The 288358-nt window shown below is 40.4% G+C and overlaps 5 protein-coding genes, 2 long non-coding RNA genes and 1 other non-coding gene across 36 annotated transcripts in view; 3 read left to right on the forward strand and 5 right to left on the reverse strand.

Moving 5' to 3' along the window:
• Nucleotides 1-4231: 4231 nt before the first annotated feature.
• Nucleotides 4232-24983, reverse strand: LOC144578716 (uncharacterized). 3 transcript variants are annotated; one of them, XR_013525033.1, is made up of 5 exons: nt 24577-24983; nt 24036-24077; nt 23455-23503; nt 14867-14942; nt 4232-5539 (listed from the first exon to the last, which is right to left on the reverse strand). It is a non-coding gene; the product is annotated as an uncharacterized LOC144578716 (long non-coding RNA). The 3 variants fall into 3 exon arrangements; XR_013525034.1 differs by lacking the exon at nt 14867-14942; XR_013525035.1 differs by lacking the exons at nt 14867-14942; nt 23455-23503.
• Nucleotides 24984-25003: 20 nt separating this feature from the next.
• On the forward strand, nt 25004-143707 carry ZNF518A (zinc finger protein 518A). Of its 20 annotated transcripts, XR_013525024.1 has the most exons (8): nt 66112-66177; nt 68602-68686; nt 87234-87383; nt 90798-90848; nt 91395-91518; nt 105976-106066; nt 134088-134229; nt 141558-143707. XR_013525024.1 is itself a non-coding variant. In XM_078346152.1 (7 exons), the coding sequence occupies exons 6-7, from the start codon at nt 91790-91792 to the stop codon at nt 96245-96247; spliced, it is 4092 nt and encodes a 1363-aa protein (XP_078202278.1). In that variant the 5' UTR covers nt 66112-66811; nt 68602-68686; nt 87234-87383; nt 90798-90870; nt 91395-91518; nt 91664-91789; the 3' UTR covers nt 96248-98208. The 20 variants fall into 20 exon arrangements, 19 of the variants coding, with proteins under 19 accessions (XP_035124497.3, XP_017834679.4, XP_078202280.1 ...); XM_078346152.1 differs by lacking the exons at nt 105976-106066; nt 134088-134229; nt 141558-143707 and adding exons at nt 91664-92990; nt 93357-98208 and having other exon boundaries at nt 66112-66811; nt 90798-90870; XM_078346150.1 differs by lacking the exons at nt 105976-106066; nt 134088-134229; nt 141558-143707 and adding exons at nt 91664-92990; nt 93357-98208 and having other exon boundaries at nt 66112-66811.
• Nucleotides 38965-39068, reverse strand: LOC118146504 (U6 spliceosomal RNA). The gene has a single exon (XR_004732364.1). It is a non-coding gene; the product is annotated as a U6 spliceosomal RNA (small nuclear RNA).
• LOC128929317 (uncharacterized) lies at nt 71574-77107 on the reverse strand. Its single transcript, XR_008475621.2, has 2 exons — nt 76907-77107; nt 71574-71846 (listed from the first exon to the last, which is right to left on the reverse strand). It is a non-coding gene; the product is annotated as an uncharacterized LOC128929317 (long non-coding RNA).
• On the reverse strand, nt 121020-197250 carry BLNK (B cell linker). 4 transcript variants are annotated; one of them, XM_078346164.1, is made up of 19 exons: nt 197084-197250; nt 181862-194089; nt 176504-176569; nt 172593-172642; nt 162553-162593; nt 159337-159438; nt 158425-158581; nt 153641-153804; nt 147234-147315; nt 145943-146014; nt 140525-140594; nt 138625-138649; nt 137783-137825; nt 134989-135073; nt 134221-134252; nt 131135-131211; nt 130223-130306; nt 127336-127491; nt 121020-121847 (listed from the first exon to the last, which is right to left on the reverse strand). In XM_078346164.1, exons 2-19 carry the CDS (start codon nt 181906-181908, stop codon nt 121728-121730), a joined length of 1473 nt encoding a protein of 490 aa, XP_078202290.1. In that variant the 5' UTR covers nt 181909-194089; nt 197084-197250; the 3' UTR covers nt 121020-121727. The 4 variants fall into 4 exon arrangements, with proteins under 4 accessions (XP_078202290.1, XP_035124500.3, XP_078202291.1 ...); XM_035268609.3 differs by lacking the exon at nt 181862-194089; XM_078346165.1 differs by lacking the exon at nt 159337-159438.
• An 822-nt stretch (nt 197251-198072) lies between these two features.
• Nucleotides 198073-210441, forward strand: LOC118146130 (uncharacterized). 2 transcript variants are annotated; one of them, XM_054242343.2, is made up of 3 exons: nt 198073-198162; nt 198504-198714; nt 210136-210441. In XM_054242343.2, exons 1-3 carry the CDS (start codon nt 198133-198135, stop codon nt 210237-210239), a joined length of 345 nt encoding a protein of 114 aa, XP_054098318.1. In that variant the 5' UTR covers nt 198073-198132; the 3' UTR covers nt 210240-210441. The 2 variants fall into 2 exon arrangements, with proteins under 2 accessions (XP_054098318.1, XP_035122148.1); XM_035266257.3 differs by lacking the exon at nt 210136-210441 and adding an exon at nt 199224-200420.
• Nucleotides 210442-229666: 19225 nt separating this feature from the next.
• On the forward strand, nt 229667-276660 carry DNTT (DNA nucleotidylexotransferase). 2 transcript variants are annotated; one of them, XM_002756483.3, is made up of 11 exons: nt 229667-229911; nt 242807-242981; nt 243701-243829; nt 245036-245206; nt 247054-247125; nt 259645-259768; nt 263615-263747; nt 264901-265009; nt 270200-270445; nt 273435-273518; nt 276244-276660. In XM_002756483.3, the coding sequence occupies exons 1-11, from the start codon at nt 229709-229711 to the stop codon at nt 276328-276330; spliced, it is 1533 nt and encodes a 510-aa protein (XP_002756529.1). In that variant the 5' UTR covers nt 229667-229708; the 3' UTR covers nt 276331-276660. The 2 variants fall into 2 exon arrangements, with proteins under 2 accessions (XP_002756529.1, XP_009008327.1); XM_009010079.3 differs by having other exon boundaries at nt 273438-273518.
• Nucleotides 276661-285637: 8977 nt separating this feature from the next.
• The window catches only part of OPALIN (oligodendrocytic myelin paranodal and inner loop protein), a 15458-nt gene continuing 12737 nt past the window's right edge, over nt 285638-288358 (reverse strand). For all 3 annotated transcript variants that reach the window (XM_035268625.3, XM_035268622.3, XM_054243178.2), the window contains one exon: nt 285638-288358. This exon is cut by the window's right edge and continues 130 nt beyond it. In XM_035268625.3, the coding sequence (XP_035124516.1) occupies nt 288312-288358 (47 nt within the window). In that variant the 3' untranslated portion in view covers nt 285638-288311.

Genomic DNA, 288358 nt, shown 5'->3' on the forward strand with positions numbered 1-288358 from the left:
TTCCTCAAGGATCTATAACCAAAAATACCATTTGACCTAGCAATCCCATTACTGGGTATATACGCAAAGGGTTAGAAATAATTCTCTACTATAAAGACATATGCACACATATGTTTACTGCAGCACTGTTCACAACAGCAAAGACTTGGAACCAACCCAAATGCTCATCAGTGATAGACTGGATAAAGAAAATGTGGCACATATATACCATGTAGTACTATGCAGTCATAAAAAAGGATGAGCTTGTGTCCTTTGCAGGGACATGGATGAAGCTGGAAACCATCATTCTCAGCAAACTAACACAAGAACAGAAAACCAAATACTGCATGTTCTCACTCAGTGGGAGTTGAAAATGAGAACACATGGACACAAGGAGGGGGACATTACACACTGGGGCCTGTTGTGGAGTGGGAGCTAGGGGAGGGAAAGCAGTAGGAGAAATACCTAATGTAGATGATGAGTTGTTGGGTACAGCAAACCACCATACCTATGTAACAAACCTGCATGTTCTGCACATGTATCCCAGAACTTAAAGTATAATAATAAATAACTTAAAAAAGAAATCTAAACTGAAATTTCAAAGGATCTAGAAAATCACTTGTAACAAAAAATCTAAATATCATGAGCACTGGGATAAAACTAAAGCAATGGTCAGAATGAAATTAACATCCAACTGAAAAAGTTGAAGAACGAAAAACCAAACAAAAGCAGGAGGAAAGAACTAAGACAAAAGCAGTAATAATAAATTATAAAAGAGAAAAAGAAAAGATTAATACCTACACATACATGCAATGCAACTAAACAAGAGAAAATAAAATACAGTTTAAAAATTGTGAAGGAAAAGGTAAAATTACAACTATTCGCAGAATCGATGTATACCTGGAAAATGCAAGGTAATCAACTGAAAAACTATCACACAATCAGCAAATTTAGTAAACTGGCCAGGTACATAATTAAAATAGCTCTCACATACACAACCAGTTAGATTTAATGCAAGATATACTCAATTATAATGGCAACCAAAATAAGACAAAATGCCTAGCAATATAAGAAATGCACAAGATCTACATAAGAAAACTTTAAAATACTTATGACACAAAAGAATACTTGCACAAGGCATACCATATTCTTTTATAGAAAGAGTAAATGTTATAAAGATGTCTATTGTCCTTAATCTATAAATTTAACACAATCTAACAAGGTAATTTAAAAAATGACCTACATAAGCAAAAATAGAAAAAAAATTTAAAGAATAATGAATATAGAAAAGCCTCATGACATTAAAATATATTATAAATCTATAAAAAATGAAACACAATGGTACTGGCAAATGAAGAGACAAGACAATTCTGTGAAACAGAATAGAAATTCCCCAAATAAACACATTTAGAATTTATTATATGATAAAGGTGTTATCTTAAATTAGTAGAGGAAAATAAATATTATTCAATAAATTGAGTTACATCAACTGGGTAAGCACCTAGAAAAACAAATTTAGATTCCACACCTCAAAAATTTAAGTTTTAGGCTGGGCACAGTGACTTATGCTTGTAATCCCAGCACTTTAGGAGGCTGAGATGGGAGGATTGTTTGAGGCCAGGAGTTTGAGACTCTTGTTTCTGTAAAAAATACAAAAATTAGCCAGATGTAGTGGTAAGTGTCTGTAATCCTAGCTATTAGGGAGGCTGAGGTGGCTTGAGCAACACAGTGAGACCTCATCCCTACAAAAAATTTTAAAAATTAGGCAAACATGATGGTGGATACCTGTAGTCTCAACTACTAGGGAGGCTGAGGTGGGAGGATCACTTGAGCCCAGGAATTGGAAATTACAGTGAGCTATGATCTCACCATTGCACTCTAGCCTGGGCAACAGAGTGAGACCTTGTCTCTTAAAACAAAATTAAATAAATAAATAAACAAAACATTTAAATTCTGACAAAAAAGAAGCTATGGAAGAATTATTTTATAACCTCAAAGACAGAATGTATAAGAATACAAATGCAGGCTGAGCGTGGTGGCTGCCAGTAATCCCAGCACACTGGGAGGTGAGGTAGGTGGATCACCTGAGGTCAGGAGTTCGAGACCAGCCTGGCCAACATGGCAAAACCCTGTCTCTACCAAACACACAGAAATTAGCTAGGCATGGTGGCATGTGCCTATAATCCCAGCTCTCAGGGGGCTGAGGCAGGGGAATCACTTGAACCCAGTAGACAGGGATTGCAGTGAGCCAAGATAGCACCACTGCACTCTAGCCTGGACATTAAAGTGAGACTCCATCTCAAAAAAAAAAAAAAAAAAAAAGAGAGAGAGAGAGAATACAAATGCAATAAAATTTAACTATACAAATTTTTCAAAATTTTCTGCCAGGCAAAATCATAATCAAAGTCAAAAGACAAATAACAATATGGGTCAAAAATTTGCAACTAATCTCCAGAAAAAAGTGATAGTTTCCTTAACATATAAAGACAGAAAGATATGAACAGACAGTTCCCAGAAAAAGAAATAAAAATGTCTCTGAAGAAAAGATATTCAGCCTCATCTTAAGAGTTTGATAACAGTGTTGGTGAGGATGTAGCCATTATTCTACATTACTTATGAGTGTCTGATAGATCAAATTCTATGAAAGGTAATTTGGCAATATATAACAAAGTTACAAAGACAAAAATCTTTTGACCCAGAAATTCCACTTCTAGGAATGTATTCTACAGATAAGAGTTATATACATGTGAAATGGGAAAGGTACAAATGATTTATTTCACCATTACTGATAAGAGCAAAAGCTTAGAAACAACTTAAAATGGTCATCCATATGGAATCTGTTTTGCTAATATGGCATTAAAAGAACAAATTATTTCTCTATATTCATTGGTATGAATGATATCCAAGACCTATGAGAGCACAGAGTATGCTACCATTTCACCAATGCTTACAGGATCACATGAGGTATTTTTTTTAAATTAATTTTCACTGTTTTTTTTTTTTTCTGACTGGTCAATACAGAAAATTTGAAAAACGCAAAATATAAAGCAAAAGTGCATAACTGGCCGGACATGGTAGCTCATGCCTGTAATCCCAGCACTCTGGGAGGCCAAGCCAGGTGGATCACTTGAGCTCAGGAGTTCGAGACCAGACCAGCCAACGTGGAGAAACCTTGTCTCTACCAAAAATACATACATAATACATACATGCATATATACCTACAATTAGCCGGACATGGTGATGCATGCCTATAGTCCCAGCTACTCAAGATTGGGAGGCTGAAGTGGCAGAGGTTGCCGTGACCTGAGATTGTGCCACTGCACTCCAGTCTGGGCTACAGAGTGAGACCCTCTGTCTCAAAAAAAAAAAAAAAAAAAAAGGGCATAACTAATCCTTTGCTTTGAGGATCTTTCCTGTACACACATATATTACGTCTACATGGACTGCATATTAAGTACACAATTTTGTATTCCACTTTTTGTATTTAATATATCAGCAACAATATTTTTTCTTGAAAATATATCCAAAGCTTATTTTGGAAGGGTTGTCCATATAAATTATATGAATAGAATATATTTTAATAATTTTCTAATGTTTTGAAATGATTTAAATATGCTCTAATAAATATATATTTTTACCACACTTCTTCACAATGGTCATGGTTACCACATGATTTCATCTTTGTAAATATATCTATTGCTAAAAATATCCCATTTAAAAAAATTAGCATTTCTTAAATTCTGAGTATAGATGAGCATTTTTGGATGAGTGTTTTGACTACTTATAATTATTCAATGAAATATCTGTTCATTCCTTTACCAATTTTTCTTTGGTTGTTAGTTCTTGGTTTTAAAAAGGATTCCAAATAGAAATTAGCCCTTTAGCTATTTTACCTGTTACAAATATTTTTACCAGTTAATATTTTTTTTTTACCCTTGCTTGTATTGTTCGGGGGACATATTCCTATCAAAATATATCTTCCTTTTTCTTTTTTTCTTGAGACACGGTCTCTCCCCTTACTCTGTCACCCAGGCTGGAGTGCAGGAGTGTGACAAGATATATCTTTCCATGTACTGAAATCTTCTTAAATGACCCCCAGTACAATCTTTAAGTTTTCTTCATAAAGATCTTACACATTTCTTAAGTTTACTTCTGGGTATATTACCCTTAAAAAAAAAATTACCACAACTGTGAATGAAATTTGTTTTTTCACTGTATTTTATCTGTCTATTGTTTTCATATATAAAGATGATTTGTGTTTTAGAACCATTATTTTATTTTCAAGGTGTTTTTAATTACACTAACAATAGATGAACACGTGCTTATATTTAAACACATAAATGAGTCAATATTACATAGAATAAAAAAGCTATTCATTAAACATTTTTATCATTCAGAATTTTTTGAATCCTTATTGTTTTTAACAAAATTCAATAAATTTCTTTAGCTTTTTCAGGTATACAGTCAGATCAATAGCAAAACAATGATAATTTTGTCTTCTTTTCAAAATACATAGCTCTGATTTCATTTTCTCAATTCATTAGCCACTCCGCCCAAAATTAAGTAACATAATGAAGTGATGACTGACATCCTGTAGAAGACTAACAGTAATGTTACAGAAGACATGTTAGAAGTACATTTTAGGCATACTTAAAGTTATAAAAATAATATATTGAATACTGTGTACATACACACATACCCACATACACACTTTTAGTGCCTAACTTTATATATACATTGCAGGCAAACACTGCCGAACATTTTTAATTGGAGGGTGAGAAAAGATAAGGTGATGCCACATTTTGAGGAGATAAACCTAATTAGTATCTGTAAATATATTTAGTAATCCACAGTGGGAACTTTCTCTTTGCAAGCTATGTGAGAATGAAAATCCAAGTGGGGATTGGAGATTTGTTCACTGAGTATGAGGATAGGAGAAGGACTAGAGGTGGAACTGTTTGACTTTTCTTTTTGAGATGGAGTCTTGCTCTGTTGCCCAGGATGGAATGCAGTAGCGCAATCTCAGCTCACTGCAATGTCTGCCTCGTGGGTTCAAGCGAATTCTCCTGCCTCAGGCTTCCGAGTAGCTGGGACTACATGTATGTACCACTACGCCCAGCTAATTTTTATATTTTTAGTAGACATGGGGTTTCACCATGTTGGCCAGGCTGGTCTTGAACCTCAAGTAATCCACCTGCCGTGCCTTCCCAAAGTGCTGAGATTACAGGCATGAGCCACCATGACTTTTCTTCAGAGAACATTAAGTGGTTGATCATCCTCTATGAGACAATGGATGGGGTAGATGTGTGCAAATTGTGGTAGGGACTTTTCAAGGGTGAGGCTAGGCAAGAGCTGCTACTCTCCAGGATCCAAGTAAGAGCTTGACTAGCTGGCACCTGGATAGCAGCGCCTGCAATGAAGACTCAGAAAATATTAGAAGACTTGTTCTCAGGTTTCAGAGTACCTATCCTCTTTATCAGAGCAAGGGTGGTTTGGTTATAAAGCTGTAGAACCAGATTCTTAGAACTGGATTCTTCTCCAAGAAGTATTCCATTTTCTGCTGCATGAAAGTAACCAAGATACAATGTCAGAGCCAGAATCAAACATCTGCTTAAACATTAACATGATTTCTCCAGTATCTTTTTCTCTAATGGCCATCCACCAGGGATCAGGGAGAGTGGATGTTGTGGCCAGAAAGCACCAGGTGCTGCAAGATATGTGCCTCAATGTATAATTTTAGGTTTCCAAGTATAATTAGTATAAAACAAATCATCTTATGTTAGTGTATGCATTTAGAGATCACAGGGCTTTCTCATAGTTTTAATTTCATTTGAGAAATTTTATGAGACATAAAGGGAAAGTGTCAGCTTCATGCTATAGGTAATAAAAACTGAAGTTGAAAGATTTTGACTATTCAAAGTCACACAGCTTTAGTGGCAGAGAAGACAGTAAAGTCATCTATGTTTTTCTATGAATTTTGACAATCTTTATATTGGCTAGAATCTGAAGAAAGAGGAAGAAAAGATAAAACTTTATTTTCTTTATGCTGTGCAATTCTTCCCAGTTGTTGTGAAATCTTAATGTTGAAACATAGTAAAAGTCATCTAATCCAATTCCCTAATTCAGCATTTGTAAGTCATAAAATGAAATTACTGGGTCACAGCCAGCAAATTAAGCAGAAAAAAAAAAAGAAACTGTAAGATTACACTGCCCTAATAAGTCCAAATAATTGGTTTTATTAAACTTATTTCTAAATCTAGGTCAGAGTCCAAAAAGCTTGAAATACACTACTTAGTCCTGGGTTCTCAAATGGGGTACATGAGAATCATCTGGATCTCAGGACCAAAAGATTCCAATTCAGTAAATCTTGAACAAGAATCAAGAACCTACATTTTAAAAAGGCACTAAGGTAATTCTGATGGAGAAAGTCTTGAGGACTACTTGAAAAACTATGCTCCATATACATGCATGTTCTTCTTTAAAAGATTCCCAAGATAGCAGGCCATGTGCCATGGAAAGCCACCCCAGTCCAGAAGTGCAGGACTGGATGGTATGGGCCTGCAGAAAGCAGCCATGTTTTTGTAATGGTTTGCAGGTTATTCCTGTACCGACCTCCATTCCATATTGGGTTACTGGGCTAGGGACATGTCCAGGAAGGGTAACAACCATGGCTAAGGTCTGGGTCTTTTACACAGTTAATAGTCATCAGAAGTGAGCTGGTATCAACGTATGACCTCCGATGACCTGAGTTCTTTTTGACCTTGATTGTTAACACAATTGTTAATACTTTCATTCAATAAACAACTAAACCACTGCATTTCAGGCACTGTGGTGGGCACTAGTGGAAATAATACAAAGATGACTGTCCCTGGAGTTTTCACACTCAGCCACATTAACCAATACCCCTATTTCCAACACACAGAAGGCAATAAAATGGCTCAGCAAAGGTTTTGTCTTTCCTTCTGGCAGAGGTACCTTATGGGTTTCAGACACCAGGAAGGAGGCCTGTCAGAGCCTGAGATAAGGGGACCATATCCTCCAATTTCACACCTCTCTTCCTTCACATACCTGAGGGAAACATTGTTCACATCTTTCAAGAACTATAGCCTCTGTGGGTCTCATATCAAGATATGAAAAATAAATGTCAAATCTAGAATCCTAGAAACCATGCTCTTCAAGAAATGGCACTGAGAAATACATATTAAAAGGATTGTTTGTGTACATGCTACCGTATTAGCAACTAGTACATTTAGAAAGACTCACATTTTACAGATATTCCTTCTAGTAAGGTGCTAAGTGAAAGTAATCTTTGGATTATAGAGAGGCTGAAAGCCCTCCTTTATTCACATGTCACTTCCTGGTAGCCTAATGAGTATGTTTCACTGATTCGAAGGCAACTAATTTAATTTGATCATCTGAAAGGATGTCTGTCAAAGGGTTCTCATAGTTATTGCTGGGTAGTGAAAACAGATGATTTTTATTTTTGCCTTGGTAAATTTGTTTTCTAACTTTTCTTACAGTAATTATGGATTACTTTTACAATTAAGAAAATATGTCTTTTTTAGAAAAAAAAAACCTTCTTAGATCAAAAAGTAGACTGACTCCATTATATCTTAGAGCAGGTTCTAGATTAAAGCCTTAGGAGGTATTTGTGCAGATACTGTTTTGTTTTGTTTTTTTCAGTTTTAAAAAATCTGGAGGTTCAAGTATTAAAGAACTCATTCCATGAGAACCTTGTGACTCTTAATATACAACAAAATTTGTGCCTTCCCTGGCTCAAGCAGACAGAAGCCTACACAGGAGCCTACAAAAGATGCAAGAAGCCTACAAAAATGACCTGATCTAAGGCCACTTCCTTGTAGACTCTGAAAAATCTGTCTGGCAGATAACCTTTTCACCTCTGTCCTCCTGTTCTATAGGGATCTCTCACAGCTGCATGAATTACCGGTTACACTCAGCATCAGTACCCCTCTCTACTATCGATCATGAAGAAGTGAGCTTTCTTTTGAAAATTCAAATTCATTGAAGTATAATTTACACACAATAAATTGGATATACTCAGTAACTTTTAACACCTATGCAACCACCACAACCAAGATACAGAAATTTCCGTTACCCTAAAAGGATTCTTTGTGCCCCTCCCACTTCATCCTCCATGTATTCCAGACTCTGGTCTCAGCAACCGCTGAGAAAAACACCCTTAAGATGAAAATTTATCAACATGGAATAAGTCTGCCTTTCCTACAGTTTCAAACAAACGGAATTATACATGATGTTCTCTTTTGGGTGTGGCTTCTTTCATTCGGCATGCTGTTTTGTTTGTTTGTTTGAGATGGAATCTCACTGTCACCAGGCTGGAGTGCAGTGGCATGATCTCGGCTCACTGCAACCTCTGCCTCCCGGGTTCAAGCGATTCTCCTGCCTGATCCTCCTGAGTAGCTGGGACTACAGGCGCACACCACCACCCCCAGCTAATTTTTGTTTTTTTAGTAGAGACGGGGTTTCACCATGTTGGCCAGGATGGTCTCAATCTCTTGACCTCATGATCCACCTGCCTCAGCCTCCCAAAGTGCTGGGATTGCAGGCATGAGCCACCATGCCAGGCTGGCATACTGTTTTTAAGATTCATCCACGTTTTTACATTGTTTGTTTCAATTGCTGAGTACAGTACTATTTTGCTTATAACCAGCAGTGAACAAAACCAAACTACATCATACTGGAAATTCATGATAAACAGTATTTGGGGTCATTAGTGACTTCATTCACCTATACATCTTTTCAATGATTCATTTTTTCCTCATTCAACATATACTGTTCTAGTATTGCCTTTTATGTATCAGGCAATATGTCAGCCACTGGTTAAATGTAAGCTGCACACTTGGTTCTGGGATCATGTATTTAATTTTGATCCTGGGAAAGATTATTTTTTGTAATATTCAATAGTAGCCCTGCTTATCTATGGGAATGTGAAAACTGTGTGGGGCAGTGTTAAACTTACATGGATAGGCACCCCGTGTCTAGGTGTTCTTTGTAGACTTCATGAATAGTGTATTTTGTTCTATCTTAAGAATGAGGTAAGATGGCGCAGCCAAGATAGTATTCCATGTTCAAGACAGGAAGAGCTAAGAAAAGGTTGCCTCCCATTACATCTGTCACTATTATCAGAAAAGCAAAATCTTCCCAGAAGCCTCCAGCAGATTTCCTCTTATGATTAATCCACCAGAACTGGGTCACATAATCATCCACAAGTGCAAGAAGGCCAAGAACGATCTTGCAAAAGAAAATAAAATGGTCATGATTGACACATATCAATCATGATTCACAGACTGAGGCTAGTAATTGTTATTCTGAGCAAAATTGAGGTTTCAATAACAAAAAGATGAAAGAAATACAAACTGGGTAGGCAATATGTATGCTGTGTCTACCATGGCTTCTCATGATGATGTCTGCAGGGAGCCTCGGGATGACCCTGGCACAGGGCAATATGAGTAGTAAGAGGGAGAATGGGAAAAAGCATTCCAATAGATGGGTACAACCTTCCCTAGCCTATACTAAATAAGATCTTTGGAGACTTCTAAAAATATCATACACAATTGAGGCATTTACTTTTGTTAATGGATTCATGCTCATAAAATCATAATTATGAACTTTCTGCCATTAATTATAACACAAAATAAAGACAAATAACATTTGCATTCCCTGCTAAAAGGCACTCTTAAGCCCCAAAGCTTGAGTAAAACAAAATTTCTAAGGGGAAGCCAGAGTCAGATCATCTTCCTTCAGCCTTATTCCCCATTGTGCTCCCTCACCTCCTATGTATGCCTCTGGAGACAGGGAAATCAATCATGATCCTATTTTAGGTTCCAGGGGGATAAGAAATATCACCCTTCTTTTCTCCCAAAAAGGGAGAAAAGTCAGAATCCATGCACAGATACAAATGGGAATAAGCAGATGAAGATCAAAGTATCAGCTTTGGAACTAATAAAACCTACCTCAAAAGACATGCCTTAGATGTGTTATCTCAGTGGGTAACCTAATAAATACTTTACCACAGAATTCAGTATTTCCAACCAGACATAGGCAGGGCAGGACAACAGTAGTCCTTCCCTAAAATAATAGGCTTACTGCAATAAATGCCCTGAAAGTGTGAGTGAACCAGACATGCCCCCCTCTGCCAATGTGAAGATCAGAAGGGGAGAGAAGCAAAACATGCCCATTTCCTTATCCACAACTCATAAATCATATAGTCTCCCTCCTACCATGAGGAGGGAGAGTGGCTGGAAGTGTTCATCACTCTCTTTCTGCCTATGAACTGGAGTAGAAACTCCTGCCCTTCATGGAAACAAGAGAAACTAACAGTTCCTCTAACACTTCTGTTTACAAATACCCTAAAACTGGTCACTAGGTTTGGATTTTTTTTTTTTAAGGAATAGATAGGGCAACAATAAGGACATTAAATGTAAAGGTGACTCTCGAAAGTTCATCTAAAAAGTAGGATCTCACAGCCGCCTCCTTAGCTAAGGAGTAGAGATTTCATTCATGCCAACCTATTTACATATAGAATCTATTACTTGGATGAGGTAAAATGCTAGTTTGAATGACAGTGAGAGTCAGCTGTCTGGAGATTTAAAATGCAGGAAGTATGGGGGAGGGGTGTTAAAGCCATTGCTAGAATCTTTCAGTGGCACAGTATTTAAGTATATAAGTTTATTTCAGGATCTGGGCTCCTTGCTTAGAGTGGCCCTCTAGCTTATGGCATTGGTCTTCAGATATATTACAAGTTGATTTTGTTTGACCAATCCAGCATGAATGGTTTATTTGTAGCACAGTGGAAAGAAGTTCATTATTGTTATACTTATATATGATACTGGCCTACAGAACAGTGAATCTTAAATGGAGGTATGCATTAATCAAAGAGTTAATTAATGCAGACTCCTAACACCCTACCCTAACCTCATAAAGTAAGCCGGGCATAGCTTATGCATATGCATTTTTAACAATTGCCCTGGGAAATTCTGATTCAGATTTTGGAAGGTCCATATTTTAAGAACCATCGCTATAGAGATGAAGGGAACTTTCATCAATTTCAAAACAGCTCTAGTTTCTTCTATTAGCAGTCAATCCACACTCCTTTAACCTTCTTTGTTAAATATATTGTTAAATGCTATCCGACAGAAGAATAACTTCTTAATAAGTCTATTAGGTCAGTAGCTTTCTAACTGTATGGTCCACTGGTAGAATATGAAGCTTTCTCATTAATCACCCCCCTCCTTTTGGTGTGCTCTGCTCTAATCAAAGAGCTGACAGAAGACAATAGAGGCATTACTGCAGATTCAGTTTGCCTATACGAGCATCCATTTCTCCTTTTTTCCTTCTAACAGAAACTTGATTTGTCATGTGCCCTTCCCCTTCACATCAACACTGGAAGCTGAACCTGCCCTCAATTATAGGGAGAGGACTCAGAAGTCTAAGAGTAATTCGTTTTCTTTGCCAGTGGTTGGTTCAGAAATTGGCACATGAGGCCAGGCACATTAGCTCATGCCAGTAATCCCAGCATTTTGGGAAGCCAAGGTGGGAGCATCACTTGAGGCAAGTAGTTCAAGACTAGCCTGGTCAACATAGCAAGACCTTGTCTCTCTCTCTTTCACACACACACACACACACACACACACACACACTTTTTTAACACACACACACACACACACACACACACACACACACACTTTTTTAAATTAACCCAGCATAGTGGTAGCTCATGCCAGTAGTCCCAGCTACCTGCTTGAGCCCAGGAGTTTTTGAGATCAGAGTGAACTATAATCGCGCCACTGCACTCCAGCCTGGGCAACAGAGAAAGACCTGGTCTCTAAAACCAAAAAAAAAGAAAAGGGCCCATGTTTAGAATCTGGCCAGTAAGACACACTGGGGAACTCTGCTGGGAGGATTCTAGAAGTTTTCTAACAGTGTGAGCAAATGTTGCCAGCTCTGGATGTGATGTCTGAAACAGCTGCAGCTGTCTTGCTACAGCTTAATGTTGAAGTCATAATTACATACTTTTTCACCCACCTATTGTACATAAAATATGACAGAGTTGGAAAGAACCCGCGCCCTTGATGACATTACTGTGCCAGTGAATAAAGGCAACCAAGCCTCAAAGCCTACCCTGTAGCTGGAGTTCCTGTTATCAATGAGTTAATTTTATTGTTTAATCTTCTTTGAGTCTGGATTTGTTATTTGCTGCCAAAGCATTATAACTGATATAGACATCTTTGTATCATTTCCTGTATTCTTCTGCAATATGGCCAGTTATGTATACATTTCATTGTGCCCTCCTCAAAATGCTATCTTTTGGATTTCTGAATATTCTCATATTTTTTACACACATGCATAATTACACATAGACACACACTTTACTTTTCTGAAGGTTAAGATGTTTATACTTCCCATGTCTTTTCAAGAGATGTGTTATATTCATGGCTACTGCCTCTACAGCTGCTAGCACTCTTGAGTATGTGAATGCTACTGAACCATGATTTTAGAAGCAAAAAATAAAATTTTAGCTAATTTTACCTACCTATCTGGGTGCTGTAATTTATGAATGTCCTTAACCAATTAATATGAAGAAGGTGCACATCTTAGAAATTCAGCCATGTATATAGAGATAGTAAATGTTCTTGTTATTCAAGATATGCTGGTGACATTCAAGTGAGAAACTCAATAAATCTTCACTATTAGAGAAAATGCACTCAGAAAGACAAACACCCTCTTCCTCCAATTTTACCATAGGCCTTTAGGTATCATGTCTAAATTTGCATTTGGATTAGAGTTGGATACAGTTATAAAATGAATGTCAGTGAGAGAATCATGTAGAATATTAACAAAAGACTGTTCCATTAACCCATCTAAACAAGTAAATAATCTCAAGCCTGGTTATAAAAATTACTTTTAAAATCACAGAGGATCACAGAGGTACTTTTTAGTTTGAGGGTCGATTCTCAAGGGTCCAAGACTCAATTTTCTCAAAATTAAGGCTTATTCATATTCAATGCATGTAATAAGCTTCAGGGAAGGACTGGCTTGTGTGTCAGTGTACAGTCTTCCATGGCTTTTTTTTTTTTTTTTTTTTTTTTTGAGATGGAGTCTCGCTCTGTCAACCAGGCTGGAGTACAGTGGCACAATCTTGGCTCACTGAAATTTCTTTCTGCCTTCTGGGTTTAAGCAATTCTCTTGCCTCAGCCTCTCGAGTAGCTGGGATTACAGGCACCTGCCACCACATCTGGCTAATTTTTTTATTTTTTGTAGAGATAGGGTTTCACCATGTTGGCCAGGCTGGACTTGAACTCCTGACCTCAAGTGATTCACCCACCTCAGCCTCCCAATGTGCTGGGATTACAGGTGTGAGCCACCATGCCTGGCCACTTCCATCACTTTTTAAAAGTACATATACTTTAGTGCCCCTGCCCCAACTCAGGACAACTCTGAAGGGCCATCCCAGCTCCAGAGTGTGCTTGTAGGATACCCTGACATCTTTGTTGTGACTACATCACAGCTCAACTCCTCCTTTTGCCTAATTCTGCTTCCTTTACTCCCTCACCCATATTATACCCCAGAATCCTCCCCATCAAGCCACCTGTAGCCAAATCACGGTCTCACAGTCTGTTTCACAGCAACCTCAACCTACAACACTTTTCCTCAATCGGGAGAGTTGGAAGCCTGTCCCACCTCTCTTAAGTCAAATGCATTCTTCCAAACCTTCATGAGAGCAGAACAGGAGTTGAGAGTTTGACACACCATGTTTTGTAGTTTCTGATTCTTATTGTACAACAAAACCCTTCTCTGGGCACTTTTGAAGATTGTGTGGAGAGGAGTGGAGGTGTCTTCACTGACTGCCCCTTGTCCTTCAGCATATGGGAAGAATATATTTAGGCTCTTCCCAAATAAAAAGGGGAAACTTGGCTGTAATGACATAAAATTCTACTCGGAAATTAGGAACTCATTTATTTGCTTAGCATTTGTCTCTGCTCTTAAAAAATTCAATGAGAATCTCTGAATTAATATTTATAAAAGGTTTTAGAACTAAGAAGATTTTGAATAGATAATAAATACATAAAGCAATACTCAAAAGGTAAAAAAAGTATATATATTTTTATATATACACACATACATACACATACTTTTTGAAACTAGTAATTCTTATTTCAATACAAAAAGGAATAGTCAAATTGTTTCTGCTAAAATACTAGCAATTATATCCAATCTAATCTAGTATTCAAACTCAAAACCAATTAGCAAGTATTAAATACAATCAGTGTCTTAAATTTCCATCCCCACCACTTGGGTTCTAGTTACCATTATCTCATGCTTGGATGACTGGTCTTATGCCTACTCTGCCCCACTCTAATACTTTCTCCAATTGCAGCCAAGGAGATCTTCTCAAAACTCGAAATTGGTCTCAAGTGTCATCTCCTTCTCTCCCCTCCAACCACCAACCTTTCTTCTAGTACCTATATTTGAATGGTCTTTCCTATCACAGATCCTTTGCATATATCAGCCCTTTAACAAGGACACACATTCCTTCCCTCTTCACTTGTTAACATGTATTCATGTCTTCAGATTTCTGCTTGAGCATCACTTTAAGAAGACTTTCCTGATCTAACAAAGTCAAATTCTCTTGTTACAGACTCTCATAGAAACTTGTGCTTCTTTCTAATATCTGTTATATTTGCATTTTTATATTTGTGCTTATCTGGTTACTGATGATCTATAGAAACCTGTGCTTCTTCCTAACACCTATTACATTTGCATTTTTGTATTTGTGATTATCTGGTTACTGGTGATCTATAACAGTAAACCATCAGCAGGGGCAGGGGTTTTATCTGCTTTTACTTACCATTTATAATCCCTCTGTTGGAGTGGATGCTCAATATGTATTCACTGGGTGAAAACATTGGCAAATGTTTTATCTCCTATAAAATAGCCCCCAAAGAAACATGAATTTTACCATCTATTTTCCTTAGTTGTTTCCAGTGATCAAAAGAACCCCAGTAACAAATCTTTGGCTAGAAGATTCATTTTTTAAATATATGTAACATGAGGAAGATGGGGCTGGATCTTCTTAGCACCCACACATTTTGGAAGAGGATTGTAAAGCACGGACGGCATAATTTAGATAGTGCCCCCCAAAATGCAAATATTCTATTACTTGTGACCACAATATCAACATCAGGACCATTTCCTTCTCTTGACACTAAAAATAACTTCACAAAATGGGGAATTATTCAACTTCTTGTCTGCACTCCTTCTCTGAAGTTGGTAGCCTAGCCATCATTTGAACCCTGGTAGATGATAGAACCTTATTCAATCTAATCTCAAGTGAAGATATAGCCCTTTTCATTCCATTTTCTCCTTTTTTGTGGATGGGTTATATCTCTTTGCTGAATTATATTCTTGTGACACCAATCAAAACATATGGGATTAGGGCTTGGAGGGAGAAGAGGAAAAGTAGTAGATTGTTCGCAAATGTTAGGTTGAAAGAATTTAGTTTAGTCTTAAGGCCTTGAAGAAAATTTCCAATGATAGCAAAATCTTTTTCTGGGAAAAACTGTTTTCATTTTCACTTTCCACAGGCTTTTTAAAACAATTTAAGCCTCTAGGCACAGTTTTAAAAAATATTTTTATAAGTTTCTGGCTGGGTGCGGTGGCTCATGCCTGTAATCCCAGAACTTGGGAGGCCGTGGCAGGTGGAGCACCTGAGGTCAGGAGTTCAAGACCAGCCCAGGCAACATGGTGAAACCCCATCTCTACTAAAAATACAAAAATTAGCCAGGTGTGGTGGCACATGCCTGCAATCCTAGCTACTCAGGAGGCTGAGGCACGGAGGTGGTAGTAAGCCAAGATTGTGCCATTGCACTCCAGCCTGGGTGACAGAGTGAGACTGTCTCAAAAGACAAACAAGCAAAACCTTTCTGCTAATTTGGAGGCCCTGAAGCAAGAGTTTTAATCTAGAGTGATATGCATGTATTTAACACTGTGTGAGAGCCCTGTAAACGTATGCTAAAATTTCAGTGTATGTTTGGGAGTGTATTTTTCTGAAGAAAGAGTCCAGATCTTGCTTCAGATTCTCTATCTTCAATACTTGGTATACTGCCTGGCATATAATAAATGCCTTATAAATACACAAATAAAATGAGAGAAGGAATAAAAGCAAAGACCTAAAGACATTCAAAGGAATGGCCACAGAAGTAAGTTATCTAACACCAGGAAACACTAGTGTCAGTGAAGCCCAAGGAAGAGAAGATTTGAAGAAGAATGTGGATAAACTGTCACATGTTGAACAGAGGTCAAGTCAGACAGGGTCTGAGAAGTACCCACTGAATTTAGAAATGAAGTGGTAGTTAGTGACTTTTAAAACTAATAATTTAGTTGAGGGAAAATATTGCAGGTGGTTGAAGAATAAACAGGTATACTTAAAAAAAAACTTTTATACTATGTTTTTGCTATGCATTTCTATGATATATTTAGAAATGCAAATATTTACCACTGTGCTACAATTGCCTACAGTATTTAGTACAGTAACATGTTACACAGGGTTGTAGCTTAGAAGCAACAGGCTACACCATATAACCCAGGTGTGCTGTAGCTACAACAGCTGTGTGTGTATAAATAAACATGATGGTGAATTCATCTAATGATGGATTTCTCAGATCATATCCCCATTGTCAAGCAATGCATGACTGTACTTAGAGAGTCCCACAGCTGACGTAATAACTGAAGCAATCAGGTCTCAAAAGCTTTACCTGTCATTTCAAGTGACAATGTCAGGGTCAACAAATCCAAAACAAAATGAAGGACATCTAGAGAGAGAAACCCACAGCAAAGACTAGTTAAGGGTGGTTTTCTCAAAACAGATAGAGATGGAAGGCAACAAGAGGGTGTGTGTTCCCCAGCACATCTCTCCAGGCCAGCTGAGCCAAGCCTAGGAAAGGGCAATGGAGGTCCTCAGCCCGTCAGCCATGACACACACATACATGACATAATCACTCAGACTCACCTAAAATTAAAAACAACAAACAAACAAATGGAGGACTCTCTCATGCCTATTCTGCCAATTTTAAGTCAGTCCAGTCTCTTAACGTTCAGTAGGTCATCAGGCAAAGGTGACATATCACACTCAATCCCCAAACTGATGCCTATTCTCCAGCTTTTCTTCTCCCTCTGGCTACAGACACCTAGAAGGAGCTGGTGACATTAAATACCTAATCACTGTTACTTCCCTCTTTATGTGTTTCCTGGCTTGGATGGAGACCTACCAAGAGGGTTAGTTACAGAGCCAGGGTCTAAGATGAGTGCTTTTAACACTCTCCACCTAGCCAAACCTACTCTTTCCTGAAAACAGTACAGCAGTCCAAGTGTGGAAGGAGAGAAGACAGCTGCTTTGAAAGGCAGTCTAAACAAGTGGTTAAAAGCACATTTTCTAAGGGCAAACTTCTAGAGTTTATATCCTACTGACAGGTAAACAGAAATTGAGCTTTATGTTCCTTATCCACAAAATTGAGATAATATTATCTCATATTACTGAAAATATTAAAGGAGACAATCTAGGTAACTCAGAATAGTGTCTGGAATACAATAAGCACTCAGTGTATGTTAGCTATTACTACAATTTCTGACCTAGGGTTATGTTTTATTGAATAGGTCTAACAGAGGGGAAAAGGTGCAAGAGTGTAGTGGTTAAAGTGATGGGAAGAAAAAAGTAGAAGCTGACTGGGAGAGAGAATAGTACAGCCAAGGGATTGGAGTTCTTGAAGCTGAAGTATACAGATGCACTGGAAATCATTCAGCTAGAAAGCTGGGAAAATGTGCAGCGAACAGAAGAGTTTTTTTTTTTTTTTTTTTTTTTAAGTTTTTAAGGGTGTAGCTGCTGACATTGTAAGATTCAGAGCCTGGGTGGCTTCATGAAAAGGTAAAGGTCACTAAACTGGAGGTCAAGCAGTTGAACGAGTAATGTTGGTTCAGTTAACCACACGGAATTTGAAGTGACCATCATAAAGGTGAAACTTGGGGAGAAGAGGGTAACTATAAGGCAGGTGCCAAAGTATTCAGTGAATGAAAGGAAACGAATGAGAATGACAGGGACAGAAAGCTCAGAAAATAATAAAGTTGTATTGTGTGAGCACACCTAAAGAAGGATGCCAAATGCTCTCCCGAATTCCAACTGACACTAGCTGGTGGGAAAAGACAACAGACCCAAGGCTGCTAAATACCTTGCAATGCTTAAGAAAGGTGAGCCTAGTGACAGTACAGTGAACTGACTTATCGAGTACTGCTCCTGCTGAGAAGCACAGCCATCAAACTGTTTAGAGTGCCTCCTTAAAGAAGCCTGGCTATTTCAGGTGTCATGGCATCTCTGAGGCCCTTTTGAAGGATCATTCGTGTCCTCTCTCTGCCTCCGCACATACTTCTACCACAGTATGGTTCATACTTTATGTATGTATGTATTAACTGATTGACTGATTGATTGAAGACAACATCTTACTCTGTCATCCAGGCTGGAATGCAGTGGCACAATCACAGCTCACTGATGCTTCAATCTCTTAAGCTCAAAGCGATCTTCCCACCTCAGCCTCCCGAACAGCCAGGACTACAGGTGCAAACCACCACATCTGGCTAATTTTTACTTTTTTGTAGAGATAGGGTCCCTATGTTGCCCACAGTGGTCTTGAACTCCTGGCCTCAAGTGATCCTCCTGTCTCGGCATCACAAAGTGCTAGGATTATAGGCATGAGCTAACACACCTGGCCACACGTACACATTTAAATGTCACTCTCCCATAGGTACCTCCAGGGGTGAGGCAAGATGCAATCATCTTTTCATGCCTATCTCTTAATGCTGTGCAGGCACTTCATAAATGTTATTAAATGAGAGTTCTCACAGCCACCAAATCAGGGAGCAGAGCATAAAAAGAATCCTCTCCTATGAAGATGGTCCATGCAGCATTTAAGCTTTGACTATAAAGAATGATTTTTCCAGCTGGGCGCAATGGCTCATGCCTGTAATCCCAGCACTTTGGGAGGCCAAGGTGCTTGAAGTCAGGAATCTGAGGCCAGCCTGGCCAACATGGTGAAACCCTGTCTCTACTGAAAAAGTATAAAAATTAGCCAGGTGTGGTGGCAGATGCCTGTAATTCCTCCTACCTGGGAGGCTGAGGCAGGAGAATCACTTGAACCTGGGAGGTGGAGGTTGCAGTGAGCCCAGATTGTGCTACTGCACTCCAGCCCTGAGCGACAGAGTAAGACTGGGCCTCAAAAAAAAAAAAAAAAAAAAAAAAGAACGATTTTCCAATAAAGATTAGAAAGGAGGTGTGATTTTTTTTTTTCACCAACTCGTAGGATAACATTTCTAAATACTCCCTATTAGAAGAAGTCATGGTTGGCACCTAAAAAGAAAAACTCAGGATTTGGAGAATAAAGTTGTTAGTGAACTTGGAAAATCCTTTACTCAATACATTAAACAAAAAACAATGATGTCTTAAATTAGCAAAACCCATTTGTATTCCTTGTTCTTTATTTTTTTATTTTTTACTTTTTTTATAAAGATGGGGTTTCACCATGATGGCCAGGCTGGTCTTGAACTCCTGACCTCAGGTGGTCCACCCACCTCGGCCTCCCAAAGTGCTAGGATTACAACCGTGAGCCACTGCACCCAGCCTTGTATTCCTTGTTCTTTAAAAACTTTTTAAAAAATTGATTTACCCTAGAGTTTAAATGAGATGCTTATAAATTCATCTTTTGACTCACTGAGATTATCTCCAAATGTCAAATTTTCAAATTCATCTGTATTTGATATAAATTCTTGAACATGTAGAAAAAGTAGGGAAAACAAAATGACTATATCTTAGGATTTCAGCCTAGGTGAATTCACATTTGGTTGGGGTGGGAGGTTTACTGTTATTTATTTAGAGTGAAACAGAAAGATGGAGAAAAAGGGTATGAAAATAATAAAAATTTTAAAGGAAAACAATTTTCAGGGTAGTACAGAGCAATCCTTAGATACTTGAAACATTATTTAAAAAACATATTTGCTCCAAATTTAATGATATCACTTCTCCTTCAGTTCTTCAAACTTGAAGGTCTTTGATGAATAAGCATAAACTTCTCTGAAAACTTCACAAAACGAATTACTTTTTTGGGACTCATAAAATAATTTCTTGTAGGCTCTTGGCCTTATTCTCCTTTGGGTTTAGGGAACTCAGTATACATTACAAAGTCTGTGCAAGGAAATAAGCACTAACAGAATGAATACTATTCCCTCCTCATTACTGCACAGACATAACTAAAGAATACAAACTTCGTGTTTTCTGTAAAAAAGGGCCCTGAGAAAAGGAAATTGATAGTGAAAATTCCAAGATGTTCATGGCTAATGTTCATTCAGTAGTGAAGTGCTGTCATGTGGTAAAGAGTTTTATTTTAGGGGCAGGAATTTTTGTAATTATGTAAATGACTTTACTCCTCTACTTGGTCTTTAAAAATTAAATATACAAGCATATGTTCTTTACAGCATTATGTAAGTAAAATTATAGCCATAATCACATTTAACAATTGAAAGGATTTTTAACATCTGAATTATGAATATAAAATAATTTCCTGTACCTCATGTTTAGATAAAACACTGTGTTACTTGAGGGTAAGATTTTTTTTTGTTAATTTTCCCAAATCCCTTCCTGATGATACCTCACACACCGGTTTTTCTTGCCACAGCACAACACTCAACTGATTATCTACACAGAACAGTCTACAACTCTATAATTATTCCTGTGCTACCTTCCTGGTTCTAACTGAAAGTACAGACTATCAGACAACTATAATTATGGTTGGGATAATTTCTCCAGTTACATCATTCTTACACTTGCCACCCCAAAACTTGAACACTTTTCTGCCCATTGACATAATTTCAATACATCTTTCAACTGTAGTTTATTTTTATTATTCATAACTCAGAAGTCTTCAATATTATTTGTCTACTGGGATGCCTAATCACCTCCAGAATACTCATAAAAATTAAATAAGCTATCAAAACATTTTTTGAACTTTTCTTACAATGAAGATCTCTAAAAATTAAACAATGTTTCTATACTTCGACCAGTTTAAAAATAAACATGTTAGGCGGGGCGGGGTGGCTCACACCTATAATCCCAGCACTTTGGGAGGCCAAGGTGGGCAGATCAGAAGGTCAAGAGATCGAGACTATCCCGGCCAACATGGTGAAACCCCGTCTCTACTAAAAATACAAAAAAATTAGCTGGGTATGGGGGCACGCGCCTGTAGTCCTAGCTACTCATGAGGCTGAGGCAGGGGAATTGCTTAAACCCAGGCAGCAGAGGATGCCGTGAGCTGAGATAATGCCACTGCACTACAGCCGGCAACAGAGCAAGACTCCGTTTCAAAAATAAACAAACTAGTTGGATTCCTTGTTAGAACGTCTATATGTTGGCATTTCAATTTTTATTATACTTCTTCAGGGAACAAAATACACCCCATGCTTGATGACAATCAACAATAATGAGCAGAGGAAAAGATATTTAGAAAGAAAGTTTATAACAGTGAATTTCTGAATGCAAAAAAATTTCAGGGCCAAATATTTTTCCACTATTAATTATATTGCAGTCGTGTGCTGCATAATGATGCTTCACTGATGGTCCCATAAGGTAATAATACTTTATTTTTACTGTACCTTTTCTATGTCTAGACATATTTACATATGCAAATACCATTGTGTTACAACCAACTATGGTATCCAATAAAGTAACATGCTACACAGGTTTGTAACCTAGGAGCAACAGGCCGTATCACAAAGGTGTGTAGTAGGGCATACCACATAGATTTATGTAAGTACACTCACAATAATAAAATAGCCCAATACATTTCTCCGAAAGTATCCCTGTGATTAAGCATGCATGACTGTGTATTTTATATCTAATTCAACTCAAACACAATTTTTTAATGTTGTATTTATAATGTGAAATAAAGACTTGGCTAGACACAGTGGCTCATGCTTATAATCCCAGAACTTTGGGAGGCTGAGGCAGGCAGATCACTTGAGCCCAGGAATTCAAGACCAGCCTGGGAAATATGGTAAGACCCTGTCTCTAGAAAAAATTCAAAAATTAACCAGGTGTGGTGGTGTGTGCCTGTAGTTCTAGACACTTGGGAGGCTGTGGTGGGAGGATCACTTGAGCCCTGGAGATAGATGTTGCAGTGAGCTGAGACTATGTCACTGCACTCCAGCCTGAGCAACAGAGCAAGATTCTGTCTCAAACAAAAGAAAAAAGAAATGAAGACTTGTTTAATTCATTGAGTAAACGTTTACTGAGCTCTGACTATGTGCCAGGCATGTTCTCAGTATGGAGGATTCACAGGTGAAAAAGATAAACATGGTTCCCACTTTTCCATTATCATGAAGCCTAATTTTTAAAAAAATTAATGTTGTAGATGTAATCAAATGAAGTCTATGTTTTATCTTGAATCATTTACATTCAAGAATACTTAAACCTGCAATAAAATGTTAAAAAGTCACAGGTGTTACAGAGTCAGGGTTGAAAAAGAGCTCATCAGTTCCAAGACATACATTATTTTACATTTTGACATCTCTGAAATTAGTCACATCTTATAATGTGATCAACCAGGCAGCAATGGAGATGCAGTTGGCACTGCCTACACGTGCATCAATACTTCAAAACTCAGAATGAGCACCAGGGGCTTGGAAGAAAATCCCAGGTTCAATGGTGAAGGCATACTTTTAAGGATTTTTTTTTTTTTTTTTGGTAGAGATGGGATATTGCTATCTTGACTGACCAGGCTGGTCTTGACTTCCTGGCCTCAAGCAATCCTCCCATCTGGACTTCCCAAAGTAGTGGGATTACAGGCATGAGGCACCACACCCAGCCTTAAGGATTTTTGATGATTCAAGATTCAATAAAATATAACAGTTCAAAGTTTTCATTGATTATAGGTTAGGAAAATGAAATTCAGAGTGGTCACATGACTTGCCCTAACTCACAAAGCTGGATAGGTAGAATAAGTTCAGGTCTGTTTTTCATATTCACTCCTCTACCAGTGTTCAGTTATATGGAGGAAAAGAGATGTCATACAAAATAAGTAGGTAAGAAGACGGCTCTAGTTTTGTGACCATGAGCAAGGAACTTAAACCGTTTTTGCCTCAGTTGCTCCATCTATTAAAATAGGGATTTAACAAACCTAACTCAGAGTACTGCTGTAAGTATTAAATAAGATAATATATGTCTAGGACTTATCACAAAGATTGGCATATTGTAAGTATTCCATAAACATCAACTATTTGAGGTCACACTTTACGTTTACTATACACTAAGTGAAGACCACATATAGTTATTTGTCTAAAGCACTACACAACTAAATAAACTGGTCAAATGTTTGAAGTGATAAATACAATAAACATTTCCACCTTAACAATGTTTTGTCCAGGTACTGTGCCAAGAACTCAGTAGACCCACCTGCAAGAAACCATACAAAAATGAAGATTCCAGGCTGATGTGATGATCAAATTAGGTACTTCAATGTGTGTGAATGCATTTATAAGCACAATCTCAGCATATAAACAAGAAACCAAAATGTATAAACAGATAATTTCTTTTTGCTTTCTTTAAAATACTGTATTAGAATCACCTGAGGAACTTGGTAAAAATTTTTAAAAAAGCTATTATAACTATGTATATTAAGCCTGGTACAGATGCCTCAAGTTTTAGAGGTTTAAGCCTTACTAGGCCAGCTCTTCAGATTTTGAGAGTTTAAGTGAAAAATCTAAATTATAACAACACAGTATGTGAAGTAAACCTGCTTTAAATATTAGTTTCTACATTATTGTTTCTATAATAATAGTAATCTGTATTTCAATATCAACTCATCACATATTAAATATTTCAGTCAAATCAAAATGATTTCCATTGAAATCTTCAATCTAAAAAATAGACAGTTAAGCGCTTAAAAAGTAATTTTAACCACTAGGAAATGTTAATGATAACTCACATTTGTTTCTGTTTCACTCCATGACAAAACCTATAGGACACCCTGCAGAGAGGAAAACCCACATTAATATATCCAGAATTTTATTTTCAGAAGCTTCTTGTAATTAAAGCCTTGTTATGAGGTGCCTTCATGTCACAACTGCACAGTGGCAAAGTAAAAATATTTTAAAGACTAATCTATTTTCTCATACCTTTTTAAATCCTTTTGTTAAAATCTCACAAGTACTAACATGTTACCTAAATTTAAACCTTAAAACAATCACATGACCTAATAATGTGAACTCTACGTATTAATTCTAAAACTTTTAATAATACTTTACTTATGTTTGAGACTTTAAAAAAATAAATAACATATTGCACTATGCCCATCCTAGATACTTTCTAGGATCAAAGGCTATCTGGAGCGGGCAGGCTGTGGTTGAGTGTGGTTGGGTCAGCAGAGAAGAGCCTTATGACCAACTCTGAACGCCTCCACAGTGACGAGCATCTCGAGTGAAATAACCAGACACCAGGCACCAAAGAGTATGGCAACGCGAGGTTACATTTAGGAGACTCCAGCCTTGGCCGCTCGGGACTCCCGACGAACCGCACCTCTCCCAGTTCCAGCATCCGGCCCGCCCCTTCCTCTCAGGCTACCGCAGTATCGCCCGCCGAGCTCCGGGGCTGCGGGAAGTGACGGAAACAAAAACTTGGTACACAAAGAAGGGCTGGGTCAGAAGTGAGGCCCCACCCTGTCAAGAAGAGTGACTTTTCTAGAAAAACGTAGCGGCAAGTTAACTGGAAGAGCGGCGACACAGTTCCTAGGACTGCCTGCCACCAGGCAATCTCATCCTTTGTCCTTTGAGAGGCCTCCTTGGGCTCTAAGTGCGGCTGAGCAACCCTTTACTCGATCTCCATTCCGGGCCCTCACTGATAGCAGCCATGACAGTTGCATCCGGATATATCGCATAGCCGCGGCCAGAGTCTCCCGGAAGTGACGCGACGCGGAGGGATCCGCGTTCAGCTGAGGGAGACCGAGGTGAAGTGATTCCCGGAAGCGGATACAGCTGGGCTGCTGGTGGCGGGGCGCGGGTAGGATAGGGAGTGAGGTTGTGGGTACTACCAACACACCCCCAACACGTTTTACCTGGCAGGTAGGCATTGTGCTAAACACTCGCATTAGCAAGCCATTTAATCCCTTCCTTACAACAATCCAGCAGTCAGAAATTTATCACTTCCATTTTATATATGGGGAAACTAAGGCTAGGAGAGGGCAAGTAAATTTGACCGAGAGGATATAGCTGGTACTTGGTGACCTGGTCTAACCCAGACACCGCATTCTCGGTTGATGACTTTATTTTGTAAAACCAGAGCCGCTGGCCCTTGGCATCCTGGTAAGCCTCTTTACGTTCGGCACTTGGTTGCCTAGAGAGGGCACAACCTATAGCCACTGTGCTTTTTATGGTGAACACAGGGCCTAGCTGTGTGCCAGGGTCCCCCTGCCTGAACCTCGGATTTCACTTGTTCTCAGACCCCTTGCCTTTGGAGCATTCTCCCCATCCTTGCAGTGCTGGTTACCTGAGGAAGCTGTCAATGGTTGTTGGGCTCTCAGGAGCATTTTAACTCTGGTTAGACCCTTTTAAATCCATGACTAAGACAACTGGAGGCCTCTCACCATCTTCAGATACTCTACCTGGCCTTAACAGAGAGCCAAGGACCGTAATCTTGGACTTTCCAACAGATCAAGTGTTTGTTTGGCTTCAGTTTCTTTAGAGTATGACTGAAAACCAATATGTTGTTCAATTAACCAATTGGAACAGATTGGTTCTACAATAACCAATCCTGAAATAATAAGGTGTGAATAGCCACTAAGGCTATGTTTTTGTATAAACAAATCACATATAGAAAAAAGGTCACAAGAAATGCATCACAATTAACAGTGATAGTGTTTGGAGAGTGGGTGATATAATTTTTTTTCTCTCTGCTTTCTCTTCTGCATATCTGCTATAATCCCCTTTTAAAATAGAAAAACAAGCAAACTGACTATGGTAAAACACATTTTTTAATTGCCTACTGTTATAATGAAGGCAAAGGCATGTTATATTTTGATAAATGACAGTCCTTAATACAAATCACATAGAGAAATCCTGTTTGATGAGAAAAGCATTGGGTTTTTGTGAGTAAAGGTATTCTCAAAAATTTTGATACTTTGTTTTGGTTTTATAATCCTCACAGGAAAGTAAAAGAGAAAATTGATGTTTTTTACACTTTCATATGAATATGCTACAATTAAGTCTTCTCTAAAACAGAGTTGCAGGGGACAAGGGATGTGGGGTGTATGGGTACTTGAAATGTTGGAGAACAAGTATGAAAATCTATTTTTATTCTGGCTACTTTGGGGTACAGTTTTAAGCAATTCATTTCAGACTGCAAAAGAAAGCTTCATTCTTTATTCACGTACTCTGCTTTCCACTGTTGCTTATTAGTGACTTTTAAAGCAATTACAAAAGAGGAAAAAGAAGATAGAAGGGAAAATGAAAAGGGATCGGGGAAGAAGAAAATATGAGGAACAAAGTGAGATGGTGATATTGGCGTTACTTTGAAACTTCAGGGCAGCATATAACAGCCTTCTTATCCAAGTCCTGGCACAAGCCTGGTTGCCTGCTAAAAGGTATTAGCATCTATGATGTTCCTGCTCACATATTCAGCACCCACAGTGATAACTCTTACTAAAAATTCATCTTGATGCTCATACAAATTAGACATATTTTAACAAAAATGGAGTGATTGAGCAAGAAATGTAAGATCTCATTATTTTTCCTGGTTGTTTCTCTTACCATGGCATTCATTCATCCTGTGGTTAGTAGCATAACTATAAACTGGAAGTTCTGCCAGCAGCATTAAAAAGCAACAACTATGAAACACCAAAATGAGGTGCTGGCAAGATGCATGTTTTCCAAAGAAATGTCTTTACATTAGTCTGGTTCGGATGAGAAGTTGTTATCATGGGATTAAATGTGCAACAATTTGATTAGAGGCAACACCTGTGAGAGAGAATGAGAGGGAGCCAAACAAGTCTGGGAGAGATACAAGTCTGAAACTGAATGAAGGAGAGAGGGAGGGAAGGCTGGTGGAAGAATCCTAGACTACCAGACAGCCTAAGCAAGATTTAGAAAGGCTGCTAAAAATCCTCAAGCCAAAATCACCTGTCAGAGGAGTCCTCCTTTCAGGAACCAGCCTGCCTTAATATCTGTGCTGCTTTCAGTCACTGGCTGGAGCAGCCTATGGAAGAAAATGTGGCTGGGGAATTCAGAGTGCCGCAAGCATCTGGGGCCCTTGATCAGTTTTGCTCCCTGTATTGGCAGCCACAGTCCAAGAACTGGTTTTGCCACTATTGGAATCTTTCATCAGTTTCATGGGTTAAAAGAATATGTTGAAAGAGATGAGTTTATGAGGAGAAGTTTTGGGGAGAGCCATTGTTATGCTTCCCCACTCACCTTCAAGTCTAGTGAGGGGGGTTCTTAGCAATACCCAGAGAACTTGACATGCATTCCCTGGATTTGAGAGTTACAGTAGTATTGTGATTCACATCTGGGAAATCCCAGGGATAGGAGAGATGGGCCAGTGAGAATTTTGGCATAGGAATGAAGGACAGTTGCTATGTTGGGATGTGTAGTCACTGCCATAGTTTGTCAGGGCAAATAATGCCTGAGTGTTTCATGCAGCAGATATGTGTCACATGAAAACAGAAATTTTAGCTGAGACCTTTTTGACTCTTGTGTATGGAGAGAATCTGTATGGTATGGATTATTAGAGAAGGCATGGCTGCAGATGGAGCAATAGCTGGAGGAATAGAATGCATTGCCCATCTAGAGTGACCAACTTGGCCAATATGCCTGAGACTTTCCCTCCTTTAGTACCAAAAGTCCTAAGTCCCAGGAACCCATGTTTAATCGTTCTGTGTGTCATAGGAGTTGCAGCATCCAATAACCCCAAAAGTCACCTGTGAGAGTGAGTCAAGTTTAAGTTTCAATCAGGTCTAGAGTATAAAACCAGCTTATGACCATGCCAGTGTTAAAGTAGATTTTATCAGAGGATAATTGGAAAATGATGCTGAAGCAAAAACTTCTTCACACTCTTTTTTTAGAGTATGTATTAGTCTGTTGACACGGCCAAAGTACCTTAGAGTGAGTGGCTTACATGCAGAGACTTATTTTCTCACCATTCTGGAAGCTCAAAATCCAAAATGAGGGTTTTGACCAATTCTCTTTGTGGTGAGGGGCATACTTCCTGGCTTGCAGCTGGCTGCCTTTTTGCAATATCCTCATATGGCCTTTCCTTGGTACACGCCCGAGATGAAGAGACATGGGAGAGAGATAGAGAACTTTCTGGTGTATCTTCTTATAAGACACTAATTCTGTCAGATCAGGGACCCACCTTTATGACCTCGTTTTGTCTTACTTACTTCCTTAGAGGCCCCATTTCTAAATACAGCCACCCTGGGGTTAGGGCTTTAACACATGAATCTGGGGGACACACAAACATTCAATCCATGACAGAGTGACTCTGCAACACAAAGATACCTTGTTTTGGGGAGAGGGTCATGAGAATATTAGGTCTGTGTTATGTCTTACACTCTTAAGGAGAAGTTATGCTATGGTGACTTTGCAGCCCTTTATCTTTATGAACAAATGTAAATATGATGTCCAGAGGTTGGTAGTGATACTTTTAGAGCTCTCCAGACATTGTTTTAATGTTGTCAAGGAAAGTTGGATACCTGGATGAACCTGTTATTTTTGTGTTGTGCAGAACAGAGGATGTTACATGCTAACATTCACACTGCTGAACTCACGGGGAAACCCACAACAGACTCTGTATACACAGTGATCAGGACTTTGGCTAAGCCCTGGGGCTTATACTTAGCTACAAGGATTTAGTAAACACGAACTGTTCTGATAAGGGATATAGGACTGCTTCTGTTTATGAAATTTGATTTTTTAAAGTTAACACAGGATTGGTTAATTAGAGAATATATCCTCTTACATTTTTCTTACAAATATGACTCAAATAGTTGTAGGACTTTAGCTTAAAAGGCCAGTATGTTAAGAATGAATTGCTGTCAAAAAAACAAAACAAAACAACACAGATTTGAGCCTGCTTTAACATCCACTTGATCCCTCCAGGAGGCAGGAGGCATAGCTGTTTTTTTAATTTCTTAAGGGTCATAATAGTTGGAATTATGTTCAGCTATGAGCATGAAGTAATCCAAATTTCCAAAATACATTTATTTAAACATAACATAAATTAATTTTTTAAAAGAATTCTGGATGAAATCAGTTTAGAGTTAGTACAGTGATTCATGGGGTGGGGATTCCAGGCTCCTCCTATCTTGTTGCTCCACTATCTGTGGTGTCCGTTTTCCAAGGTTATTTCATGATCTAAGATGACTGTTTGAGCTGTAGCCATTCCAGTGAACAGGAAAGACTAGTGGTTTCAAAGAAAAGCACAAACTCTTTCATTTAAGGATAGTTCCCAAAAGTAACACACAAGCTTCTGCAAGACATATGGAAAAGGCAGTATTTTATTTTCTGGTAAACCAGTGCTCAGCTAAAAAGTTAGAGTTTTTGTTACTCTATAAAAGGGTCAGCAAATGATGGCCAATTGGTCATTTGCCTGTTTTCATAAATAGAGCATTATTGGAACACAGCAATGCCCATTTTACCTGTTGTCCATGTCTACATGTTCTTTTAAATGATTTTATTAACATATAATTCACATCATACAATTCACCAATTTAAAGTGTATAATTGAGTGGCTATTATCATTCACATAATAATGCATCACCACAATCGATTCTAAAACATTTCCATTATCTTGAAGAAACCCACGCCCTTTAGGTTTCTCCCCGGTCCCCTATATCTGCCACTCCTAATCTTTCTGTCTGTATAGATTTGCCTACTTTGGACTTTTCCTATAAGTGAAGTCATAATAATATGTGTCTTTTTTGTCTGACTTCTTTCACTTAGCATAATGTTTTCAAGATTCATCCATAATGTAGTATATATCAGTACTGCATTTCTTTCTGTGGCCAAATATTCCATTATATGGATATACCACAGGCTGTTTACTCATTCATCAGCTGATGGACTTTTGGGTTGTTTCTTCCTTTTAGCTATTGTGAATAATGCTTCTGTAAACATTAATGTACACATTTTTTTGTGGACATATGTTTTCATTTCTCTTGGATATATTCCTAGGAGTAAAATTAGTGGGTCTTAGGGTAAACATATGTTTAACCGTTTCAGAAGCTGCTAGACTATTTTCCAATATGACTGCACCACTTTTCCATTTCAGAGACATGTTCATATCTGAATGCATATCTCCTAACATGTTTTAAATAAATGAATAAATATATGCAGAGAAAAAAATAACCAGAGAGAATTCCACTGTTATTCTGGTTGTCCTTAGGATTTGCTCTATGCCTCTCCTTTCTGAGGTTTGATTATATGTGAGTGAATAAACCCTGCCCCTTTTTTTTTTGGAGACAGCATCTCACTCTGTCACCCAGGCTGGAGTACAGTGACACAATCTCAGCTCACTGCAAGCTCTGCCTGTGAGGTTCAAATGATTTTCCTGCCTCAGCCTCTCGAGTAACTGGGATTACAGGCACGTGCCACCACATCCCGCTAATTTTTGTATTTTTAGTAGAGTTGGGGTTTCCCCATGTTGGCCAGGCTGATCTCGAACTCCTGACCTAAGGTGATCCACCCAAAGTGCTGAGATTACAGGTGTGAGCCACCACATTTTGCCAGTCCTCCTTTTTATTTGAGCTATTTTGCATTGGGTTTCTGAATGCTTGCAAACAAAGGCAACTTGTAATTAATGTAGAATGTGAACTTGCTAAAATAATTGTACAGCCATGGCATTATTCATGCTAAAAGGGGTGGTTATTAGAAATAAACACTTGAAAAATACAACAAGCTTTTTTATCAATTGTGATAGAGATCAGTAGTGACAACCAGTATCAGTTTTCTCCTGTTATTTTTGGGCATGCAGCTAGACTATGTTCCCCAGATCCCCTTGTACCTAGTTAGGATTATATGACTAGATGTCACCAGTGGAATGTGAGAAGAAGTGATGTGTGTCATTTTTCAGATTGTAGTGGTTAAATATGGATATCGACTTCTTTTTCTGAAGGCCAGATGTGGAGAATTCAGAAGACTTAGCCTCTTAGGGAAGGTGGAGCTACTAGATAGGAAAAATCTAGGTCCCTGAACAATAGCATGGAGTAGAACCCTGTCATTATGTCTGTTAACTCATATTGGACTGGGACATGAAAAAGCAATAATCTGTTATTTCGTTAAAACAGCAAAGTAAGCAAAAACAGAAACAGCAGGTAGCCTACTTTAATGCATGAACAACCTTAAAATACTCCCTTATGGATTTTGATGGGACTGGCCAATTTGGGCAAAAAATGTGGCATAAGATATCAATCATCTGAATAAATGTGATTAAGATTTAACCAAGGTCATCATGAGAAATATCACAGTACTATGGCTGTTAGTTGTACCTATTCAGAGCATCGCATACTAGTTTCCATATCCAGTTTGTGGAAGTCTTCAAAGCAATGTTTAAAGATGCACTGTTACCTAGAGATTGTGTGAACATAAAAATATGGATGATCTAGAGGACAGAAGCAATTACCCTGATGAAGATATAAGAGGTGTCACTGTGAATGTCTATCACTGAAATCTCACATCATTTGTATTATTCAAATGTGTGTCTATTGAGGCAAAATAACTCATGGTATTAATTTGAATGCCACATTGTGGTTTTTTAGATATCATTTCCCTTACTACATCCTCCTTCACTTAGGACAAACCACAGACAACGTCACAGCCTCTGTAAATGGTTTTAACAGGTCTTCAATGATGCCCTTAAGAATACATTTGGCTCCCTACTGGTAGATTAAATCATACCTAGCCTGAAGAAGGGCCCCCTGAGTACTAATCTTTTCCCCTACCATAAGTGACATACTGTAAAAGCATTAGGGATCCAGATGTTCTACTTCTCATTGCTTCTCTAAATGTTTTAATGAGATGGACCTTCTACTACCAGATGAATCATTGTTAGGCATTATTTATCAAATAGCTATCAACTGATTGCCTCTCAGCCCCAAATTTATCTTTTTGCCTGATCAATGAAAATGGACCTGGGTCCTTGAAATATTTTTCCTCAACCAGTGGGCATGATGTTAATCTTCTTAAGAAGCGGGAGCTGGAGAGACATTGCAGGAGGAGGAAGTTTTCCTTCCTGGTCCTGGTGGCTTTTATTCCCTATTGCTTGGTCTCTATTCTCTATTGCTTTTATTTTCTTTAGCTTGGCCTGTAGAGTTTTCTCCAGTATGAGGTAACTAAAGAAGGCAAATTATGCTAGTGGCCACTGTGTCAATTTCTAGACTTGAGTGGCAGAGTTGTAACCAGGAGAAAGGCATGAACTACGCCTTCCCAAGTCACTGCTCTCTTGTTAAGCATTATTGTGAGGAGCCCTGCAGGCAACCCTAACCCTGGCTGTAGTGAGCCAGCCACCCAAGCTTTGCCTGTGCAGCTGCCCAGAGCTGCCCTTGTCCAAGCCACACATAGAAACACTAGTTTCCTGTAGCTCCTAGTTTCAGCAGCTTCCACAGTGGTACTCTGTCTTGTTCTGTGCACTTCACTTGGTGCCTAACACCCACCTACCAGTTTGAGCTTGCCTGTACCCTCTAGGATGATTCTTGCTAACCCAACAACTAGTTATAAATACATCTTTACAACTTTACATCTTCCAATTCATGAACATTTTGTTTTTACTTTTATTTTATTGTTCTTTAGTGTCTTTTACTAAAGCATTATCGTTTTCTCTACAAATATTTTGCATATTGTTTAAACATTTATTCCTAGTATTTCACATTTTAATGCTATAATAGATGGCATCATCTTTAAATATTAAATTTTTAACTATTTGTTTGGAGTGCAACAAATTTTTATGTGTTGATTTTGTATATGCAGCAACTTTGCTAAATTTTCATATTAATTTTAATCATCTACATATAGGTTCTGTTGAATTTTCTAGATCCCAAATTGTATCATCCATGAATTCTTCTTTTCTAATCTTTATGGTTTTATTTATTTTTCTTGCTTTGTGTTCCAGAAAGGACACAAAATATCATGTTGAATATAAATGGTGTTAATGTCATTGTTGTCTTGTTGCTGATGTCAGATAGAATGCATTAAATGTTTCGCTCTTAAGTGTGGTGTTTGCAGTAAGTTTTTTGTAGATATCCTTCATCAGATTAAGACATTTTCTTTCTTAGAGATTTTTAAATATATATTTAGTTATTTATTTTCTTGGTGTTTCATACTGATATATTCATTTCATTTTTTGCTGATGTAACAAATTACTGCAAAATTACTGACTTAAAGCACCAAATTTATCATCTCACTGTTCTGGAAGGATCAAATCAAGGTGTCAGGAGGGTTGTGTTCTGCCTGGAAGCTCTAGGAGAGAATCTATTTCCTTAACTTTTTCAGCTTTGAGAGGCCACCTGCATTCCTTGGCTCATAGTCCCTTCCTCCATTTTCAAACCCATCATCTTAGCATCTTTAAATCTCTCTTCCATTGTGACATCCATGCTTCCGTTATAAAGACTCTTGTGATTAAATTGAACCCACCCACATTATCTACTATAATTTTCCCATCTCAAGGGGAAATAATCACATCTACAAGGTTTCTTTTGCCATGTAAGGTAGCATATTCACAGATTTTTGGGGGGATTAGGACATAGACATCTTTGGGGAGACATTATTCTGTATAACCTAAATGGAAATATTAATTATTGATTTTTTCCCCATTTTGGCCACTGAGTAGTAATATTGTAAATTGGGTGAACCCTGAAATATAGATACGGCTTTAATGTATCACTTCCTTTATTTTGTATTCAGTGTTTAGGGTAGTATTTTATACTGTAAATCTCATGTTTTTAATGCTCAACATTTCTCACGATCTTTCTGGACACTATGCCTCCACTAATCTCATGTATTTAGTTGCTGCACAGGAGGTATGTGGCCTTAACAGGGCAAATCTGAAAGTTTGAGGTTTTCCTTTTTTTATTTCTCTCCTTCCTTCCTTCCTTCCTTCCCTCCTTTCCTCCCTCCCTCCCTTCCTTCCTTCCCTCATTTTTTCTTTTTTTGAGATAGGGTCTCACTTTGTCACCCATGCAGGAGAGCAATGGTACATACTGATGTATGAGACCAGACTGGATGACATAGCAAGGCTCTGTCTCTACAAAAAATTAAAAATAAAAAAATTAGCTGGGCATGGTGGCATGTTCCTCTAGTCCCAGATATTCAGGAATTCAGGATGCTGAAGTGGTAGAATTGTTTATTTTTTGAGGCAAGGGCCAGGAGATGGAGGCTATAGTGAACCATGATTGTGCCACTCTAGCCTAAGCTACAGAAGGAGACCTTGACACACACACACACACACACACACACGGAGGAGGAGGAGGAGGAGGATCTGGGTTGTTTCTGCTGCAAGGTAAGTGATATTTGGCCTAAATCCTGAATGATACAAAGAAATGGGCCCTGTGTGATCAAGGCAGATGAACATGGAACGCAGAGATCCTAAGGCAGTAACAGCTTGTCAGCTTGGAGGAAAAGAGAGGAGGCCAGTTCATCAGTTAGACTCCTTGCAATCAGTGGAAACCAATGAACAGTTTAAGTAGGAAGAGGATGTTTTGAAAGATACTTGGCAGCTCACAGAATCTCTGGGATGGCAAAGAACCATCTTGGAGACTGGCCTACCAAGACAAATTCCCAAAATCACACTGTGATTTAGTGGGAACACTACTACTGTGCTTGGTGATTATAGATGCTATTGCTTGCACCAATAATGATACTGCTATCACTGACTCTCAAATTTCAATGTATCTGCCACCTAACCTTCCACCTTTATTTACAACACTAGTTTCCAACTTAAAGTCTGCAAAAGTGACTCACTCATGTAGATCCTATATATGTTTGCACATTTGTACTGGTATGTTTAGACTAAAGTCCTAAAGGAACTGTTGAGTTTAAGAAGAAGCACATTTGCATACTTTTTTTTGAGACAGAGTCTCACTATGTTTCCTAGGCTGGAGTGTAGTGGCACAATCATGGCTCACTATAGCTTCTGCCTCCCAGCCTCGAGTGATCCTCCCACCTCAGCCTCCCAAGTAGTGGAACTACAGGCACATACCACCATGCCCAGCTAATTTTTAACATTTTGTAAAGGCAGGGTCTTCCTGTGTTGCCTAGGCTAGTCTTGAACTCCTGGGCTCAAGCGATCTTCCTGACTTAGTCTGCCAAAGTGTTGGGGTTACCCAACACTTGGTATTACTTATCTAGATTTGTGTTTTTTAGTAGGATTGCAGAGCTGCATATACTTGGACTTCATCCTGGCTCTGTGGCAGTAATTGTGTGTCACTGGCAAATTAGTCTACTTCTCTGGGCTTCATTTACCTTGTGTATATAACATGGAAATGACTACCATGCTTTTGAGACTGCCAGTTGTCCCCAGTATCCACTTTCCTCTTCTATGCTTACAGAGCCCCAAATTTTATCTAGATCCATATTGATGCAGAATTAATACTAATTTACTCTTTACTCTTAGTCATATCCAGCATTAAAACCCGTTGGGCCAGTGTCAGCAATTTATAAGAAAATCCAAGAGGTTAATAGTGAAGCACTTTTTAAAAAATGCTGCATCACAAACTTTCTTTATGGTACATCTGTTTTTCTGCTGGATAGAAAAACAGATATTTGTGCTACAGAGTAACAGTGATTGAACATGAATTTAAATGTGAAGAAATTTTAGAAATACCTTAAATGATTTGTTTTGCTTACATATTTCTTTTTATAATACAAAAATAATATATAAATGATATGTAATTGAGTACATGTCTACGTAAATCAAAAAGGTATATTTCAATAAGCACACAATAAAAATACTGATAAAAAAAGCATTGTCACAATTTAATTGAAAGCATTTTTAAAAGTTTTTAGCTTCAATTAAAAATAGTAAATGTGGTACATATACACTGTGGAATACTATGCAGCCATAAGAAAGAAAGAACTTATGTCCTTTGCAGTAATATGGATACAGTTGGAGACCATTATTTTAAGTAAATTGATGTAGAAACAGAAAACCAAATACCCCACTTTCTCACTTATACATGGGAGCTAAACATTGTTTGTGTGCACTGTTTTCCTTAACATTTTGGGAAGTAACTGCCTCTGACTTCAACTCAAGAAAACACTTTTTTATTGCTAATGTAATTGGTTTTTGTAATGGCATCAGCAAATAGAAGGATGCTTATTTAAAAAAAAAGATTAGACATAAAGATGGGAACAGTTGACACTGGGGACTACAGGAGTGGGGAGGGAAGAAGGAAGGAAAGGTTGAAAAACTACCTATTGGTTACTATGCTCACTATCTGAGTGATGGGTTCAATCATATCCCAAACCTCAACATCACACAATATAACCGTGAAACAAACCTGCACGAGGATCACTTGAAGCCAGGAGTTGAAGACCAGCCTGGGCAACCTAAAAAGACACCCATCTCTTAAAAAAAAAAATGAATTAGTTGGCAGGGCATGGTAACACATGATTGTTATGCCAGCAACCCAGGAGGCTAGGAGGATTGCTTGGTCCTAGGAGTTCAAGGTTGCAATAAGCTGTGATCATGCCACTGTACTTCAGTCTAGGTGACAGAATGAGAATTTGTCTGTATTTTCCTTTTTAAAGCTGATATTATAGGAACAATGTTCTCTGACAAACATGAAATAAAATTAAAAATCAATGCAAACAGTTGAAAATTAGTTGTGAAGGTCAGAAGATCAAGACCATTTGGCTAACCCAGTGAAAACCCATCTCTACTAAAAATACAAAAAATTAGCGAGGCGTGGTGGCACACACCTATAATCCCAGCTACTCTGGAGGCTGAGGCAGGAGAATCACTTGAACCCTGGAGGTGGAGGTTGGAGTGAGCCGAGATCGTGCCACTGCACTCCAATCTGGGTGACAGAGTGAGACTCTGTCTTAAAAAAAAAAAAAAAAAAAAAAAATAAGGAAAACATAAAAGATCAAAACAAGAAAAACAGGTATAGTAGAGACTTAAAGAGCCTTAGAAGAATAATTCAAATAGTGATATTCAATAAATTTGTAAAATCTAGATGAAGTAGATTATTTTCTGGGAAAATATAAGTCACCAATAAAGCTTAGAAAATCTGAGCAAATAAATAATCATTCAAAAACAACAATCAATATTAAAATGTCTACCTTCTACAATAAAGATATTATCTATATATAGATTTACAGGCAGTTTTAACAAATGTTCAAGAAACAACTAATCCCTACACAAAAAAATCACATTTTTTTAAAAGAGGAAACATGACCGGGCATGGTAGGTCCCACCTGTGATCCCAGCACTTTGGGAGGCCAAGGCAGGCAGATCACTTGAGGCCAAGAGTTTGAGACCAGCCTGGCCAACATGGTGTAACCCTGTCTCTACTAAAAATACAAAAATTAGCTGGACGTGGTGGTAGGTACCTGTAATCCCAGCTACTCGGGGGGCTGAGGCAGGGGAATCACTTGAACCTGGGAGGTAGAGGTTCCAGTGAACCAAGACCATGCCACTGCATTCCCACTCCAACCTGGCTGACACAGTGAGATTCTGTTTCAAAAAAAAAAGAGGAAACATGATCTGTTAATTTTTTAAGATGATACCAAGGCAATGAAAAAAAATTATAGCCACATTTCACTTATGAACTTGGATGTAAACACATTAAATATATCAATAAATTGAATCAAACAACATACTAAAATATAGATCATGACAACTTTACATCAGAAATCCAACAGTAGTTCAACAAGTAAAATTATATCCTTGTACCTCACCATATTAAGGAATCAAATATTAAAATGTGGCTATTTTAATGGTCAGTGGATGAGGAAAATCTGTTTGATGTTATTTAAAATTCTATTCATGATTCTTAAAAAACAACAACAAACAAAAACTTCGTCGCAAAAGAGGAAAAGAAAGACACCTCTTAGTGTCATGATTGACATCAATGCAAATGCAAAAACCATAAACACATATTGATGGTTAAATTTAGAAACATTTTAATAAAATATACAACATGATATAGATGGATGGACACTTTCTATTACCGTTACTACTCAAGATTATATTGGAGACCTCAGATATGCTCAGGCTGGCTTCTTTTATCAAGCAATATGTACTTAAGTTTGTTTCAGGTCTTACAGCTTGATAGTTCATTTATTTTAATGGCTAAGTACTAAATAATATTTCACTGCATGGGTAGATATACTACAATTTATTTATCCATTCACCTTTTAGAAGGACATCTTGGTTGCTTTCAGTTTTTGGCAATTATGAACAAAGCTGTAATAAACATTCCTATGCAGATTTTATGTGAACATAAGTTTTCAACTCATCTGGGCAAATAACTATTAGTGCAATTCCTGAGCTCTATAGTAAGACCATATTTAACTTTGTAAGAAACCATCAAACCTCCTTCTAAAGTGGCTGTACCACTGTGCATTTCCACCAGTAATAAATGAGAGTTTGCATTGCTCGACATTCTCCCCAGTATTTGGTATTGTCAGTTTTTGGATTTGAGCCATTCTAACAGGCGTGTGGTGGTATCTTGTTGTTTTAATTTGCATTCCCTAATGACATAAAGTGTTATTATGTCTTTAGGTGTATGGTGTATGGTGTATATAGTCTTATATGTTTATTTGCCATCTGTATATTTCCTCTGGTGAGGTGTTTCTCAGATCTTTAGCTCACTTTAAAAATTGAGTTCTTTGTTTTCTTGTTGAGGTTTTTTTTAATTTTAATTTTAATCTTTAAATATGGAACTCTTCACGAATTTGCACGTCATCCTTGCGCAGGGGCCTTGCTAATCTCTGTATCATTCCAATTTTAGTATATATGCTGCTGAAGCGAGCACTGTTGTTGAGTCTTAAGACTTCTTTGTATATTTGAATACAAGTCATTTGTCAGATATATATTCTGCAAATATTTTCTCCCAGTCTGTGGCTTGTCTATTAATGTTTTTAACAGTGCATTTCACAGAGCAAAAGTTTTAATTTTAAGTGAATTCCAGATCATCAATGTTTTCTTTCATGAATTGTGCTTTTGGTCTAGTATAAGAAGTTATCACCAAATGCAAGGTCACCTAGATTTTTCTCCTGTGTTATCTTCTAGAAGTTTTAGTTTTGCATTTTACATTTAGGTATATGATCTGTTTTGAATTATGAGTTGTGAAATGTGTGAAGTCAGTGCCTATACATATTGTTTTAACATGTGGATGGCCTTTTGTTCTAGGAGCAATTGTTGAGAAGACTAGCCTTTCTCCATTGAATTGCCTTTGCTCCTTTGTCAAAGGTCAGGTGAGTATATTTGTGTGGATCTATTTCTGGGTTCCCTATTCTGTTCAATTGATCAATATGTCTATTCTTTTACCAATACTACACTGTCTTGATTGCTATCCATTTATGCTAAGCCTTGAAGTCAGGTAGTATTAATTCCCCTAGTTTTTTCTGCCTCTTTGGTATTATGTTGGCTATTTTGTGTCTCTTGGCTGTCTGTATAAATCTGAATTTGTTGATCTCCACAAAATAGCTTGCTGGACTTTTTATTTGAATTACATTGAATCTATAAAGTTGGGAAAACCAAACATCTTAACAATATTGAGTGTTTTTATCCATGAACATAGACAGTCTCTCCATTTAATTAAATCGTTTTGATTTCTTTCTTTGGAGTTTGTAGTTTTCTTCACATAGATATAGTTCATATTTTGTTAGATTTATTCCTTAGTACTTCATTTCTTCATGCTAATTGTATTGTGTTATTTTTTTCTTTTACTTCTATTTTAAGTTCAGGGTACATGTTCAGGTTTGTTTTATAGGTAAACTGTGTGTCATGGGGATTTGGTGTACATATTATTTCATCATCCAGGTAATAAGCATAGTCCCCAATAGGTAGTTTTTTTATTCTCTCCTTCTTCCCACTCTCCATCCTCAAGTAGGCTCCAGTGTCTGTTTTTCCCCTCTTTGTGTCCATGAATGCAAGCATGTGGTATTTGATTTTCTGTTTCTGCATTAGTTTGCTTAGGATAATGGCATCCAGCTCCATCCATGTTGCTGAAAAAGGCATGAGCTTGTTCTTTTGTATGGCTGCATAGTATTCCATGGTTATATGTACCACATTTTCTTTAACCAAACTACCATTGATGGGCAGTTAGGTTAAGTCCATGTATTTGCTCTTGTGAATATTGCTGCATCTAGCATACACATGCATGTATCTTTATAACATAATGATTAATATTCCTTTGGGCAATACCTAATAATGGGATCTGTGAGTCAAATGGTGATTGTTTTAAGTTCTTTGAGGAATCACCACACTGCTTTCCACAAGGGCTGAACTAATTTATATTCCCACCAGCAGTGTTTAAGTGTTCCCTTTTTACCACAATCTTACCAGCATCTGTTACTTTTCAACTTTTTAATAATAGCAATTCTGACTGGTGTGAGATAGTATCTCATTGTAGTTTTGATTTTCATTTCTCTAATGATTATTGTGTTATTACCAATGAAGGTGGCCAACAGTGTGGATTCTTTAGTGTGTTCTGATAGCCATTGTCACTATGCACTTCTTTGAGTCTTTACATCTCCTCCTGATGCATTTTAAAGCATTTTCATAGTAAGTAGTTTGGCCTAATAAAGCACTTTCATGGCAAAAAAAAAATTTTTTTTGAATATTCTTTTCATGTGCTTGTTAGCCACATATATGTCTTCTATTGAAAAGTGTCTGTTCAGGTCCTTTGCCCATTTTTTAATGGGGTTAATTTTTCTTGTAAATTTGTTTAAGTTCCTTATAGATTCTGGATATTAGACCTTTGTCAGATGCACAGTTTGCAAATATTTTCTCTCATTCTGTAGTTTGTCTGTTTACTCTGTTGAGAGTTTCTTATGCAGAAGCTCTTTAGTTTAATTAGTGTTTATTAATTTGTGTTTTGTTGTCATTGCTTTTGGTGTCTTCATCATGAAATCTTTGCCAAGGCCTATGTCCAGAATAGTATTTCCTAGGTTATCTTCCAAGGTTTTTATAGTTTTAGGTTTTACATTTAGTCTTTAATCTATCGTGAGTTGATTTTGTGTATGGTATAAGGAAGGGGTCCAGTTTTAATATTCTGTGAATAGCTAGCCAGTCATCCCAGCACTGTTTATTGAATAGGGAGTTCTTTCCCGTTTCTTATTTTTGTCAACTTTGTCAAAGATCAGATGGCTACAGGTCTACAGCATTATTTCTGGGTTCTCTATTCTGTTCCATTGGCCTATGTGTCTGTTTTTGTACCAGTACTATGCTGTTTTGGTTACTGTAGCCTTGTAGTATTGTTTGAAACTGGGTAGTGTGACTCCTCAAGCTTTGTTTGTTTTTGTTTTTTGCCTAGGATTGCCTTGGCTATTTGGGTTCCTTTTTGGTTCCATATGGATTTAAAAATAGTTTGTGCTAATTCTGTGAAGAATGTCATTGGTAGATTGACAAGGATAGCATTAAATCTTCAAATTACTTTGGACAGTATGGCCATTTTAACAATATATTGATTCTTCCTATCCATGAGCATGGAATGTTTTTTCATTTGTTTGTGTCATCTCTGATTTATTTGAGCAGCATTTTGAAAGTCTTCTTGTAGAGCTCTTTCACCTCTCAGCTGTATTCTTAAGTATTTTATTCTTTTTTGTTGCTATTGTGAATGGGATTGCATTCCTGATTTGGTTCTCAGTTTGGATATTTTTGATGTATAAGAATGCTACTGATTTTTGTACACTGATTTTTTTATCCTGAAACTTTGAAGTTATTTATTAGCATAAGGAACTTTTGGGCAGAGACTGTGGGGGCTTTTAGGTATATAATCATGTTGTCTGCAAACAGGAATAGTTTGATTTCCTCTCTTCCTAGTTGGGTATCTTTTATTTCTTTATCTTGTCTGATTACTCTGGCCAGGACTTCCAGTACTATCTTGAATAGGAGTGGTGAGAGAGGGCATCCTTGTCTTGTTCTGGTTTGCAGGGGAAATGCTTCCAGCTTTTGCCATTCAGTGTGATGTTGGCTGTGGGTTTGCTATAGTTTGTGGTAAATAATATGATTGGCCCTTATTATTTTGAATTATGTTCCTTCAATGCCTAGTTTGTTGAAGGTTTTTAACATGAAAATGTTACCAGAAAGGGGTCCTGATCCAGACCCCAAGAGAGGGTTCTTGGATTTCATGCAAGAAAGAATTCAGGGCAAGTCCATAGAGTAAAGTGGAAGCAAGTTTATTAAGAAAGTAAAGAAAAAAAGAATGGCTACTCCATAGGCAGAGCAGAGCTTGAGCTTCTCACCTAGGGATACTTATTGTTACTTCTTGATTATATGCTAAACAGGGGGTGGATTATTTATGAGTTTTCTGGGAAAGGGGTGGGCAATTCTGGGAACTGAGGATTCCTTCCCTTTTTAGACCATACAAGGCAACTTCCTGAAGTTGCCATGGCATATGTAAACTGTCATTGCGCTAGTGGGAGTGTCTTTTAGCATGCTAATGCATTATAATTAGCATATAATGAGCAGTGAGGACGACCAGAGGTCACTGTTTTTGCCATCTTTGTTTTAGGTGGCTTCATTACTCCACCCTGTTTTATCATTAAGGTCTTTATGACCTGCATCTTGTGCTGACCTCTTATTTCATCCTGTGACTTAGATTACCTAACCTCCTGGGAATGCAGCCCAGTAGGTTTCAGCCTTATTTTACCCAGCCCCTATTCAAGATAGAGTCAAAAAACTCTGGTTTGAATGCCTCTGACAAAGGGATGTAGAATTTTATCAAAAGCCTATGCTGCAGCTATTGAAATAGTCATGTGGATTTTGTTTTTAGTTGTATGTATGTGATGAATCGAATTTATTGATTTGCAAATGTTGTACCAACTTTGCATCCCAGTGATAAATCTTACTTAATCATGGTGAATTAGCTTTTGATGTGCTGCTAGTCTTGGTTTGCTAGTATTTTGTTGAGGATTTTGCATCTATGTTCATCAAGGATATTGGCCTGAAGTTTTGTTTTTTTGTTGTGTCTCTGCTAGGTTTTAGTATCAGGATGATGCTGGCATCATAGAATGAGTTGGGGGGGGTTCCTCCTCTTCAATTTTTGGGAATATTTTTAGTTGGAATGGTATCAGTTCTTCTTTATACAGCTGTAGAATCTGGCTGTGAATCCATCTGGTCCTAGACATTTTTTTTTTTTTTTTTTTTTTTTGGTTGGCAGGCTTTTTAGTACCGATTCAATTTTGGAATTCATTATTGGTCTGTTCAGGGATTCAGTGTCTTCCTGGTTCATTCTTGAGAGATTGTATGCATCCAGGAACATATCAGTTTCTTCTAGGTTTTCTAGTTTGTGTACAGAAAGTTGTTCGTAGCAGTCTCTGCAGGGTTTTGTATTTCTGTGGGGTCAGTGGTAATGTCCCTTTGTCATTTCTGATTATATTTATTTGGATTTTCTCTCTTTTTTCTTTACTAGTCTAGCTAGCAGTCTATTTTTTTTTTTGCCCAAAAGTCAACTCCTGAATTTGTTGATCTTTTGTATGGTTTTTTGAATCTCAGTTTCTTTCAGTTTAGCTCTGATTTTGGTTGTTTCTTGTCTTCTGCTAGCTTTGGGGTTTGTTTGCTTTTGTTTCTCTAGTTCTTCTAATTGCAATGTTAGGTAGTTAATTTGAGATCTTTCTAACTTTTTGGTGTGGGATGTTTAGTGCTATAAGCTTCCCTCTTAACACTGCCTTAACTGGGTCTCAGAGATTCTGATATGTTGTATCTTTGTTCTCATTAGTTTCAAAGAATTTTTTTATTTCTGCCTTCATTTCATTATTTGCCCCAAAGGCATGCAGGGGAAGATTGTTTAATTTCTTTTCTTTACTTTTTCTTTCTTTCCTTTTTAAGCAAGAGGTTTTAGATTTTACTTATTTGTTTAAAGAGTGTAGGTGGTGGTTTCAACAAAAGACTTTGGATAAAAGCAGCTAGCAATATGATCATGGCTTTCAGAGAAAATGGCCATTTCTTTAAGTGTTACAGGTTTTTGAAGTTTCTTAGAACAGTCTTAAAGTCGTTTAATTTCTATTTAACAGTGTGGTTTTAAGTGATTTTCTCAGTATTGATTTCTATTTTTATTGTGCTGTGGTCTGAGAGTGTGGTTGGTATAAGTTAGTATTGTGTTATTAATTTCACATTTCAATTGTTCACTGCTGGTATATAGGAAAATAATTGACTTTTGTATATTAACATTGTATCCTGTATAGGAAAACAGTTGACTTTTGTATATTAACATTGTATCCTGTATAGGAAAACAGTTGACTTTTGTATATTAACATTGTATCCTGTATAGGAAAACAGTTGACTTTTGTATATTAACATTGTATCCTGTATAGGAAAACAGTTGACTTTTGTATATTAACATTGTATCCTGTATAGGAAAACAGTTGACTTTTGTATATTAACATTGTATCCTGTATAGGAAAACAGTTGACTTTTGTATATTAACATTGTATCCTGTAACCTTGCTGTAATCACTTATTAGTTCTAGCACTTTTTTGGTCAATGATTTGAGATTTTATGCATAGATAAATATGTTATCTGTAAACAAAGAAAACTTTATCACTTTCTTCTCAATCTGTATATATATATATTTTGCTTTTTTTGTTTTTATTTTCTCAATCTGTATTTTTTAAAATTTCCTTTCTTTGTCTTACTGAATTCCCTAGGCTTTTCAATATAATATTGAACAGAAAGTGGTGAGAGGGAACAATTTTGCTTCATCCCTGATTTCAGTGAAAAGCATCTACTTTACCATCATTAAGTATGATGTCAGCTATGGCAATGTAGATGTTCTTTATCAAGTTAAGAAGTTCTACTCTCTCCTAGTTTGCTGAGAGTTTTTATCATGAATAGGTATTGGATTTTGTCAGATGCTTTTTCTGCATCTATTAATATGACTATATAATTTTTCTTTTTTAGCCTGCTGATGTGATGGATATAACATTAATTGATTTTCAGGTACTGAATCAGCCTTGCGTAGTTTTTATAAATCCCATTGGTCATGGTGTCTTTTCATCAATTATAGTGATTTTTAGTGGTTATTTCTTCAAATACTGCCTCTCCAGCATTTTTATTCCTACTAGAACTCTGATTAGACATGTGTGGAAATTCTGAGTCTTTTTCTGTGTATTTTGCATCCTTTTCATTATTCTCATCTCTTCAACTTTCAATGCTGCACTCAGGAAATATTTTTGTATCTGTCTTTCACCTACTTTTTCATGTGTTTTTAATATTTAGTTTAATCTAGTTCCTAAGGTTTAATTTTCAATTACTATGTTTTTAGTTTTTTTGGAAACTCTACCTGGTACTTTGTCAACTTCTCTGGCCAGTTTTAATAGACTCTTGCATTTTAACCCTGAGGGAGATTTGCAATTTTTAACATAGATGATTAGATAGGATAGATTCAAACAGAAAGCACAAGTGCCATTGGGCTGAGACAAACAAATAGAAATTGAGAGATAAAGTATCAGAGCAGAGAAAATCAAGGACAGTAAATCCCAAACTTGCATGCCATCTTCCGTCAAGACATTTGCCAGTTGCTAAGGTTTACATGCACAGTAAAGTTCATGAAGCCATTATAAAAAGCATCTTTGAGACTAAAGAGCTGAACAGGGATTTAAGCATCTTTGGGGTGGTAGGGACACAGAGGTTCAAGTTAAAAAGATTGGCAAGGGTGGAAAAACTATCTAAATACCATAGACTTTTAGAAGATATCACAGAAAGCCATATCCTAGGAGTAAGGGCATAAAACAAAACAAACAAACCAAAAAAACGGAATCATCTTTAACAAAGCCTAAAACCAGGCCTATGTAGAATTAAGATAATCTACTTGTAGCATAGCCATCTGTCAGAAGAAAACTGACTTAGGAAGGAGAAAACATTATTTAAACCTTTTCTAGTCTTAATACACAAGGTCTGGCATTCAGTAAAAATTATGAGGGATGCTATAAGAAGGACCACATAATGAAAAAAACAAATTTAAAACAGATGGTGGTAATATCTTCATAGTTATTCAAATATTGAAGTTAGCAGACAGAGACTTTAAAATAATAATGATCCATTTTTAACTCCTGAACAGAAAGAAAAATATGTTTCTAAAAATGATGATTAAGATAGTCAATAGAACAAAGGGAAAGACAGAATTTCAGCTGACATTTGGAATCTATTTAAAATGTCAAATGGAAATTTTATAATTGAAAATAATCTATAAATAAAATTAAGTAAGTTGATATGTTTAATAGCAGACATGACACACTGAAACAGGATATTTTTAATTGGAAGATATATGAGTGGCAATTATCAAGATTAAAGCACAGAGAAAAGGATAGAAAATACGTAACAAAGATAAGAATATACAGAATGTGGTGACATTTCCTGACTTCTGTATAAATCTCAGAATAAGAGGAGAGAGAGAATAGAATAGTAGCAATATTTAGGAATATGTTGGCTGAGAATATTTTTCTACTGGTGAAACATATTAAACCACAGATTTGAAAATAACTATAGGTAAGATAAAATACAGACTATCATACTTGGGATCAGCATAGTCAAAGACAAAAAAATTATAAAAGCAACCTGAGAAAAATGAGATGTTTCTTTTAAATGGGCAATTGAGTGAGGGAAGCCAGATAAATAACTTTTTTCAATAGGATCAATGGAAGCCAGAAAACAATACAGCAATATCTTTAAGTTGTTGAAACAAATTATCCATAATGCTAGAATTCTACAACTGGCAAAAAAGTCTTCAAAATTAAAAAAATTAGAAAGCAAAATAAGGATATTTTTCAGGCAATAAAGTTGAAAGAATGTATTGCCAGCAGATTTTCACTAAGAGAAGTATTCAAGTAAATTGTTCAAAGAGAAAAGAATGGTCCCAGATGGAAGTAGAGAATACAAAAAGAAATAAAGAGTGCTGGGAAGAGTAAATATGTGGCTATATTACAGTGAATATTGACTTTATCAAATGACAAAAATAATGCCTTGGGCTTAAAATATTTATAAAATGAAATATATGACAACAGTAAGACAAATTGGTGGGGCGGGGGGGATGGATTTAAAATGTGTAAAGCAGCTGGGAGCAGTGGCTCACACTTGTAATCCCAGCACTTTGGGAGGCTGAGGTGGGTGGATCACCTGAGGTCAGGAGTTCTTGACCAGCCTGGCCAACATGGCAGAACCCCATCTCTACTACAAAAATTAGCCAGGCATGGTGGTGGATGCCTGTAATGAGAGCTATTCAGGAGTTTGAGAAAGGAGAATTGCTGAACCTGAGAGGTGGACATGGCAGTGAGCTGAGATTGTTTGCCACTGCCCTCCAGCCTGGATGACAAGAGCAAGACTCTGTCTCAAAAAAAATAATTAATTAATTAAATTATTATTACATGTGTAGAGCTCTTTCATTGAGAAGAAATAAAATTACTAATTTTATAGAGACTCTAATAAGTCAAGAATATATAATGCAAACACTAAATTTTGATTAAAGATTGTATAATAAACTAATAAGGGGAAAATAAAATAAAAATACTTAAGTCATCCAGAAAAAGACAATAATTAGCAAATAAACTAGCAAATAAATTAGGATTACAGGTGTGAGCCACTGCTCCCAGCTGCTTTACACATTTAAGATATGTCAGAGAAAAACATCAGAAGAATAAGATACCAAGGAAAAAAAAGAGAGAAAATAGATAAAGTGGGCCAGGTGCGGTGGCTCATGCCTGTAATCCCAGCACTTTGGGAGGTTGGGATGGGTGGATCATGAGGTCAAGAGAACGAGACCATCCTGGTCAACATGGTGAAACCCTGTCTCTACTAAAAATACAAAAAATTAGCTGGGCTTGGTGGTGCATGCCTGTAATCCCAGCTACTCAGGAGGCTAAGGCAGGAGAATTGCCTGAACCTAGGAGGCGGAGGTTGCAGTGATCCAAGATCGCGCCATTGTGCTCCAGCCTGGGTAGCAAGAGTGAAACTCCGTCTCAAAAAAAAAAAAAAGTATAAGAGAGTAGGGAATAAAGTGAACAGGCATTGTATATTGCGTAACATATTTGTATTGGAGTCCCAGCAAAGGAGAAGCAAGAGAATGGTACAGAAATAATTTTTGACGTTATAATGGCTGAGATTTCCCCAAAACTGAAAAGTGATCTCCAGGCTCAGAGATTTACACAGTGATTTTTGCCTCCTTGTTTTCTCCCCTCCCCCATACAGTTTCCTCCCACAATGCAGAGGACTAATCTGTATAACCAATAAAAGATGGCAGAAAGGATGGAGTGTGCTTTCCAAGGCTAGGCTATAAAAGACATTTCATCTTCTTTTATTACTTTAATTCACATGCCTTCATATTGAGAGGAACAATACTTGAGCTTTTACGAAAGAACCACTACACCCAAGAAGACTTACTTGCATCTGGACCTGATATAAAGTTTTGTACTTTGAGCTCATGCTGTAATGGATTAAAACTTTTGAGGGTGACTATTTTTTTATATGAAAGGGATAAGAATAATTAAGTTACAGAAGGTGGAATATGGTAGCTATCCACCAAGATGACCTCCATTGATTTCTGTTTCTTGGTATTAAACTCTTGGGTAGTCCCCTCTCAGTCTGAATACAGTTGGCCTCTGTAAGGGATACTTCTGAGACAACATAATAAAAGACAATGTGGCTTCCATCTTGTGTTCTTTTAGATCACTTGCTTTGGTAGAAATCAACTGCCATGCTATAGTCAACCAGCCCAATGGAGAAGTCCATGTGACACTGCATGGAGACCACCTGCTAATAGTCAGCACTGATTTGCCATGCGTGTGATAGGACACCCTGGAAATGGATCCTCAACCTTAGTCAAACCTTTAAATGACTGCAGTCTTAGCAAGCATCTTGATTGCTAGCTTATGTGAGACTCTGTGTTAAAAACACTTGGCTAATCTGCTTGTAGGTCCCTCCAACACAAACTCTATGAGATAATAAATGTATTTTTATTTTTTTAAGAGATGGAGTATATGTTGCCCAGGCTGGCCTTGAACTCCTCAGCTCAGAGATCTTCCTGCCTCAGCCTCCTGAGCATCCGGGACTACAGGCATGCATCACAGTGCCCAGCTTGATAATAAATGTTCATTGGTTTTATCTGCTAAGCTTTGAATGTAATTTTTGAATGCAGCTGTAAATAGCTAATAACATAATTTTTTCCCAAAGCTGGGATGGTTTTCCCCCAAAAAACACTACAAAGGATAAATATATGAAATGACATAAGAATGAAACTGCTAAAATCAAATACAGGGAAGTTTTTAAAAGCAAAATTCTGTTTGTATAAAGATTAAAAAACACATATTATCCTTAATGGTTTCAATGGAACAAAATTGAATAGATAGCTGTTACTCCTTAACAGAAACAATGACAGTCAGAGGCATCATAAAGTTATTTTTAATGTCATACAGGAGAATAACTGCCAACCTAGAATTTCATACCAAATGAAACTATCTTTCAGTAATGAAGGTGAAGTAAGTACATTTTCAAGAAAACAAAAACCTTATCACCAGCAAACTCACAGTAAAAGATCAAGTTTTTTTTTCTTTTTCTTTTCGAAGCAGAAGAGAAATGATCCTAGATGGAAGCCTGGGGTGGCAAGGTATCATGAAAGCAGGTAAAAGTAAATATGAATCAATTATGTCTATATATAGCAGTAAGAAAAATATCTATTGGGGATTACAATAGGGAGAAAATTAAAACACATGAACTAGGAAAGACGGGATTAAACTGAGTTAAAATGTTCTCTTCATTGACCAGAAAGAAGAATAAGTACTGATATACATTAGACATTAGTAACCATGGATAAATAACATAAACTATAATAAAGGACTTAAAGATAAGTAAAGAATAGATTCCTACAAAACTAATAAAGAATAATAAAACAGCCAATCAATTCAAAAGAAGAAAAGGAGAAAAATGATCATGGAAGAGGTAGAAAAAACAAAAAAAGAGTACATTTATGTTCACATATAGCCCTAATTATATTAAGTACAAATGACTGTATTGTCCAGCTAGGAGCAAACAACTTTCTTACTAGAAAGCGAAACTATGATTTGCTGTTTATAAGAAACACACTTTAATGAAAGAAAAACTTAAAAATAAAAGGTTATGTCATGTAACACTAACTTAAAGAGAGCTGATATAGACATATATCACTATCAGATAAAGTAAAATTCAAGAAAAAAATGTATAACAAGAAATAGAGTCCTATTTCATAAACATAAAACATTTATCAGGAAGATATAATAATTTTAAAATTATATGTTCATAAATAACATTGTCTCAAAACATATAAAGCAAAAGAATAGAACAACAAGGAAAAGAGACATCAACAACATACTGGGAGTTTTAAAGATACTTCTCTCAGTAAGTGAAAAAAAACAGACAAAAAAATGTTGAAAACCAATCAAGATATAAGAGCAAAAACAATGATTAAAGTGTACCTAAGAGACATACACAGCACGCTACACTCATTACCATGGGATACACATTCTTTTTCAAGAGCACATAAAATATTTCTATTTTTTTTTTTTTTTTTTTTGAGACGAAGTTTCGGTGTTGTTACCCAGACTGGAGTGCAATGGCACGATCTCAGCTCACCACAGCCTCTGCCTTCTGGGTTCAAGCAATTCTCCTGCCTCAGCCTCCCAAGTAGCTGGGACTACAGGCACGCACCACCAGGTCCAGCTAATTTTTGTATTTTTAGTAGAGACGGGGTTTCACCTTGTTGACCAGGATGGTCTTGATCTCTTGACCTCGTGATCCACCAGTCTCGGTCTCCCAAAGTCCTGGGATTATAGGCATGAGCCACCGCGCCCGGCCCAATATTTCTAAATATTGACCATATTCAAGGCTATACAAGAAATCTCAATACATTTCAAAGAATTGAAATTGTGGAATGCTGTTTCCTGATCACAATGGAACTGAGTTTGAAATTAAGACAAAACACACACACACACACACACACACACACACACACAAGTAAACAATAAAAGAGAAAAAGGAAATAAGCATCATGTATTTAGAAATTAAACCATACATGTCAAAATATCCCATGGATTAAAAAGAAATCACAATGGAAATTTAGAAATATTTTGAATTGAATGTTATTGAAAATACTGCAAATCAAAAACTGTAGAATGTAACTAAGGTAATGTTGGAGGGAAATGTATAACTTTGCATGAGTAAGAAAGGAGAATGACTGAAATCAGTTAAGGATTTTTTTCAAGAAGTTAGGTACAGAGTAACAAATTAAACCGAGGAATATAAAAAGAAGAAAAAATATAAATAGCGGAAGTGAATAAAATAGAAAACAAATATTAAAGAAGATCAACTTACCCAAAAGCTTGGTACCTTAAAATGACTTTTTAAAAAAGAAAAGGAAAAATCTCTGGGATAATGATTTTGAGAGACAGAAATCACAAATAATATCAGCGATTTATTAGGGGATATAAAAATATGTCCTACAGATGGGAAAATGATAAGATTGCATTGTCAGTACATTTGCCATTTAAGAAAAACTGAACAAAATATAGGAAAATATAACAATAAAATGGACACAAAACAGCTGGTGCTAGGATGGAAGGGGCTTTAAAAAAAGAAGAAGAAGAAACAGAATAAATGTACACAAAATGTATTTGCAACTCAATGATGCCACCATTGATACACTATTGACACATACTTTGTTTTGAAGATGGCACTTTCTAAAAATCATCAAATATTACTTCCTTTTTTATTTTTCATTTTAAATAAAATTTTAGCCATTTTTGGGGTCGTGCTTAGGTATTTTTAATACCTTATTTTTAGTTATTGCTTTAAAAATTGTATTTGAGTGATAGGCATGTTTAAAAATGTGTTTTGAATGCTGTTTTACAACATATGTTTTTAAGTCATTATGTTTGAAATGTGCTTAATATTTAGCTTTTCTATTTTAAAAATTCTATTAATCTTGGAAATTTTGAAGAAAATACCCATCTTCACTAATATTTCAATACCATATGAAATAAGATGCAATTCTTTTTTTTTTTTTTTTTGAGACAGAATCTCCTCCTGTTGCCAGACTGGAGTGCAGCGGCACAATCTCGGCTCACTGCAACCTCTGCCTCCAGGTTCAAGTGATTCTCCTGCCTCAGCCTCCCGAGTAGCTGGGACTACAGGCTAATTTTTGTATTTTAAGCAGAGATGGGGTTTCACCATGTTGGCCAGCATATTCTTGAACTCCTGACCTTGTGATCTGCCTGTCTTGGCCTCCCAAAGAATAAGATGCAATTCTATCTATATTGTTATTTTGCCCTAGTTTTACAATCTCTAGTTTGCATGGTATTGATTCTAGGAAATACGTTGAAACTTTATGTCTTGTGTTCGAGTTCTGTAAATATTTCATTTATCTATTGTCAGCTTAAGTGCAGGAGTATATAAATTAGTTTAAAATTGCTGATTTTGTTGCTAAAATCTTCTGTAGCCTCATGAATTTTTTAATCTGTTTGCCCTATCAGTTTCTAAAAAAGGTGTATTAAAATCTCCCTGTATGATTGTAGGTGTCTCAATTTTTTTCTTTTGTTAGATTTTTACTTTATAAATTCCAATCTTATGTTGTTAATTATAAGTTGATGATTGTGATACCTCATTTATTAGTAGTTCCTTTTATTATTACTGTGTAGTGACCATTTTTCATCCGTATTAAAGCTTTTGTCTTTAAATGATATTTTGGCTTCATATTAATATTTTTAACCTATTGTAACTGAACCAGACCAATCAGGTTCAACTTTTATGTTACAAAGTTGTGAATTGCTTTTCATTTGCTATGGACCTCCCAGGTTCAAGGTCATGGAAGCTGAGCATGCCCAGTGAACCAAGTGTGCAACCACTGGTGACACCTAAGTGCTCAGACCAAGGAACAGGGACTGAATTAAGAAGCAGACACCATTCACATCATGACTCCCAGTAGCACCTCATTGCAAGATCCAGTCGGATTACCCCTCATTACCCTATACTTTAAAAACCTGACCCAGGCTGAGCACTGGTGACTCATGCCTTTGATCTCAGCACTTTGGCAAGCTGTGGTGGGTGCATCACTTGAACTCTGGAGTTCTAGATCAGACTGGAGAATGTGGCAAAACCCAGCCCTACAAAAAAATATAAAAATTAGCCAGGCATGGTGGCATGCTTCTGTAGTCCCAGCTACTCAAGAGCCACACTTCAGCTTGAGCAACAGAGCGAGACCCTGTTTGAAAAACAACAACAACCAAACCAAACCAAAACAAAACAAAAACCTGGCCCAACCCCCAGCTTGAGGAAACAGGTTTGAGTGTTTCCTCTCCTGTCTATTTGCCAGTCCAGTCACAATAACCCTTTCGCGTTGCAAAAATCTCGTGTTTCTGTGTTTGGCTTTGTGTTGGGCGGGCAGACTGGCCCGGTTTGGTTTGGTAACGCCATCTTCCATAGTTTAGTATTTTCTTGGTTTATCTAACTTTTACTCTCAAACTTTATAGTTTCATTGTTTTCTCTTGTAAGCAACACAGTGATGGAATTTGTTTTTGGGATATATTCTGAGCATCACCTATCTGTCTCAATATGTAAGCTTACTCTGTTAAAATAAATGATTGATATACTTGAACTTTTGCTTACCACAATATTTACACTTACATTTTCTGTTTACCATCTTTTATCACTGTGTATTTATTTTTTCTTTCCTTAGATTGGATTGAAAATAACCATGTATTGTCTTTTGATTCCCCTCTTGGCTTAAAAGCTGTAAAATGTATTTCTGTTCTTTTAATAGGAACCCTTAATATTTGATGTACATAATTACGTATACATTTTTCTAACAATGTTTCTAATTACTCATTTTTTTTTTTTTTTTTTAGTCAGAGTCTCAATCTGTCACCCAGGCTGGAATGCAGTGGCTCAATTTAGGCTCCATCTCTTGGGTTCAAGTGATTCTCCTGCCTCAGCCTTCCAAGTAGCTGGGATTACAGGTGTGCACCATCAAGCCTGGCTAATTTTGGTATTTTTAGTAGAGACAGGGTTTCACCATGTGGGCCAGGCTGGTTGAACTCCTAACCTCAAGAGATCCATCCACCTCGGCTTCCCGAATTGCTGGGATTACAAGCGTAAGCTGCTGCACTAGATTTGGGATGACTCAATATTTCTATCTTTCTTGTGAATACCACATGACTTTTATCTATCGAGCATCAAGACCAACTCCAAACCTTGTAATTGTTGCATAGCATTTTAGCTGCAACTTTTCTCAAAGATTAAAACATGTTTTCTTGAAGAGTCCATTAATTTTCTCACATATTTTTCAGTTTCAGAACTCAACATTTTTGTTATATTTCATGCTTTTCCTCTTGATTTACTTACCTTCTGACTGAAGTTCATTATTTAATATTCCTTTGCAGAGAATATGTGGAGGTAAATTTACTTAATCCTTAGATGATGGCAAATATCTTTATTTTGCCCTCATAATAATAGTTCAGCTAGGTATGAAATCTTATATACAGAAATTTTATCTCACCACTTAAAAAAATTATGATGTTGTCTTATAGTATCTATGATGTATTGAAAAAATCTGTTTTTGTCGTCATTGTTGTTTTGAGATGGAGTCTTGCTCTGTTGCCAGGCTGGAGTGCGGTGGCTCAATCTCCACTCACTGCAACCTCCGTCTCCCAGGTTCAAGTGATTCTCCTGCTTCAGCCTCCTGAGTAGCTGGGACTGCAGGCATGTGCTACCACATCCAGCCAATTTTTGTATTTTTAGTAGAGATGGGGTTTCACCATGTGGCCAGGATGGTCTCAATCTCTTGACTCTGTGATCCACCCACCTTGGCCTCCCAAAGTGCTGGGATTACAGGCATGAGCCACTGTGCCCAGCCAAAAATCTGTTTTAGTTTAATTCTATTGTATTTCATCTGTCTTTTCTTGCTGGTGATTTAAAAAAGAATTAGCTTTACTTTTTAAAATTTTTGTAATTTTACTATGGTATGTCCAGGTATTTTTTTTTATCCTACCCAGTGCTTATAGCACATTTTCAAATGGGGATTCTTTTCATGTTTGTAGTTACAATTTTTTTTAATTTTTAATTTTTGTGGGTACATAGTACATGTATATATTTTAGTGGTACATGAGATATTTTGATACAAGCATGCAATTCATAATTACATCATGGAAATTGACATATCCCTCCCCTCAAGCATTTTCCTTTGTGTTACCACCAATCCTATTACACTCTTGTAGTTATTTTTAAATGTGCAATTAAGTTATTATTGACCATAGTCCTTCTGTTGTGCTATCAAATACTAGGTCTTGTTCATTCTTTCTCACAATTTTTTTTGTACCCATTAATCATCACCACCTCCCTGCCATCCCCGCTACCCACCCAGCGGAAACTCACACAGTGTTTTCTTCAATTCAGAAATATGCTCAGCCTTTATCTCTTCCAATACTGTTTTTCTTCCATTAACATGCTTGCATGCACTCCTATAACAGGTGTATGTTGAAAACACTCACCCTCAATCTATTCTCCATGTCTATTAAAAGCTCTTTCATGTGTTTTAATGTATTTGTTTCTTCTTACTGCATTTCAGAGAAATTCCTTAGGGCTATTTTCACATTGATTCTCTTTATTATAACCACTGTAGGCTTTATTCCACCTGTTAACTTATAATATTTCAAGGGCTATATTTCTTTATTTCCAAGATTTCTAATTGTAATTCTAATGCATTGTTTTAAAATATACTCTACTTGTGCTTCATTTCTGCCTGCTTCTTTATTCATTGCTTGTTGTTTTTAATAACATCTTTCCTTCATTTACCTTTTTGTAAGGCAGTTTAGTTTCTTCTGCAGTGAACTTATGTTCTAAAGTTTGATTTTATTGGCTACTTTAATAGCATTAGATTACTTTATGGGGTTTGAAGTTGAATTTGCAAGGTCAATTTAAGTAGAAAGTTCCCCCCACCTCCTTCCTTCCCTTCCTTCCCTCCTCCCTTCCCTTCTTTCCCTTCCTTCCTTCCTTTCTCTTTCCCTCCTCCCTTCCCTCCCCTCCTTCCCTCTCTTTCCTTCCTCCCTTCCTCCCTCCCTCCATTCCTCCCTTCCTTCCTTTCCTTCTCCCTCCCTTTCCTTCCTTCTCCTTTCCTTTCTCCATTCCCTTCCCTTCCCCTTCCCTGTCTCACTTCCCTTCCCCTTCTCCATTCCCTTCCTTTCCCTTCTCCTTTCCTTTCTCCATTCCCTTCCCTTCCCCTTCTCCATTCCCTTCCCCTCTCCCTTCCCTCTCCTTTCCCCTCTCCCTTCCCTTCTCCCTTCCCTTCCCTTCCCTCTCACTCTTGCTCTCTGCTCACTCTTCCCCATTTAGTTATTTTGAATTTGTCTTTCTCAGCCTACCCCAGTCCCACAGGGTGGAACAAGATTTCATATTACGGATCACAGGCTTCTGTTCTAGAGTAAACGAGGTTAACACAGTTCCCCAGAAAGCCAGTGGATAATTTTGCTTTGTTCCTGGTACTTCCTTTTTCTTTTATTCTGAGATTCTCTTACACTTTCTCCTGACTTATACTTCCTATTATATGATTTCTGAGTTTTATTCTTTCTTGGTTTACTGCCTTAATTTTAGTGAAGCATTACCTTTTTGGGAAAAAGTGGAAGAGAAGTAAGTTTTAGAGTATTTCCCTTCCTAAAAATGTCTTGATTCTACTCTTATGTTTAATTGTTTAATTTGCCTTAGAATTTAAAGGTATTACTCCATTGTTGTCTAGTTATTTGTGTAATTGTTGAGAAATCTGATTTTATTTTTATGTATAATCTTTTGCATGTGACCTCTCTTTTCTCTCTGAAAGATTTTAGGCTCCTTATATCCTGATGTTCTAAAATCTATACTGATACATCTTAGTGTGGTCATTTTGGTGATGAAATTCAGTATAGAAAGTGATATTCTCCAGTTCTAGGGCATTTTGTTGTATTTGTTTAATAATTTCTTCTCATTTCTCTTCTCTGAAAAGAGGAGCTCCTCTTACCTGGATGTTAGGTTTTTATTTTTTTATGTTTTCTATTAGTTATGGTGAATAACGATGCTGTGAATACAGTGTACAAATATCTCCTCATGATTCTGCTGTTAATTCTCTAAGGAATATACCCAGAAGTGAACTTGCTGGATCATATGGTAATTCCATTTTCACTATTTACATAAAATGTATTTTTCCATCTTTTCACATTCAACCTATTTGTGTCTTTGAATCTAAAGTGAGTCTCTGGTGGACAGCATTCAGTTGGATAGTATATTTTTATTTATTCTGCCAATTTCTGTCTTTTAATTAGAGAGTTTATATTTAAAGTAATTACTGAGAAGGAGGAACTTTGTTGGGTCATTTTGCTTTGTTTTTTATATGACTCATAGCTTTCTTTCCCTCATTTCCTGCCTTACAGTTTTCTTTTAACTTTAGTTGACTTTTTATAGTGAAATGTTTTAATTCCCTTCTCATTTCTTTTTGTGTGTATTCTATAATTATTTTTGTGGTTACCATGGGGATTATATTTAACATCTTAAAGTTATAACACTCTAATGTGAATTTATACCAGATTAACTTCCAATAGCATGCAAGAAGTCTGCTCCTTTACAGCTCCATGCCCGCCTCTTTTTATTGCTGATGTCACAAAATTACATCTTTATATATTGTGCATCCAAAAACATAAACTAGTAACTGGTTTTTAAAATTCATTAGTCTTTTAAATTATGTAGAAAATGAAATATGGACTTTCAAACCAAAGTTATAAGAATACTGGCTTTTAGACCAATAATTGTTTTTTAATTTATTAGTCTCTTAAATCACATAGAAAACAAAAAGTGGAGTTACAAGTCACTGTTAGCCTGGTGCAGTGGCTTATAGCTGTAATCCCAGGACTTTAGGAGGCTGAGGATGGCAGGTAGCTAGCTTGAGCCCAGGAGTTTGTGACCAGCCTGGGAATAATGGCAACACTCCATCTCTACAAAAAATACAAAAAAAATTAGCCAGGCATGGTGGCATGTGCCTGGCAGTCCCAGATATTCTGGAGGCTGAGGTGGGAGGATCACTTGAGCCTGAGGTTGAGGTTGCAATGAGCTGAGATTGCACCACTGCACTTCAGCCTGGGCCAGAGTGAGACCCTCGTCTTAGAGAACAAACCAAGGAAAACCCGTTATTGTCATTATAGAACTAGTTTTAATAATTGTCCATGTATTTATTAATATCTTTATGTTTTCATATGACTTTGATTCACTGTCTAGTGTCCTTTTATTTCAAACTGCCGGAACTTTCTTTAGCATTTCTCGCAGAGCAATTTTTGTTTTGTTTTGTTTATTTTTTCCCTGTGATTGTGCCATAGTTTCCCATTTCTTGTATGCTTTGTGATTTCTTCCTTGAAAGTTGGCCACTGGAATCTAATAATGTGGCAACTGATAATCAGAGTCCTCCCCCTTCCCCTGGGTTTTGCTGTTTTATGTTGTTTGGGTTTTGGTTGTTGTAGGCTGTACCCATGCCAAGCCAAGGATCAACCTAAGATCTAAACCTAGGGTCTCCTCAGGTGTTTTCTAAGCCTGTGTCTTTCCCTGGGCATGTATAGTGACGTTCTTATTTACCCTGGATATGCAGTTTCCTTTGAATGTCCTACTATTTAATGTTTGGCTCCCAAAAGGGCAAAAAGGAAAATGAAAGGAAGGAAAGAGGTGCTGGCCCTTTAAGTCTCCTGGAAGTTGCTTCAGCTGGAGTGGGAGGGACTTGCCACCTTGGAGGAGGGGTGGGATAATGGTGGTGCAACAATGGCTGACCACGTCTGTGTGGGCACTTCTAGGATCAGAAGTGGCAATCAGCAGTCAGAACACAGATCCCCAGTATTTGGAGGATGAATACTTGGTCCTTACTGCCACCATGTCCCAGCAAGCTGCAAGCAAGGGACTATAGGAACAAGTGCACAGCTGCCTGGCTGGAGGCGACAGGGTGGGGGATGGCAGCTATTGCAGAGCTATGAGCTGAAATTGACAGAAAGGGCAATTTACCCTGCAAGCCTTCTATAGATGCCAGAGTTCCAAAGTAGTTACATCAGACATACCCTGCCAGTACCACTTGTTGACAGATTCCTGGTGCTTCCTATGTTGCCATCTTCCCAGAATCCTCTCCTAAAAACTTTCTTCTTAAGTCTTTTTTGTTTTGTTTTGTTTTTTGGAGGGGAAGAAATTTTATCTGTATCCCATGAGTTTTATTAGTGTCTTTCATTATTAATTTTTAAATTAATCTTTCTGTGTCAATAATTGTATAGGTCCAGTCCTTACTCCCTTTCCTGTTTAGCAACTTTTTGAATTCGTTTGTCAGACTTCGAGCTAGTAGCGGGAAGTCAATAGTTTCTATTTTTCAGTTACTCAGCTGCCTGAGGAGGTTGGGGAGTTGGAAGAAGAAAAAGGGAGTGAGGTAATTTCTGTCTACATAGGGACATTTTTCATTTAAATCTGTTGAATCTCTGCATTTTGTCCAAAAGGTCAGTACCTTTTGCCACATCCCTGCTTTCTTGTCTTTAAAGAACATTTGTCGTCTTGATGACAGGATCAGTTAAAGTGAAGACCTATGACTTGTGGACATATATGAAATGTGGTCTTACACTTCTTCTGTAAATATTTCAGCATGTATCTCTAAATGATAAACTTTAAAGACATAATAACACATAAATTACATCTAAAATTAACAAAACAATATAATCAAATATTCTGTTTTCAAATTTCCAGTTGTCTCATACATGTCATAAATGTGTTTTTGTCTGTTTTCGTGAATCAAAATCCAAGAAACTTCCACGCATAATGATTGATTGATACATAATTTAAGTCTCCTAATCTATAGGTTTTCTCTTTCATCTCTTTTGAACTTTTTGTTTGGTTGAGAAAACAGGTCATCTGTCATATACAGTTTCACAAAGTTCACAGTTGATTTTGCTCATTGTGTAGTTTAGTATATTCCTCTGACCTCTGTAATTCTTGTGAATTGTTAAGACTATAGGCACTCTTGTTTTTCCATAATGTCTGGTTTTCTCCCATTTTTTGTGACATTGACAGATGTCAAACATTTTTATATGCCAACCAAAAGTTATCCATCCTTCCTGCAGGCTAATGAGAACTACTATTTTGCTCAGTTGTCAATTTGCCCTGTCCCAGGGTATAAGTCATGATTGACTTGAGTCAATTACAACAATCCTGTTTTTCTTTGCCATCAATTTGTTCTAGAGATGAGTATGTGATTCCATTTTGGCAAATGAAATATAAGAATTTCATTAAACAAGGTTTTTCTCTCCGGTAAAATTTGAAAGAGTATGAGAAGAAATACCTTTTTTTGCTTTTTTCACTTCTTCCTGCTTAAGATACAGCTGAGGGAAGATACAATGCCTGGTGCTATGACAGCTACATGATTTCAATCTGATTCTTGGTCTGTATAAGTGGTCTTTTTATCTCTGGAAACTTTTAGAAGTTCCACTTTGATATTCTTCAATTTCTTTATAATGTATCAGGGGTTTTTTTTTTCATTATGTCTCTTGCTGGACACCCCATGAACCACTTAAAGAAAACTTTTATTCAAGTATTTTCTCTTCTTCTCTCATGTGGGCCTTCCCATTTTCAGATATTGGCACTTCTACTACTGACTCCACATTGCTAGTCTTTTCATTGACTTTCTTTTAATATCTTTTTATGCTTTCCTGAATTATTATAAGAAAGTTCTTCAATCTGTTCTTACAACTCACTAAGTTGTTCTTTAATTGTAGCCATCTTGTTATTTAACCAGCAATTGTGTTATTTCAACTGCTATATATATACAGTTTCATATATGATATATATAGATGTAAATATCTATATATATCCATATATATATAGATACTTATATATGTCCATATTTTTGCAGTGATTTCTTGTTCTTGCTTTATATGCTAATATATTCTCTAATTTCCTTAAGTGTGTGTTTGGTTTTATATCTTTCTTCACGTGTCTTGGGAACTGGTGTTCTCCTTTTGGATAATGTGCATTTAGGTCAGGTTGAAAACCAGGCCCTAGCTAGTGTATGAGCTTAAAAAGACAGGAATAAAAGAATCCTAGAGCTGAGAGACCAGCTATCACAAAACAACTGCTAATTACTGTTGCAAATCCACCCATTCCAATATCTCATCACAAGCAATGTGTAATTCCAATTTGCTGATTAGCTTGTTCCTGCTTTTCCTTTTTTTTATTAAAGAATTGTTTAGTTTCTCTGAACAGTAAGCAAGCAAGGGAGATCAAACATCTCTAAGATTATTTACTCTCAGTAGATGAGATTTTTCAGCAGTTTTCCTTCATCATTGTAGTGACCATACAATTATCATCCAAACAGAAAGCTTTTGATTATGAAAGAGAGAGAAAGCTAGGGAAAATAATTATATAGCAGGACTTTCCCAGATGAACCAGGTTGTATGATCCCTTTGCTCAATATTGATACTCAATCTTGTGTGTGAGAATGGGGACAGATCATGGATCCTTTGGTACTTGGTTGGCATTCCAAAATGTTTATTGAACTCTGGGCCACTCTTGCAATTTACACTGTGACAGCATCATCTGTCTCCTCCATCTGGCTGAGATGTTCTGAAATCTATTTTCATATCAATCCTAGCTGTGTAATTGTATACTTTTATGTTCATCCACATGCTCTCCTCTGTGTTTTCAGCCTCTAATTAATACTATTCCACATAATATGTAAAGCTCTTGTACAGAGCTTTTCCTCCTTCCTTGCATTTAATTATTTCCTCTTAAATTAGGCTCTTATCATTGCAATATTACATTTTTAAGTCCTATTTTGTACTAACTTTCCAGGGTTGCCTCACCATTCTAAAGTTTCCTAATGCCAACAGGAATAAGGCATGCAAAACTAAATGAGCCAATGAGTTATTGGATCTTTTTTATTCATTTCATGATTGTTTCTCACTCACTCCATCAGACATTCTAGGACATACTGCTAAGACCTACCGTCCTCCACACCCCACACTTCTCCAACAGACATTGACAAAACATGGACACCAACATTAATACAACGTAATGACTTCTGTGACATTACATATATAGTATTATTAAGGCATACACTGATTAAAACAAGAAAACAATCTGGGGTTTTTTTTTAAGGGAAGAGTTAGAGAAATTTGCAGGTGGATGTTACTTGGAAATTTTAGAGCAACGTAATGAGTCATAATAATCTACTTTTGCAAAGTTCTCAAGTATAATTTATTGATGTTAACATAGTCCATGTGGCACTGGTCTCACACAAATCAGATTTATCTTTTAAAACACTTTAGACAAAAAACCAAATTAATCTCCACAAACAAAAAGAAAAACTCTATACTTGTTTATTCTTTTAAAACTTTAAATAATAAAATGTTCTATGTGTATAAAAGAGAATATAAAGGAGGATATATAACCTATATGTGTACCAGGTTTGTTCTTAGATGTAATTAACAAGTATTCCACTTAATTCTTTTTCTTTTTCTAAGGACTTGAATTAACTGTACTATCTATTATCTTGCCCTCAGAATGCAGAGATTCTTAGGAAGAATTTGATGTGATTAGGGGTGGGGAGAGGTACCCTAAAATACTTAGGTAAAACCAATATAGTTTATACAGTTCATTTTAATGTTCTTTATGGTTGAATATAATATCCATGAAAAGAACTAAGAAAGAGGGACTATACTTTCATTAAAACTTAATAAAAATGTCTTGGTCATCTAAGAAGTGTGAATTGAGAGGAAACTGGCAGGGATGTCAACCTAAAGAAAAATCTTTCTCATCCTCTGTTACAGTGTCTGAAATCTCATCTTTAGAATTGCTATGTTGGATCATAAAATCTTTTAAATATTCAAGAAAATTTCATTGAACTGATGGCCCTCCACGAAGAATCATGTCTTATTTATTGTTAGCAGTTTCATGGCACATAATAGATATTCAAGAAAATGTCTGCTGAATAAATATTAAATAACAAAATTGAAAAGAACATTGGGAAGGATAATAGTTAAAAGCTCAATTAACACTTAAGTGATAGATTGCCACAAGTAATTAAACCATAATATCTTTGACCAAGGTGTGTAACCTTTATGCTGTATCACCCAGGCTCTTTGTATCTCTTTTTTTTTCCCAATTCTGGTTGCACTTGATTATATTGTTAGGGGTAGAGAACCTGGGTGTGAGTTCAGAGATCAGCAAAAAGAAAAGAGACATTTTAAAGAGACTCTTGCTATCCAAATTACTGTTATTTAATCTTCTAATTATGATCATAGTGCTTATGATGTACCAACCAATCTATGTCTTAAAAGCATGTTTACATTTTTTGTAAGAGCAAATATAAGCTTGTTGGTATGATTTACAGGCGAGAATCCCTAGAGAGAAATGTAATTTCCATTTATATATTATTTTTAGGAGAAAATTTCACTGTCTTAAAGTGAACTGCTTTATGACACAGTGTCCATGAATCGTACGTTTATTTTTTTATTCTTCCATCTCAGCCCCCTGAATTGATGAGATTATAGGCACAAGCCACTGCACCTGGCATCGCTTGTGTATTGCAAAGCAGAAAGAAGTTTGTAATCAAGATGGAAACTTCATTACAATCACCACCACCATCACTTTTATCATTTCCATTACAGTCTTGGTGCAATGGTGTTGAATTCTCTCTTCAATTTATCAAACAACATGTAATGGGTTAGTTACATGTTCCACAGCTCTGAGAAGCTCAGAGGTTAAATGCTGTCAGGTAGTAAGCAGTAGTAAGGTCTTCAGAGGGATCAACTATTTAAAGCATTAATCTAAATGCCCTATCACCACTAACTATCCTTCTCAAGTAAAAAAGTATTCCAAATTCCTTTCCTAAGCTTTGATTCAGCCTTCTCCCTTTGTAACTTTTTCTCCCTTTTAATCTTCTTCCCTTCCTTCATAATTCAGTCTCCTCTCTCCTCTTCTCCCTCACCACCCCCACCCCTCCTTTTTCCTCTTGCTAACCTGTAAGGAGATCAAGAGAAACCTTTCAGGTTTTGAACATAGAGATTAGCAAGAAAAAAAGGTGATGTGAATGGTGGAAGAGGTGATATGAATGGTGGAAGAGAAAGGGGAAGAGGTAAGGTAAGACTAACATTTTAATTTGCTTTAACTTTCTCCAATTCCTCTATAACATAAATGCAGGTTTGCAAGATTTTGTAGGTGAACACATATGTAGAAGTAAAAATAAAGTTATAATGTGAATAGTGCAGAGGAGGGAGTGATGACATATCTTAATCTGAAAAACAAAAACGACATCAAAACACAGAACAAACAACTCCGCCCATGTTCCCAACTTATATCATTTTTTAGTATTTAAAAAAAAAATCCTGGCTGGGCACAGTGGCTCTTTCTTGCCTGTAATTCCAGCACTTTGGGAGGCCGAGGTGGGTGGATCACGAGGTCAAGAGATTGAAAACATCCTGGTCAACATGGTGAAACCCTGTCTCTATTAAAAATACAAAATTTAGCTGGATTTGGTGGCTCATGCCTGTAGTCCCAGCTACTCAGTAGGCTGAGGCAGGAGGATTGCTTTAACACTGGAGGCAGAGGTTGTGGTGAGCCGAGATCGTGCCATTGCACTCCAGCCTGGGCAACAAGAGCGAAATTCTGTCTCAAAATAAAATAAAATCCTGTTCTCTCTCTTTCTGCTGTAATGTGTGTGCATGTTTGGCCTCCATGTTAATGAGGTCCTGCAGAGAGATGGGTGATGCACAATGTGGAATAAAATCAACTTTGTAAACTTGTTCCTCATTCCATAATGGCATCCCCTTTGGTATTTACAGAAGATTTCTCCTTGTGTGCTTTACACAATAAGTATGACTGTGAGTTTCCACTCATCAATCTTACATTTGGCTATGGGTTGACATTTTCAAAAGCCCACTCTAAGAAAATGAAAAATATATATCATATATATATTTAAAAATTTTTAAAAAGATTAGATTGTAAACGCCATAGAAGCTACTTAAGAAAATGTGGAATATTAGGAAAAAAAAGAAGTGAAAAATCTGATCATAGTTTCACTTTTAATTTATTGTGTATCCTTCCGTGCCAAGGTTTTTTGTTGTTGATTGAATATTGGCTGCCACTCATCCCCGTTCCCCCTTTTTAAAAGGAAGGAAATTTATGTAGAAAGGGAGGTATCAATTAATAGGTTGGATTTCTAAAGGACAGAAGAGTCATACTGGCCTTTGGGGTAAAACCAACCATATTAACTGACCTTTGTTCAGCCCTGTTGTTGTGAGATATGGGAAGTATTCCTTTGAAGGGGATGAGGGCCTCCTTCATTGTAAAGACAGTTTAAAGATAAATTACTCAATAGGTACATGTTTGGAATTCAATATGTCTTCTAGAGCTACTGGCGGCAGCTTCTTTTGTTGACATGGGCTGCAATAGTTGCTGAAACCCGCTAGTCAGAAGCAAGGGGTGGGGAGGCGCCATTTGCTAAACCGGAACTGGTTAAAATCTCAGGGTGGAGACCATTACCAGTCAGCAAGGGCTTGTCAAGTGCATACAGTTCCTGCTCCTGGTGTCTACTTTGGGGAGCACAGAGTGGACGTTTGTCTGCCATTCCACTGGCAGTAGGATCAGCAGCTGCTGGTGAGCAAAGTAGCAGTGGGTCACTGGAGTGGCGCGCGCCGGGGCCGCAGGCTAGGTGGAGAGGTCAGCGGCGAACCCAGCTCCATGGCCTAGTCTCGTCAGGCCGCGCGCGAACCTTGCCGGCCTCCGTTCTCTTCCGCTTGTCTCAGGTGCAGCGCAGATCCCTCCGCCGTAGCGTGCGCTCCCGGTAGCACTGCGATCAGCTTTTCGGCAATACCCGGATGGAAGTGTAATGGCCGCCATCAGGGACTCGCAGGCAATGGGGACTGCGACAGGTACTCCCCGTGAGCGGGACTGCCCAGACCTTTTAGGATGCCGGGACTTCTAGCGGGCCAGCCAGCAGGCAAAGGACGAGTTTTTGGGGCGTCAGGGTTCCCCAGACAGGTCCAGGAATCCGCCTCATGTGAGAGGAAGCGCCAGTTAAATAGTCCCGGCCATTCAGCGCTTCCGCCTAACTTGCCGCAAAGTTTTCCTAGAGAAGTCGGGGATTTTCTAGCCCAGCGCTTTTGCAGCCTGCTAGAGCCGACGCGTACTTTCTTAACCTGGGCTTGCTTTACGTCCGGTTTTTCGAACTTTACACTCGCCTACATTCTAGGAGCTGGGCGGGAGTGCGAGACGGTGTGCCTCCGCGCTCCCCGCGGGGCAGCGGAACCCCGGAGGAAGGGGCGGATCGGGCGCGGTGTTTGGGGCGAAGCTGGGCGCGCGGCGCTCGAAGCACTCAGTCGGCGGGTTTCGTGGTTGGTGGAGACAGCAAGGGCACCCCGCAGACCGCACCCCTCGAGCTATAGGTTCGCAGGCCCTACTCGACGGCGACCCTATTGCGGGCCCAGCCTATGGTCATTGGGGGCCATTTCTTGCAGAGATGCCCAGCTCCCTGACGCGCTCGCTCTTCTCCAGAGTTGGCCAAAGGTGCTCTTTCCCCGCAGACCCCAACCACACCCAGTGGCAGATGGGTTTCTTTGTAACTGGCTTTCTCACATGTAGGGTCCATTTTGACTCTTTTCTTTACATGGTGTCCTCTTTGTCAAGTAGAGTCTCTTCCTAGGTGGCTGTGGTAATTGAAAAGCATATAGAGTGAATGTATATAAAGAAAAATGTTTTAATTCTTAAGTGGACCGATCAAACAGATGTAGCTTTAAAGTTCAGGATACAACAGTTAAGACTCAGTTTTCCTTTTAGGTTTAAATTTGAGAGCAAGTAGTGTATGTGAGCTGCTTTAGTGCAAACATTGTTGAGTATGTTGTCAAACGTCTAAAAAAAACACTAAAAAAAAGTCAGTGTTCAAGGAATTCATAAGAATGTTGAAGTTTGTACAGTTGTCATTGTCACGGTGATAAAACATGAAGACACCAAACCGCCAGGATAGGAATTCTATTAATTGGAAAGCGTATATTAGATCTAGTTGCTGGTGCTTTTTAAATTGCTTTTTCTGCAGCAAAGGGTCTGATTTAAGTGTATGCTAAGGTTGGTATCCTCAGGTTTAATAGATATAAAACATTTAAATTGATTCAGTGAAATTTCCTAACATTTTCAGAGTTTAACTGAAAATTTATAATGCATTCACTATCTTTCAGCAAAATTATCTTTTCTGAAATTTTTAGAGACATTGCGCTCTGTTAACACTTTGAGGGTGTTGGGATTTCCTGGGGAAGGTAAGCATAGTGGACAATGTTGATTTTTGCTATAAAAACTATAAATTAGATCATCCCCAGATATAGAAAATGGGGGAGGAGAATCTTTATTACACAACCGAATGTTTCCTTCTTGTTGCAGGGAAAGTAAGTATTATTACCAATTAAAATTATTTATATCTGGTTTTATGGAAGGACAAGGGACAGCCACCACAATGAACACCCAGTATATGCATTGATAGTGTATGAACTTTTAAATGCTTCAATTTTTGCCATGGTCACGCTTCAGATTCTGTTGTTTTCTCCCTGGTAATAGTATGCTGTAATCCCAGAAGTTTATATATCTTGAAACATTACAGAGGGAATATACTTTAGCCTAAATCTATAACTTTGAGATATACCTTAAATGCCCTTTAAGTGTATTTTTATTGTTTACCTTTCTGTTTGTAGTTTTTTAGAATTGTTCTTATTGAAACATTTTGTAACTGCATACTTTATAGCACTTAATACAACTTTTTTTTTTTAAATGGTAGGAGACTTGAATCTTGCCCATATTCCTTCAGGTATGCTACTGAAGGTTTTGTTGCATAGCGCTATGAGCAGAAGAAAAGGGTTTTGACCTAGTGTTTAAATTTTTATTTATTATCTGGTCCCAGGTGTGTAGGCTGTATTTCAGTTCTATATGGGTATTGGCTTCTCATGGTGAGTAATTTTCATAGGATGTTAGATAACCAGAAATGAGCATTAAAGGTTAGTATTGTGGTGGTAGGATAACTGAGTTGGAATCAGATCCAGATACTAGTTCCAGTTTTGTGACGTTGGGCAAATCTCATTTTCTTTTTCTTGTAATAAATGAAGATATTGAGTTAGATTGATTCTCAGCTTTAGGATGTGAGTTTTGCAAATTTATGACATGTTATCACTGGGCATCAATAATATATGCTTAAGTGTAGAGAGGTTTTCTTAGTTTTTTTTTTTTAATATTTTTTTATATACCTACATTACATGTTTAGTGTAATTAAACAGATTTTACAATCAAAGCTTTAAAATTTTGGTCTTCATTTCCAGATACCATCTCTTCTTTTGATCACTGTTCCTGATTGTGACATTGTGGAAGTGTTAAATTGTGTGCCTTTGGTTCCTGAAGAAAGAGGTATGGTAAAGATTGAAATACTGGAGTATGTAGTCTATTTAAGTAGGAAGTTAATACATTTTAATATTGGACTAAATAAAGTAAAATACAGGTTAAGTATTCCAAATCAGAAAATCCAAAATGCAAAATTTTTTGAGTTCTGACATGAAGCTCAAAGGAAATGCTCTTTGGAACATTCTGGATTTTGAATTTTTGGATTTGAGATGCTCAACTGGTATAATGCAAATATTCTAAAATCCTAAAAAAAAAGAGAGGACTATGAAACATTCCTGGTCCGAAGAATTTCAAACAAGAGACACTCAGTCTGTAGTTTACATATACATGAATTTTCATAAGTTATAGTTTTTTTTTTGGCCAAAATAAAATACTTAAACATGGGTTTTCATTTTAATCTAAGCAAAAAAAGTAATTTTTGGTTTCATAGTTTATTACTTAACATTTTATTAGAGATCCAAAGATGACTTTAACTATATCATCCTTCTAAATAGAAAGGTGGCATCAAAGGCTTCTGGGTAATGAACATTGGTGATAAAGATGGTAGATAGATGTCTCAAAGCTGTGTGAATGGCCAGAAGAGTGTTGTTTTGGTCTAAGTGCAAAGCAGTGTACCTAAAGAAAAATTATCTGATACATGTTTACATTATGACTAATTGCATCTTCATTATGAATCAGGAAAGGCACTTGGGAATCACTATAGTGTTATGATTGGTTTCTCGAAGACAATCATGTGAATAGCTTGGTGTAGACAAAAAAGAAGGAAAAATATGCCAAAAAATCTATGGTATTATATGGAAAGCTTTGGAAATGTAGTGGAAAATATTGTACCCGTGTAAAAAACATGTTTTTTCTACCCTGGAAACACAGATATCTCTTTACTGTGTGTTGGATAGGTCCTGGAATCTTTGAAATTCTAAGATTCTTGGCTACTACAGTATCATAAAATTCCTTTAAATGCAGTAAGTATACACATAATTATAACCCTAAATTGGGAATAAGATTGTGTATGTAACTGCTAAAATAGCCGAAGTAGACTATATCACCTTACATTATTGCTTTAGTTATCATAACCATGTTCTTCTCTAAACTTCACCAGCAAGTGGCTTTCTGCAGGGCCATTTTTTACAAAGGCATGAATTTTAATTTTGTCAGAAAATAATGTGCAGAGAGTAGACAGCAATAGAACTAAGTTAGGTACCACATTAGCATTTATGTCATTAAGTAACTCTGTCCTGTATACCATGAGAGTCACATGGGTACTGTGTTATTCCTGAAGAGATGAAGTAATGCTGAATGCAAAGAATTTTCCTAAAGTTTGAGTATCCCAAATCTGAAAACCTGAAATCCAAAATACTCCAAAATCTGAAACTTTTTGAGTGCTGACATGATGCTCAAAGGAAATGATCATTGGAACATTTTGGATTTCGGATATTCAGCCAGTAAGTATAATGCAAGTATTCCAAAATCCACAAAAACCTGAAATCTGAAACCCTTCTAGTTCCAAGCTTTTTTTTTTTTTTCGAGATGTCCTACCCAGGCTGGAGTGCAATGGCACGATCTTCTCTGCTCACTGCAACCTCTGTCTCTTGGGTGCAAGCAATTCTTCTGTCTCAGTCTCCTGAGTAGCTGGGACTGCAGGCACATGCCACCATGCCTGGCTAATTTATTTTTGTACTTTTAGTAGAGAAGAGGCTTCACCATATTGGCCAGGCTGGTCTCGAACTCCTGACCTCAAGTGATCTGCCTGCCTCAGCCTCCCAAAGTGCTGGGATTACAGGCGTGAGCCACTGTGCCCGGCCTACTTCCAAGCATTTTGGTTAAGGAATATTCAGTCTCTACTATTTGATCCAAACTACTCAGGAAGAGTAATGAAGAATGAAAGCTTTAGTTGCATTGAAGTAAGTAAGAGACTGCTATATGATGATTGACCAAAACGATTTGTATTAATTTATATTGAAAAGTTGTGAGCAAAGTCTGACTAAAAATATAAAGTTATAACTGCATGAAACAAGTGTCCGAATATTAGAATGAAGGTACATGATACGAAGTTTCAGAAAATTAAGTGGGCTTCACATGGGTCTCATTTCATGAAAAAAGTCAAATAATTTCAGAATGTAGTATGCTCATCATCAATTCCTCATTCAAATTGCTTTGTTGAAGGTCGTGGTTGGTAAAAGACAGATCATATATTGTTTTTTTGCCAACTCAGTAGCTCTTCATTTAGGGAACCACCCCTCCCCTATTCTGAGTGGTTTATGGGCTGTCAGTCAGTCTTACTGTCTTATAACCTGAGCCTGGTCATTCCTATTGCAACAGTGAATGCTGTTATTCATGCAGAGCCAGTCAGAATCCATTTTTGAAATTGATGTGTGAATACTAGGAGAAAGATACTACCTTTTCTCTGAAATTATTAATCTGGAAGATGCTGGTGACATTCTTTACCACGTGTATGAAAAGCCCATCTGTATAGGGGGAGAAAGTGAAGCCATAAGGAAATGGGAGATGGATGGTGGTAGTGCCAGTATCAATCTCAGGGAAGATGGTAAGTGGTACCTAGTTTTCTTTTGATTTTGTGAGCTACCCTGGTGTGCTCCTCAGTCCTTGGGCCAAAATTCTATGTATAAATTGGTTTGAATTGTATTGCAATAGGAAGTGTTCTAATAAATATATGGCCTTTATGAATTGAGGTCTGAAGCTTCAGATTGATCATTCACGTCCTTCTGTAGTTTGCCACTTTACTATACCTTATAAAAGTTTCCCTTTATTTACTCATCACTTATGCATGCATTCAATCCTCTTTCATTCAACCTACAAACATTTATTGAGTGTCACTTATGTATGAGTATGTGCAACTGCCTGGATAGGCAAGGATTTTATGTACTAGACTGAGTGGATGGTGGACATACAGCACATTTTTATTTGTTTCGGTTGCACAGATTAACAAACATGTGTTGAGAATAATGACTTGGTGCTTGGCATCTAAGTAATATGTAAGAATAAAAATACACAAAATATACATTCTCCACTTTAAATATACAAAATATTGATCGGCCATTATTAATACCCATTTTTAGAATAAAGCAACATTCCCGTTCTCTCTCCCTCTTTTTCTTCCTCTTTCTTCCTCTCCTTCACTCCTTTTTTTCTCTTTCTTCTTTCCTTTCTTAAAAAAAAAAAAAGGAAATGTAACAAATGTCTTTACAATTAATAAAAACAAGGAAAGAATAAATTTGGAATTAGATTGCCATTATGGTGAATGGATATTTGGTTCTAACATTTTCCACAGTCTTGTTTTTTCCTAAGACTCTTTACTAAAATCATTGAGACATCATATATTTTTCAAGAGTGTAACACGTGTGTCATTGTGTTGATGAATAGCATCTTCTGAGTGCATGTAACTACTCCTATTGAAATTTGTGTTTCCTGTCTTAAGAAAACTAGGCAAAGGCAACAGGGAGAGAAATTGACATAAACTTCTTGGACAGAGAGACAACAACAACAACAACAAAAGAATAAGAAGAATTCCTTGTCTTGGAAGTATTTCTAGTTAAGGAATTCAGATTAATATACAAGAAAAAACAGATAAAAGAATGCACAATTGTATTTTAAGTCAATTTTGGTGGGAAGGAAATGAGCAAGTTGGACCATTTAGGAAGGTTTCCTGAAGAACATACAACTTTAAATGTGTTTCTACTTATGAATGTGGCTTTGATAGGTAAAGAGAATAATTGAAGAAAGGGTAGAGTTGAAAATGATTATAGGTTGATCCAGGTTGGAGTAGAGATTAGTTTCACTGTAACAATACGTGTTTTTTGGGAATGAGGTAGTGGAAAATAAGGTGACTGTTTTAGGTAAATCTATGTATGAGGCACTTGGAAAGCCAAGCAGAAATTTTGGCCCTTTCTACTAAGATGGAGATTTCTTTGAAAAAATGTGTATGCTTCTTTTAATATAAAATCATTTTTGTATGCTAAAATATAACTTAAGTATAATGAAAAATTGTAAAATTACTCATTCTGGAAGGTTTTTTTTTTTTTTGAGATGGAGTTTCGCTCTTGTTACCCAGGCTGGAGTACAATGGCGGGATCTCGGCTCACCACAGCCTCCGCCTCCTGGGTTCAGGCAATTCTCCTGCCTCAGCCTCCTGAGTAGCTGGGATTACAGGCACGCGCCACCGTGCCCAGCTAATTTTTTGTATTCTTAGTAGAGACGGTGTTTCACCATGTTGACCAGGATGGTCTCGACGTCTTGACCTCGTGATCCACCCGCCTCGGCCTCCCAAAGTGTTGGGATTACAGGCTTGAGCCACCGCGCCCGTCCTGTCTTGAAGGTTTTTTAGAAAAATAGCTTTAACTTGGAATTCCATTTTATATATTTGTATATATAAACCTTTCTCAAAAAGGGAAAGGTAAGAAGAGATGATATATATATTTATTTATTTATTCTTACTTTTCCCTTTTTGAGAGTTAGCTTAGTAATAGTCAAAGCCATACCCTTTTCCTTAGAGATAAAGCCAGTTTGAAGCTAATGTAGCAATAGATATAAAAACATTTAAAGGCTGGGGAGGTGGCTCATGCCTGTAATCCCAGCACATTGAGCAGCCGAGGGGGGAAGATTGCTGGAGCCCAGGAGTTGGAGACCAGCCAGGGCAACATAGTGAGACCTCATCTCTATTTTAAAAAAAATTATTTAAAGATAAGGAACAAAATTAAAATGATGCTCGATTACTCATAGAATGTTCACTTTGGGCTCCAGAAACTAGGAATGATACAGAATTTATTATTGTGTCATTCTCTCATTCAGTTGCTGTAGTTTTTTATGTCCTTGCCTGCCTTCTTTCCTGATAGCCTCACATCTGACACTCAACTCAGAGAGTAAAAGTTGGATTATTCCATTATACGAAGGTTGGCAAGCTTTTGCTGTAAATGGCCAGATAGTAAATATTTTAGGCTTTCTGGGCCATATGGTTTCTGGTGCAGCTATTGTAACACAAAAGAAGCCATAGGCAATATGTAAATGAGTGAGTGTGGCTGTGTTCCAATGAAACTTAATTTACAAAAACAGGCAGCAGGCCAGATTTGGCCCACAGGCTGTCATTTCATTCCACAAACTCTCTCAGTCACATCTGCGCACCTGCTAGCATCTTTATTTATCCTCCCCTCTAGTTACTATAGATGGATCATCTTTGCTTCTTTTTAAGTTCACCACTTCAACTTGTTCCCTAGATTTCATCCCTTCTAACCTGAAGGGCATCACTGCTGCATTTCTTTCTTATTCTCCATCATCAATTTTTTCATTTTTACTAGATCGTTTTAATAAGCATGCAGTCATACTGTAATTTCGTCCACCTTTAAATAACAAAAAAATAAAATTAAACAAAACAACTCCTTTATGGTAAAACTCCTTGAAAGAGTTGTCTGCTTTACATTACTACTTCCTGTCTTTCCATTTTGCTTTACATCCAAGCTCGTCAGCCTTTTTCCTCTATACCTCCACTGAAACTGTTCTAATCCATGTTACCAGTGATCTTCACATTAAGAAACCTTTTGGGAATGTTTTCTTCATTTTGCTTTGAGGATACTGCAGTCTCGATTTACCTTCAGTCTTATTGGTCATTTCTTTTCTGTCTCACTTGCTGGTTCTTTTTCATCTCTTTCTGTTAAATGTTATAGAATCTTGAGGCTCAGGCCTTGTATTGCTCTTTTTATTTATTCCTCCTGGTGATTTCATCCTGCTCTAAGTACTTAAAAGTACATATATACATATACACACACTAATAACTCCCAAATTTCATCTTCCACCTGCCCCTCTATATTCTGTATCCAGCTACACAGTCCACATTTTCTCTTGGATGTCAAATAGACATCTCAAATGTTACATGTCTAAAACGTAACTTTTGATATACTTTCATACTACTTTCAAATCTTGTATATCTTGGTAAATAGCAAGTCCTTTCCAGTGCTGTCAGAACTTCTGGAGTTATCCTTGACATGTCTCTTTCTTTCAGAGAAAGCATGATGGGATATCTTGTAGGTGCTAGCTTCAAGATATATTCAGTCTGACCATGCCTCATTGTCAGCCAAACCACCATCAACTCTTACTTGGATAATTGCACTGTGTTCTTTGTCTTTATTCTTAATCCCTTCTGAATACTCTGTTCCTAGCATAACAGCCCAAGTGATAAAAGTAATTCAGCTCATGGTAATCGTCTGCCCACAGTGTTCCAGTAGCTTCCTCTCTGATTCAGAATAAGACTAAAGCCTTTACAGTTTCTATCAGTCCCTGTTTCTGTCCCCCTGTTACTTCTCTGACCTCATCTTCGAGCTTTCCCTCTAATGCTTTCTGTTGTGGTCATACTGATTTTCATGCAGCTCCCCGAATGTGTTAGGCACATTGCACATTCAGGGTCATGGCACTTACTGTTTTCTTTTCTTGGATCGTTGGTTTCCTCAGCTCCTTAACATCTTGACTCTAATAAGACCTTTTCAAGTGAGAGTTCCCTGATTTCATATTTAAAATTAGAGCACTCTGGTTCTGACTTGCCATCTTTGCTTTATTTTTCTCTGTAGCAGCACTTGTTGCCTTTGAATGTACTTTATAATTTACTTACCTTGTTTATTACTTAAATAATCAATAAATTGTTACCTCCGTGAGGGGAGGGATTTTTGTCTGTTTTATTCACTGCCATATTCCCAATGCTTAGAACATAGATGTGGTGCTAGCTACAAGCCCGGTACCATCCCACATGCTGGTGATGTAGTCAAGAACATTACAGATGCAGTTCTCATCCTTATGCAGCTTATTCATTCCAGTGGTAGAGACAGATAGAAAATAAATTGACAAATAAAATACTGCCAGAGATGTAAGCGTTACAAAAAAGAAATACAAAAGGATAAAGTGACGAATATTTTTTTTTTGAGGAAGGGATGCTTTATAGGGAAGGGCCCTTCTGAGGTGGTGACATTTGAGCTGAGACCTAAAAGATGAGAAGGATCTAGCCTTTTGAAGAATGGGAGAAAGAACATTTCAAGCAGGGAATAGCAGGTGCAAAGGCCTGAGATAGGAATATAGGAAGAGTATTTGAGGAGCTGAGAATCTATGGCAGCTTGTTTTGGAGTATGTGTACAGTGGGGAGAGTGGTGTGAAATGAAGTTGAAGAAAAAGGCCCAAGACCAGATACTGCTGCTTTTTGCAGGCCTTTGTAAAGAGATTAAATTTTACTTTAAGTGCCTTGATACTATAGACTGAATGTTTATGTCCTCCTATTGAAACATATTCTCCAATGTGATGGCATTTGGAAGTGGGGCCTTTGAGAGGTGATTAGGTCATGAGGGAAGAGCCCTTATCAATGGAATTTGTACCCTTATAAAAGAGACCCCAGAGAGCTCTGTGAGAAGATGGCTATCTGTGAATCAGGAAGTAGGCCCTCACCAGACACCAAATCTGCTAGTGCCTTGATCTTAGACTTCCCAGCCTTCAAGATTGTGAGAAATAAGTCACCCAGTCTGTGGCACTCTGTTACAGCAGCCAGAGCAGAGTAAGACACTTGGGAGACCACCAAAGAGCTTTAAGCAGGGGAGCATTGTAATTTATTTTAAGAAGAACATTTGCTTCTGTGTGGAGAATGGACTCAGAGGAGGGTGGTGGACAAGATGGAAGCATGGATGCCAGTTAGGAAGACTGTTTTCATTCATGTTAGAAATGATGGTGGCCTGGACTAAGATTATGACAGTGGATAGGAAGAGAGGAGGGGAATACAAGATCTGTTTTTGAGATAGAATTGACTAGGCTTGCTTATGGATTAATGTGGGGAGTAAAGGATGGAGGAATTAAGGATGAGTCTTGAGTTTTGGGTTGTGAAACTGTATGGATTTTAGTGCCATATACTAAGATGGGGACATCCAGGGAGTGGAATTTCTAATCATGGAGGCAGGTGCTGTATAGACCTAGAGGAAAATTAAACCATTTATATTATTTTGTGAAGTTGAGCGGGAATGAATCACATGATAATGTGTTCTTCCAGTCAAATAGCAGTACATCTTTTGATTTTCTTCCCTCCCCTCATGTATTACAAATCAAAATCTTACTCTAAATCACTGTGATAGCAAAATGACAAGCAGAAGAAGAAAGGAGCAAGAGATGAAAATAATCCTTTTCCTATACTGAATTCAGTGGTCCTTATGTCACTTTGGACAAATTCGTTCAGATTTTTCTAATTCCTACCTATTAAAAAGGTGATTTCTGCCAGGCTGTGGTGGCTCACATCAGTAGTCTCAGCACCTTTGGAGGCTAAGGCAGGCAGATTGCTTGAGACCAGGAGTTGGAGACCAGCCTGGGCAACGTGGTGAAACCCCATCTCTCTGGAAAAAAAGGAAAAGAAAAATTAGTTGAGCATAGTGGTGCACATCTGTAGTCCCAGCTACTTGGGAGACTGAGGTGGAAGAACCAGTTAAGCCCAGGAGAGCTAGGCTGTAGTGAGCCGTGATTATGACATTGCATTCTAGCCTGGGTGACAGAGTAAGACCCAGTCTCAAAAAAAAGTTGGTGGTGGGGGGGTTGTATGAGTAATTTCTGACTCTGTGTGTTTTAAACCAAGTTCCAAATTATTGCAGCAAAAAAGTTTACATGCTCTTTGAAGTTTGCTATAAAGTGATTTAATCTAAAATCATAGTCATATATTTGATTTGAAAATAAGAGAATTAATCACTTAAAAATATATGGGTTAGGTACCTGTGTACCCAGTCTTCTGGTTTTTGTGAGGGGAAAAATGAGAAATACTAAGTAATACCTGCATTTAGGAAGCTTATAAATTATCTGGGGAGGTAAAACTTAAATAATGAAATTATATATTAGTATAAAGCAGTTTGTAAGAAATGTTGATCACTGGCTACTTTTTAAGTGGCTATTCAGAGAAAGGAGAGATTTAGTATGTATTGTAGAAGGTTACATGTCCCTGTAGGAAGCAGAATTTGAAAGGAAGTTTGAATAGTATTGAATTTAGATAGAGGGAAGGCGATGCTATGCCTGGTGACCGATAACTATATGAACAGACAAAGGTAAATAAAGATGTATGTGTGGGTAAGCATCTTTTATATTGGGCACAGTGAGATGTCATAGTTTTAGGGAATAATGAAGAATAAGGTTTACCTGAACCAAGAACCACTTCTGTATTTTAATTTTAAACTCCTTTGTAATGGTATACCAGTGTCAATGTGACTCACATATATACTAGAATTTTGAACATTTCTAGATGTGTATTTAATTACTTTTGCATATTTAACCCTACATTTCTTTTTTCTTTTGTCTTCTTTTTTTTTTTTTTTATTGTACGTTAGGTTCTGGTGTACATGTGCAGATCATGCAGGATTGTTGCATAGGTACATACGTAGCAAGGTGGTTTGCTGCCTGCATCCCCCCCCATCACCTATATCTGGTATTTCTCCCCATGTTATCCCTCCCAACCCGCCCCACTCCCGACTGTCCCTCCCCAGCCCCCACCAACTGACTGTAGTGTGTGATGCTCCCCTCCCTGTGTCCATGTGTTCTCATTGTTGAACATCTGCCTGTGAGTGAGAACATGTGGTATTTGGTTTTCTGTTTTTGTGTTAGTTTGCTGAGAATGATGGTTTCCTGATTCATCCATATCCCCGTGAAGGACACAAAATCATTGAGTTTTATGGCTGCATAGCATTCCATGATGTATATGTGCCACATTTTCTTTATCTAATCATCATCATCTTTTTTTTTTTTTTTTTGAGACGTGGTCTAGCTCTGTCGGCCTGGAGTGCAGTGGTGCTGTAATCTTGGCTTGCTGCAACCTCTGCCACCCAGGCTTCAGTGATCCTGCCACCTCAGCCTCCTGAGTACCTGAGTAGCTGAGAATACAGGCACATGCCACCACACTGGCCTAATTTTTAAAATACTTTTATAGAGATGAGGTCTCACTGTATTGCTCAGGCTGGTCTTGAACTCCTGGGCTCAAGCAAAATTCTCCTGCCTGTGCCTCCCAAAGTGCTGGGATTATAGGCCTGAGCCACCGTGCCCAGCCTACATTTATTTATCTGTGTTTAAGTTGCTCATTAGACCACAGTGATTTGGAGGGAGCTTGCTTTGGTTATGTATGTAAATTTGTATAAAATCATTTCTTTCACTCTCAAAACATGATTGGCATCAGTGTCTCAGGTAAACTTTTTGAAAACCGAAAACAGCTACAAAAACAAAGTAAGCCCAAAATGTTTGTTTCAAGTCATGAACAGATAATAGTTATTTTGAGGGCACTAAAATAGATTCTGCTTTGAAAGTAATATTCTTAGGGTTTTGTATGTGTGTGTTTCTAGATTCCTTTTAGCAGAATCTTATATTTTTCAGTAAGCTTTTACTGGTGCATGCTGCTTTGGTTTGATCTCATGTATTCATATGACTGTTTTGCCTGTATTTATCTACAGAAAAAGGATCGAATGACTTAAGGAATGCAGTAGTTTTCTATGTGATGGGACAAGTTACAGAGCTACATGCTGAATCACGAATATAGCTAAGCTAAAACTAGAGATTTTTAGTTTTCATTGGCATTTAAGCAACTTGAATGTAGCTAAGTAGCACATGGATTCTTCCTTTTTAGACTCTGTAGAATGTCTTTGACTTTTAATCTATTATAGAAAGCAAATATAACTGTCCAAGAATGGTGCCTTTTGATAAACTCTTCAAATCTTCCTTATCTTTGGCATTTTACTTTGGGAAATATCTTTTAAAAATCTCTCTGGACCCATTGTGTGATTTCTGTCTCTCTCTTTTTTTTTTTTAAATTGAAACAGAGTCTTGCTCTGTTGCCCAGGCTGGAGTGCAGTGGTACGATATCGGCTCACTCCCAACCTCTGCCACCTGGGTGTAAGTGATTCTCGTGCCTCAGCTTCCCAAGAAGGTGAGATTACAGATGCCTATCACCATGCCTGGCTAATTTTCTGTATTTTAATAGAGATGGAGTTTCGCCATGTTGGCCAGGCTGTTCTTGAACTCCTGACCTCAGGTAATCCACCCACTTTGGCCTCACAAAGTGCTAGGATTACAGGGCTGAGCCACCGTGCCCAGCTGTGATTTCTAACCTATCTATGTTAACATTACCAGTTCCCTAGCTCCTCAGTTTTTATTTGGATTATCACTCTAGTCATCTAAATTTCTCATTTCTGTGTTTACTTTCTCCAGTTTATTTCTAAAGTCCTGCTTTTATAACTTTTTTCTGTTCATAAATAAACAGTGGCTTCTGTTTACCTATCATTTCCAGTTCAGATGTGTCCTCTATAGTCTGTTCTTACTTAACCTCCCTGTTATGCATTCTTTTTTTGGTCTAGACCCTGTGATACCTTGGGAGAAAAATAATTTTCTTCCATTGTTTCTTTATTCTATTTTTCTGGTTTAGATTGCCTTTGCTCCTTTCTTATGTGTTTAAGTCTTGCTACTCTTCAAAGGGTCCTCACAAAACCTACCTTTCTATGATGACTGTGTTTACTGATTTGTCAGCTTTCTGTATTAAGTAAGAAGCCTTTGATTACAAGCAGTAGAAACTAATGTGAGCTAGCTTATGTTGAAAGGGGGAATTATTTTAAGGATACAGGATTTCCTGGAATTCAAGAATGGGAATATATAGGCAGGCCTCATATTGGTTTCAGCCAGGGTTCTTAGGAGAGCTGATGATTTTTCTCCCATTGATTTGGTTTTCTGGTTTGTTTTTTGCTATGCCATGCTGTCATTCCTTAAAAAAAAAAATTAAACTATTAGTAGTTTGGAGGATATCCTTCTGCAGATTTGTCTGTGCTTATACATACATATACTTATAAGATCTTTCCTCTTAGCATCAAAATGATATGAGGATCATTTCTCCTAATTTAAAGTGTATTCTATGCCTCAGTCTGTAGCTTTCTTTGTTGTTGTTTCTTTGGACAGGGTCTTGCTCTGTTGCCCAGGCTGGAGTGTAGTGTCTTAATCACGATTCACTGCAGCCTTCACCTCCCAAGCTCAAGCAGTGCTTCCACCTCAGCCTCCTGAGTAGCTGGGACTACAGGGGCATGCCACCACACCCAGCTGATTTTTGTATTTTTTGTAGAAAGGGGATTTCGCCATGTTTCCCAGGCTAGTCTTGAACTCCTGAGCTGAAGCCATCCACCTACCTTGGCTTCCTGAAGTGCTGGGATTATAGGCATGAGCCACCATGCTCAGCCTTCAACTTCCTTTTTAAACTTTTTAAAAAAAAATACTTACAGTAAATACTGTTCCAGGTCAATTCATATACATACTTCTTTCTGTGTAATTTCATGTGGATGTTATATAATTTATAATTTTCTTCTTCCTGGACATTTAAGTGATACTAATATATATATATATATTTATAGTTATGCTTTTTTTGGTAGGATTTTTTTTTTTAATTGAGGTTTGTGTAAGTTTACAAGATTGATTATTTTCAAGGAAAATATAAATTACCAAAGTGACTCAAGCAGTAGAAACTCTAAAGAGCCCAGAAACCATAGAAGAACTTGCAAAGATTGTAAGGTCTAAAAATCTGAAGGGTCACTAGGTGCATATGGTGTTCTTGTTGCAGTCTGTACAATTTTAAAGAGATAACAAAAATTAAACTATTGTTAGTAGTCTGGTTAGTGAACTACTTCAGAGCAGATGAAATAGTGGAAAGTATTCCAATCCATTTTATAAATCCTCTGTAATACCAGTAACCAAAACTGTTAAAGATAGCAAAAACCAAAAAAAACCTAAATAACATTTTGTAAGATGAAATCCAGCACTTTATTAATATGCTGCATATTGCAAAAATAGTTCAACATTATAGTGTCTGTTAATTTCTTTGTGTAGCATATAGAAAGACATATATAGGCAAAGTTAGGTTGGTGTTACAATTTTTAGTATTTCTTTTATCAGTATCAAGATCAGGAAGCGTATTATTAGTTGTTTTTTGTATAAATTACATGCATCTTTTAATTTTTTTGTTGAGATGGAGTCCTGCTGTGTTGCCCAGGTTGTAGTATAGTGGCACTATCTCAGCTCACTGCAACCTCCACCTCTTGGGTTCAGCAATTCTCCTGCTTCAGCCTCCTGAGTAGCTGGGATTACAGACATGCGCCACAGTACTTGGCTAATTTTTGTATTTTTAGTAGAGATGAGGCTTCACCATGTTGGTCAGGCTGGTCTGACCTCAGGTGATCCACCCACCTTGGCCTCTCACAGTGTTGGAATTACAGGCGTGAGCCACTGTGCCTGGTCACATAATTTTATTTATGTAACAACACTGCATACATAACTGCTATTCTGGTTGTATCAAGTCCCATTACTTTTTAAGTTGCCTCATTCCTCACAAATTAATTGTTAAATAAACAAACTAAAACACTTCTCTTATAGCATTAATTTATACCGCATGAATGAAATCCAGTAACATAATTCATCATTCTCTGAGTGTTTACCATTCACTTGGAGGCTGGTGTTAAAGTGGTATGATTGGATACCTGTGTGTTGATACGGAGAACACAGAATTGAATGATACCTATATTGTTTTGATCTCTTCTTTACCTTTAGTGTTAACATTCATCTATTTTGTACTGGCAGCGAGTGTGTTATTTTGAGTTTGTTCAAGAAAAACTCAGTTGATTTACCACAGAAGTCACTTGCTTTATTAGAGAATTTCAAAATTTTCATGACTTCATGCCACTTTTTCATAAAGTTTCATAAAATTGTGGTCTGGAGGCAGAAAGATTGCCATTCTCACAACATTCAAATGTAAGCTGTTTGCTTGTGCTGTCCTAAGGTAGTATGCCAGTTTGGAGGCCACAGCGATCCAAGACAGCGTTTTAGGAAACACTGACCGAAGGATAACCAGTGACCGCTAGGAACATTTTTGTGTGTGCATTCTTCTTGACTTTTTATTTACTGAGAGTTATGCATTTGTTTATCGATTCTCTATCCATCTATCAGTATTTGAACAAATTAAACTCTATAGGTCTGCTGTTTATTTTTTATTTTTTTCACTTAAGGTATGTTAGATATTGTGTTAATAAATGTGAGTTTACAGTATTGTTTTTTAAATTGCATAATATTCCCTTAAAAAACTACAGTTAATTTAATCATTTATTGGTGGAGACTTATTTTTAATTTTGTGATTTTTATAAACAATGACACAATATCTCTGTTATCTTTAGGATACATTTCTAGAAGTGAATCAGAAGTCGTATGCCTTTTCCCCAGACTTTGTATATATGTATTGCAAACTCTTCTTTATAAAGGTCATTCCAGTTTTTATCTCCATCATTAGTATATCCTCATGCCTTTTTTCCATCGCTGACCAATGCTAGATGTTAGAAATATGTAGCATCTTTTGCAATCTGATTGGCAGAAGTTGTTTTTATTCGTTTTGAATTCTAGTGAAATTGGGCATGTTTTCACTTACATTCCTCTGTGACTTTCTTCTTTGTGTCTTTTGCCCATTTTGTAACTTTTTTTTTATTATGAAATGTGTTAATGTACAAAATGCACACAATATATATGTGGTTTAAAGATAAAACAAATATCTGCATACCAGCTATTTAAGAAACAGAAGCTCCTTTCCTTTTTCCCTGTTGTGTTCTCTCTGGTCATATCTTCCTCTCTGCTCCTAACCAAGATGAAACTACCATTGTAACTTTTGGTATTTTGATAACTGTAAATTCCAAATTGTTTTGTTTTGAAAATTTGGTAGCAAGCCTAAATCTAACTATGTGATGAAAGGGTAACAGTGCCACTAGTAGATGAAGGCTCCCAGGAGAAGTTAAGGTAACAGCATAACCTGAATCATAGTCTGGTTTTAGCTTCTCTGGAGTTTACTAGAGCCACTTATGGGGAAGTCTGTGTAATCATGAGTGAATCCTAGCAATCTTAAGAGCTCAGTGTAATAAGAGAATCTGACAGGTCCAGAGTATAGACCAGATAGTGGATGTCTGAGAGAGGTTGCTCTGTAATTTTGGTTTCTGAGCTTACCATGCAGTTGATCTGAATATAAGGACTGGGAGGGAAAAGCAGGAACATCATGAGTTACGTCATTACAAGCCAAATACCGATAAGAATCTGGGCCAGGCTCACCTGGGGATTCTGTCCTTTGGTTAAAAGGTAGTACAGTATCAGTGACGTTTTTGGTGATAGAAGTCCTCAGTGTGTCTTATCTTTTGATGTCCGAGATGTCTTGTCTTTGGACTGACAGGAGCAATGCAATCTGTGATCCAACTGTTTGTTATCCTGGTATTTCCCTCTACCTGTCATATTGGGGATATTACTTACTTCTCTCTCCTCCATTTGGTCTCCCAATGCCTGTACTTCATGTTTTTCTCTTTGTTGGTGTATTCTTTCATTTTGATGGAGTGTGTCTTCTAGTAACAACTTGGGGAAGGATGTCTGGTCGGTAAATTTTGGGATATTATGTGTCTTTATTTTGCCCTTATACTTAGCCCCGTGGCAAAGTGTAAAATTCTCGGTTGAAAGCTTTATGCCAGAATTTGAAGGTAATGCCCCTTTGACTTTGTCCTTCTGTTATTGTTGCTGGGAAGTCTAAAGTCACTTGATTCTAATCTTTTGTTTTCTGAACTTTTTGTTTCTTTCTAGAAACTGGGATTTTGCCTCCACTGTTATGAATCTTTGCGATGATATGCCTTGGTACATTACACTGAGCACTTGGTACACATTTTCATCCTGGAAACCGATTTCCTACAGCTCAATCCTTTAAAAAAGTCATATTATTGATAATTTCTGTCCTCTTTTTCTTTGTACTCTCTTCCTACTAGTCAAATATTAGACCTCTTAGATTGCTCCTCTAACTTTCTTACCCCATTTCTCCTATTTTTCATCTGTGTGTTTTGTTTTTTCTGAGAGGTTATTTCACCTTTATCTTCCAACACTTCCATTGCCCCTTTTGGCTTCTTCGTGTTTTCTTATTTCTAAGAGTTCTTTTTGTTTTTTTTGATGTTCCTTTTTTTTGTGGCATCCTGTTCTTATTTCTTATATCCCTAAGAAATCAATGAGTTTTTAAAAATGTTGTGTCTTAATAGTCTCGGTTTCTAACAAATTAAATTTTTTAAATTTATTTTGTCTGGATCTTGAACTAATATTAGGGGAAAATATTCTGGATATAAGGACATGATTTCTTAGATGTGTGTTAATCCTTGGCTGCCTGCTTGTGTCTAAAAAGCTCATGGAAAACCCGTTCTGAACCCATGCAGGGGCTTGTAACACAGGGTTTTAACTACCACTGTGGGGAGCTCTTTGGTCTGGGCCAGACACCAGAATCTGTCCCAGTGCTGCTCCAACTGGTGAAGCTCCAGGACTTTTTTCTTTTACTCCAGTCTATTACAGCTGATAGTTTTAAAGCATAATAAAAATAAATTGCCAGAATAATGAAATTTTAAAAATGAAGACATACAAAACACAAGTACATGTTTTTATTATTAGATTCAACAGATATAAACTTAACTGAAAATTTCAGTAATCGTTTCTAAATGCTGATTTTCGGTTTTGGTACTTACCTTGTCTTGGACTGGTGACAGACGGCTTATGGACCATCAGCAGACCATAGTTTAAGGAGCATTGTTGTCACCTAGGAGCTGAAAAAACCTAGAAGCAGAAAAAAAGGGATATGGGGTGACGGTTTGTGTCTCATATATATATATGTTCATTTAATCCTCTTGGTTTTAGCATAGGGCTACTCTCTCACCAGTGCCCCATGTCCCCGAAAACAAAGATTCTGTTTTACCCTTTCTAGAGAATAAGGCTCTAGACTTATGTAGTGGGGAAACAACAGTTACTGATAGTGTGATAGAGTGGGGAAGAGAATCATAGCGTCTAACTAAAACTAAACCAGCTTTCTCCAAATTTGTTTCTGTTTTAGCTTCACTTCCCTGCTTTCTCCCATTTCAGAGTTACTTGGTGCTGCCAGTTCTTAGGCCTCATAAAGATTCAGAATGTAAAATGTGTTAGTTCCTAGCTTTCCCAACTGTCTGCAGAGTCTTATGCTACCTATTTTATCTGCTTTTCAGCATCCAAAGTTTTGTTGCTGTTGGTTCTTTTTCTGTTTTCCATTGTTAGTTTTTCTGTAAGGGATTCTAAGTCTTTGATGTTGCAGGTGTTCTTTTCTCCATCCGTCTTTTCTGCTTTCTTAACTGTATTAGCAACAATGTTCATATTCATTTCTGTGTCGTAGGTTATATTTCCCACGATATTTCTTTTATATTACATTTTTTTAAGTTTTCTTTGTGATTTAAATTCGAATTTGCTGAAGTATTTACTGAAAATTTTTTTCTTTAAAGAGTACATTTATAGTGTATTTTCTGAATCTTTGCATATCTAAAATTGTGCTTTTCTCTCACATATGGGAGCTTTTCTTGATATGAAATTAATTTTTGGGTTACCTCAGAAATCTAGTTATTCCATTGTCTTCTCGTGTTTAGAGTTCTGAGTAAAATGTCTGATTAATATTGGTGTCTGATTAAAGGTGGTGTTGCTGATGAAAAACAAATGCTTTTTTTAGGTAACTATCAGTACCTTTCCGTACTACCTTTTTGGATAGCATTTCATCTTTATCTTTTAAACTAACAATTTTTACAAGGATAAGTTGTAGCTACTGAGTTTTATATTGTCCTTCTACCTTGTAATCCTGCCTGGCATTTGGAGAGCCTTAAAATTTCAGATCTTTTTGGGAAAAAAAAAAGGTACATTTTTTTCTCTTTTTCAAAATCATTATTTCTCCCCCATCTACTTTGTTCTCTCTTTTATGACAGTCAATATGCTCTTTTTTCAATATGTTAGATCTTACTAAGATTGCTAGTTATTACCTGATTTTTAAAAAAAGTTTTCTCTTTTTTTATTGCAGTAACTTTCTTTTCTTCTTCTTTTTTTTTGAGACAGAGTGCCACTCTGTCACCCAGGCTGGAGCACAGTGGCATGATCTTGGCTAACGGCAACCTCCACCTCCCAGGTTCAAGCAATTCTTGTGCCTCAGCCTCCTGAGTAGCAAGGATTACAGGTGCATGCCACCATGACCAGCTAATTTTTGTATTTTTAGTAGAGACAGGGTTTCACCATGTTGGCCAGGCTGGTCTCGAACTCCTGACCTCAGGTGTTCCCCCTACCTCAGGCTCCCAAAGTGCTGGGATTACAGGCGTGTGCCACTGCGCCAGGCCTTACTGCAGTAACTTTCATTATAGTTACTGCTGGGTGGGAGAACAGGGGAGTGTTTAAGAGTTCAGATTATTTTCCCTTTTTAGAGCTGCTGCATCCAGTGATGTTTCTGCCTACTTACCTTTTTTTGTTGGCATTGGTAGTTGAGATGAATTCATAGAGAATACCAGGGTTTTTCTTAGTGCTTTAGTTCGGAGAAGGGGAATTTGAGAGTTTATCTAATTTTTTTCTGACAATATAGAGATAATTCAGTTATCTGACGGAATGACAGAACTCTTAAGCAGAGGAAGATAGCTGTGGGTGTAGGAAGATTCATCTTTGTTCAGAAATAATGTCCTCTTTGCTTCTCTCCTGACAGCTGGTGCTAGCAACCCCCTACCCACTCTGGCCTCTGGACCTAGCTTGAAGTTCTGGATTATTTCCTTCTTCCTTGTACGTCAGCCTGAGCCTTCTGTCACCCAAAGGGCTCCAGCTGGTTTTTCACTCAGGCCTCATTTTATCTACCAAGGTATGTTTAGGGGAAGGAGTAGATAGGATTATGTCTCTCACTTCCTTACTAGGGGCATAATGGGTAGATCCTCATTAAATATTGATTGGATAAATGTTCCCTAGTTAACTCCCTCTTTAAAAATGGTGGCTGGTGATGTGTTGGCCTTTGTTTTCACTCCCCTCTCACTAGATCATTTTCTGCCAGACACCTTGCCATGTGTATATGGAATGTTTTTCTAGTTCCTAGCCATTTTATAGGAGTTTTTAAATTATATTTTTTTGGTTGTTTCAGTGGGCACTTAGGAGAAGGAAGAAATCAAATGTTTTCAGTTGCCATCTTCATATATGAAACTATAGATTATTTTAATACTTTTACAAAATTGTATTATCTCAAGACTTTTTGAGATGTTGGTCAAGTCTTATGCTGTAATAATACATACATAGAAGGCAGTAGTTTAAATAGCACGTTTAAAACCAGTAATTTATGCTGGACATCTTGGCACACACCTGTAATCTCAGCACTTTGGGAGGCCAAGGTGAGTGGATTGCTTGAGCTCAGAAGTTCAAGACCAGCTTGGGCAACATGGCAAACCTCTTCTCTGCAGAAAAATACAAAAATCAGCGGACTGTGGTGGTATATACCTGTAGTCCCTGTTACTTGGGAGTCTGAGGTGGGAAGATTACTTGAGCTGTGGAGGTTGAGACTTCAGTGAGCTGAGATCATGCCACTGTACTCCAGCCCGGGTGGCAGAATGAAACTAAGACCCTGCCTCAAGATAAATAAATAAATAAAATCAGTAATTTTTGTTGGTGGGTAACGACTGGACTGTAGTAAAAGGAGCAATTAGCACATAGGTTAGAAGATTAAAATTGTAATAATTTTTTTTGTGTTGGGATGTTTACAATATGCCAACATTTTTTGTCCATAGGTGGCAACCTTGGTATAAATTGCTGTCTGGTATCATGTTTGTGTATTAGTCAGAGTTCTCCAGAGGCACAGAACCAATAGGATACAAACACAGTCATATATTGTTTAATGATGGGAATGTATTCTGAGAAATGAGTCTTAGGTTATTTTGTCACACTCTATGTGTGAACATCATAGAGTGTACTTACACAAATCTAGATGGTATAACCTGTTACACCTAGGCTATATGGTATAACCTATTGCTCTTAGGCTACCTGTATAGCATGTTACTATACTGAATAGTGTATACAAATGTAACACAATGATGAGTATTTGTGTATCTAAATGTAGAAAAGATGCAGTAAAATTACAGTATTACACTGTTAATCTCAGGGGACCGCTTTTGTTTATTTGGTTCATTGTTGACCAAAACGTAATTATGCAGCACATGACTACATGTAGATTGATTGATAAATATGTAAATACCTGAGAGGGGATTTATTAGAGGAATTGACTCATGCAATTATGGAGGCTGAGAAATCCTGTAACGGGTTTTCTACAAACTTAAAGACCTGGGATGCTGGTTGCATGATTCAGGCCAAGTCCAAATGCCTCAGAACCAGGGAAGCTGATGGTTCAATTCTCAGTCTGAGGCTAAAGACCTCATCAAAGCAGGGCTCCTGGTCTAGTCCTGGAGTCCTAAGGCTAGAGAGCCTGGAGTTCTGATGTCAAAGGGCAGGGAGGAAGAGAGTATCCTTGCTCTGAGAGAGGCATGGGAAATCCTTTTCTGTCCTTTTTTGTTTAGTCAAGGCCCCTGGCCGATTGGATGGTGCCCACCACACTGAGGGCATATCTGCCCCACTCAGTCTACTGACTCACATTCCAGTCTCTGGAAACACCATCACAGACAAACCCAGAAGTAATGTTTTACTGGTTTTTCTAGGTATTTCTTAATCCAGTCAAGTTGATACCTAAAATTAACCATCACAGATTGCTTCCACCATGCAACAAGTTGAACATAGTTAAAGACAGCCTCTCTGGAGAAACTTAAAATTTGAGGGCAAATAACAAGTCCTAAACTACCTAAAATACACAAACTTCCCTAATGCTGTATTTTATATGCCATACATTAAATATGAAAAAGTTTGACATTCAGCTTTAACAGTTACCAAGCTTCAGTTAGAGCTGACTGGATTTCTTAATAAGATGGTCTCTGTTACCATTATTGTTATGCCATTTATTTATCTTACAAAAATGTTCCCAGTGAAGCTTTTGAACCTCTTGAAGTTGAAATTAGTGAAAACTCCAGTAGCACAGAAGAGGTGTCAAATGTGAAATAGGACATAAGCACTGTAAATACTGAGTTTCCATCTGCTAGGCATCAAAAATTTTTTGATACTCAGAAAAAGTGTGTATTACATTTTTGTCATATTCTCAAGGTCTAAGAGAGGCTTTATTAGAGAAGGAAGCCAAAGCTGTCTGTTATATTTTATTTCACAACCATTTTGACTCCTGAGTTATATATTAATTTATAAGATTTAGACAGTCTGATTTCCTACCTCTTCATATATTTCATTTCCCCACTCTTGCCCTAGTTCCTGAAGGAAAACTTAACAGATGATTTAGAAATACTATTTTCTTTTTAATCAATTCATATAATTCTTCCTATACCTAGTCTGGGCAACCCATTCTGGGTTCACATTTTACTGTATTAGTCATGGCATGTAAAACAATTCAATAATTGGTACCCTTCCGATTACTTTTTTTTTTTTTTTTGAGATGGAGTCTCGCTCTGTCACCCATGCTGGAGTGCAGTGGTGCGGTATTGGCTCACTGCAACCTCCACCTCCCAGGTTCAAGTGATTCTCCTGCCTCAGCCTCCCAAGTAGCTGGGATTACAGGTGCCTGCCACCATGCCTGGCTAATTTTTGTATTTTTAGTAGAGACGGGATTTCACCATGTTGGCTAGGCTGGTCTTGAAGTCCTGACCTCGTGGTCTGCCCGCTTTAGCCTCCCAAAGTGCTGGGATTACAGGCGTGAGCTACCACACCCAGCCTGATTACTTTATATAGATCTCTTAATATGTAAGTAGTTCAACTTTTAATCATATTCCCTCAGTAAAGAATTTCTAAAACAGTAAAGTTCCTAGGTATTTAAATTAATTGAAGTTTAAAGCCAAGACCTTTGGATAGACATTATGGGTGGAGTTTAATGTAATTTCTACTTTGTTTTGTTTAGCTTATCTAATTTTGTTGAGTCATATATCTGTATCTATGTATATAGAAGAGCACAAAATTTAAAACTTGATTTTTCTAATAATACAGATATTTTAATGACTGAACCTTCAGTATTCAGATTCCTGTCTCAACAATATGTTGTTATGTCCCATACATGGTAATCACATACTGTAATAGTGGTAGATATAGCACTTTAAAGGATATTTTTTGTATGTATTTTCTCATTTAATCTGCACAACAACCTTGTGAAAGACATAGGGGAAGTACTAATTTTTCCCCCATTTTACAGATGAAGGAACTAAGACACAGAGATTGAGACTTGTCTAAAGTGACATGACCAGTAAGTGCTTGAATTAATGGAGGTAGGTAGTGATGGTTATGTTCTAATCTGCCAAGGGCTTTTCCTTGCTGTCATCTGGTCTGAGTGCTAGGGATATAAATCCACATAGCCAAAATGGCAGGGAACAGGAAAGGTAGTAAGTAGTTGGACTTTGGGACTACACCAGAGAAATGGTGCTATTCTTTTTAATTTCTTCTTTTTTGTTATTTTGTTTGTTTGTTTTCTAACCTGTAAGCAATGATAAGCAGATGTTGTCTTTAGTTGTTATTGTTAGATGAATGAAGCTTTTGTTTTAACTGTAGATTATCCCTGAGGAACTAGGAAGTAGAAAATCTGGAGAGTCTGTTGGGATTCTCACAAGGAAATAGCTATTGGATCAACTAAGCAAAGGAGAAAGTTAATAGTATGTGGATAAACCACATGTGCATAACTGGAACTTTTTAGGATTCTCTTAAGATTTTTAAAATCCTGTTTAAAAACTGTATTACACCTTAATATAAAAATCTTAGTGCTTGAGCGTACTTACCCAACTATGGTTTTCTTTAGATGAGAAAACTGAGGTCCAGAGAAGTTGAAGCTTTCCCAAGGTCACACAGCAGAGCTGGAACTAAAGCTTGCATTTCCTGACTTCCAGATTAGTGTTATTTTTACTTCAAACTATTACTTCTTGGTAAGCTGTTCTTAAAATACTTAACAAGTTTTTTGTATCTTTATGTTTTTGATTAACTTTCCTACTTTGTGCCAAAATGAACTTAAAGATACGAAATTTACTATTACTTTTGTGATAAGAATTTCAATTCTTTGTTTAATTTTAGGTGAGTTATTGTGGGAAAAATCCCGTATTTTGAAGATGTCTCTACACAGTATCGTTTCCTGTTTAAATTACAGATAACTTCAAGAGTTTTCAGAAAAAAAGAAATTGGGACTTTTTTGGTTAAATCATGCCATCTGAACAGAAACAGTTATTTTGTGATGAAAAACAAACTACGTTAAAAAAAGATTATGATGTGAAAAATGAAATAGTTGACAGATCAGTGCCTAAACCAAAAATTTCAGAAAGCATTCATTATGAACTGAAAAATGTGAAAATTCATTTGCCAAAAATAAATATTCCAAATGAAGTCCTATTAAAAGATGAAGTTGACAAATACGGAAAATTATTTCAGAGTAAACATCAGACTGCAAGAAAATCTATCAATATAAAGACTATAAACTATGTAGAGGAGTGTACATTGCTTCATAAGTCTGAGAGAGCTGAAGAAGAGGGTATAAACATGTCTGCAAAAATACTCAATTTCAGCTGTTTGAAATGCCGAGACAACACTCGATATAGCCCAAATGATTTGCAGAAACACTTTCAAATGTGGCACCATGGTGAATTACCTTCATACCCTTGTGAAATGTGCAGCTTTTCAGCAAATGACTTTCAGGTATTTAAACAACACAGACGAACCCATAGAAGCACTTTAGTAAAATGTGACATTTGTAACAATGAGAGTGTATATACTTTACTGAACTTGACAAAGCATTTCACATCCACACATTGTGTTAATGGTAATTTTCAATGTGAAAAGTGTAAATTCTCCACCCAGGATGTTGGCACATTTGTTCAGCACATTCATAGACATAACGAAATTCATTATAAGTGTGGTAAATGTCATCATGTATGTTTTACCAAAGGAGAGCTTCAGAAGCACCTTCATGTTCATTCTGGTACTTTTCCCTTCACTTGTCAATATTGTAGCTATGGTGCCACCAGGAGAGAACACCTTGTAAGACATGTTGTAACTTTGCACAAAGAACATTTATATGCAAAAGAAAAACTGGAAAAAGACAAATATGATAAAAGGATGGCCAAGACTTCAGCAGGACTTAAGCTAATACTGAAAAGATATAAAATAGGTACATCAAGGAAGACATTCTGGAAACGTAAGAAAATTAACAGTGGAAGTGACAGAGATATAGAAAAGAACACTCAGGTGCTTAAAAAAATGAACAAAACACAGATTAAATCTGAAGACCAGAGCCATCTTGTTCAAGAGCATTTAAGTGAAGAAAAGGATGAAACACTACACTGTGAGAATAATAATAAAGTTACTGAATCAGAGGCAGAGAAACCAACTCTTCTGTCCACTGGGCAAGGTAATAGAGCTGGAGAGGGACCAAACGTTAGTTCAGGTTTCATGAAGACTGCTGTACTAGGATCTACAGTGTTATTGGTGAAAAATAATAAAATAACAATTCCCCCTAACTATAGTGCTAAGTTTATGGGCTTCAAAATGGTAGATGGAAAACAGCATATTGTAATAAAATTGGTGCCTATCAATAAACAGAATTTATCACCAGACTCTCATTCAGGTGCTGCAAAGGTACTTCCTGGTACTGCTAATTTGCAGCCCCAGACTTTGGACACTAATGGATTTTTAACAGGAGTAACAACTGAGTTAAATGACAGAGTTTATATGAAAGCAGCTACTCCATTTTCATGTTCATCTTCTATACTTTCAGGGAAAGCAACTTCAGAAAAAGAAATGACTTTGATATCTCAAAGGAATAATATGCTTCAAACAATGGATTATGAGAAAAGTGTATCTTCTTTGCCAGCAACATCAGAATTGGTTACAGCATCAGTGAATTTGACCACAAAATTTGAAACAAGAGATAATGTTGACTTCTGGGGAAATCATCTTGCTCACAATCATCCCGAGGTATTAGGTACCACCATTAAAAGTCCAGATAAAGTCAACTGTGTTACCAAACCAAATGCATACAACAGTGGAGATATGCATAATTATTGCATTAATTATGGCAGCTCTGAGGTAACTGTTGAATCTTCCAACCAAGGATCATTACCATTTCATAATTACTCAAAAGTGAATAATTCTAATAAACGTCGTAGGTTTTCAGGAACAGCAGTGTATGAAAACCCTCAAAGAGAATCTTCATCCAGCAAAACAGTTGTCCAGCAACCAATTAGTGAATCATTTTTGTCACTAGTGAGGAAGGAAAGCTCAAAACCAGATAGCCTGTTAGCATCTATTAGCCTTTTAAATGATAAAGATGGAACTTTAAAAGCAAAATCTGAAATTGAAGAACAGTATGTTTTAGACAAAGGACAAAACATTGATGGACAAAACCTGTACAGTAATGAAAATCAAAATTTAGAGTGTACAACTGAAAAATCTAAATGGGATAACTTTATTAATGTTGATTCACCTATGATGCCCAGAATCACATCGGTTTTCTCTCTCCAGAGCCAACAGGCATCAGAATTTCTGCCACCTGAAGTAAACCAATTGCTTCAGGATGTATTGAAAATAAAACCTGATGTAAAACAAGATTCTAGTAACATTCCAGATAAAGGCCTTCCACTTCATTGTGACCAGTCATTTCAAAAACATGAGGGAGAAAGCAAAATTGTTGAACCTTCAAAAGATTACAAAGTGCAAGGCATCTTCGCGGTTCCACCTGGCAGTGTGGGTATCAATGTGCCTGCAAATGATTTGAATTTGAAATTTGGAAAAGAAAAACAAATGCCATCAGTGCCACAAGATGTGAGAGATTCAGAGAAGATACCTAGAATTTCAGGTTTTGGCACATTACTTAAGACTCAGTCAGATGCGATAATAACACAGCAGCTTGTAAAAGACAAACTACGAGCCACCACTCAAAATTTAGGTTCTTTTTATATGCAGAGTCCACTTTTAAATTCAGAACAAAAAAGAACTATAGTTGTTCAGACTTCAAAAGGGCTTTTTGTACCAGTGAACATTACTAACAAGCCTGGGTTACCGGTTGTTCCAGGAAATGCACTTCCATTCGTTAATTCACAAGGTATCCCTGCTTCTCTTGTTGTAAACAAGAAACCTGGGATGATTTTAACATTTAATAATGGGAAACTTGAAGGTGTTTCCACTGTCAAAACTGAGGGTGCCCAAGCTCATGGAACTATGACTAAGGAGCCTTGCAAAACACCTGTTTTGAAGGTAGAACCAAACAATAATTGTCTTACACCTGCACTTTGTTCCAGCATTGGCAGTTGTTTGAGCATGAAAAGTAACTCAGAAAATACTTTGCCATTAAAAGGTCCTTACATTTTGAAACCAACGAGTTCTGTGAAAGCTGTTTTTATTCCTAACATGCTATCTGAGCAACAGAATGCTAAGTTGAATATCTCAGATTCAGCAAAACAGCACAAGGAGATTTTTCCAAAACCACCTCTTTATACCCTCTTGCCTGATGGCAAACAAGCTGTTTTTTTAAAGTGTGTGATGCCAAATAAAACTGAGCTGCTTAAGCCCAAATTAGTCCAAAATAGTACTTATCAAAATATACAGCCAAAGAAACCTGAAGGAACACCACAAAGAATATTGCTGAAAATTTTTAACCCTGTTTTGAATGTGACTGCTGCTAATAATCTGTCAGTAAGCAACTCTGCATCCTCATTGCAAAAAGACAGTGTACCATCTAATCACATTAAAGGAGGAGAGCAGAAAGAGCCAGAATCTTCTAGAGATGCCTTACCCCTCTTACTAGATGACTTAATGCCAGCAAATGAAATTGTGATAACTTCTTCTGCAACGTGCCCAGAGTCTTCTGAGGAACCGGTATGTGTCAGTGACTATTCAGAGGCCAGGGTATTAAGATGTAGAACAAATTGTACACCTGAGAGAAACTTCAGTAGAAAAAAGACTTCCAAAAAAATTTTTTCAAAAAAAAAAACTCGTGGTGGAAGTGAAGACTCGGATACTGCCTTTGTATCTAGAAACAGAAACTGTAAACGCAAGTGTAGGGATAGTTACCAAGAACCTCCAAGAAGAAAAGCAACATTGCATAGAAAGTGTAAAGAAAAGGCAAAACCTGAAGACGTCAATGAAACATTTGGATTTAGCAAACCTAGGCTTTCAAAAGATTCTGTCAGAACTTTGAGGCTTTTCCCTTTTAGTTCCAAACAGCTTGTGAAATGTCCTAGGAGAAACCAACCAGTTGTAGTTTTGAATCATCCTGATGCAGATGCACCAGAAGTAGTAAGTGTAATGAAAACTATTGCAAAATTTAATGGACACGTACTTAAGGTTTCATTGTCAAAAAGAACTATCAATGCTTTACTGAAACCAGTTTGCTATAATCCTCCAAAAACAACTTACGACGATTTTTCCAAGAGGCACAAAACATTTAAACCTGTTAGTTCTGTGAAAGAAAGATTTGTGCTAAAATTAACACTCAAAAAGACAAGCAAAAACAATTATCAGATTGTGAAGACTACCTCTGAAAATATTTTGAAGGCTAAATTTAACTGTTGGTTTTGTGGTAGAGTATTTGACAATCAGGATACTTGGGCTGGTCATGGTCAGAGACATTTAATGGAAGCTACTCGGGATTGGAACATGTTAGAATAGTTTACAGTAATTACCAAGGAAAAGAAAAGTGAAATTACCTTAGAAGGAAACAGTGGGTTGAATTACCATAATGCAATATTCTACTTCAGTATACCTGAAATTAAACATTTTAACAGTTGATTATATTTCTGTGGAAGAGTAAAAGTTTTATGTGTGATATTTGAAAATGCTATCTCTGCACACATAAGTTTTGCAAGAAACTAATCACAGCACAGAAATACCTTGATTTAATTTTTGAAAAATGTGTTCTTGGGAAGTTAGGGCTAAAGAAAATTTTGATAAAATAATTTTCCCAATTTAGTTCTTTGGTGACTCTTAGTAGAGGGTAATGGCTGACACCCTCATTCCCTCTCTTCTTCCACCAGCCTTACGCATCTAAGTGTAGCTCCTCTGGAGGTGGAGAGCTCTTTCATGATAGAGCTGAAGGAGTTTCTCACATTTGTGGATACTTTGAGAGAGCTTGGGTGAAGAAGGCACTATATCTGTTAAATATAGTTCTTTTGAAGGATATTAGGCTGCTTGGAAAGTACATTTGACTCACTACAGTTACACCTCATATAATGCTTGAAGAGTTTTTGGCAAGTAAAATTTTTTTTTCCAGTTGAACTCTGTCATGTGTCAAAAATTGGCAACACTCTCCCAAGGTGATTTTCTTTTTCTAAATGACCATGTCAAATGTTGCAGTAGATGGGCAACCTCAAGAGAAGAATTTAAACTCTTTGTCGCATTGAAAGTTTGGTTAGAGAACTTGAACAGAGTTCTGAATTTGATTATAATCTCTGATCATCTCCTTGCACAGAACAGTGCTTATCTCATTTAAATTGTTTGTCCTCCATAAACAAATGGCCATTTTAAATTCTTGGTTCCCATCCCTTTAAAAAGAATGGAACATAGGAGCATTTCCAAGGAGTGGCTTTTCTTGAAAATTTAATCTTTTTTACCAAAACAATATTTTGAAATAAGATTATATTTTTATCTGTATTCAGTTTATTATTTGAACATGTCCAAATTAGGACAAACCATTTCTGTTAGCTTCTTCTCAGTGTGACTGACAACCCAAAACATATATACAGATTGTTGGCATTTGAAAAAGGAAGCATTAACAGTGGACCCAGAGACAGTGCATGAAACCTTAGGACAGATTCTTAAGGGACATGCCCAACAGTTTTAAAATGGATGTTTTCATGATGACAAGAAAATCATAGATTTAGATTTTTCACCTTGTAAGTTTGGATCAAATTTTATTGCATCTGAATAATGGAGTTCTTGTATTACAAAATTAAGTGCTATATGTTTTTTTGTCACATTGTTACAAATGTTAATGACATTTTCATTGATTGGATGAAAACTTCAGGGCTTCTTTTCTGTATATAACAAATCTGTACATATTTTTGTATCTTTTAGTTATGTAAATTTTGCACAGAAATTTTTGACATAAGTTTATTTTCTTTCAGTTTAGTTCTGTGCATGCACTAATAAAACTGGTTGTTTAATTTAAAAGGAATATATCAGACTTTACCCATGTTATTTTCTTGGTTTTTATTTCAGATGTAGATTTTTTTTTTTTTTAGGTAAATTCGTTTTTCAGGGATTGAACACTATTGTTAGCAAGTGCCTAAAAAAGATGTGAAACAGTTTACATATGTCAACTGTAACAGCAGGTCCCAAATGGGCCCATTCCCCTAATAGGTTTATTTTAAAGAAAGCCATACATAGAATGCTTCAAGCTATCTTGCTATGCACATTATACTTGTACTGTTTTGTGCAGTTTGTCTACTTTCTTAGTGAAGTATTTTTTGTATAAAATGTTACAATTGTGTTTCTTAAATTGAGCCTAAGAATGGAGTTAATTGGAAATATACAGTATATATTAATAATGTATATGGTGTTTAAAGAATGGTAAGCATTGTTAATTTCTGTAATGAACATTTTCAATTAAATTTATTTTAAGTTTGTGTTTACACAAGAATTTTTTACTGTGCTAAAATTTAATGGGAATTTTATTTTACTAGAAAATATTAGATTTTAAAGTGTATGTGTTTTCAATGCTAGTTAACTATACAAGATAAAGTATGGGATTTCTTTTTCTTCCCCAAATCATGGATGATATATTACTTAAGAAAGGTAACATATACCATAGTTTTACTATGGTTATGCTGGCAAGGTAAGCCATAGAAAGGCTTGTAGTCTTCAGTTCTCTAACAGCAATAAAATTAAATGCTCTGCTTGTTACATATAGATTCATTATGAGGGATCACCTGCTGTGAATAGAGAGGAGAGAGAAGGAACTTTCCTGCTACCGCTAACAGCACTATAAAATTACATTTCAGAATAGCCATATTAGTAAAATAAATCTAATGTCGAGATGTATACTTCTTGCCTTAAAGTTTTAACAGCCATTTAAGGTAAGATTCACACCTCAGATAGTCTGGTTGGAACTTTTTCTGATTTTGTTAACTTACATTATTCTGAGGGAGACATACCTGCTTGGAGCTTCATTGTGGCATTGCAGAAAATTCAAAACAAAATCCTCTATCCCTTTTTGTGACTTTCCAAAGATGGCTTTCCAAAACATGATATTCAGTAGTTTGAGGTTCTTATTACAATTAAAGAGTTAGTTTTAGTTTTGCTGTTGAACTTCTGGGTCAGAAATTTGTTTTACTATTTCCAATTTGTCGATCTTCACTGAAGTGGGTCTCTCACTATTTGGCATCTACTTCAAAAACAGAATTCACTTCAAAGAATTTATCTTGCTAGATATTTAGTAACACAAATTGAAATCTAATAGTTTTTTTTTTTTAAAGAAAAATGTTTTTATTGAGGGGACAGCAAATTTTTTTCAATAAAGGGTCAGATAAATAACTTAAGCTTCATAGGCCTTCTAGTTTCTGTCCTTACTGCTCAATTCTCATAATGCAGAAACAACCATAGACAATATATAAATGAATTAGTGTGGCTACATTTAATAAAACAATTTACAAAAGCAGGAAGTGGGCTGAATTTGGCCCACCAGGCCTAGTTTATCAACTGTTGCTTGAATTCCCTAGAGTTCGCTTTTAGAGTGGGATTTTTATTAAAAAACACAAGCTTGATAAGTTTTGTGCTGTATACCACCTGTGTAAAAGAGCTACAAAGTATTCGAACTAAAATACATGTATATAAAGTTTCTAGTATAGATGTATTTGTATAAAAATGAAGAGACTGTAAAGGTAACGAAAATGATTAGTGGGTAAAATAGATCATTTGTGTGCTGAGTTAGGCAACTTATGAAGGGATTAAAAATGAGATAGAGGAGAAATGGCTGTGAGAATTTATGTTCAGGTTAGATGAGAAAAAGACTTAGATATTAGTTCTTTTAGTGATTTGAAATAGAATGTTAAGAAAAAGTAATAGAGGTTCTTGGGATGGGAGAAAATAGAGGTGAAGTAAAAACAGAATATTATATATTAATTGCATACAGCTTATCCTGATTTTTAGAAAATAAGATTCCTTTTCACCATTGACATCTGCTTCCTTCCTTAACTTCCTTAATAGAGCCATTTGGGCCATTGGCTCTGTTCTTTCCCTTAACAACTTGTTAGGATCCTTGCTGTCAGTATAGTACCTTGACCCCACTGGGGATCTTATCTGACAAAACTTACTGGGGGAATTTTTCAGGGCAATGTTTGTTTCTAGTTAGCAGAGTATGGCATTGGTGAAAAAATTTCCCTATAATGGAGAGATGAAATGGTTCAGTTTTATGTTCATTAATTTATGCTTCTCTTAATAACTGGACAGGTGAGAAGTAATTAGTGTCTTGGAAGAAGTGTTTCTTAAAGTCATTTTTTGAGATGCCTTTTGACTAGTTCTTTAACAAAGCTTCTGTTAATGCCTCCAAATTTTGGAATCTATTTAAAAAGAGAATAATTGTTACAAGAGTGGAAACTTTTGAGTAAATAGTGTGGGAAAAAATATAATGTACATCAATTTTAGAAGTCATGATTTTAGGAGTTGCCAAGAATGTGTTTAATTTAAATACTTATTCCTAGTAAAGACATTTCTAATGTGTTAAAATAAGGAATTTTCCATATACTTTAAAGTGCTTGAACCAAAAGTGAGGGTTATGTTTCTGTTGCAACTCTTGAAATACATCTTTCAATTAAGGAGTGAAATGTTGCCTGCTATCATCAATTACATCGTAAGTTACTGCTAATGTCAAAGAATAGGAAAGCAAAATGAAAGTTAAACTTTTCATATTTGGGAAGAGACCAAAATACTACTTGTAGATGACTTGTTTTTAATATCTTAAAAGTTTAAAGGAGTACACTGAAAATTAAGTCACCTTTCCTGAACAATTAACAGTAATCAACTGGGAAACAATAAAAGAAGACCCATTTGTTTGTTTTTTGAGACAGTCTCACTCCGTCGCCCAGGCTGGAGTACAGTGTGTGATCTTGGCTCACTGCGGCCTCCACCTCATGGGTTCAAGCGATTCTGCTGTAGCTGGGATTACAGGCACCCACCATATGCCCAGCTAATTTTCATGTTTTTAGTGGAGATGAGGTTTCACCGTGTTGGCTAGGCTGGCCTTGAATTCCAGACCTCAAATGATCCACCCACTTTTGCCTCCCAAAGTGCTAGGATTTTAAGGCGTGAGCCACTGTGCCTGGCCAATAAGACCCATTTATAGTAAGAGGCATAAAATAGTATGAACCCGCCAAAAACAAAAAACCAAAAAAATCAGACACCAAACCAACCCTATAAGACCTAACTGGGGGTTACATAGTATTTCTGAGTGGAAGACTAAATATACCTGCTTGGCAGATTACATTTTTACAGCTTTGTCTCCCACCCCCACCCCCTATTCTCCTCTTCCTCTAACAGCTGCTTTACAGAGAGTATTGTAGATTGGGCATTCATGGAAGAGCTGATTTCCCGTTCTTTCTATCCTTCAACCCATACCATAGCACAAAGGTACAGAGGTTCTGTTCAGGGATGGTTGGAGTGAGCTTCAAAAACACCACAAGTCCTGAATTAGGGTTTTTTAGAGAGAACCAATATAAGAGGGCAGGACTGAAGGGAATTGGGTCACGTCATTATGGAGACTAAGATGTCCCACACTAGGCTGTATGCAAGCTAGTGATGGTGGTTGCATGACTCAGTCTAAGTCTAGAAGCCTCAGAACCAGCAAAACTGATGGTATAACTCTCAGACTGAGGTAGAAGGCCTGAGAACCAAGGGACCACGGGTTTAAGTCCCTGAATGCAAAGGCCTGACAGCCTGGAGTTCTGATGGCATGAGAATAAAGCTGTCTCAGCTTCTGGGGAATGGGGTTGAGGGTGATGGGGAGGGGGAGAGAATATGAGGGGAGAGAGAATTAGCTTTTTCTCTTTTCCTTCTATCCAGGCTTCTAGCTGATGGATTGTGCCTCAGTCACATTGAGGGCAAATCTTCCCCATTCAGTCTGATGGCTCATAAGCCAGTCTCTGAAGACACACTCACAGACATACCTAGAAATAATGGTTTTTCAGTTCTCTAGGTATTCCTTAATCCATTCAAGTTGACACTGAAAATTAACTGTCACAGAGCCTGACTTTGTACAGACTTCAGAGTATTGTAGAAAGCAGTAGAGCAATCAGTAACATTGGAGGCTAAACAGTTACCAGGTCCCAATAGATAACCAGAAGCTTAAAGCTTCAGGGGAAGAGACAGCCTGGGTAAAAATACAGACATTCCTTGTGATCAGGAAGACTGTATGCATGTTCAAGGCTGTTATCTCAGAGGAGTGACCAGAGAGAACTTCTGAACTGTAAGTTCCTGGCTGAATGCAGGGCAAACTTCTAAACTCCGTAAGTAGTGAAAGCAGTCTTCAAGCCATATGTTAATTAGTCAAGCCAAGTCACTAAGGGAAGATGATCAGTATGCAGAGATCCTATGTTACCTAAAATGTCTCGTTTCAACAAAAATTGAGATATGCTAAGAAACAGAAAAATATGTGTCCTATATGGCACAGAAATAGAGGAAGTATTAAGTTGTTTTGAGGGATACCAAATTTAGGATAAATGTTAAGTAGCTGTTATAAATATGTCCAAAAGGCTGGGTGCAGTGGTTCATGCCTGTAATCCCAGCACTTTGGGAGGCTGAGGTGGGTGGATCACTTGAGGCCAGGAGTTTGAGACTAGCCTGGCCAACATCGTGAAACCCCATCTCTACTAAAAATAAATTAGCCAGGCGTGTTGGTGGGTTCCTGTAGTCCCAGTTACTCAGAAGTCTGAGGCAGGAGAATTGTTCGAACTCAGGAGGCAGAAGTTGCAGTGAGCCAAGAAGGCGTGCTGCACTCCAGCCTGGGGGACAGAGTGAGACTCTGCCTCAAAATAAATAAATAAATAATAAATAAAATCCAAAGAACTAAAGGAAGCCATATTTAAAGAATTAAGGAAAGTATAATGTCTTATCAAGCAGAGAATATACAGATAGAAATTACTAAAAAAACAAAAACAAACTAAATGAAAATTCTGGAGTTGAAAAGTACAATAACTACAATTTAAAAAGTTAGTAGAAAGGCTCAGTACTAGATTTGAGCTGACAGAAGGAAAAATCAGCAAGATAGATTGGTAGAGGATATGCAATTTGAAACAGAAAAATAAGATTTAATAAAAAGTGTTCCTCACACTATGTACACAAAAATTAACACGAAATGGATCATAGACCTAAATACAAGCAAAAACTGTACAACTCTTACAAAAAAGATGAGTAAATATCTCTGGGTATTCTTTAGGCAAAGCTTTCTTAGCGATGACACCAAAAACAAAAAAGTCCAATAGATAGTTTGTTTTAAAAAGACAGAATTTTCATTATAGGAGATTGTAAAACTAGTCTGTTTTATCTAGGTCAGATAAATCTCAACTTAGTTTCAATAATGAAAACTTTGCTTTATATACCTTCTTTCTGCCCATGCTGTTATTGTCACAAACTACATCTTTATAAATTATATCTATCAACATAGTTTTATAATTAATGCAGTTTTAAAAATCAGGAAGGAAGAACAAGAGTTACAAACAGATATACATTGTCTTGCCACTCCATCCGCAATGTAAAAGGCCCCAGGTGCCAGGGCGACATGTTCATCCTGCTAGAGGCAGAGTGAGAGACCTGGAAGTTGTGCTGAGCATGGCTGTTTGTTGGGTCTTGGATGTAGGGTTTGACTGCTTGGCCGGTGGGAATGGTGTGCCACGATCTGCTCCTTTATTTTATTTTTTGCCCTCCACATGGGAATTGAGATGCACTGTTAAATAAAGCATTTGTGTTCCAAGTTTAAAAAAAAATACATTTTTTAATGTTTTTTTGTGCTAGTGGTTACATTTACCTTTCCAGTTTTTTTTTTTTCTTTCATGGGGGTTTGAGTTACTGTCTAGGGTTCTTTCATTTTAGCTTGAGTACTCCCTTTAGCTTTTTTTTTTTCCTTGTAGAGCAATTCTGCTAGCAATAAACTTGGTTTTTGTTTACCTATGAATGTCAATTTTTCTTTCTTTTTAAAAGAATAGCTTTGCTGGGTATAGAATTTTTGGTTGGTGGGGTTTTTTTTTTAAATTCCATTCAACACTTTTAATATGTCATGTCATTGCCTTCTGGCCTCCATGATTTCTGATTAGAAATCAGCTGTTAATCCTCTTGAGGCCCTTTGGATGTGATGACTCACTTCTTTCTCTCTTGCTGCTTTCAAGATTCTCTTTTTGTCCTTGTGTTTCAACAGTTTATGATGTGCCAGTATCCATGTCTTTGAGTTTATGTTACTTGGAGCTTCCAGAGCTTTGTAGAGTGGTAGATTAATGTTTTCCTTTAAAACTCTCTCTCTCTTTTTTTAAATTACATTTGGAAGGTTTTCAGCTATTTCTTCAAATATTCTCCCTGATTAATTGTCTTTTTTTCTCTCTTTCTGAGACTTGCTGTATGGGTATGCTGGTATTATTAGTAACATACCTATTTATTTTAGAGAGGCAGGTTCTTGCTCTGTTGCCCAGGCTGGAGTGCATCAGTGCAGTCATAGCTTGCTGCAGCATTGAACTCCTGGGCTCAAGCAGTCCTTTCACTGCAACCTTCCAAATAGCCCAGTTAACTTTTCAAAAAATTTATTGTAGAGGTTAGGATCTTACTGTGTTGCCCAATCTGGTCTTGAACTCTTGGCCTCCCAAAATAGTGATTACAGTTGTGAGCCACTGTGTTTGGCCATATGCTGGTATTCTTGATGTTATCTTACAGGTCTTTCAGGCTCTGTTCATTTCATTTTTTGATTTTCTTCCTATTCCTCAGACTGCATGTCAACTGATCAGTCTTGGAGTTCACAGATTTTTTGTTTTGTCTGCTTACATCTATTGCTGAGCACCCCCCTAGTGAATTTTTATTTCAGTTACTGTGCTTTTCAACTGTAGAATTTCAGTTTGGTTCTTTTAATAATTTCTATTCTGGCCAGACGCCATGGCTTACGCCTGTAATTCCAGCACTTTGGGAGGCCGAGGCGGGTGGATCATGAGGTTACGCGTTTGAGAACAGCCTGGCCAACATAGTGAAACACCGTCTCTACCAAAAATACCAAAAATTAGCTGGGTGTAGTGGCAGGCACCTGTAATTCCAGCTGCTCGGGAGGCTGAGGCAGGAGAATCGCTTGAACCCTGGAGGCAGAGGTTGCAGTGAGCTGAGAACATGCCATTGCACTCCAGCCCCGGTGACAGTGTAAGACTCCATCTCAAAAAGCAAAATAATAATAATAATTTCTATTCCTTTATTGATGTTCTGTATTTGGTTAAGTTGTAATCCTCTTACTTTAGTTCTTTAAACATGGTTTCATTCAGTTCTTGGAACATATTTAATATAGCTGAGTTAAAGTATTTGTTTAAAACGTACAATGCCCATGCTTCCTTAGGGACAGTTTCTACTGATTGCTTTTTTCTCTATGTATGGGTCATAATTTCCTCTTTGCATGTCTTATTTTTTTGTTGTTGAAGAATATAAAAATGTGAATATTGTAATGTGACAACTCTGAAAATCGAATTTCTTCTCCATCCTCTCAGCTTTGTTATTCTTACTGCATTTTGTACTTGTCTAGTGACTTTTCTGAACTAATTTTGTAATGTTTGTATTCTTTGTCATTTGTGGCCATGAAAGTCTCTGTTCTGAAAGTTTAATGGTCAGCTAATAAGTAGACAGAGATATTCTTAAACACCTGGAATGAATAAATCTTCCAGTATTTGCTAAGGAAGTTGTGTGTTTTTGTGACAAATCTTCAACATTCAGCCAGGTGGCTTACAACTCTGCCTTCACCTTCAGCCTCCTGCTTGGCCACTGTGAGAGTTTAGGGCCTTCTCAGATCTTTTCTAAACATACATGCAGCCCTGGGCATGAGTGTGGCCTTCTAGATTTCTCAGAAATATCTTAAAGCTTTACAAAGTCTCTATGGATATCTCATTTCCCTGGTGCTTCTTCCAGGCTTTTTGGTTAGTCTATTGCTTGCCCCAGTTGTTTTCTGTCACCTCAGGCAGCAGCAAATAAAACATTTGCCTGCTAATATTTTAAACATTGCCCCTAGTTAGCAACTTTAGCTCTGGACCAACTCCAAGTTAGGCAAAACAAAGGCCTTCTGAGCTGGCCTTCCAGGGAGCCACCAGACAGGTCAATATAAATAGTTACAGTATTTTGTGAATGAAGTCTGTTCCGCTTCTCCTAATACTGGGAATGATGGCTGTTATTTTCAGGGCTGTTGCTGAGGTGAGGAGTGGAGAATGGGACTAGAGTAACTTAAAATACCACAAAGCGGTTGTTCTGAGATTCAGCCATTTCTCTTGGGTAAGTACTTCCAGGGATGCTGAAAGCCTTTGATTAGTTTCTAAAGTTCCAAAAAAGTTGATTCTGACAGTTTTTTTTTTCCTGCCAGACTTTTAATTGCTTTTACGTTCGGGCAGAATTTCAAAGTCTTTACTTTGTTGTTTTCACTGACACCACGTTATAGATAAATTTAACTTCATCAAAATTTGAAAAAATACTGCTTCAATGGATATCATCAAGAAAGTGAAAAGGTAACCCATAGAATGGGAAGAAATGTTTTATATCATATATCTTGTTATGCATTTTAATTTAGAATAATCAACCCTTACAACTTAGAGACCTGTAACCCAATTTAAAGTGGGCAAGAGATCTCTCTAAAGAAGACAGGCAGATGGCCAAAAAGCACATGAGAAGATGTTCAACATCATTAGTCATCAGGGAAATGAAAATCAAAACCATGTAAGATATCATTTTGTACCCTCTTGTATGGCTATAATCAACAAACAAACAGATAACAAGTGTTGATGAGGCCAGGGAGTGTTTGAAACCCTCATACACTGTTGATGGGAATGTAAAATGGTACAGCCATCTTGAAAAACAGTATGGGACTTTCTCAATAGGTTACATATAATATTACCATGTGGCCCAGAGATTCTTCTCCTACCCCAAAATAAGTTAAAACAGGTGTTCTCCCAAAAATTTATACAAGGATGTTCATAGCAATATTATTCATAATGGCCTTAAAGTGGAAACAACCCAAAGTCTATCAACTAGTGAATGTGTAAATAAGTGTGATATAGCTATTCAATTGAATATTATTCAGTCATAAAAATAATTGAAGCAGTAATTTATGCTACAGTACGGATGAATGTTGGGAAGATTAGGTTAAGTGAAAGAAGCCAGTTATGAAAACATATGAGTCCATTCATATGAAATGTCAAGAATAGGCAAAAAAAAGAATAGACTTTTTTCCTTATTCCCTAAACAATACAGAATAACAACTATTTAGATAGATAGTATTTGTATTAGATATTATAAGTTATCTAGAGATTAAAGTATTCAGGAAGATGTTTGTAGTTTTTATGTGAATACTATGCCATTTTATATAATGGACTTTAGCATCAATGGACTGTGGTTTCCACAAGAGGTCCTAGAACCAGTCTCCCATGGAGGCTAAGAGACAACTGTTTATATTATGGAAATTGGCAACAGATACAAACTAGGGCTTTCTGCACCCCCTCTCCAAAACAACTGATTTCACTAGCACCCTCTGTGGAGATCACAGTTCTAATTTTTAGCCCATGAATCTGAACAAATCACATTCTGTCTACAGGAACTACACTTTAGACTCAGAGATATTAATAGCTTGAAATTTTAAAAATGGAAAAAGATGGCTGGGCCTGCTTGCCCAGGCCTGTAATCCTAGCACTTTGGAAGGCCGAAGAGGGTGGATCACAAGGTCAGGACATTGAGACCATCCTGGCCAACATGGTGAAACCCCATCTCTACCAAAACTACAAAAAATTAGCTGGGCGTGGTGGCACATGCCTGTAATCCCACCTACTGAGGAGGCTGAGGCAGGAGAATCACTTGAACCTGGGAGGTGGAGGTTGCAGGGAGCTGGGATTGCACCACTGCACTCCAGCCTGGTGACAGAGTGAGACCCCATCTCAGGGAAAAAAAAAGGAAAAATGTTGTCTCAGTCATCTTGAGCTGCCACAACAAAATACCATACACCTAGGGGATGAAACAGCAGAAATTTATTTTCAAACAACATTACTAGATATAAAAAGGGAAATTTTATAATAATAAAAGTGTTAATTCATCAGGAGTTATAACAATTTTAAACATATATGCACCTAATAACCACAAAATCCATGAAGCAAAACCTGACAGAACTGAAGGGAGAAGTAGCCAAGTAAGCAATAATAGTTGGAGACTTTGATACTCCACTTTGCATAAACGAATAGAATAACAACAAAATATCGACAAGGAAATGAAAAGTCTACAATCCAACTAGACCTAATATATCTATGAAATCCACTCTAAAACAGCAGAATATAGTCTTTTCCAAAGTACATGGAACATTCTCTAGGATATACCATATAAAACAAGTCTCAGTGAATTTGAAAGGATGGGAATTATAAAGAGTATGTTCTCCAATCACAATAGAATTACATTAGAACTTAATAACAAGGAAATTTTGAGAATTTATAAATATGTGGCAATTGAATAGTACTCATAAATAGTAAGTCAAATAACAAACTCTCTTGAAGTTAATAAAAGAAAAAACAACCTACCAAGTCTTGTGAGATGTGACTAAAGCAGTGCTTAGAGGGAAATTTCTATCTGAGAGTTCATTTAAACAAGAAAAATCAGTGCCACAGAACAGTACACTTAAAAATGGCTAAAACTTTTATGTATTTTCACCACAATAAACAAGAAGAAAGATTTCAAATTAATAACATAACTTTATACCTAAAGGAACAAGAAAAAAAGAGCAAATTAAACCCAAAGCAAGCAGAAGGAAGAAAATCATAAAAATGAGATGGAAGGAAATGACATTGAGAGTAGAAAAACAATAGAGAACATTAATGAAACCAAAATTTGATTCTCATAAAAGGTCAACAAAATGGACAAGCTTTAGCTTGAAAATAAGAGAAAAGACTCAAATTACTAAAAACAGAATGAAAGAGTGGACATCACTACTGCTGTTAAAAAATGAAAATGAATATAAGGGAATACTATGAACAATTGAATGCCCTGTAATTAAATGACCTAGATGAAATGGACAAATTTCATCTAGAAAGATGCAAAAACTGTTTAAAAAGTGGCTTAAGAGGAAATAGAAAATAAGAAACCTATGACAAGTAAGGGATTGAAATGATAGCCCCAAAATTCTTAGAAAAACCCAGGTTTAGATGGCTTCAGAATCCATTAGAAACTCTACCAAAAAAATTATAGATAGATAGATACAGATAGATAGATAGCAAGCAATTCTTTGCAAACTCTTATAAAACATGGAAAGGTGTTATATATTGAATGCTTGAGTTCCCCCCATTCCCCCAAATGCATATATTGATGCCTTGACCTCCAATTAAGGTATTAGGATGTGGAGCCTTGGGGAGGTACTTAGGTTTAGATGTGGTCATGAAGATAGAGCTCTCACAATGGAATTACTGCCTTTATAAGAAGAGTAAGACACATCATAAATCTTTTTTCTCTGCTATGAGGATACAACAGGAAGTCACCATTTGTAAGGCAGAAAGAGGGGCCTCACTAGAACCCATCTGGCCTCCTGATCTCAAACTTCCCAGCTTCCATAACTGTGGGAAATAAAAGTCTGTTGTTTGAGCCACTCAGTCTATGGTATTTTGTAATAGCAGCCAGAGGTGACTAAGAAATGTACTTCTCAACTCATTCTAAGAGGCCAAAGACATCTAAAGAAAATTTCCTTATGGATATAGATGCGCTAAAGACTAGTAAATCAAGTCTGAGGACATAAGAATAAATCGCTGCAAGAGATTAGTATTTGGACACCACTTTGTACTTTGAGTAATCCATGCCTTACATACCCACAGGACGGGTCCTCATTGCCAGCAGGGTGATGAGTAATCTGGTCTGAAAACCTCATCTTACTTCCTGCTTTTTTGGACTACTTTAGGTACTAACTCTGTCAATTGGGTCTTCTGGAGAAGATACTGACATGGAGTTTAGAATGTAAGAGGTGTATTGGGCAGCAATGCTTGGGAAAATTTAAAAGGGTAGGGAAGAGTATTAAGTAAGAAAAGCCTGCAGACCATAAGGCAGGTCTGATAACTTGGGGAAAAAAGGAGTTTGGTGAGTGGAAGCCACATTGAAAGTCTCAGATTGTCAAGCATCTCTTATATAGTAAGCCAACCCAATGGGTATTTCAGGTCAAAGACTGCCTTTTAGAAGAGTTCCATGCTGGGCAAAAATGCTAAGACTGAGAACGGTGCTCTGGAAAAGCATATATTTGGCTAGAATCCTGAGACAGATCCCGAAGGCCCTAATAGCTAGAGACTGTCAACCTAATTGGACTCCTTGCAGCTGAATTACAAGTTTTCCCTCCCTCCCTGCCTCCCTGCCTCCCTGCCTCCCTTCCTCCCTGCCTCCCTGCCTTCCTGCCTTCCTGTCTTCATGCCTTCCTGCCTTTCTTCCTCCCTGCCTTCTTTCCTTCCTTCCTTTTCCTTTCTTTCTTTTTTTTACGGATAGGTCTTACTCTGTCACTCAGGCTGGAGTGCAATGGTGCACTGTAACCTCAAATTTTTGGGCTCAAGCAATCCTGCCTCCTGAGTAGCTAGGAATGAGGGTGCATGACACCCTGCCTGGTTATTATTTTTTTAGTGTTTTTGTAGATACAGGGTCTGTATTGCCCAGGCTGGTCTCAGACTCCTGGCCTCAAGTGATCCTCCTGCCTTGGTTTCCCAAAGCACTGTTATAGTTGGGAGCCACTACACTCAGCCTATAAGTTTTTTCTTGAAGAGAGATCCAAGCAGTTCATTTCCATGGATGCCACACTATAGGGCAATATCAAGTAGTACAACATTTATGTAATTGGAGTCCCAGAAAATGAGGAGAAAGGGGAGAAAAAAATATTTGAAGCAATTATAATAAATTTTTTTCCCTAAATTTTATGAAAATGATAAACCCAAAGGTCCAGGAAGCTACTTGAAACCCAAGCAGGAAGAGCATGAAGAAAACCATCCCAAACACATCATAATCACATTTCTGGCTGAGTGCAGTGGCTCATGCCTGTAATACAGGCATTTTGGAAGGCTGAGACAGGAGGACACATGAGTCCAGGAGTTTCAGACTACCCTGAGAAATATAGCAACACCTTGTCTCTAAAAAAAAAAAAAAAACAAATTGGGGCACAGTGACTCATGCCTGTAATCTCAACACTTTGGATGGCCACGGTGGGGAGATCACCTGAGGTCAAGAGTTTGAGACCAGGCTGACCAACATGGTGACACCTTGTCTCTACTAAAAGTACAAAAATTAGCTGAGTGTGGTGGCAGGTGCCTGTAATCCCAGCTACTCAGGAGGCTGAGGCAGGAGAATCACTTGAACTCAGGAGGCGGAGATTGCAGTGAGCTGAGATCGTGCCACTGCACTCCAGTCTGGGTGACAGAGCAAGACTCTGTCTCAAAGAAAAAGAAAAAAAAAAAAAAAAAAAACAATAAAAACAACTTAGTTGGGTGTGGTTGTGCATGCCTGGAGTCCCAGCTACTTCAGCGGCTGCAGTGGTAGAACACTTGAACCCAGGAGACTGAAGCTGCAGTGAGCCATGATTATGCCAAGTGCACTCCATCCTGGGCAACGAAGTGAGTCTGCCCCCCAAAAGAAATCACGTTTCTGAAAGCAAGTGATAAAGATAAAATTTAACAGAAGCCAGAGGAAGAAAGTATGCATATGTATTGAGAAACAAAGAAAAGTTACTGCAGACTTACATCAGAAACTATGCAATCCAGAAGATAGTGGAATGATATCTTGAAAATATTGAAGGGAAAAATAAGTCATGGTATAAGTCTATATCTAGTAAAGTAATCTTTTAATAATGAAGGCAAAACAAAGACAGTTTAACATAAGAGAAATCTGAGATAATTCAGCATAATTACACTACCTTAAATATTCAAAGAAAAATTTTTTTTTACTTGAGTCTCATTCTGTTGCCCAGGCTGGAGTGCAGTGGTGTAATCTTGGCTCACCACAACCTCTGCCTCCCAGGTTCAAGTGATTCTCCTGCCTCAGCCTCCTGAGTAGTTGGGACTACAGGTGCATGCCACCATGTCTGGCTAATTTTTGTGGTTTTAGTAGAGACGGAGTTTCACTGTGTTGACCAGGCTGGTCTTGAACTCCTGACCTTGTAATCCACCCACTTCATTCTCTCAGCATGCTGGGATTACAGGTGTGAGCCACTGCACCTGACGCAAGAGAAATTTTTTAGATAAAAGAAATAATGGATATCTTATCTATAGAAAGGAATTAAGAGCACTGGACTTTTCCCTTATTGTTTAATTTCTTATAAAGAAAATAATGGAAAGCAAAAATAATAACATATTATAGGTTTATTACACATAGAAGAAAAATATATGACAACAGTAGCACAAAGGCAGGAAAGGGGAAATGGAGGAGTACTGTTGTATTTGAAGATGGACTATGATAAGTTACGTATGTGTATTGTACAGCCTAGAGCAACCATTATCAAAAATGTAATTACTAAGACAATATTAAAGATAAAATAGATTTTAAAACCTCAAGCAAACAGAAGGCACAAAAAAGGAAAACAAAAACTGGTGGGAAAATATAGAAAACAGATATGGCAGCTTTAAACCCAATTATAATCAGTAATTATATGAAATGTAAATGTTATAAACACTCCAGTTAAAAGGCAGAAATTTGTCAGTATAAAAAAATGTAGACTTCAGAACAAAAAATGATACCAGAGATAAAAAACCTCAAAGATAAAGATTTCCATTCATTAAGAAGATTTAACAATCCTGAAGGTCTATGTATATAATATTAAAACTTCTAAATACATGAAGCAAATGTGACAGAACTATAGAGAGAAATTGGTAAATCTACAATTGAAGTAAGATATTTCAATACTTCTCTCTCAGTAATTGATATAACAACTAGGCAAAAAGAAATCAGTAATGACATAGAAGACTAGAGCAATATTATCAGTCAACTTGAATGAAATGATTTTATGGAACATTTCATCTGAAATTAGCAGACTGTACCTTCTTCACAAATACATGTAGAACATCCACTAAATTTTTTTGAATTTCAATAAATTTAAAGGATTGAATTCATGCAGAGTATGTTACATCCTTAACAGAATTTAATTAGAAATCAATCTCAGAACAATCTTTGGAAATTTCCTAATAGGTAGAAATTAAACAGCCCTTTTATGATTAACCTATGAGTTAAAGAAGAAATCACAAGGGAAATTTAGAAATATGTTTAACTGAATGAAAATGAGAAAATGATATTACAATTCATTGAATGTTACTAAACCTGTGCTTGGAGGGACATTTTAAACTTCAAATACTTATATTAGAAAACAATAACGGTTTACAGTCAATTATGTAAACTTCCATGTTAAGAAACTATGTAACAAACAGCAAATTAAAACCAAAATGAGCAGAAGAAAGGAAATAATAGCATCATTTATGGTAATCAATGAGTAGAAAACAGACAAACAATAGGGAAAATTAATGAAACCAAAACTTGGTTCTTTGGAAAGGTCAATAATATTGTTAAACCGTTAGCCAAATGAATCACGAAAAAAAGAGAAAAGAGTTAAGGAGGGGACATTACTACAGATCCAACATATCTTAAAAGCATTATATTAGAATATATATTAGACTATATTATACAAATAAATTTGATATCCTAGTTGAAACAGATAAATTCCTTGAAAGACAAATTAACAAAACAGAAGAAATAGAAAATCATAATAGCTCATATCTATTTAAAAATTGAAATCATAATTGAAAACCTTTATACAAAGAAAGCTCCAGCCCAGATGGCTTCATTGGTGAATTCTACCAAATGTATTAGGAAGAAATAATATCAATGCTGCACAAATTCTTTCAAAAATTAGAGAAAGGAACATTTTTACATGATTTTATGAGTCCAGCATTATCCTGATACTAAAACTTGATAAGGACATTGTAAGAAAAGAAAACTACAGACCCATGTTCCCTATGGATGTTTATTTAAAAATCCTTAATATATTAGCATTAAAAAGCCAACAGTATATAAAATGGATGCCGTATGTTAAATAGGGTCTACTCTAGGCAAGAAAAATTTTCACAATACATATGTCTGTCAAGGGACTTGTTTCTAGAAAATATGACATTTTTACCATTTAATAAAAAGACAACCTAATTTTTAAAATAGACAAAGGATTTTTTTTCTTTTTGAGACGAAGTCTCACTCTGTTGCCCAGGCTGGAGTACAGTGACACAAATCTCGGCTCACCGCTACCTCTGCCTCCTAGGTCCAGGCGATTGCCTCAGCCTCCCGAGTAGCTGGGACCATAGGCACCTGCCATCACGCCGAGCTAATTTTTTTTTTTTTTGTATTTTTAGTAGAGGCGGGGTTTCACTCTGTTACCAGGATAGTCTCCATCTCCTGACCTCGTGATCCGCCCGCCTCAGCCTCCCAAAGTGCTGAAATTACAGACATGAGCCACTGCACCAGGCCAACAAAGGATTTGAAGAGATTCCTCAAAAAAGAGAATATATAGGCACACGAAAAGATGCTCAATATCATTAGTCATCAAGAAAATGCTAATTAAAGCCACAATAAGATACTACTACACAGCTAGTAGAATAGCTAAAATGGAAATACTGACAACATCAAGTACTGATTACGGTGTGAAGCAACTGCACTCTCACACATTGCTGATGTCCCATAGAGTTTATCCAAAGAACATTCACTCTGTAAACATTTTGACAGTTTCTTATAAACATGTACTTCCTATGCGACCTGGGATTATACTCTTAGGTATTTTTCTAAGAGAAATGGAAACACAAAAACTTCCACACAAAAGTCTAACATACATACTGGCAGACATACAGTAGGCTCAATAAATGTTAGCTGGTTGAATGAAAAAATTACACAAGAACTTTTTTACAATTTTTCTTCTTCCTCTCCTCCTCTCCTTCCCCCTCCTCCTTCTCCTCCTCCTCCTCCTCCTCCTCCTCCTCCTCCTCCTCCCCCTCCTCCTCCCCCTCCCCCTCCTCCTCCTCCTCCTTCTTTCTTCTTTTTGAAATGGAGTCTCACTCTGTCTTCCAGTCTGGAGTGCAGTGGTGCGACCTTGGCTGACTGCAATTTCCACCTTCCAAGTTCAAGCAGTTATCCTTCCTCAACCTCCTGAGTAGCTGGGACTACAGACACCTGTCATAATGCCCAGCTAATTTTTGTATTTTAGTAGAAATGGGGTTTCACCATGTTGGCTAGGCTGGTCTCAAAGACCTCAGGTGATCTGCCCACCTTGGGCATCCAAAGTGCTGGGATTATAGGCATGAGTTATCGTGCCCAGCTACCACCACTGCTGCTGCCACCACTGCCTCCACCACCGCCGCCCCCTCCTCCTCCTCCACCCCTTCCTCCTCCTCTTGCTCCTCTTCCTCTTCGTTCTCCTTCTCCTCCTCCTCCTTCTTCTGATGGAGTCTTGTTCTGTAGCCCAGGCTGAGTGCAGTGGTGCTATATCAGCTCACTGCAACCTCCGACTCTGGGTTCAAGCAATTCTCCTGCCTCAGCGTCCAGAGTAGCTAGGATTGCAGGCATGTGCCACCACACCCAGCTAATATTTTGTATTTTTAGTAGAGTTGGGGTTTCACCATGTTGGGCTCCTGGCCTCTTTTTTTTTTTTTTAATAGAGATGAGGTCTCGCTATGTTGCTTAGCCTGGTCTCAAACTCCTGAATTTAAGTGATCCTTTACCTTCGCCTCCGAAAGTGCAAGAATTACAGGTGTGAGCCATTGCACCCAGCCTTGAGCTTTTACAATTTTTAATATGCTCATCTAACAATAGCATAAAGTAGGTTGCATTATTTTCTCCATTTTACAAATGGAGAAGCCAAGATGAATAACTTTCCCAAGTTCATACAATCTGTTATTGGTAAAGCTGGGGTTAAAATTAAGGAACTCAAGCCAAAGAACTTGCACTAAACCACAGCAGTATCCTCCTTCTCGCCTAATGGAGGAGTTACTTTTAGGGTCAGTCACATCTTTAGTAGAATAATATGTCCATATGGATGCATCAAAGGTTAAGAAAAATGTAGGGCCCTTGGTCTTGAATGTTTGGACCTTTGTCCATGGATAGGCCCCAGAGACCCAGAAATCTCATGATATTTGATGTGTTTCTGTGTATATACATAAATGAGTTTTTCTTCAGGCCAAAGACCCATAGTTGTTATCAGATTCTCAAAGAATTTTGCAACTACTAAAAGATTAAGAACGATAGATGTAGAGAAAATATTTGAGATATTCCTAAGACACAATTATAATTACTAAGTGCTCTAAAATATTTATAGATGGGTTCATTTGAAGGGTTATCCACAGATTACTTTTTCTGTCTGCAAAGATTTTGGTTAGGGGACTAGGAGGTAATATTTATTAGGCACAACTAGCTTATTTTAGCTCTTAAATCATTACTGGAAACATACTGTTTCACAAATGTAGAAATTGAGGTTTACAGTGGTAAGAAACTTGCCCAATAACATGCTGATAAATGCTAGATCTAGGATACCCAGACCTGTCAAACTATAAAGCAAGTACTGCCTCACCTTGTGGTTAGATACAGGCGCAGAGCATTCAGTGCAACTAACTTTGTTGGGATCTTTAAGCAGTTTCCATATACCCTTATCTAGAAATAGAGGCTGAGTTATAAGGCATCTTAAGAACATTTTGAAGGAGAATTCAGTCCTGTTTTAAGAACATGTCTCACATGGTGCTGGTTTTGCCTCACATCACTGAATTCTGTTCTCTGGGACTTCCTTTTAGGCAAAATTGTCCCAGCAACTACAGTAACATTAGTTTAGCTCCCAGAGTGCACTCATGATAACACAATGTAGGCTTGTGATGGTCACAGGCTAGCTTTTTCATATCTAGTGTCCTTTTGAACAAACTTGAACAGCCTTTCTACTACTATAGCTGAAATCTAGTTTGCAACAGAAAAGAAGAACTGGGTCATTTTTGTTTTTTCCTTCTTCAGGTGCTACACAATGTACTTCTTGACTAATGTCTCCTATTCCACCACCTAGCTTGCCTGAAAATTTCTTTTTGCAAAACCATTTGTTTGTCAGCCATTGAGACACTGAGATCACAGACAGGTGTTTTGAGATTTCATATTTATTTATTTATTTTGAGACAGAGTTTCATTCTGTGGCCCAGGCCAGAGTGCAGTGGCATGATATCAGCTCACTGCAATCTCTGCCTCCCAGGCTCAAGTGATTCTCATGCCTCAGCCTCCTGAGTAGTAGCTGGAAGTACAGTACAGGCAAGTGCCACCATGCCCAATTAATTTGTTCTAGTTTTAGTAGAGATGGGGGTTCACTGTGTTGACCAGGCTGGTCTCACTCCTGGCCTCAAGAGATCCTCCTGCTTCAGCCTGCAAAACTGCTGGGATTATAGGTGTGAGCCACCATGCCCAGACTCTTAAAGACTTTTCTAATTTCATCAAGAATACCACCTGCAGAGGTGGGCTTTAGAGAAGCAGGTAGGGTCACCCTCAGTGGACTCTTCTGCAAGATGAGGAGAAAGACCAGCATGCTGGATTGGGTATTTCTCCCAGCTTTGGGGAGGAGTAGAGCCTTTAGCAGAGAATGGCCTCTACTTCTCAGATGTTCTCCCCGCCTCTTCTCTGAGAAATTCACCACACAGTGCTGAATACCAACAAACTGAGGATTAGTATAATCTTAACAGCTATGCTGATCACAAGCTGGAGTAGGAGACTTGGAGGAGGAGAGGAGGACTGAGGCAGAAGAGGTTGTTATGGAGCCAAGGTTGCTGTGGTAGCAGCAGGAATTAATGAGTATTTACTTAAATAGAAAATAATTCCTTGTAACACTGAGGCAAATTGAAACTAGAGAGCTGATACTTCATACTACAAACAGATGCTTTGCTTTACAAAAAAAGTAACCCAGTTTCCCAGTTTAAATTATAAGTCATCCTTTCTAGTACATTCTTTTTTTTTTTTTTTTTTTTGAAATGGAGTCTTACTCTGTTGCCTAGGCTGGAGTGCAGTGGCACCATCTTGGCTCACCGTAGCCTCTGCCTTCCAGGTTAAAGCAATTCTCATGCTTCAGCCTCCCGAGTAGCTGGGATTAGAGGCATGAGCCACCATGCCAGGCTAATTTTTGTATTTTTAGTAAAGATGGGATCTTGCCATGTTGGCCAGGTTGGTCTCAAACTCCTGACCTCCAGTGATCCACTCACCTTAGTCTCCCAAAGTGCTGGGATTACAGGCATGAGCCACCATGTCTGGTGCTTTTTTAGTACTTTCTAAATGATTCAATGGTTTTCCTAAAAAGAGAAAAAAAGTTTTCATACAAAATTTCTCAAACCCCTATATCCCTGAATGTAAAAACTGCATATAGATTTTATTAGATTCTATGGCCACCATAATAAGCTGAATGGCTTAAAAAGCCAGAAATGTGTTGTCTTCAAGTACTGAACACTTGAAGTCCAAAATGAAGGTGTCATCAGGGCCATGCTCCCTCTAAAACCTGGAGGGAAGTCTGTTTGTGCCTCTTCCTAGCTTCTGATGGTTTGCAGGAAATCTTTGGTGCTCCCTGGCCTACAGATGCATCACTGTAGTCCCTCATCTTCATGTAGTATTCTTTTTTAAAAACAATAGAAACCATGATATTTATTGAAATACTGAGTTTTATTTCACATGTATATTTTTGTCTCGCAACCACTTCCATGTCTGACCAATGCTACTACTATGTCCTATCATAACATTCCACACATACTTAAAACCAAGCAAAGGGTGGAGTTCCATCTTTAAAAACTAAACAGGCATTTTGGACAACACACTCTTGGCAAAACGGAACCTGGACAATGTTTATCAATCATAGTAGGGAAAGTTCTCACTCTCCATTATAAAAAGAACAGCAAGATATCATCTGTTACAGAAATGAAATAAGATGAAAAATTTTTAACAAATTGTTTAAACTGTTTTCTTAAAGAGACTTCCTCCACTGCCAGAGATCTTGAATAGCCTTCTGGTCAGTCATCCGGAAGCAATTCTCCACATAATTGATGAACTAGGCTTTCACCTTTTTCTATACTTGCTTGCATTTTTGCTTTAATGTCTTCTACAGAACTAGGTCCTTTTGGTGTTTTGGGTGTCTTTTCCTGTTTTTTTGAAGGATTCTTGTCCTTTTGATCTTGGTGTTGATGATGGTTTTGAGTCTTTCCCATTCTGATTTGACTTTTGCGCATTTTTAGCTAGAGTATCTCATATAGATTTCTTCACTGGTGCTTTTTTTTCAGTTTCCTCATCATCAAAATCAACATCATCACCTGCATCATCATCATCATCTTCATCAGCAGGATTTTTACTTTTTTTCTGTGGAACCTTGCTACCACCGCCAGGGGCAGACCACTTTCCAGATATATTTAAGAGTTTCACATCCTCCTCCTCTTCCTCTTCTGACTGCATCTTCCTCCGCAGCTGCAGCTACTAAGTGCTGTCCACTAATATTCACTGGATCTGAACCACACTTCAACCATAGGACCCCAAGGGAAACCGTTGGCTGTACATTTTCAAAGTTGCCAGTGTTACTTTAATTGGACTGCCTTTGTAATTCATTGCCTTCGCTTCAACAATGTGCAATTCATTCTTTGCACCAGCCCGGAAACTGACCATACTTAAAGATAACTTGTGCTCATTTTTATCATTATCCACCTTAAAGTGATAATCTTTGTTGGCCATAGTTCATAACTGAAAAGATAGTTCTGGTGCCTCAGGGGGCTCATGTCCATCGAATCTTCCATTGGATGGTGGCACATACTTAGGTGGGAGAGAAGGCAGATGGAGATAAGCACAACCATTGCTCAAGAGAACAGCCTTGCAGGATGGAATCACACCAGGACTTCACATAGTAGTCTTCCTGTGTGTCTCTTCATATAGTCTTCTTTCTGTGCCTGTCTGTGTTTGTATCCAAATTTCCTATCTTCATAAGGACACAAGCCATTATTAAGGCCCACCCTATTGACTTCATCTTAACTTGACTACATCTGTAAAGACCCCGTTCCCAAATAAGGTCACATTCTGGGATATGTGGCCTTATGGATGAAGACTTCAACATATGTTTTAAGGGGGGACCACAGTGCAATCCATAGCATAGGTGGTAATTATGAAAGTATATGACATTTAAAAAGTATCTTTTTTTTGAGATGGAGCCTCACTCAGTCACCCAGGCTGGAGTGCAATGGGGTAATCTTGGCTCACCACAACCTCCACCTCCCAGGTTCAAGCAATTCTCCTGCCTCAGTCTCCTGAGTAGCTGGGATTACAGGTGCATGCCACCACACCCTGTTAATTTTTGCGTTTTTAGTAGAGATGGGGTTTCACTATGTTAGCCAGGCTTATCTCAAACTCCTGACCTAATGATCCACCCATCTCAGCCTCCCAAAGTGCTGGGATTACAGGCGTGAGCCACTGCACCTGGCCAAAAATACAATTATCTGTACAAGTGAGTCATGAATTACTCTGAAATCATTACTTTCTAGCCTTTCAAAATACTTTCATAGATTTGCTATCTTATGCAGTGGTCAGGTGTGTTCCCCATTTGTAGAAAAAAGCCTTGTATATGACAAAGTATGATACATTTATGGGATGAACTAAAACCTCAGACATGATTCTCCATGATGAGACCTCTTTTATTCCTTGGTGTTCACCAATGTGTGCTTTTCTGCCCTTGTTTTGTAGGATATTTTTCTAGAACTGGTTTTTGGTCTAGTTTTGCTGTCATTCCACTTTGAAACTTGATATGGTTTGGCTGTGTCCTCACTCAAATCTCATCTTGAATTGTAGCTCCCATAATTCCCATGGCACATGGGAGGGACCTGGTGGGAGGTAACTGAATCATGGGGGCAAGTTTTCCCATGCTGTTCTCGTGATAGTGAATAAGTCTCATGATATCTGATGGTTTTATAAAGGGCAGTACCCCTGCACGTGCGCTCTCACCTGCCACCATGTAAAATATGCCTTTGCTCCTTCTTCACCTTCCAACATGATTGTGAGGCCTCCCCAGCCATATGGAACTGTGAGTCCATTAAACCTCTTTTTTTTCCTCCTGCCTTCCTTCCTTCCTTCCCTCTTTCCTTCCCTCCCTCCCTCCCTCCCTCCCTCCCTCCCTCCCTCCCTCCCTCCCTCCCTCCCTTCCTTCCTTCCTTCCTTCCTTCCTTCCTTCCTTCCTTCCTTCCTTCCTTTTTCCCAGTCTCGGGTATGTCTTTATTTGCAGTGTGAGAACAGACTAATATAAACCTCATATCAACATTAGTTTCTGTTTGATAGACATGCAGATCAAAGAGGGTATAATTATCTTTAGTAAGCAAAACTAACAGCATAATCCTAGACAAGAACTTACAGAAAGTTCATATCCATATACATCTCCAGTGGTTGGGAGTGCTCACCATTACATCCTTCTTGTCTATATTTACAGATATCATACATTACCCATAATACTTTATTTTCTACAAATTAAAATTTTAACCAAAACTTAATTGTCAAGCATTGGCAATAGAAAGCCCAGCTATATTAGTGTACAAATGATCGCTGTGGAGGTTTACATTTCCAGCCACTTCGTTTTATGCAAGAGTATTATTTTCTTATTTTGAGAATGTACTTTACACTTCTTTTCAAAAATGAAGATATTTATTTGGAAAATATTAGTAGCATGATAAGTCAACCTCACCAGATATGAACAGTTCACAGGTCAGACAATAGGTAGAAAAAGTCCATGTGACCTTCTTAAAAAGAAATGGATGACCACCTCAATAGCTGACTCCATCTTCTATTTTATTACTGGCTGATTCATAATCCAAAATATGAAGTTTTAGGACTTTTTCTCAAAAGGAGAAGCTTGGGGAAAATGTCTGAAGCAATGATATTGACCTTTTTTTCTTCTTTATGAAACTTTAACTGCATACTTCAGTCTGGTGGAATCTTTTGTGTTATTCTGACTATCAATAAGAACCAGAGGACTATGTTGATGATTCTTGATGATTTCAGCAACACTTCCAAAGTACTAGAGGAAGAAAACATAGGTGAATTACACATTGGCATTTGTGTTAACTTTGAGCTCCACTCCTCCCATCTTCTTTCATTCTCACGTTAGTAAAAGTTATTACATCCCAGCTGACATTCTGCCCAAAAAAATCTAGTTTAACAAAGGCTATAACCTTCAAGATGACAGAATTTGGACTTAGCTGTATTAAGTACGATGAAAAACACACTAACAGCTGCAATTAGCCTAGCTACTTAGAGAGATTACTTCACTAAGTTATGATGAAATATTATAGTATATTGCTTTTTATTTACTATTAAATGTAAAACAGTCATACAATGCATTTTTCTACATTCTTTACAAAACATAGATCATCTGTTACTTTGCACAAGTCTCAGATACAAGAACTTCTGTATCTAAGGTTATGTAGATACAACTTAGATACAACTTCTGTATCTAAGGTTATGTAATAACCTTAGAATTTAGTAGAAGGAAACAGTCATTTCCTAAACAAATTTACGTTTTGTTTTCTTTTTTAAACAAAAAAAGCTTTATACACCTTCATATTTCCATTTTTACTTGGCTCCTGGTAAACTTAGAGTTTTAACTTAGTTCCTAATTAATAATGAAATTTCATGTGAGGCTCTCTCCATACATACTTATTTGTCTAAATTTTGATCCTTGTTGCCTATGGGTTTTGCTTTAAAATTATCGCAAATTTTGTTTTGAAAAATAAAGTTTTAAAGGATAAAATAAATGTAACACAGACCATGAAATGAAATGCATTGAGTATACAAAAGTGCTACAAGTTCACACTCATTAAATACATGTATTTAGAATCATTTTTAAAATGTGGTAGTTGATTTACAACAGTGCCATAAGTTTAGCAGTTACTATCAATTGATTTTATTTTCTGCATTATTTAGATAAAGACAAACATCTAGAGTAAAAATTTTAAGCTTTTTAAAATTTTTTGGATGACTTCCAAGTATCTACATGTTGAATAAATTGTAAAATATTTAGAATATTGGCCAACATTTTCAAATGAAATGCCGGTTGTCTTTTAGATATTGGCTATCTGAATATTCATTCAGGGAGGGAGATAAGAGACAGGGACTTTCAAATACCTTTAGTCTTCTTCTTTTTTTTTTTTTTTTTTTGAGACAGAGTCTCATTCTGTCACCCAGGCTGGAGTGTAATGGCGTGATCTCAGCTGACTGCAACCTCCGCCTCCTGGATAAAACGATTCTCCTGCTTCAGCCTCCCAAGTAGCTGGGACTACAGGGATGTGTCACCATGCCTGGCTAATTTTTGTATTTTTAGTAGAGATGGGGGTTTCACCATGTTGGCCAGGCTGGTCTTGAACTCCTGACCTCAGGCGATCCACCTGCTTCAGCCTCCCAAAGTGCTGGGATTACAGGCATGAGTTATTGCACCTGGCCATACCTTTAGTCTTTATTCTTTACTTCCTGTTCAATCATTCAGCCCTCTTGCAATTGCCAATGAAATTCTTTCATTATGAATCCCATAAAACATTCATTCTGCTTGTTTGGCATAAGATGTTGCTAAACCAAATGCAGCTGAAAGTTAAATTTATGGATTAAAGGGCCAGAAAAAGAAATAGCACAACTCTTTGAAATGGATTACAGGGGGTAAAGTGTGTTCTGAACCTAGGGAGCATAGGAGAGGACTGCTACACTTAACACAAACAAATATCTCATTCTGTCCCTCTACTCCCTGAATATTTGTGAGTATTGCCTTGTTGTGGTATTTGGGGATTCAATGTTTGCAGTAGGGAGCTGAGCTGAGTTGAAACATTTGAAGTAGCGAATGGAGTTGAAGAATATTTGTGATTTAATTAAAAAGAGTTGGGCATAACATAGTTACAACTTCCCCTCAGCTCTCCTTTCTTTTTTTGTTTTCATTAATTCAGTGTATTTGAGATATTCATATGTGGACAGAAAAACAACTTGTTTAATAACTCAAAATCTCATGGCCAATAAGACAAAGCAGACAGTTTTCAAAACTGTAAAATTACTCAATGCTACATCACTTAATACCAAAATAACTACATAGAAAGTTAAACAGTTAATGAATTGGTTACGTTTTCTAGCCACATACACAAAAATACAGACTTTAAAAAAAAATCCACATGATTGACATCATGTAACTGACACTATAATTTTCCATCCAGATGTTCAGTGTATAGGGGACATAAACTTTTTATTATAGATAATTTAAGTAAGAGTTTTAATTGACTGTCAGTATCTCCAGATACTACTGTAGTAATAAACTACTTATTTTGGAATCCGTACGCTGAATATGTTGGAAGTGAGGTGAAGCTCTGGTCTATTCATTCTAAAGTAGAGATGAAGTTTCTTTAGGCCAAAACAAATTCCTGTGTACCAGAATTTCCTAGACAAGGAAATTCAGAACCCCTCGCAGAGCTCAAAATCTGTGAGAGAATTTCAGGGCCTGGAAATAGGACAGCTTCTTCACCCACCCTTAAGCCTCTCTTTTTTTTTTATTCCATTTTAGGTTTTCGGGTACATGTGAAGGACATGCAAGATTGTTGCATAGGTACACACGTGGCAGTGTGATTTGCTGCCTTCCTCCCCTTCACCTATATCTGGCATTTCTCCCCATGCTATCTCTCCCCAACTCCCCACCCCCCACTGTCCCTCCCCTATTTCCCCCCAACAGACCCCAGTGTGTGGTGCTCCCCTTCCTGTGTCCATATGTTCTCATTGTTCAACACCCGCCTATGAGTGAGAACATGCGGTGTTTGATTTTCTGTTCTTGTGTCAGTTTGCTGAGAATGATGGTCTCCAGGTTCATTCATGTCCCTACAAAGGACACGACGAACTCATCGTTTTTGATGGCTGCATAATATTCCATGGTGTATATGTGCCACATTTTCTCTGTCCAGTCTGTCATCAATGGGCATTTGGGTTGGTTCCAGGTCTTTGCTATTGTAAACTGTAAACACGAATGAATATTCATGTGCATGTGTCCTTACAGTAGAATGATTTATAATCCTTTGGATATATACCCAGTAATGGGGTTGCTGGGTCAAATGGAATTCCTATTTCTAGGTCTTTGAGGAATCGCCACACTGTCTTCCACAATGGTTGAACTAATTTACACTCCCACCAACAATGAGGCCCTTAAAGCCTCTTACAGATGAGCTAGACTGCTGGGGAAGCTTTAGGATGTGAAATGATAATGCAATCTACATTTTAAAACCCAAGATAGGTTTTGATTAATGCTCTCAGATTCAAGAGTTTTGCATTTTAAAATTATCTGAGACTTTGTTAAAAGCAAATAAAATTCCCAATATAAAAATCCTAGAAGAAAACGTAGAGGGAAACATCATGACACTGGATTTGGCAATGATTTTTTTGATATGACACTAAAAGCATAGGGAACAAAAGCAAAAATAGGCAAGACAATATTAAATTTAAAAGCTTTTGCTCAGCAAATAACACAGTCAACAGAGTGAAAAGGTAACCTATGGAATGGGAAAAAAAATTTGCAAATCATTTATCTAATAAGGGGTTAATATCCAGAATATATAAAGAACTCCTAAAACTCAGCAACAGAAAAAAATCAAATAACCTGATTATAAAATAGAATAGGCATTTCTCAGAAGATGGCCAAGTGGCCAAAAGGCATATGAAAAATGTTCAGTATCACTAATCCTCAGAGAAATGCAAATCAAAACCACAATAAGCTATATCACCTCACACCCATTTGGAAGACTATTGTAAAACAACAACAACAAAATTCAGAATATAACAAGACTGGTGGGGATGTGAAGAAGGCAAACCCTTGTGTGCTGTTGGTGGAATTGTAAAATAGTTCAACTGCTGTGGAAAAAAGTTTGGGAGGTCCACAAAAAATTAAAAACAAAATACCCATATCATCCAGCAATCCCACTTCCGGGTATATACCCCAAATAATTGAAAGCCAAGTCTTGGAGAGATTTGCACACCCATGTTTATAGCAGCACTGTTCACAACAGCCAAGAGGTAGAAGCAACACAGATGTCCACTGATGGATGTTAGACACACAAAATGTGGTATATAGATTCAATGAAATGCTATGCAGCCTTAAAAAGGAAGGAAATTCTGACACATGCCACAACATGGATGAGTCTCGAGGACATCATGCGAAGTGAAATAAGCCAGTCATAAAGGACAAATATTGTGTGATTCCTCTTGTATGAGGTATCTAAAGTAGTCAAATTCATAAAAATAGAACATGGTTGCTAGGGGCTACAGGAAGGGGGAAAAAGGAAGTTGTTTAGTGGGTATAGGGTTTTAGTTCTGTAAGATGAACAAGTTCTGAAGATCTGTTTCACAACAATGTAAATATACTTAACACTACTGAGGTGTACACTTAAAAATGATTAAGATGGTAAATATTTTATGTGTTTTTTTTAACCATAATTGTCTAAAAAGCAAAATAAAGAATACCCATGACTTTTTCAGTTTGTTTCAAAAATGCTATTCTCCTGCCTGCAATCACTCAATCAAATCAATTCAGTCACTTAATAATTATTTATTAAGTGTACACTGAAGCCAAATATTGTGGTCTGATTCTGGAAATACAGAAATGAAAAGACATCACCCTTGGCCTCACGTAGTGGAGAAGACAGACACTTCAGCAATCATGACACTTTCCAACAATTTAAATACACTCTAACAGGTGCTGGGTTTGGAATGGTGTAGCTTTTTCTGAAGGAATCTTGAAAGTAAATATTGCTTAAATTGAATTTTGTTTATGCTATTTTCTCTACATAGATTGTTCTTCCCATTTTTCTCTTTCTAATTCCTTCTAACTTACATTCTACCTATTGGAATTCAACCCATAATTCAAAACCAGAACAAGTATCACTCCATTTCTAGACCATTCATGGGTTACTCCAGCTCATATTTCAGGGTTCATTTATAGGAGCAGGCTGGCTGAACTGAGCTATGGTAAGCATTGAGTTTGGTCCAGATTAAAGAGGTACTAAAGTTAATGTTTGGCTAATATTTAATACCCATGTGATTTTTTTTTCTTGCTGCAGGCCCATAAGTTTATTCTGGTACAAGGGCTATAGTCTAATATCCTAACTCAAGTTTCTGTATCTCTTCTGGATCCTTCCTCGTAACCTACCTTGGTACTTGAGTTGAGATTTTTAGGTATTTCCTTTGGAGGTCTGGACCTTGACCTTAATTCTTACAACCTTGATTCAACTTGACATCTCAATCTTGATTTGTATTTGCCCATGGACTAAATCTTGTGTCAGACTGACATCACTAAATAACTGAATGAAAGGACTGGGATGTACATCACACCGTTTTTTCCTTTTCTGCATTCTTATAGGATATATTGCCCAATGCAAGCATAAGAACAAATACTTTTGTATCCCTTCTTCTCATCTCTAGCATCTAATATAGTACATGATGTAATTATACTCAATATATAGTTATAAAATTGAATTTAAAAAGAAATCACTTACCTCTTCACCATTCTTCTTTCTGCCCAAGGCATATTGTTTCGTTGCTTCAATAAATCGCACAGGAATATTATATACTCGCTTATTAAAGAATACAACTAGGGTATATGGTTGTTTGGAATCATGGCCAGAGCTTTTCCGAATGAGAAATGATCCATCCTGTTTAAATTTTTTTAAAAACGCATAATTATGGTTAGTATTACTTATGTTTCTACAGATTCAAAAATCATTTTATAAAGAACATCTATATTACATTCCAAAGGTAAATTATTTAGCTACATCATTTTTATTATTGATTAGCACTTGTCTTCTTATTTTCTAAGAAAATAGTCCAGGAAAATATACACTCATAGAAAATTCTGAGTAAGAATTCTGAGTAAGGTAAGAATGCTTGCCTTTAATAACTAATTAATTATTTTTAGAGACAGTCTCACTTTGTTGCTCACGCTGGTGTGCAGTGGTGCAATCATAGCTCACTGTAGTCTGGAACTCCTGAGTTAAGTGATCCTCACCCCTCAGCCTCCTGAGTAGCTGGAACTACTGGCATGTACCACCATGCCCAGCCAAATGCTAGCTTTTTAATGTGCTAAATAAAGTTTTATGTTTATAAAATTTAGAAAAATTTGAAGAGATCCATTAAGATCAAACCTAGAGGACTCTCTTGAACTGGGAACCATAGTCACCAGTTGTCTACAAAAAAAAAAGCATCAAGCAAATTCCATTCATAAGCACTGTAAGAAGAAAACAGAGATGAAAATTCTCTCCCCAAAGAACTTATATTAAAAAAAATCCCAAAACTGTAATACAATAATTCAAATTTTGTTAAATATTTTATTAAAATATTTAGAATCATAAAATAAAAACTTACAAGCAAAAGATGGACAAAAAACAGAATGAAATGCAACAAGAGTTGATCAAACTCAGGAAAAAAATTGAAGAAAAAGACAAACCTGTCTCAGAAACAAAGAAAAAAATTTAAGATGTCCAAGAGCCTCGAATGAAGATTTAAGAAATGACACTTGAAGGAAGGTGTGGAAACAACCAGGAGAGGAAAAGTGATTTACTAAAATAAGTACCATAGAATCAGAGACAGTGATTGGAATGAAAGAATGACAAAAAAGATCCAAAAGGCACATAAATTGAGTTTGTGCAGAAGAAAAACCAAACAATGGAACAGACTACCCGTTAAGACTACAATCTAAGAAAACTTACTGGCTGTAAGAGAAAACCTAAATCTACACATTGAAAGGGCTTCTGTCTACTTGAGAAAATTGACTTGGAATAATCAGCTCAGAGACATACTCTGGTAAAACGATTAGACTTTAAAAACAAAAAGTCTACAGAGCCACCAGACTAAAGTATCAAATTATATAGAAGGGCAAAAAAGTCACATTGGCATCAGACTTCTCAAGAGCATCATATGGAACAACAAAATCTAGTGGAGCAACACTTTTAAAACTCAAATTAAGGATTTTATATCCAGCCAAGATGGCTTCCAACTACTAGGATAGGAGAAAACAGTTTTTTAACTCTTTCTCTTTTTCCTCCCGAATAGCAGTCTCACTCCATTGCCCAGGCTGGAAAGCAGTGCCACAATCTCGGCTCACTGCAACCTCTGCCTCCTGGGTAGGCTCAAGCGATTGTCCTGCTTCAACCTCCTGAGGACCTTGGATTACAGGTGCCTGCCATCATGCCTGGCTAATTTCTGTATTTTTGGTAGAGATGAAGTTTTGCCATCTTGGCCAGGCTGGTCTCAAACCCCTGACCTCAAGTAATCCACCCGCCTTGGCCTCCCAAAGTGCTAGGATTACAGGCATGAGCCACCGTGCCTGGCTGAGAAAAGAGTTTGGAATGCACAAGAACTCAGGGAATAATGTAAACACGGTTTTTCCTCAGAATCTGCTACAGGTACACTTTATCAAATGAAAATGACAATGGTGGAAGCCAACCAAAGGACTGATGGAACACGCAATATATTTACTTGTAGAGCCAAGACTAAAACAAGGGTGAGGAAGAACAGTATGCAAATGCCACATAGTCTGACAAAGAGGGGTGCAAGTAAACAACAACAACAACAACAACAAATGGGAGGAAAGGAGAGAAAGAAAAAGTGGCACTTTAATCTTGAGTTGTCCAGACTGTCCCTGGTGTTCCAACATGATTGAAGTTGGGCTCTCCAAACATTTACTTCCAGGTGTTTTTTGTTTGTTTGCTTGCCCTCTTGACTCAAATTTTTAATCCTGTGCATTGATGCAAAATAGCCTGTCACTGTTCACTCCTCAGTGGAGCTTATGGAGCACAAGCCTTCCATAGATCTCCCCCAGAGCTTTCTTCCCTCCCACACTGTTCAGAGGGCAGTGGAGCCTGTGGGTCCTTGCAGAGATGAAAGGGAAAGTAGAAATAAGATGGAGGAACTTGAAAGAGAGGAGGGGATAGCATTTTCTCTTGAGTAAGTAAAGGAAAAAGATCCTTGTATCTATACTTGTTGGAATTATTTAATTAGCATATCATAAGGATGACAGCTGTGTCTATTATAGGCTAAGGGCAAAACGTGGGATTTAAAAATTATCAAATCTTGGCTGGGTGGGTTGGCTCATGCCTGTCATCCCAGCACTTTGGGAGACCGAGGTGGCTGGATCACCTGAGGTCAGGAGTTTGAGAACAGCCTGGTCAACATGGTGACACCTCATCTCTACTGAAAATACAAAACTTAGCCTGATGTGGTGGCACACACCTGTAATCCCACCTACCTGGGAGACCGAGGCATAAGAATCACTTGAACCCAGGAGCAGAGGTTGCAGTGAGCCGAGATTGAGCCACTGCACTCCAGTGAAACCGTGTCTCAAGATAAAAAATAAATAAAAATAATAAATAATAAAAATGATCAGACCTTATTTGATCTGTGCAATGCCTCTTCAGCAGACTTTCGATCACAGGCACCAGCATACCATGGCTTGCAGAGAACGTCAGCTTCCTGTGAAATGGAGGGCACTGGTCAGCATGATGTGGTCCCTACTCACCTCTAATTTCTGTGTACTAGAAACCAAGACTCATTTGCATTATCAAGACAGGCCTCTACATTTGGACCAATAATTTTAGGATGAGTTTTACTTTTCCTTTGATCAAACACAAGGATTATACTATCAACTTGTTTTTTTGTATGTTTTTTCATTTGAATTTAGCTAGGTCCCTGAACTATTTCTTTCTTTCTCCTAAATAAGTAATAATCTCCCTTTCCATTGTGCTCTTATTGCTCTGACAGCTCTTACTTTGTGGGGTGCTTTATAATTTCCAAAGTATTTTTACAAATATTATTTGATTCTTGCAAGAAAGGACATATGCCTTTTTTGAAAGCAAGAAGGACACATGCTATTATCCATATTTTACATTTTTACATGTATTTTTATGGAAACTTAGAAAGACTTGCCCAAGGGCACACAGAGTCCTTTCTCTGTCTCTTTTTAAACTGTGCTGTTTTATATATGATTTAATATCATAAGCCTCCACAGATCTATTTGGAGGAAGTTACAAAGTTTAATAAAATCTGTGTGAGAGGAAGAACAACGAAAACACATTTCCTTGCTAGTTTTGAGGAAACATTAACTGGAGTAATATCTTAATCATTGAAAACAGCAACAACAACTGGGTATTCTGTCCCTATTATCAAATGACAGTTCACATAGTGATGTAACATAGAGTTTCTGTTCTCAAGGTTCACTCCAAATGCCCTCTTCTTAGAAGACATGCTTTTTCCTGCAGTTTCCTGGTAACAATTTAGTGACATCAAGAGTTCATTTCATACCTGTTCTGAAATAGTGGACTTGGATGAAAAGCTGGGTAGGGGCCCATCCACAGTTGGGCTTCCCCCTTCTGTAAATCCTGAAAGGGATCAGAAAAGTCCTTCAATTAATCTTCACGTTTCTTGAACTCTTTCTATGCCTACACCCTAACACTGTGCTAGGTGCTGTGGGGGACACATGCCTCCCAAAAGATCCTTAAGGCAATGGTTCTAAAAGTATGGTCCAGGGACCCCTGGAAATCCTGACAATCCTTTCAGGGGCTTCAAGAGGTCTTTTCTTTTTCAATTACCTATCACTATGAAACCTGATTTTCTTCATGTAGTTCCAGCAGAAAAGCTTCGCAACAGATTGAATGTAGATACAGAGACAAGAAAGCAGCAGTCTCTGTTACATTGCAATAACACACATTAAGGAGATTTACAAAATGTAAACTAATGCACTCTTTCCTCTAAATTGTTTTTGTTTGGAAAATATAGTTATTTTTCATAAAACCATGTTATTTATGTTAACATGTAATGAGTTTAATATTATTTTTAAATGGATTAATACATATTTTAAATGACTCAGTTTTAATTCTTAAAATACTAGGTGCCAATAAAAACATGTGAACCAAAGCTCTTCAGGTCTACAATGATTTTAAGAGGGTTAAAGTGATTCCGAGACCAAAATGTCTGAGAATTGCTGTCTTCAACCATCAACTCCCTCAAAGAGTTTAAAGTCTAAATGTGGAAGCATGTGAAATACAGAAGATACGTATCTTCATTCATTCAGTTTCTCTGCCATGGCTCAATGGCATTGGGGATATATAGCAGTTAATAAAACAGCAAAATGTCCCGCTCTCCTGGAACTTAAGTTTTAATGGATTGAGATGGGCAATAAAGACATAAATAAAAATATACATAAAATATTAGAGGGTCATAAATGCCATGGAGAAAAATAAATCAGGAAAGGAAGACCTCACTGAGGGAACACTTGGGTAAGACCTGCAGGTGGAGAGGGAGGATGCAGCGGACATCCCAGGAGAGAATGTCCCGGGTAGAGGGAGCCATGAACGCAAAACCTGGCATGAACGGTAGAGGGAGCCATGAACACAAAGCCCTGAGGAATAGCAAGGACGCCACTGTGCCTGCAGTACAGTGAGAAAAGGGGAGAAGAATAGGAAATGCAGTCAGATAGAAGGCAATGAAGGGACCAGATTTATAGGAACTGGTGGACCCTTAACATGACTCAAGAGCTGTAATGAACATGGTAAGGGAAGCTTTTGGAGGTTTTTGAACAGGGAGTAACATGATCGGCCTGTCTTTTAACAGGGTCATTCTGGTTGCTGGGCTGGAAACAGAGGGTGGCAAGAGCAGAGTCAGGGAGGCCAGTTGGGTCTTTTTGCAGGAGATGACAGTGACTTGGACAGATCACAGCAGTGCAAGTAGTGAGAGTGGTTGGATTCTGGATCTATTATGAAGGACTAGCTGGAAGGTGAGTGAAGAAAGCAAGTGAGAAGTCAAGGGTGACTCTAAGGTTTCTGACAAGAACAACCAGTTATCCCTTATTAAGATGGGGAGGTCTGCAGGACAAAGAGTTCTTGAAGAACTAAGTGCTTCAGATAATAGTGCCTTGGGTGTTCAGAGAAGGCAGCCACCATTGTTAAGAGGAGGAGGCAGTGAGGGCTTGGCAGGTCCAACAAAGATGGGCCAAAAGGAAAATTGTATTCTGATAGGAGGGGAATGGTACTCCCAGGTATGAGCAGTAAAGGTGAGTGAGCGAATAGACTTTCCCAAGAGGCACAGTGCAGTGCAGTTGGTGGTTTCTGCAGTTCTGGCAGTTGGAAGAGTACCCATGGCTAATATTTTCTGACAACTCAATGTGCCAGGCCTGTTCTGTTTTCAACATGTGCGCATCTTGTCCTTTCACCAGCTCTTTGTGGTGAGCTATTATGCCCATTTTATGGAAGAGGCCTTCTCAGCCCACCCTGTCTACAGCAGCAGCCCTCCCTTCCTCCGTTCTGTGTATGTATTTTTCTTTATAGCACTGTGCTGCTGTGCTGTGTTTTTCTTTATAGCAATTTAGTATTTACCTGATATGATATTATTTGTGTGTTCATTTTTACTGTCTGTCTCCTTCAGTGGAACACAAACTTCATGAAGACAGGGTCTTTGTTTCATCCATCCTTTATCTCCTGTGCCTAGAACAGTGCTTGGCACACGGCATATGGTCACTAACAACTGAATGAATAACTTGGGTTGAAAAACCATAAAACGTATAATAAAACTTTTTAAATAAAGAAAAATAAATTTCTGTATCCAAATCATTTTCACTTTGTGTTGTCAGAATTAAAAAAAAAAAACTAGTGAAGGTTTCATTTATTTAAGATGAATATTATTAAAATCTAAAAAGCCAATTTATATTTAGTAAAAAAATGCATATAAATGTTTTGCATGTGGACAATTACTGTTTATTTAAATGGATTTAAGCTTGATTATGTTGGAATATATCCCAAATTACCCACGTAAGGCAGAGATTTTTCTTCTCTCTTTCCCACATTGAGTTGAAGGCAAATTAAAGTTTGGGCAGTTACTTTCTGTGAGCCTGACTTATCCAATTCCTACATTTTTAGGGTGATGTTTGCCTTGGGAAAATTATTCAGGTATTTGCCACATCCTCTTTTTAGGGTACCTTTTGTAGAAATATTTTGTGACCTTTACAATGTATTTTAGACTTAGGTTAAATGGGTATTATTTGTTTAGAGCCAAACACTGTACCTAGTGCTCCCCATATGTTGTTTTACTTAATCTTATTATTTTGAAAACAGCTGTATTGTTTTGGGAAAAAAAAAAGTTAATAAAGGATGCATGACCAGTAAAATATTAAATCGCTACTAAAAAAAGTAAAAATTGCCTCAAATATATTTACTTTTCAAAGCAACTCTGTGAAATAAACATTCTTGGCCCCATTTTACAGATAAGGAAGCAAGCGGGAGAAGATGCCAGGATAACACAGCTGGAAGCGACAGCGCTGTTACACGTAGGCCTGTCAGACTCTACGCTCCACCTCGACCACTCCCTGATACACTACGTGACTTCGTTGTACTTACTTGGCAGAGGTATGGGTTTTTGATGGATTTGTCTGCAAGGAAGAATTTCAGATAATTAAAGGACAAAGCACAATATAAATTTGACTTTTTGTTTACACTGGTGATGCCATGAATGGGCAGATCACAAAGAAATCAGTACAAATGGCCAATAAAATATATCTAGAGATATGAGAGGCATCAGAACCTTAAAGATAAATAAGACTCGGTCGGGTGCAGTGGCTCACGCCTGTGGTCCCCACACTTTGGGAGGCTGAGACGGGCAGATCATGAATTCAGGAGATTGAGACCATCCTGGCTAACATGGCGAAACCCTGTCTCTACTAAAAGTACAAAAACTTAGCCCCATGTGGTGGTGTGCGCCTGTAGTTTTAGAGCTTGGGAGACTGAGGCAGTAGTATTGCTTGAACCCGGGAGGCAGAGGTTGCAGTGAGCCAAGATCTTGCCACTGCACTCCAGCCTGCGTGACAGTGAGACTTTGTCTCAGAAAAAAAAGATAGATAAGACTCTTCCTTTTAGTTTTGAAAAAGGAGGAAATCTTGACTAAAGTATTTTCGTCAGGTTCAATAATTAACCCAATTAGTAGGTCTCTGCAACTCTACACAGTTATTTTAGAGTTGCTTAACACCTTTTAACATGCAATGGCAAAACAATGAAATGTTAAATCTTTACCTAGCGCTACAAATCAGTGTCACTGTGCAGTGAAACAATGCACATGTTAATTCCTGCAGCAACAAGAGGAAACTGATCTTTAAAGGAAAGGATTCTTACTTCTGGGCAGGAGGAAACACTGGTGACTGCACAGCTTCTTGTCTATGACTTGACCCTCGGTGGCGTTCAGCAGGTATAGGTTTTTCTGGATCAGGAAAATTATCACATTAGGATTAGAGTGAAATGTCTATCCTCATCCCAAAACCCAGCAACATCAGCCGAGAAGAACGAAATTCGATCAGAAGTCTTCCCAGGAACATGTCTTTTACTGGGATGCCATGGATCTGTGCACTTGCCAGTCTTCTGATGCTATTAGGACCAGGACTTCCTCCCAGCAGTGTTACACAAGTACATCCTTCTGCCTCTGCGTTCATCCACTGGCAACGTATGTAGAGACTGAAGCTGTGGGTCCTGAGACTTTTAAGTGCGTGAGTATGGGTGGAAGCCAGAAGATGAGGACATTTTAGCCACCCTCTAAACAGCTCACCCTTTACTTTCCATGTGGCCTCCACACAGGTGGAGACAACACCCTCGTGGGTCTTATTTGTCATAAGACGTGGTACAAGCAGTGTATGACTGATAAGACGCACACTACTGAGTTCCTAAATGATCTCTTTTTGCAAAGTTAATTGGATCAAATTCAAGGTTATCCCTATAATAACGTTAATCTCACTTGCATTTCACTGTGTTTTCCTGAGCAGAAGAGGAAAGGGGGGAAAAGGGCATAAACCTGAAATGTAAGACATTTATGTTGAAGCTCATAGTGAACTTTACTCCTGAACCATTAATAAATGTGATCACAAATTATTTTAATACTTAACTCTCCCTCAAATTTGTCCTTTGTGGGAGGGGTGTGTTAAAATCTTGGTATGTCCATGTGTGAGTCTCTGCATGGAAGAAAAGCTGAGAACTACAGGAACCCAACAGAAATAAAAGTGGTAAGAACCCAAAGACTCAAATAAATGGTAAGATAGACGTCAGGGTTTCTTACCATTCAGTGGTGCAGTAATCTTGGAAACCTTGAACCTCTGACGATTGTATTTTGAATTTGTGGCAAATTACTTCAAACCTCTGTTAGATGTTTTGCTCATGACTTTAAAACTTGGTAATTTCAGAAGGAGAAACAACGAACACCTTAGGTCTTGCCAGCCTATAAGCTTTGACCCCACCTGCTTTGCCTCCACTACCCTCAAGGGTTCCTTCAAAGGCTAAAAGAGGCCACTCCCTTGCTTTACATTTGGATGGCAATTGCCTATGCTCTTGAAACAAATAACAAAGGAGCCTACTAGGCTCCTTTGTAACTGGGAGCCCTTTGAGAATAAGGACACCTAAGCAGCAGGGGACGGGCCATGGGTCCCCCTTCTCTCCTGGGTTTTGGAGGCTCCCATAGCCCTGAAGTCTGCACAGGGTTGTACTTAATTCCTACAGATGCTCAGAGCCCCTGAGGACACTATCACTCCACGACCTGGGCTCAGCAGGTCTGAGAAGCTGCAAGGACTGGAAGGACAGAAAAGACAGAAGCCTCAAAGGGAAGGCAGAAGAAAGCAATATGGCAGAAAAGGGGTGATGCCTCAGAAACAGCCTGGGGAAGCAAGATGTGGGAGACGGGATGAAAAAGCCTAATGACATCGTTAAAGCAGAGAGGTGAGTTGTAGCGCACGCTCAGAAAAGATCCACTGTCTATCATCAGAGAAATGAGAGTGCTTTATGTAGATACACGCACATCAACTCAGGGAAGGGGGAGAATACTCACTACATTTTTAACCTTGGGTATCTTCAAGTATGGAATTAAATGGGTGCAGGACATGAACTTCTATATAAAGTTTTAAGTATTAATATTATAGATGATTCTTCTATTTTTTTCTGATAATTTCCAAACAAAATTTTTTTAACATGGGAAAGCTCTAAAAATATATGTAAGATTTTTGAGTGATGACAAAGGAAGAAATTCTAGATTACTCAGAGGGCTGAGGCAGAAAGACAGCTTGAGCCCAGGAGTTTGAGGCTGCAGTGAGCTGTAATTGTGTACCACTGCACTCTAGTCTGGGCAACAGAGTGAGACCCTAACCAAAAAAAAAAAAAAAAGGAAGAAAAGCAACTGAATACATACTAAGACAGACATTTGAACTTTGGAAACATTATCTTGAAAATTTAGCAAGAGCAGCCAGGTGCGGTGGCTCACACCTGTAATCCCAGCACTTTGGGAGGCTGAGATGGGCAGATCATGAGGTCAGGAGTTTGAGACCAGCCTGGCCAATATGGCTAAACCCCGTATCTACCAAAATGCAAAAATTAGCCAGGCGTGGTGGCACACACCTATAATCCCAGCTACTCAGGAGACTGAGGCAGGAGACTTGCTCGAACCCGGGAGGTGGAGGTTGCAGTGAGCCAAGATTAAGCCACTGCACTCCAGCCTGGGTGACGGAGCAATACTCCGTTTCAAAAAGCAAAAACAAACAAACAAAAAAACCCAAAAAGAAACTTAGTAAAAAAACTTGTTCAAATAAACAGTTTTTACATTTTTGTTGTGTTAACTAAGCTATTAGCTCTAAAACATGTGAATGGCTCTACATTAATTTTCACATCGATGTAAGGTCCTAGCACTATTTCCTGGCAAGTCATAACCGTCTGCCAACAGGCAGGATTTTGCATGTATTCTGTAGCCTACTCTAAAGACGCTAAGGCTCTGAGCTAGTTTTGCTATTCGCTGCTCATTGCAAGGCTATTTTGTTTAGAAAATTGAGTTTCATGTTTACAGTTGCCCCAAAAATAATGTCATAAATGTGTATATACAACTCCTTAATTAAAATAACTTTTAAAGAACGTGCTCATCATCCAAAATAATAGATTTTACCTTCACAAACCCTTGAAGCATTCTGTTGAGAGGCAACTGGAATCTATGTAAAAGAAAAAAAAAAGGCAAGGATATTCAACCTAGCAGAATGCGGAAATAAACATCAGCGCAATATTATTAAATAAATATTTGGGGAGAACTTTGATGCATTGTTATTCTTTCAATCACAACAACAATTACAAACGCACAGTCCCTCGCCAAACCTTTGTATTAAGCAACAAATAGCCGGAAGTGAAATATGGAGGAGCAAAGTCACTGCGGTGCAGAAACCTTGCTTTGTCAACAGGGTTGATGGACACCATGACCTGCAAGCAGTTTGCCACACAGTAGCCCTTACGCAGCAGGCATCTGGTATCTGCTTTGGTCTCATGGACCCACTTCTGTGTGTTTGCTAAATGACAGTAGATGTCAGGCTTCACAGTAGGTACAAGGTCCCAGTGGGCTTCCTTACAAAGTGTCATGGCCCAGGTTCACCATGCTCTGGCCAGAATCTGAGTTTAGTGAGCCTACGTGTGCTTGATACGCAATGGTCTACCATTAGCTGCAGTGGTGGTAGACACAGGGGCTTCCCGTGCAGAGGGCAGGGAGCCTGGCTGCCCCTCTGATCTGCTGCGCATACTCAGTGAAGCTACTGGGGTCACGTGAGGATGAGCTCCCCCTATGCAGCATCCTCCCTGGCGACCTGAGGATTCAGAGCTTCTCTTGGACTGCTTGGGCAGCAACTTCAGTTGCTAAGATTGCCATGTTCACCATAGCTGGGAGCATTTTCAACTTTAAATAAATGGGTAAGAATAAACACTGCAGTAAAGATGAAGCACTTTTTAAATGCAAAATTAACTTACTGTCTTCAGTGGCGTCGGTTTTTTCCTGGGGAATAAAAAGAGATGAGCTTTGTTAAAAGATAATGAAGACAAAATGGAGCCACTTACCATGATTTTAGTCTGAAATGTAAGCTGGAGTTATGAAAGCAATACGAGTGTGTAGAAGACTATCCTTGCAGGGTGGAGAGGGATGGAGGTGAGATTTAGTTATGATCCTCCTAGGCTCAGACGGAGTCTGCTGACAGATGGGGAAGAGGTCAGCTGGGGATAAAGTAGGGCACCAGTTGCCAGGGAATTGGCAGAACTGCACTCTTGCACCAGTTCTACTAATTACTCAGTGGGTGACCTTGGGCCTCTTTCTCTTGGCTGTGAGGCAAGGCCGAGCTTTAGATTCCTCACCTGTCAACTGAGGACCAGATCGGTGTTTTCAGTGTTTCTGGGGAGCGCTCCTCTTCCAAAACAGCTCCCTGTGGGGGTTACTGCCCAGGACAGAGGGTGGTCCAGCATGCACTTGCCCACTCCAGCTTCCTCCCTGCCTCTAGGGACTATGTTCCACTGGTCTTCTGTGCAGGCTTTCATTCAGAGAGATCCGAGACCAAAACAAGTGAAAACCCCTGATTTGTGGTCCTGAAGGTGCTTACCTGCACTAACGTTCTAGTTCAAAATGATTCAGGTGCTGAAGCCTCTGAAGGTTGGGGTGTCTTGTGGAACACTGTAAGTCAGTGAACTCAAATTCCAGTAGAGACTACAGTCTACCATTGGGAAGATTTTATGCTCCTTTTCTGTGTTTTAAATTTCTTAATTTAAAAACCCTCACTACGTCTCTCTCTCTCTCTCTCACTTTGTTTTTGGCTGAGAGCTAAAGTGTGGGGGAAGAACACTAACAATTCCTGAGCACCTGTAAAATGCCTGGCACTGGACTAAGCTCTTCACATGTTATTTAAACCTTAAAGTGACATTTTAAGATGAGGAAACTGAGGCTCAGAGAGATGAAGTCACTTGCCCAAAGTGATACAGCTGAACTAAGAGAGACGTGTGCATAGTCTTGGTTAATAAACCTTCGACATTTAGGCTTTCTTTGGTTTACACAGAGGCAGAAATAAGATGAGAGCCATGCAGGCCAGCTTCAGACATATTTAAATTTGCTTTTCAAATAACATACTGAAACAATATAATTTTACAGGGTGATGTTTGTAATATTAACACAGTTAGAATCCTCACCTGACCGTTTACAAAGCCCTTCTAAATTCGGTAAGAAAGAATGATTGTCACTTTAGAGAGGAACCTCAGTGGTATGGCTTTGATGGAGCGCCCCGGTATGAGCAGCACGTGGTGGAAAGTGTCTACACATTTATTTACAGAATCCTGCTAGAGGCTCTGAAAATGAGTCAGGTGCTGGAACTTCTGAAAGTTGGGGTATCTTGTGGAACACTATAAGTTAATGAACTCAATATTTAACTAAAATTTCACAGGAGGAAATACTCTTAGATTTATTTATATATTTATTTATGATGGAGTCTTGGTCAGGGCAGTGGTGCCATTTCAGCTCACTGTAACCTCCGCCTCCCAGGTTCATGTGATCCTCCTGCCTCAGCCTCCCAGGTAGCTAGGATTACAGGTGTGCACCACCATGCCTGGCTAATTTTTGTATTTTTAGTAGAGATGGGGTTTCACCATATTGGCCAGGCTGGTTTGAACTCCTTGCCTCAGTGATCTGCCTGCCTCGACCTCCCAAAGTGTTGGGATTACAGGTGTGAGACATCATGCCTGGCTCATTTGATGTTAGCAGGGTTCCTTACTCTCGGTCCAAGTTGCAGCCTGCCATGGGGTGGAGACCTTCTAATGAAGTCAACAGGGCAGTGGGGTATCACTATCCCTGCTCCCTAGATCTCAACAGCTGCTTCCTGCAACAGGTACTTACCCTACCCGTGGCAACGGGGATGGCGCAGCTGGTAAAGGTGACTTGGTTTCCCAGGCCCCACTGTTTCGACCTGCACAAACATATACACTGCTCAGTCCCCAAGTCCTGAACCAGGGGCTTATGGTCATAGTGAGGCTGGCCTTTCTGGCAGGCTCAGAAATATTCACACATATTGCGTTGCTTTCACTTAAGCATATACAGATAGTTATAGTGAAGCTATTAAGGAAAACTTGTGGGCAAAGGAGATGACACATTTACAAAGTGTCAGTTTATAAGCCCAGAGCTGGGATGTGGATTAGGGACTCCACCTTATCATTTCTAAAGGAGCTTTTCCTTACCCATCCTCCCAACCCCTGCCCCATGGGGCAAGTCCTGAGCCCACTGCTTCTGAGGGCCCAATGAGGACCCCTACAGAGGTCCTTCAGGAGGGAGCCAACAGCTCACACCTGCATCTGTGCACACTGCACAGATGTGCATGGCAGAGAAGCCCAGAGACAGAGGATCCAACCTGCCACTCCTGACACAGACCTCAGACACTGCTCCTTTATAAGCACATTTAAATATAGAAAATGCCTCTAACTTTGCATTTGGAGGATATTTACTCATTCATCTCTGATTTCTCAGGTTTGCCCACAAATTTTCCTTAATAGACAAATTGAGACAAGTGCAGGCTGCTGCCCAAATCTCCTCTTCTCAAGTCATGGAGGGACCTGAAGGGTCTTGTCCCTGCACCCAGCCTCCCTTCCTCTTCCTGAAGATAGAAGCCAGATAATCATTAGGAGGGAGGAAGTGAAAGAGAGCAGATGGATCTTTACTGTGGGACAGTGGGCAGGGCTGCAGGGAGAGATCAGAGCCAAGCCAGCCCCCTCAGCATCCCCTAGCTGCCTCAGCCAAATATGCTCACCTTCTTGAACACCATTGCTCAGTGAGACTAAGGGGGATCTTCACTAATTCAACCGAACTGAGTAAGTATTTTGTTAAGAACTTACTACATGTATAAGTCCACAATTTCTTTTTTTTTTTGTTGATACAGGGTCTCGTTCTGTCACCCAGGCTGGAGTGCAGTGGGATGATCACAGCTTACTAGAGGCTTCTAACTTCTGGACTCAAGTGATCCTCCCTGCTCAGCCTCCTGAATAGCTGGGTCTACGGGTGCATATCACCACATCTGGCTAATTTTTTTGTTGATACGGGATTTCTTCACGTTGCTCAGGCTGATCTTGAACTCCTGGACTCAAGCGATACACCTGCCTTGGCCTCCCAAAGGGATTATAGGCGTGAGCCATGGAGCCCGGCCTACAATTCCTAATGGACTTATAGGGAATACTCTGCACGTACAGGCTGGACCTGCTGCCCTCAGTCTGACTGTCTTAGTTTATGAGGTGGAACACAGATAAGCACGCACTGAAGTAATGATCCATTACCAAGGATTATTGAGGACTTGGTACATGTGAAACACACGAAGGCACCGTGTTAGGGGCAGAGGAAGAGGTGAAGAAGCAGACATAGGCCTCTGCCCTCTCAGAATTTATAACAGGGAAGTTACATGCACTCCCATATCATCTCATCCAAACACAAACAAGAAGAAGAAAAGGCCTCAAAAAGTATTGAAATAGAGATCAGGAAGTTCGTTCCCATGTACGTTACTGGAGAGAGGCCCCCAGGCTTCTACTCAGAGCCCACTGACTCCTTCCCTAAACCCTCATGGGTGGGAGCAACAGCAAAGAGTGGGTGCTGTGGATTCTAATGGCGGCCAGTACCCTGGGAAGCAATGCCCAATTCAGTACAGCTCTGACTTCCATTGTACCTGAACTGGGTGTGAGTTTTTGAAACATTTTGGAAAAGAGACTGCATTTAGAATGCTTACATTTCTTGTGACAACATGAAAACAATAAACGGAAATGTCGCCTGAATGCGTAGTAGGAGTCTCACTGTGTTTAAGCAGCTGGTGTATCAAATGGAATACTTAAGACTGACACTGTTAAAGTACCCTTGGCTACTCATACGATTCTGATGGAAGATCTCTGGGAAGTGGAACAAAATCTTGTCTGAAAAATAAGAAAGTAGGAAGAAGGTCTAAGGCTGAATTTCATCCCAGGGGTTTTCCCTCTTCTGAAATGCCGAGGGCTCTTTGGCTCACTGTGTTGTCTCTGTCAGACCTTCCACCTGGCTTTCCTTGCGTATCTCCTATAGTCTGCCAATACCTTCCTTTCCCTTTCCCTTTCCCTTTCCCTCCCTGTGAATAACTTCTGGTGGTCAGAGGATAGCATGAGCACTGGTGGAAAGCCTATGGTCTTGCCTCAGGAAGACAGAGTTCTAGGGAAGGATGGAGCATGACTCCTATTTCGTGGACCAGTGACATACAAAACAGTATTGTTCCCTGAGAATCTCTGCCAGAATGGTCATGGATCAAGGCCCGTTGAACACGGGATTTTTGAATAATAACAATAATAAGAAGGCACTAGCATTTTATGGGTGCAGTTCATCTATACTGAGTCACTTAATTCTCATGATGTCTACTCATGATCTCCCTAGGCATAGGTGCCATTTTTTCAGAGGAAGAAACTAAGAAACAGAGATGACTTCACTTGTTCAAACTCTGGCACCTAGGAAGTGTCAGAGCCAAGAACTGAACCTCTGACTTTGGAGTCTGGGCTAAGTCCATTCTACTGGCTTCTTAGTATGAAGCACAAGGGGGAGGGCAGAGGCTGTCACTGCACCAGATTTACTGTGTCATGGCAGGCACCTTACTGGCTATCAAAGGACCAAGAGCAATACTGACCAGAGGAAACTGACTTGGTGTGGTGCTTTGACAGAAACACCAACTAGCACCTGACGGACACTTTTGTGATGACCACTGGGGGACTATCTGACTACCCCTTTAAAGGGGAATGGATGGTTATTCAAAGACACAGTCTGATCATTTCTTTTGTAAAAATCATCTCTGAAGTTTCCACTATTTGCTCACTCGGAAACTCACTCGGCCTGTTTAGGACTGTCCCTTCAAAACTATTTTACTTATTCCCCTCTCATATAGGTGCTCCCACCTGTATGTGGAAATCACATAACCAGGACACTATTTTCTTGTTTAGATTTGCTTTCGTCATCTCATGTCTCTAGTATTAAAATACAGCTATACTAGGTTAATAGCAAACTGATGAGTAATAAATCCAATGGGCTAAAGCCCCCGTGGTGATTCTTTAAATATTTAATACAACCAGTGTTTGTGGACTCATTCACCCTCTCAACCAACTGACCTATCCACGATCTTGGCACCTCCCCCAAGCCAGATTCTGGACTAGGCCCTGGAAACCTAGCTATGAGCAAAGAAAGACAGAAATCTCAGGGCATGTGCAGGGCACTACAGGGATCTGTCCCAGAGTGGGGCCAGGTAAAGCCTCCTGAGCAGTGACATTGAAGGCAGGGTCTTCAAGGAGCTTGCAATGTACTTAGGAAGATTAGACTGAGATGCAAAGGAATTAGCGAATAAGTATGGGTTAAGTGTAAGGGGGAAGAGACTTCCCGCAAAAGAAAGCTCTGTGAGGGCTACAGAAACCAGAGAAGGCTTCCTGGAGGTGGAGGCCTCAAGCCGGGTCTTGAAGGATGGGTAGGATTTGGTGTCATAAAAGTGACAACACAAAGACCAAAAAACAGAACCCATGAAATACAGGCTGATTGGAGTATTGGGTGTGTTTTAGGATGAGGAGGTCCTTGTAAGGCAAGCAGAGCTTTGTAAGATGCAAACACCAGATATTAGTAATCTATTTTTCTAAAGGAGGGTTGAGGTCTTCATTTATTTATTTGTTAAAAGTTTTCTGTTCCAGTAACAACAGCCTTGTCCTGAGTTATCAGGAGTTAGGAGTCTCCGTTTCAGCTGGGACCTAAGCAACCTGGTCACGATGTTTTAGATTGGCATGTTTGTCTTTGTCTCTCCGGAGGGTAAGATGAGCTGGCTAAGTTGGCTCTGAGCTCCACTCCCCACATACAAAGCACTTGTGGGTTCTAAGGGAGAGGGTAAGTAAGACAAGAACTTGTGAAGAAAGTGAATAATTTCACAAGAAATTAGTGCAGGAAAAGACTTCTAAAATACTCTACTCTTCTTTCATTTTCTATCAAGGAGCTTGTCTCTGGAAGCAGAGTTCAGCCTCTCAGTGACTTGTGTTCAGCTCTGTGAGAGAAGACAGTGTGTGTGTATGAACGTGTGTGTGTGTACGTGTGTGTGTGTGTGTGCGCACCCACATATGTGTGCATAGGGGACAGGGGCAAAGGGAGACAGGGAGAAAAATGCCTGTGAGAATGCTGGAGAGGCAGCTCCTATACCTCTCTGTGCTGTGAATGGGGATCATGGGCACCCCTCAGTATCTTGGGCTCAGCGTTGGGGGTTGCCAAAACCTATAGGAGCAACCAGGGACCACTGGACATTCGTGGCTTGGGGGTAGGGGTGACATGGCAAAAACTAGCTTTGTGGTGAGATGAAACTGGTAACATCTGGAGGAGTTCAGTGGCTCAGCCCTTGTCACTGAGGAGAGAGCCGAGAGGCAGGGATGTGGCTGGTGGACTGCTACAGAGGAGACGGTGCGAGCTGGCAGAGTGAAGAAAGGCCGAACTAGGGTGGTCACAGCTAAAATAGAACAGCAAATTCAGGAGAACAAAGGCAGGATGTGGAGCATGTAGCCTGGAGGCTGTATGGATTGAGAAACAGGGGTGCCTGCAGGGGAGGGAGGAGCAAGTTTAGAGTCCTGCATGGGAGTGCCAAGGTGTTAGGAAGGGAAGTCAGGTCAGGGTCGGATGCCAGGGAGTTACCAGTGTGGACTTGAGACGTGAGGCCAAATAATCAGTGTGAAAAATCTACAGAAATGAAAAACCGTTCTCTCTCCTCAGCACTCCTCTGTGCCAGGCACTCATTAAGAGTTTTGCATTCACATTTGTTGAATTCTTCTGTCACAGAGTAGGGGCTATGAGCTCCATTTACAGACAAGAAAATCTGATGCTTGAAGAGGCAAAGCACAAGCCCGGGGTGGCACAGCTGGTAATGGGGCACGCCGGAGTTCCAACCCAGGTCTGTCTGGCTCAAAACCAAGCTTGTAACCATCATGAAGTTCTGAAAGAACTGAGGGTTGACGGCTGAGGGCTAAACTCTGGGACCCTCTCAGTCAGGGGAGGGGAGACAGAGAAGCCAGTAATGTGTGCAGGAAGGTAGAGGAAAACCAGAACTTGTCTAGCAGATGCCAAAGGGCCTGGGAAATGGTCCCTTCCACACACGTGCCACCAGACAGTGCATGAGAATGAGGACTGGTCTTCTGTTCCCATGATGAAAACATTTGGAAATACAAGTGATTATTTTTTCATAGTTGATCTAAGTCGTTTTTCTTATTTGGAATAGACATAAAACCAAACCAAATCACACATATACTTTACCTGAAGCTGTTCCCAGGGGAGAGGCCGGCATTGAGGAGTTATTTGGCTTGGTTGTTCTATTCACCACGGGAGCTTAAACACACAAATATATATATATATATATATGTATAACCATTACAAACACATGCCACTTAGGGAAATTCACACTCAGGGAAAATGATGATCAGCCCAGAGAATTTGCAAAGAATGAGAGACACACTTGTTAGACACGCAAACCAATAAAAGAAGCCTTCTCAGAAGAAATATCTTTAGAATGGAAATATCAGTGATAGATTTATAATTTGATATATTATTATTTGATTACTTGATGGTAGGGATCATGTTAAAGTGAATAATGACTTGAAATTTTATTTGCCAAATGGGAGGTCAGGAGATAAAAGAGTTTTATTGTTTTTGTTTCTCATCAAGAGTGTATCAAACCCCTTACTCGAGAGGCCCAGTTGACAGCCCCACCACCCCTACCACATGCAATACACCATTGCTTTTGGATTTTACTTATTTATTTTTAAGAGGGGTTGGGAAGGAGGGAATGTGTATTTGTTGTTTTGTGGTAATGAATGGCTTGGGAATTCAGGTGGGTCTTGAAGCTGTTGGTGGTAGGTGTGGAGTACGGGGGAGGTTGCTACATGACGGCAGCCTAAAACTGAATATGGCTACCACGGAGCTGGGAGTACTAGAAGAGTAATGTCACCTGAAGAAGTATCACTCGTACTGGATCCTATTCTCCATAGTGACTATATCCACAGTAAACATACCCGTTTCCATGCCTAATCTTACGTAGCACTGGCTTTTTAAGGTGATTCATTTGTCACAGCATTTGTTGTGCTGCGAAGCGTTTACAGATGAAATGTTTCTCGTAGGCATAACATATTGCTAAATTTAAAGAACCAGGACTCGGCATATTTCACTCTTTCTTGTTCACTCCTCTGCAGAAACCTTTCCTGGTGCAGTGTTTACAAGGCCAACGTGGTGGCTTGCGACATTGTGTTAGGTTTTATGAGAAATCCATTTGAAGCGAGGGCAGCTGAAGAGAGCCAGGCAGGTGCTTTTATAACTTGGGATGGGAGGATTAAATCATGGAAGAGGAAGGGGAAGGCAGGGAAGGGCTATGAAACACAGAAATGGATTGTCACTGATGCTCTCTGCCTACCCAGGCAAAGAAGCACATATTGTGCCCCAGGGGAGAAAGGCCCTAAGATTTCTGAGCCTCTAAGTGCTTACTACCAAATACTCTTGGACATCCCGATCAACTACTAAAAATTTTCAGGTGCTTAAAACGACAAACTCTTACCTTTTTCAGGTGGAGGTGAGCTGCTTTCTGTGGGATGAATATAGTTTTCATCATTATCTTCCACGGGGACCACATAATCAGCCTAAGAGAAATATAAAACTGAATGAGGAGAATGCTGTACATACATAGTTGACTGTATGGGAGGGAGTGATTTTTCAAAAAAGCATTATTGAGATGCAATTCACGTACCATAACATTCTACTATGTAAATTGTACAATTTGGTGACTTTTAGTGTATTCACAGAAGTATGCCACCATCACCACAATCTAATTTTCAGACATTTTTATCACCCCAAAAAGAAACCTTGCACCCATTAGTCACTCCCCATCCGCCACTCCCTTGACCTAGTCAACCACAAATCTACTTTCTTTCTCTATAGATTTTGCCCATTCTGGACATTGCATATCCATGGAATGACACAATCTGTAGTCTTTTGAGGCTTCTTTCACTTAGTTTAATGTTTTCAAGGTTTTCCTGTGGTACAGTATGTATCACAACTCCAGTCTTTTTTATAGCCAAATAATATTCTATTTTATGAGTATGACACATTTGTCTATCCATTCATCAGCTGATGGGCATTTGAGTTTTTTCCACTTTTTGGCTGTAATGAATAAGACTGCATGACCATTCACGTACAAGTTTTTGTGTAGACGTGCATTTCTCTTGGGAATATCCTAGAAGTGAAAATTGTTGAGTCATATGGTAGCTCTGCATTTAACACTTGGAGAAACTGCCAAAGTGTTTTCCAAAGTGGCTGCACCATTTTTCCTTCATGCCAGAAATGTATGAAGGCTCCAGTTTCTCCATATCCTCACTGACACTTGTTACCAACCTTTTCATTACAGCCATCCTTGTGTGAGCAAAATGGTATCTCATTATACTTTTGATTTGCATTTCCCCAATGACTAATGATGTTGAGTATCTTTTTATATACTTATTGTCGATTTTTGTATATTCTTTGGAGAAATGTCTGTTCACATCTTTGCCCATTTTTAATTGGGTTATTTATCTTTTTATTGAGTTGTGAGTTATTTACATATTCTAGTTATAAGTTCTTCATCCGATTTACAATTTGCAAAACTTTTCTTGCATTCTGTAGGTTGCTTTTTAACTTTCTTATTGGTATCATTGGTGGCACAAAATGTTTAAATTTTGAAGTCTGATTTATCTAGTTCTTCTTTTATTGTCTGTACTTTTGGTATAAAAGTACCAAAAGCACTTTTGGGTGTCACATCTGAAAGTACTTTTAGTGTCATATCTAAGAAACCATTGCCTAACCCAAAGCTATAAAGACTCATACCTGTGTTTTCCTCTAAGAGTTTTATAGTCTTAGCTCTTACAGTTAGTTCTATGATATGTTTTCAGTTAATTTTTGTTTATGGTGTGAGATTAAAAATCCATTTTCATTCTTTTGCCTGTGGATAAATCTAGCACCATTTACCTAGCATCATTTGTTTAAAAAACATTCTTTCTCCATCGAATTGTCTTAACACTTTTGCCAATAATTTAATGACCATAAATGTAGGGAAGGAGGGATTTTATATTGACAAGACACAAATGAGGTAACCAGATCTCAGAAGTGGTTTTTACCAACTGCCCTGGTGGGCAGCCAAGTAGGGAACTGGGAGAAACAAGAACAAAAATTTATTACCAGGTGCTCTTCTATGTGCTTTACGTGTGTTTTCTCATTTAATCCTTCTAGCAACACAACAAGTGAGGTCCACTTCAAGATGAAGAAACTGAGGCACAGAAATATTAAGTAGTTTGCTCAAGTTTTCAAGTTTAAAAGTGGTAGACCCAGACAGGCACAGTGGCTCGTGCCTGTAATCCCAGCACTTTGGGAGGCTGAGGCAGGTTGATAGCTAGAGTCCTGGAGTTCAAAACCAGCCTGGGAAACATGGTGAAACTCTGTCTTTACAAAAAATATAGAAAAATTAGCCAAACATAGTAGTGTGTGCCTATAGTCCCAGCTACTCCAGAGGCTGAGGTGGGAAGGTTGCTTGAGCCCAGGAAGCTGAGGCTGCAGTGAGTCATGATCTCATTACTGCACTGTAGCCTTGGGAACAGAATGAGAGACCTTGTCTCAAAAAAAAAAAAAAAAAAAAAAAAAAAAAGTGGTAGATCCAGGATTTGAACTCAAGCAGTTCAAGAATTTAGCACCCATACTTTTATGTACGACATTCTAGTACCTTCCATCCTCCCCCTCCTCTTTCTGTCTTATCTACCCTCTTTTCATTTAATTGCTATTTCTCATCTTTTTCTTTACCTCTCACCTGGCCAAAAGGCACCAGGCAATTCTACTCCCACATCTCAATCTGTAGTCATATTTAGATATGATCTGGCTGAAGGAGATGAGGCTTTGGGATCAGACAGACCTGGGAGGAAATCTGTGCTTGGCTGTTTTCTAGATATATGACCTGTGGGGGAGTTAATTGCTGAATCATCGGAAGTTCTCCTGGATTCTGCCATTCAAAGGTGGGCACTTGCTCCTCTGTGGCACAGGGAACCTGGTCCTAGTCTCTGCTTCGTCTCTGGCCCCACGGTGTCAGACTATGAACTCCTGAAGGACAGGGCCTCTTCCTTCTCTGTATTTGTGTTTCCAGTGCCTGAGCAGTCAAATACCTCACTGAATTGAATTGAAATGGACTAATCCAATAGCGAAGACTTGGGTACGCTGACTTAGAGCCTTGAATAATGGGATGTTGAGTGGCTGCGGTATCCCCACAGGACCCTTTTGGTTCCATGAGTCCACCTTTTTGGATTCGTTAGTAGCCAGAGTGACATGGTTTATTAGAACCCAACTTCTCTTCTAGTAGTTAGTTCCAATAAAAGGAGAGGCTGAACCCCCAGGAGGCATGCCCATCCTCTGAAACCCTGTAGTCAACAAAATCCTTAAGTATTCTATATCTGAACACAGAATGTTGGTATTGACACTCAGCAATGTTGTCTGAATGGATATAGGGAAGTTGAAAACTCCAGGCCCTAACTCAGTCCTACTTAACCACTTCAAAATTTATTCTTTCCTCTGTATTCCCAGTTTTGTCCTTTTTTGTTCTAGTGCTTGATTACAGAAAATGTTTTTATCTGCAGTGTTCAGGATCTGACCTGTTTAGAGTGATGATGATACAGGAGTTAAGAAAACATTACTTATGCAGATAGTGAAGGCAAGCTGTCCTTGGTAAGGCTTTCCTGTTAATAAAAAGCAGCTCCAAAATCGTTTTCTTTTCTAACCAAGAGCAGCCTGTAAAATCAAGCTGCAGATAGGCAAGCAAGCTGGAAGCTTGTGTGGGTGAGTGCCGGCGGTTGTGCCAATAGGAAAATACTACCTGTACTAGGCATGATCAAAATGGTGGCTGTCATCCCTTCTTTTTGCCAGCTACGTGTACAGTAAGGAGCAGACAAGATGACACTGGCCAAGTAGAAAACCCATTTGCATATTAAGATTAGGGTAGAGCCACCAGCCTCTTCCCCACCCTGTAAATGTCACACCTGATCAAACCAATCTGTGGGCCTTATGTGAATCAGACATCGCCTCCTGAAGCCTGCCTATAAAACCCGTTACGGTACACTGCAGGCCCAGTTTTCCCTTTCAGATGCCACTGTCTTGCAAGAGAGAGATGCTCTCCTCTCTCTTCTGTTTGTTAAACTTTCTGCTCCTTAACCCACCCACACGTGTCCGTGTCATTAATGTTCTTGGTGCGAGACGATGAACCCTGGGTATTTACCCCAGACCATGATGCCGCTTCAACGACGTTTCTAGAATGGATACATTTGTATTCCAAAAGAAGAATGATGGAAAACAGACTTGATTCAATCTCAACAAATTCTGTTTGTAGTGACTGCCCAACTCTCTCATCTTAGAGGGTTTTAGGAGAAGGAATGTACAATGTATATTTCCGGCATTGCAGTTCAATGCTTTAAAGTTATCATTGCTGAACTAAGTAAATGACCAGGAACCAACACATTTTATATCCTAATAACACCACGTTGACACTGTTGCAATATTTTAATATCAACCCCATTATTTCATGAACAAAACAAAAAAACTTGACTTTAGTGAATCAGTGATCAGTCTTTTGAAGCCAGGTAGATTATTCTACTATCATGACCTACAGGTACAAGAAATCCTTCTTCAATTATTACAGTGACATGATTGAAAATTAAAAATCATCTTTGATCAACTCCACTGTTCAGATGTTTCAGTATTAATAAGACACTTGTCATAGTGTTTACATGTTTGCCTCCCCTTAGGACTACAGATTTAACAAATAGGGATGGCATGAATTTATCTTATTTTCACTTTCCCTTTGCCCCATATCCTATTACTTAGCAGGAGTCCGTTTGATTAGCTATTAAACTCCCATATGAGCTGCATCCTCATAACCACTCATACGAACATTTAAAAGATTTACATACATTATTTTATTGAATTCTAACAACAATACCCTCTAAGCCAAGTATATTCCCTCTGTGACCTTGGACAAGTTTGTTTAGCCCCTTTGCACCTTTGTTTCCCCATCTGTAAAGTGGGGGTGATGACAGACTTCAGAGAATTGATGTGAGGATTTGATGAGATAATGAATCAGAACACCAGTGGATATACAGCATTCACCAAGTGTTAGTCACTCTCATTATAGCACAGATGCTCCTTCCCCACAAGTGTCTTTGCCCCGCCTCCAGCTCTCTGTTTGGCCTGTATCTCTATATTTTGCCTATAACCTGTAGAGCAGGGTTAAACATTTTTATTTATGCTTGTACTTCTTCTTTTCCCAGCTAATGATTCAGCCACATCTTAATGTTGGCCTCTGTTTGTTTGTTTGTTTTCACACCTTTCTTATATCGGCTCTCCATCTGCCCATTCCAGAACACCCCCACTTTCATCTTTCTCTTTTTCCCAGTGATGCGGACTTGCCTGAGCCACCTCCACAAGGCTGCTATTAGCAAAACTCTGCCTTGCCTCCCTGGGGTCCATTCTCAGTTATTTACAGAAATGAAGAGGCTTGCATAATCTGCAGTATTCATTTGCATTCTATATCTGAATTTGTGTCTTCATATGGATTTGCCAAATGTTGAAAGAATTTACAGTGAGACCCTAACAGCTGGTCTCCCCCACCTGTCCCCTCCCCTGCTCTGCTTCTTCTTGCCACTCTATTCCCACCCTTGAAAAGACAACATCACCTCTCAGACAGGTAGGTAATGGGAGAAGTGTGTGCAGGGTGAGGGTGTGTATATGTACTGTATGCTGTGGAAACTATGACAAATCAAAACAGGGACAAGGGACTCACAGCTGAGAGGGGCGGGGTGCCCTGGGGCCTAGCTGCTTTGAGGCCACAGCTGGCCTGGAGTTGCCAGATCTTCAGTTTTCAGAAGAAACTAGAAAAGTGGTTTTTGTAAAGAATCCAGAGTATGGTAAGCAAGGTGGAGACAGGGTTACAGTGGGTATAACAGCTAGCCAGCCATGACCAGGGCAGGAGAGGGCTCTCCTGCTCCAGGACTGTCAGGCAACCATCAGGTGATAGTCAGGTGGTTGTTAACTGTTTCTCTAAAATAATAATTGGTCATAGCCTGCACCAGGAAAAGGCAGTCTCCTAATAGATATAAAACACCTGAAACTGGTGATGAGCTGTTTCCTGAAACGATCTCAAAAGTTGGGCAAGTGTGGTCAAGCATGTGCATTAAGAGGCAAAATGTCAGCGTTTAACTGGTATTTGACCTTCTACAAACGTTCGGCTGGTAAGGCAAGAATGCCTCAAGGGAGCGTGGGTACAGCTCTGGTAAACACTGTGCATGCTCACCTCCCAGACTCACAAGCAGACAGCACACCCCAAGGAAGAATCAGGGGAGAAGGGACGCAAGACCCCAGAAGTATGGCCACATATAAAACCCCGAGTCAAAGGTCAAACAGTGCACTCAGTCTCTCCAGTCGTCTGCTTGGCCCTCTTCTAAGTGTACTTGACTTCTTTTCATTCCTTCGCTGAAACTTGCCTCAGTTTCTCCTTCTACCTTATGCCCCTCAGTTAAATTCTTTCTTCTGAGGAGGCAAAAGTTGAGGTTGCTGCAGCCCTGTACAGATTTGCTGTCGGTAACAACAGGACAGAGAAGCAAAGGAGAATAAAGAGAGGGGAAGAACATCTTATGTAGGAAAGAAGAGATTCACAGGAAGCCACAGGAAAGAAGGAGGGGATAATATGAGACTCGGCACTGACATTTTATCATACAGCTCTGGTAAACTGACATGCTTACAATAAGCCATTTTAGAGAAAACCAAGTTCCTTTGGTATCATAGTGGAGAGTTAGAGGGGGCAGTCAAGAGCAGGTTGTAAAGGAGGACAGCTAGTCCTGGCTGCTCCCCCCTACCCCCCGACTGCCCTGTGTCCTGGGAAGCCTTGGGACAGATTTACTTTACCTCATCCTCAAGGAGGCCTTTGGGTTTGGCTGGGACTTGAGGTTTCTGCAGAGTAGTCAGGGCCGGCAGGGTGGAGGTGAGCCTTGCTTTCTCCGAAGGCCAGCTGGGCTTACTGGGAAGTGTCTTGCTGAAGGGTGGGGAATGCCTCTGGCTTGATCGGTTGTCTTGAAAGGAACAAACAAACAAAAAATAACATAAAAGAGGTTCTGGGTCATTTCCTGGGTGGAAGCCATTGAGATCTAGAAACTGTAAAAGCATGGGTGTCTGTCTACGTAGCCACATATGACCCACGGGGCATTCCTTAAAAGAGTAAAGTGAAATGTCAGGCCAAAAATTTCAACTGCCCATTGACTTAAATGACAAAAACTGGAAGAATATCCTCATCAAAAACATCCTTCCAGGGCAGTGAAGGAAATCCAGAGGTTCAGGAGAGCCAATAGCCCAACACTTGGCCCCACAGAGGGGATGGAAGCAGCGCTGGAGGCCATGGGGCAGGGGTGGGGTGCTCCTGGCTTTTAAAGACGCCAAGGCATGGGCTTAACCTGCAATATTTAAACTCCTCGGGAGGAGCCTGGCATTACGGGTTGGAAAAGTTCCCCAGGATATGCTAAAGTGTACCCAGGTGGTGATTACTCATGTAGGTCCATCTCCATGCTCCTCCCCTCAGTGATTTCACTCCATTCACAAGGAATCTGTGGGATTCCTTTAGTCCAGGACTGTCCTTCTCAGCAGGTACCAGAAAAGGAGTTCAGGCTCTGAGGCCAACTGGATCTGGGTTCTGTCCCCTCCTCTGCCACTCACTAGCTATGCTCTTTGGGGCTGATTATTCAACCTCTCCAGGACTCACATTTTTCATTTTTATTTTTCTTTATTTATTTTATTTATTTTTTGGGGGGGAGGGAAAGAGGAGGGGAGGAAGGCAGGAAGGGAGGGAAGGAGGAAGGGAGGAAGGAAGGAAGGGATGAAGGAAGGAAGGGAGGAAGGCGGGGAGGGAGGGAGGGAGGGAGGGAAGGGAAGGGAAGGGAAGGAAGGAATTCAAGCATTGAGAGAGACATTGCCGACCTGGATCTAGAGGTTTACAAGTTGATTTCTTTTTTTGAGAGAAGGAAAGAAAAAAAAATGAGTAAAGGAGAGAAAGAAAGAGGAAGAGAGGGAGGGAGGGTGAACGGAAATATTGCTTTATTCTGAAAAATAATGGGTATTAATAATGGCCAATCAATGTTTCATTTAAACCTATGAGTAGGTGTGATGTGGTATTGACAAGAATGTATATTTTATGTATTTGAAGTGGAGAGCTCTATAAATATTTATTAAGTTTATTTGTTCCGGATCTGAGTTTGAGTCCTTGATATCCTTATTAATTTTCTGTCTCATTGAATCTTAGTCTCTATGTATCTGGGTGTTAGGATCGTTAGCTCTTGTTGTTGCATTGATCCTTTTACCACTATATCTTTGTTGCTTTAAAATCTATTTTATCCGCTACGAGAATTGCAACTCCTGCTTTTTATTTATTTATTTATTTATTTTTGCTCTCCATTTGTTTGGTAAATCTTTCTCCATTCCTTTGCTTTGAGTCTTTGTGTATCCTTGCATGTGAAACAGGTCTGATGTAACATGCCGTTGGGTTTTGGCTGTGTCCTTTGATTGGGGGATTTAGTCGATTTAAATTTAGGATTACTGTCATTTGATGTTAACTGGCTGTTTGATCCATTCGTTGATGAAAATTTTTCTTTATGTTGGTGCTCTTTACTTATTGTTATATTTTTAGTAAGGCTAATACTGGTTGTTTCTTTCTGTGTGTAATGCCTCTTTCAGAAGCTCTTGTAAAGCAGGCCTGGTGGTAATAAAATCTCTGAGTTCTTGCTTGTTCATAAAAGATTTTATTTTTCCTTCAGTTGTGAAGCTTAGTTTGGCTGGATATGAAATTCTGGGCTGAAGGTTCTGTTCTTTGAGGATGTTGAATATTGGCCCCCATTCTCTTCTGGCTTGTAGAGTTTCTGCTGAGAAATCTGCTGTAAGTCTGATAGGCTTGCCTTTGTGGGTAACCTGACCTTTCTCTCTGGCTGCCCTTAGTATTTTCTTCTTCATTTCAACCCTGGTGAATCTAACGATTATGTGCCTTGGGGTTGCTCTTCTTGAGGAATATCTTTGTGGTGTTCTCTGTATTACCTGGGGTTGAATATTGACCTGCTTTGCTAGTTCAGGAAAATTTTCCTGAATAATATCTTGAAGAGTATTTTCCAGCTTGGATTCATTCTCTCCGTCGCATTCAGGTACACCTATCAAACGTAAATTTGGTCTTTTCACATAGTCCCACATTTCTTGGAGACTTTGCTCATTCCTTTTTAGCCTTTTTTCTCTAATTTGTCTTCTTGTTTTCTTTCATTAAGTTGGACTTTGACCTCTGTTATCCTTTCTTCTGCTTGAACAATTCAAGTGTTTAAACCTGTGCATACTTCTCAGAGTTCCTGTATTGTATTCTTCAGTTCCATTAATTCACTTATATTCCTCTCTAAGTTGTCTATTCTCAATAGGATTTCGTCAAACCTTTTTTCAAAGTTCCTAGTTTCTTTATGTTGGGCTACAACATGTTCTTTTAACTCACAGAAGTTTCTTATTATCCATTCCTTGAAGATAATAAGAAACTTATTGGGATGTGCTCGTTCTCCATCAAGCCTTGTTCCATTGTTGATGTGGAACTGTGATCATCTTTAGAGGGAGAGGCGTTCTGATTTTGAGTATTCTCAGCCTTTTTACGCTGGTTTCTTCCCATTATTGTAAATTTATCCTCCTGTCGTCTTTGAAATTACCAACTTTCAGATTAGGTCTCTTGATTGGATGTCCAAGTTGTTAGTTCCCAGGGCCAGAACGGAGGTGTTAAGACTGATGGTGCTTTTCTGCCCAGGATTCTCCTGTCTGGCTTCCTTCTTGTGTCCCTAATGGGCGACTCTGCCTTCCCCGGGCTCCAAACCTCAGTCAGAAGGGGAACCAGTCTTGTTTATTCTGCGCCGAGAGCTGCCGCGCCGAGGTGCGATCACAGCCGCTGCGCCAGCTGTCAGGAGTCGTGCTGGGGACCCGTGTGGGTCCTCCAAATCTCGGTCAGAAGGGGAGCCGGCCCTGTTTACTCTGCTCCAAGAGCTGCCGCACCGAGGTGCCGGCGAAGCCGCTGCACTGGCCACAAGAGTCGCGCTGGCGACCCGTGTGGTTCCTCCACTGGGGATCTTCTGCTCCAGGAGTGACCAGAATTTGTCTAAAAGTGTGGCGTCCTCTAGTCCTCTGCGCTTTGACTGAAAGCTGCAATCCCGAGCTGTTATCAATCGACCATCTTGGATCGTTCCTCCATTTTTATTTTTTATTTTTATTTTTGAGACAGAGTCTTGCTCTGCTGACCAGACTGGAGTGCAGTGGTGTGATCTCTGTTCACTGCAACCTCTGCCTCCCAGGTTCAAGTGATTCTCCTGCCTCAGTCTCCAGAGTCACTGAGATTATAGACACCCACCACCATGCCTGGCTAATTTTTGTATTTTTAGTAGAGAAGGGGTTTTACCATGTTGGCCAGGCTGGTCTCAAACTCCTGACCTCAGGTGATCCACCTACTTCAGCCTCCCAAAGTGCAAGGTTACAGGTATAAGCCACTGTGCCGAGCCAAGAGTGTGCTCTTGAATGAGCCACTTAACCACCCTGAATTGCAGCAGCTGTTTCCTTCTCAGGGTTGCTATGATGACTGAAAAAGGTCGTTCAGCAAGTATGGTGAGTGGTACCTAGAGCAGAGTTGTGAAGAGTTGGGCTTCGGGAGCTGAGAGGCCTGGCCTGTATCCCAGCTCCGTCACTTAGAGAACTTTGGCCCAGTCAGTTCATTCCTCTGACCTCTTTCACAAGATTATTGAGGGGGGCTAAGTGGACTCCCAGGGGAAAGCCCTAAACTGTAAATGAGAAGAGCTCTGGGAGTCTGTCCGTCTTGCTTGCAGCTGAATGCTCAGTGCTTAGCATAGTTCTGGTGCACTGCAGGAGTTCGAGACCAGCCTGGCCAACATGAGGAAATTCTGTCTCTACTAAAAATACAAAAATTAGCCGGGTGTGGTGGTGGGCATCTGTGATTCCAGCTACTTGAGAGGCTGAGGCAGGAGGTTGAATCCAGGAGGCAGAGGTTGCAGCGAGCCAACTTCATGCCACTGCACTCCAGCCTGGGTGACAGAACAAGACTCTGTCTAAAAAAAAAAGAAAGAAAGAAAGAAAGAAAAAGTGTCTGCCCAGACATAAGCTTAGCTGTGTCCATTTAACGCATGAGGCTGATTCCAAGCTTGGGGCTTCTGAGCACCTGTACCCCCTGGTAAAATGCCACAGTCTGGACTAGGCATGGGAATAAGGACAGGCAGACACTGGGATCCTTGAAGGTCATTGTTCTGTACAGACTTTAGGAAAATTCCAGCATCTGGAGCACATGAAGCACTAAAAGTGGGGACTAATCTCAGGGCTGCTTTCCCTGTGACTGTTGGTCAGGGGGCACAATGATCAGGGTATGCTGGTTTTATTTATTTATTTATTTTTGGCTGCTTTCAATGTTCCCAATCTAGGAAAGATGCCCGTTCCCCTGGAATGAGAAACCCTTATAGCTTGAGCTTCATTAACTGAGAGACCAGAACCCCTGCTCGGAGGTGATGGGAGTGGGAGGCAGGCAGAAGCCCTCAGGCAGCAGCCACGTTTGCTCCCACCCTGCAATCTCGGCCACCCCACCGTCTCATGGGCCTGGAAGGCAGAGTGCCCAGGTCTGCAGGGGGCCTCACCTACATACTCGCCCCTGGCGAAGGGCAGGGCTGGGTGAACCGGCCTGGTCTCCTGCTCCACCGGAGGCGGCTCGTAGCTGTCATCCACATTCTCCTCGGCAGGCATCACGTACATCTCTGAATCCGAGTGCTCGTCTGGATTTTCATAGTCACTGTCCTGCAAGTGCAATGCAGTTACTGTGCTTGGCATCCCTGTCTGTGCTGCCCTCGCCATAGTCAGGACCATTGCTGCCTTGGGAGGCTGAAGCAGTGACGCCAAGACTTGGAGAAGCTGCCAAGGCTAGGCAGTTGGTAAGAGGCAAAGCTGGGGTTTGAAGCAGGCATTTTTACCGCCAAAGTTTATCCCTTCAACCACTGTGCTGTCCTGGGGGTACACATGAACCACTTAACGCTATTGGGAGTTGACTCTCTGTAGATCCACAAGGAATAACAGTAGGGGATAATAAAACCTATTTTTAAAAAGGCTGATCACAAGGTCAGGAGATCGAGACCATCCTGGCTAACATGGTGAAACCCCGTCTCTACTAAAAATACAAAAATTAGCTGGGCATGGTGGCACGTGCTTGTAATCCCAGATACTCAGGAAGCTGAGGCAGGAGAATTGCTTGAACCCAGGAAGCGGAGGTTGCAGTGAGCCAAGATCGCGCCATTGCACTCCAGTCTGGCACCTGGTGACGGAGTGAGACTCTGTCTCAAAAAAAAAAAAAAATAAATAAATAAATAAATAAAAAGGATAGAAAAAGGGGCTACCGTGGTGGCTCATGCCTATAATTCTAGCACTTTGGGAAGTTGAGGTGGGCAGATCGCCTGAGCTCAGGAGACCAGCCTGGGAAACAGGGTGAAACCTCATCTCTACCAAAAATAAAAAAAAATTAGCTGGGTGTGGAGGTGCATGCCTGTAGTCCCACCTACTTGGGAGGCTGAGGCAGAAGAATCGCTTGAACCCAGGAGGTGGAGGTTGTAGTGAGCCGAGATCATGCCATTGCACTCCAGCCTCGGTGATAAAGCAAGACCCTGTCCCAAAAAAAGAAAAAGAAAAAAAAGATAGAAGAAGGACCCAATAAAATAGAATAACCAATGGGTTTTATCTATTATGAATGCTGATAACTGAAGTGAAAGTAAGTTTAATACGAAGAGGGTGAAGAGATACACAGGGCCAGCTAGTTATCTTTCAGATGAGATTTTTTTAAAATTTCAAGCAAAGTTGGTAAGCTGCAGGATTAAGTCTTTAAATGGTCTCAGTCTACTCTCTTTATTTATTTATTTATTTATTTATTTATTTATTTATTTTTTGAGACAGAGTCTCACTCTTTCCCAGGCTGGAGTGCAGTGGCATGATCTCGGCTCACTGCAACCTCCACTTCCTGGGTTCAAGCTATTTTCCTGTCTCAGCCTCCCAAGTAGCTGGGATTATAGGAGCACGCCACTATGCTTGGCTAATTTTTGTATTTTTAGTAAAGTGGTTTCACCATGTTGGCCAGGCTGGTCTCGAACTTCTGATCTCAGGTGATCTGCCCAAATCAGCCTTCCTAAGTGCTGAGATTACAGTCTAAGCCACTGCGCTTGGTCAGCCTTTTTTTTTTTTTTTTTACACATTTTATTTAAGTCCATATTTAAAATGCATTGTCATGGTCTAAAGTCCAAACAGCTCAGAAGGATGTAAGCTGCAATCTCCTTCTCAGCCTCTCTGCTTCTCCCCGTAGAGGCAAACAGAGTTACTAGGCTTCTTGTGCATGTTTTTCAGAGGTAGTTTATGTATATACGGTTTGTACATACATTAATGTGGAGGAGATATTTAGATATAAGAGGTCCTCTGGCCTCTGTGTTCACCACCACACTGCCTGTCACATTGCATGATCTGTATGTGACTTTCCACTTGCTTTTTGGCCTGTCACCTTTCATGAACAATTTTATATAGCAGGATTTTTTTTCCCTGTTGGTCTTTTTACAAAAGAGTTGTGGGGTACATAGTAGGTATATGTATGTATGAGATGTCTCGATACAGGCACACAACATGTAGTAATCACATCTGGGTAAATGCGGTATCCATCACTCAAGCATTCATCACTGTTTTGTGTTATAAACATTCCAATTACATTCTTTTAGTTATTTTTAAATGTGCAATAAATTATTGTTGACTGGAGTCACCCTGTTGTGCTGTCAAACACTAGCTCTTATTCATCCTAACTACATTTTCGTTCTCATTAACCATCCCCATTTCCCTCCCCACCTGCTGCCCCCTCAACCACCCTTCCCAGCCTCTGGTAGACATCATTCTACTATCTGTCTCCATGAGTTCAAGTGTCTTAATTTTTAGCTCCTACAAATGAGTGAGAACATATAACAATTTTTTTTTTTTTTTTTTGAGACAGAGTCTCACTCTGTCACCCAGGCTGGAAAGCAGTGGTGCGATCTTGGCTCACTGCAATCTCCGCCTGCCAGGCTCAAGAAATTCTCCCACCTCAGCCTCCCAAGTATCTGGGGTTACAGGCATGTGCCACCATGCCCGGCAAGTATTTTTAGTAGAGATGAGGTTTTACCATATTGAGCAGGCTGGTCTTGAACTCCTGACCTCATGTGATCCACCCACCTTGGCCTCCCAAAGTGCTGGGATTACAGGTGTGAGTCACTGCACCCAGCCAGCACGATTTTTTTTTTAAATCACGAAAGCCTGGAGGCTTCAGTAACAAGCCTGGATTTCATTCTGTGTTCAGTGGGGATCTATCTACTGAAGTCAAAAGAGCTGTGAGTAAATGCCTACTCCGTCCTTAGTACAGCTGGTATCCTTATTTTGGTTGCTTGATTTTGGGGCAAGTCATTTTCTCCTCTCCAGGATGATTTTAGTGTGTGTTTTCTAAGTCCCCACTGTGTGCTCTTTTTCATCCAGCCAGCGTGCTGTTTTCTTCTCTTACCTCGATATGCACCAACCAATTTCTTTGATTTATGGGGTGTGTGTGTGTGTGTGTGGCCAGCAGGGAGCGCAGCTGCAGTGCGTCTCAGGGAGCAGTGGCTGCTGGGCCCCATGAGGAGCTCCATGACCAAAAGATGGGCTGAAAAGTCACCTCTTCCCCTCATTTTTTCTTTTCTTTTCCTGCAGTTGAAGAAGGAGGAACTCCTGTCTCCCAAGACTCTGTATAAACTTCAGGTAGTGTGCACAGCCCAGAGCTGGGCACAGGACTGGAGGTCTGAGTCCTAGGTTCTCATTCCACTGGTCACTGCGTAAATGAGTGATTTTCATTCTCTTGGCCTCAGTTTTCTTATCTGTGAAATGGATATGTGGTTGTATGGAAGAGTTCTTGGGTCCCTTCCAGATCTCAAACTCACAGTCTGGAGCAGCCTAACATTCTGGATGAATTTGATATAAGTGAGGAATAATTATTGTGAAGAAAAGTTTTCAGGATGCCTTGTTCCTATGACTCAGCCCAAGGGATAAGTGAGTGCAGGGGCCTTGCAGATTTCAGAGCTGCCTCAGAGAGGAATTCTGATACCTCTTCAGTGCCATCACGGCCAGGTCCCTCTCTCACTCTGTGGCCTCTGGAGCTCTGCTAGTGTCCTCTTGATCACAGCAAGCACCTTAGTGGTGAAGAGCCACCAAGGTCCTGAGATCTGAGGGCCTGGGTTTGAACTGCGGAACTGCAAGGTACCAAAACTTTCTATACCTTGGTCCTGGAGGCCCCCTAATGTGCCAGACACCAATTCTTGAGTTGTTGGTTTGGTTAGGGCTCCGGACAGGGGTCAGGCAGTCATGGGACACTGGGGAGTTTAGGGCAGAGGCATTTGCCAACCGATATGGAAACATTTAAACATTTTGACACCTGTTTTGCCTGTGTTGGTGAGTACTCTGAACACCAGCCCTGAAGGTGGGGCTAAGAACACCTACTTCAAAGGGCTGCTGTGGTGAGGTTTAAATGGGGTCATGCATGGAAAGCTCTTAGCCAGGCGCACAGTGCCAGTCAAGTCAGCCGGTATACGGTATATGTTGCCTGTAGGTGATCTTTCCAAGCCTGCCCTCTCTCTGTTCCCTCTGGGATGTGCGGCTGACCACCAGCATGTAGTTCAGAAACAAAACTTTCAAAAGGCCTCCCATGGGACCCTGATGTCATCCTAGTCCCAGGAGCAAATACTTACAAAGTCATCAGACCACTGTTCCTCTTCATCAGCAGGGCTCTCTGCAATGGCATGGGAAAAGCAGAAGGTACACGCATGAGCCTCAGCAGGCCAGCCCCAGTGCGTCCACACATACCTTGCATCTGTCTTCCCTTCCCTTTGGGCTTTCTGGTACTATATACTTGACCTTGGGTTGGTTACTACAATCAGATATTCACTTACTTTTGACTTTTTAAAATTTAATTCTCAAAGCATAGAGAGAAGTCCCACCGGGCAGAGCAATGTGCATCTGATCTGTATGTGATCTTTGTTAAGGGACATTGCTGGGTTCCCAGTAGAGACCTACAATTCATATTATGTGGCTTCTAAGAACTTCAGAGGATGGCGTAGTAGGAAGACCACTAGACAGGGAGTCAGACAGACCTAAGTTCTTATCCAGGCTTTGTTCCTAATGCATTGGAGTGTGGGCAAGACCTCTAACATCTCTGAGCCTCAGTTTCCAGATCTATACAATGAGGGAATCATTTCTGTGGTCCTCTCTGGATCTAACTTCGACTTTTCCTGTGAAAAAGCAAATGATCCTGTGCTTTACCATGTGCCAGACAATATTATCAGAGCTTTGTCCTCTTTTAGCCTTGCCCTCAAAGACCTTGTGAGGGGCTGGGTGTTGGGGCTTATGCCTATAATCCCAGCACTTTGAGAGGCCAAGGCAGGAGTGTTGCTTGAGCCCAGGGGTTCGAGACCAGTCTGGGCAACATGGCACGGCCCCATCTCTACAAACGATAAAATAGTTAGCTGGGCATTGTGGTCCATGGCTGTAGTTCCAGCTACTTGGCAGGCTGAGATAGGAGGATTGCTTGAGCCCAGGGGGTTGAGGCTGTCGTGCGCTGTGATAGTGCCATTGCACTCCAGCCAGGGTGAGAGAATAAGGCCCTGTCTCCAAAAAAAAAAGGAAAGGTAAAAGAAAAAAAATCACCTAAATCTTGTGAGGAAACTGAGGCCTAGAGCAGATACGTCACATGGCCAGGGTCAGATAGTATAATAAATGACAGAGCCTGGAGCTGAACCCTGCAGGTGCCTTCCACAGGCATGCACGGAGACCCCCACCCCACGGTGCTGCCTCCCTGTCTTTGAGCTCCAGGGACAGGTGCCATCCTGGGCTCTGCATGGACATATAAAAATGAATATGACATTGGGAGGCCGAGGCAGGTGGATCACAAGGTCAAGAGATTGAGACCATCCTGGTCAACATGGTTAAACCCCATCTCTACTAAAAATATGGAAAATTGGCTGGGCATGGTGGCGCATGCCTGAGGCAGGAGAATTGCCTGAACCCAGGAGGCGGAGGTTGCGGTGAGCCGACATCGCGCCATTGCACTCCAGCCTGGGTAACAAGCGCGAAACTCCGTCTCAAAAAAAAAAAATGGATATGACAGATTGTGGCTTCCAAAAGCAGTTTATGAGCTTTTGATAAAATAAGGCTGAATTATGACAGCCCAGGTGAATATTTGACCCCTTTCCCTCCAAAACACATTAAGAGTATGAGAAACTTAGCATCTAGCCTATCACATAAACTGCCCTTAGAGGTGGGATTCACTCGGTGGTATAGGAATCAAATAGACACAGGCCCAGGTGACAGAGTGGCTCCATGACAGCACCACAGAAGGTCCCAGCTCCCTCCTGCCCCGATGAGCAGCCATTGCCACAGAGGACCCAGTGGATTTTCCTAAATTCCCCAGAACCTCAAAAGAAACTTTTCTAGTTTTATTTTATTGTTATTTCTACCCACAGCAGACCAATGGACTCCATCCAGAGAGTCAAACATTTGGGTTCTCCAGAGGCACCAGCAAAGGAATTGCAGAGGTGAAATGGGGTCAGGAAGGAGACTGTGGGGTGGAATGGCCACATCTTAAACAATGGTGGCAGCAGCGCCCTCTCTTGGGAAAAACATGAAGGTGCTAAGAAGGAGCCTTACTCTACAAGCCAAATATAGGTCACACTCGACGTAAACAGATGATAATTCTTAATACATTATTCTTTGGGTTGACTGATGCCGAATTAGAGTATACGACGATCACTGGGGTTGGCCAAGAAACTCTAGAAGAATGAGCGAATCAATCCTCTTCCCGACATGATTACCTGGCACGATGGGAGAGTACATTTCTTCTTCTTCTTCTTTTTTTTTTGAGACAGAGTCTCACTCTGTTGACCAGGTGGGAGTACAGTGGCATAATCATGGCTCACTGCAGCTTCAACCTCCTTGGTGCAAGCGATCCTCCTACCCCAGCCTCCTGAGTAGCTGGCACATGCCACCACACCCAGATAACTTTTATATTTTTTGTAGAAATGGTGTTTTGCCATGTTGCCCAGGCTGGTCTTGAAATCCTGGGCTCAAATGTGACTCATCTGCCTCTGCCTCCAAACATACTGGGATTACGGGCATGAACCACTGCATCTGGTCAATATGTTTCTAATACCTTACGTCTGGGGATCACTGAAGATCAACACTTAAGATGGCAAGAGTTTTCGTACCAACCATTTACATAGAAACCTTTATAAAATGCCTTTATGAAACCCATTTCCCTGCCTGGATAACACATTTGCTCCATATTTTCCCAGTGGGGGCCTACTGTATGATCAGTCACTGGTGAAAGTTGCTGCATTAGCCATCTAACTGGTGCCCTGTCTCCATCATCTTTCTTCTGCAATCCATTCATCCTACTGTTTCTAGTTATTTTATTAAAATAAAGGTTGGATTATGCTGTTCCGTTCCTCAAGAATCATCAGTGACTCCCTGTGGAATAAAGTCGAGGTTCTGTGTCAACACATTCCAATGCCTCCGCCTTCTGTCCCCAGCTGGCTTCTGCAGCAGGCTCTTGCGCTCACTGACGGTAACACTGGGCAGCTTGCTCCTCCCGCCATGCACTCTGCTGATTCTCTGCTCTACTCATGCCATTCCCCCAGCCCGTCTTCCTTCTTCCATGGAAATCCCTGTCATTCCTTCTTCACAAAGTCTACCCCAGTCTCTTGTCATAATCAATCACTTCTTTTTCTGGGCCCTCTTGGAAGCTGGTGGCAGTGATGTCACAAGTACTTCATTCTGTCCTGTGCTGTGATTAAGTTGCTTATAAGTCTTTCTGTACTGAAAAGTAAGGCCTATCTAATTTACCTTCGCATCTGAACAGAATGTTGCATTTGTAATTAATGTATTAATAAAAGCATCAACTAATAAATGACTTGAATAAAGGAACACTAGGGGAACAATAATAGATTCCATTTACCGAATACTTCCCATGTGCTGGGTGCCAGGCTAAGTGTTGTAAAAGCATATTCTTACAACAGTGCTATATGGTAGGTGTTATTATTATCTCTATTTCACAGTGGAGAAACTTGGTTTTGAAAGAGGTAGTAAAACCTGCCTGAGGCTACGTGACTAGTAGGTCTGGGAGCTGGGTTGGAAGCCAGGTTGTGTTGGCTCCTGCCGCTGAAATCTCATGTGAGCCATCTAACCCTCTGCTGAGGACTTAGATAAAACCTTGGTGAAACGGGAACCCAATCCAGACATCTTGGCACATGGAGACAGAAAAGAGAGAAACATCATATGGGATGTGGTAGAGGAGGTTTGTTGGTGCCCCTCGGTCCCTAGCTAGACTATCTACTTCTGGTCCCAACTGCAGTTCACATCATCATCTTCATTAAGTTACAGTCTCGCAGGCAGTTGCCAGACTGAGAAGCACAGCAGTCCAGGGTGTTAGGTCCAAAACAGTATTCAGTTTTCCCGTATTTCAGGAAGCCTCCTGAAGTGCACAGGTAGTTTTAGAGCTAGGCTCTCTGGGTTCAAATCCTGGCTCTATCCTTTTCTAGCTGCTTGGTCTTGGACCAATAATTTAATATTGTGTAAAGTTTCATTTCCTCACCTGTACAGCAGGATAACAATAGTGTCTGCATCATGTTTTCATGAGAATGAAGTCATAGAATACATGTGAAGCTCTTAGCAAAGCCTGCCACACAGTAATGCCTTAGTAATGTTACTGCCAGCTTGGGCATTGCAAAGAATGCCTCAATTAACACTCAAAACGCTACCGATTCTAATTCACTCCCATGTCAATCACACACTGTGGCTACCACAAAGAAATGAATACAAGAAAGCCTCTATTGTAGTGAGTAAAATTTGAGGAAGGAGAAGTTCAAGCTTCATATGGGCCAGGATTTTGTGTGTGTGATTGCATGGTCCCTGCCAGGAAGCTGAGATCCTGGGTGGGCCCCCTCATCAGGTAAAGCCTTTCCTATGGTGTGGTTTACCTGGTTTGGGGCTTATGCTCCATTTGCCATGTCGTAATCCCATGCCACACAATAGAGGGACTCCTCCCCTTGCCTGGCCCAGGTTCCAAGATTCCTGCAGCCCTCCCCAGCCTGTGGGCACAGCACCAGGCATGAGGAGATGTGAGAATGGCCACAGTGGCCCCTATTTGGGCTTAGGCTCTGGAGTCAGACTGCCTAAGTCAGAATCCTTATTCTGCCATTTTCTGGGAGTGAGATCTTAGCTGAATTGCTTCACCTCTGGGCCTGTTTCCCTTTGATAAAATGGACATTATTAATTGTACTTAGAAGAGTATCTGACACAGAGTGAAGGGGTCAATGAATGTTAGCTGCTACAATGAACGTACAGTCTCTGCAAGTCTCAGAACAACCTAAAGTATAGGTATTCTTATCCCCAGGTCAGGAATTGGAGGCTCACTCAAGTTACAAAACTGTTCCAAGTTCACACAGTGCTTAGGGGGCAAAGCCAGGATTCCAACACAGGCCTAAAGGACCCCAAAGTCCGAGGTCTTCTCACCAAGCCATGCTGCGTAATATAAATAAAGACTTAAGGACAAGAAGAATGATCATATGAGACTGAGGACAACCCAGGGACAGGTAAAGTTTCCTGAGAAATGTCCCCATGCCTGGGATCATTGCCAGGAGCTGGGAAAGTTCAGAGAAAGGTGTGCTCAGTGACAGTCAAGAACTTGCCTAAGGCCATGTGCCCGAAGGGGGACCCAGTGGGTCCTTGAAGGATGAGCAGGATTTAAGGGCAAGAATAAGGATGAAGGAGGGTGTCCTCCTCTATCATCTGAGACAGAGGCTTATGTGCAAGCCCCAGAAGCAGGGCTTAGAAGCAGATGTGTGCACAACGAATGTGCTGGGCTGGAGAGGGAGAGGGCCAGGAGACTCTGCTGAGCACTCACACAAACCTGATATGCTGCCAGCCGGTGGGGTCTCTAGCCATAGTGGACACTGCAGGCTGCAGTGACAAGCTGAGATGGGGAGCTGATGAGGATGGCGTTTAAGAACTTGGGCATGGAGAGACAAAGGCTGATTCAGACTAGGGGGTCTTGGGAATGGGAAGGGATGGCCAAAAGGACAGTACAGGACTCTGGTGGCGGGCAAAGGGATGTGAATCCAGCCTCTCAGTTCTGAGTCAGCAGGAGCACCGGAGCCCCTGGGGCAGATGCTGGTGGCATTGCAACGTGTCTGACATTCTGCCTCAGCTGTGGTCCTGATCCTGCTTTGGAGGCTGCCGAGCTGTCAGACCCTGCCCATCTCTCCCCCGACAGAGCAGGTGGTGGCATGCAGGGAGCCAGCGGGAAGACCGCAGCAGGACACAGAAGGAAGGAAAGAGGGAGGGTGGGCCAGTTGCGGTGGTGGGGACAGACACCAAAAAGGAACAGAAAGCAGAACTACAGAGGTTGCAGGGAGGAGGTGGGTGGCCAATCCCACCAGTGCCACCCTGAGAGGGGAAAGGGGCATGATTTAATGTGGGGAGCTGAGGACAAGGGCCAGATTTGGGCTGGCTTGGAGAGGTGTTCTGAGTCTAAATACTTAACAACTTAGGCTGGGCATGGTGGGCTCACAGTTGTTATCCCAGCACTTTGGGAGGCCAGGGCAGGAGGATCACTTGAGCCCAGGAATTTGACAACACCCTGCACAACACAGTGAGACATTGTCTCTACAAAAAGTTTTTAGAAAATTAGCCAGGCATGTTGATGTATGCCTGTGGTCCCAGCTACTCAGGAGGCTGAGGCAGGAGGATCACTTGAGCCCAGGAGGTTGAGGCTGCAGTGAGCCACATTCATACCCCTGTGCCACAGCCTGGGTGACAGAGTGAAACCTCGTCTTAAGAAAAGAAAAAAGAAATACTCATCTTAGAAACTCCCTTTGTCTGTATGTTTATTCTTCCCTTCGCAGAATCATCAACAGAAGGGTGAGGGTACAGTCATGGGGGACATAGTCTTGCTCAACCATCACTTCACTATATGACCTCGGGAGTCACTTTGCCTCTCAGGTCTCCAGTTTTTCCTAAAATGAGAAGCTTGGATTGGGCAATCTTTCAGGACTTTCTAAGCTTTAAAATACCTTTGAGCCCAAGTGTCATTCCTCTCTTCTTAGTTCCCTGTGGCAGGACTGATGTTGGATATAGCTCTCCCATGTCAGGGTAAGGCCAATACCACCAGGGGAGTGTGAACAGGGAGACAGAAAACCAGGTAAATTCTGGCTCCACTAGGAGCACTAGGGCCATGGTGAAAGCAATGTTAAATCTCACTTCTTTAGTGGACGAAAGATCCTTCTGTATACCCTGTTCTTTGTGGGCTTTTACCCAAGAATCCCTATCCAAGTGCCTTCTTTGATCTGAATTTTAATTTTTTTCACGTGAGTTTTTCACCTGAGTTTTCCCCCCTCCACACCACATTTGCTCTGATCTCCTCCCTGCATGATAGCAGACCTAGAGGAGGAGTCACAGGTGGATCTCCAGGAATGCCACCCATCAGAGCGCTGGATATCAGAGCCCAGGAGTGCAAGAGAGGGGCTCTGTCAGTTCTGACTCCTCAAGGACTTGTGGGGTAACCAATGGGGCATCTGCAGTGATCCCAGCAGACTCTTGGGCATCATGACTGGTCTCCACCGGACCTCCATCCCCAGCCAGACCTCAGACTTCAAAGATACAGAAGACTGTTCAACTGTGAAAGCTCAGAAACTGGGAAGCAAGTTTTTATGTTAATGTCAGGAGCTCTAATATCTTCAGAATAAGAAGAAATGTCCCCCAAAAGTATAAACACCTGAGCTTGGGTCAAAGCAAGGAGCAGTGAAATGGGAGTCTGGGACGGGTTTTCCTCTTAGTGGTTGCAGTCACCTTGGACAGGATACTTAATGTCCTTGAGACACATTTTCCTCATCTGCAAAACCGCGATCATAATTTCTATATAACAGTGTTAATGAGAAGATTAAATGAGATATGTCTCTGAAGAGCTTAGCTTAATGCCCAGAACAGGGTCAATACTCAACAGAGTCTGGATATCATCCCCTTCCTGCAGCAGTGCCAGCTGCTTGGGGCAATGCACTCTGCCCTGTGGGCCAGGAGGTCCTTAAGGGTGATGTTTACTCCTCAGGCAAAGACTGAACTGGAATTGCTGGGTCTGAATTGAAGACAGCAGGCTCCACACTGGCCTAACCTGCATCCCTAGAGGAGACCCAAGTTTCCATTCTTTGTGTAATTCAAGCTTTATCTTTCTGTACTCTAACCAGGGAAGGGGCTATGGTGACTCTTACAGGGGCAGATTGCTGGCCCTTTCCATCCTCTGTTCTCTGCAGGTCAGCATCACCAAGGTCAACACACTCTTGGCTTAAAGGGTTTGGTGGAGCCATTTGTTTCCAGCACTGGAAAGAGGACATAAATCCAGCATCTGGGGGGAAAATGGCTGGAGCATTTCAGGAGCCTTCGGTGGATCAAGTGCTCTAGAAAGCACATAATCAGCCTCCCAGGTTCAGGAGGTCTGGTGGGCTCTGGCCTCCACACACTAGGGTTTCCAAGGTTCTAAAGACTCCCTAGGTTCAGGAGGAGCTCTCAGAGCTGATTTCTGAGTCCCAAGGCATGCAGCTGTGCAGAAACCCCAAGGCTCAGGGGAAGCAGCTGGAAATGCTCCTGGGACGTGAACTGGGATGGGGGGAGAGAACGGCAAGGGAGGACGCTAACTGCAGGTGGTGATGGTGGTTTTGGACCATTTCCAGGGACTGAGTGTAAGAACAGGGGAGACTGGGCAAGGCCCCACTCATCTGGCAAAGCAATAAGATGCGTTTCTGAGACCCCGGAACATCAGTGGATTTGTAGGGGTCAGGGGTTGAGGGAGTAAAAATCTACTTGTCTTAGTTCAGGAGAGGCAACAGGGACAGAGATGGTGGTTTATAGCAGGGTTTCTTAAATGTGATTTACATTCAAATCCCCTGGAGATCTTGCTAAAATGCAAATTCTGATTCAGTAATTCTAGGGTGGGCCCAAGATTCTGCATTTCTAACAAACTCCAGATGAGGTTGATGCTGTCGGGCTGGGAATCACACTTTGTGTTGCAAAGGCTTACCAGAACCTGTTGGGCCACACTTCTGCATTCCAGGAGAGATTAAGTACAAATGTTATGACATCAAGACTATTTGGAAGGTTCTAGGAAGGGGAGCAGGTGTCTGAGGTCAAAACAGAGAATACTTCAGAGCATCAGGGAGATTGGAAGATGTAAATTCCTAAAGAACGTTAGGAGAGGCTCACTTCATCACTGGGCTCTGAGCCCCAAAGTTCTGTGTTTCTATAAGAGTGCAGAACAATTAGTATTAGAGGGGACCTGACAGAACTTCTGGTTCAGGCCTGCATAATATGGATGAGGCGAAGAGCACGGGATGCCCAAGGTTACGCAGCCGGTAGGTGGCTAGACACTGGAAGACCTTTTGTGTGTGCTCAGTGGTTTGCAGTTCCTCTTGTTGGTGATGTAGAGCCATGAAAAGATTTAAAGAGAATTTTATTTCAGAACAGTTTTCTGGTGGAAGTCGAGAGGACCACAGGCAATCAGGAATTAAACAGATTACTTAGAGCCTTCTGTACTAGGACAAGCAAGAGATGATGAAGGTCTTAGTTGTAGCAATGGGAACAGACAGGGAAAAATATTTAAGATGATGTTAAGAGAGAATTGGTGAGATTTGGAGATTAATTTTTGTAGATGGTGAGAGAAAAGGAGGCATCAAGGTTGATCCCAAGGCATGTGGGTTAGGCAAAAGGATGAATAACAGACATGCTACCTCCCTTTTCCCCAAGCAGAAATAGAGGGAGAGGAGAGGGCCTGGGTGAGGGGATGAGCAGGCAGACCGATGAGTGTGAGACCGATCAGGAGCGATGTCCACCCTGAAATCAGATATGTCAGTCCACTTAGGTTTCCAACAGTTGACTCTGAACTCTTGGTATCTGTGTCTGGCATCTTTTTCCAGCATCTCTGATGCTGTTGGTTCATCTAAAAGTGACAAATATTCCTGCCCATTTGTCCCCAAGTCCTCCAATTAAATGTCACCTTCTTGGACAGACCTTCCCAGACCACCTAAGCTCTTTTCCTACCCCACACTGATTCCCCATCACGGCACCCTGCCATTTTCCCTCACAGCAGTTACCATGCTTGCTAATGTATGTTTACCTGTTTGCTTTCTTGTTTCTTGTCTGAGTCGTCACTAGTCATTCAGCACTGTAAGGTCAGGCACTATATTTTGTTCCCCACTCCAGATCTAGCACAGTGAGAGTCACTCAGGATACACTCATGAAACATGTGTTGAATGAATCAGAAAATGTGAGAAACAGCTGAAGCACCTGGAGATGTTTATCCCAGAGAAAAAAACCACACAAACGACCTAACTTCTTAATTCTCTCCTTTGAAATTGCACAAGACAACTCTATTTCTATTTTGCTTAATATATTTTTCTTATATTTTAAGAGATGGGATCTTACTATATTGAACTGTGTGCCTAGCACATGGAAAATATTTAATAAATGTCCAATAAACAGATGGGTGGATGGATGGATAAAAAACTACATCTCCATGGTAGTCAAATGCCTAAGAGATTTAGTCATTCTTGAAATTCAGGAAAAAGAAAATTGGAAAGATACCTTTTGTTTTCAAATAAAGGTAACATCTTTTCTTTTCAATAAGCATAAGTGTAAATATGAACATTAAATTAGTCAAGAGTCAGTTAAAGTATCTGAGAAATACTCTTACCTGAAGCATAGTCCCTTCGAGGAACACTTGGAGGTGCTTTGACTTTTAGCCTGGAGGTAACAACCACGAGACAAAAGGTCAGTGAGCAGAACAACGAATGTCAGAGCCAATGCTATAAGCTGATGTAGAGAGAATAGCTAGACAACTAATAGCATAACGGCTTCTTTTGGACTCATCAATGGACAGATTTGATGTATCGTAAATGTAGTGGAGCCTTAGTCAGGTTTCCCACTTCTCCCCACCTCCCCGGTGCAAGCACAGTGTGGCTATGACTTGGCAAAGGTGAAGTCAGGTGGAGAAGGGCTCAGAGAGCCCTACGATGGTAATCACTGAGTTCAGAGGTTCAAGGAAGGTGAGTGCTGATTGGTTGGTAAGGCAAGTGTTGACAGGAAGATAAGGTAAGATGAACTACATTTTAGCGGCTTACAAATGTTTAACAGGAAAAAACCAGTTACGGTAAGCATTTTAGTTGTAGGTTGGGCTAAAATCATTTTTGCACCATTTTAAAAAATGCAAATAAGCCAGACACGTCGGCTCATTTCTGTAATCCCAGTACTTTGAGAGACCAAACAGGAGGATTATTTGTGCCTAGGAGTTCAAAACCAGCCTGGGTAACATAGTGAGACTTCATCTCTACAAAAAATAAAGAAAATGAGCCAGGCATGGTGGCATGTGCCTGTGGTCCCAGCAGTCCCAGCTACTTGAGGGGCTAAGGTGGAAGGATGGCTCGGGCCCCAGAGGTAAAGGCTCCAGTGAGCCGTGATCACAGCCTGCACTCCAGCTTGGGTGACAGAGTGAGACACTGCCTTAAAAAAAAAAAAAGCCAAATAAGTGAACAGTGAGTGTCTTAAGATTGGAGATTATGATACTCAGCTTATTTAGTATTCAACTTGTTTTAAGCACTCTCAAAACGACTTTAGTATCTTTATGTACAGATGAAATGTGCTAAATATTCACAATCCTTCTTCATTCAATAAAAGAAAAAAATTTAAATTAGTTTTAGAAAACTATTCCAAGTTTTGTAAGTTCTGATAACCTCCCTTTCCACTACTTAAAATGAGTAAGTTTACAGTAAATTATTTTAAATAGTTATTACCCATTTTAATTAAGAATTATTTGCTGAGTGAAATTTAAAATATACATAAATACAACTTATATCCAGTAGCCTTTATTTTCTAAAATATCATATCCTTCAATAGAAGCAGTATAACTGCTATTATATACAAACATTTCATGTTTTGTAAGAAAAAAAAGCAGCATAGAAATTTGCGTTTGATTAGAAAAGGCACACAAAAAGAATTTATGAACCAAAATTGTAATTTGCAAAAATGACAATACTTATATTTACAAAGAAATTCTGGTTTTCTTTTTCTCAAAGGCTCTCAGTATCTATTATTACATTCAGTTCTCACAAGCCAGCAGGGTAGGCTGGGAAGATCCTATCATTAGGTCCACATGAGGGACAGAGACAGAGATCGTCCAAGGTGTTGCAAGGAAGAAAAACAAAACCAAAGCTAGATCTGGTGCCCAGGTTGTGTCAAAGAATAGCAAAATTTCCAAAGGCGCAAACCAGCAGGGCGCGGTGGCTTACGCCTGTAATCCTAGCACTTTGGGAGGTTGAGGTGGATGGATCACCTGAGGTCAGGAGTTCAAGACCAGCCTGGCCATCAGGGTGAAAACCCATCTTTTTTTAAAAAAAAAAAAAAAAAAAAAAGCACAAACCATCTATTATCCACTATTTCTATCCTTTCATCAAAGAAAAGCAAGGGTGTTTTAACACCCTCAAATCATCTCAGACTAAAGAAGAAACTTATTAAAGGACTGTTGGCCACTGAACACTAGGAATAAAAGGCATGGGTGAACTTTACTCTGTAGCTGGCTGCTGCACACAACCCCCAACACTTCAGCGTCCTTATTTTCTCATGTGGCCAAGGACCAGTGAAAACTCTGTCACAGCCTTGCGTTAGGAAACCAGCTTGGTCAAGCATGTTTCCTCCATTCATGGTAGCACCTGCAGCCTGGCTTCAAGTAAGAGCATAATTGCAAGTCACTTTGAGCTAAAGGGCCCCTGATGTCACCCCGGGTAATGACTATGGTGACCATAATTTCCAGGCTGAGAAGAAACATAGTTTGTCATGTAAAAGTGCTTTGGTTGTCCAATGGGCAGAATGTTTGAAATAGAAGCTCTTAGAAAAAATTTGAGCTCCACACAGCTGCTATAAATATGACTGACCATGGAATAAAGAGACATTTTATGCAGAGGCTTCCTGTTATTGAGAACCAGTGTACTGTAAACCTGGCAATGGGGGAGAATTAATCTAGAATTGCTAGTGATTGTAACAAGGACTCTGTCGTAGAGAACGAGATCCTATTTGTAGCAGATATAATAAGGAAAAATCATCACACACCTCCCAGTCACCAGACAGAACATGAAGCCAAATTCTCCTTCTCTGTGAGATGACCACCACCTCACAAGCAGAAGGCCACTGATGTTTTATGATGATCACTTATGCATAGAGACTCATTTACATTTCACAGACTGGAAATATCACCAAAAGTGATTTCTTATTTTTAATTTTAGCATAGATTAAAAAGAATAAGGATACTGTTTTGAATGAGTAGAGAAATAAACTTGTATAAACTATTTTTGGTCTAAAATTTGGGGAGAAAAATTTGGTAATAGCAATCAAAATTTTAAGGACGCAACTCCTTCCATTTGGAAATTTCATTTCAGGAATTTAGCCTACTGGTATATTCAAGGTCTGCAATGAGCATTTACTAACGTATTATTCATGACATTTAAATTGCAAGAAGCAGCCAGAGAATTTTGATTGATATTATCAAATTGCTCTCCAAAATGTTGTACCAGTTTAAATTCAAATCCCCATCTTAAAGATGGCCACCATATAGAGCTAGTTAACTGAATTGTAATACATTTAAGGTAGACTATTAAATCACCTGTTCAGAAAAGAATGTGGTTAATTTTTACTTACTTACAAATAAAGATGTCCATGAAATAGCTTAAGTAAAACCAACAAAGCAAGTTGGTAGAATGACGTATGCACTATGACACGGTTCATGATGAAAATGTATGTGTATAGAATGTACAATGTGTATAAATACACACATACATACATACATATATAGACACACACTGAATTTACTGATGACAACGTCCCTTTCTGGGGAGTGGGTTCAGATGGAGATACAAGGAAATGGGAGTTCATAAATTCTGGCGTCTTTGATTTTTCTTTTTCCTGGTGAATTTGCATTAATTTCATTTGAAAATTTTTAAGACTTAACAGAATACCATTTCCCATTTTCTCTTGAAAGAGATTAAGGACACAAGATTTTGTGCCCTTAATTTTGAGTGGCAAATGCATATATGTACCATTTATATTCTCTTAAAACAAATCTTGAGTTTTTGAAGTACAAGGAGTTTTGTGGTGCTAGTTTTTCCTCTCCAAGTGCCAACTGAAAAGTTCATTTTAAGATAATAATTCAAAAAGCAGAAATCAAAATATGGAAAACGGATATGGCATCTTGAAGAAGCTAGGGCTGTGTTTTGTAACTTTTCATTTGGAGTTCTCCATACATGTCTTGGTAGCCCTTAGCTAAATGGTTATAGAAACGACTCTCCTGCTTTGATGTTTGTTAGGCACCTTGAATGGGCATAGCTCACCCTCCCTGCAGTGAGAAGAAAAATCGAAGTCCCCTGAGTACCACCATACTCACTTGTCCTGTCCAGAAGGTAGACCTAACCACCATGGATTCCAGCCAATAGCAAGGAAGGGTTATGTGCTAAAGAGGTTGAAACTCCTCATCCAGGTAACAGAGAAATTTGTTTTCTTCCATGTAGCACATGCTGACTTATTTTATATAACTAAGTATTTAAGCAGAGTCAAACTTACTTTTTGATTTTATTCATTATTCCACCTTCATTGTTTTTAATATCATGGACTATCTTTTGAAGCTGCCTGTAAGAAAATGAAATTAAACATAAGATATTAATAACCAGTCTGATATTTTTTAAAAAGGTTTCTACTCTTCTTGAATATAAAAAGGGACACAAACTGTTGTGAACTGAACGCGAGCCCAGGAATCTCATCCAGTGAGAGGGTCCCAAACCCGGAAGAGAGCGTGTGCTGGAAAAAAAGGAGAAAGAAAAAGAGCGAGGTCTGGAGGGCCACATGCGCTATGCCCATGCAGCAATTTTATTTTTGCAATATGTTCCATTATATACTTTTCTGAAGTTAATGTTGTTTATGTCAGATCAACATACTTAAGTTACAGTAAGCAAGTTACACCCACCAAGTTACGCCCAGTAAGTAAGTTAAGCCCAGTTAGTCTGTTACTTCCAGTAAGTAGGTTACGCCCAGTAAGTAAGCAAGTTACAGTTACGCCCAGTAAGTTATGGTAAGTAAGTTACAGTTACACCCAGTAAGTTAGGTAAGTAAGTTACCAAGTGTAAATACTTAAGTTAATATTTTACAATGAAGGTAACAAGGGTCCAAAATGAACACAATGAGACAATAAACCATAAGGAGCCAAAAGTAGACACAATGCCTCCCAAGTCCTCATATCCATAAAGTAATGTCTGTTAATTATTTTGAATAGCATATCGTTCCTCTCTCGGTTCCTGCTTTCCCTCAGCTCGACTCCCCCAACCGGGGATCTGTGTCCGGGCTCAAGCTCACCGTATGGTGAGGCCCATTTCCCAGGGCCCTCACACGGGAGCGATCCCCACAGATCCCTCAACAAACCTTACCAAAAAAAACCTCCAAATAGGATGAATTATATTGTATTTAATTAAATTGACCATCTGCGACTTTAGCAAAAGAGAAGTATGACTGATTCTATAAGGAATGTGGTCACTGGGCTATGTCCCTATCTGTTGACATGTCTGGGCCAATCCAGACTGTAAAGAAAGAAATTCTGATTTCTTGATCTGTCTGTTCTGAAGAGACACGTGAGGCAAAAGTACTCTGATCCTATTACAAGGCTTGTTGTTCATTGCTCATTGTCTTAGAGTATCCACATTATGAAGATAGGTGCTACTCTGTGTACATAGCAGAGGCTTCAATCAGGCCCAAGGTTCTTTTTTTCAAAACGTTAGTAGGTAGCATCTATTAAAACTTCCATTTAAAAGTTACTCCTACCTAGGAGTCATAAAGAAAATGATTATTAAATCTGGCTGATATTTGAAACTTCTTTGGAAGAAAAAGTAAAATTGAGTCAGGAGAATAGGTCTGGAGGCAGGGAATCTAAGGCCAATTTGTACTGACTTCCTAGAACTGAAACAAAAGGAAAAACCAATTTCTCCATGCCCAAGTAGCAAACGGATCAGAGACTACTACCTTTGCACTGTTATAGATGAAAAATGTAAAGTACCTCTGATTGGTCCCCTCCTGTAACCAATCAGACTGATCCCAGGCCAATTCTTCATGTGTAACTTTGTACCTTCACTTCAGCCTCTGATTGGTCACCTTCTGCAACCAATCAGACCGGTCATGGGCCACTCCTTCATTTACATAGGGTTTATCCTAGTAACCAATGGGAAACCCCTAGAAGGTATTTAAACCCTGGAAAATTCTGTAACTAGTGCTCTTGAGCCCCTTGGTCAAGCCCACTCCCACTCTGTGGAGTGCACTTTCATTTCAATAAATCTATGCTTTCATCACTTAATTCTTTTGTTGCTTCGTTTGTGCATTTTGTCCAGTTCTTCTTCAAAATGTCAAGAACTTGGAAGACTCATAGTCAAGACCCTCCACTGGTAACAATATGTACAAAATCAAAAGATAAATGACATGCTAGAAGAAATATTTGCAGTATATAGTAATAACAGTAATAAGTATGTATTAGGTTGGTGCAAAAGTAATCATGGTTTTGCCACTAAAAGTAATGGCAAAAACCGCTATTACTTTTGCACTGACCTTCCTTGATTTACAAAGAAATCTTTTAACTCAGTAAGAAAAAGAGAAGCAATTCAATAGAAAAATAAGCTAAAGATGTGAACACACAGCTAAGAGAAAACAAATATAAGTGGCCAACAGACCAATGAAAAGATATTGAACCTCACTTACATTTAAACAAATCTAAATCAAAACAACAGTGAGATGTCATGTTTGCCTATCAGACTGGCAAAACCTAGCAACTGTAATAATATCCAGTGTTGGGAAGGTAAATTGTTACAATCAATATATGTCAAGATTTAAAACGTCCATGACTTTTGACCCAGCAATTGAACTGCTAGGAATTTGTCTTGTGAACATGGTCACAAGGTGGTATCAGTATTTATAGATAAGCATCTTTATTGCAGCATGACGTGTAAGAGCTCTCTAATCCTCTCTGCTTCTCCTGCCCTCCCTGCAACCATAACTCTGAAAACAATCCAAAACTCACCAATTATTAACAGGGAACTAGTTAACTAAATTCTGGTAGATCCATGCAATGGAATGCCACAGACCCCTAAAAAAAAAAAAGGAAGAAGAATATGCATCCCTGTTGCTGCCTGGAACTTCTACCTTCTAAAAAGGGGGTTGTTACTTTATGATGTTTTAAAATATTTGAATTTTTATAGCATGTGTATATATCATTTGTATTATCTGTGTTATATACCTATATGGAGAAAAATGTTGTAATGGAAGGATAGGGACATGTTATGTTTTCCTCATAATAATTTTCTGACTTAAAAAACTGTATAATAAAATTTCACACGGTTCTTCCCTGAAAGAGCAGGATGTGTTTTAATTCACCTGTCAGGTAAGTTCTTCCTTCGTTCTGAGAAAACTATTTGACTGGACCCTTTAGATAATGAGCTGTACACAGTTATTTTTCTTGTGGGAAATGGTGATTTCCCCATAATCCTGAAAGCAGTTTTCTCTGACTCTGGGAGCTAGGCCTCGGAACTCAATAATTTTCTAGAATTTGTTCACGTATACTCTATGCCAAACCCCTTTCTTCTTTACCTGAGGAACTACAGAGAATCTTCAAGACAGAAGAAAGAAGGAAATGAAAACAATAGGTCTGGCAGTGGAGAGAAAGAGAAGTTGAGAGAGAAAGAGGTTGAATTGGACGGACTGCAGAGAAAGTCAATAATTTCATATGGAGAGCAAAGGGCAGCTCTAGTTGTAAGCTGACTGTAAATGGATGGAGTTACTGTTAGCCTAAGTTAATGCTTAACCAGGTTGAAGAGCAAAATGAGCCAGCAGTGAAGAATCGTATCAGAAATTTGTCAAGAGTGGAACACAGGCAGAGTAATAGGGAACCAGGGGCCAATTTGCATAAGTAATTTTGCTGTGGATATAAACAAACAGATGCAAAATGTTGCAAAAGAATTGGATGCAATTTTGTCATTGGCTCAATTTGGCATTTGGTGCTTCTTGACATTTCCTAATTACTTTTTATTGTATATTGTTAAAACTATAACAATTATACTACATAACTATATAATTATAGTAAGTTACTGAAGTGTTCCATAAACTATAATTTTTAAAGTTGATGCATAATAGCAGTACATATTTATGGATGCATGTGATATTTTGATATATGCATATAAATCAGGGTAACTGGAATACCCATCATCTCAAACATTTATTTCTTTGTGCTAAGCACATTAGCACATTCCAAATTTTCTCTTCTAGCTATTTTGAAATATACAATAAATCATTGTTAACTATAGTCTCCCTTCCCTTCCCTCCCCTCCCCTCCCCTCCCCTCCCCTCCCCTCCTCTTCCCTTCCCTTCCCTTCCCTTCCCTTCTTCCCTCCCCTTCCCTTCCCTTCCCTTCCCTTCCCTTCCCTTCCCTTCCCTTCTTCCCTCCCCTTCCCTTCCCTTCCCTTCCCTTCTTCCCTCCCCTCCCTTCCCTTCCCTTCTTCCCTCCCCTCCCCTCCCTTCCTTTCCCTTCCCTTTCCTTCCCTTACCTTTCCTTTTTCCCTTCCCTTCTCCTCCCCTCCCCTCTCCCCTCCCTTCTCCTCCCCTCCCTTCCCCTCCCCTCTACCCTCCCTTCTCCCTCCCCACCCAGCCCCACCCTTCTCCTCCCCTCCCCTCCCCTTCCCTTCCCTTTCCTGTCTTTCCTGCCTTCCTTGCCTTCCTGCTTTGCCTTCTTGCTCTTTCTTTCAAGTCATAGGTAAGTAGTGGCTGGTTGCATAAGTTATACAGCTTTTATCTAAGTCGGCGTGACAAGAAGCAGTGAATCAGGATCCCTCAGCTTGAGGGAGCAGAGAGATGACCAGATCATGTGGCGATCTGAGACCAGAGAAGCAAGGGCTGTGTGAGAATAAGTGCTGAATGCCAGGCTTCTGGGAGGCTGAGATCAAGAGGCTTGGACCTGAAGGGCAGGGAGGGAGGAAACAATCTCAGGTTCCCTCCTGTGCCTTCAAACCCAGCCTCTCTTCCAGATCACTCCTCTGAAACAGTGTTTTCTGGAGTAAGGTCTAAAGCTTGCCTGTATTTGTTTATTAAAAATTCAGTTTTATTAGAAATTCCTAAACTATATCAATGGAATAAAAATTCCAGGTGGAGCACAGCAATCTGCATTTTAACAAATTTCCTAGGTACATGGAAGGTTGAGAGACATTTTTAAAAGGATTAGGCCAGGTTTATCCCCTTCTAGGCTAGGTTTAAATGGAAAGAGCAAAAGAGACGACTTCCCAACATCCAGGATATCTTCCCCCATCCACCATGGCCTGGAATAGCTTTAACAACAAATCTTACTCTTTTCTCCATAATGAGTGGCTGAAAGCTTACCGGGTCATTCTTCCCAGGAAAGGAAACACACTGGCAACAGGAATTTTAGTCAATGGTATGCTTTCAACAGGAGGAAGACAGCAGAAGGAATAGGCTGTAGTTGCCGATGGCCAGACATTCACCTTTACCTGGGCTCAGATTAATACAAGTTAGGCACAGTGAAGCTTCCAGTCTGCCTGCCTTCTCTTCCCAGGCAGCTTGGTGTCAGAGCAGGGACTCTGAGCCCAGGAGCTAAATGTATACAGCCCAGCCTTCTTCAATGTCTTTTATGAATTGAAGGTTAGACCTTACATCAACTGGTAGTCTTTATACATCTCCTTCTTAGATGAAACGGTAGGTTAAAGAAATGGTCTTGACTTTGGCCATGCATTAGAATCACTTAGGGGACTTTTAATAATCCTGATACCCAGGACTTTGCCCCGACCATTTAAACCAGAATCATTGGCTCTCAGGAGATCCAATGTGCAGCCAAGGTTAAGAACCACTGACAGCGTTATCAGGATAGGAGATCTTTGTACATACCCCAGGAAAGATTGTCTGGCCAAGAGAGCACAAGGAGAGGAATCCATAGAGAGAATCCGTAGAAAGGTATCTGCAGGCTGAGAAGAGCCCCAGGCATGTGGAAGGATAAGTAAGTCCAGGAAGGATGGGGTTGAAGGACACCGAGCTCTTCCAGGGCCAAGAGGGCACGGGGAGGGCAGCTGCGTGCAGAGATTTCGGCCACATCACCAGAGTTGTCCAGGAAATTACATATTTTACAAAAATACTTTTCCAGTAACTCTTATTAAATGCAGGAAATGATTTAACAGATGATATTATCTGTAAGAAGTATTCTTTTAAGTTTAGTAGAAAGAAGAATATCAGAAAACATCTTGTTTTCCTTGTAGCTCTTTAGTGCTGTCACAGAGAATAACGAAAGGCAGGTTTCACGATATTATTTTTTTCCACTTGTCTTTCAGAAGGGGTGGAATGCAGAGCATTGCTGATCAGAGAAAAATCCCTGTTTAATCTCCATGCAGGAGTGGATTAAAGAGTGTCTCAGATCAAAGTGACCCTTTACAAACAAACAGAGCAAGTAAATCCTTCCTTCTTCATTCCTGCATCTTAACCTCAGGTCCAGTTCTTGAGTTTCAAACTTTCAGTGTTTGTAGGGCTGGTCCTCCTCTCTGAGCCAAGATCTAAGCCTACACTTTCCCCTTTACATGAGGAAAATGCAGCAGCTGGCAGCAGGGCCCTCCCATCCGTGCTGTGAGGGCTTGGTAGGGCCTCTTTCTAAATGTTTCTAAAACCCAGATTTCAACAGATCACTCCCTTCTCAAGAGTGCAGCAGCTCCCCAGCATCTACTTAATCAAGCCTGAGCTTTTTTGTCATGGCCCAGAGCCATTCAGTCTCACCCTAAGCTCATATTCATATAGGATATTTTATTTTTGTTACTACATCTTAAAACAGTTCTATGACAGAACATTGAAAACTACCAGTAAGAATAAGAAAAAGGGCTGGACATGGTGGCTCCTGTTTGTAATCCAAACACTTTGGGAGGCCAAGGAGGGCAGATCACTTGAGGTCAGGAGTTCAAGTACTGCGGGAACCACTGGGGGCTGCTGGCTCAGCCCTTTGCTTTATCCACATACACTTGGATATCCTTAGAACATCTGTGCTGATACAATTGACCTGGTATCTCTAACTTACATGTTTCTAAAATCAATTTTGAGTAGAAATCTCTGCAAAGTTTTCCTTGGCATATATAGAAACAAAAATGTATCCATGAATACTTTTTACCATGAATGGATTTTTAAAAACAATTTTAAACTTTACATTTAAATACATTTTTTTTAACTTTTTTTTTTTTTTTTTTTGACGGAGCTTCGCTCTTGTTACCCTGGCTGGAGTGCAATGGCATGATCTTGGCTCACCACAACCTCCACCTCCTGGGTTCAAGCAATTCTCCTGCCTCAGCCTCCCGAGTAGATGGGACTACAGGTGCGCACCACCATGCCCAGCTAATTTTTGTATTTTTAGTAGAGACGGGGTTTCACCATGTTGACCAGGATGGTCTCGATCTCTTAACCTGGTGATCCACCCGCCTCGGCCTCCCAAAGTGCTGGGATTATAGGCGTGAGCCACCGTGCTCGGCCAACACATTTAAAAATAAAAAAATTAACAATCATCATTAGGTCTGCTGATTCTCTAGCTGACGTTCCTTTTTCAGGTGTTTAATAAAACTGGCTCCCAGTTTCTCTTTAAGATGCTACTCATACAGTATATTTTATTTTTGTTCCTAAATTTTAAAACAGCTATATGATGGAAAATTGAAAACTGCCAATAAGAAAAAGGGCCAGGTGTGGTGGCTCACGCCTATAATCCCAGCACTTTGGGAAGCCAAGGAGGGTAGATCACTTGAGGTTAGGAGTTCAAGACCAACCTAGCCAACATGTTGAAGTACAAAAATTGGCTGGGTGTGGCGGCGCATGTCTGTAATTGTTACAGACCTTGGGAGGTTGAGGCCTGAGAAGCACTTGAACCCAGGAGGAAGAGGTTGCAGTGAGACAAGATTGCACTACTGTACTCCAGCCTGGCCAACAAAGTGAGACTCCATCTCAAAAAAAAAGAAAGAAAGAAAAAGAAGAAAATGGAGCTTATAAGCTGGCATCCTTGGGTCTTTAGGCTTGAAACTTCTGAATGTTCTTTAACCCTTTTTCTTTTTCGCTCTTTGGCTCTTCAACTCGTATCCCCAGTCATAGCAAAAAGGTGAGCCACAGCAACCAGGTATCGGGAACAGCAAGTGCGGAGTCTCAGAGGTGAAACTGTCTGAGATGTCTGGGGTCCAGGGAGCAACTGAGAGTGGCAGGGGAGTAGGTGTTGAGGGGATGTTTACAAGATAAAGATGAGACTGCAGGGAGCAGAGACAGATGGTCAGGGGACTTGTTCAGCCAAGGCAATGGGGGTTACAGGCTTCCTGCTGGAAGCCCTTGGAGACCTTTCCTCGGGTGTGTCATGATGAGGGTGGAAGAATGGAGGAGGACCTTGGGGCAGTGGTGGCTGGGACACCAGTATGGAGGCAACTCTGCCAGGCCCAAGCCCCAAGCTCATGGCAGCATGGTACCAAAGGCAATGGAATAACACTAGGAGTGCCCTGTGGGCCTCAGCAATGCAGAGGAAGAGTTGGTGACTGCAAGACCAACAACTCTCAAAGTGGACATTACGGAGACACACTGCTATACTGGCCATACTGGGGCCTGAGACAAAACAAATCAGCAGGACTGATTCTGTGTTCATTTAAAATTCCAATCGTTTCTTCACCATGGATTTTTGGGCATTCATTTTGATTTTTAAAATACTATATTAAATACTATTTGTATCAATGTATTGATTGCGGGGGTTACTCCTTAAAGTTTAATGTCATGATTTGCTGCTTTATACGTGACTTTTTTTGTTTTATTCCACAAATGTTCAGTGTGTGCACACTGGGCATGGCACATGCGGGAAATAGAGCCAACCTGAACACAAACCCTACCCTCTCGTAATGCAGAAAGGGGCCCCTTTCACCACTTAATTACATGACAGAAACCTTCTGGCTTATGTGAAGCCAGACGACAGATACAGGCAGACTGGAGAATTCTGTGATTCACCCAAAACATCTTCTTTTCAGGTCACCTCTGGCTTAAAGCGGAAGTCTTTGGCCACCAAGCCATCATTTTGAATGCTACTTTTTTTTCCTCCTATTATTTTAATGTAAAAACCTTTAAAAAATATTTAAATTATAATAGCATCCCTTTGGGAAAGCTCTTTTTTAAAAAAGTTTATTTATTATACTTTAAGTTCTGGGGCACATATGCAGATCGTGCAGGTTACATAGGTATACACGTGCCATGGTGGTGGTTTGCTGCATCCATCGCCCCGTCATCTACATTAGGTATTTCTCCTAACAGCATGCTGCTTTTCAGTGACTCTCCTGTTATCTGCATGCAGCAGGACTCTTATGACAACATCCCCCTCCTCCACTCTTTCTAAAGCCCTGCCCATTTCTAGCCCCGGCTTCCTCATGCTCACTTCCTCCAGCCTGGCCTTCCTATGAAATTACAAGAATTATATTTAGATTTGCGAATTCAGCACTGGAGGCTGCTTCCTTCTGGAGAGTGAGCTTATGGTGGAGCTGACACAGTTTTGATAGCTTTGACAGTCCCATGATGTGAGAACTTGAACAAGCCTCTCAAGGTCAAGTGAGTGCCTTCCTCCTCCATTTCACAGATGCAGATACTGAAGCCCAAAGAGGTCAGAGATCATGATGAGTGTCTCAGACTATACAGCAGACTCTGAATTTTGCCTATAATTAAGGTAGTCACAGAAATTTGGAAGTGAGAGAGACTTTGGGAATATCCTGGGTCAACCTCCTCTTATACCAAGGGAGGAAATTAAATTCCAGGGAAACTGCAATTGCCCCAAGGTTAAGTTAGTTGAGGACTCCTCCAATTCTTTTGGTCATACCTGTTCCTTCCCTTTCCACACGTGGCTCATACCCTCTGCTAGAGAAGTAGCTTCTCCATGGCAAGAGGTACCCTCCACCTTCTTATGCCATAGTTCAGAGCCGTGATTATAGTATAAGCCCAATAAGCCATTGTTGAAAGAAGCGTCATGCATGCCAGTCATCAGACTTGGAAAATCAACAACAGCAAAAGCCAGCTTTTAGTGAGCATGTACTATGTGCCAGGCACTTTGTGTATTATCTCATTAACCCTCACAACCACCCTATGAGGGAGGTCCCATTATTATCCCCATGTTTATATTGTGATAAAAAACACATAACAAAAAATTCACCATCTTAACCATTTTTAAGTGTCCAGTTCAATAGCATGAATATATTCACATGGTTGTGGTCATCCCTATTTTTATAGATGAGAAAATTTGACTCAGAGAGGTTAAATAATTTGCCTATATCCTACAGTGGATAAATGACAGAGCTGGGATTCGAAATCAGGTCTGACTCCAGAGCCCATGCTCTCAACCCCTCTGGATGATGCATGCTAACTTGTTTCAACTTGGCCCCTCGCCAGGGCTGGTGACTGGCTTCCCCACATATGTGCCTCTCTGGATACCTTCCTCTCTGTCTCTGGAGACAGCATCCATTCTCTCTCCCAGCCCAGTAATCTTTACTGGTGACACATGTGTCCCCACCCCTGCCTTGCTATTGGTCCCCAAGGTTAGACTTTTTGCTAGAGGGAAGTGTCGGATCTTAAGAGCCTGTTTCAGACTTTGGGAGGAAGAGGGAGAGTAAAAAGAGGAAGGGACAGATGGCAGGAGAAAGGGGAAAGAGGGGGTAGCACACGTGGGAAGCAGGAAGGAATGTGGTAGCAGCCCTCTGGGGTCTGGAATGTGCTCAGTAGAGTGGCTGAACAGAGCAGCTGGAAGGACACCACCATCATCCATGGATCCTTTCTCAACACCCTAAGCAGAAAGGCCACCTGAGGGTCTTGGAGTAGAGGGGCTGTGTTCCCTTATACGCAAGCATCATCTTCCTGCCAGGATTGTTTCTTACTATCCATTTATGGATCGTATAAAGTCATTTGCAAGTTTCTTCATGCAGTTCACACCCTACTTTTTTTTTTCTTGCTTGTTTTTTTTTTTCCCCCACAGATCTGCAAATATTTTGTGGTAGTCTCTGGCATGTCTGAATGGCTGAACTGGGTTATATGCAGACAGAAATTGGGCTGACTTGGCATAAGCAGGAGTAGGGATGATTCCACTAATACCCTGTGTCCTTTAAAAAAACCCTGGTAGGATTTACCCTATCAGAGGCAGTTAGGCGTCAGGCGCACCACCCTGAGACTGAAGAGATGGCAAGGAAATGATGCTATTCCTGCTTTAAAAAGTTCTTAGGGCCAGGCGCAGTGGCTCACGCCTGTAATCCCAGAACTTTGGGAGGCCAAGGTGGGCGGATCACCTGAGGTCGGGCGTTCAAGAACAGCCTACCAACATAGAGAAACCCCGTCTTTACTAAAAATACAAAATTAACTGGGTGTGGTGGTGCATGCCTGTAATCCCAGCTCCTCAGGAGGCTGAGGCAGGAGAATCGTTTGAACCCAGGAGGTGAAGGTTGCAGTGAGCTAAGATTGCACCACTGCACTCCAACCTGGGCAATAAGAACAAAAACTCCATCTCAAAAAAACAAAAAGTTCTTTGAAACTTTGTCACTTGATGTGACAGCAGAAATTGTCACAGCCCTTCCCCTCTCTGATTTTAGGGGCCAATGGTCTTTGGGGCCTCCAGGGATACAACACTTTCCTTTAGCACACTGGAACGCTTGCTGGACCTTCCTCTCCCCACCCATCTGGTAGAGTAGAGAGGTCTTGGGTAAAGGGAAACTTCTTCATAAAACTATATAAAAGCAGATTGCAAAAACCAAAATAGCTTAGGGAGACTCCTGTGTTCATAGGAGATGACACAGACTCTCTTGTCTTCTATTCCAAGTCCCTTGGTCATAGCCTCCCTCTGGGGAACTCCCATTTTCTTAGGTGTGGTCTCCCACCTCTGGCCTTTCCCTCCTTATCACCATGTTCTTGAACAGTGTTCCACTCATCCAGCTAGACTGTTGATTGAACCACCTCTGTGAGTGGGTAGGAGAGCTCTCTGCCCCCTTGGTCTGAGCTGGCCATCAGATAAATGAGTCCTGCCTGGTGCTAGTGACAGTGATGACTCAGTCCCTGAACCTATTACATTTAATGAAGTTAAATTTTGAACCCAAACTTTGAGACACTGCCATACCCCACGTGGATGCCTCTCTAACAATACAATTCAGGGCACCAGGGAAGCACAGACCAGGAGGAAGGGGACATTCACTGAACTGTTACTTTCCAGTATAGGGAGGTACTGTTCTTTTTTTTTTTTTTTTTTTTGAGAGGGAGTCTCACTCTGTTACCCAGGCTGGAGCACGGCAGCATGATCTCTGCTCACTGCAACCACCACCTGCCAGGTTCAAGCAATTATCCTGCATCAGCCTCCAGAGTAGCTGGGACTATAGGTATGCGCCACCATGCCTGCAAATTTTTTTTATTTTTAGTAGAGATGGGGGATTTCACCATGCTGGCCAGGCTGGTCTCGATCTCCTGACCTCGTGATCCACCCTCCTCAGCTTCCCAAAGTGCTGGGATTACAGGCGTTAGCCACCGTGCCTTGCCAAGGGGTACTGTTCTAATACCCCTGCTTCATGTTATATGTTATTAAGTAGATATTATTATTCCCATTATTCAGATGAAAAAACTGAGTCTAAAAGGGTTTAAGTGATCTTCTCAAAGACCACGAGCTAGTAAGTGCAGAGCGAACGTTCAAATCCACGTCTGCCTGATTCTTTCTTTTCAGTCTGACAAAAACACCTTCCAGGGGCACCTCTTAAAATGTCACATTGGTGCTGTATGCTTGGTCTGTATGTAAGACCTGCTTTGCTCTTCATAATTATAACTCACTCACAGATGACAGGAACAACTGTGGGAGCATTCTTCGCAAAATATATAGTAGTAGGGTACCAAACGCTGAGTCAGCGTGGAATTCAAGTTCGGGCCTGGAACACACAACTGCCTGAAATACTGACAGCAGGATTCTCAGCAGACTTTCTGCCCAATAAGTGGCTGCTTTTTAATTTTAAAACAAATGTCTGTGGAGCATATAGAGCGCAGACAAAGCCTGAATGTTACATTGGCCAGTAAATTCCATAGGCCAACCTGGAGGGGTTGTTCTAGAGCTTGAACAGGTACCCTGACCTCTCTGGGGCTCAGCTTTCTCACCTGTGGGATAAAAGGGCTGGAGAGGGGTCCTTGCAGTCCTTGCAAGGTGAATCTCTGTGCTTCTCCATGGAAGCCTATGTCTCTGCACATTGTAGAAGCAGGCAAGGCCCAGGTCCTCATGGAACCCCTGACCAGCACTGGCTATATAATTTCTGGGGCCCAATGTAAAATGAAAATGCAGGGCCCCTTGGTCAATTTCAGGACTGCAACAGCAGAGCATTAAACCATGCACAAGCTCTTCTGAGCACAGGACCCTGTGCGACTGTACAGCTACATGCCCAGGAAGCTAGGGACCTGTGTTCCCTATGACGTGTGAAGGAAGGGAATCTGCAGTAGGTGGGAGGCAGGGATGCTCCTGGGGTAATGAGAGCCTTCTTTAGGAAACTGGCCAGCAGAGGAGTGTGGCTCAGCAAGCAGTCACCACAAGTCCCTCAAGCTGGCTTCTTGGCCTTGCTTTTGAAATAAACATGGAAACAGCCCTACTGGGCTGAAGGAAACGGTCTGTTTGGAGGCCTAGACCATCGTGCTGCAAAAGGGTTGTGAAAACATCAGGGTAAAAAGTAAGGCTGCAGGTGTAGCTTCCAGTGGACTCCCTTTAGAAGAGAGGTGAAGGCAGGACAGGTAGGAAAAGGTGATGATACAAGGCGGGTGGGGAGGGCTCTTGATGTGGGAGCAGACAGCCCTCAGCTGTGGAACAAAGCACAGGGAGGAAGGAGGTGAAGTCAGGCTTTCTTGCTCATTGCTAGATGGAGACAAATATGCCAGTAATAAGGAGGCTCAACACACAGTCAAGAGGTGCAACCCCCTGAGAGAGGGTTTCCGCAACAGCAGCCAACCTAGTGCCCAGTGTCAGCCCAGCACCAAAGCTGCTTCCCTACAGCTGTGCTGGGGAACCCTGAGGTCACGTGGGACCTAGAGGATGGCAGCCAGTGTCACACTTCAGTGTTCTCTACTCCCTTCATCTGGAGCAGGGACTTCGGTGGGGGCTGGAATTCTACCCCATAAGCAGGTGAGGCCCATTTCTGGAGCAGTGGGTGAATCATACTCTTAATTCCTGATAATGTGCATGGTTCCTAGGGACCTAGGAAGCCCGGCACAAACGTGGAACGAAAAAAACTAAGGCCGTCTTTGAGCTCTTAAACATCAACATCTGGCAGAGCAAACACAGAGAAGCAAGGTCACCCTAAAGAAGCAGAATGGCCCCAAGTCTGTGAGATCTAAGGGGGACCTGATGGAATGCAATCACCAATTCTGAGACACCAGGGTGTCCAGTGGAAGGCAGTGGTGGTACCTCTCTGACCGCCATTCTGCAGAGACGGAGTCTTGGTTGGGTGGACTTAAAAGGTCTCCACAGTGAGGCTCTGTCTACAGTGGACAAGAGCATAGCAGCCCTGCGAGCCTGGAGGCAGGATCACCCAAGAGCCTTGAGCATCTGACATTCCAACAGAACACAGGCTCTTCTGAGCACAGGGCCTGGGTCCCTCACGTAGACCTCCTCTCACCATTCCTAATATGCAGAACAACCACACAAAGCATTTCCTGAGATCCAGATACAATCAAAACCAATTTAAAGAATTATTTTGGAGGAGGACAGGGGAGACATAGAAATGCTTCAGAACAGAGCTGGAATAAAGTCTTTAATGAAAAAGATTGAACCCTCAAAACCTACCCATTGGTTTCAAAAATATATGTACACACTGGCAACAGGGAGACCAAGCAAGACAGGGTGAATCCTGCTCCAGAAACTCTCTTAGCTCATGGAAGAATTATTCTAAATATGTGCCTCTTGGACATGAATTTTCACATATAACCAAGAAGATTAAAGGATGGACAAGCAGCATCCCTGGGCTCTACTAGTGTCTATAATACTCCCCAGTTGTGACAAAATTGTCCCTGATGGAGAACCATTGATAAAATGATCCCGCAGTGTCTTGCAGGAGGCTGGGGAGGGACACTTCTGTGGAGTCTATTAAGAAGCCAAAGAAAGCCGAGTGTTTTAATTTCCCTAGAACAAGCTATCCTTTAATTTCTCTCTCTCACTTTTTTTTCTTGCTCATGTAAGGATCTTCTTTGAAGATGAACCAAACTGATAAATTCTCCAAAGAACAGATGGGGTTAAGTCATTTGTAGGAAGAAAACAAGAGATTGTCTGTCAATATGTGCCTGAAGAGTTTGGTACCAGCCCAGTTCCCTCCAATCCAGTAATGTAAGAGGCAAGGCTGGAAAATAACTGTGATTTGGTCCTTGGAAGCCTAATCGATTGTATCATAGTCCATTTGGAAACATGTTCTGTGAAGAGGAAGGGTTGTTCAGCCATGGTACACAGTCACTGGGTTCAGAAGAGAGGTTCGTCAGACATGTGGACTCTGGTTTAGGGTTTTCCTGGCACAGTCATGCCCAGAGTGGGAGAGGAAGTTGCCTTGAGTTTTCTTGGCTGATGACTCTGAAGTCCACTCGCATTAAGCCGGTATCTGATAATGTGGCTCCCAGGTGGCTTGCCCACAAGGAAAAAGAGCCCTTTCCAGCTGCTCTGGGTATTCCATCCATCTGTGTGGCTCAAGATGGCCCAGTTGAGCGGCTCTTCAGCCGATGGGATGCAGGTAGGCAGTGTGAGGAGGATGGAAAATCAGACTGTCCAGGAAGTTGGTCTAATCACCACTAGATGCTGTGCCTCCTGCCTGGAGACCTCCATGCTGCTTGCGACCCCAGTTAAAAGCAGTTGGAACCACAAATGTGAAGAGGAAGAGAGACAGCAAATAGCCGCTCTGCATGGGTGGGTTGAGGTACTGGTAGTTGTGTTTGCTTTTTTTTTTTTTTTTGAGACGGAGTTTTGCTCTGTCACCCAGGCTGGAGTGCAGTGGTGTGATCTCAACTCACTGCAACCTCCGCCTGCTGGGTTCAAGCATCTCTTGCCTCAGACTCCCCAGTAGCTGGAATTACAGGTGGCTAATTTTTGTATTTTAGTAGAGATGGGTTTCACCATGTTGGCCAGGCTGGTCTTGAACTCCTGATCTCATGATACATCTGCTTCAGCCTCCCAAAGTGCTGGGATTACAGGCATGAGCCACCACGCCTGGCTCTGTGTTTGCTTTTTATTGACTTGGTGTACCAACCAACTGGCAAATAATCTTCTGGGAATTTCAGCCCATGTTGTCTCCTTTGGTCTTCACACAAGCCTGTGAGGAAGGCAACTCTAGTTTCCTTTGACAACTGGGAAACTGAGGTATAGAGAAACTGAATGGCTTTAGGATTTATAGCTAGTAACTGGCCATTAGAAACAGCCCTGTTGGGCCCCAATGTCATGGTCTGTCTCAATACATCAAGAAATATTTCCTGAGAGTCCTGAGATTAAATGGTAGCCTTCAAGAATGTAACATATGTCAAATATGGTCTCTGTGTTGGAAGAATCACAGCATCAGAGCTGAGAGAGACTTTGGGGAAAATGTTCTCATTTTGTAGAGTTTGGACCAGACCAACATAGAGGACACAGGGGAGCCAAGGACCTATCCAGGATGTTGTCGAAGAAAAGGAAAGAAAAGGCATAGATGGAAGGGGAATCAAGAAAACCTGCAGGGTGTGGTAGGTGAGTGGGTGTCAGTGGAAGTGGAGAGGGGAGGGTCAGAGTGAGGGTTGATGACGATACCATTGACCAAAGCAGGGAGGATCTGAGAGGCTGCTAGCAGTGGAAATGTGAAAAGAGGGTGAATTTGTTTCTGAGGAACTGAACCAGAAAAATCAAGGAACTAAAAACTCCAGTTGAAAACTCCAAGCCCTGAGAAGAGAAGGCATGTCTCAGAATCCATCAAATAAGGTCTCAGTGAGACCTCACCCAAGAAGACCCAGACACCCACGGCAGGGCTCTGTCATGTTTAACATTATTAGTCACTTCAATGAAGGCAGAGAAGCCATGTTTGTCACATCTGCAGTCCATGCAAAGCCAAGTGTCACAGAGGTCAGAATCAATAGACAAAATATTCAGGATAGCCAGAAAGAAGAAATGGAACCAACATAAAACTTATCAGTGATCAATGGAAAGTTTCCCTTTATCTTCAGAAAATCAATTACACCACCATAGAATTGGTAAGAATAACAACAGAAATGATATTAATAGCGACTATTTAAAAAATTCAATAATCACTATGTGCCAGTTGCTTCACAAGAATTTATTTAAAACTTACAATAGCTCTACGACATTGGAACTGTTATTATTATCTTTATCTTACAGGTGAGGAAACCAGGGAGATTAGGCAATCTTGCCTAAAATCACACAAACCTTGATTTTTTTTTTTTTTTTTTGAACAGAAAAATACCATACTCTTTAACCAGTAAGATAACTAGGGAGACCTGATTTGACCACACTTGTGTCAAAGACCTTTTCTAGTTGTGAAAATGAGTGGGTATGTGTTTGTTTATACTACAAAGAAAAATACACAACACAGATGATGAGTCAATTGGGAGGTTATTAAAAACTAAAAATTTCATTTTCAAGTTAGTTTTACTAGTTTGAAAAGGGATATTTGCAAAATGATTAAGAATTGTAAATGTTGAAATGTTCACCTAGAAGGGTGACATTTTTATGATCATAGGAATGTTGACTGTGGAACAATTGAGAATCCAGTTCCAGCTGGGTTTCTGATGATATCTTTACTTTATAAACTTAAGGGAAAATCATGGCTAGGAATCAACTAAAAGACCCGAGTGTCTATGAACTTCTGCTAACAGAAGTGCCTATTTCAGCAGTGCCTTGGTGGGAGCAAAAACATGAGAATCTGTGCTCACATCTCTCTGTGGTCACATGCAACTTAGCCACCTCACCTATCTCTATTCTTACACAGCAGAAATTCTCAAGGTGATGATCCATCCCAAACTGGGTGCATACGGAACATTCCCTCTCTTCTTTAAGAATTCCTCATTTCCTTTTCTGTTCTTGTGTCAGTTTGCTGAGGATGATGTTTTCCAGATTCATCCATGTCCCTACAAACAACACGAACTCATCATTTCTGATTGCTGCATAATATTCCATGGTGTATATGTGCCACCTTTTTCCAATCCAGTCTATTATCAATGGGCATTTGGGTTGATTCCAGGTCTTTGCTATTGTAAACAGTGCTGCAATGAACATTCGTGTACATGTGTCCTTATAGTAGAACGATTTATAGTCTTTTGGATATATACCCAGTAATGGGATTGCTGGGTCAAATGGAATTTCTATTTCTAAGGCCTTGAGGAATCGCCACACTGTCTTCCACAATGGTTGAACTAATTTACACTCCCACCAACAGTGTAAAAGTGTTCCTTTTTCTCCACATCCTCTCCAGCATCTGTTGTCTCCAGATTTTTTAATGATCGCCATTCTAACTGGCGTGAGATGGTATCTCAATGTGGTTTTGATTTGCATCTCTCTGTGGGTGAAGGGGAGAAGAAAAGCAAAGCACACTGCCATGTGTGTACCTACGCAACTGTCTTGCATGCTCTGCTCATGTACCCCAAAACCTATAATCCAATAAAAAATTAAAAAAAAAAAAAAAAAGAATTCCTCATTTCCTTCCAATCCTGCATGCCCTCCCTCCCTTGGATGACTCTACTTTCCCTCTCCTCCTAGCAATACTTTCTGCTCCACTCTCTTTTCAGTCCTGAGAATACATTCCCTGGATCAAGGTCATTCCTTTCAGTCCCCTATATTTCAGAAAGACTCACTGTCTTTCTGTTTTTGTGGCTAAGGATTTGAGCAAATTCTCACCTAAGCCTAAAAGTGTAAACATAACTGTCCACTTTTACTGTCATCTGGTACCAAATAATTACATGGTTAATCAACCTTCAGAATTTACGTCAGCCAATCAGGACAGAGGACACAAATCACAGGAGGTAGGTATTTCATCTATCAACTCCTTGCCATCTCATCCATCTAATTACGAAAAATAATTAAGATGGCCCTTTGAGCCCACTGAATTTACAATTTCATTTCTTTGAAAAGTTCCACGTCAACAGTGTACATTTACCAAAACAGGACGATTCTATAAAGACGACTGAGTAATCAAGTAGGAAAAATGTTACTTTTATGTAAGCAGATAAGTGTACCATACGATTATCTATGGTATAATTTTGGTTTTCTATCCCATAATCTGTGGTCGTATATTGCCCATCAACTGCTCTGTGATCAAGCTGGACTTTGTCTCAAAGGGAGGAATCATAAAAAGATTTAAGTTCTAGTACCTTTATTTAAATTCTCATCTGGATTCCCTGAAAGAGGTTCTACATTTCTGTATAGTTCTTCATTATGGAATATGTCTAAAAAAAATTTGGAACCCTCCTGCTCATTTGAGAGGAGAGTGCCTAGTTTCTTTGCATGTCTTTCTTCCTCTCCTTCCCTCTTCCTTCTCATGCTGTGTCTCAAGTCCAGGCCTACCACCCTGGATGCTTGGGTTACTTAAGTGCTTCTCCCTTCCACCAGATCCCTGCCTCCAGTGACCCTTCCACTCCAACGCATCCTACCGGCCTCCTTTAAGCCTGCTGTCACGACATCACTAACAGCGTAACCTGTTCTTCAACTCCCTATGGTTAGGGCCCTCACCATCCTTTGCAACGTAGACCCACCCTATGTGTCCAATCATACCAGGACCTTTGGGTTCCACATGCCCAACTCTATAGCTTCTGTTGGACAGAAAACTCTCCTCATCATCCCATATATGGACCATACTTGTGTTAAGCTTCAAGTGACCACTTCTGTATTTCCTTCCTCCCAGCACATAACATGTTTCCTCCAATTCTCCAGCTCGTTTATCATTTTACTCACCTCTCAAAGCCCACCTCTAAAGTATCTTCTCTATGAAATCTCCTCCTGCTACTTTAAGTCTATTCTTACATTCTTTCAGTCACTTACAGCTTCCATTGTATCACCCCTGCCCCTCATGAGGGTGTAGCTATTTGAGACCAAGGGCAAGACTGAAGTGCCTTCTTGTCCCATCAGTGCTGATCACTCAGCAGCACTCAGCCCGTGCATGAAATGGTTGAACGCAGTCAATGCTGCCTATTGATCCCAGATCATCAGTTCATTTCATATTACCTCCTACTAAGCACCTCCTAGACATAGGACTTGTATTCTACTATGAAAGGCTGTCCCTCTGCCAATTCCAGACTCGCTCTTAAATGTTGTCTCAAAAGCTTCGATTCTCTGGCTCCGTGTTATCTGTGATTACTTGTCTGCTACACATGTCACATCATCCCCTGAACGTCTGGCTAAGTGCCAACAGTAGTCAGAATATAAAACACTCCCTGAAATTTAAAAGTTTCGGTCTCCAAAAGCCACGACGCCATTACAATGAGACAAAAAGAAGACCTTCAAAAGCAAAATTTGGGGAAGTTGTCTTTTCCATAGCTCCTTGACTCACGCTTGTGGGGCCGCTTCTGGTTTATTCTTTCTAAGAGGTTTGTTACAGATCATTGTTACATTAACATGAGGGCGTTGGAAAGACAGATCTAATCCCCCCAAGCACACTCATAATATACACCCACAAAATAAATGAGAGAGTAAAACAATGAATAACAAATGATTACAGCTATCCTTAAAATTAAATAGCAACCTGCGATAAAATGGGTGAGGATTCAGTTTAGAGAAACCCTTCCTTAGAAAGTTGGTTGCATTCAGACTCTGAAAGCTGACCTTCCGTAGAATCTAAGCCCTTGGCATTTCTGTTTTATTATCTTTCCAGAGCTTTACACTTTATTGTAAGGGCCAGCTAAAGCAAATCTCTCTTGCTCCTACACATTTTTAAAGAACTCAGTCCACTTCCTATAGTGAGTGCCACCCAATGCTTTCCCTAAAAGCTCAGTCCACTTCCCTATGGCAAGTGCCACCCACTGAAGACTAGCAAAGCATTCCAGGATTTCAATATTTCTGAGACGCCATAAGAGCATGGCAGGGGGAGAAGGAGGTGAAGAAGGATAAGTATTGGGTGGGGGAAATCTTACCTCAACTTCTGACTGGCGGGGATGGTTATTTTATTAAGCTTGTCCATTCTGTTTGGTAATTGTAAGAGACACAAATAACTGTCCAGTGGTCACGTCAGCAGTTCCTGGCCCTCCTAGGGAGCAGCATGTCAAGTCCCTGGTCTCAAGGGTTCCGGCCACTTGAGTCTGATTTCTGAGAGCGCAGGCTGCTGGCAAACACCCCTGCTCTAGGGAGAAGTAAAACTTGCCCGAGCACATAGTCAAGTTTCATGTTTCTACATAATCATGTGATCTGGATAGCCAGCCAGCTTGTTGATTACTCCACGTTGTGTAAACTTTAATAGTGAAACCTATTGGGCATGCAGATTTCTTTCCAGCTGCTTTCTTTTATAATCAGATTTGTAACCAGGTTGGGACAAGCTTCTGGCTGATCACGACTTCCTGTTTGTCCCAAATACATGTAGTCTGTTTCCAGCAGGTGCGTGCTGTGACTGGGAACTTCCTGGGCTCAAGGAAAAGCAGAGTAATCAATTCTATCTGAACATCTCCTGGAGATTTTCTGCTTATTTGCATAAAGTCATGGATAAGCTTTTTCTACTTATAGAATCATTATATAAAAATGGCGTTTTTGTGTTTTTTCCTCCCCCTACTCTTTGCCGGCAATATATTTAAAAATAAATATCAGGAGGGCAGTGACATGGTGGTACAGTTTACACAGAGAGTTAGAGTCTATCTTTTTCTGGAGCTCTATTTAAAATGGAATGGGCAATTATCTGTTCATCTGGGGGTAGGGATGGGTGACCCAGGAAAGGGTAGATGATCTCCATCATAAGATGTGCAGCCTCCTTACTAACTGTTAGAGTCAGGAGTTACCTTGCTGATAACTTTCAAACAAACCAGGATGTACCCAAAAGTCAGCTGAGAACAAATCTAGCAATTTCCCAACAATGCAATTCTGACATCAGGCCATTCTGAAGTCCTTCTAAAAGCAGAATGCCACTCCCCTCCTTGTGTTTGCCTCTTCCTGCCCTGTCCACAGCTTGCTTATCAGACCCAGTGACACATCAGACATGGGGCCATCTCAAGCCCAGACAGATGAGGTGAGGCTGGGAGGAAGGAACCATACCTGTAGGGGCTGAACCCTTCAGAGAACTCTACTTCCCTCCTGGAAGACTTTACATTTCCTTCTGCCTGATCTGAAAAATGCTGATTTATCTGTTGTTTAGAGAGCAGACTACAGTCTAGGGTCAGGGAGGAAGAAAATGGGAAGGACTTTTTGTACCTAGGCACACTTTCCTGTAGCCATCTAGAATGTCCTGCTCACCCTTGTGGAATAAAGTGCACATTTCCAACATTTATCAAGGGAACCAGTCTTCTCCTGGGTCCGAAGAATACACAGCAGGACAAAGCAAAGGGCTCCCAGTTACCCCTCCTGTTACAGATCCAAGATCTGGCTGAAGATGGGGGGAAAGAGGAGAAAGAGGTAGAGGAAGACAAGGAGGAGAAAGGAGACAGAGGAGGAGGAGACACAGGAGGAGGAGACACAGGAGGAGGAGAAGGAACAGTGGCAATGGCAGAGGTGGAAACCGTGGATGAATTTCTTCCCTCCTATGCCTCTTCTTTGCACAAATGGATGTTCTGTGTTTCTCCAGGTAACCTTGATTGTTCACATTCATCACTGCCTATGAATTTCTGGTTTGACCAGATGTTTAGAAGCAGAATCTTCAGATCTGTTGAAGGGTGGGGCCCTTCTGCTTGGCCAGGCCAGGAAGAGAGCAGACAACGTTGTGTGAGAAAAATGCAAGTGCTTGTCTGCTGTCATCATTTATTTTCCCCAATCTGGCTGCTCAGCTTTCTTGTAATGCGTCCTGTAGGAGCTCTAGACCCCTCCCCCTCCTCTCGCATAATTCCTAACTGGAAGAAACAAGTAGACTAGGATGGTAAAGGCACATACAATGTCATCAAGGATCAGGAAATTTAGGTTTCACTGCATGAGATAATAGTCAGTTCGTTCTTTCTGAATTATTGTAAAATGCACCCCATAAGTCACTTGACTTTTCTCTCCACCAACAACTTTGCTCAGCACCTGGCTGACAACTCTTATTTCCCCAGAGAAAAAGACCAGAGGCAAAGGTTACACTTCTGCTTTTTCTTTTTACAGCCACTTGTCGTTCTTCTTTTTACTGTATTTAGTCTGCCATGATGAAAATGAGAGAATGCATCTCCAGACTGGACATTTTGCTCCATGTGAAGTGCAGTGTGACAGCCTAATGGTCCAGGCCTGCCACAGCTGCTCTGGCTTCTAAGTTGTTCCATGACTAAATGAAAATTTTAAATTATTTGACTCTAATTTTGAAGTGGGGAAAACCTTTCTAAGCAACACACAAAAAGGAAAACAGTGATAAATGAATAAATACACACACACACACACACACATATATATTTAAACTTTTATATGACAAATGCACCATAAATGAAAGTCAAAATACAAATGACAGGCCCTCATAATTGGATTTCCAAGAAGGTCAATGCAAAGATGGAAACTGATGATACCAAGTCTTAGCTGAGAACTTATAAAAGGAATGAGATCACACAACGTGGTTCCACCACCGCATACGCAGAACAATATACCATGATAAGCATTCAAGTTCAGTCTACATAGTACAGTGGACATGGAAATTAATGAATCACCAGATTCACAGATGAGAAATGAACAACCCCAACCTTAAAGAAAATCTGGAGGGTTTATACACTTGCTAAAAGTATAAGGTGCAATCACTTTAGACACAGTTTGGTATTCTCTGATAAAGTTGATGGCATACATATCCATGACCCAGCACAGATCACAGTTGCAGAGCACTCCTAACTGTGTATATCAAAGTCATGTGCTAGAATTTTCACTGAAGCACCATTTGTTTTCTTTTGTTTTTTTTGAGATGGACTCTTGCTCTGTTGCCCAGGCTGGGGTGCAATGGCTTGATCTTGGCTCACTGCAACCTCCGCCTCCCACGTTAAAGCAATTCTCCTGTCTCAGCCTCCCTAGTTGCTGGGAATACAGTCACACGCCACCACACCTGACTAATTTTTGTATTTTTAGTAGAGACAGGGTTTCATCATATTGGTCAGGCTGGTCTGGAACTCCTGACCTCAGGTGATCCATCCGCCTCAGCCTCCCAAAATGCTGGGATTACAGGTATGAGCCACTGCATGTCCATCAACAGGAGAACAAATAAATTAATTGTGACATCTTTTCATAATAGAGTACCATCCAAGATTGAAAATGGGCGAATTCCAATTGCATTAGTATGGATAAATAACAAAAATAATTTGAGCAATAAAAGCAAGCTAAATAAGTATATACAGCATGATTCCATTTGTATTAAGGTTAAAGACATGTAAAACTAAGTAATATATTATTTAGGATACATTCATATATGGTTAAACCAAGGAAGGGAATGAAAAATGAGCAAGTTACCAGGGAGCAAGATTGGAGCGAAGGGACACGCAAGCAATTGTAGTATATTTCTTAAGTTGAATGGTGGGTATAAATGCTCATTTTATTGTTATTCTTTGTATCTAACACATATTGGAGGTATTACATATTTAACACAAATAAATTTTAAAAGATCTGGTCTATCTTTGATCTTGTGTTGTAAGGAAAAAAAAGAAAGAAAGAAAGATCTGGTCTAGAATTATGGGGCAAAGCCAAGGCAGCATGCCTAAACCTAAGTCAGATGGTGATGATCTACCATCTCTGTGAGACAATGAGACTTGAGAAGAAGAAGACAGATTGCACTGCATCTTGGGGATGAGACCCAGCCAGCCCTGGTTTTATTTGGGCTCTTTGCCTGGCATCTGTGGATGACAACACCACCACCATGTTTATTGAATGCTTTCTGTGTTTCCTGTATTATGGTAACATTCATTTTACATGTGAAAAAATTGATTCTGAGAGAGGCTAAGTAAACCAGTCTGAAGTTACATCACTCATCAACGGCAAAGCTGGGATTCAAACCCCAGTCTGTTTCCAGAGTCTAAGCTACTAATCATAGACTCTGCCATTGCAAGAGAGATTTTCTCTGATACCACAGACAGCCCTGCTCTGGCATCAGGCACCAACTTAACCATGGCCTTCGCCAAGTCATTTAGTCTCCCTCCCCTCAACTTCTTACCTCTAGAGCAAGGGATTCTAAGAGGGCTTGGGCTTCATCTGAGTTGGAATCTGGACCTACCAAAGTGCATAGAAATTGGCTAGTGCCAGTGGAAACATTCTCAGAGTTTCTAGAAGAGAAGTCTTGGATTCTCTTTACTAGACTGCTTCCCAAAGAAGGGCTCAGTGGCAGTGGCATTTACAGTGCCTTGGAGGGAGTTCAAGTCCTCACTGAGGCTGGAGAGTCAAGCACAGTTCGCTATCTTCTCTGCCACCACCCACTGATGGCTTTTCCCTTGCCAGGACCAGTTGAGGCAAACTGCCACAGGAAGTTGGCCAGGTATGATGTTGGTGTTGTGCAGTCTGGTTCTATGCAGAACTATAACCTATTTCCAAGAGGCTCAGCCTCAAAACAACTCCATGGGGGCAAGGGGTACTATGGTCATTCCCATTTTATGATGTGAAGTCTGATCCTCAGAAAGGCGATGAAACTTACTCAAGGCTACCCATCTTCCTGACATCTGAGCTAGGGCCTTTAGCCTCCAAACCACTCACTCTCCTTTCCTTTCTTGTGTTGGTCCCCTTTCTCAGGCTTGGGGCAGAGATGCATCCTGCAGCAATGTCAGACGTGGCAGCCTTCTCACACAGGTGGGCTAAAGTGGCAGGAGCTTGCAGATGGACAGGTTTTCTCAGCCAATGCCAGTGAAGGGCCCAGAGGGAAGAAGGTTGGGAGGAAGCTAAGGAGTCTGGGTAAACCAGTGGAGGAAAACAGCAGAAGAGACCAGAGAAAGGGCAAAGCCAGACAAGGAAGCGTGGCAGATGCTGGCAGTGGTTTGTCTGTTCTTCTTTTTTTGTGGGAGACAAGAGGTAGAAAGGGAGAAAGAAGGAAGAAGAGAAGACATCTGTGGCTTGAGTAAATATAGGCAAAGGCCCTTTTAGACTCAAGGCTTCACTTTCTGTGAGACAAACTGGTTCCCTATTTTATCTGCTCAGTAAACTCAACATTCTAAACATCAGATTGGCACGGAGTGGGCATCTGTTTTATTAGGAGAATGGTTCAGATGAAAACAGCCTTTACTCATTGCATCCAGCTAAACCTCTATTGGCAAGAACATTATAATAGCCTAATGTTGAGATGGACAACTCTGAGTCTATGTGTCATCTTCACCTCTTTCCTTGCCTTCTGCCCTCAGAGCCAATGTGCCAGCAAGATTCTCTTTGGAAATATTCCCACATTTACCCTGCTCTCACTACAGTGTAGGTCCCCACTTTGTTCACTGATCAGCCTCTTGCTACTTCTGGGTAGTGAGATCCACCCCCAATCTCATCCCCATGCCTCCAGCTGCTGACCCTTCTTAAGGACTTCAGAGGATTTTCCTTTCTTCTAGAACCACGTACCAGTGTGATTCGTGCCTCACTGTGACTGAGTCTCCTTGATGGTCCATCTTATTCCTTACTAATTTCCAGTAGGTGACCATCGCTTTAGTCAGACGGGTCGTCGAACACTCTTTTCTCCTCATTAGTCACATGGCTCAGACACTAGTCAGAACCACTACCCAGAGCGAAGAAGCAGATACACAAGGTCCTGGGAAATCAGGAGGCCAGGTAGTTTCCATCAGTCAGGGCCACGAGAACAAGCAAGGGTGGAGAGGCAGTTTTCTGTCCAAGGAAAGGGTGTATCAGAGATTTGGAAAGCTGAACTAACACTCATGACCTCCAAGAGGTGAGGGTCTATTATATGGTTTGGCTGTGTCCCTGCCTAAATTTCAACTTGAATTGTATCTCCCAGAATTCCCAGGTGTTGTGAGTGGGAGCTGGGGGGAGGTAACTGAATCATGGGAACTAGTCTTTCCCGTGCTATTCTTGTGGTAGGGAATAAATGTCACGAGATTTGATGGGGTTTGCACTTTTGCTTCTTCCTCATTCTCTCTTGATGCTGTCATGTAAGAAGTGCCTTTTGTCCTTTGCCATTATTATGAGACCTCCTCAGCCATGTGGAACTGTAAGTTAAATTAAAACTCCTTTTTTTTCCCATTCATGGGTATGTCTTTATCAGCAATGTAAGAATGAACTAATGCAGTCTATCTGCCCTATGTCCTCAGTAGTAAATGCTGTGGCTGTTGATTACAGTTTTCTGTTACCTTTTATTTGATGAAGCTTGACTAGCCTCACAGTCTTTCCACTTAGGTAGTCCATCTGGATTCAAAGGGTCCCCAAACAAAAGCAGAACAGACTTGAGCAAATGTTTTATGGTTCCATTTTAAGATTTCATTTTCTCCAATTTAATATATGTTTGTGATCCCAATCCCATCATAAAGATATAAAGATTTCCATTATCTCCAATTTAATGTAAATTTAATGTGATCCTAATACAAATACCAAGAGAATCCTCCTCCTTCTCCCTTGCCAGATCTAGACAACCTGATTCTAAAGTTTCTGTATAAAAATAAACAAGCAAAAATAGCCACAAAACCCTTGGAAAAGAAAATCAAGGAATGAGGAAGGGCCTTCCTAGACATTAAAGTGCAGTATGAAGCTTCTCTAATAAAAACAGCATGGTATTGCTGCATGACCAGTGAAAGTAATGAGAAAATATGTAGATAAATAAAAGATTATAAGCAAATTAAGTATATTAGGAATGTGGCATATCTAATGAGGAAAAATAGGCTTTTCAATAAACAGTACAATTGCATAGTTATTGGAAAAAGAAAAAACTTAGATTCATACCTCAAATCACTTGCCAGAGTGAACTCCCAGTGGATCAAAAATCTAAATTTAAAATACAAAGGTATAATATACCTGAAGAAAACGCAGGTAAATTTCTTTACAACCTTATCTTTGATTTAAAATCTAGAACTAATAAAGGAAAATCTTGATAAATTTAACTAGAGAAACAAAAAATATTTTTTTCATAGCAAAAAAACCCATAAACAGTATCAAAAGATAAAAGCTGAATTGGGAGTAAAGAGTTGCACCATGTATCACAGACCAAAGGTTAGTATCTCCTTTATAGGCAGAGATCCTAAAAATTGGAGATAGAAAAAACAAAACACCCAACTAGACAAAAAGTGGACAAAACCATGAACATGAAAGGCAAGAGGCCTTTAAATGGATCGAAAGCCTGCTTAACTACCCTCATGCTGAAGAAATATTTCAGATAAGCAGAAATCTAAAAGTCTGATGATAGTGTCTGTTGTTAAGGCTGTGAGGAAAAGACACCTTTTGCTTGCAAAATGTTATACTCCCTTAGGAGGGGATTTCGCAATGAGGTAGGCGATGGGGCTTGGACACCAGACCAAGTTGAAGTCTATTTAAAACAAGTCAGGCTGGAAGCACCTCCCCATAAGACACACCCACCAGTGTGCCATGTCAGTTTACCTAGCATTGCCATGGCAACACCCAGAAGTTACCACCCTTTTTGTGGCAATGACCTGACAACCTGGAAGTTGCACCCTTTTCCTTTAAATTTCTGCATGCCCCTTAATTTGCCTATAATTAAAAGTGGGTATAAATATGAGTGCATCTCTGCCTCTCAGCTGCTACTCTGTGGACCCTGTCTATGCGTAGTCCTGCTCTGCAAGGAGCAGTACTTCTGCTGCCGCTGCAGGCTGCCGCTTCAATAAAAGTTGTTGAGCACTATTGCTGGCCCTTGAATTCTTTCCTGGGCAAAACCAAGGACCCTCTGGAGCTAAGCCCCAATTATGGGCTTGTCTGTCCTATCTCAGCACTACCTAATAAAATGACTTGAATTTACGTTCTGACCCAAGCAACCTCAATTCTAGGAACCTATCCTCAAGATACACATTCACATATGTACATAGGCAACATCTGCACACAGTTACTTATTGCTAAAATATATTCAGCCAGTCTCCCACTGATAGACATTTAGGTGTTTCTGATCTTTTGCTATTGCCAATAAAACTGCAATAAGTAACTGTGTGCAGATGTTGCATATGTACATATGTGAAGGTGTATCTTCAGGATAGGTTCCTGAAATTGAGGTTGCTTGAGTCATAAGGTAAATTCAAGTATAGATAAATACACACACACACACACACTTGTTATTGCAACAGTAAACACTGGAAGGGTAAATCAGAAGCTAATAAAAGTAATCACCCATGGGAGGCCGAAGGGAGCTGGAAATAGTGGAGAAGTGATAGGGATTAGATAGATTCTCTGGATCTTTTTTTTTTTTTTTTTTTGAGGCAGGGTCTCACTTGTCACCCTGGCTGGAGTGCATCATGGCTCACTGCAGCCTCAACATCCTGGGTTCAAGCAGTCCTTCTACCTCAGTGCCTGAGTAGCTGGGACCACAGGCACATCATCATGCGCAGCTAATCTTTGTGATTTTGGTAGAGATTGGGTCTCACCATGTTGCCTAGGTTGGTCTCAAATTCCTGGGCTCAAGTGATCTGCCCACCTTGGCCGCCCAAAGGCATGATTACAGGTGTGAGCCACTGTGGCTGGCCTGGATCTATCGTTTTATGGAGTTTTGACTTTTAAACTAGGAAACTGTTTGACATAAACTTAAAAAAATAAGGCAAAGAAAAAAAGGCAAATCTTAAAAATAAGCAGAAGCAAATGAATTTAGATGGTAACATATCACAGAGGAGAGAATTATTTCAAGTGACACTTGAACACAGTCCTCTGAGCATCCTCTGTGAAACTTACTCTAAGAATAAAAATAACTGCAAGGAAATCTCAAACTTTACTCCATATTTTTATTTTTAGTAGCAAAACTATGGATTTTGCTGTTTGAAGTAAAATTTTGTATATAATATGAGAAATTGGTAGAAATGAAGATTTTGGATATATGAGAAAAAAGTAAAAATATAAAATCAAAGAAAAAACTTGGTAATTTTAATCAATCTGAACTCATGATTTCCTAGCACTAAACACTGAAAAGTCCTAGAATTTTAAATACATCAAAGATGGTCCAAATTTTAAATACATCAAAGATGCTGACTTACAAATATAGTAAGAAAAGGATTCTCCACTAAAAGGAACCAGGTTCTCCTTTAAGAAAGGGTTGATTTCAAGGCTGGGGCAGGGAAAATAGAACCTGGACTACCTCTTGCCATAAAGTAGTCACCCAATGGGAGGGAGAAGGGAGCTGGAAATAGTGGAGGAGTGATAGGGATTAGATCTATTCTCTGGATTTTTTTTATTTTTATTTTTTGGGACAGGGTCTCACTTGTCACCCTGGCTGAAGTGCAGTGGTGCCATCATAACTCACTGTAGCCTCAATCTCTTGGATTCAAGCAATCCTCCCACTTCAGCATCTGTATAGCTGGGACCACAGGCATACACACACCACCATGCCCAGCTAATGTGGTGCAGTTCTTTGAAAGAGGCACATAGGAACAGATCCTTGAAAGAGGGTCCAGTAGACAATTTTGGGACAATTTGAGCATTAAAAAAAAATGACTGTAGTTTCTTTTAAAACACGGAACAAATAAAAATCCACTAGTCCATAAAAACACAACCAGAAAACAAAGTTATTTGCCAACACTGAAGGTAACTATTCCATCAACTTTTTAATTGAAAATTTAAAAAAATTAAATCAGTTGGAAATTAAAGAAGAATAAAGCATTTGCCCTGATGTTTTTAAGAGAAATTAAAAATCCTCAATTTTCACCAAATACTAGCTAATAAATGTAGAATGAATGATAGAATTAGGAAACTACCATTTTGCAACCCCAAATAAAGAATTTATTTACACAAGGATAATCAATTAATGCTAAAATCAATAGGTAAAATGTTGCTGGGGAGCATTATATCCCTATGACATCACAAGATATCAAAGTCCCGCACCTGAGGCTTCTGGCTAATGGCAAAGCTGACCTTTACAGAGTTGACAGCTGACTGGTACTAATCACATGATCAAATTCAACATGATCCCTATTGCTTCCTAATGCAAAATGAAGTACCTCTCACTAATGAGATATCTCAGTTTAATTAACTTTTAAATCTAACTACCAGCTTATACAGAGTGGACGTATAATGAATCATTCAAAGTAGGGCACCTCTGGGAGTGAAAGAAGACTCAATCAACAATTATGCCAGGACTGTAGATGTAAACAGGGAGGACATTCCTAGGCAAACTGGAATGTGAGGTCCTGCTAAGTTCATAGGAAATAAAGGGGATATAGGAACAGGTTGAACAGTATTAAGAAAAAAAAATTATAATAATTAAAAAATCCAGATGTAGAAATTCTGCAAGACTACCACTTGGTCTTCTTAATGTTAGAAGACCAAGGATGCCAGACGGTATTAGGGAATCGTTACTGTTCTTAGGTATGGTAATGTAGAGGAAGATCCTTATTTAGACATTTTTGGGAGGTACACACTGATGGATGTAAGGTTTAAGTGTCATGATGTCTACAACTTATTTTCGAATGGTTAAAAAGAAATTAGCAGTGGTCGAAGTTGGGTGATGGATATACGAATATTCATTGTACCAGTCTTTCAACTTTGCCACATATTTGAAAATTTCATGTAAGAGTTTTAAAATGGCAGAACTTTAAATGCCTCTTACCCTCAATTCTTTCTAGAGAGTCATCAGGGGTATTGGAACTGCCCAGTGCCCCAGGCCTCCTCATCAATGCTGTCTCCATCAAGGAAGAATCCTGCTGTGGGGGTCTCCTGGCATAGTCATCCCATCTCCCAAATATTGCCCCAATCTTGACCATTTTCCTATTTCTTGTGGCCTGTCCCAATCTCACTTACCACCAAGGCCCACTTTCTTTTGGAAGCTTGTCCCATTTCCTTCTAGTCCACTTGTGCCTCTACTCTGATCTCTATCTCTCTGTCTTTTGACCATAGTTTTGACTTGTTTTTCATAAGTGCATATCCTGTTATCATGATAAAATTATAAACATCCCAGTTAAACAACTGTATTGTATTTCTTTGGTCTTTCTCTATGGCAAGCACAAAACTGGACCATTCTTTGTATCTAATAAATATTTTCTGAGTTAAATGTGGAAATTATTAAAAGATATTGACAAAAAGAAGCAGTTATGAGATACAACTACTTTTCAAACTTGGGAATTGAATTGATGTTAAAAATCACTGAAATTCTAATTGTTTACCTATGCGAATGGGGAGCTACATGGCCATGGAAGTCCTGCTTTCCAGTCACAGTATTTCTTTCAACTGAGCCTGATCATAAACTAAGAGTCCTTTTTAAAACGTGTTCAGGAACTCAATGCTAAGTACTCAGAGCAGACAGTCCAGCAGAAATGTATTTGCCTGACTGTCCAAAGGGAAGAATAAGGAATCAAACTTGCATCTCCTAGAACTCACCAACTGTCACTAACATCAGTACTACGGTCTTTTTCATATTGTGTCTCTGATTCCATGTGCATGTCTTATCTATCTCCAAACTCTACTTCTAGTCCCCTAAATGTCCAAATGGATCCCTGGACTCTCCAGGCTTCATCAGCATTTCCTTTACTATCATCCCTGGAACAGTCTCCGTTGGACGATGGTATCTCCTGCAGTATGGGACCCAGATTACCTCGGCTTCAGAGAGCCATGAGATTGAATTATATTTCATGCCCTGCATGCAGTCATAATTTGTCAGATCTGGAGTAGGCCTTTGAGAGAAAGCTGCCAGATTTAGCAAATAAGAATACAGGATGCCCAGTTAGACTTTAGATAAACAATGCTTTTTCAGTAAAAAAAAGATATTGTCCTTTATCTGGCAAATAATCTGAGAGGAGGAAGCCAAGGCCCAGAGAGTGAACTGACATGCAGAAGTCCATTTAAGAGAAAAACCCCAACCCAGAAAAAACAAGAGCAGAAAGAAGTAAGATCTCCTTACTCCTGATCCCGAACATGTATGATGCTCTTTTTTGTAAAAACAGCAATGTCTGTGGTCAAAATGTGTTAAATCAGTACAAGGAAGTAAATTTCTCATGAATAAAAAATGTTGTACATGCCTTCCTATTAATTGCTTAACCAAATAATTTGGGCCCCTAGGGTAAAATGGCTTAAGGAAATTCTCAAATCTCCAACCTGAGATTAACTGAGTGGAATAATTCAAATTCCCTCCTAAGAAATGTCAAACCAGAGACTTGACAGACTGGAAATATTGAAGAATGTATGTGGGGCTGGACGGAGAGAACTGAATATGTCAGGGCCGTCGTCCTAGACCTGACTGCCACGCTGTGTGATTTCAATGTTCTATTTTACAAATGAGAAGACCCTGCATATAAAATGTAACAAATATTTATGGAAAGCCACTTTTTATGTTCTATAACATTACTGTCTTTCAACTCAATAAGTAAATGGCTAATATTCCAATAGAAAAATGAACAAAGAACACAAAAGCTTAATTCACAAAGAGAAGATATCCAGATGGCTGATAAAGATATAAACTAGCTCACAATCCCACTAAACCAAAGAAACACAACTTAAACCAAGTATAAGATACCATTCATTTTTTGACCTACCAAAGCAAGCTTTTAAAAAGTTATAAAATTCAGGTTTGGCAAAGGCATGGTTAAATGGGTGCTCTTGCCACTGACAGGAAAACAAATGGATAGAAACTTCCTAGAAGGCAGTTTGGTTCTAGGTATCAGGATTCTTAAAATGTCCATATGCTTAAAAGAAAAATGTAAAATGTTATTAATTTGTCCTAAGTGTAGAATTATTTATACCAGTATGGAAGTAGAAACAGTATAAACATCCAACAATAATGTAACTTCATAAATTATGACATAGCTATAAGTGGAATGCCATTACAAACAGTGTTTTCAAATAATCTATAACTCTATAGGAAAATCTTCACAATGGGCAAAAAAAAAAAAAAAAAAAGGCAGGGCCTGAAACTGTCCATATAGTTTGATTCAGGTTTCATAATCTCATACACAAACACAAAGGAAAACACACTGATATATTTTATTTATTATTTTTTCAGATGGAGTCTTGTTCCAGGCTTGGAGAGCAGTGGCGCAATCGCAGCTCACTGCAACCTCCGACTCCCTGGTTCCCACGATTCTCCTGCGTCAGCCTCCTGAGTAGCTGGGATTACAGGCACGCGCCACCAGGCCCAGCTAATTTTTGTACTTTTAGTAGCGACGGGGTTTCACCATGATGGCCAGCATGGTCTCGATCTCCTGACCCTATGAAGTGCCCGTCTCAGCCTCCGAAATTGCTGGGATTACAGGCGTGAGCCACTACTGCATCTGGCCAATTATACTTTTTAAATGTAATAAATACTCAAAATTCATGTCTACCTATTTTACATTTTACTATTTTCTATGCTCTTGAGGTGACTTTCATCAATTGCACTTATGTCTATGGTGGAAAGACTACAATGGTCAGTAACATTATGTTAGAGCTTGAAATCAGCTTGGTGGAAGTGTTTCTACCACAGGACTTGGCAAATGCTACAAATCAGAGCTGCTTTTGAGAGCCGGTTGTTAAACATTCACCACCACTCCAGCTGCCCCAGACTTACAGCCCCTCAGGTTCAAGTACAGTGGGATAAAGACAGCACCCTTGAAAGTAATGAGATTCACCCTGATTGGATATTTTGGCTGTCTTTCCATCTCTGAGCCAAACACCAAAGCCAGAGGGAAAAGTGATGCCCTGTCCTCCATCCTGGAGCTGGATTAGCACTCACTCAAGCCTATATATTTAGGGTGATCACTTTATGAATATCAGATGTCACTGGAACAAGGGAAAAATGGCTGCTGGGGAAACTTCAAAGTATGTCCACCATAGTCGTCAAGCAGTAGCTTACACATATCTCAAGGTCTTCTTTCATTCCTCTTTGTTAAGAGGCACATGGTTCTGGACCAATGAAGCTCTGATAAATGGGGTGAGATGGGCAGATTCTGGTGCAAGATCTCTTCCCCATAACCCCCAACCTCTCTTTTTGGTGGGATGATGTCCCCACTCTCTTCTCCCTCAGTCTTCTCTTTTCAATGCTCACAGCTTGGCTCCAACTTAAATGAATGGAGCACACATTTATATGTTGTGTAGGTTCCTGAGATTTTTATGAAAATGAATTTCTTTCTTTCTTTTAAGGGATTCCTAGTGAGGTGGAAAATACATATACAAATAAATAATGACCAAATGATATGAGGTGTGCTGCCATAGAGACATGGAAAAGCTGCACTGAGAGCTAATTTGGGGACAGACTCCCAGAGAAGAGGATATGTGTGAGCTGGACCTTTACATCCAAATAGGAGAGTTCCTGTGTGGCCAGAGGAGCACAGAGGAGACGTTCCATTCCAAAGGAACACAGAGAGCTATGGTACCACAAGGTCACCTGGCTTCTTTTACTCCACATTTTTTCCAACATCCTAGACACCTCAGAAAGATTTCCCTTCCTCTGTCACTCTCTGCCATTCAGAGCCAAAACTAGAACCCAAACATGGGAGTCACATAAAAGCACAGTTGGATGCAGACTGGCCTGGAGGATGAAGAATACACCCAGGCTTTAAACTGAACAGGCACAGAGCCTGAGCCATGGGAAAGACCCACAGGCACCTTGGAACTCTCCAGCTGCCTCCACCACATCAGGTGAAATCCATTCCTCTTCGAGCATAAGCATTCAAGGTCAACCGTTTCTCACTTTGTGAGCTTTTCTTTTTGGCTCAATTACTGTATCAGCACAGAATCGTTTTCTATTTTCATCGCCAGGGCAGACGTTTCTCCAACAGTCTTTTGAGCCTGGGGACCAAAGCATCATTTATAGCTCTGCTTCTATGGGAAAAAGTGCTTTTAAGTACCAAACAACTGACTTACAAATAAATGATTAAACTCAACTGCTCTTAAGCAATGAGCTTCCTGTAATGTTTTGCACAGTTCAGTGCCAAAGGCTAATGCGTGTGTGTATGTATGTATGTATGTGTGTGTGTTAACATTTCTAAATATGGTCACCAGGTGTTGCATTTTCAGACTGACCAAGTGTAACTTTTTTTCTTCTTAAAGGAACAGCATCATTTTTTTTTTTTTTTTTTAGTGAACATCTATTTATTGAAAAGAAAAGGTGAAAGAAACAGCAGGGGCCACACAATAAAAGCAACACTGAAACTTTAGTGGAGAAAGATACGTTTGCACAATGTAAGAAAAGAGGTTATTTTTAAACCTTTATTATTATGGATGAAGGCAAACCTCCAAGCATAGGGAACGTCCAGAGATTAAAGCCTCCTGCACAGCTTGGTTTTACTTTGAATCCAGCAATCCAAAGAGATCTTCACGATGAGGTTTCTAGTCTCTTTTAAAGCAAGCCCAAATGACTAAAAATTTTAAAACCACACATGGAAGATAGCACATAAACTGTGTCCCTGATAAGTCAGTATCAGGGTGACCCCATCAGAAGGAGTGACCATGCAAATTGCTTTTTTGCATCAAAAGAAGACAACAGGGCTTAGTGCTTGATTCATTTCAATCTCCCACTCCTTGATTTCTCTCTGTTTCTTTTCTACACCCTTGACTGATCTTCTGTTCTCAGTCTTTTGGTTTCTCTCTCACTTCCTCTAACAATAGGGTATGAGATAGAATTAATACTCCCAAGCCAAAAAAAATTAACTGTAGTTTTTTTTTTTCCTTTCAAAACAAAATCATTTCTTTGCTGCTGTTCGTTCACAGTTCGTGCCCTTTGTGTATACTGGCACGATGAAGCATTTTTCCCTGTATGCATTGGTATATGATTTTTCTATATCCCTGAATGGTAGGTATTTTAAAAATACTGGTAACTATCAAACTTCTTAAAACTTGCTTGTGGCTGGCCAGGCACAGTGGCTTACACCTGTAATCCTGGCACTTTGGGAGGCTGAGGTGGGTTGATCACCTGAGGTTATGAGTTTGAGACCAGCCTGGCCAAATGATGAAACCCCGTCTCTACTAAAAATGTAAAAAATGGCCAGGCATGGTGGCTCACACCTGTAATCCCAGCACTTTGGGAGGCTGAGGTGGGTGGATCACGAGATCAGAAGTTCAAGACCAGCCTGGTCAAGATGGTAAAACCCGTCTCTACTAAAAATACAAAAATTAGCTGGTCCTGGTGGCAGGCACCTGTAATCCCAGCTAATCACTTGAACCTGGGAGGAAGAGCCAAGATTGGGCCACTGCACTCCACAGCGAAACTTCGTCTCAAAACAAATAAATTAAATAATTTAATTTAATTTAAAAATAAAAACTTGTTTGTGTTTTTGAACAAAATCCAATATTTTATGTAGAACAGGACCAGCTACGTATGTTGTGAGATTCAGTGCAAAATGAAGACATGAATCCCCTTCTTTGAATTGTGAGACAAGGGGAGAGTCTTTTGAGTGTAGGGCTCCATATGACTGCACAGGTCCAGGTCCATGGAGCAGGCCCTGCAGGTGGGTTTTTGTTAATGAGAGCACCCACTTATGGACACACATACAGTTCTCTAGACTAGTACAGAATTAACCAAAATTCACATTGAAAATTAAATAATGTGACCCCCATCAAAAAGGCGTAAATATCCTGTGATGGTTTCCAGTATACTTCCTGAGAATTCACTTACCATCACTGACACAGAGAAAATAGTGTTATAATTCATTACAGCACCTGGACCAACTGATGAACGGGATGTTTTGGGTGACTTGTTTCCAAATTTTTTAAACTTTATAAGCATACTCAAAATGTGCTCAACAGAAAAGGAATTTTAGAGTCATCTTTCCCTCAGGGATGGGAGCGTTTGTAATAATGTGTGTGGAGGGCTCCAGCCCTGGGAACTATGATCGACAGCAGCCATCACGTGATGGATGCATGGCGGACTGATGGATATTAAGGTCAAGTTTGCAGATGAGAGAACTCTGAAGAGCAACGGTTTCCCTGGTTCCAACAAATTAAATCACAGTCACATAGTTTTTCAATTAGTGACCCATATCTGGTTTCACTTTCTCCTGGTCCTTCTGCTGGTCCCATGGATGGGCTCCCCCTTAAGTCCCACTCATCGTCCCTACCCCTTGTCACCTGGACACTTTTCCTTCCCCTGTGATAATGGAGTCATTATCCCATGTCCTTTCTTGCAAACTTGACAGGCTATTAGAGGCATCTTCTTCCTCGCAGACTTCTGTTGCCTTTGAAATGGGGTGGAACATTTGTCTATGGGATGGGGAAGAGTGAGTGTCCAGATTTCAGTTGCACCTCTCCATTGCAGACAGTTACTACTGCATCTCCCAGGGGCAAACACAAGACACCATCATGAATTTACACTTTGTTCTCAATTGCCCACTCGAACCTCCCATCTACAGTCACATGAGCATGAGAAATCAACACTGTCTCATTCAATCTTTGGACACGGATGAGAAAAAGGCTTTGGAGAGGGTAAATAACTATTAAGAAGAAGAGGGATTGTGATTCAACCACTGCATTAACTGACTCTTACCATTATTCTGTACTGTCCAAAAAACTTTGTTATAAAGTAAATTATAAAACAAAATTTTAACTAGGAAATCATTATACTGACAAGAGTCTAATTAAGCTCATTCATTCTCCCTGTGGTTTCCTATTTTCGACCCCCTCCCAGATTGTTCTTTCAGATGGAGCCTCAGCTCCCTCTCCATCAAAACCCAGTGGATGATCCTAACTTCCCAATCACCTCTTCCTTTCCTGCCAACCCCCTACTGCCACTCAGATGCTGTTAGAAAACACATTTAACAAAACTAAAAACAGCAAACCCGAAATACTCCCCAGCAAGGAAAAAGAAGCTAACTATCTCCAAAGAAGTTGAAAGGATTTCAAGAATGGTGAAACATTCAAAAATCTAAAATTGTGTTGTTTGAGTTAACTGGCAATGCTATGCCACCTTGTAGAAATTCAAATAACGACTCATGTGCCTGTAGTCCTATATAGCTTATAAAGCACTAAGGCACATGGATGCCATTATTAGGTCCATTTTCACAGAGCTGAAAACTGAGGCACACAGCAGTTGCATAACTTCCCGCAATTAGTCAATATGAGAAGTGAAGTCAGGTTTTCTAACTTAAGAGACTGTGTTCTTTCCACTCTCCCACACAGCTATTTGTTAAATTAAATTTTCAGATCAATGCACTTTTATTTCTTCTTTTTCCAAATAACAAGCAATACGATTCAGAAAGAGCTAAGAGCCTGGTCTAACATTCTGCAGCTTAGACGTCCTCCTGCTGCCAAATTTAGAAGTCACGGACCTTAGTTTATTCTTTCAAAAGTTAACTAGGTTTTAAATAAGTGGAGAAAATATGGATTATTTAATAAAAGAATCTAGAACAAGTAGGAAGCTACTTGGGGGAAGAGAAACTTGGATCCAATCCTCACTTGATACACAAAAATAAATTCCAGTGGATTAAAGATTTAAATGTGGAAATAAATCCCCAGAAAACCTAGAAGAGAACATCATTCCCATCCCTCACCATCCCACCCCACCTTATCCATGGGCTGCTGCCTAGAGTTTAGAATCTCTGAGTGGGAAGGGGCTAAGGATGAGACAAAACTGAGAAGCCATAACGAATAAGATTGATATATTTGACTACATTTAAAAAGTCTTCATGTTTAAAAGGCACCACCAGTTACCAAGTCAGAAGTCAGAAAACAAATTGGGGCAAATATTGGGAACCTGTCCTCAGGAAGAAGACTAATTTTGTCATATGTAAGCAAATCACACAAATCAATAAGGAAACAATGCACACCCAATAAGAAATATGCAAAAGACAGAAAGGATGGTTTATAGAAATACACGTAGCCCTTAAATAGGTGAAAAGATGCACAACCTCGCTCATATTAAGGAAAAAGCAAATGAAAACTCCACTGGGATACCTTCTCCTACATTTCATACTCACAAACATCCCGAAGTTTGACAGTACATTTGATGGGCGTGAGACAACAGGCCCATCACCTCTCCAGTGTGTGACCTGAGTGTTAACTCGTACATTGTCAATGGAGAGCAATTTGCAGATCGGCAATATCTGTAAAAATGTAAGTGCACATATAGAGGATTTAAGCAAATTATCTGTCATCAAAGCGCCGTCAAGTGTAAATGATGGAACTTGGATTTGACTCTAAACACCCTGCTATTGGCACAGCCCAGACCTGGAAGACTACACAACCGGAGCAACCTCTACCTACACATTAAACAGCTGTTTAATATGTACCTATGAATACAAGTAACATTTTTCATTTTTAATATTTAAAATTTGTAATAGATTTAGGGGGTACAAGTGTTATTTTGGCACATGGATATAATGCATAGTTATAAAAAGTCCAGGCTTTTTGTGTAACCACTACCTGAATAGTATACATTGTATTCATTCAGTAATTTAACAATCTCTCCTGCTCTGTCCCACACCCTTTCTAGTCTCCAATGTCTATTATTCCACTCTTTAGGTCCATGTGTATACATGATTTAGCTCCCACTTATAAGTGAGAACATGCAGTATCGGACTTTCTGTTTCTGAGTTCTTCACTTAAGATAATGGCTTCCAGTTCCATCCATGTTGCTGCAAGAGACATAATTTCATTCCTTTTTCATGGCTGAGTAGTATTTCATTGTATATATTATATATACCACTTTTTTTTTTTTTTTTGAGACAGAGTTTCACTCTCGTTACTCCGGCTGGAGTGTAATGGTGTGATCCTGGCTCACTGCAACCTCTGCCTGCTGGGTTCAAGCAATTCTCCTGCCTCAGCTTTCCGAGTAGCTGGGACTACAGGTGCGCACCACCATGCCCAGCTAATTTTTGTATTTTTTAGTAGAGACAGGGTTTCACCATGTTAACCAAGATGGTCTCGATCTCTTGACCTCGTGATCCACCTGCCTTGGCCTCCCAAAGTGCTGGGATTATAGGCATGAGCCACCATACCTGGCCACCACAATTTCTTTATCTATTCTTCTGTTGATGAACACTTAGGTTGATTTCCTATCTTTGCTATTGTGAATAGTTCTGCAAAAAACATACCATTGTTAGCGCCTTCATTTTTTTTAAAACAGACTTATTTTTTAGAGCAGTTTTAGGTTCACAGCAGAATCGAGCAGAAGGTAAAGAGATAGCCCATACACCTCGTGCCCTCACAAATGCATAGCCTCCCCCCTTCTCAACATCCCCCACCAGAGTGGTACATTTGTTAGTCAATGAGCCTAGGCTGACACATCACTGTCACCCAAAGTCCGTAATTTACACAGGAGGGTTTGTTCTTGGTGTTGTACACTCTATGGGTTTGGGTAAATGTATAATGACCTTTTTAAGTGTCATACAGAGTAGCTTCACTGCCCTAAACATCCCCTGTGCTCTGCTGATGCATCCTTCAACATCTTTAATTTTCATGATAAAATTGGAAAAAAAGTGTTTATTATGTATGTTTCATGTATAGTAGAGAGATATAGCAGCTCAGGGAGGTTAGGTTTACTGCCTACAGCCACACAGATGCTAAGTGGCAAAACCGGGCTCAAAACCAGGGCTAGCCTTTCTTTCCACAGAACTGCCGCCTGCAACAGCTGCCTCTGCCCAGTGTATGCTGCCTGCTAGAATCCCAAAAGCTCTGTAGGAGGAGAGACCTGTGTTACAAGATGCTGGTCCTTAAGATCTGTTGGTCAAATGAATGAATGGTGTAATCCTGATGTTTGCCTTTGCAAATAAGGAGAATGCTGCCCTTTCTCTGCACAAAGGAAAATAATTATGAAACAGAAAACAATGCAGTGAAGGCTAAAAGGAATATTAAAATCTTCTGAAATAAGCGTATTTATTCACAATAAAGTACTCCAGACTTTCTCCAATAGGACCTTTGCTTCATAACCCAGAGACCTTTTAGGAGAGAAAATACTGACACCAAATGGTGACAAGTAGAACTCCCCTGTCCAGGACAATAGAAGCATCTGAAATGAACTCTGCTCTGGCCATCTCACTGAATAACTGCACTAGTTCCCAGAAAAATTGTCTTGTCAATGGTGTCCCAATGAGTTTTATTTTGCAGCATTTCCCACGTGTGTATGTCAGGATTTGCTCCCAAGAAGCTGGTATTCCTTCTCTGCCACCAGAATCCCGGAATGTGCCAGGCGTGGCCCACTGTTGGCTGCACTCCTAAGTCCTGGTTTTCTCTGCCTTGGTCTACAGTGTGCATATGTGGATATGCATATGCAAATGGATGTAATGGATATACACATGTGTGTATTCATAAGCTCATGTTTCAGGGTGCAAAATCCCTTACCTTTCCTTATGTGTAAACAGAACATGTGAGCTTTTTTTTTTTTTCTTTTTAGATGGAGTTCTGCTCTTGTTGCCGAGGCTGGAGTGCAATGGTGCAATCTCGGTTCACTGTAACCTCTCCTCATGGGTTCAAGCAATTCCCCTGCCTCAGCCTCCCGAATAGCTGGGACTACAGGCACGTGCCACCATGCTCAGCTAATTCTTGTATTTTTAGTAGAGACGGGGTTTCACCATGTTGATTGGGGATGGTCTCGATCTCCTGATCTTGTGATCACAGGATCTTGTGGGAGAAGAACTAAAGCTTAGTTCCGTCTCGCCATTTCAGTCCAATCCAATAATTTTAACTGTCCCACCAATTTTCTCTGCTTGGATAACTCCAGGAAATGTAACATCTTTCAAAGTTCTGTTCCCCGCTCCCTGCAGGATGACACCCAGATATATGGGAGAAGCATGTGGCTATTTATCCTTGTGGCATTGGGGAACACTGTCTCATGGGGTGGCTGGTGAAGTGGAGCTGGTACTCCATGGGGAGGCAATACCTTCCAATGCCCTGCTTTCTGCCACCTGGCAAAGACTTGATGGTGCAAGTTTGAGTTGTCCAGACTATAGAGAAAAAAATGCCCCAACAAGTAAAAGTAGTTATTTCATTTAGCAAACCCAAATATCAATAGAGAGTAGGGAAGGAATCTATGCCTCTCTCTATTTTTTTGCTTTACATGAAGGGGGACAATGGAGCTATCTCAGCTACGCTCAACAAATATTCTAAACCAGTGGTTTTCCAAGCTTGCTGGCCCAGGAGGTTAACTATGGAGTTTGTAAAAAATGTGGATACTCACCCCCACCCACACCCTTTGGGATTCAGATTCTATTAGTGTGCAGTGGAGCCTGGTCACTGATATTTTTAAAATTCAGGTAGTTTATTGTGTAGGCAGGATTGTGAACCAAATTTCTAAGTGGAGAACAAATATTTATTTAACAATGTATTCATGTAACAGCCAAACCTGTGTTTTGTCTGTCTGTTTTTGCTTAGTATCCACTGCGCCGAACTGAATGCTTGTTTCATCCACAAATTCACGTTATGCCCTAATCCCCCATGTGGGATTAGGAGTATTTGGAGTTAGGTCTTTGGGAGCAATTAGGACATAAGTGTGGAGCCCACCTGAACTAAATTAATGCCCTTAAAGGAAGAAACATGAGAGAGATGGTCTCTCACCCCGCAATGTGAGGATACAGCAAGAAGGTGGCCATCTGCAAACCAGGATGAGAACCCTCACCAGGACCCTTACCAGCTGGCACCTTGAGGTTGGATTTCCCAGACTCTAGAATGGAGAGTAATAAATTTCTATGGTAACTTTGTTATAGCATCCCAAACCAACTAAGATACCTGGTGATCCCGGAGACTCTAATGTGTGGAATTTGCTTAGTTTTCCTCTAAGAGCGGCCAGCCTCCTCTTGGATTTTCCTGGTGCTCTTCCACTTCTCTTCCTGTGCCCTCCTCCTAAGTTGTCTGAGGCAAACCTCTTCCTTCAGCAGAAGTCCTTTTTATTGGACACTCTTCCACCCTTTTTAACAGAGCTGAGATTTACTAGTAGTACATGGGTTTACTTCCTCTGACACTAAGTAACCTGGTCTCTCAGAAAGCCTTTGAAAGGATCTCGGCTTTTTCACCAAGTTAAAATATTTTGGTTAAATATAATCACACCATTTAGCACCTAATTACAAACTATTACCCCCACAGTTTAAAAATATTGAATATGAAATTTTCTGTTATTTTAAAAAAGTAAACAATTACTCACAGACCTTTATAAAAAAGATTACTATGTTGAAAGTGAGTCCCTACTTCCCCCTATCCCCATCAAATTATTCTCTCTGAGAAATACACATTTAAAATAAATGTCTCAAATTCGTTGCATTGAGAGCTGAGTTTGGTACCAAATTACAATGTGACATTGTTTCTGCTGGGCCGTTGAACCCCTTTTTCCTCCCAGGTGGTGATGAAAGGCTTTCACTTCCTGGCAAAGAGTAAGAGAGGGTTTTGGCTGCATCCCCAGCAAAACCGGCTTTAGATAAATAGTTTGGCACAAATATTTGTGGGCCTGAGCTCTCCTTTCCTATGCATTAGGGTGTGTCATTGACAGAATTCTCACTGGTCTCTCTGGATGGAAGAGAAATGGTGTTCTCACAAGCCCACAGTTTGGGCCTGTCACCTATGTACAAAGTACGTGTGCTAAGCCCTCTAAGGCGTACAAAGAAGGTTACACTCTGAATGGGAAGATAAGCCATACTTATCTACATAAAGGAAGGTGGTCAGGGCCTGAAGGTAATTAAAATAGAGTAAGTATCAACAGTGTGTTCTTAGGGTGAGTTCTCAGAAAGCCAGCCCTGAGATGGGAATTTGTGTGCAGAAGTCTATTGGGGATGCCCTTGGGATCATCTGTGGTGGCATGAAGGAGTAGATTGGGTGGAGAAAGAGTTGAATCACAATTTGATTACAGCACAGATCTCAGTCAATCTAATAAGATTCTCTAGCGTTAGGCTGGCCCTTCAGAGTTGTCACCCTTTCAAATGAGATGACCTAACCTTTATAACCTTCCCCGGATCATTGACCAATAAGTGGAGGGGCCCGTCCTTAGGCAGGTGGCTCTCTTTGTCAGTGAGCCATCAGCTCCTAACACTGTCAGTGCAGTTGGAAGCATTCGCTGCCTTCATCCTGAAGGGGGCTCTGGGCAGCTCACCACAGCATCCACTACAGCAGAGCTGTGACCTTGAGAATAAATGTGTTTTTGTTTTTTGAGATGGAGTCCTGCTCTGCTGCCCAGGGTGGAATACAAGGGCATGATCTTGGCTCATTGCAACCTCCACCTTCCAGGTTTAAGCAATTCTCATGCCTCAGCCTCCTGAGTAGCTGGGATTACATGTGTGTGACACCACACTGGGCTAATTTTTGTATTTTTAGTAGAGACAGGGTTTCACCATGTTGACCAGGCTGGTCTCAAATTCATGACCTCAAGTGATCCTCCTGCCTTGGCCTCCCAAAGTGCTGGGATTACAGGCATGAGTCACTGCACCAGGCCCCAATTTTTTTAAGGTAGACATTTTTATTCCAGTAGTTTTTGAGGAACAAGTGGTGTTTGGTTACATGGATAAGTTGTTTAGGTGTGATTTTTGAGATTTTGATGTACCCTTCCTCTCTCCTCTTAAAATGACTTCTTTATGATGTGCCTCCTTGTCTGGCATGTTTATGTCTCAGTCTCCATTGCTACTGTCATTAGTCTCTTTCAGATCTTTGCTAAAATGTCACCTCCTCAATAAAGCCTTCTGGGATCATCTTAGACCACCACCCCAATCCCGTCCTGTCATGCCCTGACCCCTTTATTTCTCTCCACAGCATTTACCACCATCTGGCCTGCTTGAGATTCTTGAATAATTTTATTTATTGTCTGTTTCCTTCTAGTAGTATGTAAATCCCATGAGGCAGGGGTTGTTTTATTCACTCTGTATTACTAATGCCTAGAAGTGCCTGGGACATAGTAGGCACACAGTCAATATATGTTGAATGAATGAATGGTCCCAGTTGAGGCTTCCATCGGTTCTCTCCTGGCCATTTGCAATAGTGACCCAGCTGGAGTCACAGCTTTAGCTCTCTGCACTTTCAAGCCGTCCCGTTTTGGACCAATGTTTGCATCGCTGCAGGGATGCCCTCTGTGGCCCTGCCTCGGGCCTGCCGCTGTCCTGCTCAGAAGCTCCCATGGCTTCTCAGTGCCAACTCCAGGTCTGCTCCAAACCTCCAAACCTAGCTTCTCTCGTCCCCTGCAGGCTTCCTCCCTGTGAATGCCCTTCCTGCCATCCTGCCACTCTTTCCCTCCCTCCTCTGAATTCCTCCAGCAGACAAGTATAAGGTGGCAAATTAAACATCTTCCAGGGCATCCTGAGGAATGTGAGGACCAATGTAAAGCAATTCACAAAGCTAAACGTCTTTAGAGACGACTATTATCACCAGCATGTCATGATAATATTATTAGATCATAAACTGCTCAGTTCAGTTATACACGTTCAGAAGGTCGGAGGTAAAGCATCAAGCTGGATTCTCCAGTTTACCAGTAATAAGGCTGATTTTGTGACTCTGGTCACAGTGGTGTGTTGGAGTCAGCTGATGCCAGCTCATGAGAACCCATGGCTAAATGTTCTGGAACTCTGAGCCAGCTGCTAAACACTCACGTGCACCCTGCTGCTCACTGATCTGTGCTTGTTTTGCAGTCAGTTCATAAACCCCCGGAGAGAAAGACGTGTTTAACTGCTTACCTTAGAGACATTATGGGTGAAGGAAAAGAACGAAAAGGATCTGGTGACAGAGATGAAGGAGCAGTTTTGGGAGTGAAGAGTAGTTCTGTTTTAGGCATTTTGAATATTTTTCAGTGTAATGTAAATGGCTGGTGCTCAAGAGAGAGAAATGGGCTAGAGATAAAGATTTGAAAGTCACAGAGTATTAGCAGGACTGGAGGATTTTCCCTCCAGACACCTGGGAGCCACGGCCCCAACCAGTGAACCGCAGCACAAGGTCTGTCACTTCACCCAGGTTCTGTTAGAACTCTCTCCAGTGGCCCCAAGACACATCTTATTATAATTATCTCCCAATTGCTTCCCCTCTTTCTTCCTCTCCAATTCGCCCCATTCATTGTTGCCTGATTAATTTCCCTAAGGCACCATTTTTATCACCTTCTGCCTTTGCTTAAACACCTTCAACAGCTCCTAACTCTTTGCAAATAAAATCCCAACTCTCCTATTTAAACCTGTCCTTGAGGCAAACTCCTGTACTTTCTTCCTTCCATGCCTGATATTCATGCTGTCATCCATAATTTTGTATACAGCTAAGTTTAATAACTAAGTTATTTTGGAATAATGACCAAAAGTCACAAATAAGCTGCTTCTATCAATTCCAATGTTCTAACGATCATTTCTCACCTTGTGGATGAAATTTCTATATTTTAGTTATAACCAAAATATAGAAATTTCTTGTACTTGGTAGGCACCCAAGATATATAGCTACCAAATGCTTCTTAATGGCATGAAACAAATTTTTCAAGATTTATTTTTAATCGAAGACACTCTACACATGTTCCTGGCAAGGCAATTCTAAGCTCCAGAAGATACTTGCTGCCAAGAACCAAACACAGCTGTTCAGGCAATAGAGGAAGCTGGTGCTCGGTGAAAAACCAAACCAAAACAAAACCCTGCCCGCACATTTGAGGATGGCACAGGTCCCAGCTCTACACCTTGAAATCAATAGATGATACAAGATATTTGATATAAAAGAAAATAAAACTGCCGGAAACAGAAGTTTTCTCTCTCAAACTGACTTCCTCCAATGTGCACAGAGAATAACAACAGGACTCCTAAGGATAAAAATAATGTTTGCTGATGGGAAGGGGCCTGCTCCTTCACTGAACCGGGGAAAACCTAAAATCCTCCCCCTTGTTTCCTGCCCCATACACTTGGGCTCAATAAAGATCCCTAAGAATGATCATGTGGACTCTATTACCTCAAATGGAAAAAATTTTAAAACAATATTAAGTTGAGAAAAGCAGCAGCTGCCTGGGAGCATCAGCATGGAGGCCAGTGAGCAGGTGTGTTCTTTGTTTCCTCAAAACCATCATCACCTGAATAGGCAGGAGCATTGGTCATGTCTGTCAGCATCATGGTAGTGGCAGGGTGAAGGGGAAGACAGAACAGTCTGTCTTCCCACGTGGACCCACATGGACCAGGCAGGCAGTATCATGCTGTCTTATTTATCACCTATAATGTGAAGAAGTTGGCACTATGACTGCTATTTCACATGCTGGAAGCTGCGAACCCCTCCTGGGGTAAGGAAATTGCTCAAGCTCACACATGTGGCAAGCAGCAGGTGGTTCATGGTTGTCTGGCTCCAGAGGCACCAATACTTGCAGTTGCGTTCAACGAGATGCTGTAGGTGTTCTACAAAACAAACAAACAAAAGGCAAGCAAGCTGAGAACACAGAGGGTAAACACAGTTTATTACAAACCTTTAACGTTCTAACACACATTGTATAGAGTTTCTCTGGTTTCCCTACACTTATTTCGCTACAGAATTTTTGTTTTGCCTGGAACACTTCATGGGACTAGTGTTCCCATGAACGATTCAGGACACCCTTGGTCTCATTAGAGTCCCAGATCTGTTTTATTCATTTTTTCTTGTTTTGTTTTCTTTTTTGAGATAGAGTCTCACTCTGTTACACAGGCTAGAGTACAGTGGCGTGGTCAGGGCTCTCTGCAGCCTCGACCTGCTGGGCTCAAGTGATCCTCCTGCGTCAGCTGTTCCTGAGTGGGCCTGGCACAACTTTTGGAAGAATTTAGGGAAAGCAAAAGGCCATTGGGAAGGACTGTGACATTACCTTCTAAGTATATGCGAACACAGGGAAGGGAAAGGGGATCAAGGAGAAACCTGCACTGTTACAATAGCAATGGACAGTTCTGGGAACTTGCATGCCAGTACTCCTTGAAGTGTTTTAGTCCTCATAGCCACCTGTAAGATAGAAATCATTCCAGCCCCCATTGCAGAGATGAGGGAAATGAGGCACAGAAAGGTTTGGTAACTTGCCCAAGGTCACACAGCTCATAAACATCTGTGTGCTGGATTCAGGTAGTCTGGCTCCTTAACAACCTGTATTCTACTTGCTCATATTGAAGAGACATCTAGTTGGGAATGTTTAGGATGGAGAAAGGTCATCATGGCAGAAGAGTCATATCACAGTTGCCCAAACAATGTAAAACCTTAATAATAATATCAATTATTATTGTGCAGTGGCTCACATCTGTAATTCTAGCACTTTGGGAGGCCAAAGCTGGTGGATCACCTGAGGTCAGGAGTGCAAGACCAGCCTGGCCAACATGGTGAAACCCCACCTGTTTCTACTAAAAATACAAAAATTAGTTGGGCATGGTGGCATGCACCTGTAATCCCAGCTACTCAGGAGGCTGAGGCAGGAGAATCACTTGAACCTGGAAGGTGGAGGTTGCAGTGAGCTGAGATTGCACCACTGTACTCCAGTCTGGGCAAAAAAGTGAGACTCAGTCTCAAAAATAAATACATAAATAAATAATATCAACTTCCATTTGAATTCTAATTTGTTCTTCAAACACTTACTAGTGTACAGTCTACCTTACCAGGTACTCTACTAGGTGCTGGGGATTCAGCGGTGAATACAGCCCAGCATGGGGTATACACAAGGGATTCGATTCTTACAACACAGGATGGCTCATGCTTTTATGGGCAAAGAGGCACAGAAGACTGTGGAATCAGAAAAGGCACCTGATTCAAACTTAGGATAGCCCTTTGATGCTATATTAAGGATTTTTCACTCAGATGTTGCTCAAAAGGAAGAATCGATGGTATGGAGGTGTTTCAGAAGGACCACACCTTCTTGTCCACAGGTCCAGACCAACAGCTTGAAATTCTAGAAGGGCTCCAGAATGGCCTGACCACTGCACACTGTGGTCCTCCTTTTGAAGGTTCTTCTTCAGGAATTACAGGGCTCTAGGGTTTCCCTGCTCCCTGCCCCAGGCTTAGTGCAGATGTAGTAACAATCCTTTAACTGGGAGTCTCCACAACCATCAACCAGCACATCATGTAATCCTGGGTGTGGCAAGAGTAGGAATACTTCCTTCCAAGCCCCACGCACTCCCTTGGATTTCCAAGCCCTCCTGCCGTTAGGTGGGACTGCATGACTAGTTCTGGCCTATGGGCTATGACCAGCAAGAACAGCTATCATTTCTGAGACAAAGCTTTTAATTGCTAATGCAAGACACCCTCATCTCAGGGCTCTCTTCCCGGCCATAGTGATCGAGATGGACTCATACCTCAGGTCGTACAGGTGCAAAAATGTGAAACCTCCATCAGCCTGAGTCTTGAGTGGAGGAGAAAATTCTCCACCAAGTAGCATTAAAAAAAAAAATAAACTTTTGTTATGTTAAGACACAGAGATTTGGAGATTACTGACCAGTCTAGTAGATCAAGGAAAGTGCTCAACGTCTGATGCAAATAGCTTCAGAAAATTATGGTATAGTAAGAAGAAATCAATTCCTGCTATTGGCAGCAATGCCAAAGAGGATAATAAGAATTGTGTATAGTGTTTCATTATTTTCAAGGCACTTCATGAACACGATTTAATTTAACTCCTGAAATGGCAATGAGACATCAGTGTTCTCAGACCTTATTTCACATCTCCCTTCACCAGAGGGGACTGGTTAACAGATATTAATGGCTGAAAGAGCAAAAAGAGGACACGGAGCAACTCAGAGAAAGAAACTGCAAGAAGCACACTACACCCTGGGCTGGAGCGAGAAAGTGATGGAGCTGGGGTTGTTGGAAATTGGAGGTGTGGAGCAGGGCTCCCATGGAGCTGGAACACAGATCTCTAACAAGGCAGTGCTGCCTGTTGCCCCTGGTGCCACAGCAAGCAGTTTGTAGGAGACCCCTGCAGAGCTGGGACTCAGACCTTTGAGAAGGAGATGTTGCCTAGCTGGTATTGATACTCTGAAGGGTACAGTAAGAAGGCTGGGTCTTGCTGTGCAGAAAAGAAAAAAAGCTAAAGACTGGAGCCAACTACTGCTGCCTGAGTAGAGAACCATTACTGCGAAGACCCTGACAGCAGCAGCAAGCAAACAAAGAGGTCACATCTTTCCTCTCCTCCAGGCTTTCGGTCTCCCTCTGGTGTCCCCATTGGCAGAGGCTGACATAAAGTCAGCCGGTGAATGAGAAAGAGAATGCTCAGTCCCCGCCTCAACCTCATGGAATCCACCAGGAAAAGGTAGATTTGCAGCGGAGAGATGGTAGCCTGATGACCAGACAGTCATCAGTACATTTGAAATTTTTGTTGGTAATGTTTTCGATACCAGTGATTCAAAAGGAATTAAGTATGACATTGGTTAACATACTATTTTGGTGATTTAATAGTTTTACAATACATATAGATCTAAGTTAAGATGGAACTGGAGTGTCTTGAAAAACAAAAAACAAATTACTACGAACTGACATTTATTGAAAGGGCTACCCTTGTGTCAAGCACTCTGCCTGGCAGGTTATATGGGCTATCTCAGTCCTCATTATACAGATGGGGAAATCTGAGGCTTAAAGAAGCAACTTGCTGAAGGTTACAGCTTCAAAGCAATAGAGACAGAATTTTGATGGGTGGCCTGACGAAGCCGGAGCTGCTAGCCACATGTCAGTACAACCTGCTTACTGTTTAGGTGGCATGCCCTTATCATTAGGTGGCTATACCTTGGGAATGAACAGACAACCCCAGACTCTTGCAGAAGCATTTACCTACTCCATGCTGCAGCACCATGTGGTAGTTAACACCACATTCTAACATGAAGCGTTCAGCCTTTCCGTAACCAAACACCCAACAGCAAGGGCCGAAACAGACTCTGAGTGTTGATCTCTAGCAAAGAGTCATGGCATTCGGGAATTTCAGAGCTGCATTACAGGCTCTTACCAGGTGTCTGAATTCCCTTCTGTTACAGCTCAATAAACAGTTATCCAGCATGTTTGAATTCTTTTCATGACTTGTAACATACAATTGTACAAAGCTGCTCTCTGTATATTTTTAGACAGCTGAGTTACTAAACAGTTCTTACTTGCAGAGAACTGGAATCTATTACTCTACAATTTCCACCTGAAGATTTCCAATTTTCCTTCTTGAGCAACACAGAGTGCTTTGCCCATGTTTTAAGGCAGCCGTCACATCACTCTTTCCCTAGTATGGTTGTGGGTTGTTCATGCTTTTAGAGAAAGCAAAAGTCTCAAATAATATGGCACAGAGGGTCGGGCATGGTGGCTCACACCTGTAATCCCAGCACTTTGGGAGGCTGAGGAGGGCAGATCACCTGAGGTCAGGAGTTCGAGACCAGCCTGACCAACATGATGAAACCTTGTCTCTACTAAAAATACAAAAATTAGCCGGGCATGGTGGTTTACTCCTATAATCTCAGCTACTCAGGAGGCTGAGGCAGGAGGATCACTTGAACCCAGGAGGCGGAGGTTGCAGTGAGCTGAGATCACACCACTGCACTCTAGCCTGGATGACAAGAGCGAAACTTCATCTCACAAAAAAAAGGCACAGAGGGTGAGCAGAGCTCAGATTAGTTTCTGGGGAAGACATGTACAGAGGAAGACTCCTTGTCTTTTAAAATGAGACAGATCTGAGTCCAAATCCTAGCTCAATCATCTCTGTTGCGACAATTCAGTAGCTCTGTGACCTTGAGCAAGTTGTTTAGCCAAATGAGAAAGGTGGGACCACTTGACAGTGGTATTGTGAGAATCTGGTCAGCTAAGGCTGGTAGGCGCTTGCCTTGGCCACATAGTAGATGTTCAGGAAATGAGATCTATAGAGTGTGTTAATGAAAGACAAATTTAATTTTGCACATAAAGTTATGAAAATGTCTCTTTATGGCAGTGATTCTCCTCTAAAAGTCATACCATCCCATTGTGGAAGACCTATTTTAGGGTTATACAACCGACTACTCTGTGAACAACCTTCATCCACATAAAAAACTGATATATGTATATAGCGTTTGGAATCCGAAGAACTGAGTTCAAGATCTGATTTGTTCCCTTATTCTGCGATCTTGAATAACTGACCTTTGGATCTCTTGTTTATAAAATGTACCTATGTAAGTGAACAGGTGCTAAATGCCCACCATGAAATACTATGGAGCAGTTAGAAGCAACAGAGCAATTAGAACACAGACCTGGAAAACATAGTTCAGAGTGAAACAAAAAAGTGATTGCCAGAATGAGAAATGTAACAAGGCCATTTCTGTAAAATCAAAACAACCATAAGCAGAATACAACACTCATGCAAATTACAGACACCCAGTACAGTGTAATAATTGCCTACAAAAGGAGGAGAACGCAAGTGAGTTGGGAGGTTTAGAAGGGATCAATAAATAAAGACCACGAAGGGGCCCGAGTACATTTAGGAATAAATAACATGCAAGTAATGATGCTGCCCTACTTCCTGACAAGGTTACTTTGAGGAACTAATGAGATTATGCAGATGAAAACAAACATTAATTTACTGTATTCATTATGATCTTCACATTAGACAAATGAACTGAACAGAGATCAAAATTCCCTATCATACTTTGGCAGGAAGCCGTTGCCAGGGCAGCACCTGTGAAGCCCTGCCCTGGCTTCAGAGTCTGCTAGTGAGATGACATCAAAACCCTTCGTGTAGGAGGGTGGCAGTCTCTCTCCCTTCTGGAGACATCACCTGAAGGCCCAGCCAGAGGCAGCAGCAGCCTCTTCCCATGGATCCACCACGAACGTCCCACTTGAGCCCTCGGAAGAAGAGACCCAGGCAGACGGGTGCCTTGATGGCCTCCTCTCCTCAAGACATCAAATTTCAAGATTTGGTCATCTTCATTTTGGAGAAGAAAATGGGAACCACCCGCAGAGCGTTCCTCACGGAGCTAGCCCGCAGGAAAGGGTTCAGGGTTGAAAACGAACTCAGGTAGGATGCCATCGATCTCGCTTTGTAAATAAGCAGGGGCTTTGTGAACAGCTTCTTGGGAACCCAAGGAACCTGTGCTTTTTTTCCCACATGTGGAAGAGGAAATCTTCCCACTGGGAGAATAGCAGATTTGAAATCAAAGAACAACTAGTTAAGGAAAACTAGATAAGTGGGGACTGAAAACAATTATATTGAAACTAGTTGGCAGCAAAAGATGAGATAAATTTTCTATTTTTTGCTTTGCACTCCTAGAAATTATTTAGAGATGATAAACAAAAAATGAATTGGAAATTTTAATGCTAAAAGCACTTGATTTTATTCTTGACCAAGTTAAACGAAGTATCACTGAGTTCAATAAAAAAGTTTTGGCTACTTGGATGCAGAAAGCATGATTTGGTTGCTTGGTTCTTACATATACATCTGGGCGTGCTAAGACAACCAGCATCTGTGGTGGGCTAGGATAACTAGCCAGCTCCCCACAGGCACCCAGATGTGGCCTTGATCACGTTTTTCCAAAGAGCGGTCCTATTGAGGTTCTTAGAAAGAGAGTTGCTCGGTAAAGATGTATTCACTGTTAAGACAGCTCTGTCCAGGGGTGGCCAACACCACACTGAGAGAGATGCAATCAGAGCCCAGGCGAAGAGGCAATAGTAGCATTTGGACTACCTAGATTGATTCACTCACTAACCCACTCACCTCAAACAGCAATTCTTGTTGTTTTTCTAACTGCTATAGAAGCTCTTCACTGGTCTCAAATAGATGAAGAGAAAGCAAAACAAAATCCAGAAACAAATGGTATTAGAACCTTGACATAAGTGATGCTTCCAGATTAAACTGGTACAGGGCTTGCAGTGAAGGGGTAGTGATTTATGCAATTGACTGCTCTGACTGGGCAGGGAATAAATTCACCACATATTTTCAGGCAAAACTATAAAAATGTTATGTGAAAAGACGTTTTGATTGTAAAAAATAGTCTTTGATATTTGAAAATAAAAGTGACAAGCATGTCATGCAGAAGAGATGTCAGTTTCCAGATGTTGGGGAGACATATTTCAAAGGTCAGTTCTCAAATATGTTAATGTTCACAACACCATGATTCATATGACGTTGACTTTTAATTAATTTTTTGCTAAAATGCCCAATTCAGAAATTCCTCAGTTTCCTATGGTCTTCCTTCCACCTGATTTCTCTCTTTGTAAGGTCTCCTTTTCTCTCTTGCTGCATCAGTTGAACCCCTTACAGCCACTCTCAATCTCATTTACTAACATCCTTTCCAAGAAAATCCTAGATTTCATCTAATTGTTAAGTCTGCATAATCTTAGAAACTTACATAGAATGTTAGAGTTGGAGAAGACAGGAAGATTATACAGGTAAAGAAGCCGGAAAAAAAACCAGAGTTAAAAAAAAAAAGAAATGAAAAGCCTTTGCAAATCTGGAACTGCTTTTCATGGTAAAGAAGTTTGGCAAGGGTCAGGCAGGAAGGAAAGAGCCAGAAGTGCCACTTACTGGAAAGCTCTCCACTGAAACGTCCAAGCTTCCAGCAAGGACTCACTGATTTATTATAGACACAGCAATGAATACATACATGGTGGCTGAGGCAGGCACTTAGGAAGATGATGAGAGGTAAGTTTCTTCTGTTGGCAGGACAGCTGAAGAGGCAGCAACATGCCCCAGATGCCTGTTGCCAGGGACTGAGCCCAGCTGCTCAGGCGACAGAGGAAGCTAACTGGTGTATGTTGAGCAAACTGCTGCTGTGCATGTGAAGGTGGCAATGTTCCCAGGCTGGTAGATCAGAAGAAACATTAAATACAAATGTGTTCTATGGCGCAAAAATAAACCACAGGAAGTAGAAGTCCTGGGTCTCAAACGGAATTTCTGTATATAAATACATAGGCTTTAATTGGATAGAAAAATAAAAGTTATTGTAGGGGGAAAACATCTCTAGATAAGAAATGTAGAAACCTCAAATCCTGGCTTTGACTCTCCCCAGCCATGGGATATGGGGCAAGATCCCTTCCCTCCCCACTGATCTTAGTATCCTGATAAATGGCCTATCTGATGTGATCACCAAATGAGATAATGCATGTCAATGTGCTTTGATAAATTAAAACAGTCATACAAATGTAAAGTGTAACTATTTTCTTGTGAATTGCCACAGCCATTGACCTTTACAGGTCAATCCTAAGGAACCGGCTCTCTCTCCACAATATGAACTAGGTCAAATGATGTAAACAAATAGAACAAAGACAGGAAGGAAATCCATCAGCATGTTATAAGTGGTTTTTTGGGGGTGAGGTTAGTAGGAACAGATTATGGCTGTTTTTATTTTCTGTGTTTTCATACACACACACACACACACACACACACACACACACACACACATTTTTGAGATGGAGTCCCCTTCTCTGTTGCCAGGCTGGAGTGCAGTGGCTCAATCTCAGCTCACTGCAACTTCCATCTCCCCAGGTTCAAGCTATTCTCCTGCCTCAGCCTCCTAAGTAGCTGGGACTACAGGTGCACACCACTAGGCCCAGCTAATTTTTGTACTTTTAGTAGAGACGAGGTTTCACCATGTTGGCCAGAATGGTCTTAATCTCTTGACCTTGTGATCTGCTATCTCAGCCTCCCAAAGTCCTGGGATTATAGGTGTGAGCCACCATGCCCAGCCTCCAATATATTTTTTACAATAAGCATATATATATATATATTTTGGAGACAGGGTCTTGCTCTGTCACTCAGGCTGGAGTGTGGTGGTACCATATCTCGGCTCACTGCAACCTTCATTTCCCAGGCTCAAGGGATCCTCCCAGCTCCGCCTCCCAAGTAGCTGGGACTACAGGTGCAGGCTGTCATGCCTGGCTAATTTTTGTAGAGATGGGGCTCTGCCATGTTGCCCAGGCTAATCTCGGACTCCTGGGCTCAAGTGATCCTCCAGCCTTGGCCTCCCGAAGGATTACAGGTGTGAGCCACCATGCCTGGGCTATAATCAGCATGTATTTTAAACATAAAAATAACAAAGAAAGCTGTTTTTCAGCTGATAGGCAGCAATTTTCATAGTTCCTAACACATTCTTTGGGTGCCAGGAGGATTAAATTAGAGAAAAAAACCTATTTCCTGCTTTATCTGGGCCCGAACACACAGATTAGAAATGGTGTACCTCAAAGTGTTACACTGTCTGGAGCTTTTTCATTTTCCAACATGCATTCACCACTTTTGGATGGGGCTTCGCTAGCATTTACGCTACATTGCAAAATACGTGCCATTCAATGTGCCGTAGGAAGCTAGTTTTAAAACGTAGATCAGGGACAGTATTAAAGCCCATGAGGCATTTTTGCATATTTGTGAAAAGAATATTGGATTTTATTCCAAGGCCAACTTCCTACATTTTAGAACAACTTGACAATCTTCATGTCACCCAGGTCAAGCTGGAGAAGGATCAGGACCTACTGCTTGTCACTTTCTTATTTCGTCCTAGGTTCCAATACATGGAGCTATCTTAAAATTTCATCCTGTCATTAACTCTCCTCCATAAACACATTAGTTAAGCTTACACTCTGTGTCTTGACCCAAATCACTGATGTGGAAGAAAGTGCATGGCCAGGAAGGATGCTTGTCCAGCTTTGCATCTACCTAGCAGTTTAACGCTTGCCAAGTTGCACTGTTCAAGCATCTTCACACCCACCAGAGGATACTGTCATCCTGCCTAGACTTCCATAGTTTGTCTACAAGGGTGCCACTGGAAGGCATTGTCTTCAATGGAAGCAAGATGCAGCATCATGTCATCATCAATAAAGGACTTTGTTAGTACCTACTCTGTGCAGTATTTGTCAGGTTGTGGAGACACAAAATAGTGGAAGACATGAGTTCTGCAAACAAGTAGTTTACAATCAGACAGGAAAGTCAGGAATTGTACCTTTGTTGTCACCTGGAATTAAAAAAGGAGCATAGCATATATTCCAAGTTTTTCTTTAAAAAAAATTAGCATTTGCCTGTTCAATTCTTTGCTTTTAGTCTTCTAGTATTATTTTGGTCTAGTTTTATCTAACCTGGCTGCTTGCACTTTCCATCCAGTCACTATGTAATGTCTGACATGTGAATTCTGTCTCACTCATTATCCCAAAACCATTGCCTCCAAAATTTCCTGGGAATCTCATGGCAGTAAAATGAATGATTTTTTTCCTCCTGATTGTTGCTGAAGACTCTCTCCTGGACCAAACTGTCGTATGGCTTTTAGTATTTAAGGCCATGTCCCTAGGATGGCCCTTTTTAAAATGCCTGCCTGAGAAAGTTCATTACTGATGGGAGAAGGTCCTGTTTATTCCAGCCTAACCCTGGCAATAGGCAGTCGGACCCGTGAACCCTCTCTCAAAGCAGTTACTTTAGAAAGTTGCAATGATAAATCCTTTCTCTATCTCTTTGAGATGTAAATCTTCTAACCATCCAGAACTTTCTTCTAAGAACCTGAGAAAATCAACCCTTCCAGGAGATAACTCTGACTTTGAGATTCTGGAGGCTAAGGGCGTAACTTCAGAGGACTTTGCTCTAATTTACACCACAAAAGTTTGCTTCTTCTCCAGATAAGCATCAATTAACAAACTCAGAGGGCCTAGTCACTGGGACCAACCCCCCTAGGCCTTCCCCTAGCAGCACACCCTAGTTTTTTAAAAGTCTCATGTCTTTTGTTCCCATGAAGCTGAGTTCGCTTCACACTGGAGCCTCTTTCCTATTGCCGTCGTTATGACTGAGTATAACCATCCTCCCCACCTCAGTGTCCAGCTTTGTTTGTCTTTGTCAATGTTCTATACTTCAAATTTGTGGTGTCTGAAATCAAAATATTCAAAGTCATTGTTTGCAAAATAAACAGAATACCAGTTGAAAGAGGTCAGTTATCTGCTCTAGAAAATGAAAGTTGAACTGGCGGCTCTCCAGGCCTCTTCCAGGTCCAGAATCCAAACACAGATTTTCTGATTTTCTTTATAGTTTTTCTTGCTGTTTCCCCACTACCTTGAGTGCCTTCACCCTTTACCTGGAATTTAAAAAGGAGCATAGCATATATTCCAGGTTTTTCTTTTAAAAAAATTAGCATTTGCCTGTTCAATTCTTTACTTTTAGTCTTCTAGTATTATTTTGGTCTAGTTTTATGTAACCTGGCTGCTTGGACTTTCCATCCAGTCACTATATAATGTCTGACATGTGGATTCTGTCTCACTCATTATCCCAAAACCATTGCTTCCAAGACTTTAGACTACTGAAACCCCCAGAGAGAAGCCTTTCTCTCTAGGATGCTGGTAGGAGTCACTGCCTAAGGTGGGCTCCAGCTTTCCCTTTCCATGAGCAAAGGTTCTCAACCTCATTCGATTACCCCTCTCTGACTCCATGAGGCCATGTGTAGACCTCATCTACAGACTTAGACAATTTTATTTTACATAGGAGGCCTCAAGAAATATTTGCCCAAAGAATGATTTATTTGGTGTATCTTAAACCAACCCAAAGGAATTTGTGTTTACCAAGAGTAATTTTTGTAATAAATTTTTTTCTGCAATGTATGAGTATTACTTTTGTAATCAAGAACATAATTAATATTTTATTTTTACAAATTCAAGAGCATGAACATGTGATGTAAATTTTAATCTTGCTCTGGTCCAAATTACTTCATTATTTCAAAATTTGTGGCTTTAAATTAACAAAAATGTTCTTAATCCCATTAAAGGTGAGCCTAAAAAATTGAGGCAAGATCGTCTCAGTCATACGTACAGCAGGGCTGGAAACAGAAACCTGTCCTTAGTGGTACTAGTAAGAGTTTGCAATAAAACCAAACAAAACTGCTTGATCTTTCTGTTTCAAGGATGCTGAAACAGATCCGTTGCTAAGTGAAATTGGTAGGAGGGTGTTTAAACTGTAAACAGCTCAGTTTAACTGTAAATGACCATTTAAGTCATTGTTTACAAAATAAGTCCTACATCAGATGGGAAGAATCAGGAATGGCCTCTCCCTGGAAAGAAAACAGCAGGTGATCATCCATGAGGATAGAGAAAGTCAGATGGGAGGGGCGGGGTGGGGGGAAGGAGTCTATACCCAAGAAAGGAAAAATGGCTGCCATTTTCCTCATGGAGGGTTTTTCTAATTATACCTTGTAAGAGGCAGGATCAACTAGTAAAAGAAAGACAAAAAGAACAGGGAAATTGTTACCTGAGGAAAAAAAATGCATAACTGAAGTCTCTGAGTTAATTCTATAACCCAGGGCTTTTCAGACATCTGAGTGCCACAGTCACAATTCTTGTAATACCTTTTACCACATCTATTATTAAAATATATACCTAATCTGTTTGTTTGTTTGTTTGTTTGCTTTTTGAGCGGGGAGACAAGACCTCGCTCTGTTGTCCCCCGCACAATCTCTGCTCACTGCAACCTTCACCTCCTGGGTTCAAGTGATTTTCATGCCTCAGCCTCTTGAGTAGCTAGGATTACAAGTGCATGCCACCATGCCCAGCTAATTTTTGTATTTTTAGTAGAGACAGGGTTTCACCGTGTTAGCCAGGCTGGTCTCGAACTCCTGACCTCTGGTGATCTGCCCACCTCGGCCTCCCAAGGTGCTGGGATTACAGGCATGAGCCACCATACCTGGCCAATGTGTTTCTTTTAATTGTTCCTGAACTGGCTCATTTAAAAAAAAAATTAGCCTTTTTCTAAGGAATGATATCCATTAAAAACGATGATCTGAGATGCATAATTTAAAATATAGACATAAATAAACACATAGGCCTTTTAAATGTTCAGTTGTGCACCTCCTAAAATTATGTCAGGTACCTGCAGAGAAATGACTACCATGTTGGAAAACACTGCTGTCATTCTGTCCAAAGGCTAGCGTGGGAATCAAATCTAGGCTGGGGCAGTTCGATAGAAAAGATCTTTCTCTACAGTGGTGTTTCTCAAAGTGGAGTTCTTGGGCTGTGGGGTGGTTTTAAAACATAGGTCGTCCTGTGGAGAGGGAGAGACTATTTCCTTGTCCTTTGCATCTGAGAGGGCTGGTGACTGATTCAACCAGTAAGGTACAGTGGAAGTGACACCGTATGATTTTCCCTGGAACATACACCCTGGGTCCCAGAGCCTCATGTGAGACATTGGAACCTCCTCTTAGACCACATAAAGTTGCTTGCGTCCCTAGTTACACTAAGCCCAGCTTACCAGCCACCCTCACCAAGGTGGCAGAATGTAGAACCACATGGAGCATCAGCACCTCAGCAGAACCATACAGGACAGAAGGATCACCCAGCCAAGCCTGCCTGAAGTTCTGATGCACAAAATTGTGAGAGAAAACTGTTGCCTTTTTAAGCCATTATATTTTGGGATCATTGGTTATGCAACAGTAGGTTACTAAAACAGACTGACCATATCAGAATCTCCAGTGCAGCGCGTCAAAATGCATATTCCTGGGCTCCAGGTGCAATTCCCCAGGGAATCTGAAGTCTGGTAATGGGGCCCAGTAATCTCAATGTTAACCTAGCTTCCTGGATGTCTCTAGTAGACACTAGAGTTTGAGAGACATTCCTTTAGAGCTACTGATTCATTCATTCATCTATCCAGTCTACCATTGCCTTTTTACCATTACTGTAAATCTGGCCATGTGCTGGGCCCCAGGCATAACCCAGAGACCATGCCACTGTCCCTGCCCTCAGGGACACCAAGGACCAAGCTGAGCACCTGACAGTCAAGCACTAGTTGAAGTAGGAGACTCTGAATCTTCTTCCCTATAAGAGGCTGCGGGACCAATCCCAGTTCCCTCAGAATTGCTATAATTGGCTCGAGACCTCCCAAACTTAGTCCAGAGCATTAATAATTGGCCGTGGCCAAGAAATTAGGAGAAGATTGAATCCACTGATATTTCAGGAATAGCCATCACAGCAGAACCTTGGGATCTCTGAGGTTGAGGTTGGATGACTAAGGGTTTCTGTCACCTTTCATTATAAGAAAGAAGCCAAGGTCTCTATGGTCAAGGATTTGCCCTTGAAATGACATTCATGCATATTTTCCCCCAAGTAGAAAAGTGATCATAGATAGCTCATTACAGAAAATGAGAAAATATAGAAAAGCATTTCAAACAAGCAAACAAAGCCCCACCTCAGCCATCTAACCACAGTCTAGTAGAACGTTAAGAGGTTGCTTGAGTCAGGCTCATCTATGTTTGAACCCTGGCTTCATGTAAGCTCCTCCAGGCTTGGCTTTCTGGTCTGTGATCATATTGTCTACTTTGCAAGGCTGTTGTGAGGATTAAGTTAGAATATCTGCACATGTGTGCATGTCGCTATCATTATTTTTGCTAATAGTCATGAGTATTTTTTTCTAGTCCGATTCCCTTTTTATGCCAGTATTTATTGTTGGTTATTTAATAGTGCCTTGAGCCCTCTCCCCTCTGTACCCCCCAGCATTCTAATGTCCCCATCAGAGTTGAGGCTGTGTCCAGAGTAATTCTAAGTGAAGAGATGGTAGCAATGGAGCAGGGGGGTAGGATTGGATGGTGAGAGGCCAGAATTTAGACGGTGAGTCCAGGGTTCCCCCTCAGCACATCCATCTCCCTTGGTTTAGGGAAAACCCAAGGCCCAGAGAGCCTGACAGCTTCCCTGTGGCTGCTCCTTCTGGATGTGTGGCTACGGCAACTGTTCTTTCAGATTTTCTGGGGCAGTTCTACATGTCCTGCACTCTTGTTTAGTCCATATAACATTGTACATCAAATAGCAAAACACAAATTCTATGTGGCAGCAGCAGGGCAGTGTGTCTATTGGTGTTATATAGAAGGTGCTATTCCATCCGTATTTCTGCTCTTGGGAGGAAATCAACTTTCATCTTATTACGATACCCATCCAGATGTTATTCCTTTTGCAACGGGAGGAAGTGAGCAGCTCCCTCCTTTTCCAGAGAACACAAAGTCACAGATGGCCAAGCACATAGACTTTGATGAGAACAGATGTAGGATCAAATTACTGCTCCACTAACTAATTATTAGCTGGGTGAAAATTTTAACACATCCAAAGCTATCTCTTCCCATTTTTAGATGGGGATGATCATATCTACCTCATGGCACTATTGATAAGTAAATAAAGTGATGTATAAAGTGTCCCTACCAGAGTATCTAGCACATAGTGATACTCTAATATCGTTAACATTTTCAGTATTGGAGTGTTCAGAGCAGAGAGAAAACCACTGTACAAGCAAACAGACAAACAGCTGCCACAAGATAGTGATGAGAAAATATCAGCAGAGCACACTAGAGGCCGCAGGTGTCCTTAGTAATACTGCTCGGTAAGGGCTCGGAGCTGAAAGTGAACAACACACAATCAGAGACTGAATTGTCTGTGAGGGGCTGATGACAACCCCAACATGAGGAAGCACATCACAGCCCAGATCTAGCCGACCACATGCAGAGGACCAGCTGAACTCAAGCAACACAAGATGATGGGAAAGACAGTCTGGGCCACAATAGATTATTCTCTCAACAGTTTTTAAAATTATTTGTGGCAAAGGACCGGTTTTTAAAAAATGTGTTGAAGACCAGTGCCTCTATTTGGTCTTAAAAGCCACAATAAAACTATTTTGATGATGTCAAATTACAATTAAAGTTTCTAAATGCTGACTTACAATTTCCTAACTTACCTTGTTGGGAAGCTGTGGCAACCAATACTGAGCCCTGAGTAGCATTGACTTGAGAGGGTTTGTTTGTTGACTTTTTGGTTTTAGTGTGTGCTTAAGATTACTGTTGCTGTTTTGTTTTGTTTGCTAGTTGCTGAATGAGCAGGAATTGGGAATTTAAATCAGAGTCTCCCTTCATATGATGTACAGCCTATCATCCACAAATTTGCTTGTATCAACTAAGAAATGCATGTGGTTCTCACTCACAATGTGAGCGCGGACATTCCCACACTGTCTTGGAGAATCCCAGGAGAGGAGAAAGTAGCTGGGGTGATAAGAGTGTAGGTGGTGAGAGGTCCCAGGGTTCCTCTTCAGCTATATCATAAGTATAATAATATAACAATATTGCCTCCTTCCAAAGGGCAGAAATATAGATGGAAAATACAGATGGAATAACATTTCCTATTAATCCTTGATCCAAAGAATCCTTCAGGAATTGTATTATAAATAAATTTTGGAATAATATGGATTTAGAATAGAGAAGCAGTTATCCACCTTCCTTTAATGCTTACAGAATGTTGCCTTGCCATGACTTATTTCTGCTTGGGCCTGCTGTACATCCTGCCGTCCAAAGGGTCTCAGCTCTGACCGCAGCCCCCACCTCTCTCTGAGCACCAATCTCAGATCCCAGCTGTCAACCAGATATTTTAATTTGGATCTCCTGCCATCCTTCAAATGCAGCATGCCTGAAATAAACTTCAATGCCACTGCCCCACCCCTTCCCCCAAAGAGACGCAACTTCCTACTAAAACTGCCATTACTTTACTGTGATTAATATGCTGGGATAACATTTGATTCCCTCCCCCACGTCATCTTTCATAGGTGAGCTGATGCGGATGTCCACCATATTTCTCCTCTGCCTTTCTGTGCCTGACTGGGTTAAAATCTTCTCACACTTACTCTATCGTTTCATCTTCCTAAGCAGCTCCACTACTCTCCCTACCCTATTATGCTTGCCTCTAAATCATTGTATGTACCAGACTCATCATTTAAAATAATACTGTAGTGCTATTAATGTTCTGCTCACAAAAACCTTCACTGGCTCCACAATCCCAGAAAATAAGATCAAACCTCCTCAATAGGCTTCTAAGATCCCCTAGAATGTAGTTGTCTCTACCAACTCAGCCACATCTACAATTACCTCCCAATATAAACTCTCCACTCCAACCCAGGCCATTCTCCACCATGTCCTTCCCCTGACCCTTTTCTTCCAGGAGAATCCTAAGTTCTGCCTTTTAGGTATGTCATTGAGGACTAGACACAAGCCCAGCTCTTCCACTAGCCAGCCACCTCTCACAGCTCATACCATGTTCTTCTCCTTCTCTGAACATGGCAGATCTTCATGCCGTATGTCTTGTCATAATTCACACCATTAGCCATCTGTTTCATCTAAGATACTAACGTCCAGGAACTTCCTTTTTCTTCTTTGGTACCCAGCGTCCTGCTACTATCACCACCACCACTACCACAAGGAATCTGGGGTTGTGCATATAGTAGTAAATTTAAAAATACCTCATGTTCAAAAAAAAGAACATGAAGAAAGAGGAAATCAAGAAAACAAAATAGGAGGAGGAAGAGAAAACATTGCTGTTTTTTCTCTTAGATGCCTGGGTATGCTGTGTGCTCTTGCTCTTGCTCAAATTTACAGACTATTTGAACTGAAAGATCTTAAAAATCGCTAGGTCCAATAATATAATGCTGACCATGAAGACTTGTCAAAAACTAGAAATAGCAAACTTGACCCAGAAAAGACAATCCAAAAAGATGAGCATCATTTACCAGCTGTGTGACCTTTAGAATGTCACTTGACCTTTCTGTCCCTCAGTTTCCACATTTTTGAAGCGTGAATGATGTAACACTTACTGAGGAGCTGAATGAGATGATACAGGTAAAGCACTTGGCCAACGCCTCTAACATGGTAAGTGCTTAGTAGCTGTTAGGGAAAAGATCCCTGCTCATCTCACATTATAGAATTGTGTTTTGAAAACATATAAACAAAATTTCTCAAAGGCTGGTAATAAATGATTTATTGTTAATAATAAGCTGTGGGCTGGGCATGGTGGCTCACGCCTATAATCCCAGCACTTTGGGAGGCCAAGGTGGGTAGATCACCTGAGGTCAGGAGTTCGAGACCAGCCTGGCCAACATGGCAAAACCCCATCTCTACTAAAAATATAAAAAATTAGCCAGGACTGGTGGCAGGTGTCTCTAATCCCAGCTAATTGGGAGGCTGAGGCAGGAGAATCACTTGAACCTAAGAGGCAGAGGTTGCAGTGAGCTCACATTGTGTCACTGCACTCCAGCCTGGGCTGTCTCAACATAATAACAATAATAATAATAATAAACTGTGAGGTCAGTTAATAGGGTGTTTCTACTGTCTGAATATGTGTGTCACCCCAAAATTCATACACCGAAACCTAATCCCCAAAGCAATGATATTAGAAGGCAGAGCCTTTGGGAGGTGACTTGGTTATGAGGGCTCCACCCGAGTGAATGAGATTAATGTCCTTAAAAATGAGGACCCAGAGAGCTGCCTTCCCCTTCTGCCATGGGAGGACACATAGCAGATGCCATCTATGAAGAATGGGCCTTCACTGGACACCAAATCTGCCGACCCCCTGATCAGGGACTTCCCAACCTCCAGAACTGTGAGCAGTAAGTTTCTGCTGCTTATAAATTACTCAGTCTAAGGTATTTTGTTAAAGCAGCCTAAATGAATTAAGGCAGATGCTTAATCCATATAAGCATAGCTACATCTGTACCTATTTTTATGTCTATTTTAGATCATGATATAAAACATATTTCTAACTGTGGGTTACAGTCAAACAAGTCTGAAAGTCATTGGATTATTAAAGTCCTCTACAAGTAAAAACGGGGCAGAATCCCAAAACCACATACGGAATGCTAGGTGCTGCTTTAAGAGCAATTTCATTTTCCATCTTCTCTGGACCTTGCTTTTCCATCGACACCTCAGTCCTGCTAATGTTGTCTTTATTTTTCATGCATCTGACATGTAACCTAGACCACTGTTGCCACACTAAATAATGTATAGAGAATTCCCTTGCATGGAGGCCTAAATTCTCCCCACCTACGGTTAGGTCTAGCATGTGTCTTTCTCCATCAGAAGAAATGCTGAGAAACCTTGAGGAAAGAGGAGAGCTTCTGATTTTGAAAGATGCTTCAGCTGGTAACTCTTTCTTGCATTTCACAGTAATTCTGTCACCCACATTGTAGCAGAGAACAACTCAGGTTCGGACGTTCTGGAGTGGCTTCAGGTACAGAAAATACAAGCCAGCTCACGACCAGAGCTCCTTGATGTCTCCTGGCTGATAGAATGTATAGGAGCAGGGAAACCGGTGGAGATGACTGGAAAACACCAGCTTGTTGTAAGTGTCATGGGACTTTCACTGTTCTTTGCTTGATGATTAAAAACATAGGCTTAAAATCAACCGATCTGGGGGTAAACCCTAGATTTTCTGCTTATTTCCGGTGTGATTTTGGCAAGTAACTTAGCTTTACTGAGCTTCAGTTTCTTCCTCTATAATATGACATAACAATAATACCAGCCTCACAAAATGGTTATGAGGATGAGAATAATATACATGTAAAGCACTTAACACGGTGTGTTAAGTATAGTAGACACTGAATGAGTGGTAGCTATTTTCCTGAACACATTTATACATAAATATTTCAAAATATTTAAACCTTGATATTCTGGAAGCCAAAAAAGCAGGAGATTCCTTTTTTTTTTTTTTTTTTTTCCTTACTGTGATCATTCAGGAAAAAAAAAGATAAAGTTAAGCTCTCAATTCCAAATATTTGAGCAATTGTGCTAGAATGTTTGGGAAGAGGGCTTGAACTATAACTACATAAGTTCATAGAAGAGGAAGATGGTAGTTAATTGATAGGTCTTTTTCATGTTTTTTCTGATTTCAAAAATAATACATGTTAACAATAGCAAGTTCAAATATTAGAGATGTATATAACATACATTTTGGGTCTCTTTTATTTTATCCTCCAACTACAGACTACTTCTAAATTTTTTCCATACTTACCTATTATTACTATTAATTTATTGAAAATGGATTCTTATGCATTTGTTTAGGTGGGAAGAGACTATTCAGATAGCACCAACCCAGGCCTCCTGAAGACTCCACCAATTGCTGTACAAAAGATCTCCCAGTATGCGTGTCAGAGAAGAACCACTTTAAACAACTTTAACCAGATATTCACGGTAACGGGACTTTACATCAACACTCAGAGCAAAAGAAGGGCTTGTAGCTTCTTTCTGTGGACCTGCAAATTATACATTTTTCTGAAAACCTGGGACAGTTTTCCTTCCACCTACCCACAGCCCTAGCCTGATCTCTGATTCTTCTATCCTTCTTTCTATCAAGAATGGGTCTCCTTCCTTCCTGAAAATGGACAAATACATTTTGATTATATTCTTTAGAGACAGCAGATTACTATTTACAGAGAGTTGTTATTCATTAATGGGCACAGTACTTGTTAAAGGCAAATATTCTGAACAACCAAATACTATAATTAGTCCAAAACATAGTAAGAGCAAATTACATAGAAATAGCAACAATGCATCAACAGCCTTTGCTGGGAAACTGAAAAATTAAGCAAACCTAAATTCCAGCCTTTCTGATATTCACGAGTTTGGGCAAGTCAATTTATCTCTCTGAGCCCGTTTCCTCATCTATTCAAAAAAAAATTGGATAGGTCATATCTAAAGCTCCCCTCAGCCCTCAGATTGGTAAATGTGTTTTGAATGGCCCTAAAAGCTCACAACTGCTTGTCTGCTAGCCTGGAGTCAGTGGTTAGCTGGATGAAACATGTAGTAGTAGATCCACACAGAGCTTTTCATTTCTAGACCCCCCAACCCCATGTCTGTGTGGGAAAGACCAGGAAATTGTAGCTACTGGATATGCTGAGCATGAGATCACACAGCTGCAGCTGCTTTCCCTCCCACTAGAAATGCAAACATGCCCTACCTTAAAGAACCCTAGCTCTGGGTCTGTGTGATCATGACTATACTCATTCATTCAACAAGCCTGTGTTAATAAGCACTGTGTTTCATGGGGATGCTCAGTAATCAAGGCAGAATTCTAGCCACAGGCTAGTGGAAAGAGCACAAAAAGAGATCATGCTGAGTCATGACTAACAAGGTGTTGCGAGCACCAAAGCATTGTTTTTAGTTAAATCATCTGTGAATGTATAATGGCAGTGTACTCCAAGTTTCCTTATAATGCACTCTTTTGCCTGTCTTTTCAATTCAACTCTACTCCACCACACAAGAGAGGAATACAAGGGTACGGGAGACCCCATCCTGACGGTATTCCAATATTTAAAGGAGAGCAAGAGGTATTTGTGAGTGACCACTGGCTCAGGGGCTTGGAAGCAGACCTCTCACTTATCTGGTTTTATCTTTCAGGATGCCTTTGATATACTGGCTGAAAATTGTGAGTTTAGAGAAAATGAAGACTCCTGTGTGACATTTATGAGAGCAGCTTCTGTATTGAAATCTCTGCCATTCACAATAATCAGTATGAAGGACACAGAAGGAATTCCCTGCCTGGGGTCCAAGGTGAAGGGTATCATAGAGGTAAGGGTGAAATGGGATTTGTCCCACTTCCCAATAGGTATGTGGGGCTAGGGGAGAGAGAGAGAGATGTAGTTAACAGATTTTCCTGTCAATTATGTAGATGTGGTGTGCATCACATATTTTCTTTTATACATCTCTCTCTCTCCCCCGTCTCTCTGTGTGTGTTTATTTAGATCGTATAGACGTGTGTGTGTGTGCGTGCGTGTGTATGTACACGTTAGGGGTTGTGAATATCCTAGTCACATGTCACCAAAACATGTTAGTGGTGGCAGGTGTCAGAGCTGCTGACAGTGAATCCGTTCCCGGTCTGCAGCAACCTTAATTATTGCTTCAGCAGAAGAAAGAATTTGACTGAGGGGCTTAAGGCAGAAAAAGAGACTGAGGGAAGTTTAAAAAGCTTTAGAGCAGGAAAGAAAGTAAACTACACTTGGAAGAGACCCAAGCGGGCAACTTGGAGGAAAAGGGCAGCGTTTGCCCTTTTGACTTGGGGTTTTATATGTTATCATACTTCTGGGATCCTGCGTCCCCTTTCCCATGATACTCTCTTAGGTTGAGCCGCTCGCATGCGCAGTCCCCTCCTTGTGCTTGGGAGGGGAGCATGCGCAGTCTGTCGACTGTAGTTGTACGCATGCTCACCTGAGGCATTTTTCCTTTTTCCGGTAAAATGCCCCCAGGAAGTCATATGCTGCCATTTTGTCTCTTAATGTGCATGCTCATGCCCACTTGCCCAATTCCTGAGATTTTATTGGAAGCTGCTGATTACAAATGTCAGGGGTTTTTATCTACTAGGAAATTGCCTCTCCCTGGCGCCAGATGTAACCAATTATCATTTTATAGCGTGACAACTGCCAGACCATCAGGAAACTGCCTTTCTCTAGCATGGCTGCAACCAGTTATCATTTTAAAGCGACAGTGTGATAACTGCTGGACTATCACCTGACATTCCTGGTTTGGCGGGGAGCCCTCTCCTTCCCGGCTCATGCCTAACTAGCTACCTACTGTAACATACAGATAGATAGAGGCCTGTTGTGTATAATTCATACCCTAATATTATCACAGTTGGAGCCACATGGAGCCAACTAGTAGAAACAGAAATCTCTCATATTGTTATTAATCACAGTGAAAGACTCAAGTGACCTAAAAGCTTGACAGTAAGGAAATGGTCTGATTTCAAACATAGGCTGTGTGCAGGACCTCAGTTGCAGCCGGGGGCTCCACCTTAGAGCAGTGGTGGGTGTGATGTGCAGTGGAGTTGGTTCTACGTCTCCCCAAGGAGAGCACCAGGGGTTGTGTTCAGTTACTAAATGGTGTTTAAGGATTCTGCAGCAAAGCAAGCTGGTCATCTGGTAGTAAGTTTCCATATAGTCAAGCGCAAGGTGTATTATTCAAGGACAATGATTCCAACTCTACTCAGTGGAGGGGGCTCTGAGCTAGACATCACAAGGGCTTGAATGTAGATTGGCTTTTTGGTGGGTCCAAAATGAACCTTCTCAATGGAAAAGTCTTCTTATTTCAGTAAGGTCATATTCACTGAAGAAAAAGTTATCACCAAGATTTGGACATACATTTTTCAGTGAATATTTTGGTTTGGGATTCTGTAGATTTGGATCCTAACCATTCTGTATTTTCGTTCCTAAGGATCAGAAAGGGGTCCTTGGATATATGATGAGCTCGCATTTTCAAGATTGTAGGGAAATGTCTTGTTTTCTCCAGATGAGTTAGGGAAATACCCCTGCAAGGGATGCATGTGCATTTCATGAGAAATCAAGGTACTAGATCCATGAATTTGAGAGTTTTAGACAGTGATTATATCACTAATTTAAAATATTTTTCAACTGGCCATGTAGGAGATCATTGAAGATGGAGAAAGTTCTGAAGTTAAAGCTGTGTTAAATGATGAACGCTATCAGTCCTTCAAAGTAAGTGATTTTACATATATTTATTGATAATGGTTTTTCAGTTAATCTTATTACCTATTCTGGATGGTTGTATTAGTCAGCTTGGGCTGCGATAACAAAATACCAGAGATGGTGTGGCTTAAATAACGGAAATTTATTTTCTTACCATTCTGGAGGCTGAAAGTTCTGGATCAAGATGTCAGCAGTCAGATTCTGGTGAGCATTCTCTTTCTGGCTTTCAGATGGCTGCCTTGTTGCTCCCCTGCTCACATGGTAAGAGAGAGAGAGAGAACAAGCAATCTTTCTGGTGTCTTTTATCATAAAGACACTAATTCTGGGCTGGGCGCCATAGCTCATGCCTGTATTCCCAGCACTTTGGGAGGCCAAGGCAGGTGGATCACTTGAAGCCAGGAATTCGGGACCAGCCTGGCCAACATGGTGAAACCCCATCTCTACTAAAAATACAAAAATTAGCCAGATGGGGTGGGGCATGCCTGTAATTCCAGCTACTTGGGAGGTTGAGACATGAAAATCGCTTGACTCTGGGAGGCAGAGGTTGCAGTGGGTTGAGATCAAGCCACTGCACTCTAGCCTGATCAACAGAGTGAGGCTATCTCAAAAACAAAACAAACAAAAAGACACTAATCCCATCATGAGAGCCTCACTCCCATGACCCCAAAGGACCTGTCTTAAAATACCATCTTATTGGGGATTAGGACCTCAACATACAAATTGGGTTGGGAGGGGGAATTCAGTCCATAGCAGTGGTCTAGGAAGAAAATGCCTAAATTCACGTGCCCAGATTATGCCATACTATGGTGATGTACAAATTACCTTACTCTCCAAGGGTCTATCACTCATAGGTAGAAACATCATGGGATATTTTGTCCTGTTCCTGGTGGAAACAGGACAGAACTGTTCTTAAGAACAAATTTGTGTCTGAAAAGCTCCTTACTGCATCTCCATTTACTTGGAAGCAGGATTTATTACCTCCCAATTTTCCCTACCTTAAAGTTGCGTGTGGAAGAAACTTTCACCATTCCCTTCAATGCAAAAGTGATGTGCAGGCCTAAAATGTGGTCATGAGTAGCTGGATGCGGTGGTTCAAGCCTGTAATCCCAGCACATTGGGAGGCTGAGGCCTCACTCTTACTGAGTGCCACCTATGTGCCAGAGTCTGTGTTGGGAGTTCTCACATATTTATTCTTTTTTTCCCCCCACCATGCTCTTGTGAAGTAGATTTAAAAAAACAAAAGAAAAGACAACAGCTTTATTTTACAGATACATTGGGGTTCAGAAGGGTTCACTAACTTGTCTAAGATCATAAAAAATGAATTGAATTCAGATCTTCTTAATGCCCTGGCGGCACTCTAAAATCATCTTGGTCTTTAAAAAAAACATGGCCGAGTCTGGGTGCAGTGGCTTATGCCTGTAATCCAAGTCCTTTGGGGGGCCACGGTAGGTGGATTATGAGGTCAGGAGATCGAGACCATCCTGGCTGGGCAACATGGTGAAACCCTGTCTCTACTAAAAATACAAAAATTAGCTGGGTGTGATGATGTGCCTCTGTAGTCCCAGCCACTCAGGAGGCTGAGGCAGGAGAATCGCTTGAACCTGGGAGGCGGAGGTTGCAGTGAGCTGAGATTGCACAACTGCACTCCAGCCTGAGCAACAGAGAGAGATTCCATCTCAAAAAATCAATCAAACAAAAAACATGGCTGAAACCTACCCCAAACCCAATTAAATTCCAATCTCTGAGGGTTTGGATGGGCATTAGTATTTTTTATAATTGGCCCCATGATTATAATGTACAGTCAGAGTTGAGAACCATGGCTCTGACTGAAGAGACAGTGCCTCTCCTACTGCTCTCCGCAAGAAGGGACAGGGCATGTTTTCAATGAGTGTGCATTCTAAATACTCTTGGAACACTTTCAGATACATCCATCCCTTTTTCTCTGCTCCTTCTCCCTTGTACCACAGGGGTCCTTCTCATCTCTGGATATCTGTAAGCAAGCAGATGGAGAGAGGGGAGAGGTTGTTACTGATGGTGGAGAAATACAAATTCGACTGAATTAATTTTAATCAGTATTTATCTTTTGAGAAAACATGTATGTGTAGTGCTGACAGACTGTCAAAGCACAATGTCAAGTAGCGTCAAGAAAATTTGATATAGTTTTCCAGACCTGTCGACACCTTTGATTTGTTGAATATGCATACACCAATACCAAAGAGTACTGACTTAGTATCTTGGCTGATAGAGATCATACATAGGATGCGGCAGGGGTCTATTGCTGGTGGGAAAACAATTTTAAATTCCTGATATTAGATCTGCTAATTGCCATATAACATGTAACATTTTACCCCAAGATTTTTGAAGTATTGTGGTTTACCATATCTATGGCATCTCAATTATAGAAATCCATTATTATTATTATTATTTTTTTCACACCCTCCACTCTCCCAAAAAAAAATCCATTATTTTATGGTCTCCTTTTAGCCTTGAAATTGACCATGAGCACGGATTGTTTAAAAATATCAAAATGTCTAATATTTTGAAGAATCTTTTCACATATTCATCTATAACTAAAGTTGAATACATAAATACAGTCATTCTTGGAATTGGCAAAACGTGTCATTTTGTACAACAGTTACCTTGGGCATTTATTTTAGGATATGTAAAACCAGAGTACCGCCTCTCCTGAGTTTTATCAATATAATGGAGAATTAGAAACAACATAGAGAACATGAATGCTCATCTTCCACCCTATCCAACTAGCTCCATCCTTCCTGCCCTGACTATCTGGTCCCCAGTGATGCAGAAACTACCATCACTACTCAGTCCAATTGATGTGGTTCCTGCTTGGTCACTGCTGGGTTTATGGAGCATGGCTTAAACCATCAAACCACAATAGCATATTGCATGTTGGACATTGTGTGTGGTCCTTCCTGATTTCTACATCTAATGTTAAGTTCCACAGGGAAATCTAAGGAAACCTTGATATTGCTGCCTGATTATTGCACTACAGACAAATTGCATGGTGAATATACTTTTCTTTATTACACTGGTGTAACAGTTTTATTATTTTTTTTTAACTTTGATCAGTTTACTGTTCAATTACTTATATTTTTCTGGCAAGTGATTTCTTATTTCTGACTATTTGCCCCTAAAATGAAATACCCTACTTTGTGAGGATCATCTTGCCAAATTATAGCAATTATTTTTAACTCCCCAAGTCCATTTTATATACTGCTCCTGACTCAGGAAATAGTCAGTTACATTTCTTAAATACAGGTAATAATACCCCCATATAACCACTGCACATCAACGAATAATCTCCCACTTTTTCACCAGGATTCTTTCTTGCATTTTGTTGCAAAAAGTCTCAAATATAGAAAGTAAAATAATAAAACATATCCCCACATACCATCCAGCTTCAGTAGTTATAATCTCAACCCTAATCTTGTTTTATCTGTACCGCACCCATTCCTCCTCTATTTCAAACTAACCCCAGATTTCATCTGTGCATATTTCAGTGTGTGTCTCCAGTAGATAAGGATTTTTGAAAAATTACAGCAGAATACTATTACCAGGCCTTAAAAATGAACAATTCTGTAATATTATAAAATATCTATTCAGTTTTCAAATTTTTATATTTTTTTAAAAGTTTCCTTTAAATTGGTTTTAATAGGAATTTCAGGGTCCTGGTATTAATTTTGTTGGTATATCTTTTAATTTATAGATATTTCATTCTTTTTTTCTTCTCTGCAATTTATTTGTTAAGAAATTGGGTTGTTTTATTGATTGTTTTAATCTAGTCTCATACAGACTGGATTTTACTGATTGCATTCCTGTTGTATTTTTTTTTAACATGGGTATCCATCACCTTTTTTCCCCATAAACTGGTAATTAGGTTTAGAAGTTTCCATTTTTGGCAAGACAACTTCAGACAATGTGATGCGTGCTTCCATCAGAAGGCACAAAATATATCTTTGAACCCCCTTTTGTAATGTGAAAAGTCATTGGTGATTATTGTTTAGATTCATTCCTTTATGAGGTATTGCAAAATGGTGATATCCAAATGCTACCTATTTAGTCTTTCATTATTTGGAATACTTTAAAGAGACTTTTCCCCATCAACGATTTGGTTGCCCTGTGGTACAGTTTGTGCAGCAAAGGGAGGCTGAGTGTTGCTATTATCCCTGTTGTGTGTTTTCACAATAATGAATTGGTTCTAAAGGTGAACGGTGATTTCTTCATAGCAGCATTATGACTATGTAGAGCACAATGTATCTGATACATTTCAATCCATTGAGTTATTATTTTTATTGCTGCTTAAACTTCTACTTTGGCCAGTAGGAGCCACTTAAGGTTGGCTCCTGAGTCCTTTTGACACAACCCTAGTAATTTTAGATAGTTTCCTTGCTTTCTGGTATAATTCCTGCCCCAGACTTGGTTAGCTATTTTTCCAAAGGGACTTGGGCCATTTTAATAGAAAATAGCATTTAGAAATAGCAATCTTGGTGCTGGGATAGAGGTAATAATTTAATAAAAACTATCGGAAGGAGGCAGTGAGCCACATGGATATTCGGGAGGACATCATTGCAGGCAGAAAGAACAGCATGTGCAAAGACTCGGAGGCTGGAGCGGTGGGAGCAAGAAGAGAGTAGTAGGAAGGGAAGAGAGGTGATGAGGAGCAGGCCAGGCAGGGCCTGGTGGGAGGTTGGGAGGACTTTGGCTTTTCTTGGGGTGAGATGGAGCCTTTGATAAGTTTTGAGCAAAGGAGTTCCATAATCTTTTCTTTTGTTTAATTTTAACTGAATTATTATGGGTTCTGGGTTGAAAATAGGGTGAAGAGTTTGAAGAGCAGAATCTGGGAGACCAGTGAGGAGGCTATCACAATAATATAGGATACGGGTGAGAGATGATGTGGCTTGGATCAGTGTGGTAGTAGTAAAGGTAACGAGAAGAGGTCAGATCCTGGATATATGTGAAAGACAGAACCCGCAGAATTCGCTAAAGGATTGGACTTGGATTGTAAGGAAAGAGGATTCAAATGTGACTCCAAGGTTTATGGCCTGAGGTGTAAATGAAATTATAAAACATGGGAACGTGAATGGCCTCTTTTCTGTGGGTCAGTGCAGTATTTGTGGGAAAGGATCCGGGATGGGTCAGGCAAAACGTCACAGGGGGTGACGTGGTATGGATATTTGTCACCTCCAAATTTCCTGTTGAAATGTGATCCCCAATGTTGGAGGTGGGACCTGGGTGGAAGGTGTTTGGGTCATGGGGGTAGATCCTTCATGAATGACTTGGTGAAACTGAGGTCATTTGAAATCTGGTTGTTTAAAAGAGTCTGGCTCCTCCCCCTTCTCTCTGTGTCCCTCTCTTGCTATGTGATGCACCAGCTCCCACTTCCCTTCTGCCACGACTGTAAGTTTCTTGATGTCCTCACCAGAAGCAGACGTTGGTGCCATGCTTCTTGTACAGACTGCAGAACCGTGAGCCAAGTACATCTCTTTTCTTTACAAATTACCTAGTCTCAGGTATTTCTATATTGCAGTGCAAAAAGAGCCTAACACAGGGGACCATATATTTGAGTCATGAACAATATATAGGAGGACCAGGAAGATAAGAGAGGAAAGAACATTCTGAGCAGGATAATAGCTTGTAAAAATTCGGAGTTGTACAGGGATCATGAGTTCTGGGATTAAATTCAGTTTTTGCACTCGGCCCCTACATTAGATAATGGCACCACCAGTTGTGTGCAGTGGCTCACACCTGTCATCCGAGCACTTTGAGGGGCCAAGGTGGCCAATCACCTGAGGTCACGAGTTCAAGACCAGCTTGGAAAATATGGTGAAACCCCATCTCTACTAATACAAAATTAGCCAGGCATAATGCTATGCACCTGTAATCCCAGCTATTCGGGAAGCTGAGTTGCAGTGAGCCAAGATCATGCCACTGCACTCCAGCCTGGGGGACAGAGTGAGACTCTGTCTCAAAAAAAAAAAAAAAATGTAGGGAACTGGTACTGGATGGGAGCAGATTTGGAAGTAAAGATACAGAGTACAGTTTGGATGCTGAGTTTGAGCTGCTTGTGGGATAGTCTCTTGATACCCAGTAGGTGGGTGGAAATATGGATCTGGAGCTCATGGGAGTGGACTAGGCAGAAATGTAAAGGCATGAGAAGTTATGACCTAGGTTGAATAAGTGCAGTAGGGAGAGAAGGCAAAGGATGAAGGTCTAGGGAATACCAACATTTATGACACACAAAAGTTGACTGAAAAGGAGCCATCATACACAGAGGAGGAGGAAAATCAGACATGAGGGGGGTTCTGAAAAATAAGGAAAGATAAATTTTCAAGAAAGAAGTAAGGCCCACAATGGCTCATGCTACAGAGATCCAAGAAGATAAAACACAAAAACTGGTCTTTGCTTTAGAGGCCGTTGGAAATCTTAGGGCAGTTTCATTGGAGTGGTGCGGTGAGAAATGGGAATGTAATGGATGGAGAAGTAAATAAACGAGGAGTGGAGGTGCTGAAGGGAAGGCAAAGGTAGACCATAGTCTCAAGTAGGTTGTTTGTGAAGGAACTGTTTTTTTAAATTAATTTTTTACAAATTATGATAAAGTGTACACAGTAGAAAAGTTACCATATTAAACATTTAAAATTTATTTTTATTTTTGTAAACTTGGGGTCTTGTTATGTTGCCTAGACTGCTCTCAAACTCCAGGCCTCAAGACAGCCTACTGCTTCAGCCTCCCAAAATGCTGGGATTACAGGGTGAGCCAATGCACCTGGCCCATATTAATCATTTTTAACTGTACACTTAAGTCTTGTTAAGTACATTCACGTTGTGCAGCCAATCTCAAGAACTTTTTCGTCTTGTCACACTAAAACTCTACACTATTATACAATAGAATTTGTTGTTAAGAATGAGAATTACAAATTAGCTGGGCGTTGTGGCGCACGCCTGTAATCCCAGCTACTCGGGAGGCTGAGGCAGGAGAATTGCCTGAACCCAGGAGGCGGAGGTTGTGGTGAGCCGAGATTGCGCCATTGCACTCCAGCCTGGTTAACAAGAGCGAAACTCTGTCTCAAAAAAAAAAAAAAAAAAAGAATGAGAATTACTTAAATATTTTACGTGCATAGGGGATGAACCAGTACAATGAAAGAGGATGAAGGTGTAGGAAAAATGAAAATCCTACCGTTCTAAGAACTTTATAAGACCATTTCACCATTAAAAGACAAATATCTTTACCCCTTTCTAACAGCTCCCCCATTTTTCTGAGTGCAGTTTTAATTTTCTACTTTCTATTACAAAAAACAACAAAATTAAAAATGATAATTTTTTGTTGAGACACAAGATTGATTTTTTAAGATTAATTCTGAGGCCTTTAGAAAGATACACACAAACTCCCATCTCTTTTATAATTATTTTTGTATGAACTGGAGGTAATATATTCTTAACCAAAGTATTCTTATGATGCTGAGGAGGGTGTGAACCTGGACAACATGATTAATTTGTAGCACAGAGAATATTACCATAAAAAGCATTAAATGTGTCAAAAGGCTCATATAATATTAGTTAGGGGTTAAAACTATGTTTCTATTACTCTATATTCAGTTTGAATGAACTTCAAATATTTATGAAGCACTAGTTATTATAATGAGATTTTACCTCTTGATTAAACCAGAAGTTGGGTACTAGAACAATTTGCTCTTTACTGCCTCTTTCTCTCTGATGAAATGTAAAGGGAATGAGTCAATTGTCAAAGTAACCTTTCATCAACAACATCTGATAGAACATGATAGAAGTGACTCTGAATTTTAATTTTATTTAAAATAGAGAACTGTGGTCAGGCCCTGTGGCTCATACCTGTAATCCTAGCACTTTGGGAGGCCAAGGCAGGCAGATCACTTGAGGCCAGGAGTTCAAGACTAGCCTGAACAACATGGTGAAACCCCATCTCAGCTAAAAATACAAAAATTAGCTGGGCGTGGTGGTGCATGTCTGTAATCCCAGCTACTCCGGAGGCTGAGGCACGAGAATCTCTTTAATTCGGGAGGCAGAGGTTGCAGTGAGCTGAGATAGCACCACTGCACTCCAGCCTGGGTGACAAAATGACTCTGCCTCAAAAAAAAAATGTAAGAATGTAATAAAATAGGCTGAGTATGGTGTGGCTCATGCCTGTAATCCCAGCACTTTGGGAGGCCAAGATGGGTGGATCACCTGAGGTCAGGAGTTGGAGACCAGCCTGACCAACATGGTGAAACCCCATCTCTACTAAAAATACAAACATTAGCCAGGCAAGGTGGCAGGTGCCTGTAATCCCAGCTACTCAGGAGGCTGAGGTTTCAGATACAGAAGGCAGGAGAATGGCTTGAACCCAGGAGGCGGAGGTTGCAGTGAGCACAGATCGCGCCGTTGCATACCAGCCTGGGAGACAAGATTGAAGCTCTATCTCAAAAAAAAAAAAAGAATGTAATGTAATAAAGTAGAGAACTGTTGCCACAGCACCCACCAAAGTGTGTCTCTCATCGACAGGTTTAAGTACTTGTCTGTCTGTTTCTCCTGCCTACCCCTCAGCCACTCTGGATCTTTCCTTTGATCATTCTTTTTTCTTTCTGGCTTTGATGTTTCTGGTTTCCATTCTGTAATTCACAGAATATTTTGTGGGCATGCTCTTTCCAAATTTCTCTCCAAAGCAAGAGTACGTAAACCCATTACGTTGTTGAATTTTGCAAAAAATCCCATCATATCAACTAAAACCAATTTTATCGTAACAGGATGACTATCAGACCAATATTCATTATTAGAGATGTAATCTCAACTGGCTCGAGAGGAGACATCCATTGAATCTTTCATTCAGTAGAATTAGTTGTTATTTTACATGCAAAATCATATAAATATGAAGCATTTAGGAGATAAAGGAAGTCTTGAGTATATATCACGTGGCACTGCGCAAAGTAGCAGAGATGCCTAAACTAAAAGGTTATCCTTTGTCCTTATTAAAGTATGACTGAAAGTTCCCTGGAGAATACAGTTTCTACATAGAATCAAAACAGTCCCTAGGGCTCACAGATTGAATGATTTATATGGTATAACTGGCTTCAGATACAAATTTACATGCTGGACAGGCAATGTAGAAAAAGCAAGAACTAGGAAACAGGAAAACAGACCTACGTTTCTGCTTTGCGGCGATTCATTCTTTTTTTTTTTTTTTTTCAACCATTCTTGCAATATTTATGGAGAGACCACACCGTTGCTGTGAGAGAAACATGCAAATAAGAGAGACCATGTGTGAGCCTAAGCAAGTGGCTTAGCTTCTCCACATCTCTAACCTTGTTCAGACTCGGTGTCTGAGGTGTCTTTCAAACCTGAAATGCTAAGGTTTGCAACAGCCTTGGGGAGGGAGAAGCTGCCAAGTGGCCTTGGGACTTGAGGACTTACCTTCCTCTCAAAGGGTTAGCCCTTGTTTTGATTTCAAAATAATTGTTACACAGTTTAAAAGTAATTTGGTCGGGCTCTCATGTACATTGGAGTAATCTTGACAGTCTTGATGTGGCAATTCATGCTCATTAGACTTCAAAGGTAGGAAGTCAAAGTTGGGAAATGGTGGATGACTTTTGTCAACTCATAGCCAGGCAGCGGCTCCCAGAGAGCAGCGCCTCTGGTTCCACCCAGCCTTCCAGCCAATAACGCGGCTTCTCCCGTAGGAAACACATCACTTGGGTCACCTGTTGCTCTTTGCTCTAATGAGCCTTGAGAAAGGATTGCAGGTCATGGGACCAGATGCTTTATGGGGAGGGAAGAATTGTTCTCGCCTTTCACAGTTTTTCCAGTGGGTTTCAAGGTAACAAGTTTCTTATTTTCTAGCTTCATAATTGCAGTAAGGAAAAAGCTTTATTGCTTGCAGCCGAGATGACTTTTTCAAGGGAGAAAAAGGGATTTCTATAACAAAGGGAGAGAGATGAAGAGGGAAGGAGTAAGGGAGAGAGGGAAGGAGGGAGAAAGAGAGAGATCTGAATATACATTGCTTCAAGGATACAAAAAATTACAACTTCGAGTAACTTTAGGAAAATGAGCTGCTGGAGTCCTCAGTCAATCTGTCCTTTCTAGTCAATGAAAAAGACCCGGTTTGAAGTTCCTTCCGAAACGGGGCCGGCTAATTTAGCCCCTCCCACGAACCCAAGGGTCTGTTATATCTGTTTCCTTGAGTACCTCTCTTTCGGAGACTGACCACAGCAAGCAGAGGCTGGGGGGGAAGAAACGAAGAAAGAGGAAAACAAAAGCTGCTATTTATGGAAGATGCAAAGGGTAAGACCAAAATTGATTTGATCCGAATCCTTAAGAAAAAAAAAAAAATAGAAGGAGAAAACAAAGCCCAGACCAAATGCTGGTACTTGAAAGCTGGAGGCAGAAAGCTATGAATGAATTTTCCCACCCTCTTCCTTCTGAGAGGAGGCAGAGAAAGAGCTTTGGGAAACTTCAGGAAGCAGAGTCCAGGGTTGCAATCAAGGGTGGCTCTAGAGCAAGCTGGAGGGGCTCATGAATATTCATTATCAATTTGTATTCAGAGTTGGTTTTTTAGAGGCAAATGACTTTTTCAGTCCCCTTGCAGTTTAAGAGGCAGCTGCCTCATCTACAGTCCGGACTCACCTAGCCTCGGATCTGTATCTCAGGGTGTTTGCTTGAAGATGCTGGGCTCTGTGTGTAGATTTGTTTTGTTCTTGAATTTCTTGCGTGCTTTCCTGTTGTGAAATTAGCAAAGGCTTCTTTTCTGAGAGCAAGACAGAGAAGGTAATGTGGCACGAAGTTGTCACAACAGGACCCCGGAGTATGTCCTTCAAAACGCTGAAAATTTCTTGAGATACGTGGAGAGTTTGTATGTGGGGGACAAAAGCGGGGGATGGGGATGGTTGGAGGAAGGAAATAGAATAACTAGTTCTATCTTAAAAGGGCAGGTCATATCTAACTACATTTCGATTTTGTCTAAAAACTACAAGAGCAGCCTGGTTTGCACAGATGGTGTGCAGTCTCTATCTTTTACCTCTTTTGGGCATTTTCTGCCAGGACGGAGAGCCAGCTGCTTGCCAGCCTGTGAGAGCCAGGAAGAATCTCTGCAGCAGTGAGGGAGTGCAGGGTTGCAAACCTTTTTCTTTATCTCTCTAACCTCTAACATTCCCACAGGCTTATACCATGGAACATGGGTAGCCAACTGATTTCTTAATACTAATAATAATGAGAGCTGTTCATGTTGATTAAGTCTTTATTCTGTGTTGGGAGCTGTACATATTACACATGCTACTTACTTATCATATGAACCTTATAAGTGCTATCATTGTTATTCCCATTTTCCCGATGGCAAAATTAAAGTACTGAGAGAATAACTCGACTCGAGATCTCATAGTAAGTGCTGGGTGTGGATGGAGGTAGTCTGAGGCACGGCTGGAGGGCTTTTCCACTCCCCGACACTGTTGGTCTGCTTTTTCTCATGCCCTCACATTGTGGATTTCAGGTTTGCAAATTCTGGAAGCTACTGCAGAATGATACTGATAAGATCTTAAGTCTGTGAAGGAATGTGTACTTTGCACTCAAGTTCCCATACATTTTCTTCAGTTGGCGCTCATAGCCATTCTCTATGAGAAGCAGGTATTGTTATTAGGTCTTTTATAAAAAGGAGAAACCGAGGTCAGAAGGCGTTAAATGACACCAGTCACAGCTAGTTGTCAAAAGTCTGGCCTGGTAGGCTGGACATGGTGGCTCACACCTGTAATCCCAGCACTTTGGGAGGCTGAGGTGGGTGGATCACCTGAGGTCAGGAGTTCGAGATCAGCCTGACCAACATGGAGAAACTCTGTCTCTACTAAAAATACAAAAATTAGCCAGGTGTGGTGGCCCATGCCTGTAATCCCAGCTACTAAGGAGAATGAGGCAGGAGAATCACTTGAACCCAGGAGGCGGAGGTTGCAGGGAGCTGAGATCTTGCCATTGCACTACAACCTGGGCAACAAGAGCGAAACTCTATCTCAAAAATAAATAAATAAATAAAATATGGCCATAAGCAGGAACATAGGCTTGGAGTGTAAATAGACCAGGGTTTAAGTTTGGGCTGTGCCACTTCCCAGCTTTGTGATGGTGGAGAAACTATATAACCTACATGAGCACCCCTTTTCAAAATGTGAGGGTACGTATGCAGAGCATGAGTGTGGGTAAGAGACTCAGCAAACGGGAGAGCCCTATAAAGATAGGCTTATCACTCATGGACAGCACAGGCAGGCCATTGATTAGACTATACCTAAGCCCTGCACAGGTGTCAGAACCTGCTTGTTACTTCTGTTTCATTTTGTAATGCCACATGTCAAGAAAGGACTCACCTGAAACAAAAATGCCCTTAAAAATGACCATCACCCACCTCATATTCAAGAGAAACGAGGTCAAAGATTTGCTTATACTGTTTCTTCATTACCTGAGACCATGACTCAGTTGTCATAGTGATTATTTTAGACCGCTGGCATGTTTTTCCCTCCATTTTAGCTCTTTACTTCTGTATTTGGAGTGGGACTGAAGACTTCTGAGAAGTGGTTCAGGATGGGATTCAGAACTCTGAGTAAAGTAAGGTCGGAGAAAAGCCTGACATTTACACGAATGCAGCGAGCAGGTAAATTGTCTCTGCTAAAAATCATTGTTGCTATGGGCTGGTTGGGAAATGGTGGAGCTCTAAGTCAGTTACACTGCAGCTCCAATCCGGGAGACCTGGGACACTTTTTTGATGTCTGTTGATGCTTGGATCTAAATCCTAGCTCCCACAGTTTCCAGCTGTGTGATCTTGAGCAAGTTAGTTAAAATCTTTGAACCTTAGTAACCTAATCTATAAAAGGGAGATAACATTGATACTTAGCTGGGAAGTCAATCAGATAATGCAGGCAATGCCTCAGCACTGTGTCTGGCACAGAGCAAAGGTGCCCTCCATGGTGGCTGTTGGTGGTCCTTCTTTCAAGTGTCAAGCCAGGTTGTGCTGCTGATCTGGTCCTTACTGACTCTTGAGGACATTGGGACCTGGCTCTCTCTCCGGGTAAGTTGTGGGTAAAGAGTCAAAGACAGAAGGGTTGGCTGCTAAGTTGCCTGGTGCAAATGTGAAGGTGTTTTAGAAACTGTAAAACACCAGGAAAATAGAAAGGAAATGGTGGAAATCGAGCTTTGATTTACCCAACCAGGACTCTTTAGCCTAAAAGAAGACTGGTGAGACATGAGTGCTGTCATCACCCACCTGAAAGCCTGGCAGGGTGTCTCAAAGGTTGAAGGTAGCCTGGTCACTTCCATTTATGGAGACTCTTAGTAAGTGTCAAAAAACTGTGTGTTTTTAAAAATGTTTACTTTTAGCATGCAATAAAAATATAATACAGGCCAGGTGTGGTGGCTCATGCCTGTAATCCCAGCACTTTGAGAGGCCAAGGCAGGTGGATCATGAGGTCAGGACTTCGAGACCAGCCTGGCAAACATGGTAAAACCCATCTCTACTAAAAAGACAAAAATTAGCCAGGCATGGTGGTGCATACCTGTAATCCCAGCTACTCAGGAGGCTGAGGCAGGAGAATCACTTGAACCTGGGAGGTGGAGGTTGCAGCCAGCCAAGATTGCACCACTGCACTCCAGTCTGGGTGACAGAGCAAGACTCTGAGACTCTGTCTCAAAAAAAAAAAAATTATATATATATATATATAGTTGTGATTCAAAGGGAAGTCACAGCCACAGTCCCTAGCACTATGGCTTCTGGAGTTATAAAGAATAAAGTCATCTTTATTTTTTTGAGTCAGGGTCTCACTCTTTTGCCCAGGCTGGAGTGCAGTGGTGCTATCAAGGCTCACTGCAATCTCTGCCTCCCAGGCTCAAGTGATCCTCCCACCTCAGCTTCCCAAGTAGCTGAGACCACAGGTGTGTACCACCACACCCTGCTAAATGTTTGCAGAAATGGGGTTTCACCAGGTTGCCCAAGCTGGTCTTGAACTCCTGGGCTCAAGCCATCCACCTACCTTTGCCTCCCAAGTGCAGGGATTACAGGTGGGAGCCACCGCACCTGGCCCCAAATTTTTAATAATGTGAAAGTAAGGAAATCTGTTGCCAGAGAAGACCAGGAGAAAAAGAAGGTAGACAGCGATCTTTTGTTTAGGTAATGACAAAAACAAACAAATAAACAAAAACACGCAATGGCAGAGGAAGGAAATCAAATCTTGGTAAGTCCCATCAGTGATACTATCAAAGACCCCTACTCATGTTTTGTAAAGTTGCTATGCTAATCTTTAAAAGATTTCTAATAATACAGTGCCACATAGGAAATAAAAAGAGTCCAAGAAAAAAAGATCCAATATTTATATTCCAGGCCCCTGAAAGTGCACATTTAATAAGCACGATTTACACCAGTTCTCAAGATGCCATTGAAAAGAAAGTTAAATAAATATTAAACACAAGTAGCAAGTAAGTGGTTTGGAATGATGAGTAAAGACTCTCAATGCTTAGAGAGAAACTGGGAGGCAATATAGTGTTTCACTTGGATGGAACCCTTATCAATTGATGTCCAGTGCTCTCAGGATCTAAGGACTTCCAATTCCCTAGCTTTGTAAACTGAATTTTTACTTTTCCTATTGAGCTTTTCCAACCCTTTGAATGAAACAGCTTTATTCATTTAGTCAATCAGTGATTCCCATCTGACTGTTTAATGCCACCAGTTTTATGCAGAAATCAAGGAATGCCCTCCCATTATACTTATACCCCCAAAGCGGTTATAAGCACCCTTGAAGCAGCACTGCAATGAATGGAATTGTCAATGGGAATTGCTTAGAATACTGTCAACGGTAAGCTAATTGAACACACTGAAAGTACGATTCCTGGATCAGATGGAAAACCGGATTCAGTTTTACTTATATTCGTACTTGACTGCAGTTCCCTGAGGCTTGAGCATGTGCATTCCATATTTGCCCTGAAAAGTCAATTTTTGACCTATAGCAGCACATATTTAACCTTATACAGTGTGATAAGTTTTCTGTAATAAGTTAATTGCCCTGCCATACCGAAAAGGAAAGCAAATTAAATCACTTTCATGAATGTCAACAAATTATCATAGTCCTACATGTTCATTTCTAATACATGCACATGTTCTGAAAGAAATAGTTGTGAATCATGACTTTTGGATTATGTATATCACTGCATAAGGCACAGATGTATGTGGCTACCCACTGGGTTGTACTTTGAATATTAGTCATGATGGCAGTTTCTGTATTAGAGCCTAATAGAGCACAATTCTTAGATCAAAGTCCTCACGCTCACAAAAGTGGTCATGTTGCAATAATTTTTAGAAAGGTGGCTTTTTACAAAAATAAAAAATAAGTATGAGTATTGATAGAAAGAAAGTAGTGTTCCACAGTGGTGTAGTTTGGTATTGGACACAGTTTATACATGTATTCATATGAATACCATTTCCTCTTGGTCTTGCAGCATGTTTCTGTGACTGTCCCCATTAGAGATAACATGGGATGTTTAGCAGAATGTTCAAACCAAATGGCCACCTGGCTGTGTCCCTTCCACAATCCCAGGGTGAGAAACAAGGATCAATAGATTTACTGTTGTCATTTCAGAGGGCCAGTGGTAGGTGAAATCGCAAAGGAGTAGACTTAAGCTTTTCAAAAGAAAGAACTGGTGCAACAGAGTTTACAATTAGGAAACAGGCTCCTCTGGAGGTGTTAGAGCTCCCCATTATTGGAATCAAGCAGAGTTTGAATGGCCCTCTCTTGGAGACCCTAGCTAGGAGAACAGTGATGATGAAGCAGAATTTGATGTCCCTCAGGCTCTATGGATCTAATCACCCAGCTCATCTCCTCACTAATACTACACCCCAAATATTGGAGATAAGCCTCCCTTCTCCTTTGCTTTTTCCCTCCAAATCTCCCTCTACATCGCTCTGTGGGAATCACCAAATCATTAACTTTTCATCATCATAACTGACCTTTCATTAATTCATGCTGGTCAGGCAAAGAAACAGCAAGCTAAACCACCTAAGATATTTTCTGCCTTGCTTCTGACACACATCTACCCTGCTCCTGTTCTTGACTTTAATTTTTTAATGGATCAGCTTTCAACTGTAAATCTCCTCATCCCAAATCTTTGCACATTACATTTTCAAACACAGTAAGATACAGCCAATTGATCAAGAAGGCTGGTTCTTCAGTAGGAAGTCAGATTTCAACAGTTTGGATTCCAGAGGGATGTGAAACACTGTCTCCTTCTTAGGAAATTGTAAGCCTCTCAGTTAGAAAGCAAAGCCCATTGTTTCCTTGCAAAATTTACAACCAGAAGAATCACATGGATTACTTTGTCTCTATGGAAATGGAGTTTGGTGTTGATGCTTGTGGTCATGTTAGCTCTATTTTGGGGACAGAATCCCCTTCTACTGAGGGCTGGTTGTTTCACACGCATGTCACTCTCTCCATTGACCTGTCAAATGGCCTCTCAGGATTTCTGTATTATGAAGACCTTGTCAGCTGTGTGACCAGGGCAGAAGCAGAGGCCGTCAGTGTGCTGGTTAAAGAGGCTGTCTGGGCATTTCTTCCGGATGCTTTCATCACCATGACAGGAGGGTTCCGGAGGTAAATGACTTGGGTGGCTTTGCCTCCTCTGCCCTAATACCTTCAGTGGCTCCCTGACTCGGACAGGCGTCTGAAATGGCACAGAAAGTCTCTTGTTATCTGGTGTCAGCTTCTTTCTGCAGTTTTGTCTCCCTCACATCTCATTTCAGCAACCCCAAATGGCTTGTCATCCCTGCACATTCAGAACTGTTTCTTGCCTTATTTCTTTGCTTACTCGGACTTTTCTGCTTTGACTGCCATTCCTCAAATTGTCACTTGGCTGACTTCTCATTCTTTAAGACTTAATTTAGATGGCACCTCCTCCAGAAAGCCTTCCTTGACTCCCTCCTTCTCCATGCTGGATTAGAGACCCATGCTCCCTGAACACCTGCAAAGCCCTTGATCCACAGAGTTACAGCGATTTGTTTCTGCATGTGGTTTCTCCACTAAGTTTATAGAGCTTAGTTCTTAGCACATGATGCCTTGCACAAAGGTACTCAAAGCCTAGGTGCTCAAGAAATCTTGGTGGAGTCAATGAATGTCTGACTGAATGAATTCAGGAATGAGTGAACGCTTCACAGGGATGTGTGCAGTTGTGGAATATTGAGGCCTACATTTCAGAAAGGGATTTCTTTCCTCCCACAGCCTCCTCCACCTCTTTCTCCAGCCCTCTTACATGGTAGCTGCTGGCGATTATCACAAAATAGGTTTGAGGCAAGGGAGAAAGTAGGAGAAAATGGAATGTAAGATAATGCCTTCACTCCATGTTGTAATTCCAGTACCTTGTGTTATGTGAAAAAAATTCTTGATTTGCTTGTTGTTATGCTTGTCTCCATGTGTGTATGTGTGGGTGTATATAGGTCTGTGTGTGTAGAAGAAATAATTTTTTGTTAGTTTTTGCCCAGATACACATAATCACAGACATGCTATATATGACTTTTTCTGTATCATACATTTATTTTGTAAGGAGAATTGGCCATGAAAATTTCCACTGGTCTTCCCTTAGTTTCAAGGAAGGAATAGAGATGTGTAACCAAAGATATTTTGTTTCTTAAAAAAAGTTGAGAGCCTCTGTGTTGCAAATCTTAAGCATAGGGCATAGAAACAAAGGTGATTTTTTTTAAATGACTAAAAATCTAATTGGTTTCTATTTTATATTGCTTTTTAAAATTAGGGGTAAGAAGATGGGACATGATGTAGATTTTTTAATTACTAGCCCAGGATCAACAGAGGATGAAGAACAACAACTTTTACAGAAAGTGATGAACTTATGGGAAAAGAAGGTGAGAAGAAAGATGGAAAATACATGCACGCTCAAACATGATGTGAACACTTGAATTTTGCACATTGCTTGCCTTATAATTATGTAATGACCATCTAATCAATTCTCAATTATTTTCAGCAGCTTATACAAAACCATATGACCTGCAGTAAGAGTTTCCTGTTTTGGGTCCTAAAGTACATGTAATGAATATGTCCTAGATCTTATTTAGTTATACTTACCCTATTGCCAACAGGGCCAAGCGTGGCTATATATTTGTATTTGACATGCAGAGGCATTAAAGCACCCAGAGTGAAAAGCATGCACTATGAAGTCCTGGGAAGTAAGAGCTGGAAAGCTGCAAAGACTGGGATGAAATCAGTCTAAGAGGTGTTGATAGTGCCTTGAATTCTGTGCTGGTCAGTTACCATCTTGACTTTGTGCTGAGATGGAATGAAGGAAACTAATGAGGGCAAGCTGAGCCCCACAGAGGTCATGGCTCAGCAACCCCCTTCCATTGGGGAGATCAGACTTGTGACAGGCCTATTGCCTGGTGGAGGAACCCAAAGTAAGCTAAGCTAACCCTGCATCCAGAGCCACATGCAGGCCCTGACTCCTGCCTAACTCTAGTGAGAGCCCCACCTCCCAGAGAGACCAGAGGGCCCTACCCTTGGGATGGGCTTGTGTTTCTCAGCACAGCTTCATCCTTTCTAAGTAGTTTGCATCTGTTGGGTGTGGACCAAGCTCACTCATATCCCAGAAAGGAAAAGCCTCAGATAAAGTGAAAATAAGAGCTAGAAACACAACCCTAGGGCCAGGAGCACTGGAAATGAAGACTCAACTTTAGAGCCAGATCCAAATTCATCTCTCAGGCCATCCCAAACCCCCTCTGTCCCTCTCAGGAGAATGAACACAGGGCAGCCAATGGCCTTAAGAGTGAACATAATAGACCAAGCCAGGGGATGGTGGCACAAGGAAGAATCAGCGCAGTGGCTCAAGCAGGAAAGATGAAAGATTCTCGTTGATAGACAAGGGAGCACCGCCTGTGGACCCTGCTAGCTGAGGCCTGGTAGAAAGTGGGCTGCCTGGCTCCTTACCTGGAGGCCTTGCTGAAATGAACCCATCTGACCTTGGCATGCTCCCCTTCCCATGCCGACACTATTGAAGACTGGAATGGGGTAGAGAGAGCAGCAGAGAGTCCTCTTTCCATTGGTCTTTCCTCAGTTTCAAGGAAGTCACACTGACTGCTGGTCCCAAGCAGGGATGGACATTTAATATGCAGGCACTGCAGCAGAGGCTGATGTTAATACAAGATGTGAGTTTTAGATTTGGGATTTTAAAAGCATAGCCCCACCATTCACTAGCTATATGACTTGAATGGGTTACTTAATCTTTCAGTTTCACTTTCCTCATCTGTCAAACAGGGGTAACAAGCTTTTCTCATTCATTAAAGGAGCAGATTATATGAAAGAATTAGGTAACGCACTTGGTGCAGTATCTGATGAATGGCAAAAGCCTAACAAATGGTGACGACTGTTATCATTATCTCTTATGCACAATTATGTATTGAACTCTGCCTGAAAGCCTGGCACTGGAGCAGGCGAAGGGACTCAGGAGTGGGTAGGGACTTACTCTTCCCCTTCACTAACTGACACACATTGACAGCAGGGAGAAGCTGTGGGGCAGTTTGCAATTTGGTGTCTCAGCCCTGACTAGACCCCTGCAGCTCCAGGCCTTCCCACAATGCCTGGGTATTGAAATCAGCAGATGAGTTCTTCATATGTATATATATATGAATTTGTCTATATATGAAATATATGTATATATGAAGTCTCACTCTGTTGCCAGGTTGGAGTTCAGTGGCACGATCTCAGCTCACTGCAACCTCCACCTCCTGGGTTCAAGCAATTCTGCTTCATCCTCCCAAGTGGCTGTGACTACAGGCATGTGCCACCACACCCAGTTAAGTTTTGTATTTTTAATAGAGATGGGGTTTCACCATGTTGGCCAGGCTGATCGTGATCTCTTGACCTTGTGAGCCACCTGCCTCCCAGGGTGCTGGGGTTACAGGCGTGAGCCACTGCACCCGGCCAAGTTCTTCATATTTCGTTTCGCCCCTGCCTCACTCCCATGCCCTGCCATGCTTACCAAAGACTGCACTTTCTAGATTATAAATTGTATGCAGGTAGACACCTGTATGTTCTCTCACAACATGCACATCCAGTGTTTCAAAACACCTGCAGAGCATAGCGAATTATCAATGGTATCCATTCGAGTCACCCATCAGATGACTCTGAATGTGATCTTTGTAGGAAACCCTTAGGTCAGGGATGGGAGACAGGGAAGCAAAAATCTTTGAAATATTCATCTTGCAGGGAGGGCTGCCATCCCCAAAGACTCCATTAGCCTGAGTTCTCACTAGCACCAGTGGTTCAACCCAAAGAGGGGAGGTAAAATGGCTCTGGTTTTGGTTCCTGCCTGGTGAGTGAGACCCTGGGTACAGGACCCTCACTGTTCTATGTGGCCACATCTCTAGGTCATGGAACTGCTGGGCGGTGGACTGTATTGACAGACATTAGAGGGTAAAGAATGTATTCACTTTAAGAAACTGACTTGAGTTTGAGCACTAGGCACTGAGTTGTCCCAGAAGGAGTTGGAGGGAATTGGAAGCAAAGGGCAGGAAAGGGATCCTGGCTAGAGAGCCTCACACTAAGCCTCACAACCCTCCTCAGAAGGCGCCTGAGACTAAATTCAGGTGGAGCCTTTTTCCTGTGGTAGGTCAAGCTGAGTGTGTCTCCCTCCTGCCTTACAGCTTTCTTCCTGAGAACTGGCCGCTCTCCACTCTGGGGAGGATGGCAGGGACAGAGGAGCAGGGAAATTCTTCCTCCTAGTCAGGAGTTTCTCAGTGTCTGGTATGAAAAATAAAAGAACATGCTGATGTAAATATTCATTCAACCAGTGGGTATTGCTGGGGAAGCCAGAGCCCAGAGGGCTGCCCAGCAGGTAACCAGGGCTGGAGATCTAGAGGTGGCATCAGGGGTTGTGTGCATGTTTGACAGTTGTGCCCTCCTGCAGACAACCTTCTGAACATGCAGACAGGAGCATTATATTCAAGGATGCATTCCCAAACACCTGCAAAATTCAAGACAAAACCCGATAAAGAATGGCCCATTTCTCTATTACCCACCAAGTATCATCACCATGTGGCAGTGGCACAAGCAGCTTATTATTAGGAATCCAGCTTTGTAGGCTTTTTTTTTTCCCTAAGGGAAGCTGTGTTATTACAAATTTGGCTTTAATGTGACACTTGTTCATATTTTTTATATCTCCCTTTTCAAATTTCTATCATTGAAATTTACGTAAAAGGCTGCTATACTCTACTCGTTTTAGCAAGTTTCCTTAAAAAGTAGACTTGTGTTTTCCTGAGCTGGTTTTTGGAGGTAACTACGGCAACATGTACTCCTCCTCCAGAGGTTCTTCCTATCATTAGTGCTTCCCTCTTCAAATGGTGTTTGTTCTTCAAGGCATTGGAGGGTGAAGAGTTCCCTCTTTTGAGGTCAACAAAATAAAAAGTATCTTTTTGAATTGAAATAATGTATTTTGCAGGTTTGTAGAAGAAATGCAAAGCATGATTCCTAACAGTGTGGTTCCTGACCCAGGAACATCAGCATCACCTGGGAACCTGCTGGAAATGCCCTCCCTGCCCCCTACTGCATCACTCTGGGGACAGGGCCCTGCAAACTGTGCTTTAGCAAATCTTCCAAATGCTTCTGATGATAAAGCTTTTAAACATCTAACCTAAAGAGTACATGGTAACAAATCACACAGCTATGATGACATGATTTGAGGCTTATTTGCTGTTTTTGTTGCCAGATTAAGCGGTTAATAGTACGTTTCTCTTTCCCTTCCCCACATCTGCCCTGTGCCATCAGGAACTCCCACCAAGTATGGCAACTCGATGGGCACAGCTAAGAATCACTTGTCAACTTTCTGGATAGACAACTTGAGATGAAATGTATGTGGTTAACTTTATCCCACATTCTCCAAGGCAGGCAGAGTAACATGTTTATGAGAAAGAGCTTCCCAAGTGCTACCTAGAAATAGAAGTCATCCTGCCCCAAAGTTACTCAGCCTCCAGCCACAACACTTTGGACCAGTTAAACCTGGTCATCAGTATATGACACTGTCTTCATCCCTTTACATTGCTATAAAGGAGTACCTGAGGCTAGGTATTTAATAAAGAAAAAAGATTTACTTGGCCCATGGTTCTGCAGGCTGTGTAAGAAGCATGACACCAATCATCTGCCTCTGGTGAGGCCTCGGGGGACTTACACTCATGGCAGAAGGCAAGGAGGAACTGACAGGTCAGAGGTCACAGGGTGAGAAAGAAAGCCAGAGAGTGTGGGGAGGGGCTAGGCTCTTTGTAACCCTCAGCTCTCATGGGAGCTAACAAAGTAAGAACTCACTCATTGCCATGAGGATGAGGACGGCACCAGGTCATTCATGGGAGATCTTGCCCTGTGACCCAAAGACCTCCCATTAGGCCCCACCTTGAACATCTGGGATCAAATTTCTACGTGAGGTTTAGGGGGACAAACATCCAAACTATAGCAGACATTAACTCAAGCTGCCCCTCTGGAAACAATACGAATTTTTATTTCATTAGTTATTTATTTTTGAGACCGGGTCTTGCACTGTTATCCCAGGCTAGAGTGTGGTGGTGTGATTATGGCTCACTGCAGCCTCACCTCCCAGGCTCCAGGGACCCTCTCATCTCAGCCTCCTGGGTAGCTGGGATTGCACACGTGCGCCATCATCCCTGGCCAATTGTTAAATTTTGTGTGAAGATGAGGTCTCATGATGCCACCGGCTGGTCTGAAATTCCTCCGGCGTGGCTTTTTGTTTATGGTTGGTTTGTTTTTAAAGGACTGAGGGAGGCTCAGAAGTGGAGAGAGAGATGTTTTTGCAGTTTTGCCACTAAGTGGCTTTGCCTCAGCCTCTCTGATTGCTAAATTTATTTTCTGCAGAGGGAAATTAATGGAACTGCTTCCCTGTTTTTTTCTCCTAGTGTTTGCAGCTGGACCTGTAATGCAAGGCCAAGCACATGTCCATGTTCTGCTCAAATCTGTAAAGATTTCATCAAGCACCCAGTATAAAATCGTTGATCCTCTTTGTCAGGGCCTTTTCCTAACACCATTCTGTTTGTTTTCAGGGATTGCTTTTATATTATGACCTTGTGGAGTCAACGTTTGAAAAGCTCAGGTTGCCTAGCAGGAAGGTTGATGCTTTGGATCATTTTCAAAAGTGCTTTCTGATTTTCAAATTGCCTCGTCAAAGACTGGACAGTGACCAGCCCAGCTGGCAGGAGGGAAAGACCTGGAAGGCCATCCGTGTGGATTTAGTCATGTGCCCCTACGAGCGTCGTGCCTTCGCCCTGTTGGGATGGACTGGCTCCCGGGTAAGCGCAACATGGACCCATGGGATGATGTTAGCTTTCCAAAAGATGTAGGTGGAGTCTACCTATGCCCAGGGGAGAGATGATGGCAGCAGGGGCTGGGTGACAGGGGAAGGGGCAGTACCTAGCAACCTCTAAATCAAGTCATCCTGTCCACACATGGTCAAGTTTTACAGATGAATTTAGAACAGTTATTCCCAGTGTGTGGTCCCCAACACCAGCAGCAGCAGCCGGCCTTACCCGGGAACAGGTTAGACATGGAAATTCTTCACCTTACTCCAAACCTATGGAGTAGGTTGTGTAAATTACACATTTTGGAAAATAGTGTGGAAGTTCCTCAAAAAACTAAAAACTGGGCCACCATGTGATCCAGCAATCCTACTTCTGGGTATATATCCAGAGGAAATGAACTCAGCGTGTCAAAGAGAGGTCTGCACTCCCGTGTTCATTGCAGCATGATACACAATAGCCTAGATATTACATAAAAACAATCTAAGCATCCACAACAGATGAATGGAGTTTTAAAATGTGGTATATATGCACAGTGGAGTATGACACAGGCCTTTGAAAACAGGACATTCTGTCATTCGAGACAACACGGTCAAACCTAGAGGACATTATGTTAAGTGGAGTAAGTCTGACACTGAGAGACAAATACTGTATGATCTCATTTCTGTACATGTGGAATCTAAAAAAGTCAAATTCACAGAAGTAGAGAATAGAATGTAAAGTGGTGGTTAGCAGAGGCTAGGAGGTGAGGGCAGAAAATGGACAGGGAAAAGGGTCAACAAGTACAGAGTTCTGGTCAGAGAGGTGGAATAAGCTTTGTTTTATTGCACAGCATAGTGACTATAGTTAATAATAATGTACTAAAGAAGATACACTGATAATGTACATTAATAATAATGTACAAAGAAGCTAAAAGAGAGGATTTTTAATGTTCTTTCCACAAAGAAATTGTAGATGTTTGAAGGGATGGACATGCTAATTAGTCTGATTTTATCATTCTGCAATGTATATACATGTATCAGAATATCATATTGTAATCCCCAAAACACTTAGAATTGTTATATGTTCATTAAAAATAAAATCAAGCTGTAACATTTTTTTAAAAGAGCACAAGTTGGGTTCATCCCAGACCTGGTTGCAAGCTGCTGCTCTGCTTCTTACTGTTGGGTGATCTTGGACAGGTTCCCTTTATCCTGTAAAACTCCATTTTCCCATCAGGAAAATGAGGACAATGACCTTAGCTACTTCCTTGGGTTGCAGAGACATTAAGTGAGATGATATTCTCAAAACCTCAGCACCAAGCCAGCACGTTGCCAGTACTAGATAAGCAGTAGCTCCCACCTCCTGCCATTCACAGCAGAGGACACCTGCCATTCACAGAATGGGCTTTGAGTCCCATTCACTTGTGTTCCACCCTCCCAACTAAGCACCTCACCCTGTTTCTCCTGTTTCCCCAGGTAGCTGGCCATTGCTTTGAGTGAAATGAGTTCATAGAGAGTGTTATACAGATGAATGACACAACACAAATTAATTGTTCTCAGATTTGGGTCAAATGCCAGGTGTCTTTGCTTTGGACTGGAATTATTTCAGCACAGCATCTTAGCACTGGGATTTCTTACTCTAATAAAAAATGTTGACTGACAACTAAATGCTTCTATCATTCTTAAAGGAGGAAGAAAAGAAGCAATAAATGCATTTTGTCTGATAGACATAAATCTTTGGGAACACAGAGTCGATTGAGAAAGGGGAAAGTTCCAGAAAGAAGCCCTTGGTCATGCAAGGTCATGCCAGTTAAGCATCACTGGCTGAAGTAGTTGACCTTTGCCCATTTTATTTTTAAGATGGACATGTTTTCAGCACATTCTAGTCTCTTTTCTCAAAGTTGTCAGAAATTATTGCTATTGGTTCTGCAAGGCACTGGTAGAGCACTAAGCTCTTTTTGTTTTTTAGCTGGGTGACTTTAATCAATTAATTTTAAGATGGGGTTTTACCATGTTGGTGAGGCTGGTCTTGAACTCCTGACCTCAGGTGATCCGCCCGCCTTGGCCTCCAAAGTGCTTGGATTACAGGTGTGAGCCACCACGCCCAGCCACTGGGTGACTAAACAAATAAACGACTTCTGATTGCAAAGTCCATCTTCTCACCCAGCCCGGGTTAGCATTCCTAAAATAGGAAATTGTTCCTTACCACTAGAGGGCGCCAGTATCCCAGGCTTGCTCCCTAATCCCACAAGAGGACAAAATTTCTAGATTGTGTTTCTCAGGAAAAGCAGCCTCCACGACAATTCATTGCCCTTCTTTCTCAAGGTGTCCCTGTCCTCAGTCTTAGACTTCATGTGTGACTCCCTTTAGTCTCAGAGCCCATTCCTGACTGTGGGAGATGTCATCCAGGAGCAGGTGACTTAGACCATGAGTTTCATGGCATCTCCGTATGAAAGGAAGTTAAAGCCAGAGAGAGCCTTAGTTATGTCCTTCCTCCATCCTTTCATTCACTCAATAAAGATTCAGGGAGTCTGGATGACTTGACAGGAGATGCACAGCCAGGTAGGGACAAAATCCAGGCTGGAATGGGTTCCCTGATTCCTCCATTCTCTTCTATAATAACAATATTCCAAATCATTTAAACCCACCAAACTATTATTTATCCAGCATTTACTCTGGACAAAGCATTCTGGTACAATGCTCACGCTATTCATTTATTCATTCAGTGAAACATTTGCTATACATCTTCTACACATGAGGCACTACATTTGAGGGAATATGGTTGTGGACAGAACAAACCAGTTTCCTGCCCTCACAGAGCTTACATTCTAGTGTGCTTGTGGGAACATGGACCTCTGTCACCAGAGAGCTTGGCCCTGGGGGAGGAAAATCACTTTGAGAATGTTTAGTGGAGTTAGATATTTCACTACAGGGATGTAGCTACCTAATACTAAAGACATTCTAGGCGTGATGATAATTTATTTTAACTATCTCCTGTCCAGCAGTTTGAGAGAGACCTCCGGCGCTACGCCACACATGAGCGGAAGATGATTCTGGATAACCATGCTTTATATGACAAAACCAAGGTACAATTCTCTTCCTAAAACAGGCTACTTTGATCCTCATCCCCAACACTGGCCCCCTCAGCTCTTTTCATGAACTGATTTAAGTGTCCAGGTATGGTTTCCTTTGTTATGCGTGTTCCACTTCCAGTTGATCATAGGTGAGGACAGTAGGAAAGATTTCCACAGAGTCACAGTTTCCACCTGGCCCAGAATGCACTTCGAGAGCTTTTGGCTGAAAGATGATGAGCTAATTGGGCTTCCAGAACCAGTCCAGCAGTGAACATTAACTGGGTTTGGTATATCCTTGGTGTTGGCAATGAGTAACTCCAAAGTAACCAGAAATCCTCAGAAATCACAAATACTACTTGTGTACCCCTCAAATGCAGGGGGCAGTGGCATTCTGAGTGGCCATGCAGGCCATTAATGACAGTCTCCTACAAGAAGGAGAGCAACAGAGTGGCCCTGAGACATGAATGAGCAGCCAGCTAGTCTCATTCACCAGCTATGTCACTCATTTGGTGTGCTAGTCTTACTGTGGTCACAATCCAATTCATGCCTCAGCAAAATGATAGATTACTATAGAAGTTACAAAGAGTTAAATATCCAACTGTTAAATCCACAAGTTCTAAGGGCTACTCTTTTTACAGTGATCAAGGACACCAAAATAGGCTCTGGGGGGAAGAAGACTCAAAATAACTAGAAGTAATGGTACTGGTCAGGTGCAGTGACTCACATCTGTAATTCCAGCACTTTGGGAGGCGAGGCAGGGGGTCACTTGAGGTTAGGAGTTCAAGATCAGCCTGGCCAACATGGTGAAACCCCGCCTCTACGAAAAATACAAAAAATAACTAGGTGTGGTGGCTCGTGCCAGTAATCCCAGTTACTCGGGAGGCTGAGGCAGGAGAATCGCTTGAATCTGGGAGGTGGAGGCTGCAGTGAGCCAAGATCACACCACTATACTCCAGCCTGGGCAACAGAGTGAGACTCTGTGTCAGAAAAAAAAGAAAGTAATGATCCTTTCCCTCTAGGAGCTTGTAGTCTAAATGAGGTGTATTCAGTTAGAGTTGTCTCAGTTACAAATGTCAGATTTCAAATCTAAAGTGGCATAAACAAAAAAAGGAACTTGGATTATATCCTGCAGTATCCAAGGGTTGAGGGGTGGCTAAATATGGGTGCTCAGGCAGGCTTCCCTCAGCTTTGGCTTTATTCTCAGGCAGGTTTTCCCATTAGTCCCACTCTTACAGTTACTCCAACAGACAAGAGCCTCTTTCCTTTTCTTTCTTCTCTCTTTCTTCTTTTTCTTTGAGATGGAGTTTTGCTCTTGTTGCCCAGGCTGGAGTGCAATGACATGATATCTTAGCTCACGGCAACCTCCGCCTCCTGGGTTCAAGCCATTCTCCTGCCTCAGCCTCCTGCATAGCGCACCACCACTGGCTAGTTTTGTATTTTTTTTTTAGTAGAGACAGGGTTTCTTTATGTTGGTCAAGGCTCTTCTTGAACACCCGACCTCAAGTTATCCACCCGACTCAGCCTCCCAAAATGCTGGAACTATAGGCCTGAGCCACAGTGCCAGGCTAAGAGCCTCTTTCCTAATAATTCCCCAAAGAATCCTAGCTGATACTCCTTGGCCCGGCCTGGGTCGTGTGCCTATCCCTGAACCCATTACTGTGGCTCTGATTGGCCAGACTTGGGTCATGTGCTTCTTCTTGGAATTGGGAGCAGCTCCACGTAACCCTCCTGGACTGAGAGTCAAGAGCAGTGGTTTGCCATAGAGAAATCCACCTGCGCTGAGCATGGTGGCTCATGCCTGTGATCCCAGCATTTTGGGAGACTGAGGTGAGCAGATCACAAGGTCAGGTGTTCAAGATCAGCCTGGCCAACATGGTGAAACCCTGTATCTACTAAAAATACAAAAAGAGGCAGGAGAATCACTTGAACCTTAGAGGCGGAGGTTGCCGTGAGCCAACACCGCACCATTGCACTATAGCCTGGGCGAAAGAGCAAGACTCTGTCTCAAAAAACAAGAAAAAGAAAAATCCAGGTGCTGCTCACAGAAGAGGGAGCTGTGGATGCTGGCAGGAAAGCCTTGGATGCTGAGCATGTAGGTGAAGGCAGATTCACATAGTACAATGAAGGAACACTTGCAAATTAACATACTAAGTAGTTCAATGTAAGCAAGTAACTTCTATGTACAAATTCTTTGTACAAGAAGGGATGGAGGAGAAGAGCTGCTTGGTCTTAAAGAGATCGTAGGGTGGGATCCTGCTGGGGCTAGAGGCAAGCATAGAAAGCTAGAGGAAAACCCAACACATACAAGTATCCTACAATTATCAGCAGTATGTAATTATGACTGCACGTTAGAATTACCCAGTGCTTTCAAATAAATAAGACCTCTCCTGAACTTCTGATTTCACTGGCCTGGCATATGACTCAAGCTTCAATGTTTATTTTTTAAACTCCATCAGGTTGTTCTAATAAACAGCTGTGGTTCAGAACTGCAGCCCATAGGAAAAATATCCAAATGGCTTTTGCTGAATACATTAAAGCTGTTATGATTTTACCTAATTCATTTAGTACCATATTTTGGAAAGTCAGTTAAAATGACTTTTTTACTCGGAAGCAGGGAATTATGTTTGGGCTATAATTCATTCTCACAAGGCAGTTTTATAAGTAACCCTTTCACAGTGTCCACACCACGGTGCTTATGGAAAATACCTAATGCACGTATTTCTTGTTATGTTTTCAGAGGATATTCCTCAAAGCAGAAAGTGAAGAAGAAATTTTCACGCATCTGGGATTGGATTATATTGAACCATGGGAAAGAAATGCCTAGGAAAATGTTAACATTTTTTCCCTATTCTTTTCAAGTTAAATAAATAATGCTTCATGTTAGTAAAAGATGCCTTGGGAAAATTCGGGGTTATTTAGGTCTTATCGAAATGCAGATTGCCACTAGCTTTGGAAACATGGAAAGGTGCCACATGGTAATGGGTAAGATTCTAATAGGCCATGTTTATGACTGTTGCGTAGAATTCACAATGCATTTTTCAAGAGAAATGATGTTGTCATTGGTGGCTCATTCAGAGCAGCTCATCAAAGCCCGCTTTGTTCACAGTGCAGCTGAAATACTGTATATCTTCAATAAAAACAGGAGGAAACAAGACGATGAAATCTGATTTTCTTCACTCAAATATTATAAACTATTTTAAAACACAGGTGTAACCAAGTGGAAGAATAGAGCTTACAGTTTTTCTTAAGGGGACAAACAGGTTTAATGAAGATGCAGAGATTCCAGTGGGGATTCTGGGTCCCTTCTGGAGGTTGTGGAGGAGTGGTGCTGCCTCTGAACTGGCTCAGTTTGGCTCAGTGCCTGCTTCTCTCCAGCCACTGTACAGCTGGCTCCCTAAGCATCCCAGCACAGGACCACATAAGGGATGTATTCTCCTTGCCATCATGCTGAAGGAAAGGCAATGTCCTAAACCACTAAAGAAATATCCTTCTTTTTTCCATCTTGGAGCTTCTGTCTACACCTTATGGCTCAGTCTCTCTCAGGAAGTCAGTCTCTCTTGGCTTCTTCATCTGAGGGCACCCAAGGGAAGGGAGGGAGCCCTGGCTGAGGGGGCCTTTGGAAATTCCAGGCTCCGGACCTGTTCTCTCCTTTTGCCTCCTCCAGGAAGCATAGACCTTTTGCCTTGAAGAGAATTAACAGGTCATCTGTTCCAGCTGCTTTGGTGTCTTCAGCCTGCTAAAGAGCTGGGAGGCCCATGACGACCCTTCTCCCTTCCTTCCAATCCCTCTGGGAAGAGGATTTTGGGAGATACAGGACTCCATGGAGAAGTATGACGCCCCCAAGATGCACAGGAGACTCTTTGCCTTTTTAGGATTAGAACCTAGGGGTGGTGGTGGTATAATAGTATTGCCAAAAATTCAGCATAACAAGCCGTTCTCAAACCTAGAGGCTTAAAACCTTACAGATCACCATGTTGACCAGGATGGAGGCTGAGGCAGGAGAATTGCCTGAACCCACGAGGCAGAGGTTGCGGTGAGCCGAGATCGCGCCATTGCACTCCAGCCTGGGTAATAAGAGTGAAACTCCATCTCAAAAAAAAAAAAAACCGTACAGATCTAGACACTGGCTAGTTTGGCTGAGCATTACTAGCATTACTGAGCATTACTGTCCCTCACACCCCTCATCTTCCTCCTGGGACCCTACGGCTCGTGTGGGCATATGCTTCTCATGATGCCAGAGAGCCACAAGAGGAAGAGAACCCAGGTGTGCACGCACTTTCCAAGACTCTTTTCAGCCTGTGTCTGAAGCATGTCATGTCTATGCCTCAAGGGGTGGAAATTGTGTCCTGTCCCAGTAGGACAGTGTGCAATAGCACAGTTACAGGGCAGATTGCACTGATGCAGGGGAAGAAAAGGTCCATGAGTGCAAGCTATTTTTGAAAGACAGATGCTGCATGTTCTCACTGATAAATGGGTGTTGAGCAATGAGAATACACGGACACAGGGAGGGGAACATCATATACCAGGGTCTGGAGGGTGGGGGAGCTAGGGGGGAATAGCAGGATGTGGGGAGACTGGGGAGGGCTAGCATTAGAAGAAATACCTAATGTAGATGATGGGACGTTAGATGCAGCAAACCATCACACACAAAAAAAAATGAAAGATGCTTCATCTCCTTTTCACCTCTTCTCCCTACAGACCGACTCACTGAATCCTGGTAGACTGCAAAGTGCCAGCCATTTGAAGCTGACAAGAGGGGGCTTTTGCTCAGCAGGGCACTGAGCCCTGTTCAGGAATGGGCCATTAGCTGTGTTCACTCAGTTAGTCAGCAGACATAATTGATAGGGTGACCATTCATCCTGGTTTGACTGGGACAGTTCCAGTTTATGCCTCTTGTCCCTGCATACTTATGATAGCACACCCTTTTCCTCTTAAAATTTTCTGGTTTGAAGGATAAATTATATGATAATTGTATATATAAGCCCCTATTGTGTGCCAAGTACTGTTCTTGGCACTGAGGACTCAGAGAGGAACAAAACTTCTTGTCTCTTCTCACAAGGAGTTATAGTGGCTTCTCTGCATATTACCTCTTAGGAACCAAAAAGGCCACCCCGGGGGAGTCAGGTAGTTGTTGCTGAGAAGAAGGAATTCCCGACAGACCTTCCCTGAGCCTATAGGCCTCAGGATGGGGCAGGTGCTGGGATGAAGCTTGAGGTGAGGGGAGTGGGAATGATGAAACCTGTCTCTGGTGGTGGGTGTGTGGGGAGAGAAAGCCAGAGGATGGACTGCTCTGTGTTCCTGATTGGTGACAACTTTGCAGAAGCCCGAGGTGTAGGCCTGGCGCTTTCTCCCCACATCACCCAGGAGATCACAAGAGAATGGGAAAGGAGCCCGCGGCATGGGGGCAAACTCGGAAGACTATTGGCCCATGTCCAGGGGGGCATAGCTGGAGGGGAGCATTGAGGAAGCTGCCAGAGGGAAGGAGAGGGGCACAGTCGTGTCCGATTGGATGGGAACAGGTCCCCAGCCAGAGGTGGCTTCTGTGGAGTGGGGGACTCAGTGACCGGTCTCTGGCAGTCAGTGTTAGGCTGCATATCAGGTTCACGGCTCACCAGTTTCTCCACGACTTCATGGTTTGACCAACATTACCCAGACTCCCCTTCCTTGGATTATTTAGCAGAACGCTCTGGGGCTGGGTTTAGGCAGTGCCTGGGAGATGGGACTTGATATCAACACGTGACCAAGAGCAGCCCAAGCCCTCGGGGGAGGGAAAACGATCATGTCAGTCCTGCCAGTGCTCAGCTCTCATGGGTGCCTGGGCCCCACGCCAGAAGCCAAACAGCACCTCAGACGGGATGAGCAAATGGGTGGAGAGGGTGCATTAATCAAAGCTCCTCTAGACACCCCTCAAACTTAAAGGGGGTGAGGGACGAAGATCTCATGAAACCCAAGGACTGACGAAACCCAAGGGCTGACAACAGCGCGTGTGGGCATCCTGCGACCACACCTCAAAAGAGTCAGCCAGCATCACCCACTCTGTGACTGACAAAGGGCCCCACAGCCTCGCTCGGCTTTGCCTAAAAATCACTGAATCCCCATTGGTATTTTCTGAAACAGAAAATGTGATAGGTCTAGCTGACCCACCTAATCTAAGCCAAATGGTCATTGGTTGCTCTTCAGCCAATAGACAGGTTCCCTTTGGGTCAGGTGTGCATAACGGGTCGAATCGGTCATAACTGAGATACCGGAAAGTGTGACATATAGGAAGAGAGGGCTGTGGCTGGGGCAGTTTCTCCAGGACCCGCTGTGGTCAGGGTGAGAACCGAAATCCAGGGGGAGCACGGAGAATTCTAGGAGACCGGGAGCTGCAGCTTGGGACAGAGATGCTACGTGGAACCTGAGCCTCCCAGGCCTTCCGGGTTTGGCCCACTGTCCAAGTTAGAGAAGCCCCAGGGTCTACCCCAGGACTCCTCACCATCTTCGCCAGCGGAGAAATGCATCCTCAGAGTCAGCCGAGAAGTCAGCAAGGAGCTCAGGCATCCTGGCAGGGAGGGCGAGGTGAATCAAAGAACAGGGCAATCAGGGTCTGAAATCCAGATCTCTTCCTCATTATATCTGCTTCTCGGAGTAGAAGCTTGGAAAACAAGGAAGGAAAATGAGCAACCAAATGACAACCCCGGAGGTAAAGGACTGGTTGACATGAAAGCAGGAGGGCTCTCAGCTGGAGGAAAGGATTTATTGCCCATCTAGGAAAGTACAGTACAGGCTTAGAAACCCTGGGGGGAGATCCCGGTGGGCTGAGGATGGCCTCACAGAGGAGAGGGATTTGAGCAGGTCTTAGTGAACGGGAGGATTTGGGTCTACAAATAGTGGTTCAAGCACGGAGGCCCGGGAAGGTGGACTGTGTTCTGCAGGCCTTGAAAGGGACAGCTGAGCCAGAGCTTTTGTTTTTGGAATGAAATTCTAAAAATGAACTTCCCAAGACTTCTCTTACACACTTAAAACTTGAAAGGGAGAAAAAGAAATTTTTGTTATGTATGACAGAAATAAAAAACTGGCAGACTGTGGGTCAAACAGCCCATAGACATTTTTTTGTCTGGCTGTCACGGTATTTTAGGAATTTTGGAATTAGTAGCCAATACTTAAAACGTGATAGAGTACATTTTCTTTTTAAAGGATGTATGGCTTCTTTTGGAAAACAAAAGACATAGTAAAAATAGGCTGCATTCCCGCTTGGCTTCGATGTTCTAGAGCCCCCAGTAGCTGGGTATGTACTCTCTAGCTCAGCCCACACCCTGTCACCAGCCTGCTGCCTCCCTACTGAGAGTGTCTGGCCAGCCCTAGGCTTCTGTGGTCCTGAGCCCCAGAGTAGAGGGCAGAACCCTGGGTGGAGCTGGGCACTGCAGCTGCTTCACTAGCACAATGCACCACCCGTGGCCAGTCATGCTCTGTCTGGACTAATTTTCCTCACCTGGAGAATTAGGGGTTGGCCCAAATGGTCAAAAGGCCCTTTCCAGGTTGTAATGATGATGCAGATATGCTCCACATCTGATAGTAAATGCACCCAAGCTAGCCCACAGGGAGGATGGCTGGGTGGCAGGAATTTTACCACTGCCCCTCCCTTTAGACGCTGACACTTGCTCCACCCAACCCAGAACCCTTAAAGACACAAGAGACAGCAAGGCTCTTCCAATTAATCAGAGGAGAACTTCTTTCTTTAATAGTGGTCAAATATACATAACATAAATCTTAGCATTTTAACCGTTTTTAGCCACTCATTTCAGTGGAGCTAAACTGAGCATATTCACCACCATCCATTTCCAGAGCTTTTTCTTCACCACAGACACAAACTCTGCACTCATTAATTAAGCAGACACTCCCTATTCCCTCTCCCCTCAGGCCCTGGGAACTTCAATTCTATTTTATGTCTCTATGAATTTGCCTATTGTAGGTACCTCATGTAAGGTTTCAGCGAATGGGAGGATCTACCATTTGTGGAAACATGCAGTATTTGTCTTTTTGTTTCTGGCTTACTTTTCAGCATCATGCTTTAAAACTTTATTCAGGTTGTGGCATGTGTCAGAATTTTCTTCCTTTTTAAAGCTGAATAATCTTCCACTATAGACATTTACCACATTTTGTTTATTCATCCATCAATTAGTGGAGTTTGGGTTGTTTGTACCTTTTGGCTATTGTGATTAATGCTGCTATGAACATTGTCATACAAATATCTGTTTGAGTTCCTGCTTTCAATCCTTTTGGTAGGGACCTACTAATAAAATTGTTGGATTCAATGGTTATTCTATACCATGTTTATCTTTTTATGGAACCACTGTATTGTTTTCTATAGCAACTGCACCATATTACATTGTTAACCAATAGTGCTCAAGCTTTCCAATTTCACCACATCCTCAACACTTATCTTCTATCAAAGGATAACAATGGTCAAAAGACAACAATGGCTGTCTTCTGTGTTGTCCATTTTATAATAGCTGTCCTAATGGGGGTGACATGGCATATGAAAACTTTTGCCCATCCTAGAACCCAAAGGCAGTCCAGGCTGAAACTAACACACTGAAAGGGCCCCAGGTATGTGTGTGAGTGGACGGCTAAAAAAAACTAGGGACAACATGAAGGTGGACAGCAGTCACCCCCACTGAGAAAGGCCACGTGACAAATTGTATTCACATGTCTCAAATCCCAAAATCCACAAAGTATTCTAGTCTTTTACGCTGCCCAGTGTTTCCCAGTTATGATATTCAAGATTATTTTAGGTAGTAAGTAGATGAATATTTTCATACTGATGTAATAAATATTTATTGAGTGCTACTATGTAACAGTCATTTTTCTAGGCACAGGGCCTAGAAAAGATAACAAAACTGTCAAAAATCTCTGCCAGTATGATTATAAGCATAAAGCTTACGTTCTAGAAAGATGTTTACTTATGTTCGAAAGGTGTTACAAAAATGGTTCCTCATTGATGGTAGTGATACAGAGCTTCCTTTTTGGAGTACGCTTATTTAAATAAGAAAAGTGACTCAAGGACAGGGAAATCATTTAGGAAATATTACCAGTGGAATGGGGATGTGGCAAGAATGAGGACAGAGGGATGCAGGTGGCTGACATTCGGAAAATGTGCAGGTGGCCTTGCCACCTTCCTTGAGCAACTCCCCAGCCCTGTTCTCTGGAGGCCCCCACCACACAATAGCCCCAGGAGGTCCATGCTGGGGGAGGTTTCCCCATCAGAGAACCTCACAGATTCTAAATGCTATTTTCCTTATTTGAAAAGGCCTGCTGGAGATGCCACAAATGCCCATCTTTTTTTTTTTTTCTTTTTTGCTGTAAGCCAGAATTCTTAACAGTTCTGGACATGTTTTTCTGCTGTAGGCCAGAATTGTTCTCAATTATGGTGGTGACTAGTTACCAGAACTTTCTCCAGTACCTCCTACTTTGGGAGCAGAGTGCCCTCTGATGGCTCACAGAAGAACCCTTGCCTGCAAGTACAGTATGATCCAGCAGATTGAGTAAGAAGCAAATTATCCGTTAAAAACATTGGAATTATACATAAGAAGCCATGAATCACCGATGCTCTAATTGTTCACTTTTTTTTTCTAGACTTTTAAATCTGTGTTTTATTTTGGGTAGTTTTTGTTGCTGTGTCTTCAAGTTTACTGATCTTTTCTTCTGCAACGTCTATGGTTTTATTAATCCTCTCCAGTATTTTATCTCACACATTGCAGTTTTCATCTTTAGATGCATGAGTTAGGTTTTAAAAACTATCTCCCATGCTTCTATTTAACATATTCAATCTCCCCTCTAGCTTATTAAATATATGGAATATAGCTGTAACTGTTTCAGTGTCCTTGTCTGTAATGATGTCATCTGTGCCAATTTTGAGTCAGTTCCTATTAACTGAGTATTCTCCTCATTATTGAGTTATTTTCCTCCCTCTTTGCAAGCATGGTTATTTTATATTGGATTGCTAGACATGGTGATTTTTTTCCTGGATATTTTTGTATTCCTGTTAATATTTTTGAACTTTGTTACAGGATGTGGTTAACTTACTCGGAAACAGTTTGATGTGTCCTCATCTTGCTTTTGAGCTTTGTTAAGCAACACTAATGTAGTTTACTCCAGGGTTAATATTCTTCCTCACTACTGAGGCAATACTTTCCTCAGTGTCCTACCTGATGCCCGGTGAATTGTGATGTTTTCTTCTCTGGCTATTTGGGAAAAGGCAGTTTCTGGCCTCCCACTGGGAGGCCTGACCCTTTAAAGCTTAGGGTATTGTTCTCTCTAAATCCTTGTGTGTGATTCTTTCTCCAGCCTTGGGTAGTTTCCTCACATGCATGTGCTGATAGAATAATCACGAGGGCTCCTCTGTCTCTGTGCAACTCTCTCTCTCTCCAGTACTCTGCCCTGCAAAGTCTATTCACCTTGGCCTCCATGGACTTCCAGCTCTATCTCATTAATAGCATGTGCAGAGGCCATGTGGTGCAAGGACCATGGTGTCACAGAAAGGGACAAGGCAGGAGGGCCATGGCGTAAAATGAGCAGAAAGAAAGCTCTTGCAGCTGGAGGTTCCCACGTGGTTGAGTTGCAGAGAGAACGCTTGTGTTTGTGGACAGACCATGGTATCTGAAGGGCAGAGAGGAGGCCTAACTGGTTGGGGCAGAGAAACTCGAAGGGGTGGGACCCAAGACTGGGCTTTCCGAAGATCTCAGAAGAAAGACCACAGTCCTTACCTGGGCCTTCATAAGTGGGTAATCCCTGGCCAGGCGAGTCAACAGTAATTACTGTTTGACTCTTCTTGAGAAAATCAGTCACATTTATGGTGGAATTTGGCCAACGTGGTTTGTTCTCGCTTACAATCAAAGCTTTTAATTCATTTTAGCCTGGATATGAAAGTCTATGATAAATTGATTCTCTGTCATTACAAAGAAGATTTTAAGCCCCAGGTCACACTCAGCCTGTCCTCCAGAGGCCCCCATCAATTTTAGAAATAGTTCTGCAGCCTACTAGACAGACTCAGCCAACAAAATGTTCCCCAGTCTCACCTGTCTAGTTTTAGTACTTTTACACACCTTCAGGCAGCCTCTCTATGGGATGGAGGAGAGTGGGTTTTTCTGAGTTTCACCTGGAGCTACAGCACTTTAATGTATGCCCTGACATAATCAGACTTTTCACCCATTTGGAATTGTCAGAGGTTTGAAGTGCTGTGCCCCTTTCTCCTTCTCCTCTAACTTCCGGTAAAGGAAAAAGGAGAGTATAGATTCTTATCTCATTTGAGCCCGAGAGAGATAGTTTTATGTCTTTGAGCTTAGAGGCAAAGCACCTGTATGAAACCTTTCCTGATATTACTTCCTTAGATGGAGATTCACATTTATTTGTGTAGAGAGACATTTCCGCAAACACCCAGTTGCCTTAGCATTTTCATTATGCCCCCAACATTGTCTTAGGACCTGGCAGATTGTCTGACATTGGGAGGAAACCAGTGCACATGTTGTTAAATCAGGTCATGCGTTAAGCAATAATTATCATCAAGATGGTGGGAGTGCAAAGATTATGTGACTTTACAATCTTTCAAAAATGAGTTATCACTTTTTTGTCTTTTAACATCACAATGTTGCAGGGAGAAATGCCTTAAGCAAAGCTAATAATCGTTACTTCTTGGCAAAATAAGAAGTATCTCTCTCCACCATCAAGGTCAGGAACTGAGAAGAATCGTAGAGGGTATAGACGGCTATGCTTGTGGAAGTAAGGAACAGGCAGGCAGAAGGAGTGCTTTGCAGGGTTTGGGGAAAATCAAAGTAGAATGTTTGGACCGGATGGATGTAACTTTAGAGACAAACCAATTCAAACACCAGATGATACAGGAGGAAATGAGACCCACACACATTGTGCAGCCTGCCTAAGGTCACCCTTAGTGTAGCAGCAGCCCTGGGTTGGGGAAGTGGAGCTTCTGACTTTGGGTCTTATTTTGCTCACCACACGGGACTGCCCTCCATGAAAGACCAAACGTCCTCTAGCCTGGCAGAGAAAGTGCCAATATCAGGAATATCCCTGGGATAATCTTGGTTCCACGGACAGTGCCAGTGCTCTATAATATAGGCAAAGAAAAGCCACAAACATTTTGTAGGTTCATAAGAGCGGCCATTTTACTTTTCACTTCATCCCAACATATGTTCTTGTGTATTACGCAGAAATGACAGAAACTGACCCTTTCTAGTTTAATAGAAACAATTTTTAAATAAAGATTCTAAGCCATGAATTATAAGTAGAATTAAAATAAGTGATCCAAAATACAATCATCCCTCACTTTATAGCTACATGGCTTGTTCACATGCATATTTCAATTCAGCTTCACAACCACCCCATGAGCTAGGAGGATAACTGCTGTCTCCACTTTACAAGTGCAGAACTGAGGCTCTGGATGATCAACAGTCGGCCTAGGGCTGACACCTACGAATATCAAAGCCAAGACCACAGCGGAGTTCTCAGTAAATCCAAGGTCTTTCATGACAGGTTAAGAGAAGTACAAGCACCAAGATTGCTGGACACGTCTGTTTAAAAACGGCTAAGTCTGCTTGTTCAGGATAGCTAGATCCAGAAGACGTGGCACAAAACTGAGTTTCAAAAGGGGCTTTGAAGAGCAGGTTGGCATGTGGCAGAGACTGGGTTTAAAGAACATGGTCTTGGTTATTCAGGGAAGAGGACCACGTTTCTGAGCAATCAGAAGCCCTGTGTGAGAAAGGAATATTTTCTAGGATATCTGTGTGGCTCATGATACTGGTGGGTGAACCTAAGATGCCCTGGACCCAGGCTTTCCCACGTGGAGGCCTGGCCTGCTCAAGGGCAAGGGCTATACATATGGGAACCAGGCTGCCTCCTCATGAGATTGAAAGTGAAAGCCTGTCCCAAGCTGGATGGATGGCAGGCACATTTCTCCTTAGCCCATTCCTGTGATCCTGTCTCTATCCGCTTGGGTCCTCTTGATTTCTCTTTCTGCCAAACGGCTTTTCCCCATGATAGTCCAAGGACTTGGGCCTTTTCTCCATTCCCACAGAGAAGATACAGCCCTTATTTCTAATAATGTCTTGGAGAAACTCTTGCTGCCTTCCTTCTCCCATCTTTACTTTCAACACACACACACACAGAGTCCATGGCAGAACTGCTCTCCTTAAATACGCTCTGATTACAGACACAAGTAGGAGCAATGAATGATGTGTCTCCTAGGCCAGGTGGGAGGTAGAGTACCTGACACATGCTGGAAGGAAGTCTGCCCTAAGTCACAAAGGAAGTGAAATTCATATTGAGAGCAGAAGAAGAGTACAGAAAAACAAACAACAAAAAGGCTTGCAAGGGATTGGAAAATGGGAAGAAGAGTTAGTGGGTAAGAGAAAGCTGAAGGGTGGCCTATCCTGGAGTCATCCACACAAAACAGGGCAACCTGGCCCAGTAGGCTCAATGGGCCAACTTCACTTGAGGTGGCTTCTCCTTTTCCATTTGGCCTTCTTGGAGAGAGTCCTCAGCAAGCTGAAGTGGCAATGCTATGCATGGGCTTAAGGGTCTTGTTTAATCTGAATCCTTTAAAAAAATAAAATAAAATAAACCATAACTTTAACAACTATCCTTAAAGCATAAAAGTTAAAGTTATTTGAGGAACTGCCATCAGAGCTACCATAATGTCTTACTTCAAAAATTAAGCAAAATGCTTTATTGTAAAGAAAAAGTGTTGTTTTAATATGAAACATGAATTTCCATCAACATTAACATCTTTAAGGTTAAATGTAAAACCACCAGTCTCTGTATTTGGAATTTGGAACTTGTAAGAACCTGGCTTTTCCTGATTCATATGAGGACAGGATCACACCTAGGCTGGAAGATTCACATACTACCAGCACAACACCCAAGATCATCTTTACATAACAATTTGGATTACAGGCCACAGGGAAAGTTTGCCTTAACTGTCCCCTTGTGTGACCCTGTGACTATGGGGAACAGATGCTGGTGATTAGCTATTTTAACAGGCAAGGAATTTGGGAAGAGGTAGTAGTAAGGAAGGAGAGAGAGAGAACTAACACTTTGACAACTAAGTAGCAGACACTTCCCTTTATGTCTTATTTAACCTTTTCAATTATGACATGAGGCAAATAATATTTCCCCTCCTTTAAAAAAGCAAAAAGTGAGGCTTAGAAATGTTTAATGACTTCTCCAAAGTCATACAACTGCTCAGTGGTAGGTCTGATTTAAGAGTCCATATTCTTTCCACGCTATATGACATGACTAAGCCATGTGCTTCCCTGTGATCATGGGATGTGTGGCTCCACACGATTTCTACCTTGAGATATTCAGAAACAAGTAACTGCTTCCTCTCACACATCCTGCATAAGTTTCATTTATATCCCAGCTTACACCAGGCTGACCTTGGCAACACTTCCATGGAAGTCAGGTCCAATGGCTTTTTTGAGAAAAAGGATATGGAAAAAAAAAAAAAAGAGATGAGTAGGCAAGACACTCAGAAACCAAGCCCCTTTCCTAAATGACAAAGAAAAGCAGATTCCCAATGGGAGCAGGAACAGGAACTAACGATTCCATCTTGTGAGTTACATGTACTAACTAAACCACAAGATTTGAGAGTTGGAATTAACCATGTTGGGGATGTCTCCTAAAGAGACAAATCAGCCCCAAAGTGTTCCAGATCTATAAATGAAATTGGATTGCTGAAGAAGCAGCTTGGCCTCTTGCCTCTCCAGGACTTTCCACCCTGTTCCGGTGCCAGGTCTGCTCCTTGACTGCGCTGCCTCATTCCAGGCTCAGTCTGGGCACAAGCCACCACAGTCCCCTCCTTC

The sequence above is a fragment of the Callithrix jacchus genome, chromosome 12, assembly GCF_049354715.1.
Source record: "Callithrix jacchus isolate 240 chromosome 12, calJac240_pri, whole genome shotgun sequence".
Classification (NCBI taxonomy): Eukaryota; Metazoa; Chordata; class Mammalia; order Primates; family Cebidae; genus Callithrix; species Callithrix jacchus.

What these genes read in the sequence shown, in the direction of transcription:
- ZNF518A (XM_035268606.3), top strand. Translation starts at nt 91,790, where the DNA reads ATGCCATCTGAACAGAAACAGTTATTTTGTGATGAAAAACAAACTACG.
- BLNK (XM_035268609.3), bottom strand. Translation starts at nt 197,130, where the DNA reads ATGGACAAGCTTAATAAAATAACCATCCCCGCCAGTCAGAAGTTGAG. An exon ending in CTCACCTCCACCTGAAAAAG is followed by an intron (nt 146,015 to 147,233) that starts GTAAGAGTTTGT and finishes TGTGTGTTTAAG; the next exon opens with CTCCCGTGGTGAATAGAACA. An exon ending in AGTCCACTATTTCAGAACAG is followed by an intron (nt 130,307 to 131,134) that starts GTATGAAATGAA and finishes TCCATTTCACAG; the next exon opens with GAAGCTGACGTTCTCTGCAA.
- LOC118146130 (XM_054242343.2), top strand. Translation starts at nt 198,133, where the DNA reads ATGGGGCCATCTCAAGCCCAGACAGATGAG. An exon ending in CTCAAGCCCAGACAGATGAG is followed by an intron (nt 198,163 to 198,503) that starts GTGAGGCTGGGA and finishes CTCCTGTTACAG; the next exon opens with ATCCAAGATCTGGCTGAAGA. An exon ending in GATGTTCTGTGTTTCTCCAG is followed by an intron (nt 198,715 to 210,135) that starts GTAACCTTGATT and finishes TTATTTTTTCAG; the next exon opens with ATGGAGTCTTGTTCCAGGCT.
- DNTT (XM_002756483.3), top strand. Translation starts at nt 229,709, where the DNA reads ATGGATCCACCACGAACGTCCCACTTGAGCCCTCGGAAGAAGAGACCC. An exon ending in CTGGAAAACACCAGCTTGTT is followed by an intron (nt 242,982 to 243,700) that starts GTAAGTGTCATG and finishes GCATTTGTTTAG; the next exon opens with GTGGGAAGAGACTATTCAGA. An exon ending in TGGGATGGACTGGCTCCCGG is followed by an intron (nt 270,446 to 273,434) that starts GTAAGCGCAACA and finishes TCTCCTGTCCAG; the next exon opens with CAGTTTGAGAGAGACCTCCG.